Source organism: Salmo salar, chromosome ssa05 (assembly GCF_905237065.1).
Source record: "Salmo salar chromosome ssa05, Ssal_v3.1, whole genome shotgun sequence".
NCBI lineage: Eukaryota > Metazoa > Chordata > Actinopteri > Salmoniformes > Salmonidae > Salmo > Salmo salar.
In genome coordinates, this window is record NC_059446.1 from 56281890 (window position 1) to 56541439 (window position 259550).

At 42.5% G+C, this 259550-nt stretch overlaps 9 protein-coding genes and 3 pseudogenes across 25 annotated transcripts; 2 read left to right on the forward strand and 10 right to left on the reverse strand.

Annotated features, from left to right (window-relative positions):
- Positions 1-6152: 6152 nt before the first annotated feature.
- On the reverse strand, positions 6153-10454 carry LOC123743040 (myeloid cell surface antigen CD33-like). Its single transcript, XM_045717730.1, has 3 exons — positions 10035-10454; positions 9460-9780; positions 6153-6184 (listed from the first exon to the last, which is right to left on the reverse strand). The coding sequence occupies exons 1-3, from the start codon at positions 10444-10446 to the stop codon at positions 6153-6155; spliced, it is 765 nt and encodes a 254-aa protein (XP_045573686.1). The 5' UTR covers positions 10447-10454.
- Positions 10455-23641: 13187 nt separating this feature from the next.
- Positions 23642-30131, reverse strand: LOC106605190 (sialic acid-binding Ig-like lectin 5). 2 transcript variants are annotated; one of them, XM_014200571.2, is made up of 10 exons: positions 30045-30131; positions 29346-29506; positions 28784-29167; positions 26866-26901; positions 26444-26764; positions 25942-26199; positions 25536-25820; positions 25231-25357; positions 24940-25015; positions 23642-24767 (listed from the first exon to the last, which is right to left on the reverse strand). In XM_014200571.2, exons 2-10 carry the CDS (start codon positions 29404-29406, stop codon positions 24375-24377), a joined length of 1941 nt encoding a protein of 646 aa, XP_014056046.2. In that variant the 5' UTR covers positions 29407-29506; positions 30045-30131; the 3' UTR covers positions 23642-24374. The 2 variants fall into 2 exon arrangements, with proteins under 2 accessions (XP_014056046.2, XP_014056047.2); XM_014200572.2 differs by lacking the exon at positions 26866-26901.
- Positions 30132-56851: 26720 nt separating this feature from the next.
- Positions 56852-58628, forward strand: LOC123743123 (interferon-inducible GTPase 5-like; annotated as a pseudogene).
- Positions 58629-58635: 7 nt separating this feature from the next.
- Positions 58636-70779, reverse strand: LOC106605169 (sialic acid-binding Ig-like lectin 5). Of its 2 annotated transcripts, XM_014200547.2 has the most exons (9): positions 70704-70779; positions 70120-70271; positions 69584-69952; positions 61306-61626; positions 60933-61196; positions 60506-60802; positions 60206-60329; positions 59909-59990; positions 58636-59763 (listed from the first exon to the last, which is right to left on the reverse strand). In XM_014200547.2, exons 2-9 carry the CDS (start codon positions 70178-70180, stop codon positions 59368-59370), a joined length of 1914 nt encoding a protein of 637 aa, XP_014056022.1. In that variant the 5' UTR covers positions 70181-70271; positions 70704-70779; the 3' UTR covers positions 58636-59367. The 2 variants fall into 2 exon arrangements, with proteins under 2 accessions (XP_014056022.1, XP_045574349.1); XM_045718393.1 differs by lacking the exon at positions 69584-69952.
- A 28514-nt stretch (positions 70780-99293) lies between these two features.
- On the reverse strand, positions 99294-100968 carry LOC123743041 (myelin-associated glycoprotein-like; annotated as a pseudogene).
- An 11456-nt stretch (positions 100969-112424) lies between these two features.
- Positions 112425-116890, reverse strand: LOC123743122 (sialic acid-binding Ig-like lectin 5). Its single transcript, XM_045718394.1, has 8 exons — positions 116771-116890; positions 116228-116416; positions 115520-115840; positions 115149-115409; positions 114767-115048; positions 114448-114574; positions 114167-114248; positions 112425-114038 (listed from the first exon to the last, which is right to left on the reverse strand). Exons 1-8 carry the CDS (start codon positions 116829-116831, stop codon positions 113667-113669), a joined length of 1695 nt encoding a protein of 564 aa, XP_045574350.1. The 5' UTR covers positions 116832-116890; the 3' UTR covers positions 112425-113666.
- Positions 116891-124544: 7654 nt separating this feature from the next.
- Positions 124545-129648, reverse strand: LOC106605239 (sialic acid-binding Ig-like lectin 5). Its single transcript, XM_014200672.2, has 9 exons — positions 129504-129648; positions 128888-129048; positions 128345-128740; positions 127638-127958; positions 127267-127527; positions 126885-127166; positions 126566-126692; positions 126286-126367; positions 124545-126157 (listed from the first exon to the last, which is right to left on the reverse strand). Exons 2-9 carry the CDS (start codon positions 128946-128948, stop codon positions 125786-125788), a joined length of 1902 nt encoding a protein of 633 aa, XP_014056147.2. The 5' UTR covers positions 128949-129048; positions 129504-129648; the 3' UTR covers positions 124545-125785.
- A 9167-nt stretch (positions 129649-138815) lies between these two features.
- Positions 138816-144965, reverse strand: LOC106605191 (putative uncharacterized protein DDB_G0271982). Of its 3 annotated transcripts, none has more exons than XM_045718397.1 (9): positions 144917-144952; positions 144301-144461; positions 142317-142715; positions 141611-141919; positions 141240-141421; positions 140858-141139; positions 140545-140671; positions 140264-140345; positions 138816-140135 (listed from the first exon to the last, which is right to left on the reverse strand). In XM_045718397.1, exons 6-9 carry the CDS (start codon positions 141087-141089, stop codon positions 139761-139763), a joined length of 816 nt encoding a protein of 271 aa, XP_045574353.1. In that variant the 5' UTR covers positions 141090-141139; positions 141240-141421; positions 141611-141919; positions 142317-142715; positions 144301-144461; positions 144917-144952; the 3' UTR covers positions 138816-139760. The 3 variants fall into 3 exon arrangements, 2 of the variants coding, with proteins under 2 accessions (XP_045574353.1, XP_045574352.1); XM_045718396.1 differs by having other exon boundaries at positions 141240-141500; XR_006769910.1 differs by having other exon boundaries at positions 140858-141500; positions 142317-142712; positions 144917-144965.
- Positions 144966-161194: 16229 nt separating this feature from the next.
- LOC106597815 (myelin-associated glycoprotein-like) lies at positions 161195-164072 on the reverse strand (annotated as a pseudogene).
- A 20900-nt stretch (positions 164073-184972) lies between these two features.
- On the reverse strand, positions 184973-212253 carry LOC106605238 (myelin-associated glycoprotein). Of its 8 annotated transcripts, none has more exons than XM_014200666.2 (13): positions 212167-212253; positions 197810-197944; positions 196592-196737; positions 196249-196324; positions 193775-194143; positions 193168-193464; positions 192453-192710; positions 190365-190625; positions 189926-190228; positions 189543-189642; positions 188766-188868; positions 188322-188375; positions 184973-187618 (listed from the first exon to the last, which is right to left on the reverse strand). In XM_014200666.2, exons 4-13 carry the CDS (start codon positions 196292-196294, stop codon positions 187457-187459), a joined length of 1953 nt encoding a protein of 650 aa, XP_014056141.1. In that variant the 5' UTR covers positions 196295-196324; positions 196592-196737; positions 197810-197944; positions 212167-212253; the 3' UTR covers positions 184973-187456. The 8 variants fall into 8 exon arrangements, with proteins under 8 accessions (XP_014056141.1, XP_045574351.1, XP_014056140.1 ...); XM_045718395.1 differs by having other exon boundaries at positions 197803-197944; XM_014200665.2 differs by lacking the exon at positions 212167-212253 and adding an exon at positions 206820-207103.
- Positions 212254-213247: 994 nt separating this feature from the next.
- lsr (lipolysis stimulated lipoprotein receptor) lies at positions 213248-229010 on the reverse strand. Of its 3 annotated transcripts, NM_001141795.1 has the most exon segments (13): positions 213248-214187; positions 216879-217353; positions 217472-217811; positions 218215-218343; positions 218622-218681; positions 218895-219098; positions 219802-219948; positions 221922-222041; positions 222232-222561; positions 225171-225206; positions 225426-225695; positions 227605-227652; positions 229000-229010. In NM_001141795.1, coding segments are annotated over 11 exon segments (2055 nt in total). In that variant the 5' UTR covers positions 225604-225695; positions 227605-227652; positions 229000-229010; the 3' UTR covers positions 213248-214151.
- Positions 229011-240352: 11342 nt separating this feature from the next.
- LOC106605237 (serine/threonine-protein kinase Nek8) lies at positions 240353-256379 on the forward strand. 4 transcript variants are annotated; one of them, XM_014200661.2, is made up of 5 exons: positions 240353-240579; positions 247023-247168; positions 253757-253895; positions 254104-254211; positions 254380-256378. In XM_014200661.2, the coding sequence occupies exons 2-5, from the start codon at positions 247023-247025 to the stop codon at positions 255622-255624; spliced, it is 1638 nt and encodes a 545-aa protein (XP_014056136.1). In that variant the 5' UTR covers positions 240353-240579; the 3' UTR covers positions 255625-256378. The 4 variants fall into 4 exon arrangements, with proteins under 4 accessions (XP_014056136.1, XP_014056137.1, XP_045574354.1 ...); XM_014200662.2 differs by having other exon boundaries at positions 240509-240579; positions 246985-247168; positions 254380-256379; XM_045718398.1 differs by lacking the exon at positions 253757-253895 and having other exon boundaries at positions 240537-240579; positions 254380-256377.
- Positions 256380-259550: the final 3171 nt, after the last annotated feature.

Genomic DNA, 259550 nt, shown 5'->3' on the forward strand with positions numbered 1-259550 from the left:
CAGTAGAGAATGCCTGGTCGTTCTTTAAAAGTAATTTCCACACCATCTTATTAAATAAGCATGCCCCTTTCAAAAAATGTAGAACTAAGAATAGATATAGCCCTTGGTTCACTCCCGACCTGACTGCCCTTGACCAGCACAAAAACATCCTGTGGAGGCCTGCACTAGCATCGAATAGTCCCCGCGATATGCAACTTTTCAGAGAAGTCAGGAACCAGTACACGCAGTCAGTTAGGAAAGCAAAGGCTAGCTTTTTCAAACAGAAATTTGCATCCAACTCCAAAAAGTTCTGGGACACTGTAAAGTCCATGGAGAATAAGATCCCCTCCTCCCAGCTGCCCACTGCATTGAGGATAGGAAACACTGTCACCACTGATAAATCCACGATAATCGAGAATTTCAATAAGCATTTCTCTACGGCTGGCCATGCTTTCCTCCTGGCTACCCCAACCCCGGCCAACAGCTCCGCACCCCCTGCAGCTACTTGCCCAAGCCTCCCCAGCTTCTCCTTCACCCAAATCCAGATCGCAGATGTTCTGAAAGAGTTGCAAAACCTGGAACTCGACAAATCAGCTGGGCTAGACAATCTGGACCGTCTCTTTCTAAAATTATCAGCCGCCATTGTTGCAACCCTTATTACCAGTCTGTTCAACCTCTCTTTCATATCGTCCGAGATCCCTAAAGATTGGAAAGCTGCCGCGGTCATCCCCCTCTTCAAAGAGGCTGACACTCTAGACCCAAACTGTTATAGACCTATATCCATCCTACCCTGCCTTTCTAAATTCTTCGAAAGCCAAGTTGACAAACAGTTCACTGACCATTTCGAATCCCACCGTACCTTCTCCCCTGTGCAATCCGGTTTCCATCTGGTCACAGGTGCACCTCAGCCACGCTCAAGGTACTAAACAATATCATAACCGCCATCGATAAAAGACAGTACTGCGCAGCCATGTTCATCGACCTGGCCAAGGCTTTTGACTCTGTCAATCACCGCATTCTTATCAGCAGACTCAACAGCCTTGGTTTCTCAAATGACTGCCTCGCCTGATTCACCAACTACTTCTCAGACAGAGGTCAGTGTGTCAAATCGGAGGGCCTGTTGTCCGGACCTCTGGCAGTCTCTATGGGGGTACCACAAGGTTCAATTATTGGGCCGACTCTTTTCTCTGTATATATCAACGATGTCACTCTTGCTGCGGTTGATTCCCTGATCCACCTCTACGCAGACGACACCATTCTGTATACATCTGGCCCTTCTTTGGACACAGTGCTAACAAACCTCCAAAAGAGCTTCAATGCCATACAACACTCCTTCTGTGCCCTCCGACTGCTCTTAAACGCTAGTAAAACTAAATGCATGCTTTTCAACTGATCATTGCCCGATCCCGCCTGCCCGACTAGCATCATTACCCTGGACGGTTCTGACTTAGAATAAGTGGACAACTACAAATACCTAGTTGTCTGGCTAGACTGTAAACTCTCCTTCCAGACTCATATTAAACATCTCCAATCCAAAATTAAATCTAGAATTGGCTTCCTATTTCGCAACAAAGCCTCCTTCACTCATGCTGCCAAACATACCCTTGTAAAACTGACTATCCTACCGATCCTCGACTTCGGCGATGTCATTTACAAAATAGCCTCGAACACTCTACTCAGCAAACTGAATGCAGTCTATCACAGTGCCATCTGTTTTGTCACCAAAGCCCCATACACCACCTACCACTGCGACCAGTATGCTCTAGTCGGATGGCCCTCGCTACATATTCGTCGCCAGACCCACTGGATCCAGGTCATCTATAAGTCTTTGCTAGGTAAAGCTCCGCCTTATCTCAGCTCACTGGTCACCATAACAACACCCACCCATAGCACGTGCTCCAGCAGGTCATCCCCAAAGCCCACACCTCACTTGGCCACCTTTCCTTCCAGTTCTCTGCTGCCAATGACCGGAACGAATTGCAAAAATCGCTGGAGTTGGAGACTTATATCACCCTCACTAACTTTAAGCATCAGCTATCTGAGCGCTTACCAATCACTGTACCTGTACACAGCCAATCTGTAAATAGCCCATCCAATCTACCTACCTCATCCCCATATTGTTTTTATTCACTTTTTTGCTCTTTTGCACACCAGTATTTCTACTTGCACATCATCATCTGCACATCTATCACTCCAGTGTTAATTTGCTAAATTGAAATTACTTCGCTACTATGGCCTATTTATTGCCTTACCTCCTCACATCATTTGCATACACTGTATATAGACTTTTTCTATTGTTTTATTGACTGTACTTTTGTTTATTCCACGTGTAACTTTGTGTTGTTGTTTGTGTCACACTGCTTTGCTTTATCTTGGCCAAGTTGCAGTTGTAAATGACAACTTGTTCTCAACTGGCCTACCTGGTTAAATAAAGGTGAAATAAATAAATAAATAAAAAATTGGTGAGATCTTGTTTATGAAGTCTATAGAGTCTTTCACATATGATGGACTCAGAGTCACGGATGGCTGGAGGGAGTTCCAGAGCCTATGAGCAACCCTGGAGAAGGCCCTGTCACTGAAACTCTGCAGCTTGGACCTGGGGATGACAGGGTGGCCAACTGTGGTTGAGCGGAGAGAGCATGAGGGCTAGTAGGAGAGAAGAAGGTCGGAGAGTTAAAGGGGTAGCAAGGTGGGGAGAGCTTTTTAATAATGTTTTCAGTTTTCAGTTTGGCTATTTGTTTCAAGTGTATTAGTCTATAAATAAATCTCTTTGCCAAGTTAAGTAATCTCTCCCATGGCTTATTCGACTAGTAGTTGTTCTGAAATGTTTATTGCTTGCCTACATTTTACTCCCTACTATATGTTTAATTTAACACACATACATTCATTATTTATCTTGGTTGCCTATCCTGATGTGAAGTTGGTTCTATAGAAAGTATTTGACTCTGATGTGTTTCACAGAAAGTATTTGACTCTAGCCACATAATTAAGGAATTTAGAAGGGGGGGGGGTGTGGCATTTTCTGCAAGGCCATTTTCTTGAGCTACCAAAATGATTCTGAAGTGTGCCATGCCTCGTTCAAGTGCCTCGTTTAAGTGCTATCGGAGTTCTCGGAAATTCCTAGTTCCGACTGGGAAGTTTCACTTGAATGACCCTCCAAATAGGAATTACAAGTGGGAAATGAGAAAATGATGTTGCCAATCTTATTGGTTTAAACATTGTTCCGACTTCAAAAGCACTTGAACACAATCATGTCGGAGTTACAATTTCCCATTTTCCCATTTCCCACGAGAATGTGAAGCCAGCATAATACAGCGTTTAAGTGCTCGTCGGTACTAGGAAACTGACATTCTGACTTGCTAACTGGTTGAACGCGTTACAGTAGCCTAAGTATATAACATGATTGACATGACCATAATAATCATCACGGAAAGGCCTTGGAAGTGCCATAACTGTAAGCCAACATAATTCATTATTTTAGATTAACTTGTTTAACATGTAATAAATGCATTATGAAGACAATTGTGTAATTTAGGCTCCATGAAATATGAAATGCGTAATGAAGAAAATCGTGTACTGTTGCCTTTACAAAAAAAGGCTCTTTCTGATTACAAGTGTACCAGAATCCCAAAGTATTAAACGAAATCAAGCATAGAAAACAGCATTGGCATGAATAAAACCATTTTCCCCACGAGTTAAGTCGCACGTAAATGTGTGTATTTTCTCACAAATTCTGTTCAGCAAGTCTAAAACAGTACATATAGGCATACAACTACACATTTTAAAACAGGATTGAATGAAGACAACATTTCTGTATATTCATAACGATGAATTAGCCTTAAAGAAGAACAAAATGAAATATAGTCTGTCGCGTCTATGGTGGTTGCAAAGACTTGTGTGGAGCCAACTGGTTAAATTTGTGTCTTTTCGAACGAATTCGAACGCAACACAAAAACACACGAAATTTGCTGAAATGCATTATGTACACATATGCACGAATTGAATGTGAGATTGTGTTGCCACCACTCATGTCATCTACATTATTACATGTCCATGTGGGCTGTGCTAAAACCCTATCGTTCTCTCAAACAGAGAATCAGTGAACATGCACATTCAATTAGGAGAAACGACAGGGATTATACAGTCACAGTACATTTTAATGACCTAAAACATGACATTTCTACCTTTATATTTTGTGGCATAGAGAAAGTTAAGATATCAGACAGGGGATGTGATATTAATAATACTCTGAGCAAAAGAGAATGTTTTTGGATTTTCACCCTCCAGACATTATTTCCTAAAGGACTTAATGATGAAATGCCTATGTATGTTATGTTGTGAATTTGAAAATGAATTATGCCCCTATTTCAGATTTCTCTGACGATTTTCTTACACTGTACCCAATGATTTATGAAAACTTGCTTGGTAGGTTGACTTCCTCATTGTGGTTTTACAGACGTGTTTAATACGTTTTATGTACACACTTTATTCGAATATTTATGAAATGCATATTGTTATATTTGGTAGCACTGATTTGTTTTTCCTTCGCCTCCAACCCCATTCGATGCATGGAACGGATGTGGGTGGGGCTAGATCTACATAAGGGTGCTAGTTTAAAAAACTCACATAAGCTTATTAAAGATCAGTGATACTATCAAGAGCAGTGTGTGGGTTCCTTCCTTTTTGTCATACATTTATAAATACACACAACCATCAAAAGTAAGGTAGTGCCTCAATATATAGGTTTAGGGTTAAATCAAAATGCAAAAACATGGTTTGACCTCTACTTCTCCAAACCATGTCTTTGTCAGTCCTTCCCCATGGTGACACAAAACAGAATCATTGCAAAAGTAACATATTAACTTCCTTAAATATTTATAGCCCTCCCACAAATACTTGTTTCACACAGGGCTGAAAAGGGCTGAAAAATAAAGAAGTACCAAAACTATTACCTACAGTAGTTTCAGTTAAACAAAGTCTCTGTATCATCATAAAACATTCAGTCTGGAATATGAGAAAACACAGCAGTGCTGTATAATAGAAGCCATAGTACTGTGTGCTATCTCCCACATTTCTAGACAAAATTGCTGTGTCACTCTCCACCAATAATAGCCTTGACATTGGAGTAAAGCGCTGTATCTTCATCTGTCTCTCGTACTGGCGTACCATTCTCTTTCTCCACGTCCTTCCCTATCATCTCCTCCCCTTTCTCCCCTTCCACCTCTTCCATCACACCACTCCCCTCTCCACCATCTTTTTCCCCCTCGTTCTTCTTCTCTCGTTTGATTTCGACGTAGTCTGACTCTGTGGTAGTGGTCTTCTTCTCTGCCTCCTCAGGAGTCTTCTTCTTCAGTAGGGAGTAGTTGATACTGGCGTAGTCCACCTCTTTTGGTTCTTCCCCTGGGGCAGAGTGTCCCGCAGCTCCACTGGTCTGGAGCCGTCCGTTTTTAGTTCCCTCCCTCAGCTCCACCTGCAGATATGTCTGTTCGCCAATCACTGCCTGTCCTGCATCTCTCTATGGAGTACATTACACAAATCACTGTGTTAGGAGTTTTTTGTTAGCTTGGTTGTCCCAGACCTGTTCGTGTTGTCTTGTAAACTCCTGTTGGCATGTCAATACTAACTGAATGTTGGTAAAGCTGAATAAAGAAAAAAACAGATACTGCACCTGTTGGTCTTCACATGCCACCATCTCCAGGTTCGTGAAAGGGCTTTTGGAGTCTAAGTCCTTTGGGGTCCTCTCTTTGCGTCTAAGGAAAATATTCCAATTGAAATTACTCAATAACTGTATTTTGGAGGGGTTAGCAAGCACTTCCATTACAATATGGTGAAAGGCATTGGCACTTTTGACAATTAATCTGATGTTCTTGATAGGAAATATAGATATGTAAGACAATCTGCAATTGATTTTTAAAACAACATACTCAGTGAATAGTATCTGTACGACAGTAATAGAATGCATGCACTTTTTATATTTTCTTGTCAAACACAGGAAGATACAACATATGGTGGTTGAGAAGGCTGCACCAATCACAAATGCAGTGATCAGTGGTGGGTCCGACAGCATAGCCAAGATGTCTTTAGATACTTCCTCTATAAAGAGAATAACCCATGTATGATTTAAGAAGTGGCTCAGAATACTAAGAATCCTCTGAAGAAAAAAGCATATTTTCTCAATCAAAGCATGTACAGTCATGGCCAAAACCTTTGAGAATGACACAAATATTAATTTTCACAAAGTCTGCTGCCTCAGTTTGTTTGATGGCAATTTGCATTTACTCCAGAATGTTATGAAGAGTGATAAGATGAATTGAAATTCATTGCAAAGTCCCTCTTTGCCATGCAAATGAACTGAATCCCCCCCAAAATTTCCACTGCATTTCAGCCCTGCCACAAAAGGACCAGCTGACATCATGTCAGTGATTCTCTCGTTAACACAGGTGTAAGTGTTGACAAGGACAAGGCTGGAGATCACTCTGTCATGCTGATTGAGTTTGAATAACAGACTGGAAGCTTCAAAAGGAGGCTGGTACTTGGTATCATTGTTCTTCCTCTGTCAGCCATGGTTATCTGCAAGGAAACACGTGCCATCATCATTGGTTTGCAGAAAAAGGGCTTCACAGGCAAGGATATTGCTGCCAGTAAGATTGCACCTAAATCAACCATTTATCGGATCATCAAGAACCTCAAGGAGAGCGGTTCAATTGTTGTGAAGAAAGCTTCAGGGCACCCAAGAAAGTCCAGCAAGCGCCAGGACCATCTCCTAAAGTTGATTCAGCTGTGGGATTGGGGTACCACCAGTAGAGAGCTTGCTCAGGAATGGCAGCAGGCAGGTGTGAGTGCATCTGCACGCACAGTGAGGTGAAAACTTTTGGAGGATGGCCTGGTGTCAAGAAGGGCAGAAAAGAAACCTCTTCTCTCCAGGAAAAACATCAGGGACAGACTGATATTCTGCAAAAGGTACAGGGATTGGACTGCTGAGGACTGGGGTAAAGTCATTTTCTCTGATGAATCCCCTTTCCGATTGTTTGGGGCATCCGGAAAAAGCTTGTCCGTAGAAGACAAGGCGAGCGCTACCATCAGTCCTGTGTCATGCCAACAGTAAAGCATCCTGAGACCATTCATGTGTGGGGTTGCTTCTCAGCCAAGGGAGTGGGCTCACTCACAATTTTGCCTAAGAACACAGCCATGAATAAAGAATGGTACCAACACATCCTCCGAGAGCAACTTCTCCCAACCATCCAGGAACAGTTTGGTGACGAACAATGCCTTTTCCAGTATGATGGAGCACCTTGCCATAAGGGGCGAAAATCTGATATCAACTTTGGAGGGGACAATTACATGACATTTTCTCAAGAGCAATTCCTGAGGGGGACACCAAAAGTAGTGCTGTAACACATAGCCTACATTGTAATATGGTAAATGTATATTGAGGAACCAAAGAAATAAGTTGTTTGCCGTACTCCTAACTACCGGTACCCAAAACTACACAACTAATCACAACAGCAATACCGTTGCCTTTAAAAAATCTTAGTTCAGTTACCAGTTTAAGTTGAGAGTGGGGGTATCCATGGCATTTTCCAATTATGTTCCTATTTTACAAGTCAATTTTTTTTTTGAACCTTTCATAATGTTGCCAAACAAAGACTCAACAAACTTACCTGAGACTCCCTGTCTCTGCCAGTCTGTCCCTGCATATCTGTCCCCAACTCTGCTGTCTGTGTGCCATCTGTTGCCTGCTCTGCCTAATGACATCATTGTGAAACATTTCCATTAGAATTTCATTTCTTTCTTATGAACATTTTATCAAATAGTCTTTGAGATATTAGGCTACTAGGGTTCTTACTTTGCGTTTTGGTGTACTGAAAAATACTCTGATGTCCGTCTTTTATTTTTCTGCCATTTTTCTACCTGGCTGGCTGGCTACACACACACACAGTGTGTAGGTTATTTACAGTAGGAGATGGGCTTCTATCATCTTATCTTTTATCATTCTATTTGGGCTTCGATCTAAAAGGTAGCTAGCAAATGTGAAACGGATTAAAATGACAAGAGTTAACAGCTGTATGATTTCACCATTTACACGACATATGCTGCAACCTTTTGTAATTTTAATAGTTTGTTTCATATTGGCTGGCTTCCAACAATAGCTGAATTTGCAAAGCTAGCGAGCACCAATTCCGTTTCAGTGGTGTTTGCTATAATCTTTGCTACCCGGGTTAAATAAAGGTGAAATAAAATAAATAAATAAAAGTTCCCTTGCGACAATTTAGCTTTTGCAACGAGACCATTAAATATATTTAAGACAATGGTAGAAGAGAGTGTAGTTCTGTTCAGTTTGGACTTCAGTTTATCGCTAACCTTATCACAGGGACTTTGAAGCACTAACTTACATCATTTGCATGCTGATCTTGGAATAAATTGACGATAGCAAAGATTCCATCTTTGACGACGCCACATAAATGGAATAGGTACTAGCTAGCTTAATAGTTAATATTTGCGCGCTAGCTCTGCATATTCAGCTAGTGTGTGTGCGCGCGATTGACTAGATTATCCTCACGTCAGTTACGTTCATTGAGTGCCTTTCAGACAGTAGATATGACCCCTCTGTTACCTTGCCAACTAAGGAACTGGCAGTGGATCAAACCATTGTGAGGCAAAGGGTGGGGGGTCGCAATCTTTTGAAACTTAAAAACGCGCTATTAAGTGTCTATAATCAGCACAATTGCTTTCATTGCGTATTATTAATATTATTTAAATTACATAGTTATGTTTCAGTGATATATTGGGGGGGACAAATCATACTTTTCCCAGGAGGGGATTTCCGCCCCTGCTTGCCATACGGCAAAAGTGATAAGTGGCTCGGGGAACAAAACATCGATATTTTGGGTCCATGGCCAGGAAACTCCCCAGACCTTAATCCCATTGAGAACTTGTGGTCAATCCTCAAGAGGCGGGTGGACAAACAAAAACCCACAGATTCTGACAAACTCCAAGCATTGATTATGCAAGAATGGGCTGCCATCAGTCAGGATGTGGCCCAGAAGTTAATTGACAGCATGCCAGGGCAGATTGCAGAGGTCTTGAAAAAGAAGGTTCAACACTGCAAATATTGACTCTTTGCATCAACTTCATGTAATTGTCAATAAAAGCCTTTGACACTTATGAAATGCTTGTAATTATACTTCAGTATTCCATAGTAACATCTGACAAAAATATCTAAAGACACTGAAGCAGCAAACTTTGTGGAAATGGATATTTGTGTCAATCTCAAAACTTTTGTCCATGACTGTACATCCTATTTGTTGCATTCATATTGGGTGGGACTGGAAAGCGTTGGCTCTCTAACAAAGTATGTTAACTTATATTTTTACATCCATACTTTTCTTCTTATTCTTTTAGGGTGACTTGCAGCTTCTCTCTCACTCTGCCCACTTAATTTCTGCTGAAGCACAAGGTCAGATAATGTACAGTACTTACGTGTCACATTCAATTTCAGTGTCTTCTTGGTGGTGACGCTGCCGTTGAAGGTCACCAGACACGTGACCTTGGTGCCGTGATGCTTAGCTGAACGGGTAAAGGTCAAAGTTGAGAAGTGGGTTGTTGTGACGCTGGTCAGATCCTCTCTCTTTTGTATAGTGGTGTTGTCTCTGAGCTCAGTGATGTTGTCTCCTGCCCCTCTCCATGTCCATGTGATGTTAGGAGGAGTTCCAGAGCAGATCCCTGGGGCAGTGCAGGTCAGAGTAGCTGGTTCTCCCTCTGTCAGAGGAGGAGTCAACACAGAGGGCTCCTGGGTCAGAGCTGAACACAGAAAATACAAACCCAGAAGTGAATTTGTATGTACCAGACATCAGAGAAACATAATCAGACCGATGTTAAACTGCTCCAAATAATGCCCAAAAAATTCCACCATTATTTATAAAAAAGCAGACTTTGGAAAGGGAGACTTGGGGAGGGGAATCTTTGCATTTGTGAATTGGAGGTATGTACCTGTATGTTACAGTCAGTGTACACATTTAATTGTACCTGTCACAGTGTGCATAGTCATACTGTACCTGTTACTGTGATTTTCTGTGGGTCTGTAAATGGTCCTCCTATCATTCTGAATTGATACTGTCCAGCATCATTCTCTCTGATGTCGTTGATGATCACACTACAGTTCCCCTTTGTCAGGTCTGTCCCCAGTAGAGACACTCTATGTTTATAACCCTCCTGAGCTTCAGAGGGATTTTTGGATTGGAAAATGATATGATTATCCTTTTCACGTTTGCCATTTGCAGGGTATTTGTACCATACTGCTGCGTTCGGCTTGACGCTATCAAGGTGATTGAAAGTACATGAAATAACAGCACATAGGCCAGTCTGTGCTGTTATTTCTTCTGGACTGAAGATGATGCTGTTTGTGTTTGCAGCTGATGGAGCTGCTGCTGGAGGGGCCTGTCCTGATGGAGGGAAATGAATAGTCATGAGTAATACAGGAAGCACCTGGATACTACTTGTTGTCCGTAACAATTTTGATGATACAGAATCAATTTAGATTAAAGTGGGTTTTAATTGCCTTACCACTACAACTACCAAATGTATACAAATAGTAATGATTTCAATATTGACAATACTGTAATGATAAAAGGGACCCTACTTTGACATGTTGCTCTCTCTCTCAGAGAGAAGAGTAGAGCTGCCCAGATGAGGACCCACATCCTGCCTCCACTGCCTCGATTAATCAACCACAACACCAGGGTGTATCCTCTTTCACCTCTTTCTATGGTCTTCTTGTCTGTGTCCACAGGTCTGGAGCACAGAAAGAGTATACATATGACCATATATACCTCTGTGATTAATTATGATTGATTGTGCACAAAATTGAGTTGTTTCCACGCTACCATGCGTCGTGCGTAATGATCATGTGAGATGAAATGTGTATGTTTTTTGAAGTGAGCACTCAGTTTTGACCTGATGATGATCCGTTTCGGATCGAAACATTTTCAATAAAGCGGTGAATTGGGATCTTCAACAGTGTGCGGGCCTTCTCGTTCTTTACTATGACCATAACAATTCATCCCATTGCCAGCTGTGTAAGGAGAAAACATTGGCATTCCTAACATCTGACATTAAGTTTCCATGACACGTTTATGATTGTTACAACCTTCTTAGCACCTTTTTTCAACTGTAATTTAATGCATGGAGAGTAGATATCAAATTCCTAGGAAAGCTTTATTTTACCCTAGTTGTCTGGAATTTATTTAGAAACTACATGGTAATGGAGTAATTACATACTTTTTACATAAGTCACATGGTGAGTCATTGTAACAATCAAAGTAACAATTGTTTCTACCAAGGACTAAGGAGTTACTAGTTCTGTTAAATCATTCAAATTTTTTCCAAGCACTTTAAAAAAGATGTATTTATTTTTGCCATGCAAAGAATAAGACTGAATCAGCACATTACCTCTCTCTCTGTGCTCTCTCTTCCTGTTGACTGTGAACTGGAAGAAAAATGGAAGAAGAAAATGAAAGAAGTTTGGACCCACTGAGACTCTTCCTAGAGCTGGTCGCCCTGTCAAATCGGGGGAGAAGGGCCTTGGTCAGGGAGGTGATCAAGAACCCGATGGTCACTGTGACAGAGCTCCAGAGTTCCTCTGTGGAGATGGGAGAACCTTCCAGAGGGACAACCATCTCTGCAGCACTCCACCAATCAGATCTTTATGGTAGAGTGGCCAGACGTGTGCCTCAGTAAAAGGCAGGCACATGACAGCTCACTTGGAGTTTGGCAAAAGGCACCTAAAGGACTCTAACAACATGAGAAACAAGATTATCTGGTCTGATGAAACCAAGATTTAACTCTTTTGCCTGAATGTCAAGCGTCACGTCTGGAGAAAACCTGGCACTATCCCTACGGTGAAGCATGGTGGTGGCAGCCTCATGCTGTGGGGATGTTTTTCAGTGGCATGAACTGGGAAACTAGTCATGATCGAGGGAAAAATGAATGGAGCAAAGTACAGAGATCCTTGATGAACATCTGCTCCTGAGCGCTCAGGACCTCAGACTGGGGTGAAGGTTCACCTTCCAACAGGACAACGACCTTAAGCACACAGCCAAGCCAACACAGGAGTGGCTTCAGGACAAGTCTCTAAATGTCCTTGAGTGGTCCAGCCAGAGGCCGGATTTTAACCCATTCGAAAATCTCTGGAGAGACCTGATAACAGCTGTGCAGCGACGCTCCCCATCCAACCTGACAGAGCTTGAGAGGATCTGCAGAGAAGAGTGGGAGAAACTCCCCAAATTAGGTGTGCCAAGCTTTTAGAGTCATACCCAAGAAGACTTGAGGCTGTAATTGCTGCCAAAGGTGCTTCAACAAAGTAGTGAGTAAAGGGTCAGAATACTTATGTAAATGTGATATTTCAGATTTTTATGTTTAATACATCTTCAAACTTTTCTAAAAACCTGTTTTTGCTTTGTCATTATGGGCTATTGTCTGTAGATTGATGGGGAAAAAACAATTTAATCCATATTAGAATAAGGCTGTAACGTAACAAAATGTGTAAAAAGTCAAGGGGTCTGAATTCTTTCCGAATGCACTGCATACTTCTTGCAGAGCTGTTGTGAAGGAAGTGGTCAAAGAAGTGAGTTTGTGTTTATACTGGACATTCTGCCCCTCCCGCCCCCACCTATCGTCCACCAATCATGTCAATGCGGAGCTATTTGGAGCCCTATGCATTGTTTCAAGATTGTGGCGGTGCATGGCTATGCGGTATGGAACTACATTTGGCCTCTGCATGCCTCCGGGGACTCCACAATTGCATCACACCATCCATATGGTGCCTCCGACCACATTTCCAGATAAAGCATAAATTGTCTTTTAAAGGCGCTTCATGGTCAGAGTCTGCATTGGCCGTGCAGCATTTACAGTGATATGGCCTCTGCAGAAGTCAGGGTGTTTATACTTCTTGCTCTTTGTGGAGCAGCACAGAGCTGTTGTGAAGGAAGTTTTCAAGGAAGTGAGTTTGTGTTTATACAGAACCTCGCACCACACCTACCGTCAGCCAATCATGTCAATGCGTAGCTATGTGGCGCCCTCTGCATTGTTACAAAATGTGGGAGGCACACAGCAATGTGGTATGGAGCTCGATTTAGCCTCTGCATGCCTCAGGGGTTCCGCAATTGCGTCACACTCTCCATATGAAGCCGACCCCATTTTCAGATCAAGCATAAATTGGCTTTTAGAAAGCAATAGCTCCACCACTGGTGTTTAAATGAAAAGGCACCTGCACCTGAAAAGGAACCGCTTCGCGGTTACAATGTAGCCAGGCTGTCTGTATGCGCCTATCATGTCAATGTTCCTAGCTCCAACAGTACAGTAGTAAACTCAGCATAAAAAGATTTGTCCTCTCACTGTCAACTGCGTTTATTTTCAGCAAACTTAACATGTGTAAATATTTGTATGAACATAACAAGATTCAACAACTGAGAAATAAACTGAACAAGTTCCACAGACATGTGACTAACAGAAATGGAATAATGTGTCCCTGAACAAAAGGGGGGGTGGGGGGGGGGGGAGCAAAATCAAAAGTAACAGTCAGTATCTGGTGTGGCCACTAGCTGCATTAAGTACTACAGTGCATCTCCTCCTCATGGACTGCACCAGATTTGCCAGTTCTTGCTGTGAGATGTTACCCCACTCTTCCACCAAGGCACATGCAAGTTCCCGGACATTTCTGGGGGGAATGGCCCTAGCCCTCACCCTCCGATCGAACAGGTCCCAGATGTGCTCAATGGGATTGAGATCCGGGCTCTTCGCTGGCCATGGCAGAACACTGACATTCCTATCTTAAAGGAAATCACGCACAGAACAAGCAGTATGGCTGGTGGCATCCTCCTCCCTCATGCTGGAGGGTCATGTCAGGATGAGGCTGCAGGAAGGGTTTCACATGAGGGAGGAGGATGTCTTCTCTGTAACGCACAGTGTTGAGATTGCCTGCAATGGGGGGGGGGTTGCTGTGGTAAAGACACACGACTGCAAACTGCTCCCTGTGGACTTGTGAATACACATGTGAATGAGCCTCGATTTCTGGATTGTGTAGGACCTTGAATATCGCCGAACACTGGATGTGTGTGGCTATTCTCACCTGTTTTTCAGTTAACAGGACGATATCTGGGAGTCTAGCACACCTTCCATGGCACTGCTCCTGTAACTCACAAGCAACTGACCTCCACCTCTCCCTGAGCTTGTAGGGTAGTTTCAGGATGATATTCTTTAAGTTGGAGGCCAGATCCATCTTGTCTATGTCTTCCATATCTACCATTGCATTACAACAACCTCTGAGGTATAACGCATAGCTCTGTAATGCCTTTTAGTCTTTGGATTTAATGCTAGATATGCTAAAAGCCGTCTCCATGTATGCATTGGCAATCTTGTATTCGTTCCTGAAGTTCTCCGTCAATAAGCCCTATGTGGAGCCATGTGTAGTAGGCAGTTCCTAACTAGCTCTCGAGCCTGCCCTCTGGATAGACTGTTAGAGGAAGTGCATTTTGTCTTGGCTAGTTTGGGCTCTACTCTCTATACCATATTCAAATGACTGAATGAAAGACCTATACTGTAAAATGTCACCATCATGTCTCTGGGTGGCAGAAAGGAATGATGTTGCTATTTGACTAACATAGCAGTAACTTCATTCTGTCTATGGAGAATGGTGACGAGAGGGTTTTCTTCTATGTTTTCCTGTGAAATGTCCTTAGCACCGTCCTGTGAATTGGAGAGTCTTACCTGTTCTCCCGTTGGCCCTCTATGCGAGTCGGTCAGCACAGAGGGTCTGCCTGGGCCCTGTCCTGTATAAGTCTGCGGACTTGGGTTAGAGTCTTGTGCAGCAGTGTGCTCTCCATGAGCTGCTGTCTGAATGACATTGTGTCCTGACTGTGCTGATTGAGCTGAAACACGGTGAGCCTGGGCTGATTGAATGTCAATGTACTCAATAAATTTGGGTCCTTCTTTGGGTACGCACACTTGGTGCATGTCTGGCAGCAGTGCTCTTCCTCCCTGTGTGAAATTCAAGGTTTGACAGCCTGCATCTCTGCCATTTCCTCAAAGTAGTCATTCATGCCATCTATTGTTGTCGACTTGGCATTTCTTTCCCTACAGATGTCTAGACTATGAGCTTTGCTGAGGCATCTGCTTTTTCAGTTTGCAGCTCAAGTTTCCTTTCTTTTTCTCAGTTCCATCTTTTGTTAGTTTCATTCCTCCTCATCCCCTTGATGGTGTTTGAACTTGAGAGCAGCAGCCTTTGTTAATAATGCTGCTCTTTCAGCCTCCGCTCAGATGCGGACTGAGGTATGTGGAGGATACACCTGAGCATGCACTCCCCTTAGACCTGTGGCTGGACGTTTGGGACACGCTGTCAGTAGCTTTAACATCCTCTTTCTCACCAGTGCAGTCATCAGGTTTCTCTGGTGCTGGGTCCGCACCTGAAATCGTAATAAATCTCTCATTTTGCGAGGCAGATTTTCCAGTTTACCCCTTCTGGATTTGCACATTTGGGAAACTTTCTCCACCAAGGCCTTTTCTGGGTCCTACAATAGCTTCCTTGCCGTCCCCATAAACAACCCTGTCTACAGTGGTAGAATTCCCTTCAGCCATATTTCTTCAATAGGCCATCACAATATCTCAATTTCAGTATACAACCATGAACATGGATCAATAAGGACTCTGGTGCACTGTGCTCATTTAAAAGTGTGGTTATATCATTAGTCTTCACACTTCAATGAATTATGCAGAGGAGATCCATTGTCCAAATAAGTCACTCCAACAGCAAACTTTCCATTTCTTTGAATGCACGCTAAATGTAGCCGTCACCTTACAATGTATCTATCAGTAGCGATTTTAGCATGTAAATCTTGGTGGGGCAAAATAAATTCATGTGGGATGCATGCCAGCAAAGCCACCACACAACAGAACACTAAACAATACATTAATTGCACTATAACGGTGACAAATGGTGCCCACAAACTGTTTGGGCCTACATAAAGCTGTCCCAACAACAGCAGTCCCAATAGCAGTCCCAACACCTTACCACTGCTATACCTGGCTTTCAATGGAGCCTTGTTTGGCAGCGAACAGTTCATTCAGCCTCATTTACTGCCTTTTAAAAAAACATAGCTGATATGGCTGACTTGCTTAAACAAATGTGGTTTCAACTGACAATTGAGATGTACAAACTATGGCATAAGGGGACGACAAGCAGATAAGAGGCAATCCTTCATTTAGATTATGACATTAATGAGCGAGCGACGATGGATGCAGTCAATGTACGACTAATTATTGAATTTGCGATTTCCAACTCGCTGTGAGCACGATACGTTTTATCTATAATTTCTCTTCATTATTTCGCTTCATATGACAAGTATTAAAAAGGATTTGTCAGTATATTGTCGACTTCATTCATTATGATGACTGCTAGCTAAGACTTTGAAAGTAAGATGTTGACATGATCAGCCCAATCAAAGCTACTGTACATATAACGTGATTTGACGTCATTTTATCTGTGGCCAATGACCTTGAGCCTTCTTGGAAGGGTAATTGTAATATAACTCTATAGCAGGACCCAAAGGGCTGACATTTTGGATGTCTACCCTTACTAAGGACTTAAACTATGCTATGACGTACTGTCCCCATGAGTGACAGAACACTGAGCCAATCACGGCGCAATGCTCCTATTTTCTGCTGGTTCGCCCCACCACCCCAGAAAGCACTGAGCTAGGCTGAAACACCTGCATTTTGGAGCTGCCTTACTCAAGAAAACAAAAAAGAGACCATGTGTGTATGCAGCTTTATTAACTGAATGATATTTATATATATTTTTTAGATTGTTTGTAAACTGATATGTGACACGTATTAATGCCAAATTAACATACAAAACAGGCAAGCCCCCAAAAATATATTTTTATATACAGTATATATTTGTATTTTTTTATTATTTTTTTATGCTAAAAATGTAGGGCTCAAAACAGGTGAGCCCCTCTGAATGATGGGTCGCCACTGGTACCCATTAATAAATCCAACAGTTTGTTAGGCTGCTTTACATATCCAAGTAAGTCTTTTGTCCGCTGTAGTCTTGAGACCGAGCAAGTCCTTTGTTCCTTTGTTTTGTTTTTCCAAACAATACGGGTATCCAAATCCAACACAGTCTTTTCCAGCGAAGCCTTTTGACTAAATATAGTGGCTAAATTGTCCCAATACAATTTCTATCCTAATCCTTTAGCCACAATGGAGAGTGGCAAAATGTTGGTCTTGACGCATAAAAATCCAATGTCCAGAGCTGGATTCAAGTTTAAAAAAAATAATACATTTATTTGTCATTTTTCTGGTTACAAAATGGTGTGTGTGTGTGTGTGTGTGTGTCTCAGTCACCAGATCTCAACCTAATTTGACACTTATGGGAGATTCTGGAGCGCACCATCAACAAAACACCAAATGATGGAGTTCCAGACACTTGTAGAATCTATGCCAAGGCACATTGAAGCTGTTCTTTCAACTCACGGTGGCCCAACGCCCTATTAGGACACTTTATGTTGATGTTTCCTTTATTTATGCAGTTACCTGTACATTAGCCACAGATTTTTATATCTGGTTTCTGTTAAGCCTCTCAAACTTGTTTTTGCGAGCACACCTCACTTTTTCTGATTCTGAGCTATGCTTCACGGTGCTAAAATCAAATAATGAGAAATAGTTCACTCCAACAGAGGCCAGGCGTAAACACTTAATGCAATTTGTTTGGGGAAAAGGTTAAGATTTACATAACGGCCATATCTCAGATTGCTATTATTAGTGGAGGAGTGTATTAGTTTGCAGAGGTAGAGGGGTGTCTTGCAGAGGAGGGATTTGTAAATAAATGTGAGCCACTGGGATTGACGTTGAATGTTCGGTGAAGGACAGTTGATGGAGGAGTATAGGTCACAGTGGTGGGTTTGGAATGGTCCGGTTAGTGAGGAAGCATATGGCGGAGTGGTACAGTAACAGTGGTGACCCGTTATTCAGGGCAGGTGGGGCAGAGCACCACACTTTTAGGTATATAAAAAATATATATATATTTATATATAAAAATATATATATTTATATATAAAAAAAAATTGGGGGGGGCTTGCCTTTTTTGCATGTTATTTTGGCATTAATACGTGTCACATATCAGTTTGCAAACAATGTTAAAAAAAAGTCATTGAGTTAATAAAGCCGCTTACAAACATGGCCTCTTTTTTGCTTTCTTGAGTAAGTCAACTCCAAAATGCAGGTGTTTCAGCCTAGCTCAGTGCTTTCTGTGGTGGTGGAGCTAGCCAGCAGAAAATACAAAGCGTTGCGCCTGAGTTTTCTGTCATGATTGGCTCAGTTTTCTGTCACTCATGGGACAGTATGTCATACCCAATTTTAAGGTCAGAGCCCGAAAATGTTTGCCTCTTGGGTTCTGCCATGGAGTTATATTAGAAGTGCCCATCCAAGAATGCTCAAGGTCATTGGCAACAGATAGAATGACGTCAAATCACGTTATATGTAGAGTAGCTTTGATTGGACTGATCATGTCAACATTTACTTTCAAAGTCTTATCTAGCAGTCATCATCAGTTGTCATCAAGTCAACAATCTACTGGCAAATCATTTTTTAATCCTTGTCATATGAAACGTAATAATAGATTATTATAGAAATTATAGACAAAAAGTATCGGTGCTCATCGGCCATTGTACATAAAGATTACACAACAAGTTGGAAATCGCAAATTCAACATTGAGTCGTTTGGAAGGAATCAGCGGCTAACTGTAAGCGTTGCAAATAAAAACACTAACGTTAGTCTGCTATTCAATGGAGTGGCTGTGTTTTCTTTTTCAAAGTTCCCACCATAAATCCATGGAATGCCAGACTTTGATGACAAAGTTTGATGACAACATTTGCCCACAAAGGACCGCTGAGTCCAAAAATGTCTGGTATGCTGCTGCATATTTATTTATTTATTTATTTATTTTATTTTACCTTTATTTAACCAGGTAGGCTAGTTGAGAACAAGTTCTCATTTGCAGCTGCGACCTGGTCAAGATAAAGCAAAGCAGTTCGACACATACAACAACACGGAGTTACACATGGACTAAACAAAACATACAGTCAATAATACAGTAGAACAAAAGAAAACAAAAAGTCTATATACAGTGAGTGCAAATGAGGTAAGATAAGGGAGTTAAGGCAATAAATAGGCCATGTTGGCGAAGTAATTACAATATAGCAATTAAACACTGGAATGGTAGATGTGCAGAAGATGAATGTGCAAGTAGGGATACTGGGGTGCAAAGGAGCAAGATAAATAAATAAATGCAGTATGGGGATGAGGTAGGTAGATAGATGGGCTGTTTACAGATGAACTATGTACAGGTGCAGTGATCTGTGAGCTGCTCTGACAGCTGGTGCTTAAAGCTAGTGAGGGAGATATGAGTCTCCAGTTTCAGAGATTTTTGCAGTTCGTTCCAGTCATTGGCAGCAGAGAACTGGAAGGAAAGACGACCAAAGGAGGAATAGGCTTTGTGACCAGTGAGATATACCTGCCAGGGAGGTATGTATACTGTAGCTGAGAAAGTAATACTAATTATATGTTGTGTAGTGAGCTGTTAGTAGCCCATGTGCCTCACTCTAGTAATTTGGTCTATTTTCACCAACACGGTATTGTAAACACATTGTTCGTGGCCGATATGTGCTTGTTTGAAAACTTTTTTGTACAGCTTTGACAGTGCTACTGATAGTAGTGGTGGCGCTTGGCTTGCACGTGCAAATTCAGCACACACAACATTCTATAATAGAATTGTGTTATTTGACGTGTCAAATTAATAGCTTATTTAACATGTCAAATAGTGTTATATGACGTGTATATTTTTTGACACGCAAAGACCCAAACGGCATTCAATGTGCCTCACCCAAATATTTGGTGTATTTTCACCTCTTAATTTCACCTAACCTCTTTTAGAGAAATGTAATCATTGAATATTGTTAGAGCTTTCATTGTCTTTTTATATGCCCCATTTATTTATCCTATGATTCTGACTTGTACAGGGAGTACACTGTAAGAACGGCCCATGTTCTGAATTCTGTCGCTGTACATTTCAAAAGTGCTGAACAAATAGTTATATTGACTACTTCTGTTGTCTGTAACGATCGTCGTAGAGAGGGGACCAAGATGCAGCATGGTACGTGTTCATGATTATTTATTTAAATCAAACAAACTCTCGAACAAATATAACAAAGGGAAACGAAAGCACACAGTTCTGTAAGGTACAGAAACACAAAACAGAAAACAACTACCCACAAACACAGGTGGGAAAAGGCTGCCTAAGTATGATTCCTAATCAGAGACAACGATAGACAGCTGCCTCTGACATAGAATGTCCACCCCACACCCTGACCTAACAAAATAGAGAAATAAACCGTCTCTCTCAGGTCAGGGCGTGACAGTACCCCCCCCGCAAAGGTGCGGATTCCCGGCCGCAAACCTGAACCTATAGGGGAGGCTTCGGGTGGGCATCTATTCTTGGCGACTGCTCTGGTTCAGGGCATAGCCCCCACTCTGCCCGCTGATCCCCCCGCTACTGTGTCGCCGGAGGAACCAGACCGTGGATCATCGCCAGAGGCTCTGAACTGCCGACCGCCGCCGAAGACTCCGGGCTGCGGACCGTCACCGAAGACTCCGGGCTGCGGAGCGTCGCCAGAGGCTCCGGACCGGAGAGCGTTGCCGAAGGCTCCGTGCCATGGATCATCACCACAGGTTCCGCGCCATGGATCATCACTGGAGGCTTCTTGCCATGGATCATCACTGGAGGCTTCTTGCCATGGATCATCACTGGAGGCTCTGGGCCATGGATCATCACTGGAGGCTTCGTGCCATGGATTATCACTGGAGGCTCCGGGCCATGGATTATCACTGGAGGCTTCATGACATGGATCATCACTACAGGCTCCGGGCCATGTATCATCACTGGAGGCTTCGTGCCATGGATCATCACTGGAGGCTTCGGACCATGGATCATCACTGGAGGCTTCGGACCATGGATCGTCACTGGAGGCTTCGTACGTGGAGCCGGAACGGGTCTCACCGGACTGAGGAGACGTACTGACAGCCTGGTACGTGGAGCAGGCACAGGGCCCACCAGGTTGAATAGACTCACTGGAGGGAGAGTGCGAGGAGCAGGCACAGGACGTACTGGGCTGTGGAGGTGCACTGGAGGGAGAGTGTGAGGAGCAGGCACAGGACGTACTAGGCTGTGGATGCGCACTGGAGATACATCGCGCATCACCGCACCACCCGGTGCCTGACCAGTCACATGCTCACCACGATAAGCACGGGGAGTTGGCTCAGGTCTCAACCCTGACTCCGCCAATCTACCCGTGTGCCCCCCTCCCCCCCATTTTTTGGGGGGGGCTGCCTCTCGTGCTTCCGTCCTTGCCATGCTAGTTCCTCTCTCTCTCACTCAAACAAATATAACAAAGGGAAACGAAAGCGCACAGTTCTGTCAGGTACAGAAACACAAAACAGAAAACAACTATCCACAAACACAGGTGGGAAAAGGCTGCCTAAGTATGATTCCTAATCAGAGACACTGCGATAGACAGCTGCCTCTTATTAGGAACCATACTCGGCCCAAAACAAAGAAATACAAAACATAGAATGCCCACCCCACACCCTGACCTAACAAAATAGAGAAATAAACCGTCTCTCTCAGGTCAGGGTGTGACATTGTCGCTCGCTCATTAATGTCTTAATCGAAATTACGGATAGCCTCATATCCGCTTGTCGTCCCCTTATGCCATAGTTTGTACATCTCAGTTTGAGATGGGCACCGTTTGTCACAGTTATAGTGCAATTAATGTATTGTTTAGTGTTGTGTTGGTGTTGTGTAGTGGCTTTGAAGGCATGCATCCCACATTATTATTTTTTGCCTCACCAAGATTTACATGCTAAAATCGCCACTGTACAGTAGGTACAGTGCATCCATTTTGTTGAGGACAGTTTAAGGGGCCAGCTTGCAGACAAAGGGCTGTGAGTCGTGTTAGTTTATGGTTCAATCAGGTTTGTACAATGCTGTTTGTACTTACACATCACAGTTACAACAGTGGAAGCTGGAAGTGCTGTTGAGGTGTTGAGCACACAAACTCACCAGCATTTTCTCTTGTCACATTAGAGGTTGTGAGTGTCCAGTCCAGATTTATTCTGTTCCAAAGCTGCTAACCTGTTCTTACTCCAGGTGATGTTAGATGATGGTGGTGGGTAGCTGTCAACACTGCAGGTCAGATTCAGGGTATCACCCGCTGTCACTGTGTTACAACCAGAGATCTTGGGTTCCTTCACAATTAGAAAACAAAGTGCATATGCAGGTAATCATGTTCATGAAATAGGGTCCACGTCGTGTTGCCCTGCCAACCGCTCCACGGACAAACAGAGCGAGGCCCTGGCCTTGGTGAGGATTCTCACACCCATGATGGCATCCACCATGCAGGCCACCAGGGGCACAGGCATGGCCCAGACCATGGTCTTCAAAGCGTCCATCTTCTGGGTAACCAGGACAGGGGAGAGAGTGGGCAAGGCCAGGAGAAAGGCATGGGCCCAGATCACTGGGAGGTCCCTGGGGAACTCAGTCGGGGTCTCAACTTACTTTTGAGGGTTAGAATAGTAGAATACACAATATTCAATTTCGAAATTTGGTTGTGCATCAGCAGTTTTTCTCTTGTTATGTCAGTCACTGGCAGTCATTCAATTAGCCCACGTCAGCAATTTATGTTGTTGTTGTTGATTGGTAAGTTAGTGTAAACATGTTGTAATAATGGTTGGTTACCGACCGAGGGGGACCCATTGATCACTATCACTCAGATATCATATTAAAAACCGCAAACATTTATCTTCACCCTATGGCAAAATGTATAGAATTGCAGCAAACTTGCTCAAAAACTTCAATATTTTCTCTATGCCCCATGGCAAAAATCTGTAGAATTGCAGGAAATTAAATCTAAAACATGCATTTTTTCTCTCCGCTGCCAAGAGGGGAGGCCTAAAATGTTGTGTTCGCAAGGTGGGGAAACCAAATTTTGCTTAGGGCCCCCTAAAGGATAGGGCCGGCTCTGACTACATATGTGGGTATGCAGACCAGTGAGCCACTGCGGCCCTCAGATTTCTTTGTGGCCTCCACCCCCATCAAAGTTGCCCATCCCAGATTTATACCATTGGTAGCCTATAATTACTGTTGAACGAAATTTGCGGAGATGGTAGGTTGGAAATAGCTAAAGAATACACCATTTATACATTCTTTTAACAGATTTCTGAGAACAAACAACTTAAAATACACAAGGCCATTAAGTGAGGTAGTGCCTCAATATAAAACAATACTGCAATAATGCACAAAAATATTCTCATATACGGGTTAGCTGACAATGTCATTAAAACGATACACACGCTTCAATGGGGCAGAAGGCCATGTGTTGTGGTGATTCTGGATGGCCAGATATCTAGCAACAATGAGACAAAGCTGCCATGTGGGGAATCGTAGGTGGCTCGTTTCAGCCAGTTTTTTTTTTAGGTGCTTTATGCTAATATGGCAAACATTTGCTAGCTAGCTAACCAACAACTGTAAAAATGTATTTGAGAGACAAGTGCTCATTGTGCAAATTTATTTATATTTTCAAAAAGCATTGGAGACGAAATATAGTTTACATGTTGTCAACAATCTAAGCCAACCCGTCTGTTTTACCCCATAGTTGTACACGTATCTGTTTGGTTGCTAAACAACCAACCCGTCTATAGCACACAACTTTTAAAAGCATAAAGTACTTTTTTTCTTGATTCATTTAATTTGAGCTCTCTGGCTAGCCCAAAATGAGAATTCTTTATGACATTTTGCCAAAATGTACTGCAGTATATCAGTGTTCTATGTACAGAAATGTATTGGTTACAACCACACATACTACATAATATCCCCACCCACAAAAATGAAAGGAAAGAGGAGAAAACAAGAAATGGTTTGACCTCTCTACTTTTCCAAACCACATATTTGTCAGTCCTTCCTCATGGTGACAAAACAGAATCCTTACAAAAAGTGAAATGACGCTTCCTTGAAAAACATTACAAAAACATTACCAAAACTTGCTTCTATGTAGAACTACAAAATATTCTTATTGAAAATGTACAACCACCAGATACATACAGTATCATCTGACACAGGGCTGTAAAATAAAGCATTTACCAAAACTCTTAACTACAGTAGTTTCAGTTTAACAAAAGTCCTAGTATCATCATAAAACTTTTGATCTGGATTCAGAAAATTATATAAGAACCCATGGCTATATAGTACTGTATTCTATCCCCCACATTACTAGCGAAAATATCTGTGTCACTCACCACCACCCATAATAGCCTTGACGTTGGAGTAAAGCACTGTATCCTCATCTGTCTCTGCTGCCGGCTTACCGTTCTCTTTCTCCTCATCCTTCCCCATCATCACACCACTCCCCTCTCCTCCATCTTCATCCCCTTCTTTCTTCTTCTCTCGTTTGATTTTGGCGTACTCTGACTCTGTTGTGGTGGTCTTCTTCTCTGCCTCCTCAGGAGTCTTCTTCTTCAGCAGGGAGTAGTTGATACTGGCGTAGTCCACTTCATTTGGATCTTCCCTTGTGTCAAATTTTCCTGCAGCTCCACTGGTCTGGGGCCCTCCGTTTTCTGCTCCCCCTCTCAGCTCCAACTGCAGAGGGGTCTGTTCACCCCGCACAGCCCGTCCTGCATCCGTCTATGGAGTAGATTACAGAAAGCACTGTGTTAGGAGTCTTTTGTTAGCTTGGTGGTCCCAGATCTGTTTATGCTGTATTATCAACCACAGAAAGCACTTCGATACTACTATTGGCATGTCAATGCTAACTAAATGTTGGTAAAACTGAATAAAGAAGGAAACTGGTACGCACCTGTTGGTCTTCACATGCCACCATCTCCAGGTTCATTAAAGGGTTTTTGGAGTCCTTTGGGATCGTCTTTTTTTGTCTATGGAAAATATTACAAATGACATTTCTCAATAAATATATTTTGGAGGGGTTAGCAAGCACGTCCATTACAATAAGGTGCAAGGCATTGGTGCTTTTGACAATATATCTGATTCTCATGATAGTAAATATGAATTTCTAAAGACAATCTGCAATTGATTTTAAAAACAACACTCATATGACACTAAATGTACTTCAGTAATAGAATTCATGTACCTTTTACATTTCCCTGTCAAACACAGGAAGATACAACAGATGGTGGCTGAGAGGGCTGCACCAATCACAAATGCAGTAATCAGTTTTAGGTCCGACAGCATAGCTATAATGTCTTCCCATTCCTTATCTAAAAAGAGAACAACAACTCTGTATGTAAAATTACATTACTTCATATCCTCTGGAAGAAGAAATTGCAATTTTCCTACTCTCAGCCTAAATGTACAGAACATTCTCAATATTGCAAAAATTGGGTGGGATTGGGAAGCTGTGGCTCTCTAACCAAGTACCTTGACTTATATATTTACCTTCTTGCTTTTCTTGGCTCTTATTTTGGGTTACCTGCAACTTCTCTCTCACTACACCCACCACATTTCTGCTGACACACTCCACAGTGATGTTGTTGTAGTTTCCAACAAGCAGGCTGAGGGTGCTGTTCACTGAGGAACCCAACACTGACGTAGTGTTCTCTGTGTTGAGCTCCAGCAGTGGCCACTCTATGAGGGGTAAGGGAACCCCCTGACTGACACACACACAGGTCATGACCTCTGCCTGGTCCACACACCCAGAGCCAGGAAGAATCACAGGAAGGTCTGGAAAAAGACAGTGAAAAGAGAGATATTGGTGATAGATTGACGCTATAAACATGGCAACATAATTCCAGATCATAAAATATTAAATGAGTTTGTATATTTCAATCCAGTTTGTACTTACACATCACAGTGACAATGGTGGAAGCTGTCATTGTCCTGTTGTGGTGATGAACTGTACACACATACTCCCCAGCATGTTCTCTTGTCACATTGGAGATGGTGAGAGTGGCATTTTCAGTGTAATTCTGAAGTGGGGCACTTGTCCCGTTCTTACTCCAAGTGATGTCAGATGGAGGGTAACTGTCAACACTGCAGGTCAGATCCAGGGTACCATCCTCCTTCACCATTTTATTTCCAGTTATTTGGGGGTCTTTCACATCTTTGAGTGCAAAGAGTTTCTAATTTTACACATTTATTTTTACACATACACTAAATTCAAACTATATTGGTTGAAGGACTAATAACAATGAATCATGATTAAAAAGGGAAAAAGTCAAAGCCATGACATAACTGGGTGTAGACTACATATTGTATAATTTGTTTATTATGAAGGTTAATCCTAGGTTTCAAAGATTCTCTGGAATAAGATGTTTAATGTAAAATGTAGGATCGATGGTACTCACATGACACATTCAAAGTTACTGTCTCTTCAATTGCATATGTTTTCTGGAAGGTTACTTGACACGTAACCATCATGTTGTGGTGGTCAGCTAAGGGGGTAAAGGTCAAAGTTGAGAAGTGGGTTGTTGTCACATTGGTCAGGTCCTCTCTCATCTGTATGGTGGTGTTGTCTCGAAGCTCAGTGATGTTGTCTCCTGTCCCTCTCCATGTCCATGTTATTTTAGGAGGAGTTCCAGAGCAGATCCCTGGGGCAGTGCAGGTCAGAGTAGCTGGTTCTCCCTCTGTCAGAGGAGGAGTCAACACTGAGGGCTTCTGGGTCAGAGCTGGAGGCAGGAAATACAAACACAGAAGTGAGTTTTACATCTGTGTACAAAACAGCAGTGACACATAATCAGCTGTATGAGAGCAGCAAGCATGTGCTGACCTTGAATGGGAGTTTTCCCAGTAACGACATCTTGTCCTGTTATGAGAGGAGCAGGGTTGGGGAGTAACGGATTACATGTAATCCGTTACATGTAAGGGATTACAAAAAAACGGTAACTGTAATTCATTAAGTTACCAGCAAAAATATTGTAATCAGATTACAGATACTTTTGAAAACGAGATGATTCAATTCAGAAAGGATGTTTGCAAAAAATGTTTTCACACTTCTCTGTTTTCTCAATGACATTCAAATCAGCATTGAGAAATGGCGCGAGTCTGACTACAAGTCAGAGACCACTATGATGACACTCCAAATGTGTTTGATGAATCGCGGGTTAAGAGCAGGAATAGGCTTTTTGTAGGTGACAGTCCAAGCTATGTCTTCCAATGGTGCGACTGCTATCGGCATCCAAAGATTATCCAACTTGAATAAACTATTGGAGGCAAGGATGACAGCAGTGGTGTAGTCTACGGTGATACGGATATCACTTATTATGGATATCTACATAGCGCATTGATGTGAATCACACTACTCCTCTCTCATTCAGCTATTTGCGCCGTACGGATTGTGGTTGTTGTGGATGGCTTCTCACAAATCTAAATGTGCATTGGAAACATATAATGGTTGAATTCAAGAAGTTTAAGCTGTTTTTGAAACCAGTGGACAGCCAGTGAAAAATGCACTCTTGCAAAAGCTGAATAGTGAGGATCCAAGCCTATGGAATAAAAGTGGGGCTTTGTTGCTCAATCTAAGTCATGCTGATTAAAAAGAAAAATCCATAGGCCTAATGGACACGTGCTCAAACTTGCACACTTTTGATAGACTTAAAAGGGAAATCTGTAGTTTCTACATCCATTTAAAAAAAAGATATATATCCATTGATTCTTGGAACAGTATTACTTATAAATGCCTCATGAGCTTAGTTCAACTGTCACACTCCATGAGAACCCAAAATATAAGCTTGTTTTACTCCAATGTTCGTAAACATTGTAAATGTAAACAATTACTGTATAGCCTCACAACATGGTTAAAACAATAATTGTTCTATCATGGATAGTCAGTCCTTGCATCCACAGCTCTGTCTATTCATCTGAGAGTGGTTACATTTCTCCTGGCCCATCCCTCAGCTTTTTACCAAAATAGAGACGGGGCAACGATTTTGTTATTGTTTCATCTGTGGATTTGCCCTTTAAACAGCTGCATATTATCATGATATCAAAGTGTCACCAACAAAAAGGTAAATAATAGGCCTATAGCAAATGCAGCATATGGCATTCATTTTTCACATGCAAATAGCACTTTTCAGTAGTGCTCAAAGCATGCCATTCAATGAGTACAGCATTTATTTTACAACTCTAATCAATGAGCCTAATCAGTCCTCCATGACATCAAAATCATAAACAACAGAGTAGGGCTGGCTAATAAGTACTTAGTTTTGGGGTCATGCTCAGGTAAAACAATTTGGCTAATCTATACTTCCATATTTCCAAGTCCTTTTAATCATATTATTATACATGTATGAGGTGGAAAGTGTTGGGTTAGAAGAAGCATACATAACCAACCCATGAAGTAAAATTGAACATCCATATATGGCCAGCAATGTAAACTGTAACATTGATTTAATTTGCAATAGATGTCGTTCAATTGGTAACATAGATTTTTGTGTACTTCTAATGCCTCTTTATGTAATCAGATGACGTTACTGAATTTGGGTAATCCAAAACTTACGTTACTGATTACATTTTTCGACAGGTAACTAATAACTGTATTGGATTACATTTAGAAAGTAGCCTTCCCAACCCTGGAGAGGACTTTATAATAAGGGAGCCTTGAGGGGGAACTTGGCAAGTGTGAACTGTATACAATGAACTACAGTAATAGTCTGTCACTGTAACTGGTAATAATAGCAATGAAGTACCTTTCACTGTGATTTTCACTTTCTTGGGGTATGTATTTGCATTTAGAAGTCTGAATTGATACTCTCCAGTGTCATTCTCTCTGATGTCGTTGATGATCACACTACAGTTCTTCTTTGTCAAATCAGTCTCTAGTAGGGACACTCTCTGTTTATAACCCTCCTGAGCTTTAGAGGGAGTTTCAGAATGGATAATTATGTCTTCATCCGGATCACAATTGCCATTTTTTTTACATTTTAACCACATTGCTGCAGTAGGGTTGAAGTTCTTTGCATGATTGAAGGTACATGAAATTACAGCACATAGTCCCTTTTCTCCTGTTATCTTTGCAGGACTGAAGGCGATGGTCCAGGGTGATGCTGTTCGTGGTGATGGTTGTTGCTGTCCTGATGGAGGGACATTAATAAAGTCATGAGTAATACAGAAAGCACTTCAATACTACTTCACTTGTTTGTAACATTTTTCATGATATAGTATCTATTGAGATATTTGCCATACCACTACTACTACCACATCTACTACTGATTATTATAATAACGCTAGTAGTGATAAAAGGGACCTTACTTTTGCATGTGGCTCTCTCTGTCAGAGAGAGAAGTAGAGTTGCCCAGATGAGGACCCACATCCTGCCTCTACTGCACTTATGAGTCAATCACAGCACCGGGGTCTCTCTCCTCTTTCTCCTCTTTCTCTAATGGTCACTATCTCGGTCTGTGTCTGCTGGTCTGGAGCACAAGACGAGTGTGAAATAGAATATGAAATGGTGTTGTGATAATAACAACATATAGCAATACACATATTAATATTTCATTACACCTTTATGAGTGCTACAGTGGCATTCATAACAACCTTCTTATCACTTTTATTCAACTAAGATGCATTTTGCTGTAATGCCTAGAGAGGATGTCAAATAAACATTTACAATCACAGTTCATATGATGCCTTCTTCATAATGCATTACAAACACATTTATAACTCCTTATGAGTGACTCCTTATAATACAATATAATGCCCAACATAGGCGCTAATAACTGCTCATAAATATATTTAACTGCATTCAGAAATCTTTATACCTAGGCTATATAAAGCCTTTTGAAGCAATATGTTGAAATGCCCTAAATGAATAATAGAATATTACCATTATATTACTTAGTCATAATCAAGTTTTAACAGTCATTCAATGTAACGAAATAAAACTATATAATGGTTTAATAGCTTGTCTTTTGATCCATGCAGAAAAAAAATACTGAAACAGCACATTACCTCTCTCTGTGTGCTCTCTCTTCCTGTTGACTGTGAGCCCTGTGTGAGTCTCTGATGGGTGTGAACTGTCACTTCATGTCCCCAGTCTGTTACTCCACCCTCTAACCTGGTGCTGCAGCCAGGAAGTTCCTCTGTACTATATCGTCCAGCCATACTGTACTGTATGGACCATAATCAACACAAACCCATTAACCAGCCCTTATAACCCCATCAATCCACAACCATCCCCCAACCTCGATCAACATTGCAATCCCCTTGCCTTTTATATTCAGATGCAGTTTTATTTCACTATAAGAACGTTTCTATAAGATTTCTAAGATTGGCTGTTTGTAACATGCAGTGGTTTAAAGTACTGAAGTAAACATACTTGAAAGTACTACTTAAGTATTTTTGGGGGACATCTGTACTTTACTATTTCTATTTTTGACAGCTTTTACTTTTCCTTCACTACATTCCTAAAGAAAATTATATACTTTTTACTCAATACATTTTCCCTGACACCCAAAAGTACTTGTTTCATTTTGAATGCTTAGCAGGACGGGAAAATTGTCCAATTCACACACTTATCATCCCTACTGCCTTTGATCTGATGGACTCACTAAACACCAAATTATGATAAATGTGCTATATTTCGTATTGGATCACTAAAAAAGTGCATGAAATGGATGCATTCACTACTGTAAGTCACTCTGGATAAGAGCGTCTGCTAAATGACTAAAATGTAAATGTAGTTGACCAATAAAATGATCTGACAGAGATGTGAACAATTCTCGGTATATCACAAAATAAATTATCTCCTTCAATACATTTTTATAGAAAGTTATCTTGCTACCATGGAAAGGAAAATACCTGTTTATGTGTGGAAAAATCACCCAGATTAACTCTTTAGTCATATCACAGTTTACCTATTTGCTTATGGTTTTGCCTACACCTAGCAACCTGCAAAAAATATGAAATTGTATTTGGAATAGCAAGCCAGACAAAATTAAAAGAGACTATTTATATAATGAATATGAATTCGGAGGGCAGAAATGATAAAATATTAAAGCATTAGACCTCTCACTAAAGGCGTCAGCCATACAAAGGTTATACTTAAATCCAAACTGGTTCTCCAGCAAATTAGAAAGAATGTCTCACCCCATGTTCAAGAACGGCCTTTTTCCCTTTATTCAGATTACAACCACTCACTTTCGGTTATTTGAAAACCAAATCTTCTCCAAAATGTCGTAATTTTTAAGCAAGCCATAGAAAGTTGGTTGCAATTTCAGTTTAATCCACCAGAAAAGACTGAAGAAATAATACAACAAATATTGTAGTTAAACTCAAATATACTAATATATGCCTTTATTTAAAAAAAAAAAAAAAGGTATAATCTTTGTCAATTATATCATAAATAGGACTGGTGGAGTTATATCACACATGCAGCTAACACAAATATATGGAAATATCTGCTCTACCCAAAATTACAACCAACTAATTGCAGCATTACCGCTAAAATGGAAGAGGCAAGTTGAAGGGGATAAAAGTAAAGAACTTGTCTGTCGGCCATGCATTAAATACTAAAATTGGTTAAAGAAAATTGTGATAAATAAAAATATATACGAGTTTCATTTAACAACCAAAAAAATGACAGCTGTGCCATATAGATTACAAAATAGTTGGGAAGAGATTTTCGATGTACCGATTCCATGGCACATGGTTTATGAATTGACATGCAAAATGACGGCGGATTCAAAACTTTGAATTTTTCAATTTAAATTATTTTGCAAAATTCTTGCAACCAATAGAATGTTATATATATGGGGGATAACACCTTACCAGCTCTGCAGATTCTGCTGTGAGGAGGCAGAGTCATTAGATCATTTGTTTTGGTACTGTCCATATGTAGCTCGTTTTTGGTCACAGATCCAGGAATGGCTGAAGAATTGCAACATTTACCTGGAGCTAATGCTGCAGATAGCATTACTGTGTGATCAATAATTTAATAATACTAATATCAAAAATGTTTATCTTTAATTTACAATCTGTAGAAACTATGAGAATAGAAAGGTTCAGAACTTTTGTGAAGCATCACAGGACAGTTGAAAAATATATGGCAAATAGAAATCCAATATGGATGGTGTTAAGAGATAGATGGGAGGGGTTGAATGGAGCGGAAGAGTGGGACTAATAAAAACAAGATAACAAATGTAAAGTATACTGTGTCTGTAAAATGTATATAGGTTCAGAACTTTTGACAAATAGAAATCGAACTGGATGGACATCAGAAATAGAGAAAGGCCGGGACCAAAAACAAACAAAATATTAATATTGTAAAATAGATTGTGTGCTTGAAATGTATATAGTATGTATAAGCTGGAAGTGGAAGCCTAAGTGTTGTTGTTCATTAGTTTACTCCAATTTGGGGAGGGGTGGTAGGGTTTGCCGGAAAAAAACGAAGGAAAATATATTTTAATAAGATGTGTATATATGTATGTGTTTGTATGTACATATGTACTGTATATGTATGTATACTGTATGTATACTGTATATGTCACGGTTGTCGTCGGGAAAGGAGGACCAAAATGCAGCAGGAATGTGGATGCTCATCTTTACGTTTATTGAAATAACGAAGTGAACACCAAAATAACAAAAGAACGAACTCACGATCAACGAAACAGTCTTGTAAGGCTTACTCACACTAAACAAGAAACAGGCAAAACAAGAAACAATCTCCCACCAATTACAAACACAAACACCCCCTAATATATAGGACTCTCAATCAAAGGCAAATAGACAACACCTGCCTTCAATTGAGAGTCCCCACCCCAATTAACTAAACATAGAACCAGACTCACTAGATTAAACATAGAAATACATGAATATAAAACAGTGCCCAAAAACCCCGGAATACATAAATCAAATACCCTACTAAATAAAACACCACCCCGAACCACATAAAACAAATACCCTCTGCCACGTCCTGACCAAACTACAATAACAATTAACCCTTATACTGGTCAGGACGTGACAGTACCCCCCCCCCCTAAAGGTGCAGACCCCGGACGCACCTCATAAATAAACAAAAACCCAAAACAACAACAACAAAAAATCCCCCTAAACTAAAGGGAGGGAAGGGAGGGTGGCTGCCGTCACCGACGGCACTGGTGCTACACCCCCCCCTCCCCAACCCACCTATACAGGTGGTGGTTCAGGCTCCGGCCTACTGTCCTCCAGAATGCCGACAGACTTAATCCGATTCGGGCCGTAGGCAGACCTCTTCCACTCCACACTATAGGCAGACTCAATCATCATACAGTTCATCATAATTCCTTTTAAATTGTCATGCTTACTCAGTTCAGGGTTGCTGCTAGACTCCCTTGGTTTCAGGTCATCGGCAGACTCTGGGCAGTCGGGCCGCTCTGGCGACTCCGGGCAGTCGGGCCGCTCTGGCGACTCCGGGCAGTCGGGCCGCTCTGGCGACTCCGGGCAGTCGGGCCGCTCTGGCGACTCCGGGCAGTCGGGCCGCTCTGGCGACTCTTGGCAGTCGGGCCGCTCTGGCGACTCTTGACTGGCGGGCAGCTCTGGCGACTCTTGACTGGCGGGCAGCTCTGGCGACTCTTGACTGGCGGGAAGCTCTGGCGACTCCTGACTGAGCCGACGCACTGGAAGCCTGGTACGTGGTGCTAGTACTGGGGTTATCAGCCTGGGAACACGCACCTCCAGGCTAGTGCGGGGAGCGGGAACAGGACAAGTCGGACTGGGCTGACGCACTGGAAGCCTGGTGCGTGGTGCTGGTACTGGGGGTATCAGCCTGGGAACACGCACCTCCAGGCTAGTGCGGGGAGTGGGAACAGGACGAGTCGGACTGGGCTGACGCACTGGAAGCCTGGTGCGTGGTGCTGGTACGGGACGTGCCAGACTGGAAACACGCACCTCCAGGCTAGTGCGGGGAGCGGGAACAGGACGAGTCGGACTGGGCTGACGCACTGGAAGCCTGGTGCGTGGTGCTGGTACTGGACATGCCAGACTGGGAAACCGCACCTCCAGGCTAGTGCGTGGAGCGGGAACAGGATATATTGGACCGTGGAGGCTTACTGGGGGTCTCAAGCTCAAACTTGGCATCGCCTTTTCTGGCTGGATGCCCACTACCCCCTGGTAAATGCGGGGTGCTGGTATAGCGCGTACCGGCCTAAAAATACTTGGCCTCGCCATAGAACCCATTACCCCGAAGCACAAGACCTGTCCATTAACTGGCTTCCCAGAAAAGGTGCGGGGATTTGGCCTGGGGCTCCAAACTTCCCCCGCCAAACTACCCATATGCCCCCCCCCAATTTTTTTTATTGGGGCTGCCTCTCGGGCTTAATCGGCAGTCGTGTTCCTCGGTAGCGTTCCCGGTCTTTGCTCCACTTTTTCCATGGGCCCTCTCCGGCCATAACCTGTTTCCATGTCCATTTCTCTCGTTGGTCCAACTCGAATTCCCTCTGCTCCTTCCAGTCCACCTGTTGCTCCTTCCTCTGCTGCTTGGTCCGTTTGTGGTGGGAGATTCTGTCACGATTGTTGTTGGGAAAGGAGGACCAAAATGCAGCAGGATTGTGGATGCTCATCTTGACGTTTTATTTAACTCAAAAATACGAACACCAAAATAACAAACAACGAACTCACGATCAACAAAACAGTCTTGTAAGGCTTACTCACACTAAACAAGAAACAATCTCCCACCAATTACAAACACCCCCTAATATATAGGACTCTCAATCAAAGGCAAATAGACAACACCTGCCTTCAATTGAGAGTCCCCACCCCAATTAACTAAACATAGAACCAGACTAACTAGATTAAACATAGAAATACATGAATATAAAACAGTGCCCAAAAACCCCGGAATACATAAATCAAATGCCCTACTAAATAAAATACCACCCCGAACCACATAAAACAAATACCCTCTGCCACGTCCTGACCAAACTACAATAACAATTAACCCTTATACTGGTCAGGACGTGACAGTATATATATATATATATATATATATATATATATATATATATATATATATATATTGGAAATGATGCAGACAATTACATTGATGGAAGCTACAATTACATTTACATTTACATTTTTGTCATTTAGCAGATGCTCTTATCCAGAGTGACTTACATTTCATACATTTATTATTATTTTTTTTTAAATTCCCGTACTTTTCCTGTTTTTTTCCCGTACAATCTATCCGCAATATTAAAGCTAATCTATCCCCTAAAAAATAAATAAAAATACAAATAAAAAGAGAGCTTCCCTGGTCATCCCTACTGCCTCTGATCTGGTGGACTCACTAAACACAAATGCTTTGTTTTCAAATTATGAGTGTTGGCGCTTGCACCTGGCTATCCGTATATTAAAATAAACAAGAATATAGTGCCCTCTGGTTTGCTTAATATAAGGAATTTGAAATCATTCATACTTTTACTTTTGATAATTAAGTATATTTCAAACCAAATACTTTTAGACTTTTACTCAAATAGTATTTTACTGGGTGACTTTCACTTTTTGTTGAGTCTTTTTTTTATTAAGATATCTTTGCTTTTACTCAAGTATGACAATTGGGTACTTTTTCCACCACTGGTTAAATGTGCATGTGCATAATATGGAGAATGCTGTCATGTCCTGACTAGCAGATGGAGCTGTTGTAGTAGTTTGGGGGTCAGGACGTGGCAGTCTTGTATGTCTTGTGACTCCTGATCAGGAACAGCTGGGAATCGTTGTTCCTGATTGGGAGTCATATATGTAGGAGTTGTTTGTCACTGGGGTTTGTGGGTGGTTGTTTTTACACTGCGTGTATAGCCTGTAAAACTGCGACTGTTGTCACCGTCATTGTTTTTTCAAGTGGATGCTTTACTCTTTTTTGGTAATAAATAACCATGAGTATTCACATACCTGCTGCGCCTTGGTCCATTCATGAAGACAACCGTTACAGAACCACCCACCAAAGGACTGCCAGAGCGGCCAGACTGCCAGGAACTGCCAGAGAGGCCAGACTGCCCTGAACTGCCCGAGTGGCCCTCCTGCCCTCCGGCGAAGCCCGAGTGGCCCTCCTGCCCTCCGGCCCAGCCCGAGTGGCCCTCCTGCCCTCCGGCCCAGCCCGAGTGGCCCTCCTGCCCTCCGGCCCAGCCCGAGGGGCCCTCCTGCCCTCCGGCCCAGCCCGAGGGGCCCTCCTGCCCTCCGGCCCAGCCCGAGGGGCCCTCCTGTCCCCCGGCCCAGGCCGAGTGGTCCGTCTGCCAGGGTCAGCCCGAGTGGCCCGTCTGCCCGGCGCAGCTATCGGTGCCATCAAAGTGGGGGACGCCGAAGGTGGAGCGAGGTCCACGGCCTGCACCTGAGACACCTCCAGGATAGGTGGGTTGGGGAGGGAGGGTGTAGCACAGTGCCGTCGGTGACGGCAGCCACCCTCCCTTCCCTCCCCTCCCTTATTGTTTAGGGTTAGTGTTTATGGGTTTTGTTGGGGATTTTGTTTGTTGGTGTTTTTTTTGTGGTTAGGTGCATTCTGGGGTCTGCACCTTGAGGGGGGGGGTACTGTCACGTCCTGACCAGCAGATGGAGCTGTTGTAGTAGTTTGGGGGTCAGGACGTGGCAGTCTTGTGTGTCTTGTGACTCCTGATCAGGAACAGCTGGGAATCGTTGTTCCTGATTGGGAGTCATATATGTAGGAGTTGTTTGTCACTGGGGTTTGTGGGTGGTTGTTTTTACACTGCGTGTATAGCCTGTAAAACTGCTACTGTTGTCACCGTCATTGTTTTTTCAAGTGGATGCTTTACTCTTTTTTGGTAATAAATAACCATGAGTATTCACATACCTGCTGCGCCTTGGTCCATTTATGAAGACAACCGTTACAAATACCTTCCATTGGATAGAGCTAAACTGGCAATATTCTCACTGTTTTTGAAGCCCTCTGTGGTCTAAGAAATGAAGTAATTTCCTCAATATGTAAGATCTGCTGCAAAAAGGGTACTGTCCGTGGGAGTTAAACACATTTTCTGCCACATTGTAAAGTAGCTCACAAGCGTGCTGAATGCACGTATTATGAGTTGCAGGAAGCCTAGTGGTTAAAACCTGTTGAGGATTGGGGGCAGTATTTTCACGGCCGGATGAAAAAACGTACCCGAATTAAACTGGTTACTACTCTTTCCCAGAAACTAGAATATGCATATTATTAGTGGATTTGGATAGAAAACACTCTGAAGTTTCTTAAACTGTTTGAATGGTGTCTGTGAGTATAACCGAACTCATATGGCAGGCAAAAACCTGAGAAAAAGTCAACAAGGAAGTGAGAATTGTAGTTCTTCTTTCTAGTCCCTTTCGAAACTACAGTATCTGTGGGGTTACGTTGCACTTTCTAATGCTTCCATTGGCTGTCAAAAGCCTTCAGAAAGTTGTTTCAGCATTCTCCTGTCACTGGGCAGATAATAGGAGCTCAGTTACTGAGTGTACTGCCTGGCAACAAAGGGATTGGATATGCACGGTCCCGCAAGCGCGCTGTTCCTTCTTTTTCTCCTTGAATGAATACGCTATTGTCCTGTTTGAATATTATTGCATTTCTACGTAAAAAATACCATAACGATAGATTTTAAACAGCGTTTGACATGCTTCTAAGTACGGTAATGGAACATTTTGACTTTTTGTGTCTCGAATTGTGCTCACGCATCATGCTTTTGGATAGTGACATGAACGCACGAACAAAATGGAGGTATTTGGACATAAATATGGATTATTTCGAACAAAAACAACATTGCTTGTGGAAGTAGCAGTCCTGGGACTGCATTCTGACGAAGATCAGCAAAGGTAAGACAATATTTATATTACTAATTCTGAGTTTAGGTTGCCCCGAACTTGGCGGGTGTCTGTATAGCTCGCTGTGATGGCAAGCTATGTACTCAGAATATTGAAAAATGTGCTTTCTCCGTAAAGCTATTTTAAAATCTGACACAGTGGTTGCATAAAGGAGTACTGTATCTATAATTCTTAAAATAATTGTTATGTATTTTGTCAATGTTTATGATGAGTATTTTTGTAAATTCACCGGAAGTTTTTGGTGGGAAATACATTTTCTGAACATCATGCGCCAATGTAAAATGCTGTTTTTGGATATAAATATGAACTTTATCGAACAAAACATACATGTATTGTGTAACATAATGTCCTAGGATTGTCATCTGATGAAGATCGTCAAAGGTTAGTGCTTCATTTAGCTGTGTTTTGGGTTTTTGTGACATATATCCTTGCTCGGAAAATGGCTGTGTGGTTATTTTTGTACTCTCCTAACATAATCTAATGTTTTGCTTTCACTGTAAAGCCTTTTTGAAATTGGACAATGTGGTTGGATTAACGAGAAGTTTATCTTTAAAATGGTGTAAAATAGTTGATTGTTTGAGAAAATTTAATTGTGGTTTTTTTGTTGTTTTGTATTTCGCGCCCTGCTATTCCATTGGCTGTTGGCTAGGGGTTCCGCTGGCGGAACGTCTGTCCTCAACAGGTTAAGAGCGTGGGCCAGTAACCGAAAGTTTGCTGGTTAGAATTCCCGAGCCAGCAAAGTGGAAAAAATCTGCGAGATTGGGTTAAATGAGGAAGACACATTTTGGTTGAATGCATTCAGTTGTGCTACTGACTAGGTACTCACTTTATTATCAATATTAGAGGCTACTGGGTTGTATTCAATATATTTTGTGATGGTTTTATACCACAATCTTTAACGTATACAGACATATCAGACCCACTTTGGAAGAGTGATGATTCCTCTTTCACCGTTACATTATGTTGACCTAATAACAAGAAGACATGGTAATAATGCAACTGAGCACAGCCTGAAATGGAAGAAATTGGTGACAACAATGCCTGATACTTTATCAATAATATGTAAACTGTCAGATGAATTTCAGTGTCAGTTTGTGTAATTGTAATGGAAGTGCATCTGGTCATACATCAACATAATTGTACATTTCTCTAAAAACAATATCACTGTAAAAGCCATGATGTCTTCTTCTTCTTCAACTCAGTTTCCCATTCAATTTTTATTGTGTTTATCCAAACCGGTTAGTGCGTGTTCACAGAGTTTGGCCAAAGCTTACAACACTCTTTGGCCCTATTTTAGTTCCTTTTCACACTTTGAGACTGTGCTAAAGTGCAAAGGCCTTGCTATATTTGTTAGGAGGGGTTTTACCTCTCCTAAATACTTACATGTCACTTGGAACACTAGTCACTTTAATAATGCCGCTTGAATAATGTTTACATACTGTATCTTGCATTTCTCATCTCATATGTATATACTGTAATCTATACTATCTACTGTATATCTGTCTATGCCGCACTGACATTGCTCGTCCATATATTTATAAATTCTCAATTCCATTCCTTTACTTAGATTTGTGTGTATTAGGTATTTGTTGTGAATTTGTTAGATATTTCGCTACACCCACAAAAACATCTGCTAAACCCGTGTGACAAATACAATTTCATTTGATTTGAAAGTCCATCATCAGCATGCACCATACTACACACATTCACAAAGTTGGTACCTAAACTAAAAGCCTTCTAGAGTTATTTTAGCCATTGTAAGTCATAGTCAAATTGATTGGAATTGAACTGAGATTGAGGGTAAAACTAAGTGGGTAAACAACTAAGTAAAACATTCTCAACTGTTGTGATAAAACAAGGTTTTTCTGCACAAATATAAGTACATAAGCATTGTGGAAGCCTGCACATTGCTTGGTTAAACTCTTTATTGTATCCCAAAAATATCCGCTATCACAACCATGGTGTCAAATGTGTTGTACATCAGTTGTACAACCTGAGTGTGTACAGGTCCAAAGATATCTGTTGAGTCAGATATGAGTGACTATGAGTAAAGACCCACCAGCACCATAAATGGCTGAATTTATGTATGCTCTACCAATGACTTTTGGTTTGCTTTTTGTTGTTTTTGTAATACTTTGAGATGCACTAAAAACTGAGCTGTTAAAATGGAACGCAAGAACTGACCAATGTGAACCATATCCGCAACTATTTAATCGAAATATGAACTGCCCTCATGCATTAGTGCAAAGACTGAAAAAACAATTATACCAAGGGCCTGAATGTCAATGCAATATTTTAGGTTACTTTATGCTGACTTTAGCATCATCTACAACTGTGGCTAATTGTGCTGATATTAAAACTTGTTAGGGATAGGGTCTAGTTTCCTGAATTTCCGCCTAACTGTCGTGCCCAAAGTAAACTGCCTTTTACTCAGGCCCAGAAGCCAGGATAGGCAAATAATTGGTAGCATTGGATAGAAAACACTTTGAAGTTTCTAGAACTGGTAAAATAATGTCTGAGACTATAACAGAATTGATACAATTCCAACTGGAATTCTTTTTTTTAGGTCCCAAGCTCTTATAATGGAAACCTATTGTTCCGATGTAAATCTGTCTCCCAGATTGCAATTCCAAATGGCTTCCACTAGATGTCAACAGTCTTTATTCAAGGTTTCAGGCTTGTTTTTTGAAAAACAAGCAAGAATTTTGAATTTTGGTTAGGAGAGCACCGGTACAATATCAGTCTTTTGGTGCGCTTTTTGGGATATAAAGAAGGGTTTTTTCTAACAAAACGACCATTCATGTTGTAGCTGGGACCCTTGGGATTGCAAACAGAGGAAGGTCTTCAAAAGTAAGTGATTTATTTAATCGCAATTTGTGACGTTATGAAGCCTGTGCTGGTTGAAATATATGTTGATGTGGGGCCTCATCCTCAGACAATCGCATGGTATGCTTTCGCCGGAAAGCCTATTGTAAATCGGACAACGCAGTTAGATTAACAAGAATTTAAGCTTTTAAATGATACAAGATACTTGTATGTTCATGAATATTTAATATTACGATTATTTATTTGAATTGCACGCCCTCCAATTTCACGGGATGTTGTCGGTTGGTGTCCCGCTAGCGGGACGCCTATTCCTAGTGTTGTACTGTGCAACAGTTTGTTGTCTCACCACAAAATTACGTAGTGAAAAGGGGGAACAAAATACAGATACTGACTCTCAACTCTGGCCTCTACAGATGTTTTTACATTTCTCGCAACCTGTAATGACAGACAGTAATTAGATACTGTATATCTGTGATCTGTAAATGTGCTCACAAGTATCAAAGAAGAATATCTGAACAGAGATACCTAAGTGAGACAGGCAGAGAGCTGGTGCACAGTAGAGAGTGGTAAGTTGATTCATAACAATTTAAACAAGAGTCATTTATCAGCATATTATGAAGTGATTCATTGTTTGTGCATATGGTTAGCTGTTTACGGAAACAAATGGTATATTCTCTATTACAGCATAGATTTGTGTCTCATAAATATTGATTCCTTATGTCCTGTGATAACAGAAGAAGCTGGTTGAGATCTGCACCGTATCTATCTTCTGGGTCATAACAGCAAGCTGTAGTCAGTGCATTGGTACAGTATAATACTGTATGACATGTAACATGTTTTGGAATAAGATTATTCTCTTTGTAAGCTTTGGCTGGTCAAATGTAAATTTATTACAATACATTTTTTTAATAGAGCCTCGTGAGACAGGTACAAACTTCTCCCTTACAGTGACCCAAGATGTTACAGTAGAGCCTGGGTGGTGCATTCCAATATCATGTAAATTCAAGTACCCAGGCAACATTACTGATTACGTACGCAGAGTCTGGTTCAAAGGAGAACCACTTACACCTAAACTCAGCAAAAAAGTAACGTCCCTTTTTTCAGGACCCTGTCTTTTAAAGATATTTTGTAAAAATCCAAATAACTTCCCAGATCTTCATTGTAAAGGGTTTAAACACTGTTTCCCATGCTTGTTCAATGAACCATAAACAATTAACAAACATGCACCTTTGTAACGGTCGTTAAGACACTAACAGCTTACAGACGGTAGGCAATTAAGGTCACAGTTGTGAAAACTTAGGACACGAAAGAGGCCTTTCTACTGACTCTGAAAAACACCAAAAGAAAGATGCCCAGGGTCCCTACTCATCTGCGTGAATGTGCCTTAGACATGCTGCAAGGAGGCATGAGGACTGCAGATGTCGCCAGGGCAATAAATTGCAATGTACTGTGAGACGCCTAAGACAGTGCTACTGGGAGACAGGACGGACAGCTGATCATCCTCGCAGTGGCAGACCACGTGTAGCAACACCTGCACAGGATCGGTACATCCGAACATCACACCTGCGGGACAGGTACAGGATGGCAACAACAACTGCCCGAGTTACACCAGGAACGCACAATCCCTCCATCAGTGCTCAGCCTGTCCGCAATAGGCTGAGAGAGGGTGGACTGAGGGCTTGTAGGCCTGTTGTAAGGCAGGTCCTCACCAGACATCACCGGCAACAATGTCGCCTATGTGCACAAACCCACAGTTGCTGGACCAGACAGGACTAACAAAAAGTGCTCCTCACTGACAAGTTGCGGTTTAGTCTCACCAGGGGTGATGGTCGGATTCGCGTTTATCGTCAAAGGAATGAGCGTTACACCGAGGACTGTACTCTGGAGCTGGATCGATTTGGAGGTGGAGGTGGTTTGGGGAGGTGTTTTGGGGAGGTGTGTCACAGCATCATCGTACTGAGCTTGTTGTCATTGCAGGCAATCTCAACGCTGTGCGTTATAGGGAGGACATCCTCCTCCTTCATGTGGTACCCTTCCTGCAGGCTCATCCTGACATGACCCTGTAGCATGACAATGCCACCAGCCATACTGCTCGTTCTGTGCATGATTTCCTGCAAGACAGTGTTCTGCCATGGCCAGCGAAGAGCCCGGATCTCAATCCCATTGAGCACATCTGGGACCTGTTGGATCGGAGGGTGAGGGCTAGGGCCATTCCCCCCAGAAATGTCCAGGAAGAAGAGAAGGGTAACATCTCACAGCAAGGTCTGGCAAATCTGGTGCAGTCCATGAGGAGGAGATGCACTGCAGTACTTAATGCAGCTGATGGCCACACTAGATACTGACTGTTACTTTTGATTTTGACCCCCCCTTTGTTCAGGGACACATTATTCCATTTCTGTTAGTCATATGTCTGTGGAACTTGTTCAGTTTATGTCTCAGTTGTTGAATCTTATTATGTCCATTCAAATATTTAAGGTCATGAGTTTATCATTCCTTGAATGTAAATACATGCTTCTTTTTAAACCCCTTTTTTTTTCCTTCAAATTGTTTCTGCCCACATTTAAACATATTACAATTACTATTTTTAAATGTATTTTGTTCATAGAAAAAAGTAATTGAGTATTTTCATCTGTGTGTAAACCTACAGCTTGTGACCTAACATCTTGCCTCACACACACACACACCCACAACCTTGGGGAGAGCCTGATATTTCATTAAAGGTAAATTACATTTTCTTATAAAACCCTTTATTTCTTAAAAAACATTTAAACATATTACTATTATTAAAGTTTACTATGCAATATTAAACTATACCTCTGTTTTTTTTACTAAACCTTTATATAAATCCTACATATTTTTATCACACATACTACATTTTAATACCTATTAAATGTTTATATGTATATTTATTTTGTTGTTGGAAAAACTGTTTTTTAAATGTATTTGTTTTCGAAAGAACACCTTGGGGCCTGGCAGACACCCTCATGCACATACACTCAACCTTTGAGGGAAAGACATAGGTCCAGAGGAATGGAGACAAAGAGAGCCTGAGATTTCATTAAAGGTAAATGACATTTTAAATCCCTTTATTTCTTCAAAAGTGTTACTACCAACATTTAAACATATTACTATTATTAAAAATTACTATGCAATATTAAACTATACCTGTTTTATTTTTTTTACTAAACCATATATAATACATATTTTTATCACACATTACTACAAAATATATATTTAAAATGTATAATTATTTGTAATTGTTGGAAAGGCAGTTTATTTTCATTTTTTTATTATTATTTTCTTATAAAACAAGGGTTCTCTCTCTCTCTCTGCTTGTAACCCCACAGCTTGTAACCTGACACCAGGCCTCACACACACACCCCAAGGGGGGCGAGAGACAGAGAGAGAGACAGCGATTTCATGCATTGAAGGTAAATCACAATACACTTAGAATTGGTCTAGGAGACATGTTTTCTGTAGTTGTATGTGGTTTATCTGTGTTAGACTTGTCATAGGCCATGTTCTGTTATAATCTCCACCCGGCACAGCCAGAAGAGGACTGGCCACCCCTCATAGCCTGGTTTCTTCCTAGGTTTGGGCCTTTCTAGGGAGTTTTTCCTAGCCACCGAGCTTCTACACCTGCATTGCTTGCTGTTTGGGGTTTTAGGCTGGGTTTCTGTACAGCACTTTGACATATCAGCTGATGTAAGAAGGGCTATATAAATACATTTGATTTGATTTAGATAAATAAAATAAAAATGTGGCTTTGCAGTTATGTCAAATGGAGTGTCTCCATCTAGTGGTTGTTTGTAGGAATATGATCAAGAAAAGATAGATCTTAATTATGTCAACAGAATAAATTGTTATTGAACTGGATTAGTTCTATAGAAAATATCTACTGTTGTCTACTGTCATACCATCTGTATAATTACTGTCAAATACAATTTGTTTTAATAGACATCCAACTTCTGACACCATGTATTACAGAGGAGGCTGGTAGGAGGAACTATAGGAGGACATGATCATTGTAATGGCTGGAATGCAATTAATGGAACAGAGTCATACACCTGGTTTCCATATGTTTGATACCGTTCCATCCCTTCCTTTCCAGTCATTACAATGAGCCCGTCCTCCTATAGCTCCGCCCACCAGCCTCCTCTGATGTATTAATAAGTAGACTGGACACCATAGTGTTAGCTTTAGGAACGTCTTTACCAAGATAAAACCATATTTTGATACAGAGCATTATGGGTACTGTAGTATATCATGCTACAAGACAGTTAAAACATATTTTATTTTAAACATAATTTATAAATTCTTTGAACAAATTTTAGGTAACAAACAACTAAAATACACACAACCATCAAAAGTAAGGTAGTGCCTCAATATAGGGTTAAGGTTATAATCAAAATGCAAAAACATGAAAGGACAGAGGAGAAAAACGAGAAATGGTTTGACCTTTCTCTCCAAACCACGTCTTTGTCACTTTCCCCATGATAACACAAAAACAGAATAACTTCAAAAGTAATATTACATTAACTTCCATAAACATTTACAAGACAAACAAAAAAAATACTTGTTTCTATGTGCAACTAGCAACAAATCATATTAAACATTTACAACCACCAGGTATCGGGTGACACAGGGCTGGAAAATAAAGCATTACCAAAACTATTACCTACAGTAGTTTCAGTATAACAAAGTCTCTGTATCATCATAAAACATTCAAACTGCAATCAGCTCATGAGCAAACAACACCAACACTATAAACTACAGCAGTTGCATTTGAACAAAAGTCCCAGCATCCTCATAAAATATTCAATTTGGATTAAAAAAAATTTGAAAACACCACATGGGTGAATAATAGAAGCCATAGTGCTGTGTGCTATCCCCAACTTTTTCTAGCCAAATTGCTCTGTCACTCTCTACCCATAATAGCCTTGACTTTGGAGTAAAGCACTGTATCCTCATCTGTCTCTTGTACTGGCTTACCGTCCTCTTGCTACTCGTTCTTCCTCATCATCTCTTCCCCTTCCTCCCCTTCCACCTCTTCTTCCGCCTCCATCACGCCATTGCCCTCCCCCTCATTCTTCTTCTCTCGTTTGATTTCAGTGTAGTCTGACTCTGTGTTGGTGGTCTTCTCTGCCTCCTCAGGAGTCTTCTTCTTCAGCAGGGAGTAGTTGATGCTGTCGTAGTCCACTTCTTTTGGTTCTTCCCCTGTGGCAGTGTCCCGCAGCACTGGTCTAGGGCCCTCCATTTTCAGCTCCCTCCCTCAGCTCCACATGCAGAGGTGTCTGTTTGCCCCCCACAGCCTGTCCTGCATCTGTCTATGGAGTACATTACAGAAATAATTTTGTTAGGAGTATTTTGTTAGCTTGGTGACCCCAGACCTGTTTGTATTGTCTTGTAAACTCCTATTGGCATGTCAATGCTAACTAAATGTTGGTAAAACTGAATAAAGAAGGAAACTGATACTGCACCTGTTGGTCTTCACATGCCACCATCTCCAGGTTCATTAAAGGGTTTTTGGAGTCTGGGGTCCTCTCTTTGCATCTAAGGAAAATATTACAAATGAAATGACTCAACAACTTTATTTTGGAGGGGTTACTAAGTACATCCATTACAATATGGTGAATTGCATTGGCACTTTTGACAATTAATCTGATGTTCTTGATAGTAAATATAAATATGTCAGTAAGACAATCTGCAATTGATTTTTAAAACAACATACTCAGTTAACACTAACTGTACTTCAGTAACAGAATGCATGTACTTTTTATATTTCCCTGTCAAACACAGGAAGATACAACAGATGGTGGCTGAGAAGGCTGCACCAATCACAAATGCAGTAATCAGTGGTGGGTCCGACAGCAAAGCCAAGATTTCTTTAGATACTTCCTCTATAAAGAGAACACATGTATGATTTCAGAAGTGGCTCACAATACTTAGTATCCTCTGAAGAAAAAAACATTTTCTCAATCAAAGCATGTAAATCCTCTACTGTATGCTGCATTCATATTGGGTGGGGCTGTGGCTCTCTAACTTATATCTTCACATCCTTGCTTTTCTTGTTTATCTTTTTAGGTGACTTGCGGCTTCTCTCTCACTCTGCCACTTCCTTTACGCTGAAGACAACGTGGAGGTCATAAAATGTACAGTAGTTACGTGCGACATTCAATTTCAGTGTCTTCTTGGTTGCGATGATTGCAAAAATCAGAAACTTTCTGTCCAAAAATGATGCAGAAAAATTAATCCATGCTTTTGTTACTTCTAGGCTGGACTACTGCAATGCTCTACTTTCCGGCTACCCGGATAAAGCACTAAACAAACTTCAGTTAGTGCTAAATACGGCTGCTAGAATCCTGACTAGAACCCCCAAATTTGATCATATTACTCCAGTGCTAGCCTCCCTACACTGGCTTCCTGTTAAGGCAAGGGCTGATTTCAAGGTTTTACTGCTAACCTACAAAGCATTACATGGGCTTGCTCCTACCTATCTTTCCGATTTGGTCCTGCCGTACATACCTACACGTACGCTACGGTCACAAGACGCAGGCCTCCTAATTGTCCATAGAATTTCTAAGCAAACGGCTGGAGGTAGGGCTTTCTCCTATAGAGCTCCATTTTTATGAAATGGTCTGCCTACCCATGTGAGAGACGCAGACTCGGTCTCAACCTTTAAGTCTTTACTGAAGACTTATCTCTTCAGTAGGTCCTATGATTAAGTATAGTCTGGCCCAGGAGTGTGAAGGTGAACGGAAAGGCTGGAGCAATGAACCGCCCTTGCTGTCTCTGCCTTGCCGGTTCCCCTCTCTCCACTGGGATTCTCTGCCTCTAACCCTATTACAGGGGCTGAGTCACTGGCTTACTGGTGTTCTTCCATGCCGTCCATGGGAGGGGTGCGTCACTTGAGTGGGTTGAGTCACTGATGTGGTCTTCCTGTCTGGGTTGGCGCGCCCCCCCCCTCTTGGGTTGTGCCGTGGCGGAGATCTTTGTGGGCTATACTCGGCCTTGTCTTAGGACGGTAAGTTGGTGGTTGGAGACATCCCTCTAGTGGTGTGGGGGCTGTGCTTTGGCAAAGTGGGTGGGGTTATATCCTGCCTGTTTGTCCCTGTCCGGGGGTATCATCAGATGGGGCCACAGTGTCTTCTGATCCCTCCTGTCTCAGTAGTTTATGTGTCGGGGGGCTAGGGTCAGTCTGTTACATCTGGAGTATTTCTCTTGTCTTATCCGGTGTCCTGTGTGAATTTAAATATGCTCTCTCTAATTCTCTCTTTCTTTCTTTCTCTCTTTCTTTCTTTCTCTCAGAGGACCTGAGCCCTAGGACCATGCCTCAGGACTACCTGGCATGATGACTCCTTGCTGTCCCCAGTCCACCTGGCCGTGCTGCTGTTCCAGTTTCAACTGTTCTGCCTGCGGCTATGGAACCCTGACCTGTTCACCGGACGTGCTTGTTGCACCCTCGACAACTACTATGATTATTATTATTTGACCATGCTGGTCATTTATGAACATTTTAACATCTTGACCATGTTCTGTTATAATATCCACCCGGCACAGCCAGAAGAGGACTGGCCACCCCTCATAGCCTGGTTCCTAGTTTTTCCTAGCCACCATGCTTCTTTCACATGGATTGCTTGCTGTTTGGGGTTTTAGGCTGGGTTTCTGTACAGCACTTTGAGATATCAGCTGATGTACGAATGGCTATATAAATACATTTGATTTGATTTGATGATGCCATTGAAGGTCACCAGACATGTGACCATGGTGTCGTGGTGCATATGGGGTAAGGGTGAAATTTGAGAAGTGGGTTGTTGTGACGCAAGTCAGTTCCTCTTTCTCCTGTATGGTTGTGTTTTCTCTGAGCTCATCTATGTTGTCTCCTGTCCCTCTCCTTGTCCATGTGATGTGAGGAGGAGTTCCAGAGCAGATCCCTGGGGCGATGCAGGTCAGAGTGGCTGGTTCTCCCTCTGTTAGAGCAGGAGTAAACACGGAGGCCTCTTGTCTGTGTACCAGACATCAGATAAACATAATCAGACGCAGTGTGACATTATACTAACTACGCTACCCCTGTTAAACTTCTCCAAATAAAGCCCACAAAATTCCACCGTTGTTTAGAAAAAAACTTTGGAAAAGGAGACTTGGGGAGGGGAATCTTGAAATGTATGAATTGGAGATATGCATCTGTATGTTGCAGTCAGTGTACAAAATAACTGACAGCAATAGTCACGCTGTACCTGTCGCTGTGATTTTAATTTTCTCTGGGTATGTAAATGGTCCTCCTTTCATTCTGAGTTGATACTCTCCAGTGTCATTCTCTCTGACATCATTGATGATCACACTACAATTCTTCTTTGTCAGGTCTGTCTCCAGTAGAGACACTCTGTTTTTACCCTCCTGAGCTTTAGAGGGATCTTTGGAATGGAAAATGATGTGTTTATCCTTATCACAGTTGCCATTTGTAGGGCATTTGTACCATGTTGCTGCGGTAGGCTTGACACTATCAGGGTGATTGAAAGTACATGAAATAACATTCACTACAGTCACTACAGTTATTTTTTCTGGAATGAAGGTGATTCTGTATGTGTTTGCAGCTGCTGCTGGAGGGGCCTGTCTTGATGGAGGGAAATGAATAGTCATGAGTAATACAGGACACACTTGGATACTACTTCAGTTGTCCGTACCATTTGTGATGATACAGAATCAGTTTAGATTAAAATGAGTCTTACCATTACAACTACCACATCTGGACAAATACTAATGATTTCAATGTTAACAATACTTTAATGATAAAAGGGACCCTACTTTGACATGTTGCTCTCTCTCTCAGAGAGAAGAGTAGAGCTGCCCAGATGAGGACCCATATCCTGCCTCCACTGCCTCATCAATCAACCAAAACACCAGTGTCTGTCCTTTTTCATCTCTTTCCATGGTCACCTTGTCTGTGTCCACAGGTCTGGAGCACAGAAAGAGTATAGAATAACATGACAAACAGTGTTATACAAGCAGTGAACATTTAAAATTCACTCTCACCATGAAACACGTTTTCTGGACATTTGATAAAGAGGGAGGGGGATGGCGTTAGCACGGACCTATACAGGAAGCCGACGGACAGGAATTCACTGTTACACGGAGACAGCTTCCACACTACACCCCTAAAAAAGAGCCTCCCCATCAGCCAATACAGTCGCATACGCAATATTTGTAGTACATAGTAACTACAGTGAGGGAAAAAAGTATTTGATCCCCTGATGATTTTGTACGTTTGCCCACTGACAAAGAAATGATCAGTCTATAATTTTAATGGTAGGTTTATTTCAACAGTGAGAGACAGAATAACAACAAAAAAATCCAGAAAAACGCATGTCAAAAATGTTATAAATTGATTTGCATTTTAATGAGGGAAATAAATATTTGACCCCCTCTCAATCAGAAAGATTTCTGGCTCCCAGGTGTCTTTTATACAGTTAACGAGCTGAGATTAGGAGCACACTCTTAAAGGGAGTGCTCCTAATCTCAGTTTGTTACCTGTATAAAAGACACCTGTCCACAGAAGCAATCAATCAATCAGATTCCAAACTCTACACCATGTCCAAGACCAAAGAGCTTTCCAAGGATGTCATGGACAAGATTGAAGACCTACACAAGGCTGGAATGGGCTACAAGACCATCGCCAAGCAGCTTGGTGAGAAGGTGACAACAGTTGGTGCGATTATTCACAAATGGAAGAAACACAAAAGAACTGTCAATCTCCTTCGGCCTGGGGCTCCATGCAAGATCTCACCTCGTGGAGTTGCAATGATCATGAGAACGGTGAGGAATCAGCCCGGAACTACATGGGAGGATCTTGCCAATGATCTCAAGGCAGCTGGGACCATAGTCACCAAGAAAACAATTGGTAACACACTACGCCGTGAAGGACTGAAATCCTGCAGCGCCCGCAAGGTCCCCCTGCTCAAGAAAGCACATATACATGCCTGTCTGAAGTTTGTAAGTGAACATCTGAATGATTCAGAGGACAACTGGGTGAAAGTGTTGTGGTCAGATGAGACCAAAATGGAGCTCTTTGGCATCAACTCAACTCGCCGTGTTTGGAGGAGGAGGAGGAATGCTGCCTATGACCCCAAGAACACCATCCCCACCGTCAAACATGGAGGTGGAAACATTATGATTTGGGGGGGTTTTCTGCTAAGGGGACAGGACAACTTCACCGTATCAAAGGGACGATGGACGGGTCCATGTACCGTCAAATCTTGGGTGAGAACCTCCTTCCCTCAGCCAGGGCATTGCAAATGGGACGTGGATGGGTATTCCAGCATGACAATGACCCAAAACACACAGCCAAGGCAACAAAGGAGTGGCTCAAGAAGAAGCACATTAAGGTCCTGGAGTGGCCTAGCCAGTCTCCAGACCTTAATCCCACAGAAAATCTGTGGAGGGAACTGAAGGTTCGAGTTGCCAAATGTCAGCCTCGAAACCTTAATGACTTGGAGAAGATCTGCAAAGAGGAGTGGGACAAAATACCTCCTGAGATGTGTGCAAACCTGGTGGCCAACTACAAGAAACGTCTGACCTCTGTGATTGCCAACAAGGGTTTTGCCACCAAGTACTAAGTCATGTTTTGCAGAGGGGTCAAATACTTATTTCCCTCGTTAAAATGCAAATCAATTTATACAATTTTTGACATGCGTTTTTCTGGATTTTTTTGTTGTTATTCTGTCTCTCACTGTTCAAATTAACCTACCATTAAAATTATAGACTGATCATTTCTTTGTAAGTGGGCAAACGTACAAAGTCAGCAGGGGATCAAATACTTTTTCCCTCACTGTATGACAACAAGCCGACTGTCTGGATGAGAGTTTCAGACAGTGGGTTGCAGAGGAAGGGCTGCATGACGCAAGGGATCGTTATAAAAATATGACCAAGGATCATCTACAGATATCAGACCATATCTTACATGAATATGTCACTTTGATTTGGCATGCCTTCCAGGTCTCCTACTTGGTCATTGTGTACATACAGTTGAAGTCGGAAGTTTATATAAACCTTAGCCAAATACATTAAAACTCAGTTTTCATAATTCCTGGCATTTAATCCTAGTAAAAATTCTGTTTTTTGTCAGTTAGGATCACCACTTTATTTTAAGAATGGGAAATGTCAGAATAATAGTAGACAGAATGATTTATTTCTTCACATTCCCAGTGGGTCAGAAGTTTACATACACTCGATTAGTATTTGGTAGCACTGCCTTTAAATTGTTTAACTTGGGTCAAATGTTTTGGGTAGCCTTCCACAAGCTTCCCACAATAAGTTGGGTGAATGTTGGCCCATTCCCCCTGACAGAGCTGGTGTAAATGAGTCAGGTCTGTAGGCCTCCTTGCTCGCACATGCTTTTTCAGGTCTGCCCACAGATTTTCTACAGGATTTAGGTCAGGGCTTTGTGATGGCCACTCCAATACCTTGATTTTGTTGTCCTGAAACCATTTTGCCACAACTTCGGAAGTATAATTGGGGTCATTGTCCATTTGGAAGACCCATTTGCGACCAAGCTTTAACTTCCTGACTGATGTCTTGAGATGTTGCTTAACCTGTTATGGCTGGGGGGCAGTATTTTCACGGCCGGATAAAAAACGTACCCGATTTAATCTGATTATTACTCCTGCCCAGAAACTAGAATATGCATATAATTATTAGCTTTGGATAGAAAACACTCCAAAGTTTCTAAAACTGTTTGAATGGTGTCTGTGAGTATAACAGAACTCATTTGGCAGGCCAAGACCTGAGAAGATTCCATGCAGGAAGTGCCCTGTCTGACAATTTCTTGGCCTTCTTGATTATCTCTATCCATTACAGGGGATCTCTGCTGTTACGTGACACTTCCTACGGCTCCCATGGGCTCTCAGAAGGCGGCAAAAAGCTGAATCGTGGCTTTGCAGGCTCTGGCTGAAAAACATTAGCGCGTTTGGATAGTGGCCAGTCACAGTACTATGAAACTGAGGCGCGTGCATGAATCGACTCCATTGTTTATTTTCTCTCTCTTTGAACAAAAACCACCACTCCCGGTCGGTATATTATCGCTTTTTTACGAGAAAAATGGCATAAAAATTGATTTTAAACAGCGGTTGACATGCTTCGAAGTACGGTAATGGAATATTTAGAATTTTTTTGTCACGAAATGCGTCATGCGCATGACACTTATTTACACTTCGGATAGTGTCTTGAACGCACGAACAAAACGCTGCTATTTGGATATAACTATGGATTATTTTGAACCAAACCAACATTTGTTATTGAAGTAGCAGTCCTGGGAGTGCATTCTGACGAAGAACACCAAAGGTAATCAAACTTTTCTAATAGTAAATCGGAGTTTGGTGAAGGCTAAACTTGCTGGGTGTCTAAATAGCTAGCCCTGTGATGCCGGGCTATGTACTCAGAATATTGCAAAATGTGCTTTCACCGAAAAGCTATTCTAAAATCAGACACCTCGATTGCACAAAGGAGTTCTGTATCTATAAATCTTAAAATAATTGTTATGTTTTTTGTGAACGTTTATCGTGAGTAATTTAGTAAATTCACTGGAAGTGTTTGGTGGGAATGCTAGTTCTGAACGTCACATGCTAATGTGAAAAGCTGGTTTTTGATATAAATATGAACTTGATTGAACAAAACATGCATGTATTGTATAACATAATGTCCTAGGGTTGTGATCTGATGAAGATCATCAAAGGTTAGTGCTGCATTTAGCTGTGGTTTTGTTTTTTGTGACATTATATGCTAGCTTGAAAAATGGGTGTGTGATTATTTCTGGCTGGGTACTCTGCTGACATAATCTAATGTTTTGCTTTCGCTGTAAAGCCTTTTTGAAATCGGACAGTGTGGTTAGATAAAGGAGAGTCTTGTCTTTAAGATGCTGTAAAATAGTCATATGTTTGAAAAATGGAAGTTTTTGTATTTTTGAGGAATTTGTAATTCGCGCCACGCCTATCATTGGATATTGGAGCAGGTGTTCCGCTAGCGGAACATCTAGATGTAAGAGGTTAAACATATCCACACAATTTTCCTTCCTCATGATGCCATCTAGTTTGTGAAGTGCACCAGTCACTCCTGCAGCAAAGCACCCCCACAACATGATGCTGCCACCACCGTGCTTCACGGTTGGGATGGTGTTCTTTCTGCTTGCAAGCCTCCTACTTTTTCATCCAAACATAACCATGGTCATTATTGCCAAACAGTTCTATTTTTGTTTCATCAGACCAGAGGACCTTTCTCCAAAAAGTATGATCTTTGTCCCCATGTGCAGTTGCAAACCGTAGTCTGGCTTTTTTAATGGCGGTTTTGGAGCAGTGGCTTCTTCCTTGCTGAGCGGCCTTTCAGGTTATGTCGATATAGGACTCGTTTTACTGTGGATATAGATACTTTTGTACCTGTTTCTTCCAGAATCTTCACAAGGTCCTTTGATGTTGTTCTGGGATTGATTTGCACTTTTCACACCAAAGTACGTTCATCTCTAGGAGACAGAACGCATCTCTTTCCTGAGCGGTATGACGGTTGGGTGGTCCCATGGTGTTTATACTTGCATACTAATGTTTGTACAGATGGTACGTGGTACCTTCAGGCGTTTGGAAATTGCTCCCAAGGATGAACCAGACTTGTGGAGGTCTACAATTTTTTTTCTTAGGTCTTGGCTGATTTCTTTTGATTTTGCCATGATGTCAAGCAAAGAGGCACTGAGTTTGAAGGTAGGCCTTGAAATACATCCACAGATACACCTCCAATAGGCTAATTGACATAATTTGGTCAATCAGAAGCTTCTAAAGCCATGACATCATTTTCTGGATTTATCCAAGCTGTTTAAAGGCACAATCAACTTAGTGTATGTAAACTTCTGACCCACTGGAATTGTGAAATAGTTAATGATAAGTGAAATAATTTGTCTGTAAACAATTGTTGGAAAAATGACTTGTGTCACGCACAAAGTAGATGTCCTAACCGACTTGCCAAAACTATAGTTAGTTAATAAGACATTTGTGGAGCAGATGAAAAACAAGTTTTAATGACTCCAACCAAAGTGTATGTAAACTTACGACTTCAACTGTATATTATTCCTCAGGTTTGGACTAGAAGAAAATGAAAAACATGTCCCTTTGCCATTGTTTCCATTCAAACAAACTGTCAGTGTGAGCATCATGTGCGTGAGTATGTGCTTATACTGGATTATGGGTGACTACAGGATTAGAATGTTCCACACACACAGTACAGAGCCTGTAAATAGATCTAGCTGACACAGTCAGCACACTTCCCTTGTACTGAGGCTATAAACTCATCAAAAAATAAACAACCTCTCACTGTCAACTGCGTTTATTTTCAGCAGACCATGTGTAAATATTTGTATGAACATAACAAGATTCAACAACTGAGACATAAACTGAACAATTTCCACAGACATGTGACTAACAGAAATGGAATAATGTGTCCCTGAACAAAGGGGGGGGGGGGGGTCAAAATCAAAAGTAACAGTCAGTATCTGTTGTGGCCATCAGCTGCATTAAGCACTGCAGTGCATCTCCTCCTCATGGACTGCACCAGATATGCCAGTTCTTGCTGTGAGATGTTACCCCACTCTTCCACCAAGGCACCTGCAAGTTCTTGGACATTTCTGGGGGGGATTGGCCCTAGCCCTCACCCTCCGATCCAACAGGTCCCAGAAGTGCTCAATGGGATTGAGATCTGGGATCTTCACTGGCCACGGCAGAACACAGGAAACCACGCACAGAACGAACAGTATGGCTGGTGTCATTGTCATGCTACAGGGTCATGTCAGGATGAGCCTGCAGGAAGGGTACCACATGAGGGAGGAGGATGTCTTCCCTGTAATGCACAGCGTCGAGATTGCCTGCAATGACAACAAGCTCAGTCCGATGATGCTGTCACACACCGCCTCAGACCATGATGGACCCTCCACCTCCAAATCAATCCCGCTCCAGAGTACAGGCCTTGGTGTAACGCTCATTTATTCGATGATAAACGTGAATCCGACCATCACCCCTGGTGATACAAAACCGTGACTCGTCAGTGAAGAGCACTTTTTGCCAGTCCTGTCTGGTCCAGCGACGGTGGGTTTGTGCCCATAGGCGACATTGTTGCCGGTGATGTCTGGTGAGGACAACAGGCCTACAAGCCCTCAGTCCAGCCTCTCCCAGCCTATTGCAAACAGTCTAAGCACTGATGGAGGGATTGTGCGTTCCTGGTGTAACTCGGGCAGTTGTTGTTGCCATCCTGTACCTGTCCCGCAGGTGTGATGTTCGGAAGTACCGATCCTGTGTAGGTGTTGTTACACGTGGTCTGCCATTGTGAGGACGATCAGCTGTCCATCCTGTCTCCCTGTAGCGCTGTCTTAGGCGTCTCACAGTACGGACATTGCAATTTATTGCCCTGGCCACATCTGCAGTCCTCATGCCTCCTTGCAGCATGCCTAAGGCACGTTCACGCAGATGAGCAGGGACCCTGGGCATCTTTTTTTCCTTTTTTCAGAGTCAGTAGAAAGGCCTCTTTTTTGTCCTAAGTTTTCATAACTTTGACCTTCATTGCCTACCGTCTGTAAGCTGTTAGTGTCTTAACGACTGTTCCACAGGTGCATGTTCATTAATTGTTTATGGTTCATTGAACAAGCATGGGAAACAGTGTTTAAACCCTTTACAATGAAGATCTGAGAAGTTATTTGGATTTTTACGAATTATCTTTGAAAGGGCTTTTCATCTAGGTCTAAGTTAAAGCATAGGCAGGTAGCCTAGCGGTTATGTGCATTGGGCCAATAACCAAAAGGTTTCTGTTTGAAATCTCGAGCTGCCAAGGTGGAAAAAATCTGCCATTAAACCCCAACAACTGAATGCTGATGATGTAGACGTTGATTAAGACAGTCCCCCCACATCTCTGAATCAGAGGGGTTGGGTTAAATGTGGAAGACACATTTCGGTTGCATGCATTCAATTGTGCAACTAACAAGGTTTGACAAGACAGTTAGTTGGATCTAAGATTGTGTGTTTGTTTACCCAATACTTACCAATTACACAATACATCCTTTGAGCAATTATGTAGTATACATTGTTATTCTGTAAAATGTTATGAATTTTGTTCAAACTGTTTTATTGTGTTCCCACTTATCCCCAAATGATTAAGCAGTAAGGTACATGTTTACCGGTCCACGTGAGCTGTGAATGTCAAAGTTTGTCCTTGCCTTCTAATCAGAGACTGATAAATACCTCTGTACTAATCTGTGTGGACCTAACAGTCAGTCAACTACATACATATATATGCCAATGAATGATCAATTGAATTGATTAATTACATGCCCAAGAAATGTAATCCTTCACGATTAAGAAGTGTGTTCCTATGTGTTGTCCTATTCTAATGACCATCCTCTCCTTTCTCACAGCCATGACGGCAGATATATCTCACAGCCTGAATCCCCTGGAGAACCTCAAAGAGTCCATTGAGAACACCAAGCTGTCGGATGTCAAAGGATGCTGTGGAGGACCTCCTGATAAGCCGGATCAACCTGGCCATGGCGGGGTACCTGGGAGTCAAAGAAGCCTGCCTTCCGTAATGCCATCCGCGGTGTGTGGTCTGAGGATTAAGGGGCCGCCCTCCCCCTCTCCCCCACCCCTCCAGAGGAGCTGGCCATCTACACAACCCCAAACGCCCAGACTTCTGCCTGAGGGACCTGCCACCCACCTCCCCAGCCTTGCCCTTTGACCCGGAAGCTTACATAGGGCGAGTCAAGTTCCTGCGGTACAACGTGGTGGTCATGGTGTTCATTCAGTCTCCAGGACAACAGCGTGGTGATGTTCCTAGAGGCCCTCTCGGTGCAGATGGTCATGGTGTACTTTGCCCTGCTGGCCTCAGAGAAGGACACAGAGAAGAGCCTGGTGGTGTGGAAGGCCCAGGGGGTTGCCCTGTCTAAGGTGTTCTTATAAGGCCCTCCTGTCTGGAGAAACTTGACTTCCCAGGACTCCTGGAGGAGATGGAAAGGGACCTTCCAGAGATCCGGCCCACGCCCTCCTCTAGGCCCTGCCCACTCTCACACCAGCGCAGCTGGTCACCCAGAAGAGGGACTGCTTCAAGGCCCAGGTGTGGGCGGTCACCTTGCTCTTTGCCGTGGTCTCTGAACCCCTTGGCAAAATGTGTAGATTTGCAGCAAACTTGCTTTAAAACTGCAACATTTCTCTAAGTCCCATAGCAAAATGTGTAGAATTGTAGGAAATTAACTCTAAAAACATTTTTTTCTCTGCAGTCAAGAAGTGTCCCTAAAATGTTGTGCTCGTAAGGTGGGGGAAACAACATTTTGCTTAGGGCCCCCAAAAGGCTAGGGCTGGCTCTGACTACATGTGTGGGTAGGCAGACCCGTGAGTTACTGCTGCCCCCCATGATCAGTTTGGACTTTTTGTGGCCCCCACCCCCATCAAAGTTGCCCATCCTTGATTTATACCATCGGTAGCCTATAATTACTGTTGAATGACATTTGTGTACATGGTAGGTTGGAAATAGCCCAAAATACACAATTTAAACATGCTTTGAACAGATTACAGAGAACAAACAACTTAAAATACACAACCATTAAAAGTGAGTTAGTGCCTCAATATAAAACAATGTTGAAATAATGCACACTTAAAATATAAAAATATTCTCATATTCGGGTTAGCTGACAATGTCACGAAAACAATATGCACCGAAGGCCGTGTATTGTCGTGATTCTGGATGGCCAGATATCTAGCAACAACGACACGAAGCTGCCATGTGGGGAATTGTAGGTGGGTCGTTTCAGCTAGTTTTATCCTGTTCTTGATACCACGTCATGTTTTGACTGATGTCACGTCTATGCTAATCTAATATCAAAAAAATGTGTTAGCTAGCAAACCAACAACTGTAACAACTTATTTGAGAGACATTGTGCAAATGTATATGTATTTTCAATAAACATTAGAGACAAGATATAGTTTACATGTTGTAAAAAATCTAAGCCAATCCAGTCTGTTGTACTCCATAGCTGTACACGTGTCTGTTTGGTTGCTAAACAACCAATCCGTCTATAGCACGCCTATAGCACTAAAAGCACAATGTACTTTTTTTCTTGATTCATTTCATTTGAGCTCTCTAGCTAGCCCAAAATGAGAATTCTTTATTACATTTTGTCAACGTTTTCTGCAGTAAATCAGTATCCTATTTACAGAAAGATGTTGGTTACAACCACACATACTACATAATATCCCCACCCACACAAATGAAAGGAAAGGGGAGAAAAACATGAAAGGGTTTGACCTCTCTACTTTTCCAAACCACATCATTGTCAGTCCTTCCTCATGGTGACAAAACAGAATCGTTTCAAAAGTAAAATGACACTTCCTTGAAAAACATTACAAAACATACCCAGAACATTCTTCTATGTACAACTAGAAAATATGATTATTTAAATTGTAGAAGCACCAGGCACATACAGTACTATCTGACACATGGCTGTAAAATAAAGCATTTACCAAAATTATTAACTACAGTAGTTTCAGTTGAACAAAAGTCCCAGTATCATCATAAAACTTTCAATCTGGATTCAGAAAATGATATAAGAATCCATGGCTGTATAATACTGTATGCTATCAGCCACTTTTTCTAGCGAAAATTGCTGTCACTCACCACCACCCATTATAGCCTTTACGTTGGAGTAAAGTGCTGTATCCTCATCTGTCTCTGCTGCCGGCTTACCGTTCTCTTTCTCCTCATCCTTCCCCATCATCATCATTCCACTCCCCTCTCCTCCATCTTCATCCCCTTCTTTCTTCTTCTCTTGTTTGATTTTGGCGTACTCTGACTCTGTTGTGGTGGTCTTCTTCTCTGCCTCCTCAGGAGTCTTCTTCTTCAGCAGGGAGTAGTTGATACTGGCGTAGTCCACTTCATTTGGTTCTTCCCTTGTGGAAGATTTTCCCGCGGCTCCACTGGTCTGGGGCCCTACGTTTTCAGCTCCCTCCCTCAGCACCACCTGCAGAGGGGTCTGTTCACCCCGCACAGCCCGTCCTGCATCCATCTAGTGGAGTAGAAAGCACTGTGTGAGGAGTCTTGTTAGCTTGGTGGTCCCAGATCTGTTTATGCTGTCTTGTAACCTCCTGTTGACATGTCAATGCTAACTGAATGTTGATAAAGCTGAATAAAGAAGGAAACTGGTACTGCACCTGTTGGTCTTCACATGCCACAATCTCCAGGTTTATGAAAGGGCTTTTGGAGTCTGAGTCCTTTGAGATCCTCTGTTTTTGTCTAAGGAAAATATTACAAATGACATTTCTCAATAACTATATTTTGGAGGGGTTAGCAAGCACTTCCATTACAATATGTTGCAAGGCATTGGTACTTTTGACAATGTATCTGATTCTCTTGACAGTAAATCTGAATTTCTAAAGACAATCTGCAATTGATTTTAAAAACAACACTCAGTTAACACTAACTGTACTTCAGTAATAGAATTCATGTACCTTTTACATTTCCCTGTGAAACACAGGAAGATACAACAGATGGTGGCTGAGAGAGCTGCACCAATCACAAATGCAGTAATCTGTTTTAGGTCCGACAGCAAAGCTCTGTCTTCCCCTTCTTTTTCTAAAAAGAGAACAACTCTATGAAATTGGCTCACATTACTTCATATCGTCTCGAAGAAAAAAATATAATTTTCAGAGTCTAAGCCTACATGTACAGAACATGCTCAATATTGCAAACTTTGGGTGGTTTTGGGAAGCGTTGACTCTCTAACCAAGTAACTTGACTTATATCTTTACCTCCTTGCTTTTCTGGGCTCTCTTTTTGCGTGACCTGCAACTTCTCTCTCACTCCTACCAACACATTTCTGCTGACACACTCCACAGTGGTGTTGTTGGTCTGGTTTCTAACAGGCAGGCTGATGGTGCTGTTCACTGAGGACCCGAACACTGATGTAGTGAGGCTGTACTTCTCTGTGTTGAGCTCCAGCAGTGGCCACTCTATTATGGGTAAGGGAACACCCTGAGCAACACACACACAGGTCATGACCTCTGCCTGGACCACACACCCAGAGCCATTGAGCATCACAGGACGATCTGGAAAAACACAGCGAAGAGAAAGGAATCAGTGACAGATTGATATTAACATCATGACAGATAAGAGCGATTCCATGTCATATCAACTTAAATGTTTCAATCAGGTTTGTACAGTGCTGTTTGTACTAACACATCACAGTTACAACAGTGGAAGCTGTCAGAGTCCTGTTGAGGTGTTGAGCTGTACACACATAATCCCCAGCAAGTTCTCTTGTCAAGTTAGAGACAACTAGAGCGGCCAGTCCAGAGTTTTTCTGTTCCAAAGCTGTTGACCCGGTATTACTCCAGTTGATATTTGATGATGATGGTGGGTAGCTGTCAACACTGCAGGTCAGATTCAGGGTGTCACCCTCTCTCACTGTGTTATTACCAGAGATATTGGGTTCCTTCACATCTAGAAAACAAAGTGCATACACAGGTAATCATGTTAATGAAATATAACTATTGAATCACAATGAAAGAATGTGTTGTGAAATTAAGGTCAGATAATGTACAGTTCTTACATGTCACATTCAATGTCAGTGTCTTCTTAGTGGTGACACTGCCATTGAAGGTCACCAGACATGTGACCTTGGTGCTGTGATCGTTAGCTGAGGGGGTAAAGGTCAAAGTTGAGAAGTGGGTTGTTGTGACGCTGGTCAGATCCTCTCTCTTTTGTATAGTGGTGTTGTCTCTGAGCTCAGTGATGTTGTCTCCTGTCCCTCTCCATGTCCATGTGATGTTAGGAGGGGTTCCAGAGCAGATCCCTGGGGCAGTGCAGGTCAGAGTAGCTGGTTCTCCCTCTGTCAGAGGAGGAGTCAACACTGAGGGCTTCTGGGTCAGAGCTGGACACAGGAAATACAAACTCAGAAGTTAAATTAACATCTGTGTACCAGACATCCGAGAAACATAATCAGATGCAGTGTTATATCATACTAACTATGCTAACCCTGTTAAACTGCTCCAAATAATGCCCCAAAAATTCCACCATTGTTTAGAAAAAACAAACTTTGAAAAGGGAGAATTGGCGAGGGGAATCTTGGCATTTGTGAATTGGAGGTACAGTGCCTTGCAAAAGTATTCACCCCCTTGGCATTTTCCTAATGTCAATATGCCTTATCTATTGCTGTTTTGGTTAGTGATTTGTCTTATTTCACTGTAGAGCCTCCAGCCCTGCTCAATATCCCTTAGCTAGCCCTTTTGTTCCACCCCCCCACACATGCGGTGACCGCACTTGGCATAAAGAGACAAAACCTCTCATCGTCATGCATGCCTAGGCTTACCTCCACTGTACTCACATATTACCATACCCTTGTCTGTACATTATGCCTTGAATCTATTCTTCTGCGCCCAAAAACCTGCTCCTACTTTTTCTCCTAGCTTCTACTTTTAAATATCCACCTTTCCAGAAACAAGTCTCTTGCCGTTGCCACTTGTTCTAGACCCCCTTCAGCCCCCAGCTGTGCCCTGGACACCACATGTGAATTGATCGCCCCCCATCTATCTTCAGAGTTCGTACTGTTAGGTGATCTAAACTGGGACATGCAGTTCCCTTTGGGCACGTCAGACAGGCGGAAATTCAAAATACTGTCCCCTAGCCCTAAGTAGTTTTAACACCTCGGCCGTCCTACAATCTAAGCTAGATGCCCTCAATCTCACACAAATTATCAACGAACCTACCAGGTACAACCCCTAAATCCGTAACCCTCTTAGATATCATCCTGACCAACTTGCCCTCTAAATACACCTCTGCTGTCTTCAACCAGGATCTCAGCAATCACTGCCTCATTGCCAGCGTACGTAATGGGTCCACGGTATAACGACCACCCCTCATCACTGTCAAACGCTCCCTAAAACACTTTTAAGTGATCAGGCCTTTCTAATCGACCTGGCCCGGGTATCCTGGAAGGATATTGACCTTATCCCGTCAGTAGAGGATACCTGGTTGCTCTTCAAAAGTGCTTTCCTCTCCATCTTAAATAAGCATACCCCATTCAAAAAAAATGTAAAATTAAGAACAGATATAGCCCTTGATTCACCCCAGACTTGACTGCCCTTGACCAGCACAAAAACATCCTGTGGCATTCTGCATTAGCATCAAATAGCCCCCGTGATATGCAACTTTTCAGGGAAGTCAGGAACCAATAAACTCAGTCAGTTAGGAAAGCTAAGGCTAGTTTTTCAAACCGAAATTTGCTTCCTGTAGCACTAATTCCAAAAAGTTTTTGGACACTGTAAAGTCCATGGAGAATAAGAGCACCTCCTCCCAGCTGCCCACTGAACTGAGGATAGGAAACACCAATAAATCGACAATAATCAATCATTTCAATAAGCATTTTTCCACGGCTGGCCATGCTTTCCACCTGGCTACCTCTACCCCTGCCAACATCTCAGCACCCCCTGTAGCAACTTGACCCCCCCCCCCCCCCCAATTCTCCTTCACCCAGCAAAATCTGGATCCCTACAAATCAGCTGGGCTAGACAATCTGGACCCTCTCATTCTAAAATTATCCGCCGCAATTGTTGCAACCCCTATTACAAGCCGTATCTTTCGTATCGTCTGAGATCCCCAAAGATTGGAAAGCTGACGCGGTCATCCACCTCTTCAAAGGGGGAGACACTCTAGACCCAAACTGTTATAGACCTATATCCATCCTGCCCTACCTTTCTAAAATCTTCGAAAGCCAAGTTAACAGATCCCCCGACCATTTCGAATCCCACTGTACCTTCTCCACTATGCAATCTGGTTTCCGAGCAGGTCATGGGTGCACCTCAGCCATTTACATTTACATCATTTAGCAGATGCTCTTATCCAGAGCGACTTACAAATTGATGCATTCACCTTATGATATCCAGTGGAACAACCCCTTTACAATAGTACATCTATATATTTTTGGGGGGGAGGGTAGGGGGGGTTAGAAGGATTACTTAATCCTATCCCAGGTATTCCTTAAAGATGTGGGGTTTCAGGTGTCTCCGGAAGGTGGTGATTGACTCCGCTGTCCTGGCGTTGTGAGGGAGCTTGTTCCACCATTGGGGTGCCAGAGCAGCGAACAGTTTTGACTGGGCTGAGCGGGAACTGTGCTTCCGCAGAGGTAGGGAGGCGAGCAGGCCAGAGGTGGATGAACGCAGTGCACTTCTTTGGGTGTAGGGACTGATCAGAGCCTGAAGGTACGGAGGTGCCATTCCCCTCACAGCTCCGTAGGCAAGCACCATGGTCTTGTAGCAGATGCGAGCTTCAACTGGAAGCCAGTGGAGTGTGCGGAGGAGCGGGGTGACGTGAGAGAACTTGGGAAGGTTGAGCACCATACGGGCTGCCGCGTTCTGGATGAGTTGTAGGGGTTTGATGGCACAGGCAGGGAGCCCAGCCAACAGCGAGTTGCAGTAATCCAGACGGGAGATGACAAGTGCCTGGATTAGGACCTGCGCCGCTTCCTGTGTGAGGCAGGGTCGTACTCTGCGAATGTTGTAGAGCATGAACCTACAGGATCGGGTCACCGCCTTGATGTTAGCGGAGAACAACAGGGTGTTGTCCAGGGTCACGCCAAGGCTCTTAGCACTCTGGGAGGAGGACACAATGGAGTTGTCAACCGTGATGGCGAGATCACGGAACGGGTAGTCCTTCCCCGGGAGGAAGAGCAGCTCCGTCTTGCCAACGTTCAGCTTGAGGTGGTGATCCGTCATCCACACTGATATGTCTGCCAGACATGCAAAGATGCGATTCGCCACCTGGTTATCAGAAGGGGGAAAGGAGAAGATGAATTGTGTGTTGTCTGCGTAGCAATGATAGGAGAGACCATGTGAGGATATGACAGAGCCAAGTGACTTTGTGTATAGCGAGAATAGGAGAGGGCCTAGAACTGAGCCCTAGGGGACACCAGTGGTGAGAGCACGTGGTGCGGAGACGGATTCTCGCCGTGCCACCTGGTAGGAGCGACCTATCAGGTAGGACGCAATCCAAGAGTGAGCCGCGCCGGAGATGCCCAACTCGGAGAGGGTGGAGAGGAGGATCTGATGGTTCACAGTATCAAAGGCAGCAGATAGGTCTAGAAGGATGAGAGCAGAGGAGAGAGAGTTAGCTTTAGCAGTGCGGAGAGCCTCCGTGACACAGAGAAGAGCAGTCTCAGTTGAATGACCAGTCTTGAAACCTGACTGATTTGGATCAAGAAGGTCATTCTGAGAGAGATAGCAAGAGAGCTGGCCAAGGACAACACGCTCAAGAGTTTTGGAGAGGAAAGAAAGAAGGGATACTGGTCTGTAGTTGTTGACATCGGAGGGATCGAGTGTAGGTTTTTTGAGAAGTGGTGCAACTCTCTCTCTCTTGAAGACGGAAGGGACGTAGCCAGCGGTCAAGGATGAGTTGATGAGCGAGGTGAGGTAAGGGAGAAGGTCTCCGGAAATGGTCTGGAGAAGAGAGGAGGGGATAGGGTCAAACGGGCAGGTTGTTGGGCGGCCGACCGTCACAAGTCGCAAGATTTCATCTGGAGAGAGAGGGGAGAAAGAGGTCAAAGCATAGGGTAGGGCAATGTGAGCAGGACCAGCGGTGTCGTTTGACTTAACAAACGAGGATCGGACGTCGTCAACCTTCTTTTCAAAATGGTTGACAAAGTCGTCCGCAGAGAGGGAGGGGGGGAGGAGGATTCAGGAGGGAGGAGAAGGTGGCAAAAAGCTTCCTAGGGTTAGGATAAAGTAATCCTTCTAACCCCCCCCTAAAAGATTTAGATGCACTATTGTAAAGTGGTTGTTCCACTGGATAAGGTGAATCCACCAATTTGTAAGTCGCTCTGCTAAATGACTTAAATGTAAATGTAAAAATGTTAGAGGCAGATGCTCAGCCACACTCAAGGTCCTAAACGATATCATAACCGCCATCGATAAGAGATAATACTGTGCAGCCATCTTCATTGACTGGCCAAGGCTTTCGACTCTGTCAATCAACGCATTCTTATTGGCAGACTCAACAGCCTTGGCTTCTCAAATGACTGCCTTGCCTGGTTCACCAACTTCTTCTCAGATATAGTTCAATGTGTCAAATCGGAGGGCCTGTTGTCCGGACCTCTGGAAGTCTCTATGGGGGTGCCACAGGGTTCAATTCTTGGGCACTCTTTTCTCTGTATATATCAATGATGTCGCTCTTGCTGCTGGTGATTCTCTGATCCACCTCTACACAGACAACACCATTCTGTATACATCTGGCCCTTCTTTGGACACTGTGCTAACAAACCTCCAAACGAGCTTCAATGCCATACAACACTCCTTCCGTGGCCTCCAACTGCTTTTAAATTCTAGTAAAAATAAGTGCATGCTCTTCAACCGATTGCAGCCCGCTCCCTCCCGCCCCCGCCAACTAGCATCACTACTCTGGTCGGTTCTGACATAGAATATGTGGACAACTACAAATACCTAGGTGCCTGGTTGGACTGTAAACTCTCCTTCCAGACTCACATTAAGCATCTCCAATCCAAAATTAAATCTAGAATTGGCTTCCTATTTAGCAACAAAGCCTCCTTCACTCATGCTGCCAAACATACCCTCGTAAAACTGACTATCCTACTGACTATCCTACCAATCCTTGACTTTGGCGATGTCCTTTACAAAATAGGCCCCAACACTCTACTAGGCTAACTGGATGTTGTCTATCAGTGTCATCCGTTTTGTCACTAAAGCCCCATATACTACCCACCACTGCGACCTGTATGCTCTCGTTGGCTGGCCCTCACTACACATTCGTCACCACACCCACTGGCTCCAGGTCATCTATAAGTCTTTGCTAGATAAACCCCTGTCGTATCTCAGCTCACTGGTCACGATAGCAACACCCACCCATAGCACGCGCTCCAGCAGGTATTTTGCACTGGTCATCCCCAAAGCCAACCCTTCCTTTGGCCGCCTTTCCTTCCAGTTCTCTGCTGCCAATGACTGGAACAAATTACAAAAATCTCTGAAGCTGGAGTCTTATATCTCCCTCTCTAACTTTAAGCGTCAGCTATCAGAGCAGCCTACCGATCACTGTACCTGTACACAACCAATCTGTAAATAGCACACCCAACTACCTCATCCACATATTGTTATTTATCCTCTTGCTCTTTTGCACCCCAGTATCTCTACTTGCACATCATCATCTGCACATCTGTCACTCCAGTGTTAATGCTAAATTGTAATTATTTTACCTCTGTTGTCACATCCTGACCAGTAAAAGGGGTTGTTTGTTATTTTAGTTTGGTCAGGACGTGGCAGGGGGTGTTTGTTTTATGTGTTTCGGGGTTTTTTGGTTTATGTTCTATGTTAGTATATTTCTATGTTCGTTCTAGGTTTTCTATTTCTATGTTTAGTTTATTGGGTTGACCTTCAATTGGAGGCTGCTGTTCCTTGTTGCCTCTAATTGAAGGTCCTAATTAATAGGGGTGTTTTTTCATTGGGATTTGTGGGTAGTTGTTTGTCCGTATAGTCATTTGTCCTCACGGGACTGTTTGTCGTTGTTGTTTTGTTCAAGTGTTTTGTTAAGTTTCTTTAATAAACAAGAAAATGAGCATACACATTCCCGCTGCATTTTGGTCCACTCCATACGACGAACGTGACATCTGTAGCCTATTTATTACCTTACCTCCCTACTCTTCTATATTTGCACACACTATACAAATATTGTTCTATTGTGTTTTTGACTGTACGTCTGTTTATGTGTAACTCTGTTGTTTTTGTCGCACTGCTTTGCTTTATCTTGGCCAGGTCACAGTTGTAAATGAGAACTTGTTCTCAACTGGCCTACCTGGTTAAATAAAGGTGAATAAATAAAAATGCTGTGGGGATGTTTTTCATCGGCTGGGACTGGGAAACTGGTCAGAATTGAAGGAGTGATGAATGGCGCTAAAGACCTGTTTCAGTCATCCAGAGATTTTAGACTGAGACGGAGGTTCACCTTCCAGCAGGACAATGACTCTAAGCATACTGCTAAAGCAACACTCGAGTGGTTTAAGGGGAAACATTTAACTTCTCTAGGGCCGGCGGGACGAAATCGTCCCACCTACGTAACAGCCAGTGGAATCCTGTGGCGCGTTATTGAAATACCTTAGAAATGCTATTACTTAAATTTCTCAAACATATGACTATTTTACACCATTTTAAAGACAAGACTCTCGTTAATCTAACCACACTGTCCGATTTCAAAAAGGCTTTACAACGAAAGCAAAACATTAGATTATGTCAGCAGAGTACCCAGCCAGAAATAATCAGACACCCATTTTTCAAGCTAGCATATAATGTCACAAAAACCCAGAAGACAGCTAAATGCAGCACTAACCTTTGATGATCTTCATCAGATGACACACCTAGGACATTATGTTATACAATACATGCATGTTTTGTTCAATCAAGTTCATATTTATATCAAAAACCAGCATTTTACATTAGCATGTGACGTTCAGAACTAGCATACCCCCCGCAAACTTCCGGTGAATTTACTAAAAATGTACTAAATTACTCACGATAAACGTTCACAAAAAGCATAACAATTATTTTAAGAATTATAGATACAGAACTCCTCTATGCACTCGATATGTCCGATTTTAAAATAGCTTTTCGGTGAAAGCACATTTTGCAATATTCTCAGTAGATAGCCCGGCATCACAGGGCTAGCTATTTAGACACCCAGCAAGTTTAGCACTCACCAAAGTCAGATTTACTATAAGAAAAATGTTATTACCTTTCCATTACCGTACTTCGAAACATGTCAACCGCTGTTTAAAATCAATTTTTATGCCATTTTTTCGTAAAAAAGCGATAATATTCCGACCGGGAATCTGCGTTTAGGTAAAAAGAGGAAAGAAAATAAAGCACGGGGTCGACTCGTGCACGCGCCTAAGCCCATTGTCCTCTGATCGGCCACTTGCCAAAAGCGTAAATGTGTTTCAGCCTGGGGCTGCCTCGATATCATTCAGCTTTTTCCCGGGCTCTGAGAGCCTATGGGAGCCGTAGGAAGTGTCACGTTACAGCAAAGATCCTCAGTCTTCAATAAACAGAGACAAGAAGAACAAGATCTTGTCAGAGAGGCCACTTCCTGTAAGGAATCTTCTCAGGTTTTTGCCTGCCATATGAGTTCTGTTATACTCACAGACACCATTCAAACAGTTTTAGAAACGTTAGGGTGTTTTCTATCCAAAGCCAATTATATGCATATTCTAGTTACTGGGCAGGAGTAGTAACCAGATTAAATCGGATATGTTTTTTTATCCGGCCGTGTCTATACTGCCCCCTACCCCCAACAGGTTAAATGTCTTGGAATGGCCTAGTCAAAGCCCAGACCTCAATCCAATTGAGAGTATATGGTATGACTTAACGATTGCTGTACCCCAGCAGGAACCCATCCAACTTGAAGGAGCTGGAGCAGTTTTGCCTTGAATGGGCAAAAATCCCAGTGGCTAGATGTGCCAAGCGTATAGAGACATACCCCAAGAGACTTGCAGCTGTAATTGCTGCAAAAGGTGGCTCTACAAAGTATTGACTTTGGGGGGTGAATAGTTATGGATGCTCAAGTTTTCTTTTTTTTCTATCTTATTTCTTGTTTGTTTCACAAGAAAAAATATTTTGCATCTTCAAAGTGGTAGGCATGTTGTGTAAATCAAATGATACAAACCCCCCAAAAATCTATTTTGATTCTTGGTTGTAAGGCAACAAAATAGGAAAAATGCCAATGGGGGTGAATACTTTCGCAAGGCACTCTATGTTCCTGTATGTTAAAGTCAGTGTACATATTTAACAACAGTACTAGTCATGTCAAAGTAACTAACAGTAAGAGTCATGCTGTACCTGTCACTTTGATTTTCATTTTCTGTGGGTATGTATATGGTCCTCCTATCATTCTGTATCGATACTGTCCAGCATCATTCTCTCTGATGTCGTTGATGATCACACTACAGTTCCCCTTTGTCAGGTCTGTCTCTAGTAGAGACACTCTATGTCTATAACCCTCCTGAGCTTCAGAGGGATCTTCGGAGTGGAAAATTATGTTTTTATCCAGATCACATTTTCCATTTTTAGGGCACTTGAACCATATTGCAGTGGTAGGCTCTACGTTATCAGGGTGAGTGAAGGTACATGAAATAACAGCACATAGTCCCTTCTCTACGGTTTTCTCTTCTGGACTGAATGTAATTCTCCAGGGTGATGCTGCCTGTTCTGATGGAGGGAAATTAATACAGACATGAGTGATACAGAAAGCGCTTAACTTGTTCGTAACATTTGTGATGGTACAGAATGAGTTTGGATTAAAATGTGTTACCACATCTATACAGCTACTAAGGATTTCAATATTGACAATACTTTATTGATAAAAGGGACCCTACTTTCAGATGTTGCTCTCTCTGCCAGAGAGAAGAGTAGAGCTGCCCAGATGAGGACCCACATCCTGCCTCCACTGCCTCAATGAATCAACCACAACACCAGGGTCCGTCCACTTTCACCTCTTTCTCTGGTCACCTTGTCTGTTTCCACAGGTCTGGAGCACAGAAAGAGTATAAAATAACATAATAAATAATGTTATGATAATAACTACACATCCCGTTCCCAGCGGTGTAAGGAGACTACGTAGGCATTCATAACATCTGACGTGAATGTTTCTTGAAACGTTTATGATTTTTACAACCTTCTATGCAAATATTTTCAACTTTAATTTCATGCACAGAAAGAAGATGTCCTAGTAATGCTTTATTTTACCATAATTGACTGGAATTTATTTATAACCCAAATTTATTAGGCATGGACATTCATTGTAACAAATATGAGAAAGTACCAATATTTTCTACCAAGGACCAAAGAGTTACTAGTTTTGTTAAATAATTTCAAGTAATGTCCAGAGTTTTTTCTTCTCCCAAGTACTTTAACAGTTGGTTTAGCCATGTGAGAGAATAAGACTGAATCAGCACATTACCTCTCTCTCAGTGTGCTCTCTCCTCCTCCTGTGAGCCCTGTGTGAGACTCTGGTACGTGTGAACTGTCACTTCATGTCCCCAGTCTGTTACTCCTCCCTCTAACCCGGTGCTGCAGTCTAGGAAGTCCCTCTGTATTGCATATCACCCAGCTAATGTTCCCTCATTTTTTGGGGGGCACTGAGCACATTTTGTCTCTTTTGAGCAGAAACTTGAATGTTTTGAGAATTTTGTACGTTTACAGTGAACGCTGAGGGTGTACCCTTACAGTTTTAGACAGTAGCCAATAGGCTATTGTGGCTATTTAATCATAATGTAGGCCTACCAACAAAACCAATGGAAAGAAATCCCATAACCTTTTCACATGGAAATAGCTTTTGATTTCTTTGATATAGCCTAGAGTAGCCTATATGTGGTGTTCATTGCAGGCCTACATTGCATGATACTTTTATTGTAAAAATTACATTGTGAAGGGCTTGACATGAATGAATGATTTTTTACTTGGTCTGTAACAGCATGGCCCAAATAGTAAATTGCATTGTATTGTGTTGTATGATGCAAGAAACCACTTTAGAAAATAAAATGTATTATTATTATTACCACACAGAGAATTAGACAATATAGGCTACCCCTCTGCCTATTAGCTTATTTGCATATTCAAGCTGCTCTCAAAACACAACACTGCCATTTTAATTAAGACAAGCTTTTTTCCTGACCAGCTTTTGAAAGACAGTTTGAAATGAAGCCTACACGTTTTGTGCTCTTGTAGGAAGCAGTAACTCCCCATTGCTGACCTACACTTATCTATAACTGGGCTGATATCTCGCCAACTAGCAAATAATATCAACAAATGTGCACACATGCGGCTCTGCGTTATCTGAACTGATCTTAAAAGCACATTCACTCGCCAGTGATTGAAAGACCACTCGTGGGCTACCAAGCCAATAGAATTCTACTCCATTGCGCTCTGGCTCTGACTACAACAAAATCACAGACTCAATCTTGCAAAGTTAAATTTGTTTTGGTTTGTCGCATTGAAAAGGGGCTGATATAATTAAGAAATAAGGCCCAAGGAGGTGTGGTATATGGCCAATATACTACGGCTAAGGGCTGTACTTAAGCATGATAAATTGCAACGCAGAGTGCCTGGACACAGACCTTTGCCATAGTATACTGGCCATATATCACAAACCCCCGAGGTGCCTTATTGCTATTGTAAACTGGTTACCAACGTAATTAGAGCAGTAAATATAAATGTTTTGTCATACCCGTGGTATACGGTCTGATATACCACAGCTGCCAGCCAATCAGAATTCAGGGCTCAAACTACCCAGTTTATAATGTTGATTTGATCACAGAAAAATGTTTGATCTATATACTGCAAACTAATGGAGCGAACTCAGTGCAGTTCAATCATTTTCAGCCTTACTGTACTGTATATAGACCATAATCAACCCAAACCCATCAACAAACCCATCAACAAACCCATCAATCCAGACCCATCAAAGAACTTTGACTAACACTTCAATCCACATAGCTTTAATATTCAGAGTGAGTTTTATTTCACAGTTTCTATCAGAGAGGCTTCTCTGTTAAAACTTCTTAAGGTGTAGGGGGCAGTATTTTCACGGCCGGATGAAAAACGTACCCAAATTATACTGGTTACTACTCTGGCCCAGAAACTAGAATATGCATATTATTAGTAGATTTGGATAGAAAACAATCTGAAGTTTCTAAAACTGTTTGAATGATGTCTGTGAGTATAACAGAACTCATATTGCAGGCAAAAACCTGAGAAAAATCCAACCAGGAAGTGGGAGATCTGAGAATTGTAGTTCTTCTTTTGAATCCCTATCGAAACTACAGTGTCTGCGGGGTCACGTTGCACTTCCTAAGGCTTCCATTGGCTGTCAAAAGCCTTCAGAAAGTTTTTTCATCATTCTCCTGTAACCGAGCAGAGAATAGGAGCTCAGTCAATGAGTGGACTGCCTATGGACAAAGGACTTGGTGATGCGCGAGCCCGATAGCGTGCCCCTCCTTCTTTTTCTTCTGGAATGAATTGTCCTGTTTGAATATTATCGCATTTTTATGTTAAAAATACCATAAAGATTGATTGTAAACAACGTTTGACATGCTTCTACTAACGGTAATGGAACATTTTGACTTTTTGTGTCTCGAATTGCGCTCACGCATCATGCTTTTGGATAGTGACATGAACGCACGAACAAAATGGAGGTATTTGGACATAAATATGGATTATTTCGAACAAAAACAACATTTCCTGTGGAAGTAGCAGTCCTGGGAGTGAATTCTGACAAAGATCAGCAAAGGTAAGAGAATATTTATATTACTAATTCTGAGTTTAGCTGACCCCAGAACTTGGCGGGTGTCTGTATAGCTTGCTTGATGGCGAGCTATGTACTCAGAATATTGAAAAATGTGCTTTCGCCGAAAAGCAATTTTAAAATCTGACACAGCGGTTGCATCAAGGAGTACTGTATCTATAATTCTTAAAATAATTGTTATGTATTTTGTCAATGTTTATGATGAGTATTTTTGTAAATTGATGTGCTTATTCACCGGAAGTTTTTGGTGGGAATACATTTTCTGAACATCACGCGCCAATGTAAAATGCTGTTTTTGGATATAAATATGAACTTTATCGAACAAAACATACATGTATTGTGTAACATGATGTCCTAGGATTGTCATCTGATGAAGATCGTCAAAGGTTAGTGCTTCATTTAGCTGTGTTTTGGGTTTTTGTGACATATCTCCTTGCTTGGAAAATGGCTGTGTGGTTATTTTTGTCTATGTACTCTTCTAACATAATCTAATGTTTTGCTTTCGCTGTAAAGCCTTTTTGAAATCGGACAATGTGGTTACATTAAGGAGAAGTGTATCTTTAAAATGGTGTAAAATAGTCATATGTTTGAGAAATTGAAATGATGATATTTCTGCTGTTTTGTATTTCGCGCCATGCTATTTCACTGGCTGTTGAATAGTGTGGGACGGTCACGTCCCACTTAGCCCAGAGAAGTTAATACTCAGAAACATTATACTCATAAGACTTATTATAAGTCTTATTGTAACATTACACTAAATGTGAATAATATGGAGAATGCCTCGCATTGGATAGAGATATACAGTGCATTCGGAAAGTATTCAGACCCCTTGACTTTCTCCACATTTTGTTACGTTACAGCCTTATTCTAAAATGGATTACATACATTTTTTCCCCTCATCAATCTACACACAATACTCCTATACTGGACACGCTAAATGTACAGTAGCCCTTATCCAGCTATCCAGTTAGCTAAACACTTATTCAAATAACTCTGTGAGAAGCAGGGTGCCGTTTTGGAAGTTTACTTGAATCACAGTGTGAAACTGCAACAAACATAAAAGTACATGTTTTCAGTTACAGTAGTATAGAGCAAATCAAATCAAATCAAATTTATTTATATAGCCCTTCGTACATCAGCTTATATCTCAAAGTGCTGTACAAAAACCCAGCCTAAAACCCCAAACAGCAAGCAAAGCATGTGAAAGAAGCACGGTGGCTAGGAAAAACTCCCTAGAAAGGCCAAAAACCTAGGAAGAAACCTAGAGAGGAACCAGGCTATGTGGGGTGACCAGTCCTCTTCTGGCTGTGCAGGGTGGATATTATAACAGAACATGGTCAAGATGTTAAAATGTTCATAAATGACCAGCATGGTCAAATAATAATAATCATAGTAGTTGTCGAGGGTGCAACAAGCACGTCCGGTGAACAGGTCAGGGTTCCATAGCCGCAGGCAGAACAGTTGAAACTGGAGCAGCAGCACGGCCAGGTGGACTGGGGACAGCAAGGAGTCATCATACCAGGTAATCCTGAGGCATGGTCCTAGGGCTCAGGTCCTCCGAGAGAAAGACAGAAAGAGAGAATTAGAGAGAGCATATTTAAATTCACACTGGACACCGGATAAGACAAGAGAAATACTCCAGATGTAACAGACTGACCCTAGCCCCCCGACACATAAACTACTGCAGCATAAATACTGGAGGCTGAGACAGGAGGGATCAGAAGACACTGTGGCCCCATCCGATGATACCCCCAGACAGGGCCAAACAGGCAGGATATAACCCCACCCACTTTGCCAAAGCACAGCCCCCACACCACTAGAGGGATGTCTCCAACCACCAACTTACCGTCCTAAGACATGGCCGAGTATAGCCCACAACGATCTCCGCCATGGCACAACCCAAGGGGGGGCGCCAACCCAGACAGGAAGACCACGTCAGTGACTCAACCCACTCAAGTGACGCACCCCTCCCATGGACGGCATGGAAGAACACCAGTAAGCCAGTGACTCAGCCCCTGTAAAAGGGTTAGAGGCAGAGAATCCCAGTGGAAAGAGGGGAACCGGCAAGGCAGAGACAGCAAGGGCGGTTCGTTGCTCCAGCCTTTCCGTTCACCTTCACACTCCTGGGCCAGACTATACTTAATCATAGGACCTACTGAAGAGATAAGTCTTCAGTAAAGACTTAAAGGTTTAGACTGAGTCTGCGTCTCTCACATTGGTAGGCAGACCATTCCATAGAAATGGAGCTCTATAGGAGAAAGCCCTACCTCCAGCCGTTTGCTTAGAAATTCTAGGGACAATTAGGAGGCCTGCGTCTTGTGACCGTAGCGTACGTGTAGGTATGTACGGCAGGACCAAATCGGAAAGATAGGTAGGAGCAAGCCAATGTAATGCTTTGTAGGTTAGCAGTAAAACCTTGAAATCAGCCCTTGCCTTAACAGGAAGCCAGTGTAGGGCTAGCACTGGAGTAATATGAGCAAATTTTTTGGTTCTAGTCAGGATTCTAGCAGCCGTATTTAGCACTAACTGAAGTTTGTTTAGTGCTTTATCCGGGTAGCCGGAAAGTAGAGCATTGCAGTAGTCCAGCCTAGAAGTAACATAAGCATGGATTAATTTTTCTGCGTCATTTTTGGACAGAAAGTTTCTGATTTTTGCAATGTTACGTAGATGGAAAAAAGCTGTCCTTGAAACAGTCTTGATATGTTCTTCAAAAGAGAGATCAGGGTCCAGAGTAACGCCGAGGTCCTTCACAGTTTTATTTGAGACGACTGTACAACCATCCAGATTAATTGTCAGATTCAACAGAAGATCTCTTTGTTTCTTGGGACCTAGAACAAGCATCTCTGTTTTGTCCGAGTTTAAAAGTAGAAAGTTTGCAGCCATCCACTTCTTTATGTCTGAAACACAGGCTTCTAGCGAGGGCAATTTTGGGGCTTCACCATGTTTCATTGAAATGTACAGCTGTGTGTCGTCCGCATAGCAGTGAAATTTAACATTATGTTTTCGAATGACATCCCCAAGAGGTAAAATATATTGTGAAAACAATAGTGGTCCTAAAACGGAACCTTGAGGAACACCGAAATTTACAATTGATTTGTCAGAGGACAAACCATTCACAGAGACAAACTGATATCTTTCCGACAGATAAGATCTAAACCAGGCCAGAACTTGTCCATGTAGACCAATTTGGGTTTCCAATCTCTCCAAAAGAATGTGGTGATCGATGGTATCAAAAGCAGCACTAAGATCTAGGAGCACGAGGACAGATGCAGAACCTCGGTCTGACGTCATTAAAAGGTCATTTACCACCTTCACAAGTGCAGTCTCAGTGCTATGATGGGGTCTAAAACCAGACTGAAGCGTTTTGTGTACATTGTTTGTCTTCAGGAAGGCAGTGAGTTGCTGCGCAACAGCTTTTTCTAAAAATTTTGAGAGGAATGGAAGATTCGATATAGGCCGATAGTTTTTTATAATTTCTGGGTCAAGATGTGGCTTTTTCACGAGAGGCTTTATTACTGCCACTTTTAGTGAGTTTGGTACACATCCGGTGGATAGAGAGCCGTTTATTATGTTCAACATAGGAGGGCCAAGCACAGAAAGCAGCTCTTTCAGTAGTTTAGTTGGAATAGGGTCCAGTATGCAGCTTGAGGGTTTGGAGGCCATGATTATTTTCATCATTGTGTCAAGAGATATAGTACTAAAACACTTTAGTATCTTCCTTGATCCTAGGTCCTGGCAGAGTTGTGTAGACTCAGGACAATGGAGCTTTGGAGGAATACCCAGATTTAAAGAGGAGTCTGTAATTTGCTTTCTAATGATCATGATCTTTTCCTCAAAGAAGTTCATAAATGTATTACTGCTGAAGTGAAAGCCATCCTCCATTTGCGAAGGCTGCTTTTTAGTTAGCTTTGCGACAGTATCAAAAAGAAATTTCGGATTGTTCTTATTTTCCTCAATTAAGTTGGAAAAATAGGATGATCGAGCAGCAGTGAGGGCTCTTCGATACTGCACGGTACTGTCTTTCCAAGCTAGTCGGAAGACTTCCAGTTTGGTGTGGCGCCATTTCCATTCCAATTTTCTGGAAGCTTGCTTCAGAGCTCGTGTGTTTTCTGTATACCAGGGAGCTAGTTTCTTATGACAGATGTTTTTAGTTTTTAGGGGTGCAACTGCATCTAGGGTATTGCGCAAGGTTAAATTGAGTTCCTTGGTTAGGTGGTTAACTGATTTTTGTCCTCTGACGTCCTTGGGTAGGCAGAGGCAGTCTGGAAGGGCATCAAGGAATCTTTGGGTTGTCTGAGAATTTATAGCACGACTTTTAATGCTCCTTGGTTGGGGTCTGAGCAGATTATTTGTTGCGATTGCAAACGTAATAAAATGGTGGTCCGATAGTCCAGGATTCTGAGGAAAAACATTAAGATCCACAACATTTATTCCATGGGACAAAACTAGTCGATGATGGCTCCGAAAGCCTTTTGGAGTGGGTCTGTGGACTTTTCCATGTGAATGTTAAAGTCACCAAGAATTTCAATATTATCTGCTATGACTACAAGATCCGATAGGAATTCAGGGAACTCAGTGAGGAACACTGCATATGGCCCAGGAGGCCTGTAAACAGTAGCTATAAAAAGTGAGTGAGTAGGCTGCATAGATTTCATGACTAGAAGCTCAAAAGACGAAAACGTCATATTTTTTTTTTTGTAAATTGAAATTTGCTATCGTAAATGTTAGCAACACCTCCGCCTTTGCCGGATGCACGGGGGGTATGGTCACTAGTGTAACCAGGGGGTGAGGCCTCATTTAACACAGTAAATTCATCAGGCTTAAGCCATGTTTCAGTCAGGCCAATCACATCAAGATTATGATCAGTGATTAGTTCATTGACTATAACTGCCTTGGAAGTGAGGGATCTAACATTAATTAACCCAATTTTGAGATGTGAGGTATCACAATCTCTTTCAATAATGGCAGGAATGGAGGAGGTCTTTATACTAGTGAGATTGTTAAAGCGAACACCGCCATTTTTTATTTTGCCCAACCTAGATCGAGGCACAGACACGGTCTCAATGGGGAAAGCTGAGCTGACTACGCTGACTGTGCTAGTGGCAGACTCCACTAAGCTGGCAGGCTGGCTAACAGCCTGCTGCCTGGCCTGCACCCTATTTCATTGTGGAGCTAGAGGAGTTAGAGCCCTGTCTATGTTCGTAGATAAGATGAGAGCACCCCTCCAGCTAGGATGGAGTCCGTCACTCCTCAACAGGCCAGGCTTGGTCCTGTTTGTGGGTGAGTCCCAGAAAGAGGGCCAATTATCTACAAATTCTATCTTGTGGGAGGGGCAGAAAACAGTTTTCAACCAGCGATTGAGTTGTGAGACTCTGCTGTAGAGCTCATCACTCCCCCTAACTGGGAGGGGGCCAGAGACAATTAATCGATGCCGACACATCTTTCTAGCTGATTTACACGCTGAAGCTATGTTGCGCTTGGTGACCTCTGACTGTTTCATCCTAACATCGTTGGTGCCGACGTGGATAACAATATCTCTATACTCTCTACACTCGCCAGTTTTAGCTTTAGCCAGCACCGTCTTTAGATTAGCCTTAACGTCGGTAGCCCTGCCCCCTGGTAAACAGTGTATGATCGCTGGATGATTAGTTTTAAGTCTAATACTGCGGGGAATGGAGTCGCCAATGACTAGGGTTTTCAATTTGTCAGAGCTAATGGTGGGAGCCGTCGGCGTCTCAGACCCCACAACGGGAGGAGTAGAGACCAGAGAAGTCTCGGCCTCCGACTCCGACTCGCTTAATGGGGAGTACCGGTTGAAAGTTTCTGTCGGCTGAATAAGCGACACCGGTTGAGCATTCCTACAGCGTTTCCCTCCAGAAGCCATGAGAAAGTTGTCCGGCTGCGGGGACCGTGCGAGGGGGTTTATACTAACGTTACTATCTGTACTTACTGGTGGCACAGACGCTGTTTCATCCTTTCCTACACTGAAATTACCCTTGCCTAACGATTGCTTCTGAAGCTGGGCTTGCAGCACAGCTATCCTTGCCGTAAGGCAATCGTTCTCCTGTATATTATTAGTACAACGACTGCAATTAGAAGGCATCATGTTAATGTTACTTAGCTTCGGCTGTTTGAAGTCCTGACGAACCATGTCCAGATAAAACCTCCGGGGTGAAAAAGTTGAATGAAAAAAGTTGAGTGAGGGAAAAAGTAAAAATATACGGTAATGAAAAAGTAAAAAACCGTCAGGTAGCAAAGTAAGATCGGCAACAAAAGAGCACAGAATGTCTTCCACAATAACGGCACTAAATGTATGATATACGGAACAAGAATACTCAATCAAGAGCCAAATATAAAATAAAGTTACTATAATGCAAATGTATGCTTGATATTTCTCAGCTAGGTGTCCCTAGGGAGAAATAGCATTGAAGCTAATGCAGTAGCTAACTGTAGCTAACAGCTTACTCAATTATTCATCTTTTACAGAAACATGAAAATGATATGTGATAAACATTTATCTTGTGTAAATAAACAAATGTTCTTACAGACATTGCATCATACAGAGTTTATAAAGAAGGATGTTGAAGGATTGTAACTACTCTGTCACACTTGCACATCTTACACATTGCTTCACTTCTGAAACTGCTTCTTGTCACATGACACAAACAGGTAGATTCTAGACTGCTGCACTTAAACACAAACGTGTTAGATGGGGTTGAGGTCAGTGTTCTGTGCAGGCCAGACAAGTTCTTCCACACCGATCTCGACAAACCATTTCTGTATGGACCTCGCTTTGTGTACGGGGGCACACAGTCCGGGGATAGTGAGTTTCATGCTGAAACAGGAAAGGGCCTTCTCCAAACTGTTGCCACAGATTTGGAAGCACAAAATCGTCTAGAATGTCATTGTATGTTGTAGCATTAATATAGCCCAAACCATGAAATACAGCCACAGTCCATTATTCCTCCTCAACCAAACTTTATAGTTGGCACTATGCATTCGGGCAGGTAGCGTTCTCCTGGCATCAGCCAAACACAGATTTGTCCATAGGACTGCCAGCTGGTGAAGGGTGATTTATCAGTTCAGAGAACGAGTTTCCACTGCTTCAGAGTCCAATGGCGGCAAGCTTTGCACCACTCCAGCGTTGCGCATGGGGATCTTAGAATTGTGTGCAGCTGCTCGACTATGGAAACACATTTCATGAAGCTCATGACGAACAGTTCTTGTGCTGACGTTGCTTCCAGAGGCCGTTTGGAACTCGGTAGTGAGTGTTGGAACCGAGGACAGACGGTTTTTACAAGCTACGCGCTTCAGCACTCTGCGGTCCCTTCTCTGAGCTTGTGTGGCCTACTGTACTACTTCGTCTGTGAGCTTGTGTGGTCAACCACTTCAGTGCTGAGCCATTGTTGCTCCTAGAAGTTTCCGCTTCACAATAACAGCACTTACATTTGACCGGGGCAGCTCTAACAGGGCAGAAATTTGACAAACTGACTTGTTGGAAAGGTGTCATCCTATGATGGTAACACGATGAAAGTCACTGAGCTCTTCAGTATGGGCCATTCTACTGGCAGTGTTTGTCTATGGAGATTGCATGGATTTGTCCTCGATTTTATACACCTTTCAGCAATGGGTGTGGCTGAAATAGCCACTAATTTGAATTGGTGTCCACATACTTTTGTATATATAGTGTATCACTTTTCTCAAATGATAGTGTTCACGTTTGTATGCCTAGGCATTACTAATCCAGCTCCGCACAAGCAGATATCAATGGCGGATAGAGATGATCATATTATCACATTCACACGAAATATTAGAATATGAATTATGATTCTGTAATAATATCAGTGATGTAGTGGTAAAAATAAGGTGGATAATGGGTTAACTATAAACTCCATTGGGCAATCGAGATAAGATCCCTTTACTTTCATATCACATCTAAATAATTTCACAAATGCAAAATACACACTGGTTTTAACAGGTTTTTACACAATTGCAGTCGATAGTATTTTTCAGTGACAACACGTACACACAGGTATTCGGAGACACATAGATAATTAGCACAGATAGTCCACTCTGTCTTCCGTCTGATTTCTGTAAACAAGCGCTGTAACATGGAAATATGGCCGTGTGGGAACCCTAACCCTATAAATTTAACCTTTTGTTTTCCCACTGATAAACAAAAAGGTATGACATTTTAGAACTGCATGGTTAGCATTTTGATTGCATTTTAATGTAGGCCTTGGCCTATAGGGATGATAGGCCATGTGGAGATGTTAATATTGAAATATGATGAGATTAGTACAGATTTTCTCAGGGAATACCACAAGGCATTTCACTAACATTTGTCTCTGGTTGCTTCTTCTCTCTCTCTCGGTCTCCTCTGCTTCCTCCTGCATGCATTGCAGCCTGCCACAACCTCACCACTGAGCACCACATCACTGTCTGTCTCAGTAGCCTACTCTCTGTAAAGCAACGTTATTATGAGAATTTACTGTTAGCTTCTTACTTAATCCTTCTAGCTGGCCAAGCAATTCAAGCAAGAGAGCCCTTCAGCATTATTGCAATAGAAGTCCCTGCCGGCAGCTAGCCACCTGACTGATTGTAGGCCTATAAGCGACTATTTACCAGTTCTCAGAGAGTCGTTTTTTGTTTGTATGGGGTGTGATGAACATTTTTATGTTTTCTAATAACCAATTTCTGTGTTCATGCAAATGACTGATTGAACGCCTGGGAGAAATCCAGTATTATCTGCAATTTTGCAGTACTCCAAGGCATTTGTTTTGAGAACGATGTCTCAGTTTCAAGGTCTGATCTTGGAGAGAAGAAGCCTCGTACCCCAGGGGTACGCGCAATGTCGTCGGGGGTACGCCAAATAAAAATGTGATTCACATTTAAAAAAAAATATATAATAATAATAATTATAATTTCTTCACATTTTCAAACAGTCCATTTATATTTTCCAACGGGGCTATACATTTGGGTGAGGTTTTTTTCTTGCCTGAGTAGCCTCGTTTCACTGGCAAAAGTAAAATTAAACCATCTAGTGTCCAGCGAAATAACAACGCAATGTCAAATACAGGTAGCCTAGTCAAATAATTTACATCCAATCACATTAACCGTTACTCTTGTGGGAATTCCATTAATGGTCCGAATGTAGCCAAACGTAGCTGCTGCTCATTCCGTTTGCTCTAAAATTGATAAATGGTTAAAAAAAAGTAAGGCCCGCGTCCATAGAGACACATACCAGCTCTACTGGTAGTACTGCTACTACCAGCAATACTACACCTGCACCTGTCGACAACACAAGTTGTTCTGCTTCCACGAGCACATGAAGTGCTAGCATCAGTAATTCTACATTTGTTGTTATCCCAGATATCATGGACACTGACAGTTGTGAATCTGATGCAGCCGAAGAGCTACTGCCCCCTTACCCGGAAAAGCACCGAACAACAGACAGGGATGTTGGACCATCAGAGAGGTGCAAATATGATGAGAACTACATTGATTTGGGGTTCACTTATATTGGGAGTAGTGCCTTTCCTCAGCCACGGTGTGTTATATGTGCAAAAGTACAAAAATCTCACAACTCGATGAAACCTTCACTCTTGCGCAGACATTTAGAAACATAACATGCCAATTTGAAAAATATGCCACGGGAGTTTTTTGAGCGAGAATTAAGACAACTTTCATAGTAAGACATGTATAAAAGCAACAGATAGCATTAATAAGAAGGGGCTAGAAGAGTCTTATATGGTGAGCTACCGAGTGGCTAGGACAGGCAAGCCCCATACTATTGTGGAGGACTTAATGCTTCCTGCTGCTGCAGATATGGCTGGGACAATGCTGGGGAAAAGGCCCAAAAAACTATACAGACAATCACTTCATCAAACAACGCATCAGTGACAGGGCTGGAGATGTTTTGAAACAATTACTGCTTCGCATACAAGCCAGTGAATTCTATGCGTTACAGCTGGATGAGTCAACAGACGTGTCGGGCCTGGCACAGCTCCTGTTATATGTCCGTTACGTTTATGGGGGGTCAATTAAGGAAGACATCCTCTTCTGCAAACCACTGGAAACCAGGAAAACAGGAGAGGATATTTATTTAAAGTACTGGACAGCTTTGTGACATCAAATGGACTTTGGTAGTCGAGATGTATTGGTTTCTGCACTGATGGCACAAAAGCCATGACAGGGAGACATAGTGGAGTGGTAACACGCGTGCAAGCAGTTGCTGACAGCTTGAAAGACGTTTTGGACACTACAGTGAAAATGGTTAACTTTGTTAATGATGAATTAATTATGAATGATGAATAAGCTAAATCATGCAGTTATGACTTGTCTGTAGTATATAAGAGAACAAACGGGACTGCCCAGGAGTAGCTCCTGATCGACATGTGTACTTGGTGCATTGAGTTGATTGGAACCTCTCCATCGCGCTGATAATAAAGGATGATTTGTTTAATATTGACTTCAGGTGTCCCTGGTGATAATTTCTACGACATGGTGTTGAATTTCCATGACAGGGGGATGTCTGTAGACAAGGCAGGAGTCGCGGGATGGTTTTAAAATGGCCTTTTTTCCATCATCTCCCAAACACACTGTCAGCAGCTTCTCCAGTTGCCTACTTGAGCCGACGCTGAGCTGGGGTTGTTCGTTTCACATCTCAGGCCCTCAGCCTATGCTGCAAGAGGGCGGATTTAGCCATTTGAGAGAGTGGTGAATGTGCTGCTAAAAATGCAAACCTGGGAGGCAAATCCGGGGAATGTAAGCAAACATATAGAACAAACCACTGTTGCTGATTCCACTCATTCTCAAAGAGGCAGGCGCAATTAGATCCCAGTCAGATATAGAATATTATACCACAGCATTGTTGAATATTAATTTCTTATTGGGTAGAAGGACGTTCTAGAATGGACATTAAAACCATATAACGGGACAGTTGGAAAAGATATCGGGACAGTTGGAAAATATATTGGGACACTGCAATCATGACGCAATATGCGCCTACACATGCAGACCGTACTTGCTACCAAGTTACAGAAAGCTAAACCAACAACCACACAAAATGAAATTGGATACATTGTAAACGCAGGTCCAATGAGGAAAAAATTATTGATTTGTTTTTGCAGATACTTATTTTTATTGGGAGCATCTAATTATCTAAAGTGGTGCGTGATGAACATTAATTTCTCTGGTCCCTATGTTGCAGTCAAGATGCAAGTGGCGCTATACTGTCAAATCCTCCCAAATGTCCGGACCTAGGTCTCCTCATATGTAGTTATGGCCCTGAATGTGTCACACCCTGATCTATTTCACCTGTCTTTGTGCTTGTCTCCACCCCCCTCCAGGTGTTGCCCATTATCCCCAGTGTACTTATACCTGTGTTCTCTGTTTGTCTGTTGCCAGTTCGTTTTGGTTCGTCAAGCCTACAAGCGTTTTTCACCGTGCTCCTGTCTGGCTCTAGTTCCTGTTTTCTAGCTTTCCCGGTTTTTGACCATTCTGCCTGCTCTGACCCCAAGCCTGCCTGTCGTTCTGTACCTTATCATACCACCCTGGAATACTGACCTCTGCCTGCCCGGAGCATGCCTGCCGTTCTGTACCTTATCATACCACCCTGGAATACTGACCTCTGCCTGCCCGGAGCATGCCTGCCATTCTGTACCTTTCAGACTCTGCTCTGGACTACTGACCTCTGCCTGTCCTTGACATGTCGTTTGCCTGCCCCCCTGTTTTTATAATAAACTTTTGTTACTTCGAAACTGTCTGCATCTGGGTCTTCTCCTGAGTCTTGACAGAATGCACCTATTATCAATGTCAGAGCTTACTGGACTGTATTCAATGTGTTTAATGATTCATTTGTACCTTATTCAAAACAAGTAACATATTTCACTCCTGAGTGGCGCAGCGGTTAAAAGCACTGCATCTCAGTGCTAGAGGTGTCACTACAGACCCTGGTTCGATTCCAGGCTGTATCACAACCGGCTGTGATTGGGAGTCCAATCGGGTGGCGCACAATTGTCCCAGCGTCGTTCGGCCGTCATTGTAAATAAGAACTTGTTCTTAATTGACTTGCCTAGTTAAATAAAGGTTCAAACATACATATCAGACCCACTTTTGAAGAGTGATGATTACTCTTTCACTGTTACATTACTGACTTGATCAAGAGAAGTCATGATAATTACACAACTGATCACAGCCGGAAGAGGAAGAAATTGCTAGCAACAATTCCTGATAAAGAATCGGTAGTGTTGCAATTTTGTCAAATGCATTTCAGTGTCATTTTGTGTAGTTGTAAAGAAAATGTGCATTTAATCATAAATCAACATATTGACAACTACTGTACATGCAGAGATTCTACAGCAGGAAAATAATCCTGCACCAACAGCAAATGTGAATTATTGAGTGAATTGTAATTAATTGATATTTTTGTAGGGTTTGATACATTTTTCATAAGGCAAATTTGAAAGTGGAAATCGAAAATTTCAGAAGCCTTTTTAAACCTCAAATATACTACAAGTTCTACATTTCCTGCATTGCAAGTTCTATAACAGGGTGATGATGGAATTAATATCCTACATCAGTACTTACATTTAAAATCTACCCCATCTTCCCTCTAATATATGTGTTGCTGCTGAAAAGTGGTGTTAGTTTCAGGTCGAAAGAGTAGGCCTTGTGCTGCAGCAGGGACAGTATAGTGAGCTATTTTTACAATACCCATTATTATAATAGTTTCTGGATATGCCTTCCTTTTGGCTGAATTGTTGGTGGCATGAGCCACAACCTGCTGGCTACTCCTGCAAATGCCTTCCAAAGTCCCTCATCAGTACGCACAAAACTACAGATACTCACACAGTTGGTACCTAAACAAAAATGTATTTCAGCTTTTATTTCTTTCATCACATTCCCAGTGGGTCAGAAGTTTACATCCACTCAATTAGTATTTGGTAGCATTGCCTTAAAATTGTTTAACTTGGGTTAAACGTTTCGGGTAGGCTTCCGCAAGCTTCCCACAATAAGTTGGGTGACTTTTGGCCCATTCCTCCTGACAGAGCTGGTGTAACTGAGTCAGGTTTGTAGGCCTCCTTGCTTGCATACGCTTTTTCAGTTCTGCCCACACATTTTCTATAGGATTGAGGTCAGGGCTTTGTGATGGCCACTCCAATACCTTGACTTTGTTGTCCTTAAGCCATTTTGCCACAACCTTGGAAGTATGTTTGAGGTCATTGTCCATTTGGAAGATCCATTTGCGAACAAGCTTTAACTTCCTGACTGATGTCTTGAGATGTTGCTTCAATATATCCACATAATTTTCCTGCCTCATAATGCCATCTATTTTGTGAAGTGCACCAGTCCCTCCTGCAGCAAAGCACCCCCACAACATGATGCTGCCACCCCCGTGCTTCACGGTTGGGATGGTGTTCTTTGGCTTGCAAGCCTCCCCCTTTTTCCTCCAAACATAACGATGGTCATTATGGCCAAACAGTTCTATTTTTGTTTCATCAGACCAGAGGGCATTTCTTCAAAAAGTACAATCTTTTTTATGGCGGTTTTGGAGCAGTGGATTCTTCCTTGCTGAGCGGCCTTTCAGGTTATGTTGATATAGGACTCGTTTTACTGTGGATATAGATACTTTTGTACCTGTTTCCTCCAGCATCTACACAAGGTCCTCTGCTGTTGTTGTGGGATTGATTTGCACTTTTCGCACCAAAGTACGTTCATCTCTAGGAGACAGAACGCATCTCCTTCCTGAGCGGTATGACGGCTGCGTGGTCTCATGGTGTTTATACTTGCGTACTATTGTTTGTACAGATGAACGTGGTACCTTCAGGTGTTTGGAAATTGCTTCCAAGGATGAACCAGACTTGTTGAGGTCTACAATGTTTTTTCTGAGGACTTGGCTGATTTCTTTTGATTTTCCCATGATGTCAAGCAAAGAAGCACTGAGTTTGAAGGTAGGGCTTGAAATACATCCACAGGTATAACTCCAATTGACTCAAGTGATGTCAATTAGCCTATCAGTAGCTTCTAAAGCCAGGACATCATTTTCTGGAATTTTCCAAGCTGTTTTAAGGCACAGTCAACTTAGTGTATGTAAACTTCTGACCCACTGGAATTGTGATACAGTGAATTATAAGTGAAATAATTTGTCTGTAAACAATTGTTAGAAAAATGACTTGTGTCATGTACAAAGTAGATGTCCTTACCGACTTGCCAAAACTATAGTTTGTTAACAAGAAATCTGTGGAGTGGTTGAAAAACGAGTTTTAATGACTCCAACCTAAGTGTATGTAAACTTCAGACTTCAACTAACTATGTCAAATACTTTAAATCACGCTGCAGATTATAATGAGTATTACAGTATTTTTGAACAGGTCTTTTCTTGATGACAATGTTACCATATGTGTCCAAGTGAGAATAAATGTAGCCTACACCTTCTGAATTCTAATAATGTTGAATTGCAACATATTTTGTCACTGTTTCAGAACCACCAAACCATGATAATCATGTTTGTCACGTCACAACATAATCTGCATGAAAATGCTTGAAAAATGAATTGTCAATGTGATCAAACAAATTCTATTTAATTCTAACCCAGAATAAGCCTACTGTGGAGATACCCCCTCTCACAGAGAGAGGGTGGGCCACACTGACCTGCAAAGTATATGCAGTCAAACTAAATGAGCTCTGCCCGCAAAGATAAGAATATGATTTTGTTGGCATGGAGTGGAGAGGGACAGAGAGCCTAGGCATGAATTCGAGGATAATGGAGCCATCAACAGCAGAGAATGGATTCAGTGTGGCTACATTGTCTTTCACTCCTAAATCTGAACATCACAACATCAACCTCACATGTATGTGCTTCTACAGGAAGGCTAACGTTACAGTGGAGAAAACAGTGACTTTAACAGTAAAATGTACATTCACTTTTCAGAGCATTCCCTCATTATCAAAATACAGTACACTACTTATTCTTCAAGAGTCTCAGGTAAAAAAAAAGCCATATCTCATGATGTTGAGTGTAAAAAGTATTTATTTGTCTTCCCTAGACCGTCCCAAGTTCCTGAATGGCTCTGTGTGTGTGGTCCAAGCAGAGGTCCTGACCTGTGTCTGTGTCAGTCAGGGGGTTCCCTTACCATGTGATTGCTTGGCCAATGTTATGGGTCAATATTAGCTACAGTGTCATCATCTCCAGTACTGCCCAAACCGTGAACACCATGTCTGCCTCAGAATACAAGAACAGCAGCGTGGAGTGTGTCAGCAGAAATGTAGTTGGCCAGACCGAGATGGAGTTCCCCATACTACACCAAGCTCAAGGGAGCCTGACACGTAAGCACTTCAATGTGACATCCTGTGTACCTATGGGACTAGTGTTCCATTTTACAATTTGAGTGAAGAAGAATCACCAATTAATTTCTGCTCAAATTCATCTCAAATCACACAGACAATGAGGATGACATTTTCATAGAGCAAAGGTTGTGTCAAGTGCAAAATTCACCATTAATCTGGAAGTGTGATCTAATTTATTAAGAGGAAACTACTTATTATATGTTGTCTATACTCAGTTCATGCACAGTTTACTAAACTATAGTTTCATGATCACCTCTTTATAAAGCACATTGTTTAATGGTTCAGGCTAGGCCCCTTAGTTCCAGTGAAGGGAAATCTTAACGCTACAGCATCCAATGACATTCTAGACGATTCTGTCCATCCATCTTTGTGGCAACAGTTTGGGGAAGGCCCTATCCTGTTTCAGCATGTCAATGCCCCTGTGCACAAAGCGAGGTCCATACAGAAATGATTTGTGGAGATTGGTGTGGAAGAACTTGACTAGCCTGCACAGAGCCCTGACCTCAACTCCATTGAACACCTTTGGGATGAATTGGACAGTCGACTGAGAGCCAGGCCTAATCGCCCCACATCAGTGCCCGACCTCACTAATTTTCTTGTGGCTGAATAGAAGCAAGTTCCTGCAGCAATGTTCTTACATCTAGTGGAAAGCCTTCCCAGAAGAGTGGAGGCTGTTATAGCAGCAAATGGGGGACCAACTCATTATTAATGCCCATGATTTTGGTATTAGATTTTCGACGAGCAGGTGTCCACTTAGTTTTGGTCATGCAGTGTATGTCAGTTACCACATTTCCATCCACAATGTTTATGCTGGTAAAGTCATACTGTATAAAAAGAAGAACATGACATCTGTGATGGAAACAGGAAGTTCCGATACAATTTTCTAAATGCAAACAGATCATTTGCTCGTTCGACATGGTGGGATATTTTTGTGTCGGTAAAATTAATTGGAAACGCCTTTTATGTTCAAATAACCACCATCATATCGAAGTATAAACTTGGAGTCAAGCAATGATATGGTGTGTGATCCTCCACTACAACTCTGGAAACCGTGCAGTTTATTAGGCTACAAATTAAATAAATTCTGAACTTCACAGGGTAGTGAAAGTGCACGGTTATCTTGATGCTTCTTTGAAATAAATATCAAGGGTCCTATTCTGGTGAAATGATCGATGCTTGACTGCCGTTTGACAAATACAAATATTCTCGCTCTTATCCATAATAATGTCATCATGTAGACTAGTCTACCAGCACAGCCTACCCTACCAGCACAGCCTACCCTACCAGCACATCCTACCCTACCAGCACAGCCTACCCTACCAGCACAGCCTACCCGCACTGTATCTGCAAGCTGTTGGCTAGAGCGCACGTGCCAAGATCAGAGTAGGCACATTTGCTATTTAACGCAACAGTTTTTGTGACAAAACTATTGCTAGAGTTATTTGGTACATGACAACTGAAGTGAAAAAGTACATTTTGTGTGCACTACGTCATCACACACTGATTATATCTGCAGCAAGTCAGTTTGGTGGAAACGCGCACATTTTATTCCCCATGAAAATCTGTCGCCAATTGGATGGAAACCTAGCTAGTGGGGGAAAGAGTAGAGCTAAAGTTGAAGAGTGTTGGGTAAATTAAACAAAGTGTTATCATACCAATGAATCTGTATCACTTCTCATAGATATCCCAGAGTCAGAGAAGAGGGATGTTGCAGTCTTTCCCTGGATAATCGTTGGCCTGCCCCTCAGCCTTAATATGTCCCTCCTTGTCTATCTGACCAGTGCTTGGAAATGGTAAAACAACATTACAATCCCACAGTTTTATACATGGGGACATATGGCATAAGGTCCGGTGGCATGAAATGCTTGTCATTGTTATCGTTAAGCTTTTTCTATTCTGGTGGTCATAAGTTATGCAAGATAGGACTGCCTGTGCATGGTAAATTATTATCAAGGGGGAAAAAAATTGCTCCGCTTGGCTAACTGAAAGCTGCAACCAGAGACCGTAGCCTAGCAGTTAGAGAGGAGAACCAGCAACCACAGGCTTGCCATGTCCGAATTCCAGGTCCGATGGGAAAAGTCTGGTGGTGCCCTTGAGCAACCCCCCACAACAGTTGCAGGTTAGTGTTTTTGGACAAGAATCTCATTCTGGAGGCAGCTCTGCAGAGTGGTCACTAGCTGACATACCCAAAAGTCATCCAATTTAATTTTAAACCGACTTAACACTAACCTTAACCACACAGCTAACCCTAATGCTTAACCTAACCTTAAATTAAGACTACACATCTTTGCAGCTGACCAATCTAGCGAAATTCGCTCCGTTCTGCCTCCAGGGAAAGATTCATGACAATAAACGTCAACCTACCGCCCAGTGTGGCAGTCCCCCCTCACCTCTCCAAAATGTTTATGTATGTATGTGTGTCTTTCGGAGGGGTGGGGTTAAAAGAGGAAGTCACATTTCGTTTGGACCTTGTGTGCAACTGACCAATAAAGTGATCTTATCTTAAAAAACAGGTTGCAACATACTGTACAGTAGCTGCTTCCTTTATGCTACTACTTTCAGTACTGCACAAATTGGCTCTAAAATCATGTCAGATAACAATGTTAGCAAAAAGGGTGAAAAGAAGTGAGCTAAAGTAGAAGATAGTTCCTACATCTCATTGGACAAGGCAGACGTGTCTCCTGAAAATGACATCATCACCCTGAATCCCCAATGACCCTCTGCTTGTGATTAAATTCTATTTTATGTTAGCGTTTGGTTCAGAGGCTTGATTTTGCTATTTTATTTCTATTGCTATACGTTTTTTGTTTTCCCCCAGAATTAATTTTGCTTTCAAACTCTTTTTCTGAATAATGTCTCAGGATTTATTCACATAAAAAAACTCAATTTGTCACATCCTGGCCAGTATATAAGGTTAATTGTTTTGTAGTTGGTCAGGGCGTGGCAGGGGGTATTTGTTTTATGTGGTTCGGGGTGGTGTGTTTGTGTAAAGGGTGTTTGATTTAGTATTTCCGGGTTTTGGTTTATGTTTAGTTAATTCTATGGTTAGTCTAGTGTGTGTGTTTCTATGTTTGGTTGATTGGGGTTGGGACTCTCAGTTGAAGGCAGGTGTTGTCTATCTGCCTTTGATTGAGAGTCCCATATATTAGGGTGTGTTTGTATGTGTTATTTGTGAGTGATTGTTCTGTGCTTAGCCGTGTGCCTAGTCAGACTGTTATTGTCGTTCGTTTTTCGTGTTTGTTATTTTGTATGTTCATTTCGAGAGTAATTAAAAATCAAGATGAGCATTCACGTACATGCTGCGTTTTGGTCCTCATTCACCGACGTCAACCGTGACACAATTATAACTGAATTATGTAGTATATTAAGTAAAAGCACATAAGGAAGCTACACGTTTTTGCTATCTTCTTCATGTTCATCTATGTTAATCAACATGTTATGTAGATAATCAATGTACCACAGTTGCAAATATTATCAAGTGAAATGGTTAAAAAAAAAGAAGCTTTGTGTGATGTAGATACTGCAAACAATGAGGGTTAGTGTGGGGGGAATAACTGTTACATACTGTGTCAATAAAGTAAAACATGGAGATACAGAATGATTTTGGGGTGTATTTTCCTTCCTGTTATGGGTATGAGAGTACAGATAACACACTATATAGATAAATTGAGCTGGTCACATTCTCTGTATACTTTGTATTTGTTGTTAGGAACCAAAGAAAGATGGCTTTGCTTGAGGCGGGACAGACTTGTAAAATAAAGAGAATGATCAAACGTCATCATAGAGCTCTTATTGTCATTAAGTAATAACAGTGCTAATTTGCAGAAGGATTGCAGAATTCTGATCAGAATTATTGTGTCAAAGATATTTAAAAAAATCACAATAATAATAATGAATACCACAAAGTAAAGAAAGTACAAATCTGCTTTACAACACACTATGTGACAAACAAATTAGATAAGACATGAACAACGCTTCTCCATTTTGTTCCCAGGTTCAGAAAGAAATAAACCCCCCATGAGGCGTGCAAGAGAACTGACGACAGTAAGTGTTACTAACCGGATGTACATATTGCCATGTCTCAATGTTGGGTAACACATCTTGAACGCTCTGCCATTAGGTCTAGTGACTTAACCATGTCAGAACAATTACATAAAATATGTTATTAACAGTCATGACAGCTGACAAAAGCTTAACACTGTCATGGCACAAATCTTTGCTTCAGTCAGCTTATTGGCTTAGCATACAGCTAGCCAACTAATAATCATTTGTGTCATGACAGTGTAAAGGGTTGTCGGTATTTTGACATCAGTCTTCTTGACCGTTAACGATGTGTTATGTTATGACAGCGTTATGTCACCCTTATGACAGAGAAGTCAATTAAAGTGTTTTAACGCGGGTCGTCTAAACGGGACCAAGGCGCAGCGTGTAGGGTGCTCATATTAACTTGAATGAAAACACTTAAACGAAAGCAACAAAACGACAGCCAACAGTTCCGTCAGGTGAACTCACAAAACGGAAAACTACCCACAAAAACCCAGGAAGAAAAACCCCTACTTAAATATGATCTCCAATCAGAGGCAACGAGGATCAGCTGCCTCCAATTGGAGATCAACCCAAACAACCCCAACATAAAAAACTAGAACTTAAACATAGAAATAGAAAACATAGAAAACCCCAAAACACCCCCTGTCACTCCCTGACCTACTCTACTATAGAAAATGACATGGGTCAGGACGTGACAAGTGTTACCGAACCTGTATCCGACTTGCCTGTGTAAACCATTGTTGTAATAGTGAGCATGTACATACCTTAGTGTATTTACACATATGGCTGACAGCATAATAGTCATGCAGGGTATTTATTTACATAATGTATACTGGTATCCTTTTACCCATCCATATGCAGCGTATTAATATTGTATTAACAGTCATTGTTATCTAGTGTTGCCATTAGTAAGCTTACATTACATGAGTTGATAAAGTATATTTAAATAGCACAACCAACTGGTATAACAACTTCATTGTTGTGCCACTCAAATGCCTCATCTGATACAACCCTATAGGATTAGGCATCGATGTGGGAAGCGGTCTCAGGTAAAAAGGGATCTTTTGAAACAGCCACAGTGATCAGTGTTCACTGATCTTTCAGCACTGTTTACATACACACAGTCTCAACGAGATACATTTTGGCCTGCTGTGCGAGTGTTACAGTGGAGTCATGTATGCCAGATTGATCCAAAAATTGATTCTAACCTATTGGTTCCCATTTAAGGATAAGTTAACACTTCCCCCTTAGCAAAACAGAGAAATCGTCCAAAAATACTAGTAATTAAATCATTGGCAACGGCATAAATAGAACATTCTGTGTTACCCCGGCATATTTCCTCAAGAGCAAAACACAATGCAATCAGTGCTTATAATGCATAAAAACAAAACAAAACAAAAAAATCAGGCCACTTCTTGCACAAACAGAACCTTGTGTTCGAGGCTCGACAAACCTCTGAGAGTATCCATCTTCTCTCTTTATATTAAATCTAAGAAAAAGTCATTTCTCATCAAAAGCCACTAAGTCACCGTACACATCACTATTGAACTATATGTGGGAACAGAATATGTGAGATGAAGATGACTGGCTTCAATTGGATGGGTATCAGGCCTGACGTTTGTTGAACACTGGTCAGTGTTGACAACCACTGGATCAGGAAGAGAGAAGAGATCCCTCATTTCCTCCAGATCCAGGGTCAGAAATAGAGGTATTTAAAAGTACAAAACACACCTCTTTCCCTGACACTTCGACTGGCAGCGGACACAGTGGAGAAGAACTATAATGGACAGATCTAGAACAGGAGCAGATACAAGTTAGCCTGGTATCCAAACTGAATGCGCTGCGTTACACAGGAAAATAGTGGTGAGCGCAGCGTTCAATCTGGTTTAACCAGGCTAGCTATGAGTATGATATAGGGTGACATGCAGAAGGGGAGCCCCAGAAAATGTGTTACTGTGTCCCAAGCATGATAGCAGTGCCAACAATTAATGGTGTAGAGATGGAAATAGCAACATTGAATCTAGATGATACAGTACAATACAGTAACAAACCCATTGCACCTGTTGTGATGGAATTGTTTGACTATGAACAATAGAGTAAGAGCCTGGAGACTGACAGCTGCTGATAAGAGCTTTTTACATTGTCCAATGGCCTGTGTTCCGACCCTGAAAGTAGCTACCAGCAGTCCTGGGTGGCGAGATGTGACTGGGGCTCCCCCTGGAGGCCGGGGGGTTGACTAACGGAGACGTCATTTGAGATGAGCCAGGGACGGGGGGTGATCAAATCAAATTGTATTAGACACATGTGCCGAATACAACATGTGTTGACCTTGCAGTGAAATGCTTACTTACGAGCCCCCAACCAACAATGCAGTTTAAATAAATATGGATGACGTCAGCAACTGCCCCGAGATCAATTCCAAATGAATCGCGATTCTTCCCTGCCGTCATCCCCCCTCCCTGGAGCACCCCCCTGAAACTCCAGGGCAGGGTAGTTCAGCTCTTGCCTCTCCAGGTCTGCCATAGAGCCCACAGGTTGATAATCCCCATCTTCTCCCTGTTGAAGGTATGGAAAGAGAGAAGGCCCATTCAGAATCACAGGCTATAACAGCACAGGGCCTCCAATGCCATTGACACGTCAGAACATTCAGAGTATAAAGGGATAACATGACAGACATTGAGAGAGGAGAAAGGAGGGTTAGTAGTTATTGGTGAGCAGAGGCGTAAAACAAGGAGATTGAGGCGGTTTAGCATATCCTGTTAGTATCGAGGCATCCGTGCAAGAGTAGTCGTGGAAATCAAAGGCAATAAAGCACATGGAAGACAGCAGACGACTGTGGGCCAGATCTGGTTGTTTTGTGACACATATGTGGCTCAGTTATTGCACCACAATGTGTCATATGGCCCAGATCTGGTTCGAATGTTGGAGATGCGAACTGGGGGAGGGTTGGCACTTTGCTTATGGGCCATCTCTGGCTTGAGTTGTGTGGCCCTAACAACTTCCCATAGTTATTGGGCTACTTTTGGTCTGAATGTGGGCCACATCCACCTTGCCAGGCAAGCTCTGGACATGTCATGCTATAGATCCACTTCAGGATCATAACACGAAGTGGTTAACTGGGCAAAATGGTACATCGTTATATTGTAGATTAGGGCCGAATTTGGGCCATCGTAAAATGTTGCTGTCTGGGATGTGTGAGGGATGCTGTCTACCACTGAGACTTGTTGGGATTGGGGCTGGGTTGTTTAGGAACCTTACCTTGCTCTCCTCTAGAATGGAGTTAAACTTTGAGCCCAGAAGCTCTGTCTTAAGCTGTGCAAGAGTAAGGGAAGAGAAAACAGAGACAGAAGAAGGCAGAGAAGCGATGAAGCAGAAAACAGTGGTCTGGAAAGGCTATGGTGGCAGCTACTCCAGTGGTACTGGGACTCTCAAGCTAGGCCAGTAGTTGGCTGAGGAAATTTACATTTTCTCTAACATAAGAGGTTATATAGGTTAATCTCCACGGAACATACCTTAATCTACATCAAAATAGGTACATGAATTGAACGGGTGTTACGAATCCCTTTTCGCCCTGCAGTCTAGGGGGGGACGGATACGAGACCCGTAACATAAATCATGCAAATTATAATAGTGACAAGTAACAGTGAGAACAAAAAAGAACAGACAACTGAAATCTACCGTCAAACACTACAGGTTTATTTTTAAACACACGGTAATGGGGGTGTGAGAAAAGGGGCTGAGCTGGACCCAAGCAAAGAAACAATAATCCAAAACACACCTAAGCTAGACGAGCCTACTTCAACAGCAGCTAGCTAACTAACCAAAAATACAGTGGGTGGTCCGCCCAGTTCTAACTAGAGTACTTAGACAAAGTATTCCTACGGGTAATGTAGGCCCATGGGCATCTTGTCTTGGTACCCCCTTTTCTCACCAAACATACAAACAGTCAACACTTTAACATAAACAATACTCACAGGTGGGATGGACAAAGTGACATGTAGTTGCAAAAACAAAAGCGAGAGATAATGAACACAAAGATTGATCTGGGGAGAAAACAACTGACTGGGTTTTTAAACCAAGGGAAAGGGATTGATTGGGTGAGGGAAGAGGAGCAGGTGTCTTCTGTTTGGGGACTGATTGATGACTGATTGGGGAGTGATGATTGTCACCTGTGAGGGGAGAAGGAGAGAAAAGAAATACAAATACAGGATACACACTACCTGTATCCGTAACAACGGGTATAGTATCAGCAACGGGTAAATTATTATTATCATGTTCATTATCATCATCAACATGTCTCACCACTTTCTTCCTCAGACATTGTTTGTCCTTCTTGACTGTGCTGTAGTACAACGCTGGGTTCTCCAGTTTAGAGACCAGGTCCTGCCCAGGGTTGCCATTTTCTCCGTGGGGTGGAGTTACAAGATCAGACTCGGTCTCATGGCCAATAACTCAGGGCGACACTCCAAGCCTGGGCATCCATTTTAAAACAAGGGCCTGTTTCCCAACGTAGTTAATAATCTAACATTTTATGGTTGATGGTTGTGGTCGACGTTCATGGTTGTGGTTATTGTTTCATGGGTTTAGTTGTGGTTGAGCTGGCACATTGTCTTGGAGCGACTTTCTGTAAAAGCTTTTGTCGGAAAGCTTTTGTCGGAAATTTCAATCAAATGTATTTATAAATCCCTTTTTACACCAGCCGATGTCACAATGTGCTATACAGAAACCCAGCCTAAAACCCCAAACAGCAAGCAATGCATATGTAGAAGCACGGTGGCTAGGAAAAATTCCCTAGAAAGGTGGATACCTAAGGAGAAACCTAGAGAGGAACCAGGCTCTGAGGGGTGGCCAGTCCTCTTCTGGCTGTGCCGGGTTGAGATTATAACAGTACATGCCAAGATGTTCAAACGTTCATTGATGACCAGCAGGGTCAAATAATAGTAATAATCACAGTGTTTGTAGAGGGTGCAACAGGTCAGCACCTCAGGAGTAAATGTCAGTTGGCTTTTCATAGCCGAGCATTCAGAGTTAGAGACAGCAGGTCCGGTAGAGAGAGAGAGTTGAAAACAGCAGGTCCGGGACAAGGTATCACGTCCGGTGAACAGGTCAGGGTTCCATAGCCGCAGGCAGAACAGTTGCAACTGGAGCTGCAGCACGGCCAGGTGGACTGGGAACAGCAAGGAGTCAACAGGCCAAGTAGTCCTGAGGCATGGTTTAATAAACTATTGCAGCATAAATACTGTGATATATTGCTATAATTCTGAAGCATCTTAGTTAAGTTATTTTTAGCATAGCAGGCTAAGGATACAAAGCAGTATCAAAGCAGGGAAAAGAACCTGCAAACTTTCGGCTATGGTTAGACTGGCTTGCTAACCCAATCCACCAGGCAGCCATTTTGGATCTCCATCTCAGAGAATTTCAGAAATGGGACTAGGGATGGCAAATTAATTGAACTCGCTCTGGCGTTAGCATAACTTATGACTATGATTATCACGTTGTCCATCGTTCAATCATTTCCGCTAATGAATACACAGAGGTGTTTTAAAATGGATGGCTGGCTGAAGGGTTTCCTTATCGTCAATTCAAACAGGAAATTACTACCAGTAACTCGCATTGACCCCTGTCACAGTTAGTGAAGGGTGGATACTCACTTCTTGCTGTTATGGCCCACATATCTCACTGCTGCGATGATGAAGGCGATGACAGCCACTCCAACGATGGTGCCAACGATCCCTGCCATCATGTACTTCTCTAACATCGGACATGCACATCATATTGAAGACAGTGTAGAAACAGAAGATACCTTTTAGCTAGGTACTATAACGTATTTACATTCAAGATAATGCCATTGCCATATCAAGCCAATGGGGTAGCCAGTTGGTGCTCTTACTTATACAGTCAACCTAGATATCATATAAAGGTACTACACTTCCGATTTCAGTTCTATCTCTCATGCATGCTTGGCTATACAATGTTTTGCATTTTAATTGTATGCGTTTGTTTCTGTGTTTAACGATGAACCTGAACTTGTGTACTCACTCTCCTGCTGTAACTCCAGATATAAGCTCTCTGACCCGTACATGTTGCTGACGCTGCAGTGCCCAGGTTGCTCACCCTTCTCCCGTAGTTTTATCATGCCCGTGGACATGTGGCCATCCGTGTGCATGTAGTAGTTGTAGAGGCCGTCTGTGTCGTTGATGTTCTTGTCGGGGAGGTAGAACTCAATGATGGGCTCAGGGTTACCCGTAGCCAAGAAAACACACTGGACTACTTCCCTCACCACTGTGCACATGGACTCTTCCAGAAGGTCAGTTGCATCTGAAGAGAGGTATGACTGATATGTAGAGTTGGGATGGTGTAGTGTGGTGTAATATAGTGTGGTACATTACTATTAGATTTTTACCTTGTCAGCTCGGGGATTTGATCTAGCAACCTTTCGGTTACTGGCCCAACACTTTAACCACTAGGCTACCTTCCACCCCAGTGCTGCTGGCTCGTCCATCTTTGTTCTCTGCCAGGCAGCAGTACTGTCTGTCTCCCATTGTGCATGGGCTTGGTGGTGAAGGTGAGCGTGCTTGACAGTGCGGCTGTGTTGCTCTCTTCCACGTAGTCTAAGGTATAGTGGGGTTCAGGCATGTAATCTGTGTACATCCATTGGATCTCTGGGCTATTCTCTGGACAGTTGTCTGGAGGATGCTGTAGCACGCCAACGTCATCAGCAACTATCTCCACAGGGATGTCAATGTGGGCTGGTATGGGGGACAGAGAGGACATAAGTGAATGACTTAAAATAAACAAATTCACAACATTTACCTATTCTCATTCAAATTAAAATAATTATAATCACAGCTAGGGCAATCCTTTGCTGGTCCCATATCTTTTTGTGCTTGCCAACTCCTACTGTCATTGTTATGCCAAGTCAATCCAAACAGTGGCCACAGTAGTTGGCAAGACAGCACAAACAGATATGATACCAGGCGAGGGCAATCCAGACCATAAAACATACTGTTAAAAAAGCCTCTCAGCGTCTCTCAGCAGGCTTACCCAGCACCTTGAGCTCAGAGAACTCTGGGTAGGTGTAGATGTTGGCACCGTCCAGGTCGGCACGGAAGTAGTACGTCAGGGAGTGCTCTGTACCTATATTACTGATGAGCAGGGTGCAGTTCCTTTGGTGCAGGTCCCCAATGAGCTTGGTACGCCCTTTGTAACTTTCCCGCGCAATGTCTTGAACACCACAGGTGGGAAGAGCTGGGGGTAAGGCTTGCCAAAGTACCAGACGTCGTGGATGCCGCGGTGTGGCCGCATACATGAACGTGAAGTAGATGACCACGCAGGAGTTGGTCATGGCCGAGACGTCCCTTGGAACCCAAACATTCCACTGGCCACTGACATCTGAGAGAGGGAATGAGGGAGATTGCAAATTGGAATATTGAGAGCGAAACTGTATATCAATGAACAATCTACAATACATATACAGTTTCAAATGGAATCACTGAGAAAAGATGATCAGAAAGAACAAAGAGAGAGAGAACAGAGGATGATATCATGAGGATCTCCCTGGGTGAGATGGTAAGAGCAGAGACCCTATGTGGAGGAAGCATATGTCTCACTCTCACCACTGGCAACACTTTAAGTGAGAGGGACAAGGTTGATCCAAGATGGACGCCAGCCATCCCTCAGCACTGGAACATTAGTCTGATTCCCTGCTGCCATGTGTGACAGTTGGAACCTGTGTCTACTCTGTACCCTTTTGTTTTAGTGTTGTTTGCTATAAGTTTGACACACTCAAAGTCAACTGGGTCAATGCAGTAAAACCACCAAATCAGTTTTACAGTGCAATTGCATATCTAGATTACTGCTTTTCTAGTATTACATATGTAGTCTTAATTCATTTCCGCAGTCTGAGTTATTGTGGTGTAATTGAGTAGTTATTCACACTGACAAGAGGGAATGAGAAACATAAGAGTTTTACCTTTGATGTTCAGCAACAGGGGCAGAAGCAGCTCCAAGCACCAACCACATGGTGTTTGTTGAATCCTCCACCAGAGACCTCTGCAACAGACATCGGACCTCAATTACACATCAACTACTTCACACTTGACTGTTCTGTTTTGGACCAATGGAGCCCCATGCTATGTGATATATGGCAATATAATGTTATATTCAATATATAAGTAATATGTTACCTGTGGTCAACTAATGTCAGTAGCTGTGACATATAACTGAAATGGTTAATATCACTATTTTGTACATATTCTAATGAGCCTGTGTTGCTTTTATCTCAGGTAAGAATGACATATGTCAAGATGATTGTGTGTAAAAAGACAATAGACGTATCTGAGGATCACCTTGAATTGCTGAACATGGGAAAAGTAGCCAAGACAGAAAATGTCTGATTCTTCAGCTTGGTGGTGGTAGTAGTAGTAATAATGTTCACTAGAGGGCGCCCAATAAACTCCCAGACAGCTCTACAGTCCTTTGCCTCAAAAATGATTTCTTTACCCTTATCGCATTTGCCGTTCATAGGGCATTTGTACCATATTGCTGTTCTAAACTTGACGTGATCAGGGTGAGTGAAAGTACATGAAATAACAGCACATAGGCCAGTCTGTGCTGTTATTTTTTCTGGACTGAAGGTTTGCTGTATTTGTTTGCAGCTGCTGGAGCTGCTGCTGGAGGTGCCTGTCCTGATGGAGGGAATTTAATAGAGTCATGAGTAATACTTCACTTGTCTGTGTAACGATCGTCGTAAGGAGTGGACCAAAATGCAGCGAGTATATTGACCATCTTCTTATGTATTGAAGGAAAAAACACAAACAAAACAAACGACGAAAACAGTCCCGTAAGGTGCACAGACTATACAGGAAACATCCACCCACAAAACACAAGAGAAAACTAACCCAACTAAATATGGCCTCCAATTAGAGGCAACGACAACCTGCTACCTCTAATTGGAGGTCCTATCAAAACCCCAGCAGACCCCGAATGCACCTAAACAAAAACCCCTCAAAAAATAACCCCAAACTCCCGTGCTACACCCCCCCACCCCCCCCACCCCCCACCTCAATCCTCCAACTACGGAGGTGGCTCTGGCTCCGGCCTTAGTCCCCATTCTAACCTGCCCACCCCCGCTGAAGGCTCAGGGCTGTAGACCACTGCTGAAGGCTCTGGGCTTAGGTGCGTCGCTGGAGACTCAGGGCTGAGGAGCGTCGCTGGAGACTCAGGACTGAGGAGCGTCGCTGGAGACTCAGGGCTGAGGAGCGTCGCTGGAGACTCAGGGCTGAGGAGCGTCGCTGCACAGTGACTGTACGTACAAACCCCAACCAGAAGCCATGGATTACAGGCAACATTCGCACCGAGCTAAAGGGCAGAGCTGCTGCTTTCAAGGAGCGGGACTCTAACCCGGAAGTTTATAAGAAATCCCGCCTTCCGACGAACAATCAAACAGACAAAGCTGAATACAGGACTAAGATCGAATCGTACTACTCCGGCTCTGGCACTCGTCGGATGTGGCAGGGTTTGCAAACTTTTACAGACTACAAAGGAAAGCGCAAGTGTCTTCACTGACATTTTCAACCTCTCCCTGCCTGAGTCTGTAATACCAACATGTTTCAAGCAGACTACCATAGTCCCTGTGCCCAAGAACACTAAGGTAAACTGCCTACATGACTACCAACCCGTAGCACTCACGTCTTTAGCCATGAAATGCTTTGAAAGGCTGGTCAGGGCTTACATCAACACCATTATCCCAGAAACCATAGACCCACTCCAAATTGCATACCGCACCAACAGATCCACAGATGATGCAATCTCTATTACACTACACACTGCTCTTTTCCACCTGGACAAAAGGAACACCTATGTGAGAATGCTACTCATTAACTACAGCTCAGCGTTCAACACCATAGTGCCCTCAAAGCTCATCACTAAGCTATCGATCCTGGGATTAAACACCTCCCTCTGCAACTGGATCCTGGACGTCCTGACGGGCCACCCCCAGGTGGTAAGGGTAGGTAACAACACATTCGCCATGCTTATCCTCAACACGGGGGCCCCTCAGGGGTGCGTGCTCAGTCCCCTCCTGTACTCTCTGTTCACTCATGACTTCATGGCCAGGCACAAATCCAACGCCATCATTAAGTTTGCTGATGACACAACAGTGGTAGGCCTAATCACAGACAACGATGAGACAGCCCTCCAGGACACCTACATCACCCGATGTCACAGGAGGCCAAAAAGATCATCAAGGACAACAATCACCCGAGCCACTGCCTGTTCACCACGCTAACATCCAGAAGGCGAGGTCAGTACAGGTGCATCAAAGCGGGGACTGAGAGACTGAAAAACAGCTTCTATCTCAAGGCCATCAGACTGTTAAACAGCCATCACTAACATTGAGTGGCTGCTGCCAATATACTGACTCAACTCTAGCCACTTTAATAATGGAAAAATGTATGTAATAAATGTATCACTAGCCACTTTAAACAATGCCACTTTATATAATGTTTACATACCCTACATTACTTATCTCATATGTATATACTGTACTCTATACCATCTACTGCATCTTGCCATCTTGATGTAATAAATGTATCACTAGCCACTTTAAACAATGCCACTTTATATAATGTTTACATACCCTACATTACTCATCTCATAAGTATATACTGTACTCTATACCATCTACTTCATCTTGCCTATGCCGTTCGGCCATCACTCATTCATATATTTTTATATACATATTCTTATTCATTCCTTTACACTTGTGTGTGTATAAGGTAGTTGTGAAATTGTTAGGTTAGATTACTTGTTATATATTACCGCATGGTCGGAAGTAGAAGCACAAGCATTTCGCTACACTCGCATTAACATCTGCTAACCATGTGTATGTGACAAATAAAATTTGATTTGATTTTTTAGGAGGAGGTCAGAGATCTGACCGTGTGGTGCAAGGACAACAACCTCTCCCTCAACATGATCAAGACAAAAGAGATGATTTTGGACTACAGGAAAAGGAGGACCGAGCACACCCCCATTCTCATCGACGGGGCTGTAGTGGAGCAGGTTGAGAGCTTCAAGTTCCTTGGCGTCCACATCACCAACAAACTAACATGGTCCAAGTACATCAAGACAGTCGTGAATGGGGCACAACAAAACGTATTCCCCCTCAGGAGACTGAAAAGATTTGGCATGGGTCCTCAGATCCTCAAAAGGTTTTACAGCTGCACCATCAATAGAATCCTGACAGGTTGCATCACTGCCTAGTATGGCAACTGCTCGGCCTCCGACCGCAAGACTAAACACTCATCTTCGCAAAATAATAAATGCGGACCAAACTGGATTTTTTTGAGGCAGGTACTCTTCTGATAACATTTGCCGTCTTTTTGATATTATTGATCAAGTAAAGGCACAGAAGACCCCTGTCCTGCTGGCTTCACTGGATGCTGAGAAGCCGTTCGACAGGATGGAGTGGAGCTTTCTGTTTTCAGTCTTAGAAAAGTTCAATATGGGCCCAAACTTTATTAAATGGATTAAGTCCCTATACTCTCATCCAAATGCCATGGTGACTACTAATGGTCTGAATTTTTGGGGACGTGGCAAAAGACACGGATGCTCGCTGCCCCCCTCTCTACTTGTTGGGGGCGGAGCCTTTGGCAGAGTTGATAAGGAGAAATCCAAGTATTATGGGTGCTTCTGCAGGCGCCCTGCAGCACAAGATTTCGCTCTATGCGTATGATGTCTTGCGCTACATATCCAACCCTGATAAATCCCTTCCTCCATTTTAGACACAATTGCTCAGTATGGCAAGTTTTCAGGATATAAGATACATTTTAAGTAATCCACTGTTTGCCCTCTCAATCTTACACTGAACAGCTCTATGAAGACACTCTGTCTGTTCTAATGGAAGACACAGGGGTTTCAATACCTTGGGATCTTTGTAACACCAGATCTGAATTGCCTTTTCAAGGAAAATTATCTCCCACTCCTGGATCGAATCAAGAACAATCTCCAAAACTGGATCTCCCTCCCAATTAGCTTAGTCGGAAGAATCAGTGTTATCCGTATGAACATTCTCCTTAGATTGAACTATTTATTTCAGATGCTCCCATGCTAGTGTAACCGATGTGAAATGGCTAGTTAGTTAGTGGTGGTGCGCGCTAATAGCATTTCAATCAGTGACGTCACTCGCTCTGAGACTTGAAGTAGGGTTTCGCCTTGAGTTGCAAGGGCTGCGGCTTTTGTGGCGCGATGGGTAACGTTGCTTCGTGGGGTGTCAGTTGTTGATGTGTGCAAGGGTCCCTGGTTCGAGCCCGGGTTGGGGCGAAGAGAGGGACGGAACCTACACTGTTACACTATCTCCCAGTTTCCTTTTTCAAAACAACTAACCAAAGCATCACCAAATTTATATGGGGCAATAGACAAAGGGTGTTCTTGCCCTTCACTGCCTTCAATTGTACTACTGGTCTGTCCAAATTCACAACATGGTAAAATGGATCACAAACAGACAAGACTCAATATGGATTCAGATAGAAGCCCAATCCTGTGGTTCATTGCCCCTAATCTCAATTATATTTATTAATACATTTAGTGAAGTGGGCAACATAGCCTCAACCTTTCTGATTTACAGCACCCTACTAGCATGGAGGGACTGTAAGAAATACATTGGCATTTTCTCCCAAATATGCTCTCACTCACCTATAGTATGCAACCCAGACTTGCCAACTTTAATCTTTGGCATACTCTAGGGATCAGGACATTTTCAGACCTGTTTCATCAGAAAAACTCTACACTGACATCCTTTCAAGAGCTCTGCAGTGAATTCAATGTGCCAATATTAAATATCTTCAAGTTAGACACATCATTTCATCATTTACTTCCAAGGGGAGGTTTAGAGCTCAGCTGAATGAAGTTGAGACCATTCTTGCTACAGCACAATCCATCAAAGGCAAAATCTCCTACATCTATAGACTCATTTCTGAGAAAGGAGGCTCCTCCTTTACTCCTCTGAAAATAATCTTGGAAAAGGACCTTTGTCTGACTATTAGCGATGAGTTATGGGCAGATGTTTGCAACAGGGTATACTGCTCCTCTACTAATGTAAAAATGAAAGAATCTAATTATACATTTTTGTATACATTTTATTACACCCCAGTGAGACTCCATAGAATGAATACAGACATTTATCCTGATTGTAAAAGATGTACCTCTGAAAGTGGAACCTATATGCATGTATTTTGGAGTTGTAGAGAGATTACCAGATTTTGGCAATCTATACATACTGCTGCACAGAAAATACTAGACGTACAGTTTGATATGACCCCATTTAATGCCCAGCAGGACTTTGTTCTTGATCCTGACAGAGAAAATGTGTTTATGACTATCACATACTTTGCTAAGAAATGTGTTCTCCTATTGTGGGCTTCTAATACTTCTTCTACATTTCAAATGGGGATTGACCAGATTGTTGACTTTCTTCCTCTTGAAAAGCTCACTTATGACTTGCGCAAGAGACAGCCCAGGTTTGATAGACTCTGTTTTATTATCCAGAGACTGAACATTTGCGAGAAATATACTCGGAAGCGGTGGGTGATGTGCGCGCCTCCTGAGTCAGACTAAAAGACCACTCCGAGTACCTCTCCTCCGCCGGCGTTGTTTTGGGTCGGCTTCTGGAATCAGTTCAATTGCCCTGGGGGGTTCGAACAAAGGATCCACTTCGGGAAAGTCGTATTCCTGGTCATAATTCTGGTAGTGCTGGTGAGTTACCACTGCTCTGATATCCAATGGTTCTTCCCGGCTGTATGTAATAACACAAAACAAAATCTGGGCTAACAATGTAATAAATAATACATAAAAAAACTAAATACTGCAAAGTTTCCTAAGAGCGAGAAGCGAGGTAGCCCTCTCTGTCGGCGTCATTGTATTTACTATAGATTGTGTGTTAGATATTACTTGTTAGATATTACTGCACTGTTGGAGCTAGAAACACAAGCATTTTGCTACACCCGCCATAACGTCAGCTAAACACGTGTATGTGACAAATACAATTTGATTTGACTGCCTATCTTGATATGGTCATGATTCTGCATCAAAACTCAGCATGGCAGATAATGTCTTCTCCGTTTCCCCCCCGGATCTACGTCTCATCAAGGGGAGGTGTCACAAATCAAATCAAATCAAAGTTTATTTGTCACGTGCGCCGAATACAACAGGTGTAGACCTAACAGTGAACTGCTTACTTACAGGCACAGTGCAAAAAACCAACAGTGCAAAAAAGGTATTAGGTGAATAATTGGTAAGTAAAGAAATAAAAACAACAGTAAAAAGACAGTGAAAAATAACAGTAGCGAGGCTATATACAGTAGCGAGGCTATATACAGTAGCGAGGCTATATACAGTAGCGAGGCTATAACAGTAGCGAGGCAACATACAGGCACCGGTTAGTCGGGCTGATTGAGGTAGTATGCACATGTAGATATGGTTAAAGTGACTATGAATATATGATGAACAGAGAGTAGCAGTAGCGTAAAAGAGGGGTTGGCGGGTGGTGGGTGGCGGGACACAATGCAGATAGCCTGGACAGCCAATGTGCGGGGGCACTGGTTGGTCAGGCCAATTGAGGTAGTATGTACATGAAAGTATAGTTAAAGTGACTAGGCATATATGATAAACAGAGAGTAGCAGCAGCGTAAAGAGCGGTTGCAGACACTGGGAATCTTCCATTTCAACTGCTCCTCCTCAACACTTAATGCCACCCCCATTGTGAAGTAGCGGTGTGTGGGTGAAATCACTGGGGAAGCCAAACCACCCTCAAAAAAGCCATATTACAATCTGTGTGTTGTGATAATTGAGTTGCTTGCTCTATACCCTGTTAATTCATATGCCTTGCAACTGTGACATGTAGGCCTAAAGGCCGAGACCATAAGAAGAAACAGTGGAAAATTCAACCATACCTTTGTTTTATCGGAAAACCGGATAGCAACCTCTGTCCAGTGAAGTCCACAAAGCATATTGCATGTACTATCGTGAAAAATTACAGATTTTGTTGTGCACATGTGCTTTTTGAGCAAAATGATAGGCCTACACATGCTAACAGTTTCTGATCAGTGATAGATGAGCAAACAAATAGATGAGCAATACCACCTCCCTTATTTGCCCAGCCAGAAACCAATTAATCAAATAGCCTATAGGCCTGGAGATGGAGATTCAGCGAAACAAAATCACAAAGATTGACTCAAGTCAGTGAAGTCACAGGCTTTTGGTCGGGAGTAGGCCTAGGCTACTAAGATACTGCAAGAGAAGAGCAAAATAATCCACTTGTAAACTACATATCATGCTGGCAAAATGTTCTACTCAGTGCTAATAAATAATCCAACTGGAAAAGATGATCATGGGCATCAATGACCTTAGTTTAGCTAACATTTTCCCCAGCCTAATTGCAGCATAACCAATAGCCTATCCAAACGGAGATTCAGTGAAAACATATATATCTGATAATGATTGATGTATTAAGACTAGTCCCCACTCAGCAGCACGAAATGAACGTGGGTAGGCTATTGCTTCAAATGTAGGCTATTATAAAAATGTGATGACTTTGGAAGTTTCAGTAAGCAACAATTTGATGCCTTCAATTGCATTATCCTACTTTATAACAATATTTTCATCATTCAGTGATATCTATTCCCACAGTAAGATGGGAATGCCACCTCAGCATTACGGCTACAATTCAACCGTGTCTGAAAGTTTGAAGTGGCCGTACAGCATTTATTGTCATGCAGCCTCCACAGACTTCAGAGCTTTCATACCTCTTGTGCTTAGCAGAGCAGAGCTATTGTGAAAGAAGTTGTCAAGTGAGTTTGTGTTTCTAGAGGGTGTACCGCCTCCACCTACCGTCAACCAATCATGTCAATACGGGGCTATACAGAGCCTTCCACAAACGGTGCCCACAAACTGTTAGGGTCTACATAAACCTGTCTCAACAGCAGAGCTTTCTTTTCAGCACCATGGAGTGAATCCTTACCACCTCTACACCTGGCTATCAGCGGAGTCGTGTCTGGCAGCGAAACAGTTCATTCAGCCTCATTTACTGTTTTTTTAACATAGCTGTCACGATGTGCGCAACTGGTTGAAGGTAAGTCAGGTGCAGGAGAGCAGAGATGGGTGACAACAGGCGCACTTTATTCATGCCCAAGGAAAACAACGATAACGCCCAAAGTACACTAACGGTCCAATAAACAAAACACACGGGTCAAACACATACCCGGCGCAAACCAGCCTGATGCGAACCACACACAGTAACAAACAAACAATTCCACACAAACTTGGGGAGAACAGAGGGTAATACACATTTAGTCAGATGAGGGAATGTGAACCAGGTGTGCGGAAAACCAAGACAAAACAAATGGAAAATGAAAGGTGGAGCGGCGATGGCTAGAAGACCGGTGACGTCAACCGCCGAACGCCGCCCGAAAAAGGAGAGGGACCGACTTCGGCGGAAGTCGTGACAATAGCTGATATGGCTGACTTGCTTAAACAAATGTGGTTTCTACTGATGTACAAACTATGGCATAAGGGAACGATGAGCGGATAAGAGGAAATCTGTTATTTCAATTAAGACATTAATGAGCGAGCTAAGACCGACGTACTGAATATAACTATGTGTTCAGCACTTTTGAAATGTACAGCGACATAATTCAGAACATGGGCTGTTCTTACAGTATTCTCCCTGTACACCAAGTCAGAACTGTAGGATAAATAAAAGGGGCATAGAAGCAGACAATGAAAGCTCTTACAATATTCGATAATGACATTTCTCTAAAACAGGCTACATGTGCACCACCAAGTCAGAACAGTAGGCTAAGTAATGAGGGGAAAGGGACCAAATTATTAGTGTGAGGCACATGGGCTACTAACAGCTTACTACACAACATACACTTAGTATTACTTTCTTGGATACAGTATAGATATCTCCCTGGCATTTTACATTATTTATGCAGCAGCATACAATACATTTTTGGACTCACCCGTTTGTGCTGTGCTCACTTGAACAGGAAGGTGGCACGGTGGTCCTTGTTGGAAAATGTTGTCATCAAACTTTGTCACCAAAGTCTGGCATTCTCTGGATTTATGGGGCTTTTCAAGACAACTGGGAACTCTGAAAAAACAAAGTCGAATCATGATGTCAGTGATCTTCAAGTCGGAGCGCTAGAAAGAGGCCCGAGTTCCCGACTTGGAATATCAAGTTGGATGACCGTTCAAAATGTATTTTCCCAGTCAGAGTTTTTTCAGAGTTCCCAGTTGTCTTGAACTCACTGAAGTCTGAGATTTCCCAGTTCCGTGTTTCCAGTTGTTTTGAATGCGGCAGAAGTCATGCTGGATTGACAGCATGGCCAATGTATTCAACCTATTCTGGCCCATGGTTTTGCATGTGAATGTTTATCCTTTTAAGCTTGGAAAAAAGATCCTCAAACCCACACTTGGACCACACACCCTCTCCACTGAATAGCAGGCTAGTGTTTGCTTTGCAAGTTAGCCACTGATTCCTTCCAAACCACTCACTGTTGAATTTGCAATTTCCAACTTGTTGTGTAACTCTTATGTCCAATGGTCGATGAGTACCGAAATGTTTTATGTATAATTTCTCTTCATATGACAAGGATTGAAAAGGATTTGCAAGTAGATTGTCAACTAGATTCATGATGATGACTGCTTGTCTGGCTTGCTAGCTAAGATTTTGAAAGTATGATGTCGACATGATGTGTCCAATCAATGCTGATTTGACATCATTTTATCTGTAGACCTTGAGCCTTCTTGGATGGGCACTTCTAATGTAAATCTATTGCACCACCCAAGAGGCTTGAATTTTCGAGCTCTACCCATAGGTTTTGCGGTGCCGTAGTGTCGCCATGTGTGACCGAACACTGAGCCAATTGTGGCACAACTAGAGAACATTACCAAACCCTACGCTCCATATTTTCTGCTGGCTGCCCCACCACCAGAGAAAGGACTGAGCTAGGCTGAAACACCTGCATTTTGGAGATGCCTTCCTCAAGAAAGCAAAAAAGATACCATGTTTATCAACTCAATTATATATATTTTTTACATTGTTGGCGTACTGATAGGTGACACATATTAATGCCAAAATAACATCCAAAACAGGCAACAGCATAAAATGTCTATATATAGTTTTTTGCTAAACAGGAAAGGCTCTGCCCCACCTGCCCTGAAAGACGGGTCGCCATTTGATAGAGGACTCTAGAGCCCAAAGGTCGATTGTAGCACAGGCAGAGCCATTGAGGACTTAAACTATTTTGAAGTAGTCAACTGGGTGGGACTTCCTGTGGGTTAAAAACGTCTTCAGGATTGGTGGGTCCTCTGCGGGACAGTTGAGCTAGCATAGGCTAATGCGATTAGCATGAGGTTGTATGTAACAAGAACATTTCCCAGGACATAGACATATCTGATATTGGCAGAAAGCTTAAATTCTTGTTAACCTAACTGCACTGTCCAATTTACAGTAGCTATTACAGTGAAATAATACCATGATATTGCTTGAGGAGAGTGCACAGTTTTGAACATGAAAAGTTGTTAATAAACAAATTAGGTACATTTGGACTGTCTTGATACAAAATATTGAACATAAATGCAATGGTTCATTGGATCAGACTAAAACTTTGCGCATACACTGCTGCCATCTATTGGCCAATATCTAAATTGCACCCGGGCTGGAATAATCCATTATGACCTTTCTCTTGCATTTCAAAGATGATCGTTCAAAAACAAAAAAAAAACTGTTTTTTTTTTCTTTGTATTATCTTTTACCAGATCTAATGTGTTATATTCTCCTACATACCTTTCATATTTCCACAAACCTCAAAGTGTTTCCTTTCAAATGCTACCAAGAAAATGCATATCCTTACTTCAGCTTTATACCTGTCCAGATAACACACTCTAGGTGGCAGTATGCACCATTTCAGTTTGTTTGCCCACTCAGAAGTTGGAAGAAGAAAATTCACTACTTCAAAATGGAGATGGCCTCAGATACAATGTCGAACTGAATCTATGTGTCGAATGGATACGTGTTCCAAAGTCAACATAGAATAAATGGTGAATGAACTGAAATAGTTCTATCAAAAAAAAAAATATTCAGATTAACATTTATACCAGGGATTCCAATTGGTGGAGGCCCCCCTTTTGTAGGGCCATGGATCAATTTCCAAAGAAAAAAAAATATATAATAATATTTTTGGGGAGGGAGGGGAACTCAGTCAGGGTCTCAGCTTACTGTTGAGAGTTAGAATAGTATAATACACAAGGTGTAATTTCGAAATTTGGTTTTGCATCAGCAGTTTCTCTCTTGTTATGTCAGTCACTGATAGTTACTCAATTAGCCCATGTCAGCAAAAAAAAAGATTGGTATGTTAGTCTAGCAGCCAGCTATCTAAACTTGTAGTTACCATGGTTGAGTTATCGACTGAGGGGGCCCCATTGATTTTGCTAGTCACTCTCACTCAGATATCATATTAAAAGCTGCAAACATTTCTCTCCACCCTATGGCAAAATGTGTATAATTGCAGGAGGCTAACTATAAAACTGCACATTTTTCTCTCCGCCCCATGGGAAAATGTGTGGATTTGTAGCAAACTTGCTTTCAAACTGCAACCTTTTCTTTACACCCCATTGCAAAATTTGTAGAATTACAGTAAATTAACTCCAAAACCTCATTTTTTCTCTCCGCCCTCAAGAGGGGAGACCTAAAATGTTGTGCTCACAAGGTGGTAGAAACAACATTTAACTTAGGGCCCCCAAAAGGATACGGCCGGCTCTGACTTCATGTGTGGGTATGGATGTGGGTATGCAGACCTCTGAGCCACTGAGGCCCCCTGTGATGATTTTTTTTCTTGTGGGCTCCACCCCCATCAAAGTTGCCCATTCCTGATTTATTCAATTGGTAGCCTATAATTACTGTTGAATGAAAAATGGTAAGTTGGAAAATATACTATTTATACATTCTTTTAACAGATTTCAGAGAACAAACAAATGAATATACAAAAAAAGATTGAGGTAGTGCCTCAATGTAAAACAATACTGCAATAATGCACACTTATGAATAGAAAAATATTCTCATAAACGGGTTAGCTGACAATGTCATGAAAACGATACGCACCCTTCAATGGGGCAGAAGACTGTGTGTTGTCGTGATTCTGGATGGCCAGATATCTAGCAACAATGACACAATGCTGCCATGTGGGGAATTGTAGGTGGCTTGTTTCATCAAGTTGTATGTTGTTCTTGAAATGTCATTTTTTTGTGTGTTATTTGCTAATATGGCACAAAAAAATGCTACATAGCTAACCAACAACTAACAATGTATTTGAGAAACAACGTGCTCATTGTACAAATGTATTTATATTTTCAAACATTGGAGACTAAATAAGGTTTACATGTTGTCAACAATCTAAGCCAACCCGTCTGTTTTACCCCATAGTTGTGCACGCATCTGTTTTGTTGCTAAACAACCAACCTGTCTATAGCACACAACCTTTAAAAGCATGATGTACTTTTTTTCTTGATTCATTTCATTTGAGCTCTCTTGCTAGCCCAAAATGAGAATTCTTAATAACATTTTGCCAACATTTTCGCCAGTGTATAAGAATAGTATTTACAGAAATATATTGATTACATCCACACATACTACCTAATATCCCCACCCACTTGTCAAATCAAAATGCTAAAATGAAAGGAAAGAGGAGAAAAAAAAGAAATGGTTTGACCTCTCTACTTTTCCAAACCACATCTTTGTCAGTCCTTCCACCTGGTGACAATACACAATCATTACAAAAGTAAAATGACACATCCTTGAAAAACTTTACAAAAACATTACCAAAACTTGCTTCTATGTACAACTAGAAAATATTCTTATTGAAAATATAAAACCACCAGATACAAACAGTAACATCTGACACAGGGCTGTAAAATAAATCATTTACCAAAACTATTAACTACAGTTGTTTCAGTTATTATACAATGTCTCTGTATTATCATAAAACATTCCAACTTGATTCAGCACATGAGGAAACAACACCAAAACTACAGTAGTTTCAGTTGAACAAAAGTCCCATTATCAACATAAAACTTTCAATCTGGATTGAGGAAATGATATAAGAACACATGGCTATATAATGCTGCATGCTATCCCCCACGTTTCTAGCGAAAATTGCTTTGTCACTCACCACCCATAATAGCCTTGACATTGGAGTAAAGCGCTGTATTCTCATCTGTCTCTGCTGCTGGCTCGTTCTCCTCCGCGTCCATCACTCCACTCCCTTCTCCTCCATCTTCATCCCCTTCTTTCTTATTCTCTCGTTTGATTTTGGCGTACTCTGACTCTGTTGTGGTGGTCTTCTTTTCTGCCTCCTCAGAAGTCTTCTTCAGTTGGGAGTAGTTGATAGCGGCGTAGTGCACATCTTTTGGTTCTTCCCCTTTGGCAGAGTTTCCTGCAGCTCCACTGGTCTGGGGTCCTGTGTTTTCAGCTCCCTTCATCAGCACCACCTGTAGAGGGGTCTGTTTGCCCCGTACAGCCCGTCCTGCATCCGTCTATGGAGTAGATTACAGAAAGCACTGTGTTAGGAATCTTGTTAGCTTGGTGGTCCAAGATCTGTTTATGCTGTCAATGCTAACTGAATGTTGATAAAGCTGAATAAAGAAGGAAACTGGTACTGCACCTGTTGGTCTTCACATGCCACCATCTCCAGGTTCGTTAAAGGGCTTTTGGAGTCTGAGTCCTTTGGGATCCTCTCTTTGCATCTAGGGAAAATATTATAAAAAAAATGTCTCAATAACTATATGTTAGAGGGATTAGCAAGCACCTCCATTACAACATGGTGCAAGGCATTGCAACTTTTGACAATATATCTGATACTCTTGATAGGAAATATGAATTTCTGAAGACAATCACAAACACTCATATAACACTAACTGTACTTCAGTAACAGAATGCATGTACCTTTTACATTTCCCTGTCAAACACAGGAAGATACAACAGATGGTGGCTGAGAAGGCTGCACCAATCGCAAATGCAGCAATCAGTGGTTTGTTCAACAGCATAGCTAAGATGTCTTTAGATACTTCCTCTATGAAGAGAACAAAGCATGTATGTTTTCAGGAGCGGCTCACAATACTTTGTATCCTCTTATTTTCTTTTTAAATGAAATAATAACATTATATTTTCTCACTCAAAGCATATAAATCCTCTATGCTGCATACATATTGGGTGGGATTGGGAAGCTGTTGCTCTCTAACAAAGTAACAACTTATATCTGTACCTCCTTGCTTTCCTTGGCTCTCTTTTTGGGTGACTTGCAGCTTCTCTCTCACTCTGCCCACTTCATTTATGCTGACACACTCCACAGTAGTGTTGGTGTGGTTTCCGACATGCATCCTGATGGTGGTGTTCACTGAGGACCTCAACACTGATTTAGTGAGGGAGTACTCCTCAGTGTTAAGCCAGCCTATGACAGGTAAGGGAACCCCCTGACTGACACACACACAGGTCATGACCTTTGCCTGGATGACACACCCAGAAGCATTGAGAATCACAGGATGGTCTAATGAGAGACAGAGGGGGAAGATATGTCATGGACAATTTAAAGTAAACATGTTGCAAGCTATTTTCAGTCAGGTTTGTACAGTGTTGTTTGTACTCACAGATCACAGTGACAACAGTGGAAGCTGTCAAAGTCCTGTTGAGGTGTTGAGCTTTACACACATACTCCCCAGGATGTTCTCTTGTCATGTTAGAGATGGTGAGAGCGCCCAGTCCAGAGTTATTCTGTTCCAAAGCTGTTGTCCCATTCTTACTCCAGGTGATAGATGGTGGTGGTGGGTAGCTGTCAACAAAGCAAGTCAGATTCAGGGTATCACCCTCTCTCACTGTGTTACTACCAGAGGTCTTGGGTTCCTTCACATCTTGAAAATAAAGTATATAATCAGTTAATCATGATCATGAAATATAACTGTTGAAGCACAACAAGATGTTGGGTTGTGCAAAGTAAGGTCAGATGATGTAGGCTACTTACGAGTCACATTCAAAGTCACTGTCTCCTCAGTGGTGATGTTCCCTTTGAATGTCACTTGGCACGTGACCTTGGTGGTGTGGTGCTCAACTGAAGGTGTAAAGGTCAAAGTTGAGAAGTGGGTTGTAGTGACGCTGGTCAGATCCTCTCTCTTTTGTGTAGTGGTGTTGTCTCTGAGCTCAGTGGTGTTGTCTCCTGTCCCTCTCCATGTCCATGTGATGTTAGGAGGAGTTCCAGAGCAGATCCCTGGGGCAGTGCAGGTCAGAGTAGCTGGTTCTCCCTCTGTCAGAGGAGGAGTCAACACTGAGGGCTTCTGGGTCAGAGCTGGAGACAGGAAATAGAAACACAGACTGAGGCCTAAATTCAATCAGGATCGTTGAAGATTCGTACAACAGTGTGATTTACATTTAGAGACAATGTTCCCGTATTCATGGTAAATGCACATGTCGGCTCAATAGGAATTTACCTTTACATTTAAGTCACGCTATAACATGGATTTTGTATCCATGTAGAAAACAGCAGAAATGTATACTCATATAAAGTATGAAATCATAGTGCAGGTTTAGAAATATAAACACTTTGAAATGGGAGACTTGCGGAAATCTTGGGCTTTGTAAATTGGATCTACGTATGTTGCAGTAAGTGTACATAATTAATTACACTAAAGTAATACTCATGTCACTGTACCTAACAGTAATAGTAATGCTGTACCTTTCACTGCAATTTTCATTTTCTCTCGGGATGTAGATTTACTTCTATTTCCACTGTTCAATGTTCCGGACAGTCTTAGTTTATAGTCTCCAGCATCAGTCTTAGTGATGTCGTTGATGATCATACTGCAGTTCTTCTTTGTCAGGTCTGTCTCCAGTAGGGACACTCGCCTTCTGTAACCCTCCTGAGCTACAGAGGAATTTTTTGAGTGGAAAATAGAGTCCATTTCGACTTTAATAGAACATTGTGCATCAGGGCATTTAAACCATATTGCTATGCGAGGAATGAAGTCATCAGGGTGAGTGAACGAACATGGAATAGCAGCACATAGTCCAGTCTGTGGTGTTATCTCTGCTGGACTGAAGGTGATGTTGTATGCTGCTGCAGGGGCCTCATTTGATGAAGGGAAATTAATACAGTCATGAGTAATACAAGAAGCGCTGATACTACTTCACTTGTTTGTAAAAAATTGTTATGAGATAGTATCTGTTGGGATGTATGCCAGGTGTGTATTAACAATAGTAGTGATAAAAGGGACCTTACTTTTGCACGTGGCTCTCTCTGTCAGAGAGAGAAGTAGAGCTGCCCAGATGAGGACCCACATCCTTCCTCTACTGCCTCGATGAGTCAATCACAGCACCGGGGTCTCTCTCCTCTTTCTCCTCTTTCTCTAATGGTCACTATCTCTGTCTGTGTCTACTGGTCTGGAGCACAAGACGAGTGTGAAATAGAATATGAAATGGTGTTGTGATAATATCAACATATAGCAATACACATATTAATTTTTCATTACACCTTTATGAGTGCTACAGTGGCATTCATAACAACCTTCTTAGCACTTTTATTCAACTAAGATATATTTTGCTGTAATGCCTAGAGAGAAAGTCAAAGAAACATTTATGGTCAAGGTTTATATGAATGCCTTCTTCACAATTGCTCATAAATATATTTAACTGCATTCATAAATATGTATTCCTATGCTTTTTAAAGCCTTTTGAAGCAATGTGTTGTAATTCCATAAATGAATAATATTACCATTATATTACATAGCCATAATCAAGTTTTAACAGTCCTTCAATGTAACGAGTCAAAAATATTTAATGGTTTAATAGCTTGTCTGTTGATCCATGCAGAAAATAAGACTGAATCAGCACATTATCTCTCTCTGTGTGCTCTCTCTTCCTGTTGACTGTGAGCCCTGTGTGAGTCTCTGATGGGTGCGAACTGTCACTTCATGTCCCCAGTCTGATAATCCTCCCTCTAATCTGGTGCTGCATCCAGGAAGTCCCTCTGTACTGTTTACCGCCCAGCCATACTGTACTGTATGTAGACCATAATCAACCCAAACACATCAACCAACCCATCAAACCCCACCAATCCACACCTATCAACCAATCTTGATTAACATTGAAATCCTCTTGCCTTGTATACTCAGATGAAGCTTTATTTCACTATAAGAAAATTTCTATAAGATTTCTATAAGAAAATTTGTACATATTTCAAGATTGGCTGTTTGTAACATGTGCATGTGCATTATATGGAGAATGCCTTGCATTGGATAGAGATAAGCTGGCAATAGTCTCACTGTTTTTGATGCCCTCTGTGGTCTGAGAAATGAAGCCCTGTACCCAATATGAAAGATCTGCTGCAGAAGGGTACTGCCATATTCTGTAGTAACTGACATAGTAACTATAGTAAGTATAGTGTGCTAAATTCACTTATTATGGGCGACAGGAAGCTTAGCAGTTAAGAGTGTTGGGCCAGTAACCGAAAGTTTACTGGTTTGAATCTAAGGGGCCGGCAAAGGGTAAGAATATGAAAGGTAGGGTTAAATGCAGAAGGCACATTTCGGTTGAATGCGTTCAAGAAATTGGTGACAACAATGCCTGATACCTTATCAATAATATGTAAACTGTCAGATGAATTTCAGTATCAATTTGTGTAGATGTAATGGAAGTGCATGTAGTCATAAATAGTTTGGTTCCTCTACACACTTTGAGACTTTGATATTTATTATATTATTTAGGCCGGGTGTTACTTCCCCGAAATACTTACATTTAAACTCTACACCATGTTCCTTGAAATATACAGTGCCTTCGGAAAGTATTCAGACCCCTTAGCTTTTTTCACATTTTGTTACGTTACAGCCTTATTCTAAAAAGGTTTAAATAAATAAAAAATCTCATACATCTGCACACAATACCCCACAATGACAAAGGCAAAAAAAAAGGTTTTATCAATGTTTGCAAATGTATTAAAACAGAAAACAGAAAACAGAAATACCATATTTCATTAAGTATTCAGACCCTTTGCTATGAGACTCGAAATTGAGCTCAGGTGTATCCTGTTTCCATTGATCATCCTTGAGATTTTTTTCCAACTTGATTGGAGTGTGGTAAATTCAATTGATTGGACATGATTTGGAAAGGCACACACCTGTCTATGTAAGGTCCCACAGTTGATGGCGCATGTCAGAGCAAAAACTAAGCCATGAGGTCGAAGGAATTGATGGTAGAGCTCCGAGACAGGATTGTTTCAAGGCACAGATCTGGGGAAGGGTACCAAAAAATGTATGCAGCATTGAAGGTCCCAAAGAACACAGTGGCCTACATCAGTCTTAATTGGAAGAAGTTTGGAAACACCATGACTACCTAGAGCTGGCCACCCGGTCAAACTGAACAATCTCGGGAGAAGGGCAAGATTCTCTAGTCTGATCAAATCAAGATTTAACGTCTGGAGGAAAGCATGGTGGTAAGTGCATCATGCTGTGGTAATGTTTTTTTGCGGCAGGAACTGTGAGAATAGTCAGGATCAAGGGAAAAATGAACGGATCAAACTACAGAGAGATCCTTGATGAAAACCTACTTCAGAGCGCTCAGGACGTCAGACTGGGGGGAAGGTTCACCTTCCAACAGTACAATGACACTGAGCACACAGCCAAGAGTACGCACGAGTGACTTCGTGATAAGTCTCTGAATATCCCTGAGTGACCCAGCCAGAGCCCTGACTTGAACCTCATCTAAAATCTCTGGAGAGACCCTAAAATAGCTGTGCAGCGATGCTCCCCATCCAACCTGACAGAGCTTGTGAGGCTCTGCAGAGAAGAATGGGAGAAACTCCCCATTTACAGATGTGTCATCCTTGTAGCTTCATACCCAAGAAGACTCTATGCTGTCATCGCTGTAAAAGGTGCATAGATGACATTGTCCCCACAGGACTAAGATCGAATCGTACTACACCGGTTCCAACGCTCGTCGGATGTGGCAGGACTTGCAAACTATTACAGACTACAAAGGGAAGCACAGCCGCGAGCTGCCCAGTGACACAATCCTACCAAATGAGCTAAATTACTTCTATGCTCGCTTCAAGGCAGTAACACTGAAACATGCATGAGAGCATCAGATGTTCCTGACGACTGTGTGATCATGCTCTCCCTAGCCGATGTGAGTAGGACCTTTAAACAGGTCAACATTCACAAGGCCGCAGGGCCAGACGGATTACCAGGACGTGTTGTCCGAGCACGCGCTGACCAACTGACAAGTGTCTTTACTGACATTTTCAACCTCTCCTTGTCTGAGTCTGTAATACCAACATGTTTCAAGCAGACCACCATAGTCCCTGTGCCCAAGAGCACTAAGGTAACCTGCCTAAATGACTACCGACCCGTAGCACTCACGTCTGTAGCCATGAAGTGCTGTGAAAGGCTGGTCATGGCTCACATCAACACCATTATCCCAGAAACCCTAGACCCACTCTAATTTGCATACCGCCCCAACAGATCCACAGATGATGCAATCTCTATTGCACTCCACACTGCCCTTTCACACAGACAAAAGGAACACCTATGTGAGAATGCTATTCATTGACTACATCTCAGCGTTCAACACCATAGTTCCCTCAAAGCTCATCACTAAGCTAAGGACCCTGGGACTAAACACCTCCCTCTGCAACTGGATCCTGGACTTCCTGACGGGCTGCCTCCAGGTGGTAAGGGTAGGTAACAACACATCCGCCATGCTGATCCTTGACACGGGGGCCCCTCAGGGGTGCGTGCTCAGTCCCCTCCTGTACTCCATGTCCACTCATATCTGCATGGCCAGGGACGACTCCAACACCATCATTAAGTTTGCTGATGACACAACAGTGGCAGGCCTCATCACAGACAACGATGTGACAGCCTAGAGGGAGGAGGTCAGAGACCTGGCCAATGTGGTGCCAGGACAACAACCTCTCCCTCAACGTGATCAAGACAAAGGAGATGATTATGGACTACAGGAAAAGGAGGACCGAGCACACACCCCTTATTATCGACGGGGCAGTAGTGGAGCAGGTATTAATCTTCAAGTTCCTTGGTGTCCACATTACCAACAAACTAACATGGTCCAAGCACACCAAGTAAGTCGTGAAGAGGGCACGACAAAACCTATTTCCCCTCAGGAGACTGAAAAGATTTGGCATGGGTCCTCAGATCCTCAAAAAGTTATACAGCGGCACCATCAAGAGCATCTTAACTGGTTGCATCACTGCCTGGTAGGGCAACTGCTTGGCCTCCGACCGCAAGGCACTACGGAGGGTAGTGCGTACGGCCAAGTACATCATTGGGGCAAAGCATCCTGCCATCCAGGACCTCTATACCAGGCAGTATCAGAGGAAGGCCCTAAAAATTGTCACCCTAGTCATAGACTGTTCTCTCTGCTACCGCATGGCAAGCGGTACCGGAGTGCCAAGTCTAGGTCTAAGAGGCTTTTAAAAAGCTACTACTCTCTGCTTATTATCTATGCATAGTCACTTTAATAACTCTACCTACATGTACATATTACCTCGACTAACCAGTGCCCCCGCACATTGACTCTGTACTGGTACCCCCTGTATATTGCCTCGCTATTATTATTTTACTGCTGCTCTTTAATTAGTTGTTACATTTATTTCTTATTTTTGTAGGTATTTTTCTTAAAACTGCGCTTTTGGTTAAACCTGTTGGGGATAGGGGGCAGTATATGCACGGCCGGATAAAAAACGTACCCGATTCAATCTGGTTACTACTCCTGCCCAGTAACTAGAATATGCATATAATTAGTAGATTTGGATAGAAAACACTCTAAAGTTTCTAAAACTGTTTGAATGGTGTCTGTGAGTATAACAGAACTCATATGGATACAGTATAGATATTTCCCTGGCATTTTACATTTACATTATATTTAAGTCATTTAGCAGACGCTCTTATACAGAGCGACTTACAAATTGGTGCATTCACCTTATGATATCCAGTGGAACAACCACTTTACAATTATTTATGCAGCAGCATACAATATATTTTTGGACTCACATTGTTGTGCTGTGCTCACTTGAACAGGAAGGTGGCACGGTGGTCCTTCTTGTTGGAAAATGTTGTCATCAAACTTTGTCACCAAAGTCTGGCATTCTCTGGATTTATGGGGCTTTTCAAAACAACTGGGAACTCTGAAAAAACAAAGTCGAATCATGATGTCAGTGATCTTCAAGTCAGAGGACTAGAAAGAGGCCCGAGTTCCCGACTTGGAGTTTCGAGTTGGATGACCGTTCAAAATGTATTTTCCCAGTCAGAGTTTTTTCAGAGTTCCCAGTTGTCTTGAACTCACTGAAGTCTGAGATTTCCCAGTTCCGTGTTTCCAGTTGTTTTGAATGAGGCAGAAGTCAAGCTGGATTGACAGCATGGCCAATGTATTCAACCTATTCTGGCCCATGGTTTTGCATGTGAATGTTTATCCTTTTAAGCTTGGAAAAAAAGATCCTCAAACCCACACTTGGACCACACACCCTCTCCACTGAATAGCAGGCTAGTGTTTGCTTTGCAAGTTAGCCACTGATTCCTTCCAAACCACTCACTGTTGAATTTGCAATTTCCAACTTGTTGTGTAACTCTTATGTCCAATGGTCGATGAGTACCGAAATGTTTTATGTATAATTTCTCTTCATATGACAAGGATTGAAAAGGATTTGCAAGTAGATTGTCAACTAGATTCATGATGATGACTGCTTGTCTGGCTTGCTAGCTAAGATTTTGAAAGTATGATGTCGACATGATGTGTCCAATCAATGCTGATTTGACATCATTTTATCTGTAGACCTTGAGCCTTCTTGGATGGGCACATCTAATGTAAATCTATGGCAGCACCCAAGGGGCTTGAATTTTCGAGCTCTACCCATAGATTTTGCGGTGCCGTAGTGTCCCCATGTGTGACCGAACACTGAGCCAATTGTGGCACAACTAGAGAACATTACCAAACCCTACGCTCCATATTTTCTGCTGGCTGCCCCACCACCAGAGAAAGGACTGAGCTAGCCTGAAACACCTGCATTTTGGAGATGCCTTACTCAAGAAAGCAAAAAAGATACCATGTTTATTAACTCAATTATCTTCTTTTTTTACATTGTTTGCATACTGATAGGTGACACGTATTAATGCCAAAATAACATCCAAAACAGGCAACAGCATAAAATGTTTGCTAAAATGTTTGCTATTTTTTGCTAAACTGGTAAGGCTCTGCCCCACCTGCCTTGAAAGACGGGTCGCCACTTGATAGAGGACTCTAGAGCCCAAAGGCCGATTGTAGCACAGGCAGAGCCATTGAGGACTTAAACTATTTTGAAGTAGTCAACTGGGTGGGACTTCCTGTGGGTTAAAAACGTCTTCAGGATTGGTGGGTCCTCTGCGGAACAGTTGAGCTAACATAGGCTAATGCGATTAGCATGAGGTTGTATGTAACAAGAACATTTCCCAGGACATAGACATATCTGATATTGGCAGAAAGCTTAAATTCTTGTTAATCTAACTGCACTGTCCAATTTACAGTAGCTATTACAGTGAAATAATACCATGCTATTGCTTGAGGAGAGTGCACAGTTTTGAACATGAAAAGTTGTTAATAAACAAATTAGGTACATTTGGACTATCTTCATACAACATTTTGAACATAAATGCAATGGTTCATTGGATCAGACTAAAACTTTGCGCATACACTGCTGCCATCTAGTGGCCAATATCTAAATTGCACCCGGGCTGGAATAATACATTATGACCTTTCTCTTGCATTTCAAAGATGATGGTACAAAAACAAACAAAAAAACTGTTTTTTTTTTCTTTGTATTATCTTTTACCAGATCTAACGTGTTATATTCTCCTACATACCTTTCATATTTCCACAAACCTCAAAGTGTTTCCTTTCAAATGGTACCAAGAAAATGCATATCCTTGCTTAAGATTTATACCTGTCCAGATAACACACTCTAGGTGGCAGTATGCACCATTTCAGTTTGTTTGCCCACTCAGAAGTTGGAAGAAGAAAATTCACTACTTCAAAATGGAGATGGCCTCTGATACAATGTCGAACTGAATCTATGTGTCGAATGGATACGTGTTCCAAAGTCAACATAGAATAAATGGTGAATGAACTGAAATAGTTCTATAAAAAAATATATTAATTTTGGAGAATAAAAAAATATTCAGATTAACATTTATACCAGGGATGCCAATTGGTGGAGGCCCCCCTTTTGTAGGGCCACGGAACAATTTCCAAAGAAAAAAAAAATATAATAATATTTTTGGGGAGGGAGGGGAACTCAGTCAGGGTCTCAGCTTACTGTTGAGAGTTAGAATAGTATAATACACAAGGTGTAATTTCGAAATGTGGTTTTGCATCAGCAGTTTCTCTTTTGTTATGTCAGTCACTGATAGTTACTCAATTAGCCCATGTCAGCAAAAGAAAAGATTGGTAAGTTAGTCTAGCGGCCAGCTATCTAAACTTGTAGTTATCATGGTTGAGTTATCGACCGAGGGGGCCCCATTGATTTTGCTAGTCACTCTCACTCAGATATCATATTAAAAGCTGCAAACATTTCTCTCCACCCTATGGCAAAATGTGTATAATTGCAGGAGGCTAACTATAAAACTGCAAATTTTTCTCTCCGCCCCATGGGAAAATGTGTGGATTTGAAGCAAACTTGCTTTAAAACTGCAACCTTTTCTTTACACCCCATTGCAAAATTTGTAGAATTACAGTAAATTAACTCTAAAACTTCATTTTTTCTCTCCGCCCTCAAGAGGGGAGACGTAAAATGTTGTGCTCGCAAGGTGGTGGAAACAACATTTAACTTAGGGCCTCCAAAAGGATACGGCCGGCTCTGACTTCATGTGTGGGTATGGATGTGGGTATGCAGACCTCTGAGCCACTGAAGCCCCCTGTGATGATTTTTTTCTTGTGGCCTCCAACCCCATCAAAGTTGCCCATTCCTGATTTATTCAATTGGTAGCCTATAATTACTGTTGAATGAAAAATGGTAAGTAGGAAAATATACTATTTATACATTATTTTAACAGATTTCAGAGAACAAACAAATGAATATACAAAAAAGATTAAGTGAGGTAGTGCCTCAATGTAAAACAATACTGCAATAATGCACACTTATGAATAGAAAAATATTCTCATAAACGGGTTAGCTGACAATGTCATGAAAACGATACGCACCCTTCAATGGGGCAGAAGACTGTGTGTTGTCGTGATTCTGGATGGCCAGATATCTAGCAACAATGACACAATGCTGCCATGTGGGGAATTGTAGGTGGCTTGTTTCATCAAGTTGTATGTTGTTCTTGAAATGTCTTTTTTTGTGTGTGTTATTTGCTGATATGGCACAAAAAAATGCTACATAGCTAACCAACAACTAACAATGTATTTGAGAAACAACGTGCTCATTGTACAAATGTATTTATATTTTCAAACATTGGAGACTAAATATAGTTTACATGTTGTCAACAATCTAAGCCAACCCGTCTGTTTTACCCCATAGTTGTGCACGCATCTGTTTTGTTGCTAATCAACCAACCTGTCTATAGCACACAACCTTTAAAAGCATGATGTACTTTTTTTCTTGATTCATTTCATTTGAGCTCTCTTGCTAGCCCAAAATGAGAATTCTTAATAACATTTTGCCAACATTTTCGCCAGTGTATAAGAATAGTATTTACAGAAATATATTGATTACATCCACACATACTAACTAATATCCCCACCCACTTGTCAAATCAAAATGCTAAAATGAAAGGAAAGAGGAGAAAAAAAAAATGGTTTGACTCTACTTTTCCAAACCACATCTTTGTCAGTCCTTCCACCTGGTGACAAAACACAATCATTACAAAAGTAAAATGACACATCCTTGAAAAACTTTACAAAAACATTACCAAAACTTGCTTCTATGTACAACTAGAAAATATTCTTATTGAAAATATAAAACCACCAGATACATACAGTACCATCTGACACAGGGCTGTAAAATAAATCATTTACCAAAAAAATTAACTACAGTAGTTTCAGTTATTATACAATGTCTCTGTATTATCATAAAACATTCCAACTTGATTCAGCAGATGAGCAAACAACACCAAAACTACAGTAGTTTCAGTTGAACAAAAGTCCAATTATCAACATAAAACTTTCAATCTGGATTGAGGAAATGATATAAGAACACATGGCTATATAATGCTGCATGCTATCCACCACGTTTCTAGCGAAAATTGCTTTGTCACTCACCACCCATAATAGCCTTGACATTGGAGTAAAGCGCTGTATTCTCATCTGTCTCTGCTGCTGGCTCGTTCTCCTCCTCGTCCATCACTCCACTCCCTTCTCCTCCATCTTCATCCCCTTCTTTCTTATTCTCTCGTTTGATTTTGGCGTACTCTGACTCTGTTGTGGTGGTCTTCTTTTCTGCCTCCTTGGAAGTCTTCTTCAGTTGGGAGTAGTTGATAGCGGCGTAGTGCACATCTTTTGGTTCTTCCCCTTTGGCAGAGTTTCCTGCAGCTCCACTGGTCTGGGGTCCTGTGTTTTCAGCTCCCTTCATCAGCACCACCTGTAGAGGGGTCTGTTTGCCCCGCACAGCCCGTCCTGCATCCGTCTATGGAGTAGATTACAGAAAGCACTGTGTTAGGAATCTTGTTAGCTTGGTGGTCCAAGATCTGTTTATGCTGTCAATGCTAACTGAATGTTGATAAAGCTGAATAAAGAAGGAAACTGGTACTGCACCTGTTGGTCTTCACATGCCACCATCTCCAGGTTCGTTAAAGGGCTTTTGGAGTCTGAGTCCTTTGGGATCCTCTCTTTGCATCTAGGGAAAATATTATAAAAAAATGTCTCAATAACTATATGTTAGAGGGATTAGCAAGCACCTCCATTACAACATGGTGCAAGGCATTGCAACTTTTGACAATATATCTGATACTCTTGATAGGAAATATGAATTTCTGAAGACAATCACAAACACTCATATAACACTAACTGTACTTCAGTAACAGAATTCATGTACCTTTTACATTTCCCTGTCAAACACAGGAAGATACAACAGATGGTGGCTGAGAAGGCTGCACCAATCGCAGATGCAGCAATCAGTGGTGGGTTCAACAGCATAGCCAAGATGTCTTTAGATACTTCCTCTATGAAGAGAACAAAGCATGTATGTTTTCAGGAGCGGCTCACAATACTTTGTATCCTCTTATTTTCTTTTTAAATGAAATAATAACATTATATTTTCTCACTCAAAGCATATAAATCCTCTATGCTGCATACATATTGGGTGGGATTGGGAAGCTGTTGCTCTCTAACAAAGTAACAACTTATATCTGTACCTCCTTGCTTTCCTTGGCTCTCTTTTTGGGTGACTTGCAGCTTCTCTCTCACTCTGCCCACTTCATTTATGCTGACACACTCCACAGTAGTGTTGGTGTGGTTTCCGACATGCATCCTGATGGTGGTGTTCACTGAGGACCTCAACACTGATTTAGTGAGGGAGTACTCCTCAGTGTTAAGCCAGCCTATGACAGGTAAGGGAACCCCCTGACTGACACACACACAGGTCATGACCTTTGCCTGGATCACACATCCAGAAGCATTGAGAATCACAGGATGGTCTAACGAGAGACAGAGGGGGAAGATATGTCATGGACAATTTAAAGTAAACATGTTGCAAGCTATTTTCAGTCAGGTTTGTACAGTATTGTTTGCACTCACACATCACAGTGACAACAATGGAAGCTGTCAAAGTCCTGTTGAGGTGTTGAGCATTACACACATACTCCCCAGCATGTTCTCTTGTCATGTTAGAGATGGTGAGAGCGCCCAGTCCAGAGTTATTCTGTTCCAAAGCTGTTGTCCCATTCTTACTCCAGGTGATAAATGGTGGTGGTGGGTAGCTGTCAACAAAGCAAGTCAGATTCAGGGTATCACCCTCTCTCACTGTGTTACTACCAGAGGTCTTGGGTTCCTTCACATCTTGAAAATAAAGTATATAATCAGTTAATCATGATCATGAAATATAACTGTTGAAGCACAACAAGATGTTGGGTTGCGCAAAGTAAGGTCAGATGATGTAGGCTACTTACGAGTCACATTCAAAGTCACTGTCTCCTCAGTGGTGATGTTCCCTTTGAATGTCACTTGGCACGTGACCTTGGTGGTGTGGTGCTCAGCTGAAGGTGTAAAGGTCAAAGTTGAGAAGTGGGTTGTTGTGACGCTGGTCGGATCCTCTCTCTTTTGTATAGTGGTGTTGTCACTGAGCTCAGTGATGTTGTCTCCTGTCCCTCTCCATGTCCATGTGATGTTAGGAGGAGTTCCAGAGCAGATCCCTGGGGCAGTGCAGGTCAGAGTAACTGGTTCTCCCTCTGTCAGAGGAGGAGTCAACACTGAGGGCTTCTGGGTCAGAGCTGGAGACAGGAAATAGAAACACAGACTGAGGCCTAAATTCAATCAGGATCGTGGAAGATCAGCACAATAGCGTGATTTACATTTAGAGACAATGTTCCCGTATTCATGGTAAATGCACATGTCGGCTCAATAGGAATTTACCTTTACATTTAAGTCACACTATAACATGGATTTTGTATCCATGTCGAAACCTGCAGAAACATATACTCATATAAAGTATGAAATCATAGAGCCGATTTAGAAAAAGAAACACTTTGAAATGGGAGACTTGTGAAATCTTGGGCTTTGAAAATTGGATCTACGTATGTTGCAGTCAGTGTACATGATTAATTACACTAAAGTAATACTCATGTCACTGTAACTAACAGTAATAGTCATGCTGTACCTTTCACTGCAATTTTCATTTTCTCTCGGAATGTAGATTTATTTCCATTTCCACTGTTCAATTTTTCGGACAGACTAAATTGATAGTCTCCATCATCAGTCTTAGTGATGTCGTTGATGATCATACTGCAGTTCTTCTTTGTCAGGTCTGTCTCCAGTAGGGACACTCGCCTTCTGTAACCCTCCTGAGCTATAGAGGAATTTTCTGAGTGGAAAATTGTGTCCATTTCGACTTTAATAGAACATTGTGCATCAGGGCATTTAAACCATATTGCTATGCGAGGAATGAAGTCATCAGGGTGAGTGAACGAACATGGAATAACAGCACATAGTCCAGTCTGTGGTGTTATCTCTGCTGGACTGAAGGAGATGTTGTATGCTGCTGCAGGGGCCTCATCTGATGAAGGGAAATGAATACAGACATGAGTAATACAAGAAGCACTGATCCTACTTCACATGTTTGTAAATAATTGTTATGAGATAGTATCTGTTGGGATGTATGCCAGGTGTGTATTAACAATAGTAGTGATAAAAGGGACCTTACTTTTGCACGTGGCTCTCTCTGTCAGAGAGAGAAGTAGAGCTGCCCAGATGAGGACCCACATCCTGCCTCTACTGCCTCGATGAGTCAATCACAGCACCGGGGTCTCTCTCCTCTTTCTCCTCTTTCTCTAAGGGTCACTATCTCTGTCTGTGTCTACTGGTCTGGAGCACAAGACGAGTGTGAAATAGAATATGAAATGGTGTTGTGATATTAACAACATATAGCAATACACATATTAATATTTCATTACACCTTTATGAGTGCTACAGTGGCATTCATAACAACCTCCTTAGCAGTTTTATTCAACTAAGATGTATTTTGCTGTAATGCCTAGAGACAAAGTCAAAGAAACATTTATGGTCAAGGTTTATATGAATGCCTTCTTCACAATTGCTCATAAATATATTTAACTGCATTCATAAATATGTATTCCTATGCTATTTAAAGCCTTATGAAGCAATGTGTTGTAATTCCATAAATGAATAATATTACCATTATATTACATAGCCATAATCAAGTTTTAACAGTCCTTCAATGTAACGAGACAAAAATATTTAATGGTTTAATAGCTTGTCTGTTGATCCATGCAGAGAATAAGACTGAATCAGCACATTACCTCTCTCTGTGTGCTCTCTCTTCCTGTTGACTGTGAGCCCTTTGTGAGACTCTTATGGGTGTGAACTGTCACTTCATGTCCCCAGTCTGATACTCCTCCCTCTAACCTGGTGCTTCATCCAGGAAGTCCCTCTGTACTGTTTACCGCAGAGCCATACTGTACTGTATGTAGACCATAATCAACCCAAACACATCAACCAACCCATCAAACCCCACCAATCCACACCTATCAACCAATCTTGATCAACACTGCAATCCCCTTGCCTTGTATACTCAGACAGAGCTTTATTTCACTATATGTTAGTTTCTATAAGATTTCTATAAGAAAATGTGTACATATTTCAAGATTGGCTGTTTGTAACATGTGCATGTGAATAATATGGATAATGCCTTGCATTGGATAGAGATAAGCTGGCAAGAGCCTCACTGTTTTTGATGCCCTCTGTGGTCTGAGAAATTAAACCCTGTCCCCAAAATGAAACATCTGCTGCAAAAAGGGTACTGCCATATTCTATAGTAACGGCCATATCTATAGTAACTGACATATTCTATAGTAACTGACATAGTAACTATGGTAAGTATGGTGTTCTGAATGCACTTTTTTTGCATTCAGCTGTGCAACTGACTAGGTATTTCCTTTATTATCAACGTTAGAGGCTACTGGGTTGTATTCAATATATTTTGTGATGGTTTTATACCACAATCTTTCACGTATACAGACATATCAGACCCACTTTGGAAGAGTGATGATTCCTCTTTCACCGTTACATTATGTTGACCTAATAACAAGAAGACATGGTAATAATGCAACTGATCACAGCCTGAAATGGAAGAAATTGGTGACAACAACGCCTGATACTATATCAATAATATGTAAACTGTCAGATGAATTTCAGTGTCAATTTGTGTAGTTGTAACGGAAGTGCATGTAGTCATAAATAGTTGAGTTCCTCTTCACACTTTGAGACTGATATTTGCTGTATTTGTTATGTAGGGTTTTACTTCCCCGAAATACTTACATTTAAACTCTACACCATGTTCCTTGAAGTATTCAGACCCCTTAGTTTACAGCATTATTCTAAAAAGGATTAAATAAATAAAACATCTGTCCTAGTCCGTGTATGTAGGTGGCAGGGAAGTCAGGCGCAGGAGAAAACAGAGTGGTTAAAAATTGAGTATTTATTTCCAAAATCAACGTAGAAAAATAATCTGGGTAAAACAATAACCCGTCGCACACCGATACAGAAACAACACGTACATAACAAACAAACAATCACCGACAGAGAAATGAGGGGAAGCAGAGGGTTAAATACACAACATATAATTACTGGGATATGAAACAGGTGTGTAAAGAGACCAGACAAAACCAATGGAAAATGAAAAACTGATCAATGGTGGCTAGAAGGCCGGTGACGTCGATCGCCGAACACCACCCGAACAAGGAGGGGCATCAACTTCGGTAGAAGTCGTGACAACATCTCATACATCTACACACAATACCCCACAATGACAAAGGCAAAAAAACTGTTTTTTATCAATGTTTGCAAATGTATTAAAAACAGAAATACCTTATTTACATAAGTATTCAGACCCTTTGCTATGAGACTCGAAAATTATGTTCAGGTGCATCCTGTTTCCATTGATCATCCTTGAGATGTTTCTACAACTTGATTGGAGTCCACCTGTGGTAAATGAAATTGATTGGACATGATTTGGAAAGGCACACAACTGTCTACATAAGGTCACACAGTTGACCGCGCATGTCAGAGCAAAATATAAGCCATGAGGTCGAAGGAATTGTTCGTAGAGCTCCGAGACAGGATTGTGCCAAGGCACAGATCTGGGGAAGGGTACCAAAAGATGTCTGCAGCGTTGAAGGTCCCAAAGAACACAGTGGCCTACATCATTCTTAAATGGAAGAAGTTTGGGAACACCAAGACTCTTCCTAGAGCTGGCCGCCCAGCCAAACTGAGCAATCGGGGAAGAAGGGCCTTGGTCAGGGAGGTGACCAAGAACCCGATGATCACTCTGACAGAACACCAGGTTTCCTCTGTGGAGATGGGAGAACCTTCCAGAAGGACAACCATCTCTGCAGCACTCCACCAATCAGACCTTTATGGTAGGTTGGCCAGATGGAAGCCACTTCTCAGTTAAAGGCACATGATAGCCCACTTGGACTTTGCCAAAATGCACCTAAAGGCTCTCAGACAATGAGAAAAAAGATTCACTAGTCTGATGAAACCAAGATTTAACTCTTTGGCCTGAATGCCAAGTGTCAGGTCTGGTGGAAACCTGGTACCATCCCTACAGTGAAGCATGGTGGTGGCAGCATCATGCTGTGGGGATGTTTTTCAGCGGCAGGGACTGGGGGTCTAGTCAAGATCGAGGAAAAGATGAACGGAGCAAAGTACAGAGAGATCCTTGTTGAAACCTGCTCCAGAGCGCTTAGGACCTCAGACTGGTGCGAAGGTTCACCTTCCAACAGGACAACGACCCTAAGCACACACTCAAGATAACGCAGGAGTGGCTTCGGGACAAGTCTCTGAATGAGTAGCCCAATCAGAACCCAGACTTGAACCTGAACAAACATCTCTGGAAAGACCTGAAAATAGCTGTGCAGTGACGCTCCCCATCCAAACTGACAGACCTTGAGAGGATCTGCAGAGAGGAATGGGAGAAACTCCCCAAATTCAAGTGTGCCAAGCTTCTAGCGTCATACCCAAGAAGACTTGAGGCTGTAATTGCTGCCAAAGGAGCTTCAACAAAGTATTGAGTAAATGGTCTGAATACTTATGTAATGTGATATTTCAGTTTTTTATTTGTAATAATTTTGCTAAAATTTCTATAAACCTGTTTTATCTTTCTCATTCTGGGGTAGTGTGTGTTGATTGATCTGGGGGGAAACAATTTAATTAACTTTAGAATAAGGCTGTAATGTAACAAAATGTGGAAAAAGTCAAGGGGTCTGAATACTTTTCGAATGCAGTGTATGTGTTGCTGCTGTTGAACAAGTGGTGTTAAGTACAGGTCTCTTGAGCAGGCCTCATTCTGTAGAAGGGACTGTAGAGCAAACAGTTTGTAGTAATCATGGTCGAATTACCGACCGAGGGGGCCCCATTGATTTTGTTAGTCCCTCTCACTCAGATATCATATTAAAAACTGCAAACATTTCTCTCCACCCTATGGCAAAGTGTGTAGAATTGCAGGAAACTAGCTATAAAACTGCACATTTTTCTCTCCACCCACGGGAAAAATGTGTGGATTTGAAGCAAACTTTCTTTAAACTGCAACCTTGTCTCTACGCCCCATGGCAAAATGTGTAGAGTTGCAGGAAATTACCTCCAAAACCTACATTTTTTCTCTCCACTGTCAAGAGGGGAGACCTAAAATGTTGTGCTCGCAAGGTGGGGGAAACAATGTATAGCTTAGGGCCCCCAAAAGGATAGGGCCGGCTCTGACTACATGTGTGGGTATGGATGTGGGTATGCAGACCTCTGAGCCACTGAGGCACCCTGTGATGATTTTTTTCTTGTGGCCTCCACCCCCATCAAAGTTGCCAATTCCTGATTTATACAATTGGTAGCCTATGGTAGCCTATAATTACTGTTGAACGAAATTTGTGGAGATGGTAGGTTGGAAAATATACCATTTATGCATTCTTTACACACTTCAATGGGGCAGAAGGCCATGTGTTGTCATGATTCTGGATGGCCAGGTAGCTACAGTAGCAACAATGACACGAAGCTGTTGTGTGGGGAATCGTAGGTGGATCATTTAAGCAAGTTTTATGGACTTGATTTTGTGTATTTTTTGTTGGTGTTATTTGCTAATATGCCCCCAAATAATTGCTACCCAGCTAACCAACAACTGTAACAATGTATTTGAGAGACAACAAGAGAATCCCAGTGAAAAGAGGGGAAACCGGCCAGGCAGAGACAGCAAGGGCGGTTTGTTGCTCCTGCCTTTCCGTTCACCTTCACACCCCTGGGCCAGACTACACTTAATCATAGGACCTACTGAAGAGATATGTCTTCAGTAAAGACTTAAAGGTTGAGACTGAGTCTGCGTCTGCGTCTCTCACATGGGTAGGCAGACTATTCCATAAAAATGGAGCTCTATAGGAGAAAGCCCTGCCTCCAGCTGTTTGCTTAGAAATTCTAGGAACAATTAGGAGGCCCGCGTCTTTTGACCGTAGCGTACGTGTAGGTATGTACGGCAGGACCAAATCGGAAAGATAGGTAGGAGCAAGCCCATGTAATGCTTTGTAGGTTAGCAGTAAAACCTTGAAATCAGCCCTTGCCTTAACAGGAAGCCAGTGTAGGTAGGCTAGCATTGGAGTAATATGATCAAATGTTTTGGTTAACCTGTTAGGGCTAGGGGGCAGTATTGACACGGCTGGATAAAAAACGTACCCGATTTCATCTGGTTACTACTCCTGCCCAATAACTAGAATATGCATATAATTATTGGCTTTGGATAGAAAACACCCTAAAGTTTCTAAAACTGTTTGAATGGTGTCTGTGAGTATAACAGAACTCCTATGGCAGGCCAAAACCTGAGAAGATTTCAAGCAGGAAGTGGCCTGTCTGAGAAGTAGTGTTTCATCTTGGCTCTTTTTATTGAAGACTCAGGATCTGTGCAATAACGTGACACTTCCTACGGCTTCCATAGGGTCTCAGAGCCCAGGAAAAAGTTGAACGATATCGAGGCAGACTCTGGCTGAAACACTTTATCGCTTTTGGCAAGTGGCCACTCAGAGTACTATGGGCTTAGGCGCGTGCCCGCTTCGACCGAATGCTTTCTTTTCCTTTGTCTGTTTATCTAAACGCAGATTCCCGGTCGGAATATTATCGCTTTTTTATGAGAAAAATGGCATAAAAATTGATTTTAAACAGCAGTTGACATGCTTCGAAGTACGGTAATGGAATATTTAGAATTCTTTTGTCACAAATTGCGCAATGCTCGCCACCCTTATTTACCCTTTAGGATAGTGTCTAGAACGCACGAACAAAACGCCGCTGTTTGGATATAACGATGGATTATTTTGGACCAAACCAACATTTGTTATTGAAGTAGAAGTCCTGGGAGTGCATTCTGACGAAGACAACAAAGGTAATAACATTTTTCTTATAGTAAATCTGACTTTGATGAGTGCTAAACTTGCTGGGTGTCTAAATAGCTAGCCCTGTGATGCCGGGCTATCTACTGAGAATATTGCAAAATGTGCTTTCACCGAAAAGCTATTTTAAAATCGGACATATCGAGTGCATAGAGGAGTTCTGTATCTATAATTCTTAAAATAATTGTTATGCTTTTTGTGAACGTTTATCGTGAGTAATTTAGTAAATTCACCGGCAGTGTTCGGTGGGAATGCTAGTCACATGCTAGTCACATGCTAATGTAAAAAGCTGTTTTTTGATATATTATGTCTCAGACACAGGCTTCTAGCGAGGGCAATTTTGGGGCTTCACCATGTTTCATTGAAATGTACAGCTGTGTGTCATCCGCATAGCAGTGAAATTTAACATTATGTTTTCGAATGACATCCCCAAGAGGTAAAATATATAGTGAAAACAATAGTGGTCCTAAAACGGAACCTTGAGGAACACCGAAATTTACAGTTGATTTGTCAGAGGACAAACCATTCACAGAGACAAACTGATATCTTTCCGACAGATAAGACCTAAACCAGGCCAGAACTTGTCCATGTAGACCAATTTGGGTTTCCAATCTCTCCAAAAGAATGTGGTGATCGATGGTATCAAAAGCAGCACTAAGATCTAGGAGCACGAGGACAGACGCAGAAGCTCGGTCTGACGTCATTAAAAGGTCATTTACCACCTTCACAAGTGCAGTCTCAGTGCTATGATGGGGTCTAAAACCAGACTGAAGCGTTTTGTGTACATTGTTTGTCTTCAGGAAGGCAGTGAGTTGCTGCGCAACAGCTTTTTCTAAAAATGTTGAGAGGAATGGAAGATTCGATATAGGCCGATAGTTTTTTATAATTTCTGGGTCAAGATTTGGCTTTTTCACGAGAGGCTTTATTACTGCCACTTTTAGTGAGTTTGGTACACATCCGGTGGATAGAGAGCCGTTTATTATGTTCAACATAGGAGGGCCAAGCACAGAAAGCAGCTCTTTCAGTAGTTTAGTTGGAATAGGGTCCAGTATGCAGCTTGAAGGTTTAGAGGCCATGATTATTTTCATCATTGTGTCAAGAGATATAGTACTAAAACACTTTAGTGTCTCCCTTGATCCTAGGTCCTGGCAGGGTTGTGCAGACTCAGGACAACGGAGCTTTGGAGGAATACGCAGATTTAAAGAGGAGTCCGTAATTTGCTTTCTAATGATCATGATCTTTTCCTCAAAGAAGTTCATGAATTCATCACTGCTGAAGTGAGAGCCATCCTCTCCTGGGGAATGCTGCTTTTTAGTTAACTTTGCGACAGTATCAAAATGACATTTCGGATTGTTCTTATTTTCCTCAATTAAGTTGGAAAAATAGGATGATCGAGCAGCAGTGAGGGCTCTTCGATACTGCACGGTACTGTCTTTCCAAGCTAGTCGGAAGACTTCCAGTTTGGTGTGGCGCCATTTCCGTTCCAATTTTCTGGAAGCTTGCTTCAGAGCTCGTGTGTTTTCTGTATACCAGGGAGCTTCTTATGACAAATGTTTTTAGGTTTTAGGGGTGCAACTGCATCTAGGGTATTGCGCAAGGTTAAATTGAGTTCCTCGGTTAGGTGGTTAACTGATTTTTGTCCTCTGACGTCCTTGGGTAGGCAGAGGGAGTCTGGAAGGGCATCAAGGAATCTTTGGGTTGTCTGAGAATTTATAGCACGACTTTCAATGCTTCTTGGTTCGGATCTGAGCAGATTATTTGCGAATGTAATAAAATGGTGGTCCGATAGTCCAGGATTCTGAGGAAAAACATTAAGATCCACAACATTTATTCCATGGGACAAAACTAGGTCCAGAGTATGACTGTGGCAGTGAGTAGGTCCAGAGACATGTTGGACAAAACCCACTGAGTCGATGATGGCTCCGAAAGCCTTTTGGAGTGGGTCTGTGGACTTTTCCATGTGAATATTAAAGTCACCAAAAATTGGAATATTATCTGCGATGACTACAAGGTCCGATAGGAATTCAGGGAACTCAGTGAGGAACGCTGCATATGGCCCAGGAGGCCTGTAAACAGTAGCTATAAAAAGTGATTGAGTAGGCTGCATAGATTTCATGACTAGAAGCTCAAAAGACGAAAACGTCGTTGTTGGTTTTTTTGGGGTAAATTTAAATTTGCTATCATAAATGTTAGCAACACCTCCGCCTTTGCGGGATGCGCGGGGGATATGGTCACTAGTGTAACCAGGGGGTGAGGCCTCATTTAACACAGTAAATTCATCAGGCTTAAGCCATGTTTCAGTCAGGCCAATCACATCAAGATTATGATCAGTGATTAGTTCATTGACTATAACTGCCTTTGAAGTGAGGGATCTAACATTAAGTAGTCCTATTTTGAGATGTGAGGTATCACAATCTCTTTCAATAATGGCAGGAATGGAGGAGGTCTTTATACTAGTGAGATTGCTAAAGCGAACACCGCCATTTTTAATTTTGCCCAACCTAGATCGAGGCACAGACACGGTCTCAATGGGGATAGCTGAGCTGACTACACTGACTGTGCTAGTGGCAGACTCCACTAAGCTGGCAGGCTGGCTAACAGCCTGCTGCCTGGCCTGCACCCTATTTCATTGTGGAGCTAGAGGAGTTAGAGCCCTGTCTATGTTCGTAGATAAGATGAGAGCACCCCTCCAGCTAGGATGGAGTCCGTCACTCCTCACAGGCCAGGCTTGGTCCTGTTTGTGGGTGAGTCCCAGAAAAAGGGCCAATTATCTACAAATTCTATCTTTTGGGAGGGGCAGAAAACAGTTTTCAACCAGCGATTGAGTTGTGATACTCTGCTGTAGAGCTCATTACTCCCCCTAACTGGGAGGGGGCCAGAGACAATTACTCGATGCCGACACATCTTTCTAGCTGATTTACACGCTGAAGCTATGTTGCGCTTGGCGACCTCTGACTGTTTCATCCTAACATCGTTGGTGCTGACGTGGATAACAATATCTCTATACTCTCTACACTCGCCAGCTTTAGCTTTAGCCAGCACCGTCTTTAGATTAGCCTTAACGTCGGTGGGATTCTCTGCCTCTACCCCTATTACGGGGGCTGAGTCACTGGCTTACTGGTGTTCTTCCATGCCGTCCCTGGGAGGGGTGCGTCACTTGAGTGGGTTGAGTCACTGACGTGGTCTTCCTGTCTGGGTTGGCGCCCCCCCTTGGGCTGTGCCGTGGCGGAGATCTTTGTGGGCTATACTCGGCCTTGTCCCGGGATGGTATGTTGGTGGTTGGAGATATCCCTCCAGTGGTGTGGAGGCTGTGCTTTGGCAAAGTGGGTGGGGTTATATCCTACCTGTTTGGCCCTGTCCGGGGGTTTCATCGGATGGGGCCACAGTGTCTCCTGACCCCTCCTGTCTCAGCATCCACTATTTATGCTGCAGTAGTTTATGTGTCTGGGGGCTAGGGTCAGTCTGTCACATCTGGAGTATTTCTCTTGTCTTTTCCGGTGTCCTGTGTGAATTTAAATATGCTCTCTCTAATTCTCTCTTTCTCTTTCTTTCTTTCTCTCTCTCGGAGGACCTGAGCCCTAGGACCATGCCTCAGGACTACCTGGCTTGATGACTCCTTGCTGTCCCCAGTTCACCTGGCCGTGCTGCTGCTCCAGTTCCAACTGTTCTGCCTGCAGCTATGGAACCCTGACCTGTTCACCGGACGTGCTACCTGTCCCAGACCTGTTGTCCCAGACCTGCTGGAACTCTGACCTATTCACCGGATGTGCTACCTGTCCCAGACCTGCTGTTTTCAACTCTCGAGAGACAGCAGGAGCGGTAGAGATACTCTCAAAGATCGGCTATGAAAAAGCCAACTGACACTTACTCTTGTGTTACTGACTTGTTGCACCCTCGACAACTACTATGATTATTATTATTTGACAATGCTGGTCATTTATGAACATTTGAACATGTAGGCCATGTGCTGTTATAATCTCCACCCGGCACAGCCAGAAGATGACTGGCCACCCCTCATAGCCTGGTTCCTCTCTAGGTTTCTTCCTAGGTTTTGGCCTTTCTAGGGAGTTTTTCCTAACCACCGTGCTTCTACACCTGCATTGCTTGCTGTTTGGGGTTTTAGGCTGGGTTTCTGTACAGCACTTTGTGATATCACCTGATGTAAGAAGGGCTATATAAATCAATTTGATTTGATTTGATTTCACAACAAGTGCTCAATGAGCAAATTTATTTATATTTTCAAACATTGGAGACTAAATATAGTTTACATGTTGTCAACAATCTAAGCCACCCCTGTTTGTTTTGCACCATAGCTGTACACGCATCTGTTTTGTTGCTAAACAACCAACCACTCTATAGCACACAACTTTTAAAAGCATGATGTACTTTTTTTCTTGATTCATTTCATTTGAGCTCTCTGGCTACCCCAAAATGAGAATTCTTAATTACATTTTGCCAACATTTTCTGCAGTGTATCAGTATTCTATTTACAGAAATATATTGGTTACAATCACACATACTACTAATATCCCCACCCACTTGTCAAATCAAAATGCAAAACTGAAAGGAAAGAGAAAGAAAAATAAATGTTTTGACCCCTCTACTTTTCAAAATCTTTGTCAGTCCTTTCCCATGGTGACAAAACAATCAATAAAAAAGTAAAATGACACATCCTTGAAAAACATTACCAAAGCTTGCTTCTATGTACAACTACAACATTTTCTTATTGAAGATATAAAACCACCAGATACATACAGTACCATCTGACACAGGGCTGTAAAATAAAGTATTTTCCAAAACTATTAAGTACAGAAGTTTGTTATTAAACAACATCTCTGTATTATCATAAAACATTCAAACTGGATTCAGCACGAGGAAACACCAAAATGATTAACTACAGTAGTTTCAGTTGAACAAAAGTCCCAGTATCAACATAAAACATTCAATCTGGATTCTGAAAATTATATAAGAATACATGGCTATATAGTACTGTATGCTATCCCCCACGTTTCTAGCGAAAATTTCTTTGTCACTCACCACCACCCATAATAGCCTTGACGTTAGAGTAAAGTGCAGTATCCGCATCTGTCTCTTCTGCTGGTTTACCGTTCTCTTTCTCCTAATCCTTCCCCATCATCACTACACCCCTCTCCTCCATCCTCTTTCTTTCTTTCTTTCTTTCTTTCTTTCTTTCTTTCTTTCTTTCTTTCTTTCTTTCTTTCTTTCTTTCTTTCTTTCTTTCTTTCTTTCTTTCTTTCTTTCTTTCTTTCTTTCTTTCTTCTTCTCTCGTTTGATTTTGGCGTACTCTGTGGTGATGGTCTTCTTCTCTGCCTCCTCAGGAGTCTTCTTCAGTTGGGAGTAGTTGATAGCGGCGTAGTGCACATCTTTTGGTTCTTCCCCTTTGGCAGAGTTTCCTGCAGCTCCACTGGTCTGGGGTCCTGTGTTTTCAGCTCCCTCCATCAGCACCACCTGTAGAGGGGTCTGTTTGCCCCGCACAGCCCGTCCTGCATCCGTCTATGGAGTAGATTACAGAAAGCACTGTGTTAGGAATCTTGTTAGCTTGGTGGTCCAAGATCTGTTTATGCTGTCAATGCTAACTGAATGTTGATAAAGCTGAATAAAGAAGGAAACTGGTACTGCACCTGTTGGTCTTCACATGCCACCATCTCCAGGTTCGTTAAAGGGCTTTTGGAGTCTGAGTCCTTTGGGATCCTCTCTTTGCATCTAGGGAAAATATTATAAATAGAATGTCTCAATAACTATATGTTAGAGGGATTAGCAAGCACCTCCATTACAACATGGTGCAAGGCATTGCAACTTTTGACAATATATCTGATACTCTTGATAGGAAATATGAATTTCTGAAGACAATCACCAACACTCATATAACACTAACTGTACTTCAGTAACAGAATGCATGTACCTTTTACATTTCCCTGTCAAACACAGGAAGATACAACAGATGGTGGCTGAGAAGGCTGCACCAATCGCAAATGCAGCAATCAGTGGTGGGTTCAACAGCATAGCCAAGATGTCTTTAGATACCTCCTCTATGAAGAGGACAAAGCATGTATGTTTTCAGAAGTGGCTCACAATACTTTGTATCCTTGGATTAAAAAAATAATATATATAACATATTTTCTCGCTCTAAGCATATAAATCCTCTATGCTGGATACACAATGGGTGGGATTGGGAAGCTGTTGCTCTCTAACAAAGTAACAACTTATATCTGTACCTCCTTGCTTTCCTTGGCTCTCTTTATGGGTGACTTGCAGCTTATCTCTCACTCTGCCCACTTCATTTATGCTGACACACTCCACAGTAGTGTTGGTGTGGTTTCTGACATGCATCCTGACGGTGGTGTTCACTGAGGACCTCAACACTGATTTAGTGAGGCAGTACTCCTCAGTGTTAAGCCAGCCTATGAGAGGTAAGGGAACCCCCTGACTGACACACACACAGGTCATGACCTTTGCCTGGATGACACACCCAGAAGCATTGAGAATCACAGGATGTTCTAACGAGAGACAGAGGGGGAAGATATGTCATGGACAATTTAAAGTAAACATGTTTCAAGCTATTTTCAGTCAGGTTTGTACAGTATTGTTTGTACTCACACATCACAGTGACAACAATGGAAGCTGTCAAAGTCCTGTTGAGGTGTTGAGCTTTACACACATACTCCCCAGCTTGTTCTCTTGTCATGTTAGAGATGGTGAGAGCGCCCAGTCCAGAGCTATTCTGTTCCAAAGCTGTTGTCCCATTCTTAATCCAGGTGATAGATCGTGGTGGTGCGTAGCTGTCAACAAAGCAAGTCAGATTCAGGGTATCACCCTCTCTCACTGTGTTACTACCAGAGATCTTGGGTTCCTTCACATCTTGAAAATAAAGTATATAATCAGTTAATCATGATCATGAAATATAACTGTTGAAGCACAACAAGATGTTGGGTTGTGCAAAGTAAGGTCAGATGATGTAGGCTACTTACGAGTCACATTCAAAGTCACTGTATCTTCAGTTGTGATGTTCCCTTTGAATGTCACTTGGCACGTGACCTTGGTGGTGTGGTGCTCAACTGAAGGTGTAAAGGTGAAAGTTGAGAAGTGGGTTGTTGTGACGCTGGTGAGATCCTCTCTCTTTTGTATAGTGGTGTTGTCTCTGAGCTCAGTGATGTTGTCTCCTGTCCCTCTCCATGTCCATGTGATGTTAGGAGGAGTTCCAGAGCAGATCCCTGGGGCGTGCAGGTCAGAGTAGCTGGTTCTCCCTCTGTCAGAGGAGGAGTCAACACTGAGGGCTTCTGGGTCAGAGCAGGAGACAGGAAATAGAAACACAGTCTGAGGCCTAAATTCAATCAGGATCGTGGAAGATCAGCACAACAGCGTGATTTACATTTAGAGACAATGTTCCCGTATTCATGGTAAATGCACATGTCGGCTCAATAGGAATTTACCTTTACATTTAAGTCACGCAATAACATGGATTTTGTATCCATGTCGAAACCTGCAGAAACATATACTCATATAAAGTATGAAATCAAAGAGCCGGTTTAGAAAAAGAAACCCTTTGAAATGGGAGACTTGGGAAATCTTGGGCTTTGTAAATTGGATCTACGTATGTTGCAGTCAGTGTACATGATTAATTACACTAAAGTAATACTCATGTCACTGTAACTAACAGTAATAGTAATGCTGTACCTTTCACTGCAATTTTCATTTTCTCTCGGGATGTACATTTATTTCTATTTCCAGTGTTCAATGTTCCGGACAGTCTTAGTTGATAGTCTCCAGCATCAGTCTTAGTGATGTCGTTGATGATCATACTGCAGTTCTTCTTTGTCAGGTCTGTCTCCAGTAGGGACACTCGCCTTCTATAACCCTCCTGAGCTTTACATGCATTTTTTGAGTGGAAAATTGTGTCCATTTCGACTTTAATAGAACATTGTGCATCAGGGCATTTAAACCATATTGCTATGCGAGGAATGAAGTCATCAGGGTGAGTGAACGAACATGGAATAACAGCACATAGTCCAGTCTGTGGTGTTATCTCTGCTGGACTGAAGGCAATGTTGTATGCTGCTGCAGGGGCCTCATCTGCTGAAGGGAAATGAATACAGTCATGAGTAATACAAGAAGTGCTGATACTACTTCACTTCTTCGTAAAAAATTCTTACGAGATAGTATCTGTTGGGATGTATTCCATGTGTGTATTAAAACCTCTTACATCTAGATGTTCCGCTAGCGGAACGCCGCTCCAATATCCAATGATAGGTCGTGACGCGAATTACAAACTCCTCAAAAATCCTAAAACTTCCATTTTTCAAACATATGACTATTTTACACCATTTTAAAGACAAGACTCTCCTTTATCTAACCACATTGTCCGATTTCATAAAGGCTTTACAACGAAAGCAAAACATTAGATTATGTCAGGAGAGTACCCAGCCAGAAGTAATCACACACCCATTTTTCAAGCTAGCATATAATGTCACAAAAACCAAAACCACAGCTAAATGCAGCACTAACCTTTGATGATCTTCATCAGATGACACTCCTAGGACATTATGTTATACAATACATGCATGTTTTGTTCAATAGAGTTCATATTTATATCAAAAACCAGCTTTTTACATTAGCATGTGACGTTCAGAACTAGCATACCCACCGAAACTTCCAGTGAATTTACTAAATTACGTACGATAAACGTTCACAAAAAACATAACAATTATTTTAAGAATTATAGATACAGAACTCCTTTATGCAATCGCTATGTCAGATTTTAAAATAGCTTTTCGGTGAAAGCACATTTTGCAATATTCTGAGTAGATAGCCCGGCCATCATGGCTAGCTATTTTGACACCCACCAAGTTTGGCACTCACCAAACTCAGATTTACTATAAGAAAAATTTGATTACCTTTGCTGTTCTTCGTCAGAATGCACTCCCAGGACATCTACTTCAACACCCAATGTTGTTTTGGTTCCAAATAATCCATAGTTATATCCAAATAGCTGCGTTTGTTCTTGCGTTCAAGACACTATCCGAAGGGTGACGTGCCGGCGAGTATCGTGACAAAAGAATTCAAAATATTCCATTACCGTACTTCGAAGCATGTCAAACGCTGTTTAAAATCAATTTTTATGCGATTTTTCGCGTAAAATAGCGATAATATTCCGACCGGAGACGTTGTTTTCGTTCAAACACTGAAAATGTAAAATGGACTCTTCACATGCACGCACAAGCCCATGTCATTGTTTTCAGATCGACCACTTTCCAAATGCGCTACTGTTTTTCGCTCAGGGACTGCAGAGTCATCATTCCCCATTCTGACGCCTTCTGAGAGCCTATGGAAGCCTTAGAAAATGTCACGTTACAGCAGAGATCCTCTATTTTCCATAAAGAGGCTATAGAAGGACAAGAAACGGTCAGAGAGGGCACTTCCTGTATGGAATCTTCTCAGGTTTTGGCCTGCCATATGAGTTCTGTTATACTCACAGACACCATTCAAACAGTTTTAGAAACTTTAGGGTGTTTTCTATCCACATCTACTAATTATATGCATATTCTAGTTTCTGGGCAGGAGTAATAACCAGATTAAATAGGGTACGTTTTTTATCCGGCAGTGAAAATACTGCCCCCTATCCTAAACAGGTTAACAATAGTAGTGATAAAAGGGACCTTACTTTTGCACGTGGCTCACTCTGTCAGAGAGAGAAGTAGAGCTGCTCAGATGAGGACCCACATCCTTCCTCTACTGCCTTGATGAGTCAATCACAGCACCGGGGTCTCTCTCCTCTTTCTCCTCTTTCTCTAATGGTCACTATCTCTGTCTGTGTCTACTGGTCTGGAGCACAAGACAAATGTGAAATAGAATATGTAATGGTGTTGTATTAATAACAACATATAGCAATACACATATTAATATTTCATTACACCTTTATGAGTGCTACAGTGGCATTCATAACAACCTTCTTAGCACTTTTATTCAATTAAGATGTATTTTGCTGTAATGCCTAGAGAGAAAGTCAAAGAAACATTTATGGTAACAGTTCATATGAATGCCTTTTTCTCAATTGCTCATGAATATATTTAACTGCATTCATAAATATGTATTCCTATGCTATTTAAAGCCTTATGAAGCAATGTGTTGTAATTCCATAAATGAATAATATTACCATTATATTACATAGCCATAATCAAGTTTTAACAGTCCTTCAATGTAACGAGTCAAAAATATTTAATGGTTTAATAGCTTGTCTGTTGATCCATGCAGAGAATAAGACTGAATCAGCACATTACCTCTCTCTGTGTGCTCTCTCTTCCTGTTGACTGTGAGCCCTGTGTGAGTGTCTGATGGGTGTGAACTGTCACTTCATGTCCCCTGTCTGTTACTCCACCCTCTAACCTGGTGCTGCATCCAGGACGTCCCTCTGTACTGTATAGCACCCAGCCATACTGTACTGTATGTAGACCATAATCAACCCAAACACATCAACCAACCCATCAAACCCCACCAATCCACACCTATCAACCAACCTTGATCAACATTGCAATCCTCTTGCCTTGTATATTCAGATGAAGCTTTATTTCACTATAAGAACATTTCTTGAAGATTTCTATTAGAAAATGTGTACATATTTCAAGATTGGCTGTTTGTAACATGTGCATGTGAATTATATGGAGCATGCCTTGCATTGGATAGAGATACGCTGGCAATAGTCTCACTGTTTTTGATGCCCTCTGTGGTCTGAGAAATGAAGCCCTGTACCCAATATGAAAGATCTGCTGTAAAAAGGGTACTGCCATATTCTGTAGTAACTCACATAGTAACTATAGTAAGTATAGTGTGCTAAATGCACTTATTATGGGCGACAGGTAGCTTAGCAGTTAAGAGTGTTGGGCCAATAACCGAAAGTTTACTGGTTTGAATCTAAGGGGCCGGCAAAGGGTAAGAATATGCAGGGTAGGGTTAAATGCATAAGGCACATTTCGGTTGAATGCGTTCAGCTGTGCAACTGACTAGGTAATCCCTTTATTATCAACATTAGAGGCTAATGGGTTGTATTCAATATATTTTTGTGATGGTTTTATACCACAATCTTTCACGTAAAAATACATATCAGACCCACTTTGGAAGAGTGATGATTCCTCTTTCACCGTTACATTATGTTGACCTAATAACAAGAAGACATGGTATTAATGCAACTGATCACAGCCTGAAATGGAAGAAATTGGTGACAACAATGCCTGATACTTTATCAATAATATGTAAACTGTCAGATGAATTTCAGTGTCAATTTGTGTAGATGTAATGGAAGTGCATGTAGTCATAAATAGTTTAGTTCCTCTTCACACTTTGTTACTTCCCCAAAATACTTACATTTAAACTCTACACCATGTTCCTTGAAATATACAGTGCCTTCGGAAAGTATTCAGACCCCTTAGCTTTTTTCACATTTTGTTACGTTACAGCCTTATTCTAAAAAGGTTTAAATAAATAAAACATCTCATACATCTTCACACAATACCCCACAATGACAAAGGCAAAACATTTTTTTTTATCAATGTTTGCAAATGTATTAAAACAGAAAACAGAAAACAGAAATACCTTATTTCAATAAGTATTCAGACCCTTTGCTATGAGACTCGAAATTGAGCTCAGGTGTATCCTGTTTCCATTGATCATCCTTGAGATGTTTTTCCAACTTGATTGGAGTGTGGTAAATTCAATTGATTGGACATGATTTGGAAAGGCACACACCTGTCTATGTAAGGTCCCACAGTTGATGGCGCATGTCAGAGCAAAAACTAAGCCATGAGGTCGAAGGAATTGATGGTAGAGCTCCGAGACAGGATTGTTTCAAGGCACAGATCTGGGGAAGGGTACCAAAAGATGTATGCAGCATTGAAGGTCCCAAAGAACACAGTGGCCTACATAAGTCTTAATTGGAAGAAGTTTGGAAACACCATGACTAGCTAGAGCTGGCCACCAGGTCAAACTGAACAATCTGGGGAGAAGGGCAAGATTCTCTAGTCTGATCAAATCAAGATTTAACGTCTGGAGGAAAGCATGGTGGTAAGTGCATCATGCTGTAGTGATGTTTTTAGCGGCAGTGACTGTGAGAATAGTCAGGATCGAGGGAAAAATGAACGGATCAAACTACAGAGAGATCCTTGATGAAAACCTACTTCAGAGCGCTCAGGACGTCAGACTGGGGGTAAGGTTCACTACAATGACACTGAGCACACAGCCAAGAGAACGCACGAGTGGCTTCGGGATAAGTCTCTGAATATCCCTGAGTGACCCAGCCAGAGCCCTGACTTGAACCTCATCTAACATCTCTGGAGAGACCCTAAAATAGCTGTGCAGCGATGCTCCCCATCCAACCTGACAGAGCTTGTGAGGCTCTGCAGAGAAGAATGGGAGAAACTCCCCATTTACAGATGTGTCAACCTTGTAGCTTCATACCCAAGAAGACTCTAGGCTGTCATCGCTGTAAAAGGTGCTAATCAGATGGCGCCGGAGGGGATGGCTGCCGTTTTATGGGCTCTTAACCTGTTGGGGCTAGGGGGCAGTATTTGCACGGCCGGATAAAAAACATACCCGATTTAATCTGGTTACTACTCCTGCCCAGTAACTAGAATATGCATATAATTAGTAGATTTGGATAGAAAACACCCTAAAGTTTCTAAAACTGTTTGAATGGTGTCTGTGAGTATAACAGAACTCATTTGGCAGGCCAAAACCTGACAAGATTCCAAACAGGAAGCGCTCTCTCTGACCATTTCATGGCCTTCTTGATCATCTCTAACCAAAACAGGGGATCTCTGGCATAACGTGACATTTTCTAACGCTCCCATAGGCTCTCAGAAGGCGCCAGAACGATGAATGGTGGCTTTGCAGGCCATGGCTGAAAAACATTAGCGCATTTGGTAAGTGGTCGATCTGAGGACAATGAGACTGGAGGCGCGTGCACGAGCCGACACCATGTTTACTTTCTCTCTCTTTGAACGAAAACAACGACTCCCGGTCGGAATATTATTGCTTTTTTACGAGATAAATAGCATAAAAATTGATTTTAAACAGCGTTTGACATGCTTCGAAGTACGGTAATGGAATATTTTTAATTTTTTTGTCACGAAACGCTTCGGGCGCATCACCCTTCTTTACCCTTCGGATAGTGTCTTGAACGCACAAACAAAACGCCGCTATTTGGATATAACTATGGATTATTTGGAACCAAACCAATATTTGTTATTGAAGTAGAAGTCCTGGGAGTGCATTCTGACGAAGAACAGCAAAGGTAATCAAACTTTTCTAATAGTAAATCGGAGTTTGGTGAGTACCACACTTGGTGGGTGTCAAAATAGCTAGCCTATGATGGCCGGGCTATCTACTCAGAATATTGCAAAATGTGGTTTCACCGAAAAGCTATTTTAAAATCGGACATAGCGAGTGCATAAAGGAGTTCTGTATCTATAATTCTTAAAATAATTGTTATGTTTTTTGTGAACGTTTATCGTGAGTAATTTAGTAAATTCACCGGAAGTGTTCGGTGGGAATGCTAGTCACATGCTAGTCACATGCTAATGTAAAAAGCTGGTTTTTGATATAAATATGAACTTGATTGAACAAAACATGCATGTATTGTATAACATAATGTCCTAGGATTGTCATCTGATGAAGATCATCAAAGGTTAGCTTAACCAACCATGCTTTTATGTTTGTTTTTTCGCATTGTTTGTAACTTATTTTGTACATAATGTTGCTGCTACCATCTCTTATGGCGGAAAAGAGCTACTGGACATCAGAACAGTGATTACTCACCTTGAACTGGACAAATAATTTATCTTTAATGAGTCGGACGAGATGGATTTACTCCAGACACCCGACAAGGCCCTCATCCCATCATTCGCAGGAGAAAGAGACGGAGATATCGCAGATGGAGGTCAGGGTGCCTTGCAAGGTTCCGGCGATAAGTGGCTAATCTGCCTTTACCATCGGTACTATTGGCCAACGTACAATTATTGGATAATAAAGTGGATAAACCACAAGCACATGAATAACATACAGCTGGCGGGTTATACACTGTATCGGCAGGAAAGAACAGCAGCCTCTGGTAAGACAAGGAGTGTGGGTATATGTATATTTGTAAACAACAGCTGGTGCACAATATCTAAGGAAGTTTCAAGGCTTTACTCGCCTGAGACCACCTTTACGCTGTAGACACACAGAGACGCGAACAAAGCTCTCCCTCGCTCTCCATTTGGCAAATCTGACAGTAATTCTTTCTTCCTGATTCCTGCTTACAAGTCAAAATTAAAGCAGCAAGCACCAGTGACTCAGTCAATAAAAAAGTGGTTAGATAAAGCAGATGCTAAGCTACAGGACTGTTTTGCTAGCACAGACTGGAATATGTTCCGGGATTCTTCCGATGGCATTGAGGTGTACCTCACATCAGTCACTTGCTTCATCAATAAGTGCATAGATGACATCGTCCCCACAGGACTAAGATCGAATCGTACTACACCGGCTCCAACGCTCGTCAGATGTGGCAGGGCTTGCAAACTATTACAGACTACAAAGGGAAGCACAGCCGCGAGCTGCCCAGTGACACAAGCCTACCAGATGAGCTAAATTACTTCTATGCTCGCTTCAAGGCAAGTAACACTGAAACATGCATGAGAGCATCAGCTGTTCCGGACGACTGTGTGATCATGCTCTCCCTAGCCGATGTGAGTAGGACCTTTAAACAGGTCAACATTCACAAGGCCGCAGGGCCAGACGGATTACCAGGACGTGTTGTCCGAGCACGCGCTGACCAACTGGCAAGTGTCTTCACTGACATTTTCAACCTCTCCCTGTCTGAGTCTGTAATACCAACATGTTTCAAGCAGACCACCATAGTCCCTGTGCCCAAGAACACTAAGGTAACCTGACTAAATGACTTCCGACCCGTAGCACTCACATCTGTAGCCATGAAGTGCTGTGAAAGGCTGGTCATGGCTCACATCAACACCATTATCCCAGAAACCCTAGACCCACTCTAATTTGCATACCGCCCCAACAGATCCACAGATGATGCAATCTCTATTGCACTCCACACTGCCCTTTCACACATAGACAAAAGGAACACCTATGTGAGAATGCTATTCATTGACAACATCTCAGCGTTCAACACCATAGTTCCCTCAAAGCTCATCACTAAACTAAGGACCCTGGGACTAAACACCTCCCTCTGCATCTGGATCCTGGACTTCCTGATGGGCTGCCTCCAGGTGGTACGGGTAGGTAACAACACATCCGCCATGCTGATCCTCAACACGGGGGCCCCTCAGGGGTGTGTGTTCAGTCCCCTCCTGTACTCCATGTCCACTCATAACTGCATGGCCAGGGACGACTCCAACACCATCACTAAGTTTGCTGATGACACAACAGCGGCAGGCCTCATCACAGACAATGATGTGACAGCCTATAGGGAGGAGGTCAGAGACCTGGCCATGTGGTGCCAGGACAACAACCTCTCCCTCAACGTGATCAAGACAAAGGAGATGATTATGGACTACAGGAAAAGGAGGACCGAGCACACACCCCTTATTATCGACGGGGCAGTAGTGGAGCAGGTTTAAATCTTCAAGTTCCTTGGTGTCCACATTACCAACAAACTAACATGGTCCAAGCACACCAAGTCAGTCGTGAAGAGGGCACGACAAAACCTATTTCCCCTCAGGAGACTGAAAAGATTTGGCATGGGTCCTCAGATCCTCAAAAAGTTATACAGCTGCACCATCAAGAGCATCTTAACTGGTTGTATCACTGCCTGCTAGGGCAACTGCTTGGCCTCCGACCGCAAGGCACTACAGAGGGTAGTGCGAACGGCCAAGTACATCATTGGGGCAAAGCATCCTGCCATCCAGGACCTCTATACCAGGCAGTATCAGAAGAAGGCCCTAAAAATGTACACCCTAGTCATAGACTGTTCTCTCTGCTACCGCACGGCAAGCGGTACCGGAGTGCCAAGTCTAGGTCTGTAACGGCTGTCTTCTGTAAAAATGGACCAAGGCGCAGCAGGTATGTGAATACTCATCTTTAATAAAAATAAAGGAGTAGAGCATCCACTTCACAATTCAAACAATATATAAGACAGGAACAGTTTTACAGGCACACAATACGCAGTGCAAAAACAACTACCCACAAAACCAAGTGACAAACATACTCCTACATATATGACTCCCAATCAGGAACAACGATCCCCAGCTGTTCCTGATCAGGAGTCACAAGACCAACACAGAACAATCACACACACAAGACTGCCACGTCCTGACCCCAAAACTACAACAACAGCTCCATCTGCTGGTCAGGATGTGACAGTACCCCCCCCTCAAGGTGCAGACCCCGGAATGCACCTAACAACGAAAAAACACCAACAAACAAAATCCCCAACAAAACCCATAAACAATATCCCCTAAACATAAGGGAGGGAAGGGAGGGTGGCTGCCGTCAACGATGGCACTGTGCTACACCCTCCCTCCCCAACCCACCTATCCTGGAGGTGGCTCCGGTGCAGGACGTGGACCCTGCTCCACCCTCGGCGTCGCCCACTTCGGTGGAGCCGATAGCTGCGCCAGGCAGACGGACCCCTCGAGCCGGGCCGGGGGACAGGAGGGCCCCTCGGGCCGGGCCGGGGGACAGGAGGGCCCCTCGGGCCGGGCCGGGCGGCAGGAGGGCCCCTCGGGCCGGGCCGGGGGGCAGGAGGGCCCCTCGGGCCGGGCCGGGCGGCAGGAGGGCCCCTCGGGCCGGGCCGGGCGGCATGCGGGCCCCTCGGGCCGGGCCGGGCGCATGCGGGCCCTCGGGCCGGGCCGGGAGGCATGCGGGCCCTCGGGCCGGGCCGGAAGGCATGCGGGCCCCTCGGGCCGGGCCGGAAGGCATGCGGGCCACTCGGGCCGGGCCGGAAGGCATGCGGGCCACTCGGGCCGGGCCGGAAGGCATGCGGGCCACTCGGGCCGGGCCGGAAGGCATGCGGGCCACTCGGGCCGGGCCGGAAGGAATGCGGGCCACTCGGGCCGGGCCGGAAGGCATGCGGGCCACTCGGGCCGGGCCGGAAGGCATGCGGGCCACTCGGGCCGGACCGGAAGGCATGAGGGCCACTCGGGCCGGACCGGAGGGCAGGAGGACCACTCGGGCTGGACCGGAGGGCAGGAGGACCACTCGGGCTGGACCGGAGGGCAGGAGGACCCCTCGGGCTGCTCCTGACAGGCCGGGCACCCTGGCAGATCAGGGCAGGCGGGCACCTCTGGCAGAACCGGGCAGTCTGGCCACTCCGGCAGTTCAGGGCAGTCCGGCCACTCCGGCAGTTCAGGGCAGTCCGGCCACTCCGGCAGTTCAGGGCAGTCCGGCCACTCCGGCAGTTCAGCGCAGTCCGGCCAGCTCCGGCGGCCGCCACTCCGGCGTTCGGCGTCGCCACTCCGGCGTTGGCAGCGCACTCCGGCGTTCGGGCAGCCGCCACTCCGGCAGTTCAGGGCAGTCCGGCCACTCGGCGCAGGGCAGTCCGGCCACTCCGCAGTTGTCGCCACTCGGCGGGCAGCGCAAGCTCCGGCGACTGTTGACTGGCGGGCAGCTCCGACGACTGTTGACTGGCGGGCAGCTCCGACGACTGTTGACTGGCGGGCAGCTCCGACGACTGTTGACTGGCGGGCAGCTCCGACGACTGTTGACTGGCGGGCAGCTCCGACGACTGTTGACTGGCGGGCAGCTCCGACGACTGTTGACTGGCGGGCAGCTCCGACGACTGTTGACTGGCGGGCAGCTCCGACGACTGTTGACTGGCGGGCAGCTCCGACGACTGTTGACTGGCGGGCAGCTCCGACGACTGTTGACTGGCGGGCAGCTCCGACTACTGTTGACTGGCGGGCAGCTCCGACTACTGTTGACTGGCGGGCAGCTCCGACGACTGTTGACTGGCGGGCAGCTCTGGCGACTGTTGACTGGCGGGCAGCTCTGGTGACTGTTGACTGGCGGGCAGCTCTGATGACGACTGTTGACTCCTGATGCGTGGGGCAGGTATTGGACGTACCAGCCTGGAGACACGCACCTCCATGCTAGTGTGTCTAGCGGGAAACACCGGACCGAAAGGGCGCACTGGCGGTCTTGAGTGCAGGGTTGGCATCACCCCTTCCGGCTCGATGCTCCCCTTGCCCTGGCACCTGCGGGCGCTGGTACTGGGCGCACTGGGCTGTGCGTCCGTATAGGCGAGATGGTGCGCACCTCAGCGTAACATGGCGCCCTCCACCTCGTCCACACCTCCCTGTAGTCACGGGTAGCTGGCTTACGGCTCTTCCCTGGCCTGGCCAAGCTACCCGTGTGCCCCCCCCAAAAAAAATCTTGGGGCTGCCTCTCGGGTTTCCTAGCCAACCGTGTTCCAGCGTAACTTTCCCGATGGTTCCTCTGTCCAGCTGCCTCCACTCTCCTGAGTGCCTCCACCTGTTCCCATGGGAGGCGATCCCTTCCGGCCAGGATCTCTTCCCAGGTGTAGGCTCCCTTGCCGTCCAGGACGTCCTCCCATGTCCATTGTTCCCTTTTTCTCTCCTGTGGCTTCCTCCTCTTCTGCTGCTTGGTCCTTTGGTGGTGGGTAGTTCTGTAACGGCTGTCTTCTGTAAAAATGGACCAAGGCGCAGCAGGTATGTGAATACTCATCTTTAATAAAAATAAAGGAGTAGAGCATCCACTTCACAATTCAAACAATATATAAGACAGGAACAGTTTTGCAGGCACACAATACGCAGTGCAAAAACAACTACCCACAAAACCAAGTGACAAACATACTCCTACATATATGACTCCCAATCAGGAACAACGATCCCCAGCTGTTCCTGATCAGGAGTCACAAGACCAACACAGAACAATCACACACACAAGACTGCCACGTCCTGACCCCAAAACTACAACAACAGCTCCATCTGCTGGTCAGGACGTGACAAGGTCCAAGAGGCTTTTAAAAAGCTACTACTCTCTGCTTATTATCTATGCATAGTCACTTTAATAACTCTACCTACATGTACATATTACCTCTACTAACCAGTGCCCCCGCACATTGACTCTGTACTGGTACCCCCTGCATATAGCCTCGCTATTGTTATTTTACTGCTGCTCTTTAATTAGTTGTTACATTTCTTTCTTATTTTTGTAGGTATTTTTCTTAAAACTGCGCTTTTGGTTAAGGGCTTGTAAGCATTTCACTGTAAGGTCGCATGTGACAACTGATGATTGATTTGATTTGAACAAAGTACTGAGTAAAGGGTCTGAATGTACATCAAATATTTGTTTTCTTATTTTTATACATGTCCCAAAATTTCTAAAAACCTGTTTTTGTTTTGTCAGTATGGGGTATAGTGTGTAGACTGATAAAAAATATTATTTTATACATTTTAGAATAAGGCTGTAATGTACAAAATGTGGAAAAAGTCAAGGGGTCTGAATACTTTCCAAATGCACTGTATAGGTTGTTTATACTCAGTTTATGCAGAGTTTAATAAACTATAGTTTTATAAAAACACCTATTTATAAAACACATTGTTTCATGATTCGGACGAGGCCCCTTAGTTCCAGTTAAGGGAAATCTTGAGGCTACAGCATACAATGACATTCTAGACAATTCTGTGCTTCCTTCTTTGTGGCAACAGTTTGTGGAAGGCCCTTTCCTGTTTCAGCATGACAATGCCCCCGTGCACAAAGTGAGGTCCATACAGAAATGATTTGTCGAGATCGGTGTGGATGAACTTTACTGGCCAGCACAGAGCCCTGACCCTCAACCTCATCGAACACTTTTGGGATGAATTGGAACGCCGACTGTGAAACAGGCCGAATTACCCAACATCAGTGCCCGTGGCTGAATGGAAGCAATCCCCGCAACAATATGCCAACATCTAGTAAAAAGCCTTCCCAGAAGTGGAGGTTGTTGTGGAGGCTGTTACAGCAGAAAAAGGGGGACCAACTCCATACTAATGCCCATCATTTTGGAATGAGACGTTCGATGAGCAGGTGTCCACTTACACTACATGACCAAAAGTAAGTCAGTTACCACATTTCCATCCACAATGTTTATGCTGGTAAAGTCAACCTCTTTTTCAGAATAATGTCTCAGGATTTATGCACAAAAAAAAAATCTATTATAACCGAATTGTGTAGTATTTTATGTAAAAGCACAAGTTACAAGTTTTTATCTTCAACTATGTTGCAAATATTATCAAGTGAAATGGTTTAAAATAAAGCTTTGTGAGATGTAGCAACTGCAAACAATGAGGGGTGGTGTGGGGGGAATAACTGTTTTATACTGTATCAATAAAGTAATACTAATGCATGGAGATACAGAATGTATTCAGGGTGTATTTTCCATACTGTTTTGGGTACGACAGAACAGATAAACTATATAGATAAACTGAACTAGTCACATTCTCTGTTTACTTTATTTATTTGTTGTTTGGAACCAAAGAAAGATGGCTTTGTTTGAGGCGGGACAGACTCGTAAAATAAAGAGAATGATCAAACGTCATCATAGAGCTCTTATTGTCATTAAGTAATAACAGTGCTAATTTGCAGAAGGATTGCAGAATTCTGATCGGAATTATTGTGTCAAAGATTTAAAAAAAAAAATTTTAAAAAAAATCACAATAATAATAATGAATACCACAAAGTAAAGAAAGTACAAATCTGCTTTACAACACACTATGTGACAAACAAATTAGATAAGACATGAACAACGCTTCTCCATTTTGTTCCCAGGTTCAGAAAGAAATAAACCCCCCATGAGGCGTTCAAGAGAACTGACGACAGTAAGTGTTACTAACCGGATGTCCGTATTGGCATGTCTCAATGTTGGGTAACACATCTTGAACGCTCTGCCATTAGGGCTAGTGACTTAACATATTTTATGTAACTGTTCTGACATGGTTATTAACAGTCATGACAGCTGACATAAGCTTGACACTCATGGCACAAATATTTGCTTCCGTCAGCTTATTGGCTTAGCATACCGCTAGCCAACTAATTTACATAAATACCAATGTGTCATGACAGTGTAAAGGGTTGTCAGTATTTTGACATCAGTTTTCATGACCGAAAATGACATGTGTTATGTTATGACAGCGTTATGTCACCCTTATGACAGAGAAGTCAATTAAAGTGTTACCGAACATGTATCCAACTTGCCTGTGTAAACCATTGTTGTAATAGTGAGCATGTACATACCGTAGTGTATTTACACATATGGCTGAGAGCATAATAGTCATGCAGGGTATTTATTTACATAATGTATACTGGTATCCTTTTACCCATCCATATGCAGCGTATTAATATTGTATTAACAGTCATTGTTATCTAGTGTTGCCATTAGTGAGCTTACATTACATGAGTTGATAAATGATGTTTGAATAGCACAACCAACTGGTAAAACAACTTCATTGTTGTGCCACTCAAATGCCTCATCTGATACAACCCTATAGGATTAGGCATCGATTTCACAACCATTGAAGACATTTTGTGAGAGGCGGTCTAAGGTAAAAAGTGATCTTTTGAAACAGCCACAGTGATCAGTGTTCACTGATCTTTCAGCACTGTTTACATACAGACTCAACGAGATACATTTTGGCCTGCTGTGCGACTGTTACAGTTAAGTCTTGTATGCCAGATTGATCCAAAAATGTATTCTAACCTATTGGTTCCCATTTAAGGATAAATTAACACTTCCCCTTAGCAAAACAGAGAAATCGTCCAAAAATACTAGTAATTAAATCATTGGCAACGGCATAAATAGAACATTCTGTGTTACCCCGGCATATTTCCTCAAGAGCAAAACACAATACAATCAGTGCATAAAACATTTTTTTTTTCTTATTGCACAAACAGAACCTTGTGTTCGAGGCTCGACAAACCTCTGAGAGTATCCATCTTCTCTCTTTATATAAAAATCTAAGAAAAAGTCATTTCTCATCATCAAAAAGCCACTGTGTCACAGTACACATCACTTTTGAACTATATGTGGGAACAGAATATGTGAGATGAAGATGACTGGCTTCAATTGGATGTGTACCAGGCCTGACGTTTGTTGAACACTGGTCAGTGTTGACAACCACTGGATCAGGAAGAGAGAATCGATCCCTCATTTCCTCCAGATCCAGGGTCAGAAATAGAGGTATTTAAAAGTACAAAACACACCCCTTACCCTGACACTTCGACTGGCAGCGGACACAGTGGAGAAGAACTATAACGAACAGATCTAGAACAGGTACAAGTTAGCCTGGTATCCAAACTGAATGCGCTGCGTAACACAGGAAAATAGTGGTGAGCGCAGCATTCAATCTGGTTTAACCAGGCTAGCTATGAGTATGATATAGGGTGACATGCAGAAGGGGAGCCCCAGCAAATGTGTTACTGTGTCCCAAGCATGATAGCAGTGCCAACAATTAATGGTGTAGAGATGGAAATAGCAACATTGAATCTAGATGATACAGTACAGTAACAAACCCATTGCACCTGTTGTGAGGGAATTGTTTGACTATGAACAGTAGAGTAAGAGCTGGGAGACCGACAGCTGCTGATAAGAGCTTTTTACATTGTCCAATGGCCTGTGTTCCGACCCTGAAAGTAGCTACCAGCAGTCCTTGGTGGCGAGATGTGACTGGGGCTCCCCCTGGAGGCCGGGGGGTTGACTAACGGAGACGTCATTTGAGATGAACCAGGGAGAGGTCAAATCAAATTGAATTAGACACATGCGCCGAATACAACATGTGTTGACCTTGCAGTGAAATGCTTACTTACGAGCCCCTAACCAACAATGCAGTTTAAATAAATATGGATGACGGCAGCAACTACCGAGATCAATTCCAAATGAATCGCGATTCTTCCCTGCTGTCATCCCCCCTCCCTGAGGACCCCCCCATCCCTGGAGCAGTCCCCTGAAACTCCAGGGCAGGGTAGTTCAGCTCTTGCCTCTCCAGGTCTGCCAAAGAGCCCACAGGTTGATAATCCCCATCTTCTCCCTGTTGAAGGCATGGAAAGAGAGAAGGCCCATTCAGAATCACAGGCTATAACAGCACAGGGCCACCAATGCCATTGACACCTCAGAACATTCAGAGTATAAAGGGATAACATGACAGACATTGAGAGAGGAGAAAGGAGGGTTAGTAGTTATTGGTGAGCAGAGGCGTAAAACAAGGAGATTGAGGCGGTTTAGCATATCCTGCTAGTATCGAGGCAGCCGTGCAAGAGTAGTCGTGGATATCAAAGGCAATAAAGCACATGGAAGACAGCAGACGACTGTGGGCCAGATCTGGTTGTTTGGTGACACATATGTGGCTCAGTTCTGGCACCACCATGTGTCATATGGCCCAGATCTGGTTCGAATGTTGGAGATGCTGTCACGGTTGTCGTCGGTAATGGAGGACCAAAACGCAGCAGGTATGTGTATGCTCATCGTGTGTATTTATTTACTAACTAAATGAACACCAAAACGAACTCACGAACAACAAAACAGTCTGGCAAGGCACAAGGCTAAACTCAGAACAATCTCCCACAATTAAACAGACAAACCCACCCAACTAATATAGGACTTCCAATCAAAGGCAACACCACACAGCTGCCTTCAATTGGAAGTCCACCCCAATTAACCAAACATAGACATACAACTAACTAGATCAACATAGAAATACGTGAATCTCAAACAGTGCCCAAAAACCCCAGAATACTAAATCAAATGCCCTTACTACAAAAACACCACCCTGAACCACATAAACAAATACCCTCTGCCACATCCTGACCAAACTACAATACCAATTAACCCTTATACTGGCCAGGACGTGACAGATGCGAACTGGGGGAGGGTTTGCACTTTGCTTATGGGCCATCTCTGGCTTGAGTTGTGTGGCCCTAACAACTTCCCATAGTTATTGGGCTACTTTTGGTCTGAATGTGGGCCACATCCACCTTGCCAGGCAAGCTCTGGACATGTCATGCTATAGATCCACTTCAGGATCATAACACGAAGTGGTTAACTGGGCAAAATGGTACATCGTTATATTGTAGATTAGGGCCGAATTTGGGCCATCGTAAAATGTTGCTGTCTGGGATGTGTGAGGGATGCTGTCTACCACTGAGACTTGTTGGGATTGGGGCTGGGTTGTTTAGGAACCTTACCTTGCTCTCCTCTAGAATGGAGTTAAACTTTGAGCCCAGAAGCTCTGTCTTAAGCTGTGCAAGAGTAAGGGAAGAGAAAACAGAGACAGAAGAAGGCAGAGAAGCGATGAAGCAGAAAACAGTGGTCTGGAAAGGCTATGGTGGCAGCTACTCCAGTGGTACTGGGACTCTCAAGGTAGGCCAGTAGTTGGCTGAGGAAATTTACATTTTCTCTAACATAAGAGGTTATATAGGTTAATCTCCACGGAACATACCTTAATCTACATCAAAATAGGTACATGAATTGAACGGGTGTTACAAATCCCTTTTGGCCCTGCAGTCTAGGGGGGGGGGATGGATACGAGACCCATAACATAAAATCAAGCAAATTATAGTGACAAGTAACGGTGAGAACAAAAAAAAGAGACAACTGAAATCTACTGTCAAACACTACAGGTTTATTTTTAAACACACGGTAATGGAGGTGTGAGAAAAGGGGCTGAGCTGGACCCAAGCAAAGAAACAATAATCCAAAACACACCTAAGCTAGACGAGCCTACTTCAACAGCAGCTAGCTAACTAACCAAAAATACAGTGGGTGGTCCGCCGAGTTCTAACTAGAGTACTTAGACAAAGTATTCCTACGGGTAATGTAGGCCCATGGGCATCTTGTCTTGGTACCCCCTTTTCTCACCAAACATACAAACAGTCAACACTTTAACATAAACAATACTCACAGGTGGGATGGACAAAGTGACATGTAGTTGCAAAAACAAAAGCGAGAGATAATGAACACAAAGATTGATCTGGGGAGAAAACAACTGACTGGGTTTTTAAACCAAGGGAAAGGGATGTGATTGGGTGAGGGAAGAGGAGCGGGTGTCTTCTGTTTGGGGACTGATTGATGACTGATTGGGGAGTGATGATTGTCACCTGTGAGGGGAGAAGGAGAGAAAAGAAATACAAATACAGGATACACACTACCTGTATCCGTAACAACGGGTATAGTATCAGCAACGGGTAAATTATTATTATCATGTTCATTATCATCATCAACATGTCTCACCACTTTCTTCCTCAGACATTGTTTGTCCTTCTTGACTGTGCTGTAGTACAACGCTGGGTTCTCCATTTTAGAGACCAGGTCCTGCCCAGGGTTGCCATTTTCTCCGTGGGGTGGAGTTACACGATCAGACTCGGTCTCATGGCCAATAACTCAGGGCGACACTCCAAGCCTGGGCATCCATTTTAAAACAAGTGCCTGTTTCCCAACATAGTTAATAATCTTGCATTTTATGGTTGATGGTTGTGGTCGACGTTCATGGTTGTGGTTATTGTTTCATAGGTTTAGTTGTGGTTGAGCTGGCACATTGTCTTGGAGCGACTTTCTGTAAAAGCTTTTGTCGGAAAACTTTTGTAGGAAATTTCAATCAAATTTATTTATAAAGCCCTTTTTACACCAGCCGATGTCACAATGTGCTATACAGAAACCCAGCCTAAAACCCCAAACAGCAAGCAATGCAGATGTAGAAGCACGGTGGCTAGGAAAAATTCCCTAGAAAGGTGGATACCTAAGGAGAAACCTAGAGAGGAACCAGGCTCTGAGGGGTTGCCAGTCCTCTTCTGCCTGTGCCGGGTTGAGATTATAACAGTACATGCCAAGATGTTCAAACGTTCATTGATGACCAGCAGGGTCAAATAATAGTAATAATCACAGTGTTTGTAGAGGGTGCAACAGGTCAGCACCTCAGGAGTAAATGTCAGTTGGCTTTTCATAGCCGAGCATTCAGAGTTTGAGACAGCAGGTCCGGTAGAGAGAGAGAGTTGAAAACAGCAGGTCCGGGACAAGGTATCACGTCCGGTGAACAGGTCAGGGTTCCATAGCCGCAGGCAGAACAGTTGCAACTGGAGCTGCAGCACGGCCAGGTGGACTGGGAACAGCAAGGAGTCAACAGGCCAAGTAGTCCTGAGGCATGGTTTAATAAACTATTGCAGCATAAATACTGTGATATATTGCTATAATTCTGAAGCATCTTAGTTAAGTTATTTTTAGCATAGCAGGCTAAGGATACAAAGCAGTATCAAAGCAGGGAAAAGAACCTGCAAACTTTCGGCTATGGTTAGACTGGCTTGCTAACCCAATCCACCAGGCAGCCATTTTGGATCTCCATCTCAGAGAATTTCAGAAATGGGACTAGGGATGGCAAATTAATTGAACTCGCTCTGGCGTTAGCATAACTTATGACTATGATTATCACGTTGTCCATCGTTCAATCATTTCCGCTAATGAATACACAGAGGTGTTTTAAAATGGATGGCTGGCTGAAGGGTTTCCTTATCGTCAATTCAAACAGGAAATTACTACCGGTAACTCGCATTGACCCCTGTCACAGTTAGTGAAGGGTGGATACTCACTTCTTGCTGTTATGGCCCACATATCTCACTGCTGCGATGATGAAGGCGATGACAGCCACTCCAACGATGGTGCCAACGATCCCTGCCATCATGTACTTCTCTAACATCGGACATGCACATCATATTGAAGACAGTGTAGAAACAGAAGATACCTTTTAGCTAGGTACTATAACGTATTTACATTCAAGATAATGCCATTGCCATATCAAGCCAATGGGGTAGCCAGTTGGTGCTCTTACTTATACAGTCAACCTAGATATCATATAAAGGTACTACACTTCCGATTTCAGTTCTATCTCTCATGCATGCTTGGCTATACAATGTTTTGCATTTTAATTGTATGCGTTTGTTTCTGTGTTTAACGATGAACCTGAACTTGTGTACTCACTCTCCTGCTGTAACTCCAGATATAAGCTCTCTGACCCGTACATGTTGCTGACGCTGCAGTGCCCAGGTTGCTCACCCTTCTCCCGTAGTTTTATCATGCCCGTGGACATGTGGCCATCCGTGTGCATGTAGTAGTTGTAGAGGCCGTCTGTGTCGTTGATGTTCTTGTCGGGGAGGTAGAACTCAATGATGGGCTCAGGGTTACCCGTAGCCAAGAAAACACACTGGACTACTTCCCTCACCACTGTGCACATGGACTCTTCCAGAAGGTCAGTTGCATCTGAAGAGAGGTATGACTGATATGTAGAGTTGGGATGGTGTAGTGTGGTGTAATATAGTGTGGTACATTACTATTAGATTTTTACCTTGTCAGCTAAGGGATTTGATCTAGCAACCTTTCGGTTACTGGCCCAACACTTTAACCACTAGGCTACCTTCCACCCCAGTGCTGCTGGCTCGTCCATCTTTGTTCTCTGCCAGGCAGCAGTACTGTCTGTCTCCCATTGTGCATGGGCTTGGTGGTGAAGGTGAGCGTGCTTGACAGTGCGGCTGTGTTGCTCTCTTCCACGTAGTCTAAGGTATAGTGGGGTTCAGGCATGTAATCTGTGTACATCCATTGGATCTCTGGGCTATTCTCTGGACAGTTGTCTGGAGGATGCTGTAGCACGCCAACGTCATCAGCAACTATCTCCACAGGGATGTCAATGTGGGCTGGTATGGGGGACAGAGAGGACATAAGTGAATGACTTAAAATAAACAAATTCACAACATTTACCTATTCTCATTCAAATTAAAATAATTATAATCACAGCTAGGGCAATCCTTTGCTGGTCCCATATCTTTTTGTGCTTGCCAACTCCTACTGTCATTGTTATGCCATGTCAATCCAAACAGTGGCCACAGTAGTTGGCAAGACAGCACAAACAGATATGATACCAGGCGAGGGCAATCCAGACCATAAAACATACTGTTAAAAAAAGCCTCTCAGGGTCTCTCAGCGGGCTTACCCAGCACCTTGAGCTCAGAGAACTCTGGGTAGGTGTAGATGTTGGCACCGTCCAGGTCGGCACGGAAGTAGTACGTCAGGGAGTGCTCTGTACCTATATTACTGATGAGCAGGGTGCAGTTCCTTTGGTGCAGGTCCCCAATGAGCTTGGTACGCCCTTTGTAACTTTCCCGCGCAATGTCTTGAACACCACAGGTGGGAAGAGCTGGGGGTAAGGCTTGCCAAAGTACCAGACGTCGTGGATGCCGCGGTGTGGCCGCATACATGAACGTGAAGTAGATGACCACGCAGGAGTTGGTCATGGCCGAGACGTCCCTTGGAACCCAAACATTCCACTGGCCACTGACATCTGAGAGAGGGAATGAGGGAGATTGCAAATTGAAATATTGAGAGCGAAACTGTATATCAATGAACAATCTACAATACATATACAGTTTCAAATGGAATCACTGAGAAAAGATGATCAGAAAGAACAAAGAGAGAGAGAACAGAGGATGATATCATGAGGATCTCCCTGGGTGAGATGGTAAGAGCAGAGACCCTATGTGGAGGAAGCATATGTCTCACTCTCACCACTGGCAACACTTTAAGTGAGAGGGACAAGGTTGATCCAAGATGGACGCCAGCCATCCCTCAGCACTGGAACATTAGTCTGATTCCCTGCTGCCATGTGTGACAGTTGGAACCTGTGTCTACTCTGTACCCTTTTGTTTTAGTGTTGTTTGCTGTAAGTTTGACACACTCAAAGTCAACTGGGTCAATGCAGTAAAACCACCAAATCAGTTTTACAGTGCAATTGCATATCTAGATTACTGCTTTTCTAGTATTACATATGTAGTCTTAATTCATTTCCGCAGTCTGAGTTATTGTGGTGTAATTGAGTAGTTATTCACACTGACAAGAGGGAATGAGAAACATAAGAGTTTTACCTTTGATGTTCAGCAACAGGGGCAGAAGCAGCTCCAAACACCAACCACATGGTGTTTGTTGAATCCTCCACCAGAGACCTCTGCAACAGACATCGGACCTCAATTACACATCAACTACTTCACACTTGACCGTTCTGTTTTGGACCAATGGAGCCCCATGCTATGTGATATATGGCAATATAATGTTATATTCAATATATAAGTAATATGTTACCTGTGGTCAACTAATGTCAGTAGCTGTGACATATAACTGAAATGGTTAATATCACTATTTTGTACATATTCTAATGAGCCTATGTTGCTTTTATCTCAGGTAAGAATGACATATGTCAAGATGATTGTGTGTAAAAAGACAATAGACGTATCTGAGGATCACCTTGAATTGCTGAACATGGGAAAAGTAGCCAAGACAGAAAATGTCTGATTCTTCAGCTTGGTGGTGGTAGTAGTAGTAATAATGTTCACTAGAGGTCGCCCAATAAACTCCCAGACAACTCTACAGTCCTTTGCCTCAAAAATGATGTCTTTACCCTTATCGCATTTGCCGTTCATAGGGCATTTGTACCATATTGCTGTTCTAAACTTGACGTGATCAGGGTGAGTGAAAGTACATGAAATAACAGCACATAGGCCAGTCTGTGCTGTTATTTTTTCTGGACTGAAGGTTTGCTGTATTTGTTTGCAGCTGCTGGAGCTGCTGCTGGAGGTGCCTGTCCTGATGGAGGGAATTTAATAGAGTCATGAGTAATACTTCACTTGTCCGTGTAACGATCGTCGTAAGGAGTGGACCAAAATGCAGCGAGTATATTGACCATCTTCTTATGTATTGAAGGAAAAAACACAAACAAAACAAACGACGAAAACAGTCCCGTAAGGTGCACAGACTATACAGGAAACATCCACCCACAAAACACAAGAGAAAACTAACCCAACTAAATATGGCCTCCAATTAGAGGCAACGACAACCAGCTGTCTCTAATTGGAGGTCCTATCAAAACCCCAACATAGAAATAGAAAAACTAGATAAACACATAGAAATAAAACCCCAAAAAACCCGAACCACACAAAACAAACACCCCCTGCCACGCCCTGACCAAACTACAATAACAAATAACCCCTTTTACTGGTCAGGACGTGACATTACCCCCCCCCCAAAGGTGCAGACCCCGAATGCACCTAAACAAAAACCCCGCAAAAAATAACCCCAACCTCCCGTGCTACACCCCCCCCCACCTCAATCCTCCAACTACGGAGGTGGCTCTGGCTCCGGCCTTAGTCCCCATTCTAACCTGCCCACCCCCGCTGAAGGCTCAGGGCTGTAGACCACTGCTGAAGGCTCTGGGCTTAGGTGCGTCGCTGGAGACTCAGGGCTGAGGAGCGTCGCTGGAGACTCAGGACTGAGGAGCGTCGCTGGAGACTCAGGGCTGAGGAGCGTCGCTGGAGACTCAGGGCTGAGGAGCGTCGCTGCACAGTGACTGTACGTACAAACCCCAACCAGAAGCCATGGATTACAGGCAACATTCGCACCGAGCTAAAGGGCAGAGCTGCTGCTTTCAAGGAGCGGGACTCTAACCCGGAAGCTTATAAGAAATCCCGCCTTCCGACGAACAATCATACAGACAAAGCTGGATACAGGACTAAGATCGAATCGTACTACTCCGGCTCTGGCACTCGTCGGATGTGGCAGGGTTTGCAAACTTTTACAGACTACAAAGGAAAGCACAACCGAGAGCTGCCCAGTGACACGAGCCTAAATAACTTCTATGCTCGCTTTGAGGAAAGTAACACTGAAACATGCATGAGAGCATCAGCTGTTCCGGATGACTGTGTGATCACGCTTTCCGCAGCCGATTGAGTAAGAACTTAAAACAGGTCAACATTCACAAGGCCGCTGGGCCAGACGGATTACCAGGACGTGTTGTCCGAGCATGCTCTGACCAACTGGCAAGTGTCTTCACTGACATTTTCAACCTCTCCCTGCCTGAGTCTATAATACCAACATGTTTCAAGCAGACTACCATAGTCCCTGTGCCCAAGAACACTAAGGTAAACTGCCTACATGACTACCAACCCGTAGCACTCACGTCTTTAGCCATGAAATGCTTTGAAAGGCTGGTCAGGGCTTACATCAACACCATTATCCCAGAAACCATAGACCCACTCCAAATTGCATACCGCACCAACAGATCCACAGATGATGCAATCTCTATTACACTACACACTGCTCTTTTCCACCTGGACAAAAGGAACACCTATGTGAGAATGCTACTCATTAACTACAGCTCAGCGTTCAACACCATAGTGCCCTCAAAGCTCATCACTAAGCTATCGATCCTGGGATTAAACACCTCCCTCTGCAACTGGATCCTGGACGTCCTGACGGGCCACCCCCAGGTGGTAAGGGTAGGTAACAACACATTCGCCATGCTTATCCTCAACACGGGGGCCCCTCAGGGGTGCGTGCTCAGTCCCCTCCTGTACTCTCTGTTCACTCATGACTTCATGGCCAGGCACAAATCCAACGCCATCATTAAGTTTGCTGATGACACAACAGTGGTAGGCCTAATCACAGACAACGATGAGACAGCCCTCCAGGACACCTACATCACCCGATGTCACAGGAGGCCAAAAAGATCATCAAGGACAACAATCACCCGAGCCACTGCCTGTCCACCACGCTAACATCCAGAAGGCGAGGTCAGTACAGGTGCATCAAAGCGGGGACTGAGAGACTGAAAAACAGCTTCTATCTCAAGGCCATCAGACTGTTAAACAGCCATCACTAACATTGAGTGGCTGCTGCCAATATACTGACTCAACTCTAGCCACTTTAATAATGGAAAAATTGATGTAATAAATGTATCACTAGCCACTTTAAACAATGCCACTTTATATAATGTTTACATACCCTACATTACTTATCTCATATGTATATACTGTACTCTATACCATCTACTGCATCTTGCCATCTTGATGTAATAAATGTATCACTAGCCACTTTAAACAATGCCACTTTATATAATGTTTACATACCCTACATTACTCATCTCATAAGTATATACTGTACTCTATACCATCTACTTCATCTTGCCTATGCCGTTCGGCCATCACTCATTCATATATTTTTATATACATATTCTTATTCATTCCTTTACACTTGTGTGTGTATAAGGTAGTTGTTGTGAAATTGTTAGGTTAGATTACTTGTTATATATTACCGCATGGTCGGAAGTAGAAGCACAAGCATTTCGCTACACTCGCATTAACATCTGCTAACCATGTGTATGTGACAAATAAAATTTGATTTGATTTTTTAGGAGGAGGTCAGAGATCTGACCATGTGGTGCAAGGACAACAACCTCTCCCTCAACATGATCAAGACAAAAGAGATGATTTTGGACTACAGGAAAAGGAGGACCGAGCACACCCCCATTCTCATCGACGGGGCTGTAGTGGAGCAGGTTGAGAGCTTCAAGTTCCTTGGCGTCCACATCACCAACAAACTAACATGGTCCAAGTACATCAAGACAGTCGTGAATGGGGCACAACAAAACGTATTCCCCCTCAGGAGACTGAAAAGATTTGGCATGGGTCCTCAGATCCTCAAAAGGTTTTACAGCTGCACCATCAATAGAATCCTGACAGGTTGCATCACTGCCTAGTATGGCAACTGCTCGGCCTCCGACCGCAAGACTAAACACTCATCTTCGCAAAATAATAAATGCGGACCAAACTGGATTTTTTTGAGGCAGGTACTCTTCTGATAACATTTGCCGTCTTTTTGATATTATTGATCAAGTAAAGGCACAGAAGACCCCTGTCCTGCTGGCTTCACTGGATGCTGAGAAGCCGTTCGACAGGATGGAGTGGAGCTTTCTGTTTTCAGTCTTAGAAAAGTTCAATATGGGCCCAAACTTTATTAAATGGATTAAGTCCCTATACTCTCATCCAAATGCCATGGTGACTAATAATGGTCTGAATTTTTGGGGACGTGGCAAAAGACACGGATGCTCGCTGCCCCCCTCTCTACTTGTTGGGGGCGGAGCCTTTGGCAGAGTTGATAAGGAGAAATCCAAGTATTATGGGTGCTTCTGCATGCGCCCTGCAGCACAAGATTTCGCTCTATGCGTATGATGTCTTGCGCTACATATCCAACCCTGATAAATCCCTTCCTCCATTTTAGACACAATTGCTCAGTATGGCAAGTTTTCAGGATATAAGATACATTTTAAGTAATCCACTGTTTGCCCTCTCAATCTTACACTGAACAGCTCTATGAAGACACTCTGTCTGTTCTAATGGAAGACACAGGGGTTTCAATACCTTGGGATCTTTGTAACACCAGATCTGAATTGCCTTTTCAAGGAAAATTATCTCCCACTCCTGGATCGAATCAAGAACAATCTCCAAACCTGGATCTCCCTCCCAATTAGCTTAGTCGGAAGAATCAGTGTTATCCGTATGAACATTCTCCTTAGATTGAACTATTTATTTCAGATGCTCCCATGCTAGTGTAACCGATGTGAAATGGCTAGTTAGTTAGTGGTGGTGCGCGCTAATAGCATTTCAATCAGTGACGTCACTCGCTCTGAGACTTGAAGTAGGGTTTCGCCTTGAGTTGCAAGGGCTGCGGCTTTTGTGGCGCGATGGGTAACGTTGCTTCGTGGGGTGTCAGTTGTTGATGTGTGCAAGGGTCCCTGGTTCGAGCCCGGGTTGGGGCGAAGAGAGGGACGGAACCTACACTGTTACACTATCTCCCAGTTTCCTTTTTCAAAACAACTAACCAAAGCATCACCAAATTTATATGGGGCAATAGACAAAGGGTGTTCTTGCCCTTCACTGCCTTCAATTGTACTACTGTTCTGTCCAAATTCACAACATGGTAAAATGGATCACAAACAGACAAGACTCAATATGGATTCAGATAGAAGCCCAATCCTGTGGTTCATTGCCCCTAATCTCAATTATATTTATTAATACATTTAGTGAAGTGGGCAACATAGCCTCAACCTTTCTGATTTACAGCACCCTACTAGCATGGAGGGACTGTAAGAAATACATTGGCATTTTCTCCCAAATATGCTCTCACTCACCTATAGTATGCAACCCAGACTTGCCAACTTTAATCTTTGGCATACTCTAGGGATCAGGACATTTTCAGACCTGTTTCATCAGAAAAACTCTACACTGACATCCTTTCAAGAGCTCTGCAGTGAATTCAATGTGCCAATATTAAATATCTTCAAGTTAGACACATCATTTCATCATTTACTTCCAAGGGGAGGTTTAGAGCTCAGCTGAATGAAGTTGAGACCATTCTTGCTACAGCACAATCCATCAAAGGCTAAATCTCCTACATCTATAGACTCATTTCTGAGAAAGGAGGCTCCTCCTTTACTCCTCTGAAAATAATCTTGGAAAAGGACCTTTGTCTGACTATTAGCGATGAGTTATGGGCAGATGTTTGCAACAGGGTATACTGCTCCTCTACTAATGTAAAAATGAAAGAATCTAATTATACGTTTTTGTATACATTTTATTACACCCCAGTGAGACTCCATAGAATGAATACAGACATTTATCCTGATTGTAAAAGATGTACCTCTGAAAGTGGAACCTATATGCATGTATTTTGGAGTTGTAGAGAGATTACCAGATTTTGGCAATCTATACATACTGCTGCACAGAAAATACTAGACGTACAGTTTGATATGACCCCATTTAATGCCCAGCAGGACTTTGTTCTTGATCCTGACAGAGAAAATGTGTTTATGACTATCACATACTTTGCTAAGAAATGTGTTCTCCTATTGTGGGCTTCTAATACTTCTTCTACATTTCAAATGGGGATTGACCAGATTGTTGACTTTCTTCCTCTTGAAAAGCTCACTTATGACTTGCGCAAGAGACAGCCCAGGTTTGATAGACTCTGTTTTATTATCCAGAGACTGAACATTTGCGAGAAATATACTCGGAAGCGGTGGGTGATGTGCGCGCCTCCTGAGTCAGACTAAAAGACCACTCCGAGTACCTCTCCTCCGCCTGCGTTGTTTTGGGTCGGCTTCTGGAATCAGTTCAATTGCCCTGGGTGGTTCGAACAAAGGATCCACTTCGGGAAAGTCGTATTCCTGGTCATAATTCTGGTAGTGCTGGTGAGTTACCACTGCTCTGATATCCAATAGTTCTTCCCGGCTGTATGTAATAACACAAAACAAAATCTGGGCTAACAATGTAAGAAATAATACATAAAAAAACTAAATACTGCAAAGTTTCCTAAGAGCGAGAAGCGAGGTAGCCCTCTCTGTCGGCGTCATTGTATTTACTATAGATTGTGTGTTAGATATTACTTGTTAGATATTACTGCACTGTTGGAGCTAGAAACACAAGCATTTTGCTACACCCGCCATAACGTCAGCTAAACACGTGTATGTGACAAATACAATTTGATTTGACTGCCTATCTTGATATGGTCATGATTCTGCATCAAAACTCAGCATGGCAGATAATGTCTTCTCCGTTTCCCCACCGGATCTACGTCTCATCAAGGGGAGGTGTCACAAATCAAATCAAATCAAAGTTTATTTGTCACGTGCGCCGAATACAACAGGTGTAGACCTAACAGTGAACTGCTTACTTACAGGCACAGTGCAAAAAACCAACAGTGCAAAAAAGGTATTAGGTGAATAATTGGTAAGTAAAGAAATAAAAACAACAGTAAAAAGACAGTGAAAAATAACAGTAGCGAGGCTATATACAGTAGCGAGGCTATATACAGTAGCGAGGCTATATACAGTAGCGAGGCTATAACAGTAGCGAGGCAACATACAGGCACCGGTTAGTCGAGCTGATTGAGGTAGTATGCACATGTAGATATGGTTAAAGTGACTATGAATATATGATGAACAGAGAGTAGCAGTAGCGTAAAGGAGGGGTTGGCGGGTGGTGGGTGGCGGGACACAATGCAGATAGCCTGGACAGCCAATGTGCGGGGGCACTGGTTGGTCAGGCCAATTGAGGTAGTATGTACATGAAAGTATAGTTAAAGTGACTAGGCATATATGATAAACAGAGAGTAGCAGCAGCGTAAAGAGCGGTTGCAGACACTGGGAATCTTCCATTTCAACTGCTCCTCCTCAACACTTAATGCCACCCCCATTGTGAAGTAGCGGTGTGTGGGTGAAATCACTGGGGAAGCCAAACCACCCTCAAAAAAGCCATATTACAATCTGTGTGTTGTGATAATTGAGTTGCTTGCTCTATACCCTGTTAATTCATATGCCTTGCAACTGTGACATGTAGCCCTAAAGGCCGAGACCATAAGAAGAAACAGTGGAAAATTCAACCATACCTTTGTTTTATCGGAAAACCGGATAGCAACCTCTGTCCAGTGAAGTCCACAAAGCATATTGCATGTACTATCGTGAAAAATTACAGATTTTCTTGTGCACATGTGCTTTTTGAGCAAAATGATAGGCCTACACATGCTAACGGTTTCTGATCAGTGATAGATGAGCAAACAAATAGATGAGCAATACCACCTCCCTTATTTGCCCAGCCAGAAACCAATTAATCAAATAGCCTATAGGCCTGGAGATGGAGATTCAGCGAAACAAAATCACAAAGATTGACTCAAGTCAGTGAAGTCACAGGCTTTTGGTCGGGAGTAGGCCTAGGCTACTAAGATACTGCAAGAGAAGAGCAAAATAATCCACTTGTAAACTACATATCATGCTGGCAAAATGTTCTACTCAGTGCTAATAAATAATCCAACTGGAAAAGATGATCATGGGCATCAATGACCTTAGTTTAGCTAACATTTTCCCCAGCCTAATTGCAGCATAACCAATAGCCTATCCAAACGGAGATTCAGTGAAAACATATATATCTGATAATGATTGATGTATTAAGACTAGTCCCCACTCAGCAGCACGAAATGAACGTGGGTAGGCTATTGCTTCAAATGTAGGCTATTATAAAAATGTGATGACTTTGGAAGTTTCAGTAAGCAACAATTTGATGCCTTCAATTGCATTATCCTACTTTATAACAATATTTTCATCATTCAGTGATATCTATTCCCACAGTAAGATGGGAATGCCACCTCAGCATTACGGCTACAATTCAACCGTCTCTGAAAGTTTGAAGTGGCCGTACAGCATTTATTGTCATGCAGCCTCCACAGACTTCAGAGCTTTCATACCTCTTGTGCTTAGCAGAGCAGAGCTATTGTGAAAGAAGTTGTCAAGTGAGTTTGTGTTTCTAGAGGGTGTACCGCCTCCACCTACCGTCAACCAATCATGTCAATACGGGGCTATACAGAGCCTTCCACAAACGGTGCCCACAAACTGTTAGGGTCTACATAAACCTGTCTCAACAGCAGAGCTTTCTTTTCAGCACCATGGAGTGAATCCTTACCACCTCTACACCTGGCTATCAGCGGAGTCGTGTCTGGCAGCGAAACAGTTCATTCAGCCTCATTTACTGTTTTTTTAACATAGCTGTCACGATGTGCGCAACTGGTTGAAGGTAAGTCAGGTGCAGGAGAGCAGAGATGGGTGACAACAGGCGCACTTTATTCATGCCCAAGGAAAACAACGATAACGCCCAAAGTACACTAACGGTCCAATAAACAAAACACACGGGTCAAACACATACCCGGCGCAAACCAGCCTGATGCGAACCACACACAGTAACAAACAAACAATTCCACACAAACTTGGGGAGAACCGAGGGTAATACACATTTAGTCAGATGAGGGAATGTGAACCAGGTGTGCGGAAAACCAAGACAAAACAAATGGAAAATGAAAGGTGGAGCGGCGATGGCTAGAAGACCGGTGACGTCAACCGCCGAACGCCGCCCGAAAAAGGAGAGGGACCGACTTCGGCGGAAGTCGTGACAATAGCTGATATGGCTGACTTGCTTAAACAAATGTGGTTTCTACTGATGTACAAACTATGGCATAAGGGAACGATGAGCGGATAAGAGGAAATCTGTTATTTCAATTAAGACATTAATGAGCGAGCTAAGACCGACGTACTGAATATAACTATGTGTTCAGCACTTTTGAAATGTACAGCGACATAATTCAGAACATGGGCTGTTCTTACAGTATTCTCCCTGTACACCAAGTCAGAACTGTAGGATAAATAAAAGGGGCATAGAAGCAGACAATGAAAGCTCTTACAATATTCGATAATGACATTTCTCTAAAACAGGCTACATGTGCACCACCAAGTCAGAACAGTAGGCTAAGTAATGAGGGGAAAGGGACCAAATTATTAGTGTGAGGCACATGGGCTACTAACAGCTTACTACACAACATACACTTAGTATTACTTTCTTGGATACAGTATAGATATCTCCCTGGCATTTTACATTATTTATGCAGCAGCATACAATACATTTTTGGACTCACCCGTTTGTGCAGTGCTCTCTTGAACAGGAAGGTGGCACGGTGGTCCTTGTTGGAAAATGTTGTCATCAAACTTTGTCACCAAAGTCTGGCATTCTCTGGATTTATGGGGCTTTTCAAGACAACTGGGAACTCTGAAAAAACAAAGTCGAATCATGATGTCAGTGATCTTCAAGTCGGAGCGCTAGAAAGAGGCCCGAGTTCCCGACTTGGAATATCAAGTTGGATGACCGTTCAAAATGTATTTTCCCAGTCAGAGTTTTTTCAGAGTTCCCAGTTGTCTTGAACTCACTGAAGTCTGAGATTTCCCAGTTCCGTGTTTCCAGTTGTTTTGAATGCGGCAGAAGTCATGCTGGATTGACAGCATGGCCAATGTATTCAACCTATTCTGGCCCATGGTTTTGCATGTGAATGTTTATCCTTTTAAGCTTGGAAAAAAAGATCCTCAAACCCACACTTGGACCACACACCCTCTCCACTGAATAGCAGGCTAGTGTTTGCTTTGCAAGTTAGCCACTGATTCCTTCCAAACCATTCACTGTTGAATTTGCAATTTCCAACTTGTTGTGTAACTCTTATGTCCAATGGTCGATGAGTACCGAAATGTTTTATGTATAATTTCTCTTCATATGACAAGGATTGAAAAGGATTTGCAAGTAGATTGTCAACTAGATTCATGATGATGACTGCTTGTCTGGCTTGCTAGCTAAGATTTTGAAAGTATGATGTCGACATGATGTGTCCAATCAATGCTGATTTGACATCATTTTATCTGTAGACCTTGAGCCTTCTTGGATGGGCACTTCTAATGTAAATCTATGGCACCACCCAAGAGGCTTGAATTTTCGAGCTCTACCCATAGGTTTTGCGGTGCCGTAGTGTCGCCATGTGTGACCGAACACTGAGCCAATTGTGGCACAACTAGAGAACATTACCAAACCCTACGCTCCATATTTTCTGCTGGCTGCCCCACCACCAGAGAAAGGACTGAGCTAGGCTGAAACACCTGCATTTTGGAGATGCCTTCCTCAAGAAAGCAAAAAAGATACCATGTTTATCAACTCAATTATATATATTTTTTACATTGTTGGCGTACTGATAGGTGACACATATTAATGCCAAAATAACATCCAAAACAGGCAACAGCATAAAATGTCTATATATAGTTTTTTGCTAAACAGGAAAGGCTCTGCCCCACCTGCCCTGAAAGACGGGTCGCCACTTGATAGAGGACTCTAGAGCCCAAAGGTCGATTGTAGCACAGGCAGAGCCATTGAGGACTTAAACTATTTTGAAGTAGTCAACTGGGTGGGACTTCCTGTGCGTTAAAAACGTCTTCAGGATTGGTGGGTCCTCTGCGGGACAGTTGAGCTAGCATAGGCTGATGCGATTAGCATGAGGCTGTATGTAACAAGAACATTTCCCAGGACATAGACATATCTGATATTGGCAGAAAGCTTAAATTCTTGTTAACCTAACTGCACTGTCCAATTTACAGTAGCTATTACAGTGAAATAATACCATGATATTGCTTGAGGAGAGTGCACAGTTTTGAACATGAAAAGTTGTTAATAAACAAATTAGGTACATTTGGACTGTCTTGATACAAAATATTGAACATAAATGCAATGGTTCATTGGATCAGACTAAAACTTTGCGCATACACTGCTGCCATCTATTGGCCAATATCTAAATTGCACCCGGGCTGGAATAATCCATTATGACCTTTCTCTTGCATTTCAAAGATGATCGTTCAAAAACAAACAAAAAAACTGTTTTTTTTTCTTTGTATTATCTTTTACCAGATCTAATGTGTTATATTCTCCTACATACCTTTCATATTTCCACAAACCTCAAAGTGTTTCCTTTCAAATGGTACCAAGAAAATGCATATCCTTACTTCAGCTTTATACCTGTCCAGATAACACACTCTAGGTGGCAGTATGCACCATTTCAGTTTGTTTGCCCACTCAGAAGTTGGAAGAAGAAAATTCACTACTTCAAAATGGAGATGGCCTCAGATACAATGTCGAACTGAATCTATGTGTCGAATGGATACGTGTTCCAAAGTCAACATAGAATAAATGGTGAATGAACTGAAATAGTTCTATCAAAAAAAATATTAATTTTGGAGAATAAAAAAATATTCAGATTAACATTTATACCAGGGATTCCAATTGGTGGAGGCCCCCCTTTTGTAGGGCCATGGATCAATTTCCAAAGAAAAAAAATATATAATAATATTTTTGGGGAGGGAGGGGAACTCAGTCAGGGTCTCAGCTTACTGTTGAGAGTTAGAATAGTATAATACACAAGGTGTAATTTCGAAATTTGGTTTTGCATCAGCAGTTTCTCTCTTGTTATGTCAGTCACTGATAGTTACTCAATTAGCCCATGTCAGCAAAAAAAAAGATTGGTATGTTAGTCTAGCAGCCAGCTATCTAAACTTGTAGTTACCATGGTTGAGTTATCGACTGAGGGGGCCCCATTGATTTTGCTAGTCACTCTCACTCAGATATCATATTAAAAGCTGCAAACATTTCTCTCCACCCTATGGCAAAATGTGTATAATTGCAGGAGGCTAACTATAAAACTGCACATTTTTCTCTCCGCCCCATGGGAAAATGTGTGGATTTGTAGCAAACTTGCTTTCAAACTGCAACCTTTTCTTTACACCCCATTGCAAAATTTGTAGAATTACAGTAAATTAACTCCAAAACCTCATTTTTTCTCTCCGCCCTCAAGAGGGGAGACCTAAAATGTTGTGCTCGCAAGGTGGTAGAAACAACATTTAACTTAGGGCCCCCAAAAGGATACGGCCGGCTCTGACTTCATGTGTGGGTATGGATGTGGGTATGCAGACCTCTGAGCCACTGAGGCCCCCTGTGATGATTTTTTTTCTTGTGGGCTCCACCCCCATCAAAGTTGCCCATTCCTGATTTATTCAATTGGTAGCCTATAATTACTGTTGAATGAAAAATGGTAAGTTGGAAAATATACTATTTATACATTCTTTTAACAGATTTCAGAGAACAAACAAATGAATATACAAAAAAAGATTGAGGTAGTGCCTCAATGTAAAACAATACTGCAATAATGCACACTTATGAATAGAAAAATATTCTCATAAACGGGTTAGCTGACAATGTCATGAAAACGATACGCACCCTTCAATGGGGCAGAAGACTGTGTGTTGTCGTGATTCTGGATGGCCAGATATCTAGCAACAATGACACAATGCTGCCATGTGGGGAATTGTAGGTGGCTTGTTTCATCAAGTTGTATGTTGTTCTTGAAATGTCATTTTTTTGTGTGTTATTTGCTAATATGGCACAAAAAAATGCTACATAGCTAACCAACAACTAACAATGTATTTGAGAAACAACGTGCTCATTGTACAAATGTATTTATATTTTCAAACATTGGAGACTAAATAAGGTTTACATGTTGTCAACAATCCAAGCCAACCCGTCTGTTTTACCCCATAGTTGTGCACGCATCTGTTTTGTTGCTAAACAACCAACCTGTCTATAGCACACAACCTTTAAAAGCATGATGTACTTTTTTTCTTGATTCAATTCATTTGAGCTCTCTTGCTAGCCCAAAATGAGAATTCTTAATAACATTTTGCCAACATTTTCGCCAGTGTATAAGAATAGTATTTACAGAAATATATTGATTACATCCACACATACTACCTAATATCCCCACCCACTTGTCAAATCAAAATGCTAAAATGAAAGGAAAGAGGAGAAAAAAAAGAAATGGTTTGACCTCTCTACTTTTCCAAACCACATCTTTGTCAGTCCTTCCACCTGGTGATAATACACAATCATTACAAAAGTAAAATGACACATCCTTGAAAAACTTTACAAAAACATTACCAAAACTTGCTTCTATGTACAACTAGAAAATATTCTTATTGAAAATATAAAACCACCAGATACAAACAGTAACATCTGACACAGGGCTGTAAAATAAATCATTTACCAAAACTATTAACTACAGTTGTTTCAGTTATCATAAAACATTCCAACTTGATTCAGCACATGAGGAAACAACACCAAAACTACAGTAGTTTCAGTTGAACAAAAGTCCCATTATCAACATAAAACTTTCAATCTGGATTGAGGAAATGATATAAGAACACATGGCTATATAATGCTGCATGCTATCCCCCACGTTTCTAGCGAAAATTGCTTTGTCACTCACCACCCATAATAGCCTTGACATTGGAGTAAAGCGCTGTATTCTCATCTGTCTCTGCTGCTGGCTCGTTCTCCTCCGCGTCCATCACTCCACTCCCCTCTCCTCCATCTTCATCCCCTTCTTTCTTATTCTCTCGTTTGATTTTGGCGTACTCTGACTCTGTTGTGGTGGTCTTCTTTTCTGCCTCCTCAGGAGTCTTCTTCAGTTGGGAGTAGTTGATAGCGGCGTAGTGCACATCTTTTGGTTCTTCCCCTTTGGCAGAGTTTCCTGCAGCTCCACTGGTCTGGGGTCTTGTGTTTTCAGCTCCCTCCATCAGCACCACCTGTAGAGGGGTCTGTTTGCCCCGCACAGCCCGTCCTGCATCCGTCTATGGAGTAGATTACAGAAAGCACTGTGTTAGGAATCTTGTTAGCTTGGTGGTCCAATATCTGTTTATGCTGTCAATGCTAACTGAATGTTGATAAAGCTGAATAAAGAAGGAAACTGGTACTGCACCTGTTGGTCTTCACATGCCACCATCTCCAGGTTCGTTAAAGGGCTTTTGGAGTCTGAGTCCTTTGGGATCCTCTCTTTGCATCTAGGGAAAATATTATAAATAAAATGTCTCAATAACTATATGTTAGAGGGATTAGCAAGCACCTCCATTACAACATGGTGCAAGGCATTGCAACTTTTGACAATATATCTGATACTCTTGATAGGAAATATGAATTTCTGAAGACAATCACCAACACTCATATAACACTAACTGTACTTCAGTAACAGAATTCATGTACCTTTTACATTTCCCTGTCAAACACAGGAAGATACAACAGATGGTGGCTGAGAAGGCTGCACCAATCGCAAATGCAGCAATCAGTGGTGGGTTCAACAGCATAGCTAAGATGTCTTTAGATACTTCCTCTATGAAGAGAACAAAGCATGTATGTATATATAACTGCAAATATAACTGTTGAAGCACAACAAGATGTTGGGTTGTGCAAAGTAAGGTCAGATGATGTAGGCTACTTACGAGTCACATTCAAAGTCACTGTCTTCTCAGTGGTGATGTTCCCTTTGAATGTCACTTGGCACGTGACCTTGGTGGTGTGGTGCTCAGCTGAAGGTGTGAAGGTCAAAGTTGAGAAGTGGGTTGTAGTGACGCTGGTCAGATCCTCTCTCTTTTGTATTTGTGGTGTTATCTCTGAGCTCAGTGATGTTGTCTCCTGTCCCTCTCCATGTCCATGTGATGTTAGGAGGAGTTCCAGAGCAGATCCCTGGGGCAGTGCAGGTCAGAGTAACTGGTTCTCCCTCTGTCAGAGGAGGAGTCAACACTGAGGGCTTCTGGGTCAGAGCTGGAGACAGGAAATAAAAACACAGACTGAGGCCTAAATTCAATCAGGATCGTGGAAGATCAGCACAACAGCATGATTTACATTTAGAGACAATGTTCCCGTATTCATGGTAAATGCACGTCGGCTCAATAGGAATTTACCTTTACATTTAAGTCACGCTATAACATGGATTTTGTATCCATGTAGAAACCTGCAGAAACATATACTCATATAAAGTATGAAATCATAGAGCCGATTTAGAAAAATAAACACTTTGAAATGGGAGACTTGTGAAATCTTGGGCTTTGAAAATTGGATCTACGTATGTTGCAGTATGTGTACATAATTAATTACACTAAAGTAATACTCATGTCACTGTAACTAACAGTAATAGTCATGCTGTACCTTTCACTGCAATTTTCATTTTCTCCTGGTATGTAAATTTACTTATATTTCCACTGTTCAATTTTCCGGACAGTCTTAGTTGATAGTCTCCATCATCAGTCTTAGTGATGTCGTTGATGATCATACTGCAGTTCTTCTTTGTCAGGTCTGTCTCCAGTGGGGACACTCGCCTTCTATAACCCTCCTGAGCTATAGAGGAATTTTCTGAGTGGAAAATTGTGTCCCTTTTGACTTTAATAGAACGTTGTGCATCAGGGCATTTAAGCCATATTGCTATGTGAGGAATGAAGTCATCAGGGTGAGTGAACGAACATGGAATAACAGCACATAGTCCAGTCTGTGGTGTTATCTCTGCTGGACTGAAGGTGATGTTGTATGCTGCTGCAGGGGCCTCATCTGATGAAGCGAAATTAATACAGTCATGAGTAATACAAGAAGCACTGATACTACTTCACTTGTTTGTAAAAAATTGTTATGAGATAGTATCTGTTGGGATGTATGCCATGTGTATATTAACAATAGTAGTGATATAAGGGACCTTACTTTTGCACGTGGCTCTCTCTGTCAGAGAGTGAAGTAGAGCTGCCCAGATGAGGACCCACATCCTTCCTCTACTGCATCGATGAGTCAATCACAGCATGTGCATTATATGGAGAATGCCTTGCATTGGATAGAGATAAGCTGGCAATAGTCTCACTGTTTTTGATGCCCTCTGTGGTCTGAGAAATGAAGCCCTGTACCCAATATGAAAGATCTGCTGCAGAAGGGTACTGCCATATTCTGTAGTAACTGACATAGTAACTATAGTGTGCTAAATGCACTTATTATGGGCGACAGGTAGCTTAGCAGTTAAGAGTGTTGGGCCAGTAACCGAAAGTTTACTGGTTTGAATCTAAGGGGCCGGCAAAGGGTAAGAATATGAAAGGTAGGGTTAAATGCAGAAGGCACATTTCGGTTGAATGCGTTCAGCTGTGCAACTGACTAGGTAATCCCTTTATTATCAACATTAGAGACTACTGGGTTGTATTCAATATATTTTGTGATGGTTTTATACCACAATCTTTCACGTAAAAAGACATATCAGACCCACTTTAGAAGAGTGATGATTCCTCTTTCACCGTTACATTATGTTGACCTAATAACTAGAAGACATGGTAATAATGCAACTGATCACAGCCTGAAATGGAAGAAATTGGTGACAACAACGCCTGATACTTTATCAATAATATGTAAACTGTCAGATGAATTTCAGTGTCAATTTGTGTAGATGTAACGGAAGTGCATGTAGTCATAAATAGTTTAGTTCCTCTTCACACTTTGAGGCTGTGATATTTGCTATATTATTTAGGTCGGGTGTTACTTCCCCGAAATACTTACATTTAAACTCTACACCATGTTCCTTGAAATATACAGTGCCTTCGGAAAGTATTCAGACCCCTTAGCTTTTTCCACATTTTGTTACGTTACAGCCTTATTCTAAAAAGGTTTAAATAAATAAAACATCTCATACATCTGCACACAATACCCCACAATGACAAAGGCAAAAACATTTTTTTTATCAATGTTTGCAAATGTATTAAAACAGAAAACAGAAAACAGAAATACCTTATTTCAATAAGTATTCAGACCCTTTGCTATGAGACTCGAAATAGAGCTCAGGTGTATCCTATTTCCATTGATCATCCTTGAGATTTTTTTCCAACATGATTTGGAAAGGCACACACCTGTCTATGTAAGGTCCCACAGTTGATGGCGCATGTCAGAGCAAAAACTAAGCCATGAGGTCGAAGGAATTGATGGTAGAGCTCCGAGACAGGATTGTTTCAAGGCACAGATCTGGGGAAGGGTACCAAAAGATGTATGCAGCATTGAAGGTCCCAAAGAACACAGGGGCCTACATCAGTCTTAATTGGAAGAAGTTTGGAAACACCATGACTACCTAGAGCTGGCCACCAGGTCAAACTGAACAATCTCGGGAGAAGGGCAAGATTCTCTAGTCTGATCAAATCAAGATTTAACGTCTGGAGGAAAGCATGGTGGTAAGTGCATCATGCTGTGGTGATGTTTTTTAGCGGCAGGGACTGTGAGAATAGTCAGGATCGAGGGAAAAATGAACGGATCAAACTACAGAAAGATCCTTGATGAAAACCTACTTCAGAGCGCTCAGGACGTCAGACTGGGGGGAAGGTTCACCTTCCAACAGTACAATGACACTGAGCACACAGCCAAGAGAACGCACAAGTGGCTTCGGGATAAGTCTCTGAATATCGCTGAGTGACCCAGCCAGAGCCCTGACTTGAACCTCATCTAACATCTCTGGAGAGACCCTAAAATAGCTGTGCAGCAATGCTCCCCATCCAACCTGACAGAGCTTGTGAGGCTCTGCAGAGAAGAATGGGAGAAACTCCCCATTTACAGATGTGTCAACCTTGTAGCTTCATACCCAAGAAGACTCTAGGCTATCATCGCTGTAAAAGGTGCTAATCAGATGGCGCCGGAGGGGATGGCTGCCGTTTTATGGGCTCTTAACCAACCATGCTTTTATGTTTGTTTTTTCGCAGATGGAGGTCAGGGTGCCTTGTAAGGTTGCGGCGATGAGTGGCTAATCTGCCTTTACCATCGGTACTATTGGCCAACATACAATTGTTGGATAATAAAGTGGACAAACTACAAGCACATGAATAACATAGAGCTGGCGGGTTATACACTGTATCTGCAGGAAAGAACAGCAGCCTCTGGTAAGACAAGGGGTGTGGGTCTATGTATATTTGTAAACAACAGCTGGTGCACAATATCTAATAAGTTTCAAGGCTTTACTCGCCTGAGACCACCTTTACGCTGTAGACACACAGAGACGCGAACAAAGCTCTCCCACGCCCTCCATTTGGCAAATCTGACAGTAATTCTTTCTTCCTGATTCCTGCTTACAAGTAAAAACTAAAGCAGGAAGCACCAGTGACTCGGTCAATAAAAAAGTGGTTAGATAAAGCAGATGCTAAGCTACAGGACTGTTTTGCTAGCACAGACGGGAATATGTTCCGGGATTCTTCCAATGGCATTGAGGTGTACCCCACATCAGTCACTTGCTTCATCAATAAGTGCATAGATGACATTGTCCCCACAGGACTAAGATCGAATCGTACTACACCGGCTCCAACGCTCGTCGGATGTGGCAGGACTTGCAAACTATTACAGACTACAAAGGGAAGCACAGCCGCGAGCTGCCCAGTGACACAAGCCTACCAGATGAGCTAAATTACTTCTATGCTCGCTTCAAGGCAAGTAACACTGAAACATGCATGAGAGCATCAGCTGTTCCGGACGACTGTGTGATCATGCTCTCCCTAGCCGATGTGAGTAGGACCTTTAAACAAGTCAACATTCACAAGGCCGCAGGGCTAGACGGATTACCAGGACGTGTTGTCCGAGCACGCGCTGACCAACTGGCAAGTGTCTTCACTGACATTTTCAACCTCTCCTTGTCTGAGTCTGTAATACCAACATGTTTCAAGCAGACCACCATACTCCCTGTGCCAAAGAACACTAAGGTAACCTGCCTAAATGACTACCGACCCGTAGCACTCTCGTCTGTAGCCATGAAGTGCTGTGAAAGGCTGGTCATGGCTCACATCAACACCATTATCCCAGAAACCCTAGACCCACTCTAATTTGCATACCGCCCCAACAGATCCACAGATGATGCAATCTCTATTGCACTCCACACTGCCCTTTCACACATAGACAAAAGGAACACCTATGTGAGAATGATATTCATTGACTACATCTCAGCGTTCAACACCATAGTTCCCTCAAAGCTCATCACTAAGCTAAGGACGCTGGGACTAAACACCTCCCTCTGCAACTGGATCCTGGACTTCCTGACGGGCTGCCTCCAGGTGGTAAGGGTAGGTAACAACACATCTGCCATGCTGATCCTCAACACGGGGGCCCCTCAGGGGTGCGTGCTCAGTCCCCTCCTGTACTCCATGTCCACTCATATCTGCATGGCCAGGGACGACTCCAACACCATCATTAAGTTTGCTGATGACACAACAGTGGCAGGCCTCATCACAGACAACGATGTGACAGCATATAGGGAGGAGTTCAGAAACCTGGCCATGTGGTGCCAGGACAACATCCTCTCCCTCAAAGTGATCAAGACAAAGGAGATGATTATGGACTACAGGAAAAGGAGGACCGAGCACACACCCCTTATTATCGACGGGGCAGTAGTGGAGCAGGTTTAAATCTTCAAGTTCCTTCCTTCCATTACCAACAAACTAACATGGTCCAAGCACACCAAGTAAGTCATGAAGAGGGCACGACAAAACCTATTTCCCCCTCAGGAGACTGAAAAGATTTGGCATGGGTCCTCAGATCCTCAAAAAGTTATACAGCTGCACCATCAAGAGAATCTTAACTGGTTGCATCACTGCCTGGTAGGGCAACTGCTTGGCCTCCGACCGCAAGGCACTACGGAGGGTAGTGCGAACGGCCAAGTACATCATTGGGGCAAAGCATCCTGCCATCCAGGACCTCTATACCAGGCAGTATCAGAGGAAGGCCCTAAAAATTGTCACCCTAGTCATAGACTGTTCTCTCTGCTACCGCACGGCAAGTGGTACCGGAGTGCCAAGTCTAGGTCCAAGAGGCTTTTAAAAAGCTACTACTCTCTGCTTATAATCTATGCATAGTCACTTTAATAACTCTACCTACATGTACATATTACCTCTACTAACCAGTGCCCCCGCACATTGACTCTGTACTGGTACCCCCTGTATATAGCCTCGCTATTGTTATTTTACTGCTGCTCTTTAATTAGTTGTTACATTTATTTCTTATTTTTGTAGGTATTTTTCTTAAAACTGCGCTTTTGGTTAAGGGCTTGTAAGCATTTCACTGTAAGGTCGCATGTGACAACTGATGATTGATTTGATTTGAACAAAGTACTGAGTAAAGGGTCTGAATGTACATTAAATATTTGTTTTCTTATTTTTATACATTTCCCAACATTTCTAAAAACCTGTTTTTGTTTTGTCAGTATGGGGTATAGTGTGTAGACTGATAAATATTATTTTATACATTTTAGAATAAGGCTGTAATGTACAAAATGTGGAAAACGTCAAGGGGTCTGAATACTTTCCGAATGCACTGTATAGGTTGTTTATACTCAGTTTATGCAGAGTTTAATAAACTATAGTTTTATAAAATCACCTATTTATAAAACACATTGTTTTATGATTCGGACTAGGCCCCTTAGTTCCAGTTAAGGGAAATCTTGAGGCTACAGCATACAATGACATTCTAGACGATTCTGTGCTTCCATCTTTGTGGCAACAGTTTGTGGAAGGCCCTTTCCTGTTTCAGCATGACAATGCCCCCGTGCACAAAGCGAGGTCCATACAGAAATTATTTGTCGAGATCGGTGTGGAAGAACTTTTACTGGCCAGCACAGAGCCCTGACCCTCAACCCCATCGAACACCTTTGGGATGAATTGGAACGCCGACTGTGAAACAGGCCGAATTGCCCAACATCAGTGCCCGTTGCTGAATGGAAGCAATCCCCGCAGCAATGTGCCAACATCTAGTAAAAAGCCTTCCCAGAAGTGGAGGTTGTTGTGGAGGCTGTTACAGCAGAAAAAGGGGGACCAACTCCATACTAATGCCCATAATTTTGGAATGAGACGTTCGATGAGCTGGTGTCCACTTACTTTTGGTCATGTAGTGTATGTCAGTTAACACATTTCCATCCACAATGTTTATGCTGGTAAAGTCAACCTCTTTTTCAGAATAATGTCTCAGGATTTATGCACAAAAAAAATATCTATTATAACCAAATTGTGTAGTATTTTATGTAAAAGCACAAGTTACAAGTTTTTATCTTCAACTATGTTGCAAATATTATCAAGTGAAATGGTTTAAAATAAAGCTTTGTGAGATGTAGCAACTGCAAAAAATGAGGGGTGATGTGGGGGGAATAACTGTTTTATACTGTATCAATAAAGTAATTCTAATGCATGGAGATATAGAATGTATTCAGGGTGTATTTTCCATACTGTTTTGGGTACGACAGAACAGATAAACTATATAGATAAACTGAACTAGTCACATTCTCTGTTTACTTTATTTATTTGTTGTTTGGAACCAAAGAAAGATGGCTTTGCTTGAGGCGGGACAGACTTGTAAAATAAAGAGAATGATCAAACGTCATCATAGAGCTCTTATTGTCATTAAGTAATAACAGTGCTAATTTGCAGAAGGATTGCAGAATTCTGATCGGAATTATTGTGTCAAAGATATAAAAAAAATCATCACAATAATAATAATGAATACCACAAAGTAAAGAAAGTACAAATCTGCTTTACAACACACTATGTGACAAACAAATTAGATAAGACATGAACAACGCTTCTCCATTTTGTTCCCAGGTTCAGAAAGAAATAAACCCCCCATGAGGCGTTCAAGAGAACTGACGACAGTAAGTGTTACTAACCGGATGTCCGTATTGGCATGTCTCAATGTTGGGTAACACATCTTGAACGCTCTGCCCATAGGTCTCGTGACTTAACCATGTCAGAACAATTACATAAAATATGTTATTAACAGTCATGACAGCTGACATAAGCTTGACACTGTCATGGCACAAATATTTGCTTCAGTCAGCTTATTGGCTTAGCATACCGCTAGCCAACTAATTTACATAAATACCAATTTGTGTCATGACAGTGTAAAGGGTTGTCAGTATTTTGACATCAGTTTTCATGACCGAAAATTACATGTGTTATGTTATGACAGCGTTATGTCACCCTTATGACAGAGAAGTCAATTAAAGTGTTACCGAACATGTATCCAACTTGCCTGTGTAAACCATTGTTGTAATAGTGAGCATGTACATACCGTAGTGTATTTACACATATGGCTGACAGCATAATAGTCATGCAGGGTATTTATTTACATAATGTATACTGGTATCCTTTTACCCATCCATATGCAGCGTATTAATATTGTATTAACAGTCATTGTTATCTAGTGTTGCCATTAGTGAGCTTACATTACATTACATGAGTTGATAAATGATATTTGAATAGCACAAACAACTGGTAAAACAACTTCATTGTTGTGCCACTCAAATGCCTCATCTGATACAACCCTATAGGATTAGGCATCGATTTCACACTTTACAACCTTTGAAGAAGACATTTTGTGGGAAGCGGTCTCAGGTAAAGTGATCTTTTGAAACAGCCACAGTGATCAGTGTTCGCTGATCTTTCAGCACTGTTTACATACACACACACACACACACACATTGTCTCAACGAGATACATTTTGGCCTGCTGTGCGAGTGTTACAGTTGAGTCTTGTATGCCAGATTGATCCAAAAATGTATTCTAACCTATTGGTTCCCATTTAAGGATAAGTTAACACTTCCCCTTAGCAAAACAGAGAAATCGTCCAAAAATACTAGTAATTAAATCATTGGCAACGGCATAAATAGAACATTCTGTGTTACCCCGGCATATTTCCTCAAGAGCAAAACACAATGCAATCAGTGCTTATAATGCATAAAAACTAAAAAATCAGGCCACTTCTTGCACAAACAGAACCTTGTGTTCGAGGCTCGACAAACCTCTGAGAGTATCCATCTTCTCTCTTTATATAAAATCAAAGAAATATTTATTTCTCATCATCATCAAAAGCCACGGAGTCACAGCACACATCACTATTGAACTATATGTGGGAACAGAATATGTGAGATGAAGATGACTGGCTTCAATTGGATGTGTATCAGGCCTGACGTTTGTTGAACACTGGTCAGTGTTGACAACCACTGGATCAGGAAGAGAGAAGAGATCCCTCATTTCCTCCAGATCCAGGGTCAGAAATAGAGATAAGAAAAGAAAAAGCACAAAACACACCCCTTTCCCTGACACTTCGACTGGCAGCGGACACAGTGGAGAAGAACTATAATGGACAGATCTAGAACAGGAGCAGGTACAAGTTAGCCTGGTATCTAATCTGAATGCGTTGCGTTTCACAGGAAAACTGGTGAGCGCAGCATTCAATCTGGTTTAACCAGGCTAGCTATGAGTATGATATAGGGTGACATACAGAAGGAGAGCCCCAGAAAAGCAATGCCAACAATTAATGGTGTAGAGATGGAAATAGCAACATTGAATCTAGATGATACAGTACAGTAACTAACACATTGCACCTGTTGTGAGGGAATTGTTTGACTATGAACAGTAGAGTAAGAGCTGGGAGACCGACAGCTGCTGATAATACAAAGATATTTTTACATTGTCCACTGGGCAGTGTTCTGACCCTGCAAGTAGCTACCAGCAGTCCTGGGTGGCGAGATGTGACTGGGGCTCCCCCTGGAGGCCGGGGGGTCGACTAACGGGGACGTCATTTGAGATGATTCAGGGATGGGCGGAGACGATGGGGGTTCTTGATGTGATGGTGAAGGTTGGTGATGGTGTCTACGGGGGAGGGGGGAAGACGTTTGAAGAGGGGGCGAATGACGTGAGGAGGGGGGCAACAACATGGCTGCCACTGTGTCCCGCGGTGACGATGGGTCAGGGAAGGATCGCGATTCATTTGGCCTTGATCTCGGTGTAGTCGCTGCCGTCATCCCCCCTCCCTGAGGCTCCCCCATCCCTGGAGCGCCCCCCCAGAAACTGCAGGGCGGCGTAGTTCAGCTCTTGCCTCTCCAGGTCTGCCAAAGAGCCCACAGGTTGATAATCCCCGTCTTCTCCCTGTTGAAGGTACGGAAAGAGAGAAGGCCCATTCAGAATCACAGGTTATATCAGCACAGTTCCACCAATGCAATTGACACCTCAGAACATTCAGAGTATAAAGGGATAACATGACAGACATTGAGAGAGGAGAAAGGAGGGTTAGTAGTTATTGGTGAGCAGAGGCGTAAAACAAGGAGATTGAGGCGGTTTAGCATATCCTGTTATTATCGAGGCAGCCGTGCAACAGTAGTCGTGGAAATCAAAGGCAATACAGCACATGGAAGCTGATCTCAGACAGCAGACGACTGTGGGCCAGATCTGGTTGTTTTGTGACACATACAATGTGGCTCAGTTCTGGCACCACAATGAGTCATATGGCCCAGATCTGGTCCGAATGTAGGAGATGCGAACTGGGGAGGGTTGGCACTTTGCTTATGGGCCATCTCTGGTTTGAGTTATGTGGCTCTAACAACTTCCCAGAGTTACTTTTGGTCTGAATGTGGGCCACATTGCCAGGCAAGGTCTGGACATTTCATGCTACAGATCCACTTCAGGACCGTAACACCAAGTGGTTAACTGGGTAAAATGGTAAATCGTTATATTGTAGATTAGGGCTGAATTTGGGCCATCGTATAATTTTGCTGTCTGGGATGTGTGAGGGATGCTGTCTACCACTGAGACTTGGAGTTGGGATTGGGGCTGGGTTGTTTAGGAACCTTACCGTGCTCTCCTCTAGAATGGAGTTAAACTTTGAGCCCAGAAGCTCTGTCTTAAGCTGTGCAAGAGTAAGGGAAGAGAAAACAGAGACAGAAGAACGCAGAGAAGCGATGAAGCAGAAAACAGTGGTTTGGAAAGGCTATGGTCGCAGCTACACCAGTGGAACTGTGATAGATAGCTATAGTGGTACTGGGATTCTCAGGCCAGGCCAGTAGTTGGCTGGGGAAGTTTACATTTTCTCTTTAACATAAGAGGTCATATAGGTTTTTTATTATTTATGAGTATCTCCACGGAATGAACCTTACTTTACATCAAAAATAGGACATGAATTGAACGGGTATAGTATAGTTTCAGTATCAGCAACAGGTAAGCTATCATTCTCCCGTTTAAGACAGATCTGAGAATGGTCATTATCATCATTATTGTCATCATCATCAACATGTCTCACCACTTTCTTCCTCAAACATTGTTTGTCCTTCTTGACTGTGCTGTAGTACAACGCTGGGTTCTCCAGTTTAGAGACCAGGTCCTGCCCAGGGTTGCCATTCTCTCTGGGGGGTGGAGTCACAAGATCAGACTCGGTCTCATGGCCACTAACTAACTCAGGGCGACACTCCAAGCCTGGGCATCCATTTTAAAACAAGGGCCTGTTTCCCAACGTAGTTAATAATCTACAGGCCTATGGTTCATGGTTGTGGTCGACGTTCATGGTTGTGGTTATTGTTTCATGGGTTTAGTTGCGGTTGAGCCGACACCCTCTCTGGGAGCGACTTTCAGTAAAAGCTTTTGTCGGAATGTGATGTATTGGTATAATGCTGAAGCACCTTAGTTAAGTAGGCTACCGTGGCTGTATTTTTAGCATAGCAGGTCAAGGGTACAAAGCAGTATCAAAGCAGGGTATTGAGCCTGCAAACTATAGGCTACGGTTAGTCTGGCTTGCTAACCCCACTCCACCAGGCAGCCATTTTGGATCTCCATCTCAGAGGATTTCAGGAATAGGACTAGGCATGGCAAATTAATTGAACTCGCTCTGGCGCTAGCATAACTTATGACTATGATTCTCAAGTCCGTTCATCGATCAATCATTCACTCATGAATACACAGAGGTGTTTTAGAATGGATGGCTAGGCTGAAGTGTTTCCTTATCGTCAATTCAAACAGGATATGACCTGTACCTGTAACTCGCATTGACCCCTGTCACAGTTAGTGAAGGGTGGATACTCACTTCTTGTTGTTATGGCCCACATATCTCACTGCTGCGATGATGAAGGCGATGACAGCCACTCCACCGATGGTGCCAACGATCACTGCCATCATGTACTTCTCTAACATCGGACAAGAACATCGAAGACAATGTAGAAACATAAAATACTGTTTAGCTAGGTCATGGTACTATAACGTATTTACATTCAAGATAATGCCATATCAAGCCAATGGGGTAGCCAGTTAATGCTCTTACTTATACAGTCAATCTAGATATCATATAAAGGTACTACACTTCTGATTTCAGTTCAATCTCTCATGTATGCTTGGCTATACAACGTATAGCATTTTAATTGTATGCATTTTTTTTTGTGTTTAACGATAAACCTGAACTTGTGTACTCACTCTCCTGCTGTAACTCCAGATGAAAGCTCTTCGACCCGTACATGTTGCTAATGCTGCAGTGCACATTGACAGCACCGTTGCCCAAGCGCTCACCCTTCTCCTGTAGTTTTATCATGCCCGTGGACGTATGGCCGTCCGTGTGCGTGTAGTAGTTGTAGCGGCCGTCCGTGTCGTTGATGGTGATGTTCTTGTCGGGGAGGTAGAACTCGATGACGGGCTCAGGGTTACCCGTAGCCATGCAAACACACTGGACTCCCTCCCTCACCACCGTGCACTTGGAGTCTTCCAGAAGGACAGGGGCGTCTGAAGAGAGGGTGGAGGTAGGGGTATGACTGACATGTAGAGTGTGATGGCATGGTGTAGCGTGGTGTAATGTAGGTGGTACAATACGATATGATACCATATGTTATGATACCACATGACATGATGACCCACTCACATTCCACAGTGATGTTGAGGGAGCTGCTGGCTCGTCCGTGTTCATTCTCTGCCAGGCAGCGGTACTGTCCGTCTCCCTGAGGGGTGAGCTCCAGAAGCTCCAGCACAGACACCTCTTCGGCCGTGATGGTGCCCACCAGCTCCCCGTCCTTCAGCCAGGTGAGGGTGGGTGCGGGATTGCCTTGGGTGCTACATTGCAGGGAGATGGAGGAACCTTCCAAAATGGTCAGGGAGCCGTTTACCACTGGCTCACTGGGAGGGTCTGCAGGGAAGATAGAGAGGGGATGAAAGGTAGAGTTATATGAGGAGAAAGAAAGGAGTTAACATGTTTTACTGTGTATAAACAAGAGCAAGAAGCTACGGGCCAGGTTTATCACATGACTAATACGTCGTTATATATATTGCGCGTCACTACTTCACAGGAGAGGCATTTGACTGCAAACATTTAATTTTTTTCATCAAAATAAGTTTTGGGGCAGAAATGCCTTCTGGATCATGTGAACTTTCATGTGCCTTAATAACAAAAGTGTATGCCATCTGTAAATATGAATACAATTGTTAAATTACGAGCCTAGTAGGTTTAGCCACAGAAAAAGTCAGGAACCTTCCCACTAGCCATGATTGGCTAAGATAATGGACGGGCTGGACAGGCTGAGATAATGGATGGGCTGGACATGCCGAGAGATGAGTTCGGATTGGTCTGCCATGTAGCATGCTTCTGTCTATAATGAGCTGCTCAGTATGTCTAGGTAATCCTTTCTTACGCAGATTTTTTTGGGAAAGATAGTTTTCAACTTTCTGGAGGGCCGAGTTTTGAAATCAGTGAATTCCCGGTGGAAGCAGAGTATGATAGCTAAGGAGATGGAGAAAATTCAAGCGTTTGATAGCAAATGCGGAGGGAGTCGAAAAGAAAACACAGAAGTCTGTTGTGTAAAACACCTGTCTCTGGATTACATCTTCAAAACTAAGGGCAACCATGTCATCCGTGACAGAAAGGGAGAAGCGTTCTTCCATGTACTGTATACATGTAAGAGAGTATAGCTAGCTACATTTTCAGATATTATACATTTCTAATTTTGTCAGAAAGTCGTTTTCATTGCAAGTTAAAGCGTACTGTTAGCTGTGTAGTAATATTATTCGTATCTCAGAGCAATTTGCTAGTTTAGCTACCTGTAGATTCATGCAGGGTACTAATGCTACGAGTTGGGATAATGTTTCATTGTTTAGCTAGCTAGCTAGTTATCTACATGTCTAAACAAAAGACTCCACTATGCAAGTAACCATTTCACTGTACAGTTTACACCTTCTGTATCCTGTGCATGTGACAAATAAACATTGATTTGATTTGATATAGTGTGTGTTTACCAGAGACTGTAATGTGAAGAACAGCATGAACTGCACCAAAGTCAGATATAACGTTAGTCCAACAAGACAGTGTCCAAGTTCTAAAATTCTCTGGTAGAATGCCCTGCTTTTATTTTGTCACACTCACAATCGTAAGCTATTTTCTGTAATTAGCTTGCCGTTAACTTGTAAATAATGATCGTGTTGTGAGTTTATTTTCCTGGAATAATTCATTGATAACTGTTTACAGACATGTTGATAGACCAGCCTTTAGTCTTGAAATCTTGTTTAGTACATGACCATACTCACTGTTTAGCACAATGCCTCACATGTGAATCCTTAAAGAGATGGGTGGGGCTATGTCTTAAGAGGGTGTGAACAATGCTTAATGGGTGTAGACAAAGAAGAGCTCTCCAGTAGGTCTATCAAAACATTTTAGTGTCATTTTCTTAAAAGTGGGGTTACAAGTTTATCAACTTTCAAAGCAGAATTACTTTCCCATTGTTCCTCAACTGCAGTGTGTGATATACTATTTTCTAGCTCTGAGTCTTTACTTTTATCCAATGTAAAAAACACAATTTCAAATTTTACTAAATAAGACCGAACCAAGTCGGTCGGTCACATATGTCACTGCAAATGACATAAACTAAAATGTCAGCTTGGTTGACATACTGTATAACTACAGTGGTTAAATGTAACTATTTTTGATTATTCCAGAAACACCATGTTGCACAATAACACTTACACAAGACGGCCAGGTACATGGATGTGTTCATGACGCCGTAGCCATTATCCCCCACGCAGGTGTAGATGCCCTCCTGAGAGGGGGTTAAGTCCTCCAGGGAGAGCGAAGCGTTGGAAGCCGTGTCCCACAGCAGCTCCTGGTCCCCAAACAGCCAGGAGATCCTGGGAGGAGGGTTACTGTCCACCTCGCAGTGCAGTGTTACCGAGCTGCCCTCCATCACCTCCATGGACCCGTTCACCCACACCGAGCGAGGGGCATCTAGGGTGAGAGGAAGGGGAAGGTGGGGTTAGACTTGTAAAAGTGACAAGTGTATAACCTGGTTAAACCCGACCCAACACTGCACTCATCATTGTTTCAAAGAAAAACAAAAGGTGAAACATAGAAAAACAGATTTGAATGTCAGGCGAACATACCCAATGCGTACCATGTCACAATCATGCAATATATTTCTAAATCAAGTTACTATCCTTCTACTTTAGATGTAGAATAATGGATGACTGTAGATATTGACAATGGTTCTACAATGTGTATATCAGAAATATGTGTAACACTGCTAATTTACATTTGGCTTAGTCGGCAAGATTCGTTTTTCTATATTAATATAATCCCCCACATTACATAATGTGTCCCCTGTTGTGTCCCAATGACACACTTCTTACAGAATTTGAGGATTCAAAGCTACAGGTTCGGTGACAACAGTCAGTTGGTCACTTACACTTGACATCCAGAGAGATGAGTCTCTCGTAGACCAGGGTGGTGTTGGGGTAGTAGACCCTGCAGCCCAGCAGCTGACCGTTGTGTATGGGCCTGGGGGTGAAGATGAGCGTGCTGGACAGGACGGCTGTGTTGCTCTCTTCCACGTAGTCTGAGGTATACTCAGTTTCAGGCAGGTAATCTGTGTACATCCATTGGATCTCTGGGCGATTCTCTGGACAGTTGTCTGGAGCATAGCACGTCAACTCCAGATTCTCGTCAGCGACTATCTCCTCCGGGATGTCAATGTTGGGCTGGTCTGGGGGACAGAGAGGACATAAGCGAACGAGTGAAGATTCACCAGTTCACAATATTTACCAATTCTCATTAAAACGATAATAATTATAATCCCAGCTAGGGCAATCCTAGCCTGGTCCCAGACATATTTGGGCTTGCCAACTCCTACTGTCATTGTCATGCCTTGTCATGCCAAACAGTGTCCACAGTCGTTTGGCAAGACAGCACAAACAGATATGGTACCAGGCAAGGGCAATCCAGCCCATAAATGTGACACATTCAACTGTAAACAATTGTAAACATAACCTCTCAGGGTCTCTCAGCAGGCTTACCCAGCACCTTGAGCTCAGAGAAATCTGGGTAGGTGTAGATGTTGGCACCGCCCAGGTCGGCACGGAAGTAGTACCTCCCTGAGTGCTCTGTACCTATATTACTGATAAGCAGGGTGCAGTTTCTCTGTTGCAGGTCCCCAATGAGCTTGGTACGCCCTTTGTAACTTTCATGTACGATTTCTGTGCGCGTCTTGATCACCACAGGAGGGAAGAGCTGGGGGTAGGGCTGACCAAAGTACCAGATGCCGTGGGTGCCGCGGTTCGTCTGGATACCGGATGGGTACATGAATGTGCAGGGGATGACCACGCAGGAGTTGGTCATGGCCGAGATGTCCCTGGGTATCCATACGTTCCACTGGCCACTGACATCTGAGGGATGGAAGGAGGGATATGGGTCGAAGATTGGAAATGGGAATATTGAGAGCGAAACTGTATACTGTATCAATGAACAATCAATCTATAATACATCTACAGTTTCAAATGGAATCACTGAGAAAAGATGAACAGATAGAGAGAACAGAGGACGATATCATGATGTTCTCCCTGGTTGAGATGGTAAGAGCAGAGACCCTATGTGGAGGAACCATATGGCACCACTGGTACCACTGTTTAAGTGAGGGACAAGGTTGAGTCAAGCCAGCCATCAGAAAGCACTGGAACAGTAGGCTGATTCCCTGCTGCCATGTGTGACAGTTGGAACCTGTGTCTACTCTGTACCCTTTTGTTTTAGTGTTGTTTGCTGTAAGTTTGACACACTTTAAAAGGCAACTGGGTCAATGCAGTAAAACCACCAAATCAGTTTTACAGTGCATTTGCATACATTTGAAGTCGGAAGTTTACATACACTTATGTTGGAGTCATTAAAACTAGTTTTTTAACCACCACAAATTTCTTGTTAACAAACAATAGTTTTGGCAAGTCGGTTAGGACATTTACTGTGTTCATGACACAAGTAATTTTTCCAACAATTGTATACAGACAGATTATTTCACTTATAATTCACTGTATCACAATTCCAGTGGGTCAGAAGTTTACATACACTAAGTTGACTGTGCCTTTAAACAGCTTGGAAAATTCCAGAAAAGGATGTCATGGCTTTAGAAGCTTCTGATAGGCTAACTGACATCATTTGAGTCAATTGGAGGCGTACCTGTGGATGTATTTCAAGGCCTACCTTCAAACTCAGTGCCTCTTTGCTTGACATCATGGGAAAATCAAAGACATCAGCCAATACCTCAGAAAAAAAATTGTAGACCTCCACAAGTCTGGTTCATACTTGGGAGCAATTTCCAAATGCCTGAAGGAACCACGTTCATGTGTACAAACAATAGTACGCGAGTATAAACACCATGGGACCAGGCAGTCGTCACACAGCTCAGAAAGGAGACGTGTTCTGTCTCCTAGAGATGAACGTACTTTGGTGCGAAAACTGCAAATCAATCCCAGAACAACAGCAAAGGACCTTGTGAAGATGCTGGAGGAAACAGGTACAAAAGTATCTATATCCACAGTAAAACAAGTTCTATATTGTCATAACCTGAAAGGCAGCTCAGCAAGGAAGAAGCCACTGCTCCAAAACCACCATAAAAAAGCCAGACTACGGTTTGCAACTGCACATGGGGATAAAGATCGTACTTTTTGGAGAAATGTCCTCTGGTCTGATGAATCAAAAATAGAACTGTTTGGCCATAATGACCATCGTTATGTTTGGAAGAAAAAGCGGGAGGCTTGCAAGCTGAAGAACACCCTCCCAACTGTGAAACACGGGGGTGGCAGCATCATGTTGTGGGGTGCTTTCCTGCAGGAGGGACTGGTGCACTTTACAAAATAGATGGCACCATAGAAAATGATGTGGATATATTGAAGCAACATCTCAAGACATCAGTCAGGAAGTTAAAGCTTGGTCGCAAATGGGTCTTCCAAATGGACAATGACCCCAAGCATACTTCCAAAGTTGTGGCAAAATGGCTTAAGGACAACAAAGTCAAGGTATTGGAGTGGCCATCACAAAGCCCTGACCTCAATCCTGTAGAAATGTGTGGGCAGAACTGAAAAAGTGTGTGCGAACAATGAGGCCTACAACCTGATTCAGTTGCACCAGCTCTGTCAGGAGGAATGGGCCAAAATTCACCCAACTTATTGTGGGAAGCTTGTGGAAGGCTACCCGAAATGTTTGAACCAAGTTAAACAATTTAAAGGCAATGCTACCAAATACTAATTGGGTGTATGTAAACTTCTGACCCAGTGGAAATGTGATGAAAGAAATAAAAGCTGAAATAAATAATTCTCTACTATTTTTCTGACATTTCACATTCTTAAAATAAAGTCAACCTCCGACTTCAACTGTATCTAGATGACTTCATTTCTAGTATTACATCTGTAGTCTTAAAACTAATTTCCCCAGTCTGAGTTATTGTGGTGTAATTGAGTAGTTGTTCACACTGAATAGGGAATAAGAAACATAAGAGTTTTACCTTTGATGATTAGCAACACTGGTAGAAGCAGCTCCAAACACCACATGGTGTCTATTTAACCCTGAACCGGAGACCTCTGCAACAGACATCAGACTTCAATTACGCAGCCACAACTTCACATTCTGTTCTGGACCAATGGAGCCCAATGCTATGTGATATATATTGAATATGCCAATATAGTGACATATAACTAATGTCAGTAGTGGTGACATATAACTGCAATGGTTAAATTATATATATATTTTTTATATATATTCTAATGAACCTATGTTGCTTTTATCTCAGGTAACAACGACAAAAGTCAATATGATTGTGTGTAAAAATAGACATTACTGACTATTACCTTGAATTGCTCAATGGGCGAAAAGTAGCCAAGACAGAAAATGTCTGATTCCTCAGCTTGGTGGTCGCAGTAGTAGTAGTAGTAATGTTCACTAGAGGGCGCCCAATCACACCCAGGCACCTCAACAGCCCTCTCCCTTATCTTCTCTGTAAAAAAAATAAAAATACACAACAATTGACATCAGCATCAGGCGATGACATCAGCCCTGCTGCCTGAGACGGACTCTTCAGGTTCTTCACAGGCAGTAGCACATAGACATGGTGACGCACACTCTCTCTTTCTCCCTCGCGCTCTCTCTCATGCGGCACCTGTTCGGGCGACGTAGTGTGCGTGCTAGTAAAGTCACTCATTAGGCTATTCATACGTAAGTCCCAGGTCTTCGACATACAGTCACTGTTGGGCCCTGTTCAGAACCATGACTCACTACCCTAGTCCCTAGGCCCCTATCCACTACATTACATCATGGCGTCAACCATAATAATTTGGTCCGTTGGTTGTTTGGACCATTTAGTCTGTATCTACCAGTCTGTGTCTCCCCCTGTATGTCATCCATGATGCTATGGAGGCAAAGACTTGTCTTTAGCCTCCCTCCGAGCAGCCGGCGGCTGCAGATGGTGGGCCTAAGAGTGGATTGTGTTGGAGAGCTCCATGATTAACACATCACTACGTCCCCAGACAGTCTATAGGCTGATAAGCTGTGTTCCTACGGAAAAGAAGGGCAAATTCTGTTGGTTTTATGCAGTTTGGCAACAACAGGGAGAGGTTATTCTGGGCTGAGGCACACGAACATCCAGTTCTCAAACAAGCGATTGTACGCACACAAAGAGCACGCTCGTGCGTATTTCCAAACTGTGTCATAACACTTATACACACACACACATTTGAAAACCAAAGTAAAATGTACGGTCCCCATACAGATCACTTATAAAGTTGACTTGAACCCCTTTAAACCAAACCATGAGGCTCTAGGTTATGGCAATCATAGCCAATGCCCTTAAAATATTTCTAAAACATTGCGTCAAGCTGTACCATCTGCATTAGACAAAACCCCAAGAGAGGGACTGTGTCTGAGCTGAGAGTCAACACATCAGCCATGTCAGGAGGAACAGAATAGCCCGGAGAGCAGGGCACTGACACCACCAGCAACAACAACGAGAGCCATTGATTGGCAGACAAACGGCCAGCACAGAGACCAGCCATAGACCACTTGCCTCATACCAGCTTCAGCACCAGGCTCCGGCTCCCTCTCGGTTCCTTCCCTCGGTTCTGTCGGTTCTACGTTCTCCCCGAGCGTGTGGTTCCCTTGTGGGTCTCCACAGGTTGAAAAATCCTGTCTCTCGGGTTCTATGGATTCTAGGACAGGGGACGAGGAGAGAAAGAGGGACAGAGGCAGAGAGAGAGAGAGAAAGAGAGAGAGGGAAAGAGGGGAAGAGAGACTGTGTGAGCTGCAGGCTGTTGTGAATGTGTGTGGTGGGTAGTTTTGAATATGAATTCAAACATTTCTTTGCCTTTTCCTAGGCCCACTCCACGCATTCCTCTCCTCTATCGCCCTCTCTGCTATTGCCTGTCTCTCTGTCTCAGACCATGGACCAGGCTTTTGACTCTCACAACCAGGTCAAATTAACCCTGCTAGCATTAGATAACTTCCCTGCTAGGACCTACTGTATCCACAAAGAGCCAGTGACCTCAGGGTGAATGTAAGTTGAGTCATAATATCACTATGACTAGTGAGTATGACTAGATAAGTATGGCTGGGTTTATACCCATATAGATGAGAATATTCTCAATTTCCAAACAGTTCCATTGGAATCATACATCCCCACAGTTAGAGGCTTTAGTTATTGTACGGTGCCCACGTTGACTACCGTTTGCAACCAAAATGAGGAAATATTTAAAAAACTAAGCCAAAAGATGCAAACCTGGGATTCTGATCTAGAAACGAACAACAATGGTTCTTATTTTATTACAAAAAAAACAAGAATTTTGGTGTTGTAAAATGTTTTGAGCATTCCCTTGGACTCACCACACACACACACACACACACACACACACACACACACACACACACACACACACACACACACACACACACACACACACACACACACACACACACACACACACACACACACCAAATATTTTCCTGCATAAGGTATGTTTGTGGATGTGGGATGACAACATGGTCCAGCAAGCAACTAGAAGGACCCCCTACTTTACATATCAACGCAACAAAGAATACTTCTATTTCATGGTGGAACGGTTATTACAGTTTAAGTGGCGTGAGTCACTGTCTCCATAAGCCATTAAGCCATAGGCCAAATGATGACATCCACCAAGCCAAGGATGTTTTCAAGGGAATCCCTACACAAACACACTTGAGGATGGGCTGAGTAGGCCTGGGTGGGGGAAGGTTGGTAGAGTCAGAGTGAATACCTCATTCACAGACTGGAGCCTGTACAGACGAATGTGCAGCATGCCACAGCCCCCTACACACGAGGCACACGGCGTGCCAACACACTTCGCACTGTGGCCCTTACGGCGACACAACAGCTATGTGACCTTCCTCCCCGCCTCCTCCTCTCTCCTTCCCCCATCCCCTCATCCTCCTCCACTCGCTTTCGTTCCATTGGGACAAAGCAGTGTTTCCCTGCGCCATGGTCATTGTGTGTGTGTGTGTGTGTGTGTGTGTGTGTGTGTGTGTGTGTGTGTGTGTGTGTGTGTGTGTGTGTGTGTGTGTGTGTGTGTGTGCCTGTGTGTGTGTATGTACGTGTCCACTTGGGGGAGGTTTCCTCCTAAGTCATGTCAAACATGTACAGAGCTGAGAGTGTACAGTCGTGGCCAAAAGTTTTGAGAATGACACAAATATTAATTTCCACGAAGTTTGCTGCTTCAGTGTCTTTAGATATTTTTGTCAGATGTTACTATGGAATACTGAAGTATATTTACAAGCATTTCATAAGTGTCAAAGGCTTTTATTGACAATTACATGAAGTTGATGCAAAGAGTCAATATTTGCAGTGTTGACCCTTCTTTTTCAAGACCTCTGCAATTCGCCCCGGCATGCTGTCAATTAACTTCTGGGCCACATCCTGACTGATGGCAGCCCATTCTTGCATAATCATTGCTTGGAGTTTGTCAGAATTTGTGGGTTTTTGTTTGTCCACACGCCTCTTGAGGATTGACCAGAAGTTCTCAATGGGATTAAGGTCTGGGGAGTTTCCTGGCCATGGACCCAAAATATCGATGTTTTGTTCCCTGAGCCATTTAGTTATCACTTTTGTCTTATGGCAAGGTGCTCCATCATGCTGGAAAAAGCATTGTTCGTCACCAAACTGTTCCTGGATGGTTGGGAGAAGTTGCTCACGGAGGATTTGTTGGTAACATTCTTTATTCATGGCTGTGTTCTTAGGCAAAATTGTGAGTGAGCCCACTCCCTTGGCTGAGAAGCAACCCCACACATGAATGGTGTCAGGATGCTTTACTGTTGGCATGACACAGGACTGATGGTAGCGCTCACCTTGTCTTCTCCGGACAAGCTTTTTTCCGGATGCCCCAAACAATCGGAAAGGGGATTCATCAGAGAAAATGACTTTACCCCAGTCCTCAGCAGTCCAATCCCTGTACCTTTTGCAGAATATCAGTCTGTCCCTGATGTTTTTCCTGGAGAGAAGTGGCTTCTTTGCTGCCCTTCTTGACACCAGGCCATCCTCCAAAAGTCTTCGCCACACTGTGCGTGCAGATGCACTCACACCTGCCTGCTGCCATTCCTGAGCAAGCTCTGTACTGGTGGTGCCCCGATCCCGCAGCTGAATCAACTTTAGAAGACGGTCCTGGCGCTTGCTGGACTTTCTTGGGCGCCCTGAAGCCTTCTTCACAACAATTGAACCGCTCTCCTTGAAGTTCTTGATGATCCGATAAATGGTTGATTTAGGTGCAATCTTACTGGCAGCAATATCCTTGCCTGTGAAGCCCTTTCTGTGCATTGCAATGATGACGGCATGTGTTTCCTTGCAGGTAACCATGGTTGACAGAGGAATAACAATGATTCTAAGCACCACCCTCCTTTTGAAGCTTCCAGTCTGTTATTCGAACTCAATCAGCATGACAGAGTGATCTCCAGCCTTGTCCTCGTCAACACTCACACCTGTGTTAACAAGAGAATCACTGACATGATGTCAGCTGGTCCTTTGGTAGCAGGGCTGAAATGCATTGGAAATGTTTTTTGGGGATTCAATTAATTTGCATGGCAAAGAGGGACTTTGCAATTAATTGCAATTCATCTGATCACTCTTCATAACATTCTGGAGTATATACAAATTGCCATTATACAAAATGAGGTAGCAGACTTTGTGAAAATGTATATTTGTGTCATTCTCAAAACATTTGGCCACGACTGTATGCATGCTCATCTGCTAATCTGTCCACTATCGCATTGTCATTGTTAGCAATGTTGGCACAGCAACATTTCCAAACTGCTATACTTTAGTTAATGGTATTGAGAGAAAAATAACACCTCCTTGATGAAATATTTTTATAAAGTTGTTTCTTACTCATGATTGTTGGTTTCTGTGTGTTAAACAGTAATAACAACATTACACTGCTACAGGTCACAGTTCTGTTTTGTGATAAATACCGTAGGTGAAATGTACACACTAAGGTCATCCACACTAAATGACCTTAGTGTGGACCTTCACTCTTGAAACGTTCACATTGTAAAAATGACTGCAACACAAATTCCCCTTTAGGAGTCTATGGGAGAATTTCAATTGGTTTTGCTCGCCTCCTGCATCCTCTCCTCTGTCCAGGAAATCTGGAAACAAATGCGCTTGTATGAAATGAGACTCCCCTTCTCCACTTGCGCGTCATCAGGCAAATGACGTTTCTAGGGGTGGAATCCCCAAATAAATGTGTAAAGTGATAAAAACCAAATGTAGCTAGTTGTGCAAGACATTTTAAAGGTAAAAGGATAAGTAGTGTATCGTTTTTAAATGTGTGCATACTTTTCTCCTTCGAGAAAACAACAGCTGATTCAAAGGGGGTGTGGCGGACGTTAAAACCCTTACGTGCTAGCCGCCGTTGGGATGCTCTTGTGCGTCCTCTTTGATTAAATAATCGAGGAGGACACTTCTTCATTCGCCAACTAACGAATTGACGCTCTCCTCCACCACTTATCGGTTTCCGGGTCACGGAGGAGAGGAGGACAGAGGAGTCGAGGAGAGGGCGTACTTTTCATAAATTGAGAATCTCCCTAGGCGTACACCCCACCACTCCTCCTGTTCTTCATAGTGTTTCACATAGCCTGTGGGAGGTGCATTATCCCAGCGCCAACACATTAGTTAATAGGCAGAATAATCACAGGCATCCTTATCCCTATTATTTCATTCTAACAATTATTCTTCAAAGAGAAAATCATAGTATACACTGCATATGGCCTAGTGTAGGCTATTTCCATGACGTCTAGTGCAACAATGAGACTATCGACACAGAATCAGTAAGGCCGAAACAGGCCATGACACCTTGCCATATTATCATGACTCATATTCCATATTCCAAATGATCAACCAATAACAAATGGCCCCACTGTCCTCAAGAGAAGGAGCCAGCTCAGCCAAGATAATTTGTATTCTTAATATCATATACTGTATGTATGTGAAGCTCGCTGGAGGCTCATATGAATAAAGGAAACACTGTACGCGGAACACTGCCCATTGTGAGGCAGAAACTGGAGGAATTTTCCGGAACAGGCCAGCTCACAGCTTGCGTTGCTGTTCGCCTGTGACGCGCACTGGTCCACAAGCTCTGGCCCCCACTAAAATACTCCAAGGAGCAGATGGTCTTAAAGCACACCCGCTCCCCCCTCCCATACACACAGCACTCGTAGCTGCCTGTGAGAAGCCCACCCCTCCACCATCACTCCACATGACACAGTCTGTGTGAGGTAGAGTACTGCTTATAAGGCCACAATTACAAACTGTAAAATGATGACAAAATGTAGGTGTGACATGTACAGTGCCTGTACAGTATCTATGTGTGCATGTACAGTACCAGTCAAAAGTTTGGACACACCTACTCATTCAAGGTTTTTTCTTAATTTTTACTATTTTCTACATTGTAAAATAATAGTGAAGACATCAAAAATATGAAATAACACATATGGAATCATGTAGTAACCAAAAAAGTGTTAAACAAATCAAAATCTATTTTATATTTGAGAATCTTCAAAGTAGCAACCCTTTGCCTTGATGACAGCTTTGCACATTCTTGGTATTCTCTCAACCAGCTTCATGAGGTAGTCTCCTGGAATGCATTTCAATTAACAGGTGTGCCTTGTTAAAAGTTCATTTGTGGAACTTCTTTCCTACTTAATGCGTTGTGTTGTGTTGTGACAAGGTAGGGGTGGTATATAGTAGATAGCCCTATTTGGTAAAAGACCAAGTCCATATTATGGCAAGAACAGCTCAAATAAGCAAAGAGAAACAACAGTCCATCATTACTTTAAAACATGAAGGTCAGTCAATCCGGAACATTTCAAGAACTTTGAACGTTTCTTCAAGTGCGGTCGCAAAAACCATCAAATGCTATGATGAAACTGGCTCTCATGAGGACTGCCGCAGGAAAGGAAGACCCAGAGTTACCTCTGCTGCAGAGGATAAGTTCATTAGAGTTACCAGCTTCAGAAATTGCAGCCCAAATAAATGCTTCACAGAGTTCAAGTAACAGACACATCTCAACTTCAACTGTTCAGAGGAGACTGTGTAAATCAGGCCTTCATGGTTTGAATTGATGCAAAGAAACCACTATTAAAGGACACCAACAAGAAGAAGAGACTTGTTTGGGACAAGAAACACGAGCAACGGACATTAGAACAGTGGAAATCTGTTGAATCTGATGAGTCCAAATTTGAGATTTTTGGTTCCAACCACTGTCTTTTTGTGAGATGCAGAGTAGGTGAACAGATGATCTCCGCATGTGTGGTTTCCCCCGTGAAGCATGGAGGAGGAGGTGTGATGGTGCTTTGCTGGTGACACAGTAGGTGATTTATTCAGAATTCAAGGCACACTTAACCAGCATGGCTACGGCGTCATTCTGCAGCAATACTCCATCCCATCTCGTTTGCTCTTAGTGGGACTATCATTTGTTTTTCAACAGGACAATGACCCAAAACACACCTCCAGGCTGTGTAAGGGCTATTTGACCAAGGAGAGTGATGGAGTGCTGCATCAGATGACCTGGCCTCCACAATCATCTGACCTCAACCCACTTGAGATCGTTTGGGATGAGTTGGACAGCAGAGTGAAGGAAAAGCAGCCAACAAGTGCTCAGCATATGTGGGAACTCCTTCAAGACTGTTGAAAAAACATTCCTCATGAAGCTGGTTGAGAGAATGCCAAGATTGTGCAAAGCTGTCATCAAGGCAAAGGGTGGCTACTTTGAAGAATCTCAAATATAAAATAGATTTTGATTTGTTGACGCTTTTTTGGTTACTACAATATTTCCATATGTTATTTCATAGTGTTGATGTCTTCACTTTTATTCAACAATGTAGAAAATAGTAAAAATAGAGAAAACCCCTTGAGTAGGTGTGTCCAAACTTTTGACTGGTACTATATGTGTGTGTACGGCCCAGTACATCACTGGGGCCAAGTTTCCCAGGACCTCTATACCAGGCAGTGTCAGAGGAAGGCCCTAAAAACTGTCAAAGACTCCAACCATCCTACTCATAGACTGTTCTCTCTGCTCCCGCATTGCAAGCGGTACCGGAGCGCCAAGTCTAGGTCCAAGAGGCTTCTAAACAGCTTCTACCCCCAAGCCATAAGACTCCTGACTCCTAACCCCCCCCCTCACCCACCCACTCTTTTTACGCCGCTGCTACTCTCTGTTATTATCGAAGCATGGTCCCATTAATAACTCTACCTACATGTATATATTACCTCAATTACCTCGACTAACCGGTGCCCCCGCACATTGACTCTGTACCGGTACCCCCTGCATATAGCCTCATTACTGTTATTTTACTGCTGCTCTTAATTATTTGTTACTATTATTTCTTATTTTTTTTAGGTATTGTTCTTAAAACTGCATTGTTGGTTAAGGGCTTGTAAGTAAGCATTTCACTGTAAGTTCTACTACACCTGTTGTATTCGGCGCATGTGACAAATAACATTTGATTTGATTTGCATGCGGGGTTGTATTTTCTGAGAGCATTTGTGTGTGTGTGTGTGTGTGTGTGTGTGTGTGCACCTGCACGCATTCAAGAGTGCATTTCTGTGTGTGTTTACTAATGTGTGTATCCTCTACCTGGCAGCCGTGTGTCTCTGGACCAGTATCCAGTAAAGTGCTGCCAAATGCAGTCCCAGCACAGTGGGCAGATGGTGAGCCACAGGCCTCCTCGCTCATTAGAGTGCTCTCTCTTCCGCTCTGCCCAGTAGGGGGCGACAAACAGAGCAGTCACCTGCATAGCCCCACAGGCATGAGGCCAAGACCTACTGCAGAAAGATACGTATCGCCATTTTCAATTCTCCCCCAAACCTTCCCAATGTCCGAATCCCTTGCCTTCGCATAACCTTCCCACACTGGTATTATTTCCTTTTGTACAACATATAGACTGAAGGAGTGTGTCGGTTAATACCATGTTCCTCACTCCTATAAAGTCTTTTTTCGCATCAGAGGTCACGCAGGAGAAGAGCCAAAGAAAGGACACATGGACATTATTGCACAATAAGCTCAAAACAGTCCGCCCGAATTTAGATTTGGAATCTTCATCTGCTGTTGTATCTGCTTTCAGAATTCTAAGTTATTGTGGTGAGACACTGGCAAAAGCTCTGGTAAAAGCAGGAACTGTTCATTTCTGTGTGGTACTCGGAGGAAAATCTGTCCTGTGATTATTGCATGGCTTTCACTAGCCCCAACTCACGCAAATACAAACACACACACGCACGCACGCACGCACGCACGCACGCACACACACACACACACACACACAAATGCAGATTCACACAAACTCACACAATACTCAATCAGTAGATCACTCACTTGCTCATTTGCCACTTCACTTACCCACTCACCTTAGAATACATGTTGAAAGACGTATTTTCTATTTTTGTTTACTGCATATGAAAATCAAGAAGAGAAGCATTCTCGTTTCCCTCAATGCCTTACCAATTTCAAGTCATGCCGCCGAGTATTAAATGAAAAACAACTGAAATCCAGTACATTTGCTGTATCACTGTATTGATGAGGACACATTGAACCGTCATACAGACACTGCTCCTCATACCTTCAATATTACTGTAGAAAAGCAAGAGTCGTTCAAGTGTAACAACTCATCCAAAGTCAGCACCTAGACCGGTGGTTCCCAAACTTTTATGAACAGCGGCACACCTTCATGGGATAAACATTTCTACAGAACACCTAACATTTCCCTACTCATTTATTTAGTGGTAATGACCTCCATCTAATCTGATCCCTACTACAAATCTTCTATTTTCTGTGACAAATGTTTTTTATAGATTAAATAAGGTTTATTTGAACTATTTTAATAGTTGGCATAGTTCCTTACTCATTATGATTCACTTGAGTGTAGGCTACCCCTTCAAGAGCGTCCAAGAATCCACGGCAGAAGTTCTTTTAAATATGCTCAGGTAAAATAGGTCTTTAGTTGTGAACGGTTTGAGCTAGAGAGGACCGGTTTTCTGCATTGTAAAGGTTCAACCACGGACACAAAGCCATGGTCGGTTTGTTTCTATGGTAGAGGCTGTGGTACAGCTTAGCCTAATCAGACTTGCCTGTGCTAATGGTTCTTGCAGGCAAAGTAAAATTATACAAATTACTTTTCTCTTGATGAGAGGCCTGAACACATTGGACTTGAAAAACAACGATAGAGGTGTAACCATGTGCCAATGCCAATATTGTATTAATGTATTGTCAATGTATTAGCTGAGCTCCCAAGTCAAAATTCCATGTGCATTCCACAGGTCAGGTCACCGTCACAAAAATTCAGCACACCGGTTGAAAACCACTGACCTAGACATCTCTAACAAAAGGTATGACACACAGAGAGGCCAAGAAACACTGAGCAACCAAGTCAATAGCTTCCATTAATCCGAGTAAATAATCTTGGCCATGAAACCAACTAACCTCCATGGACCAACTGACTTCAACTATCTCCATGGACCAATTAACTCCAAATAACTCCATGAAAATGATATTGTCCAGAGCTTTTACTCACCTGTGCAGTCAGGTGAGTGTCACAGGCGTTTCTCTCCCTCTCTTGGGCTTCTAGCCTTAGTGCCAACAAGCCTGTCCCCAACAACAAGCACATGTACTACTATACTCTAACCATCACGCCACCGCTCACGCTGCCATCAAGAGACCTCTCGCCCCTCTCTGTACCATGCCCCATCAAGAGGGGAGGAATAAACTGCCCTCCCTCCTTCTCTCCCATATGGAAATCAGTCTCCTCAGTGTACCAGCATTGTTCCGTGCCTTCGCCTCGAGGCCCAGCCATTCATAAATGCACACCCCGCACCGCCCTGGCAACAATGACCTCCACTGTTCCCACTCATCCCAACACATGTGGGTGAGGCTTTGAGCTCCAAGACCCTTTCCATCCAATACGGCCATTAGTTTAACATTGGATGGGTCTGAGCATATTCGTTTGTTTTGGATTGATGGAGTGCAATGTCCTTGTTTGAGGTCACTACTACGCCAAAGGGGGTGGAAGAACGGACGCTGGAGAAGGGGGACAAACAGGGTTAAGATAGAGATGGGAATTAAAATAGCAATGTCATTGTGTGGAAATGGTTGTTGTTTTGTGGTAGAAGACCTCTCAGAGGCTAATATAGTATATGCCACTCATGTCCATATGTAATCTATAGACCTTTTTGAACTATAGCTATGGTACTTGTAGCTGCCACCTAACCTGACCAATACAGGGCTTGACCAATACATTTTCCACCACAATCTTCTAAACGGCTGGATATTGAGAATAATGAAAGTCACTAAACTTCTCCTGTGGCTGAACCATACTGAACAGGTTTTGAGGGCACAGTGAGGAGCATGTGACCTCAAACTGCATCACTTCCTTTGTGACCAGATCATAAACCATAAACGCATTGTCAAAAATTCCCTTACAGTTCTCAAGAGGCCCTATTCTTCCCTCCAGCCCTATTTTCTATGACCTTGTCCAAGATTGAAGGCTGACAACTCAAATGTACTATAAGGAAGGTCAGGCAATATATTTACTGAACAAAATATAAACACAACATGTAAAGTTGGTCCCATGTTTCATGAGCTAAAATAAAAGATTTGCCAAGACATTCCATCCACCTGACAGGTGTACCATATCATGAAGCTGATTAAACAGCATGATAATTACACAGGTGCACCTTGTGCTGGCGACAATACAACTTTTGAGAGAGCATGCAATTGGCATGCTGACTGCAGGAATGTCCACTAGAGCTGTTGCCAGATAATTGAATGTTAATTTCTCTACCATAAGCCACCTCCAACATCGTTTTAGAGAATTTGGCAGTATGTCCAACCGGTCTCACAACGACAACGTGAAACCTCGCAGGATTGTCTGAGACCAGCCATCTGGACAACTGACCAGCCACCCGGACAACTGATGAAACTCAAGACTATTTATGTCTGTAATAAAGCCCTTTTGGGGGGAAAACATAGGTCCTGGCTCCCCAGTGGGTGGGCCTATGCCCTCCCAGGCCCACCCATGGCTGCGCCCCTGCCTAGTCATGTGAAATTCATAGATTAGGGCCTCATTTATTTATTTAAATTGACTTATTTCCTTATATGAACTGTAACTCAGTAAAATTGTTGAAATTGTTGCGTTTATATTGTTGTGCAGTATATTTACAAACATTTATTTCACGATAAAAACAGTTATAACAATAACGATGTGACGGATGATATGACCACTTAAATGAAGAAATTGGACAAATCTATTGGGGCAAGTTCAGGTGGCACATCTGAAAATGTTTGTTTCCATTTTGAGCCCTCTGAACATGACCCATTAACTACAGTGACTGTAACTGCAGTATGAGAACATTCACAAGTGTTTTGAGGGCCAGAGGAAAGGTCTAAATATGGTTAAATGCTGAAAACCAATCATATGCACATGGCATATATCCACATCTCTATAATAATACTGCAATATTAATTATGATATTGCGATATACACTGAGTGTATACAATATTAGGCACACCTTCCTAATATTGAGTTGCACACAGTTTTGCCTTCAGAACAGCCTCAATTCGTCAGAGAATGGACTTTACGAGGTGTCGAAAGCATTCCACAGGGATGCTGGCCTATATTGACTCCAATGCTTCCCACAGTTGTGTCAAGCTGGCTGGATGTCCTTTGGGTGGTGGACAATTCTTGATATACACAAACTGTTGAGGTTGAAAAACACAGCAGCGTTGCAGTTCTTGACACAAACCACAGCGCCTGGCACTTACTGCCACACCCCGTTCAAAGGCACTTACATTTTTTGTTTTGCCCATTCACCCTCTGAATGGCACACATACACAAACATGTCTCAATGTGACAAGGCTTAAAAATCCTTCTTTAACCTGTCTCCTCCCCTTCATCTACACCGATTTAAGTGGATTTAACATATGACATCAATAAGGGATCATAGCTTTCACCTGTATTCACCTGGTCAGTCTATGTCATAGAAAGAGCAGGTGTTCCTAATGCTTTTCAGACTCAGTATACTCTCTATATTGCTCAGGCCTTAGAAAATAGAGCATGAAAACACAATGGTGAGGGGAGCTGCTCCCTGCGCCCCTTGACTGAACCTCTCTCCACCCAAGACTCCTCCACCCCCCCACCCCTTCAACCCACCCTGCTACCACCCCCTCCTGTCCTGACACAGTAGCTATTGTCTCCCAGGTCCTGCTGGGAGAAAAGAACAGCACAGCTCGAGCCTGACACCGCACAACACTGGGAAGTCGATGTGCACAGATAATTGTCTTTTAATCACAACAATCCTCTTTTCTCTCTGCTCTCGCTCCTCTCTCTCTCTCTCTCTCTCTTGTTGGATTTTTCTCTCTTCTGGTGGCATTAGCTAATTCGACCCATCGCCCTTCTTGTTCTACGATTTCTCACATTAGTCTTCCATTGTTTGGTCATGGCAGCATTCAAGTGAATCATATTTCTTCTTTTGCTTCTTCTAGTTCACCATCATCACCCACTACCATCACCAAACACACAAAGACACACTTACCCACTTACTCTCTCTCTCTCTCACACACACACACACACACACACACACACACACACACACACACACACACACACACACACACACACACACACACACACACACACACACACACACACACACACACATTTACTCACTCTCTCTCTCACACACACACACACACACTCACTCTCTGTCTCTCTCTCTCTCTCTCTCACACACACACACACACATTTACTCACTCTCTCTCTCTCACACACACACACACTATCCCCCTATTTGTAGTGTATGATTTTGGGGGGTTTGGGCTCTTGCTGGACAGAGATGGCCAGGCCAGGGAGAGAGGGTGAGAGAGCAGAGCACACACTGAGAAAGGATCCACACCTACCCATCCACCTTTGGTGGACAGGAGAGATGCATGGTTGTCATTTGTGACCTCCCAAGTGGAGCAGCAGTCTAGCGGTGCTAGAGGCGTCACTAAAGACGTGGGTTGGATGCCGGGCTGTCTCACAACCGACCGTGATCGGAAGTCCCATAGGGCAGCGGACAATTGGCCCAGCGTCGTCCGGGTTAAGGGAGGGTTTGGCCGGGGGGGCTTTACAATTAAGCTGTCATTGTAAATAAGAATTGCCTACTTAAATAAAGGTTAAATTATTTTATTTTTAAATGAGTTATTGGTACGCATAGACACAGGGTGTCAGTAGAGAGACATCAATCAATCAATCAATCAATCAAATGTATTTATAAAGCCCTTTTTACATCAGCCGATGTCACAAAGTGCTATACAGAAACCCAGCCTAAAACCCCAAACAGCAGATGTAGAAGCACGGTGGCTAGGGAAAACTCCCTAGAAAGGCAGGAACTTAGGAAGAGAGGAACCAGGCTCTGAGGGGTGGCCAGTCCTCTTCTGGCTGTGTCGGGTGGAGTCAAATACTTAAGCTCTGAGGGTACTACTATCACTGATGCATTTTTTTTTTTTTAAGAACCGTAAACTTATTATTTTCTCTCTCATTGATTAACATTTCTCATCATCTTCTGACACTACTAGCTTGCTACCTTGGTACATTCCAGACCTGGGTTCAAATACTATTTGAAATCAAATACTTTATCTGGTGCTTTATTGAAGTTGCCTGGCTTAATGGATCAATAGAATAATCAAAACAATGCAAACCCCATCTGGCACTTTATGCAGGCTAGAGCAAACACTCAAAGTATTTGAAAGATTTCAAAATAGTATTTGAACCCAGGTCTGGAACCTTCCGCTACATTCTGCTATCGTTGAAGTCTCATGACATTACGATGACATAGAAATGAACATGTTGTCATTACGTCCATCTGTTCCAGCCATTGTTGGGTCCAAAGGAATCAGGTCACTAGATTATTGGATGTGTCTGTTGTACACTGTCACTACTGGCTTGTGTCCCTGTGGAATGGAGGATTTACTCCCCAAGGCATATTTGCTCCCCAATCTGTGCCCCACTTTGCCTCATACCCAATTCTGGCTCTATCTTGGGAATTAAGTAAACTATACTGATATATAATGCCAAGATCAACTGAATTGTATTTGTTTAAACTGATTGTCCCAATGGACCCTTCTCCCGAGGCACCTCATCTTATTATCTAAAAGCTCAAATGGGATCACCCTCTCGAATAAGAACAGAATAAGAGAACAAAACTTTGTTGGGATATGAAACAGCACACATGCCCATCTAGCTATCCTAGATGTTCTGTTACACTCATGCATATAGATCCAAGACAACATACTGTACACCCCTTAGCATTAATGAATTGGTGTGAGTCATGATGTTGTTTTCAGCCTTAAAAAAAGACCACGGATGAGGAGAGAAACTCTGTTGCTATATCAAGGCTTCTAAAGCCTTGCGGGTACCAAACCTCCACAGCTTTCACATGAAAACAACTCTTATGTTCTAAAAGGTCACCGACTCACTCTCACAATGCCACACTCATCCTGTCACCAAAGCCTGAACGTGACTGCCAACAACCATCTGCTAAAACACTTGAGACACGAGGCTGAACTCACAAACCATACCTAACCAATGAATTGTAATGGTACCCTGATACAGATCATGCAATACAGTGTGAGGTATTAAAGGCAAACACAATGGGATACAATGGGAAGCATTTCAGCAGACTATCAAATAAAGTAGGACTACGCAAGAATACCAATATTGCTCTCAATAGGTATTACAGCCCTGAAAAGACTGATGCAATTAACAATAGTAATCAAAATCAATAAAAGTCAATTAACATAATTGCAATAAAATCGAGATTAGTAATCTAAAGCTAAAAGCAAACATAAGAACACAAGTCTCATACATTTAGGATAGCTCTTACCTCATCAGTTGATATGCACCCAGTGAAGTACTCTAATGCCCAGCAGACAGGAACCAGCAAGTCCTCCTCTCCTATGGCATCTGCCTTCTCTCCTACTCCCTCCCTCCCTCTTTCTCTCATTTTCTCGCTCTCTCCCTCTCTATCCATTGGTGAATCAATCAAAGAAAACTAAGGGAAAACACAATTCTGTATCAGTTGTATTACGTGTAATAGGTATTGATACCCATAGAGTAAATCTGTCATAAACCGCTTTCTTTATATAGGCAAAACATTACATTGTAGTGGCAGGCAGGTTGTAGTGAGTGAATAACATTTATTAAAAGACAGTTGGGCTTTCTTTGTGAAACACTATTCAATATATACCACGGCTTTCAGTCAATCAGCATAAAGGGCTCGAATCACTCGGTTTATAATTATCTATATGAAACTCTTATAGTTTGCATATTTGATTTCATATCATTCGATCTATCCTAAAGCAGGATGACACAGCAAAATCTGGTGTGCTGCTGGAGCTGACGTACCAAGCAGGTGGCAGCAGGGTTCTTACCTTGTACAGTACCAATCCTCATGACTTGCCATAACAAAATGTGGCAACAATTCAAATCCTGAACATATTTCAATCAGGTATAAACAGAGGGCACCCTTCAGTCAGACACAGTGTTACACCACATCCATCATGTATACATATTGGCAGACATTGAACATGGAAATTGGACATGCAATGGGAATGGCCTTAAGATTTCAATCTATGGAAATAGGAAAGACAACGTATGGTTATGATGTTCATGTGGTCAAATAGTAGCTACCCATAAAGACAAAAACAAATACTGAAATACTAGTGTGCTTTCTGTATGTCATACTGTATTCCCTGCATGATACTCCCTCAGCGAACAGCTCTTCTTCAAGCCGCAGAAACAAGACAGTGACATCCGGTGGTACCTCCTAGAACAGCACGTCAGATTGCCTGTTATTTAATTTTCACTTTGTCATGCATTGATGTCAATTGGAAACTAAGTGAATATTTGACTTAAGTAGAAGTTCGCCCCATAGACTGTATGTTATAGAAAAAAAAAACACTGAGCATTTTGAAAAAGATTTATTGTAAAATGACGCCTGTTGTAAATCACAGTAAACACAGCACGGACAGTGGGTATGACAAGTAGACTGTACAACAATGCAGTAAGTTCGTTTTTCATACCAATGTAAAATGTAAAATATATATATATAATCTGCCTATGGCTGACATTCATGACAAATACATGCTGGACAGACAGTTAAAACTAATCCAAAACTCTAAATACGATGATAAACGCAATGTAAAAATAACATGGCTATTATTCGATTTTAGTCATTTAGTAGACGCTCTTATACAGAGCAATTAAGGTTAAGTGCCTTGCTGAAGGGTACATCGGCAGATTTTTCACTTAGTCGGCACGGCGACTAAGTGAAGAACGCTCTTACCCGCTAGGCTATCTCCCGCCCTAATAAAATCTATTCCATTTCAAATGTACAACATGATCTAATTTTCAATAAAGTTAAAATTAATACTTGCTTTAGAATCTTAAAGCTCCGGGTTACTCACATTCATACTCACATTGACTGTAAGATGACTAAGGTGAAAATGAATGGTTAAAAAGAGTGAATGAAAGCCCTTTTCGGTTTACTTTGGCTACTGCCATTCCAGCGTAGGCTACTTAAATGAAGCCTCGGTATGTTCAACCACACATTACACTTAGCACTTCAGTTAGAGCTATTCTGTACATTAAAAAGAATTGAGAGGACATAAGGCTGACAATGTCTTCAGTAAATATGAAGCACGCAATTACTAAATTACCCCAATAAGGTCATTTGTACATAAATATCCAGCTTCAAATTTTGAGTTTAGGCATTGAATATAAAATCACGGTAGCAAGTTTGCAACATTAGTACTATTTACATAGACAACTGGTAAATGTGTTACGGGACGCTGGTGGATACTGAACGTCTCACACCACCAGACTCTCCCGACTCACGGCTCCATTCTGTCAGAAAAGAAAAAGAGTTGAAACAAACAGAATGATGAGTTGGCCTGGTACTGTACTATAATGCATTACAACCAGTCTAGAGACAACAAGCTAAAAACCTGCTAAAACATACCACCACAATTCTGGCAAAACTAAGATCTGGATATGTTTTTTTTTGTTATGCTAAACATGATTATACAACTTTTGTAACTAGCATGAAAAGGGATACTTGGGGATTTTAGCAATTAAGCCCTTTATCTACCTCCCCAGAGTCAGAGGAACTCGTTGTAGCCTCTACGAATCCGAGAGTGGAAGACTCTTCTCTCGTCTCTAACATATAGGCTCCCTTTTGTGAACAGTCCCATCCCAAGTCAGAATGCTGAATAAACTTCATTTGAACATACTTTACCTTAATCTGACACAAAATATCCAGAGTATTGTTATTAACCAGACTTTCAGTATGCTGGTCTGTATATCGGTTTGTAGTTTCAATAATGGTGCAATTCACACGCTACTTGCACAATATGTCAACAATGGCCGAGCTTAACCTGTTGGGGCTAGGGGGCAGTATTTTCACGGCTGGATAAAAAAACGTACCCGATTTAATCTGGTTACTAATCCTACCCAGTAACTAGAATATGCATATACTTATTATATATGGATAGAAAACACCCTAAAGTTTCTAAAACTGTTTGAATGGTGTCTGTGAGTATAACAGAACTCATTTGGCAGGCAAAACCCTGAGACATTTTCTGACAGGAAGTGGATACCTGATGTGTTGAATTACCTTTAAGCCTATGCCATTGAAACACACAGGGGCTGATTAATGTTTTGGCACTTCCTATTGCTTCCACTAGATGTCACCAGCCTTTACAAAGTGTTTTGAATCTTCTACTATGAGATCTGACCGAACAAGAGCCATGGAACGGTGATGGCCGATTAGACTCTGGCGCGCGAGGTCATGTTGGGTACCCTCGTTCCAAAACGTTTTAAAAGAGAATGTATTCGTCCACCTTGAATATTATTCATGTTCTGGTTAAAAAAGGCCCTAATGATTTATGCTATACAACGTTTGACATGTTTGAACGAACGAAAATATATTTTTTCCCCTCGTTCATGACGAGAAGTCCGGCTGGCTTAGATCATGTGCTAACAACACAGATCTTTTTGGATATAAATGATGAGCTTTTTTGAACAAAACTACATTCGTTATGGACCTGTGATACCTGGAAGTGACATCTGATGAAGAGAATCAAAGGTAATGGATTATTTACATAGTATTTTCGATTTTAGATCTCCCCAACATGGCGGCTAGTCTGTATCGCAACGCGTATTTTTCTGGGCGCAGTGCTCAGATTATTGCAAAGTGTGATTTCCCAGTAAGGTTATTTTTAAATCTGGCAAGTTGATTGCGTTCAAGAGATGTAAATCTATAATTCTTTAAATGACAATATAATATTTTACCAATGTTTTCTAATTTTAATTATTTAATTTGTGGTGCTGACTTGACTGCCGGTTATTGGAGGGAAACGATTTCCTCAACATCAATGCCATAGTAAAACGCTGTTTTTGGATATAAATATGAACTTGATAGAACTAAAAATGCATGCATTGTCTAACATATTGTCCTAGGAGTGTCATCTGATGGAGATTGTAAAAGGTTAGTGCATCATTTTAGCTGGTTTTATGGTTTTGGTGACCCTGTCTTTGAATTGACAAAACATTACACACAGCTATTGTCAATGTACTCTCCTAACATAATCTAACTTTATGCTTTCGCCGTAAAACCTTTTTGAAATCGGACAACGTGGTTAGATTAAGGAGATGTTTATCTTTCAAAGGGTGTAAGATAGTTGTATGTTTGAAAAATTTGAATTTTGACATTTATTTGGTTTCAAATTTGCCGCTCTTGAAATGCACCTGCTGTTGATGGAGTGCACCACGGGGGGGACGCTAGCCCATAGAGGTTAACCGAAGCACAGAACGAACGTTATCGCACGCAATCAGCTAGCAGATTTCACAAGCACTTCCAAATGATTGTGAGGGAATGTACTTCAGTCGACAACATTCGGTTACATTCGGATATTCTTTACATATTGTGCATCACGTGAACTGCATCAGGAAATGGAAAATACATACAACATAAACCTACCGGCGCCGCAAAAAGTTGGGTAAACAATACTTTACTGTGGACATTTGATCTCCACTACCTTCCGGCAAAAGGACCAATAGCACGGACCATTTTTGTCAACATTCTGGCTTGTAGAGACTATTGCGTCTTTTTACAGTGACTTCTTTGACTGATTATCCATGGAATAAACATGGTAACAGTCTGATGTTTAGGTAAAACTCGTGGATAACATTTTTATGTCACGACATCCTGTATGAACGAAGTTTGTGGTATTTTCGCGAGCAAATGCTAACTAGCTTTAGCGCAATGACAAATGCTACAGCATGCTAGCTTTCCCATCAAGCTGCACGCAGAGACATAAAAAAGGGCATCCACTAGTTCATCTGAATCTGGGGAAGTAGATAAAGGGCTTCATTGCCAAAATCCCAAAGTATCCCTTTAACTATGTTGATGAAAGTAGTTCTATGAATGAAACAATCAATGAGGCATTTTGGCAATGCAGTAAATAACGCTGTGGCCTTGAGTGGCACCCTGAATGCTCAGTACCCATATGCAAAACTCTGTGATGAATGACTGACCTTGCGCAGGTTGCTCTTCTTGCATGACGTCAAGCTCTCGTCATCGCTAATGTATGGAGGTGGGGGAGGGGCTGGATAGTTGTCATCGTAGCGACGGTCGGGGTAGGCGGAGGGTGGGGACATGGGGAGTGGAGGGGGTCCGCGGGGGGCCCTGCCTCGGTCCGAGCGCTCGCTGTCGCTGTCCAGGCGCTCACGGCTCCTCGCCCTCTGCTGCTCGCCTAGACGCTTCTTCTCCATGGCTTCCCGCAGAAAGCTATCATCGTAGGCGTCCCGCCTACCACCAGGGCCGCCACCACGCTCCCGATCACGTTCGACGGCCATTAGGTCGTCACGGCTACGGCTGTGTCTCCCCTGGAGACTGCTGACCGGGCTGCCTCCGCGGCGACGGTCGTCAGGAGAGGGCTCGCGCCGTCTGCGGTCGTCAAAGTCACGGCCGCGGTCGTAGCCTCCGCGGCTGCTAAAGTCATCATCCGAGCTGAGAGGAGAAAAAAAGTGGGTTGAATCATTATCTTCCCCAGATTTGACCTCTGAGAAGTAAGGCTCATGCACTAGAAGGAGAAAGAGTGAGAGAGGAACCAAATAAAGAGCCTCACCCTCTCCTGTCTCTGGCTCCTTCTCCTCTGTCACGGTGGTGGGGAGGGTAGTCATCGCGGGGATCCCGGGGGTCTCTGGGGTAGCGGTCTCGGCGGGCGATGTCATCCAGATTGTCCATGGAACGGGCGCGTCCCTGGGCCCCCATGTGGGGGGAGGGCCCACCTCCTCGCCGTGGGTAGTCGTCACGCCCCCGCCGGCCGTGCGTGGACACGCTGCTGATGGTGCTCATGGCCTCGTCCTGGTCGTACACAGTGGCAAGGGGCGGGGCCTGGGAGCGGCCACCGCCACGGCCCCGGGGGTCATCGTGTAGGGAGCTCACCTCGCTCATCCCCCCATCCACTGAGAGAGAGCGAGAGAGAGCGAAAGATGGGGGGGAGAAGAAGGAAAAAGGAAGAGGGTGGGGAAACGCCCAAGAAAGACAGACAGAGATCAAGCACGAGTCAGAGTTAAAAAGCCCTATCAAAGGACATTACAACACATTAAAGTTGATGAAGCCAGTTGAAGGCTCCATGTGAAATGAACGAAAACTTGACCCTTTCAATTGAACAACAACCACAAAACACAACATTGATTAAGAGACGAGCCTAGGGACCATATTCAAAAAGCGTCTCCTATGATCTAAAAGTTTCAACTGATCCTAGAACAGCACTCCTACTCTGAGGCTCTTTGTGATTACAGGCCCCGAACTCTGCAGTACAGTACAGTTGGCATGGGTGTGTTTATGTGTACATGTAAGACTCACAGCGGTTGTACTTCCCAGCGGTATCACCAGACCGTGTGGGGTCCAGGTTGGCTAGCTGTCTCTCCATGTAGTAGATGGCCCGCGTTGCGTTCCCATCTGGGTCCACCTGGATACGGTAGCCACTCCGAGCTGAGGAGGAGGGACTAAATCATGAGACATTGTGACAAGCAGGGTTGGTCTCAATTCCATTTCAATTCAGGAAGTAAACTAAAATTCCAGTTTACTTTGTGAATTGACTGAATGGAAATGGTACTGAGCCCAACCCTAGTGACAAGATGAAATATGCTGACATTTCTCAGCCCCCCGAGATGATTCGGGGGCTGAGCTATAGCTCTGGTTAGACTTATGTATTATCACAAATAATCAAACAGACTGAGGATTTTGTAGTAAGCATTTTATCTACTCACTTTGGTCTCCTGCGCCACTGTCCTGGTCATGCAGCAAAGGCACCTGGGAGCCTTGTCCAACTACAAACAGAAAACAAAAACAGAGATTTGTCAACAAAAAGGTTCCTCACACCAGCGTTGAAAACAATATTGCTGCGAAAACGTGCAGTAGTGAGATCTGAGAGCAAGACGAGCATCAGTCCAAACAAAACTGAGAAACGAAAGTCACACATCAAGTCCTTGCTTTTATCTAGCTAGTTGTCATGTTAAAACTGGAGAGGAGCTGTAAGTCACCTGAGCTGGCTCTGTCGTACTCCCGTCCGTAGCCGTTGGGGTGCAGTGGGGGGCCGCCCATCCCCTGGGGTAGGGGCAGCATGGGTATGCCGGGCTGTTGCATGCCCCCTCCGTAGGGTGGCTGGGCGTACACGCTGGGAGCGTAGAGCGTGGGGGGGTAGTGGCTGGGGATGCCCGACTTCACCGCCTTGCCTGCTTCGTACACTGAATTGAGAGGAGTCAATTCACAGTGTTACGACACATTAATGTTGTAGTTAGGTCGTAGTTAGGTCGCATACTGTAAATGCATATTCTGGAGGGCTCACTTAATTTGCCAGGGTTTACTTTATTGGTCTGTTAAAATGTGTTTAATTGTAAGTCATGATGAAATTCAATACAACTAGTGTGTTGTGGGCAAAACCTTATGTCTTTCTAGGAACTGTATTTTAGTTATTTTTATTTAACCTTTATTTAACTAGGCAAGTCAGCTAAGAACAAATTCTTATTTACAATGACCGCCTACCAGGGCCAAACCCTAAACCTAATTGTGCGCCGCCCTACGGGACTCCCAATCACAGCCGGTTGTGATACAGCCTGGAATCAAACCAGGGTCTGTAGTGACGCCTCTAGCACTGAGATGCAGTGGCTCAGACCGCTGCGTCACTTGGGAGCCCCAAGAAGACAATAGCAGCAGCACATACTGTATAAATAACATGTACATGAGAATGGCAAATGAAAGGTAAACAGTGCCAGGGTCACAAACTGGCCAAGTGAAACTGAATGAGAAAAATGAGTTTGGTTGAATGGAAAGGGCATACTAATGTGAAGGTGGCAATGGAAGCAGGATGCTCTGTGCCCAGCGGAAGAGGAACATGTAGGGCTGGTGGTGGCGGGGGTTTTCTACAGAGCGGTGGAGAGTGGTACTTACGTGCCCGGGGGCAGCAGCATTTCTCAGGGCAGCAGGGGCAGCTGATGTAGCAGCAGCAGGTGTGGGGGCAGCACTGGCACCAGCAGATCGCTATGAGGAGCAACAGCAGCAGGAAGCCAAACACTACCAGTACCACCAACAACCAGTCTGTAGACAGAGAAAGAGTAGAGAGAGAGCGAGACAGAGAGCGAGATATTATAATTATGTATGTATGTATGTATGTATGGGCAAGCTAATGTGTGTGCCATTCAGTCAAAATGAAACATCTCTGCATCCTCTGGGTGACTATCAGTGTGGTTGAATATTAACGTTTCTGTATTTACATAGCACTTGTTCATGCAGTTCTAGGTTTCCCTTGGCTCTGCTTAAACCAGAGAAGTGGAGGACTTCTACTGTTCAAATAGCCAACTTGACAAAGCTAATTTCTTCAAAAATGTGGACCAGAAAATGACAATTTACAAGTCTATCAAGAACACTGGAGAACAGAGCCCTAGTATAGAAAAATGAACATTTGTATTAGAACCTGTAGCTTGGCTAGTCCAATGGTCAGTCTAGTATGCAAAGGCTACAGTATGTATTGTGTGAAAAGTCACAATGACAAGCAGTAAACATTGGAGCATCTACACGAGAGGTTCATTTCAGACATCAGAGAAACCAGATAACACAGTGAGATGAGGGAGCTAGCTGCACGGGAAAGAAAAACAATATTTGCCAATATAGTGAAAGAGGACATAATCACTTCAACCACACATCGCCTATAAATGTCATAGGCTGCAGTCTGACTGAACAAGAGTTCATTTGCGGTTTGAGCCGACACAAAACAGACCAGAGCTATGTGCTGAGTGGCCTCATATTTTGCAGCAATGTCACAGCCTTTAGGGCTATAGTTATGTTCTGCTGAGAGGTTTTTTTTTTGCGGTCTCGACCATGAAGGAGAGAAAAAGCAAGTTAGAGTTGAATATAACTTTTTAATCAATGCAACCAACTAATTTTACATTTCAAGGGTTAACAATCAGTTTTTTAAGTTGTTGTGAGGGGACTTCCCATGCAAGGACAAGTCAAAACAAGATAATTATAAAGAGGTGGGTTTTTTTTAGCTGTCTGTTGAGCATTACTTTGAGATGTTAAGCAATGTGGCTCCTCATACTAAAAAGCAGACCTTGAAGGTGTTGTAATGTTTCAAAATTGACAAACAGAGGCTTGATTCAGTACAGCCAAAATCATTGCACGAACTACCTTGATAAAAACATCGACAAGCTTGTTAAAGTAAACCAGGCTTGATAAATCAAACCAGCAAAACCTTAGTTTTTGTCAGCCTTTTTCAAGGGAGGCTGCTTCTCAGACTACATTTTCTAACCACACTGACCATATGTTGTCCCATTCAAAGCTGTGGGTTCAGGCCAAATGTTATTCACCGGAAACTGAACATAAAACAGTGGCATAGTTTACATATTATCTTTAAAAAAACAGGGCTCTTAGGCTAGAGTTAGGCTCTACTGATTATAAGGGGCAAATTGGAAAGTACCTTCCATAACCAGTAAGTCAATCTCAGGCAGGAGATCAGTGGTATTTGACTTTCTCTCTGTGAAAGAAAGAAAGCCACAATTATTTTAAAAAGCCCCAACTATCTTTCCAATAAATGACTACACATTTGCCCTCTTGAGTCTCCCTCAAAACAACTTGTCCTTCTTGGAAGTCCCTGCTAAGTGGTTCATGATTCACGAATCACTTCAAAATAGAAGTCATGGATCCTTCCGAAGAAACGTCACTGAGCAGTCTCATTAAGCACAACCAGGAATCAAATAGCAAATTTGGAAACTGTGGAACTGCCTGAAAATTGGATTTGGCTTTTCAAGATCTTTTACATTTGATTGCTACTGCTATCAGATGTTGCATTGCTCCACACGGTGTCCAGCTAACTCAACAAATAAACCCAAGCGAACTAAGGGGAAACTAGCACAGAGGAAATGAGTGATTGTTCCTCAAAAGGACAGCAGTTCTGTGAGGAGCAGTGGTATAGGACTTGGTAGAGAGATGGAGGGGTGGTGGTGGAAGAGTGGATAGATGACCGCAGGTCAGGGGAGCTCTAAAAAGGGTCTATGAGGATAGGAGCCACTCACCCAGCACTATGAGCTCAGTGTAGTCCTCGCTGTTCCCTGTCAGATCCTGAGAAGACACCACAGAGCACACGTACACGCCGCTGTCTCCCCACGCCGTCTGGGCAAGGTTCAGGTCTGCGTCTAAAGAGACAAGTAGGGTGTGTTTGAGGAGGGGACACTGGCAACAGACAAGACTCCTTGTGGTATACGAGTCTTGTAATGGAAGTAACACGGAGACAGAGAGAGACAGGCACACATACATACACACCGGTGCGCTTGCCCCCCCCCACACACACACATCACATTTGAAATCACTAAAAGCCAAACTCACTGTTCAAGATGCTGACTTTGCGCCCCTGGTACTCCTGGCCCAGAGTAACAGCACTGCCCTGCTTGGAGGCCACGATGCGCACCGTCCGCACGCTGTCGGCACACTCGATGTTGGCGTTGTAGTTAGGGTTGTTCTGGGACAGGATGTTGTCAGCACTGCTGGGGTTCAGGGCTGCCTGGATGGGGTCCCTGCAGTAGGACTTGTACTTCCAGGTGATGACGGGCGGCTGCGTGGAAGACGTCTGGAAGTTACAGGTGAGTGTGACCGGCTGGAACAGGATGACCACATACCTCTTGACGGGACACTGGACAGAGATGGCCATGGTGGAGCCTGGAGAGAGAATAGGGGGTCTTTAAAGAGGATAGATTGTCTGAATGCATGCAGGTAGAGATAGATATCTTCACCACCCATAACAGTGCGCAAGAAAATGTTTGTTGTTAACTGAAGGCAGCTAACTTTTCTTGTGAGTACATTAATTGTTACATTTTATAATTTAGTTGGTAATTCAGCAGCTCTGTTTGAGTGAGATTTAAGCTACTCTGGGTGTGGCGGGAAGTTGACCAGTCTGTAAGTGACAGTCACAAAGGTCTTTCATAACTAAAGACCGGTATCATAGAGAGTGGATGCAATGAGTCACCAAGGCCTTCAGCTGGGCATGTTCCATCAATAAAACTCCACATTTGAGTAATAGCCTAGCCCTAGATGATGACCCCATGGTCAAGACTCACTAAGATGATGTCATAGTTCAGCTTTGACTGAATTATTCATTTCATAGGGGGTAAAATTGTATCAACTGTATAAGGCAGACATAGGCATTTGGCATGAACATATCAGATACTTCAACTTGCTAAGATTGCTTCACCGTTCTTCAATTGTCAAAAAGGTAGCATCCCTGTGGAATTCCTACTAGATAGACTAATCCGTTGAGCTACAGTTACATATTATATTTGGAGTAGGGAGGTAGTCTGACTAGTATCATTCATGTGATATTATCAAAATTACACCCCTTCATCTTATTCCAGGCCGTGTGTGTACAAAAAAAAAATGTCAGGAGACAAAAAATAGCAATGATCTGAAAGTAAAGCCTTTTTTTAAAGGCTTTGACTATGATTCCGGCTTAAAAATGAAAGTCTCTAGTAATCCTTAATGTATTATATTCTGGCATGTAAATATACTGGAGAACTGGAAATCTGTGATTTAACTAATAAATCACAAAATCACTCATTATTATCTGAATAATACATAGGGCTATTTTCATTCTTTAGGAAAAGCACTCAATATTTCTTATAGGTGGTGATTCTACAAAGCCTACACAAAACTGTAAAAAATACATAAACATAGTATTTCGGGCACGTCATGAAGCCAACAGATGAATAGCATTTATAAACGTTCAAATGAATACAGATTTAACCATTTGGTGGCCAACACCTGATAAAACAACGAACTCCAGAGATCCAGGTTACCTCTTACGATAACAAAAACAATCGAGCACAAGGCTACTTTTCCCTACGAATTCGACTTCAAAATAAGTCAACATTAGATAATATAAACTGTTCAAAATAAGGAGTATTAATAAATACGCACATCAGTAACTAACTTATTGATTAAATTGGGCCATGACCCTGCCTTGAAAAACATTACATTTCTTCTCCCTACCTGTTGCCATAAGGACGGTCACGACGATAGTCAGGAACATTTTTCGATCCGAAGTGAGTATATTTTAGTTTCAATTTGAAAGCCTCAATTGAAAAACGATGTATAGTAATGAATTCAAGACCTGCATAAAAGCCATTAGAAACCTTGCAAAACCGCAACCATGTATTGTATTTTTTTCTTAACTAGATAGGCGTACTTCCGACATTTTGTCTCACGGTGTAGGTATGCGAGTAGGAGGCGGTCCTGACAGGTGAGATTGCCAAGCCTCTGGCACAATAGGGGGACGTTCGATGTGAATCCAAGGGGTGGCCTTGTAAACTAGTTTCCATTGGCCACCCCTAAGATTTGAAAGTGAATTGTGTTGAGAAAAAAAACATTAATAGTATTTTTTTCCAATTACAGTTTATCGCCCTCTGCATTGATAATGTACCTTTGAACGTGACCTGGGATACACCCGTTCCACTTCAAACTACCGAGAGTGATAGTTGGTATTGCCCAGTTCGAAACTTGTTTTTATTCCCCCTCTATACTAAGCATTAGAAATGTGGCGATCTCAAGCTTCTGGCCTAGTAAAACACTGTTTTAAGGGGAAGGGGGATACCTAGTCAGTGTAAAACTGAATGCGTTCAACTGAAATGTGTCTTCCGCATTTAACCCAACCCCTCTGAATCAGAGGTGCGGGGGCTGCCATAATCGACATCCACGTCTTCGGCGCCCGGGAACAGTGGGTTAACTGCCTTGCTCAGGGTCAGAACGACAGATGTTTACCTTGCCAGCTTGGGGATTCGATGTGAGGATGGTTTGTTGATAAGCAATTTACCCTATGCGTGAAATGCCAGTAAAAGCGGCCTTTCAATTGTGGGTTTCAATTATTAAGCAATAAAGCCCGAGGAGGGTGGCCAATATACCGATATGATGCAATGCGGAGTGCCTGGACACAGCCCTTAGCCGTGGTATATTAGCCATATACCAACTTATTGCTATTATAAACTGTAAAAATACATATTTTGTCGTACCCATGGTATATGGTCTGATATATCATGGCTGTCAGCCAATCAGCATCCAGGGCTCGACCACCCAGTTTATTTCTATTTCAGTTGGTTTCTATTTGAGTTTAATTTGTGGACTTCCAAGTATTGCATTTTCCTTGAAAGTTTGTTTTACATAGTTTTCACTCTGAGTATCTTTAGTGATGGTATCCTACACTTTTCACATTGTTTTGATTGGGATTCCTAAATCCACTTCATACAGATGGTTACAGCAGTGTTTTAACAGATGTTTACCTGTTGCACGAGGAGCAGTCTTCATGGCTGGGCAGTCTGTCATTAAAACAGTTCATGATTATAAACATCAATTGAGGGAAGGGTATTTTAATTACTTATTTATAGAATAACAAATCACATTTTAAAAACAAAAGACAATATACAACTTTGAAGATAGATTTCCCATCCTGATGGTTGAATGTTATATAAAAATCTGTTTTTTCACATTGCTTTAATTCACTATTAAGTCTTATTTCAGCCATATGTTATACTTACCAACCATAGAGATGTTTTTCAATCGGACGCCATCAACCTCCCAGTCGAGTGGCCCAGCTGCTTCCTCACTGTCTGAGCAAAAGAGGACCATAGCTCTGGTATCAGCAAGACACACAACGCATCTCTGACTCTGAGGAGGTGGTGCAGAGGTGGTGGAACAACTTGTGAGGTTTTCCATGGGGTTACTTCTCTGATACAATAGGGTGTCATTCGATCCATATATTGTCTGCACTTTTGCACATCTGTCGTCATTGCAGGCTGAACAGCTTCCTGAGAACACAAAAAGGAGGCATGGATGAACACAAAGGCAGAAAGTAGGAACATTAAAATTCACACATTTGGAATATTACATTTTCCTGAGCAGGTTGATCATATAAACTGAGCAAAAAAAGAACCGTCCCTTTTTCAGGACCCTGTCTTTCAAAGATAATTCATAAAAATCCAAATAACTTCACAGATCTTCATTAAACCATAAACAATTAATGAACATGCACCTGTGGAATGGCTGTTAAGACACTAACAGCTTACAGACGGTAGGCAATTAAGGTCACAGTTATGAAAACTTAGGACACTAAAGAGGCCTTTCTACTGACTCTGGTCCCTGCTCATCTGCGTGAACGTGCCTTAGGCATTCTGCAAGGAGGCATGAGGACTGCAGATGTCCGTACTGTGAGACGCCTAAGACAGCGCTACAGGGAGACAGGACGGACAGCTGATCATCCTCACAGTGGCAGACCACGTGTAACAACACCTGCAGAGGATCGGTACATCCGAACATCACACCTGCGGGACAGGTACAGGATGGCAACAACAACTGACCGAGTTACACCAAGAACGCACAATCCCTCCATCAGTGCTCAGACTGTTCGCAATAGGCTGAGAGGGGCAGGACTGAGGGCTTGTAGGCCTGTTGTAAGGCAGGTCCTCACCAGACATCACCAGTAACAACGTCGCCTATGGGCACAAACCCACTGTCGCTGGACCAGACAGGACTGGCAAAAAGTTATCTTCCCTGACGAGTCGCGGTTTTGTCTCACCAGGGGTGATGGTCGGATTCGCGTTTATCGTCGAAGGAATGAGCGTTACACCGAGGCCTGTACTCTGGAGTGGGATCGATTTGGAGGTGGAGGGTCCGTCATGGTCTGGGGCGGTGAGTCACAGCATCATCGGACTGAGCTTGTTGTCATTGCAGGCAATCTCAACGCTGTGCGTTACAGGGAAGACATCCTCCTCCCTCATGTGGTACCCTTCCTGCAGGCTCATCCTGACATGACCCTCCAGCATGACAATGCCACCAGCCATACTGCTCATTCTGTGCTTTATTTTCTGCAAGACAGGAATGTCAGTGTTCTGCCATGGCCAGCGAAGAGCCCGGATCTCAATCCCATTGAGCGCGTCTGGGACCTGTTGGCTCGGAGGGAGAGGGCTAGGGCCATTCCCCCCAGAAATGTCCGGGAATTTGCAGGTGCCATGGTGGAAGAGTGGGGTAACATCTCACATCAAGAACTGGCATATCTGGTGCAGTCCATGAGGAGGAGATGCACTGCAGAACTTAATGCAATTGGTGGCCACACCAGATACTGACTGTTACTTTTGATTTTGACCCCCACCCCCCCTCCTTTGTTCAGGGACACGTTATTCCATTTCTATTAGTCACATGTCTGTGGAACTTGTTCAGTTTATGTCTGTTGTTGAATCTTGTTATGTTCATACAAATATTTACACATGTTAAGTTTGCTGACAATATACGCAGTTGACAGTGAGAGGACGTTTCTTTTTTTTGCTGAGTTTAGATGGATTTAACTTTAAAATCTCCATGACATTTTTATTGGTGGATCCAAAAAGAATAGTTAAATGCCGCACAACTAAACATCTGTGGTTGCTTAGTTGTTTAAAGCAATACACATCTCACACAGAGTGGGAGAGAGAGAGAGAGAAGGAAAGAGACCGTGAAAGCGTGGGAGAGGTAAAATCCCTCTACTGATTTAAACTGATCTCACAGCCTCGCTTACAGGAGTGTTCCTGAGAGTGTTCTACTTCCTGCATGTGTGTCAGTCAAGTAGAGCTCTTTACATGACTGGCTGCTCTATCAATTTAAACACACATCAGAACGTATCGAGCTTTTCATTGCAAAAAGATTCTCAAAACATTTAAAGAGCAAACAGACAAAAGAGCTCACCAGCAGAGTCTTGAATTAGTGCACTGATGATTAAGAACTGGAGAAACACTGGAAACACAGGAAATTGTGGTTATTTTTTTGTTTTAATTGTTTTAACAAGCACCAAAAGCATCTATTTTGTTCAAAGTTATTGATTCCAGAAGTACTGCAAACACAGTGTACTGTATGACAGAGTGAAACTGTTTCAACATGAAAGAGAGGAGGATGGCATTGGTGTTTCTCTACAGGTAGGGTGAGTCAACATGTATTTTTCTATTTGCACGAACGTGCACCTTCGGACACACACAGAAATCAGAACCATGGACAGCCACATTATATTTAGCCTACGTTGATTGGACTAAATTGTTTTTGGTATCTTTTAGTTGTCACTGTAATAGACTAAGCATAGGTGATTTGATGAGGTTGAAATAGTGCTGGAAGAGTGGAGGCAGCTCCTGTTTTCTTTGCAATTTGCAGTAACTCTTCGTGGTTCTAAATCAATAGTTGTTTAGTGGGTCAGAAAATTTCGGAAACATTAACTTGCTTGACCAGGCTGTAGGTCATGTAACTGTGTGTTACATGCAATATGCATTGTGGACTTCACCAGACAGAGGTTGCTCTCTGGTTTTGTGACGAAACAAAGGTGTGGTTGAATTTATTCTGCCACTGTCTTCTTATTGTCTCGGCCTTGGGTCTATATATCACTGTCGCAAGGCATATGAACTAACAGGTTATAGAGCAAACAACACAATTATCACAATACATGGCTTGGCTTCCCCAGTGATTTTACCCACGCACCGCCAATGGTGGAAAAAGTACCCAATTGTCATACTTGAGTAAAAGTAAAAATACCTTAAACGAAAATTACTCAAGTGAAAGTCAACCAGTAAAATACTGCTAGAGTAAAAGTATTTGGTTTTAAACATACTTAAGTATCAAAAGTAAATGTAATTGCTATACTTAAGTATCAAAAGTAAAAGTACAAATGATTTAAAATTCCTTATATTAAGCAATTTTCTTGTTTTTTTATTTATTTACAGATAGCCTGGAGCACACTCCAACACTCAGACGTAATTTACAATTGAAGCATTTGTGTTTAGTGAGTGTCAGATCAGAGGCAATAGGGATGACCAGGGATGTTTGGTTGATAAGTGCGTGAATTGCACCATTTTCCTGTCCTGCTAAGCATTCAAAATGTAACGAGTACTTTTGGGTGTCCGGGAAAATGTATGTAGTGAAATGTAGATTTTTTTTCTTTAGAAATGTAGTAAAGTTGTCAAATATAAATAGTAAAGAACAGATACCATAAAAAATGACTTTAGTAGTACTTTCACATATTTTTACTTAAGTACTTTACACCACTGCATACTGCTACAGCAAACACATAACAATGCAAGTTAAAAGAAAAATAAATACCAGTATATTTCACATGCTCCATCCCAGCCCCTCTTCTTCTGTAAAATGTTGTTTTATTTCGTTGACGAGGAGCTTGTTCACGCACACCCTGGGTGACAGGAAGTCCCTGGGTGACAGGAAGTGGGAGGCATTTGGGTTCCTCCTGACCTTGAGCCATGTTAGATTTAAGATTCGGAGACTCTTCATCTCTTCTGTAGGTAGCAATGGTCCATTTTGCATCTCTCTTGTACCCTGTTGCACCATCCATTATGGCTGGGTTTCTTTGGTACCAGAGCTAGATCCAGAGCCGCATTGTATGATGGTCGGGATGGACTACCTCAGCATCTTTTCCAGGGTTGGTCTCTGGTTCAAAGGCGAACATGGGTTTGCTAATGTGAGGTGCCATCGGAGAGGTATCAAGGGGGGGGTGCTGCTAACACCCCCATTTCGGATTGGTGATCCCCTGAGACTCATACATTTTCTTCACCACTGTAGAGACACCAACTGGGTGGGTGATCTCTGGTCAGTCCCATGAGTGGAGAAATCATCCACTTGACCATTCTTATTATTATGACCAGAGAACTCGATGGTCCTCAGGGCTTTCAGACACTTGCACAGGTAGATTAGCACAAGTAACAGGCACTCCCGGTGTCCTGTAGCTGAGTTCTTTTATTCTCTGTTTTGCCAGGGTTAGGCCTTACAAAGCTGTCGCTCTCAACTTGTCAATTGGTGTTTTCTCAGGGTAATGATCAGTCCAGATGTTGTGCTGCATATCTGCTAAGAAGCCAGCACACCTATACAAAGACATTTTATAAATGGAACTTCCGGGTTAACCTGCCATGGTCAATGCCAATCCATGATCTCAGAAAACGTGCGCGCACACACACACACACACACACACACACACAAGATTAGTTAGTTGTAGACTTACCTACCCACTTTCCTGAGCATGCTGCAATGATCCACCTGTGAGGTAAATAAAAAACAGTAATTCTGAATCATTATCTTGACATTGGGAAAACGTAAATAGGGGCCTGGAGAATATGACGTAGGCCTAGTTAAATTCATCAGCCGTTAAATGCTACCACATTAATAATCTACTGCCAAATAACGCCAAGCAAAATAAAACGCTACGTTTTTGTAGGGTATGAGTTGCGTTATGAACCTTTTGATGTCTGAGGACAAGGCTTTTTTTATATAGGCTACTAAATATTGGGATTGTAAAATGCTATGTCACGCGTTATTGGACTTGTGCGCCTTAACGGATTTTTTATTTTTTTTAAACAGGTCAAGAGAAATAGCACAGGATAATATAAATACAAAAGTTCTACTATAATAGCTTATATTTAACCAATTAAACACACTAATAGGATAACGATTAAGCTGAATTAATCATTAATCTTATAAAATTTGATAGAATCATAAATGATATCGATGATTCACCGGGCAAAATTTAAGTCTAAAATTAATATAGGCATACCCCACGAAATACAGGCTATTCCGCACGGGCTAAAATGTTTTATTTTTTATGTTCCGTTTAGGCTATGCTTTGTCAAACTATTCATAATTTATTCAAGATTTCGCTTAGCTACCAAATGGTTTCGGCATGGAATGATATCTCCCCAATATTGGATTCCGTAATTGATTAATCTAGCAGGCTGTTGATTTTTTTTCAGGCTTTCTGGGAGCCCCAGTCTATACCATTATTGATACACCCTAATTAGCATGATATTATTCATTGCAATTCTGACCCAAGTTCATAGACATTTAAAAAAAAATGAAAGACACCCTAAACGTATTATTTTATGACCTCGGTTTATCATGCGAAGCCCCCAAAAAATTATCAATTTTTGGGCTATTCGATGGAGACCCGAGACCTCCCCTGTGAAAATGTCTAAACTTCGATTACATTTTGTAGGCTAGAATAGTCTACTCTAGATGGCATTATCAAAGACTATGATAACTTTATGGGGATAGTTTTCACCTTTCCTCTGCCGGTATTATCGGAGAAAAATTCTCGGGCTTCTGCTTGCAAAGTTCAGAAATAGCAGGCCGTATAGGCTATTCCGAGCACGATAATGAACATTAAAATCTTAAAAGTTAAGTTAGATGACATATTTGGATGTAGACTTACTCAGCTTTGTGATAATAATAAGCATTGTTGCGAAGTTTGAGTGAGCCCAGTACGTGTCAGGTACAGCCTACAGTATGCTTTAACCTACTTTCAAGAAAATAGACATGCAGGACTGGACAATATAGGTGTTGTGCCGAAAATCTCCCCCCTGCCAGAACCCCCCCCTTGCAAGTTGAGATTTTTGCTCTTCACTCCGTTGTCAGTTTAGCCTACATTTCACTGATCTTAGTAGCAGAAAGCATTTTTGTGTGCAGTTTTCGGTTTGGCTATTTGTTTCAAGTGTATCCACATACTAGTTCTAGCTTGTATGGCGCCCTGGGCAAACCCCCCTTCCGCGCACGCACAAGGGGGCGCCCCGTGCAGCCTCCGGCCAGATGCCGCCCTGGGGGGGCTACCCATGTCGCCCGTACCTAAATCCGTTAATGATTTTGTATTAGTCTATAAATAAATCTCTTTGCCAAAATTCGTCATCTCTCCCATGTCTTATTTGACTAGTATTTTTGAAAGTGTATGGATAATAATTCAGCTATAGTGTTGTGAAATGTTAATTGCTTGCCAACATTTTACTCCCTCCTATATGTTTAATATAACATACCAGAACATACCTTTATTCATTTCGGTTGCCTATCCTGACGTGAAATGTGTTCTGTAGAAAGTATTTGACTCTGATGTGTGTCACAGAAAGTATTTGACTCTAGCCACAAAATTAAGGAAAATGGAAGAAGGTGGGGGAGGATTCTGGCAGGGGGGAGATTGTTTGATCCTTATATAAAGAGTTATTGAACTTGATTGAAATTTGACAAACATCTCCTCCTGGTGTTTCAAGTGTACATGGGCCTAATAGGCCTATTCATATTAGCCTAAAAATAAAGCTGTATTTCATATAGAAAAGCAGTTCTAAAGGGCTTTTCTACAGGGGCAAGGAATAAAGGCTTCTGAACTTTGTTAGGTGAAAAGGTTCTACCTGGAACCATAAAGGGTTCTTCTACATGGACAAGCTGAACGACCCTTGGTTTATTGTTCTTGGTAGCACAGTTTTTCTTCTACGAGCATAGGCATATTCAGGTTTATATAACCTATAGAAAAGCTATTGCCTATGTTCATGAGATCAAAAATGAAGTCAAGAACCAACCACTTGCCAAACGATCTTGCAAACTTGTATTTATGAATACATTGCATAAAGTGAATAACGTTAAATAGCAATGGAACTACAAAATCATAATTTACTGATTAGCTATTAGGTCTATGTTTATACAGTGCCTTCAGAAAGAATTCACACAAATTGCCTTTTTCCACATTTTGATGTGTTACAAAGAGGGATTCAAATGGATTTAATTCTATCTATTTTTGTCAATGATCTACCGAAAATAATCGAATGTCAACATGGAAGAAAAATTGTAACATTAGCAAAAAATGTTTTTGCAAAAATCAAACATTTGCAAAAATCAAACAGAAATATATCTTGATTAGTTAAGCATTCAACCCCCTGAGACAATACATATTCGAATGACCTTTGGCAGCAATTACAGCTGTGATTCTTTCTGGGTAAGTCTCTAAGAGCTTTCCACACCTGGATTGTGCAACATTTTCCCATTATTATTTTCAAAATTCTTCGAGCTCTGTCGAATTGGTTGTTGATCATTGCTAGACAACCATTTTCAGGTCTTGCCATTGATTTTCAAGCAGATTTAAGTCAAAACTGTAACTCGAGTCAATCTGCGGGGTCATAGGCTAGTCGAGGTAATATGTACATATAGATGGAGTTAAAGTGACTATGCACAGATAATAAACAGAGAGTAGCAGCAGCGTAAAAGAGGGGGAGCAATGCAAATAGTCTGGGAAGCCATTTGATTAGCTGTTCAGGAGTCTTATGGCTTGGGTGTAGAAGCTGTTCAGAAGCCTTCTGGACCTAGACTTGACACTCCGGTACCGCTTTCCGTGCGATAGCAGAGAGAACAGTTTATGACTAGGGTGGTTGGAGTCTTTGACCATTTGTGGGCCTTCCTCTGACACAACCTGGTATAGAGGTCCTGGATGGCAAGAAGCTTGGCCCCAGTGATGTACTGGGCCGTACGCACTACCCTCTGTAGTGCCTTGAGGTTGGAGGCCGAGCAGTTTCCATACCATACCAGGCAGTGATGCAACCAGTCAGAATGCTCTCGATGGTGCAGCTGTAGAACTTTTTTAGGAGCTGAAGACCCATGCCAAATCTTTTTAGTCTCCTGGGGGGGAATAGGCTTTATTGAGCCCTTTTCACGACTGTCTTGGTGTGTTTGGACCGTGATAGTTTGTTGGTGATGTGGACACCAAGGAACTTGAAGCTCTCAACTTGCTCCACTACAGCCCTGTCGATGAGAATGCGGGCGTGCTCGGTCCTCCTTTTCCTGTAGTTCACAATCATCTCCTTTGTCTTAATCACGTTGAGGTTGTTATCCTGGTACCAAATTAAAATCTAATTTATTTATAAAGCCCTTCTTACATCAGCTGATATCTCAAAGTGCTGTACAGGAACCCAGCCTAAAACCCCAAACAGCAAGCAATTCAGGTGTGGAAGCATGGTGGCTAGGAAAAACTCCCTAGAAAGGCCAGAACCTAGGAAGAAACCTAGAGAGGAAGAGCCAGGTCTCTGACCTCCTCCCTATATGCTGTGCCATCGTTGTCGGTGATCAGGCCTACCACTGTTGTGTCATCGGCAAACTTAATGATGGTGTTGGAGTTGTGCCTGGCCTGCTGAAAGGTGAATTAATCTTCCAGTGTCTGTCTAGGATTTTACCTGTGCTTAGCTCTATTCTGTTTCTTTTTTATCCTGAAAACATCCCCAGTCCTTAACGATTGCAAGCATACCCATAACATGACACAGCCACCAATATGCTTGAACTTATTGAGAGTTTCGATTTGCCCCAAACATAACATGAATTCAGGACAAAAAGTGAAATGCTTTGCAATTTGTTTTTGCAGTATTACTTTAGTGCCTTGTTGCAAACAGGATGCATGTTTTGGAATATTTGTATTGTACAGGCTATCTGCTTTCACTCTGTCAATTAGGTTAGTAATGTGGAGTTAATACAATGTTGTTGATCCATCCTCAGTTTTTTCCTATCACAGCAATTAAACTCTGTTACTGTTTTAAAGTCACCATTCTCCTCATTGTGAAATCCCTGAGCGGTTTCCTTCCTCTCCAGCAAGTTAGGAAGGACTCCTGTATCTTTGTAGTAACTGGGTGTATTGATACACCATTCAAAGTGTAATTAATAATTTCATGTTTAAAGGGATATTCAGTGTCTGCTTTTTTTATTTTTACCCATAGGTACCCTTCTTTGCGACGCTTTGGAAACCCTCCCTGGTCTTTGTGGTTGAATCTGTGTTTGAAATTCACTGCTCGAATGAGGGACCATAAAGTTAATTGTTTGTGTGGGGTACAGAGATGAGGTAGTCATTCAAAAATAATGTAAAACACTGTTATTACGCACAGAGTGAGTCCATGCAACTTATTATGTGACTTGTTAAGCACATTTTTACTCCTGAACTTATTTTGGCTTGCCATAACAAAGGGGTTGATTACTAATTGACCCAAGACAATTCAGCTTTTCTTTTTTTAAAAAATCAAATTGAAGAAAGAAAAATCAAAAAGATAATTCCACTTTGACATGATGGGTTATTGTGTATAGGCCAGTGACAAAAACATCTAAATTGAATAATTTTACAATTCAGCCTGTAACACAACAAAATGTGGAAAAAGCGTATGCAGTGTATGTATTATAGAGCAGCAGCATCAGATGGTCACTAACTGAATCATGTAACATTTTTGTCCCCTAAAACAATTCAGCTGATCATGTCGCATTTGAATCCATGGCCTTTCCATACCATGGCCTTTCCTACCATGGCTCAACTCCTGGCACACTTTCTCTATGTATTATAATCAATCTTGCGGACCACCCGAGAGGTGGGACAAGTACTGGATTGAGCAGAGTAGCTTAGTGCTACAACCACCTTTTGTTTAAATCAGTACGGTCAGGTGTCCGGAGGCTTGGACACTCAACACAGTTATAACAAACAATGATGTTTATTAGAAAATACCAATTCGTAGGACAGCGTGCACTCAAGATGAGCGCCCTAATAATATGTGAAAGAGAACACGCTGTAGAATGTGGCATGCGCACAAAGGTGAAACACGCAGTTACACGGGGAAAATGACTATCGAACACTCTGGAAGCATGCAACTTCAATGCGAACAGGGGTTTAGCTCAATACACGGTCAAAAGACCCACTAGATAGTGATAGCGTCTAATAGAACTCTGCAAACGAGAGCTGAATACACACGGTCCAAAAGGCCCACACATGATCATAAATTCATATAGAACCCAGCCCACTTTAAGCCACACAGTCTGCAGTACAGTTCTGCCCGCCACTGTAATTTAAATGGCTATGGACAAACTGGGACATGGCTATAACAATGAACATTTAATTGTTGCATTTAAGAACACTTCGCTTCTCCAGCTGACGGACCCCCTCTTGGGGTTTGGGTGTGTGCAACATCTTTGGGCCCTGCAGTAGATGCATATCTACGGTGCACTGAATAAGCTACAACAAAAGTGGACAGAAGCAACAGCTAGGCTATCATCGGTTTCAGGTTAATCACTGTGAATCCAGGAAACCAAGATGGGGAAGACAAATGCAGCAACCTATGACCGGGTTTAGCCTGATTTAAGTCAAATAGAGGAGTGCAATACAACTGGCAGCATGCTCTGTTTAGCCTAAAATCACTGATACAGCTTCAAGCTAATTAATTTGCATGTCAAAGAACACGTTAGGCGCAGCGTGATCCATTTACAGAAGCGGTAGAGAGGGCTAGCACTCCTAGAAACCCCACTACTATCCAACCTGGACTATCTGGTGTACCCCCCCCCCCTCCTCCCGGAGGACCTGAGCCCTAGGACCATGCCTCAAAGGATCTGACGACTCATGGCTATTCCCATCCCCAGTCCACCTGGTCATGCTGCTGATCCAGTTGTTCTGCTTGCTACTATGGAACCCTGACCTGTTCACTGAACATGCAACCTTGTCCCGAAACAGGTGTTTCGAGTGTCTCTCTCTCTCAACCTTGACCTCTGAATGCTCGACTATGAAATTTGGACAGTTCCAACTGACATTTACTCCTGAGGTGCTGTCTTGTTCCACCCTCTACTATTATTTGACCCAGCTGGTCATCTATGAACATCTTGAAAAACGATTTGGCATTAATGGCCATGTACTCTTATAATCTCCACCCGGCACAGCCAGAAGAGGAATGGCCATCCTTCAGAGCCTGGTTCCTCTCTAGGTTTCTTCCTAGTTTCCTACCTTTTCTAGGGAGTTTTTCCTAGCACCGTGCTTCTACATCTGCATTGCTTGCTCTTTTTCGGTTTTAGGCTGGGTTTCTGTATATGCACTTTGTGACTTAAGTGCTGAAGTAAAAAGGCCTTTTTTATAAATCAATTTGATTAAACGTAAATCCAGGGCACTCCAATTAGTATGATATGTTACGTTTCGTATGGTATGTATTCATTTGTGGATGTAAATCATCAATTTCGTATGGTATGTATTCATTTGTGGATGTAAATCATCCATTTCGTATGGTATGTATTCATTTGTGGATGTAAATCATCCATTTCGTATGACATGTTATGGATGTCAATTCGTATGATATATTCCAAATTTCGAATTTGTTTTGGCTAACATTAGCTAGGCTAGGAGTTAAGTTAGGTTAAAGTGTTAGGGGAAGGGTTAGCTAACATGCTAAATAGTTGCAAAGTAGCTAAAAAGTAGTAAGCAGTTGCTAAAATGCTAACGGGCATCCTTTGGGTTTCTAGACATTCGCATTATATGCCCACCCATCTTGCTTTAAAGGGAAACTATGGGATTTTGGCAATGAAGCCCTTTATCTACTTCCCAGAGTCAGTATCTGAAAGTATCCCTTTCAGTAACCTTCTGTCTTATGCAGGGGTTGGAACCAAAATAATTTTCTAATCATTTATTTCTGAACAGAACCATTATAACCAGCCAAATAACTGTTTTTTAAACCTTTGAAATCGGATTTTTACATTTAACTCGAACATTAAGTTATTTCCCCAATCATGCAGTGCGGATAGAGCAGCTTGCTATGGAGCGGGCAAGCGCTGGGCATCTAGTGATGACATGCATTATCTGAATTAGGCTCAAATAATTATCTGGGATCCCTGGGACATCCCTGCCCCATTGAAGTTGAAATTTAAAAAGATTAAGGGTTATGGTTAAGGTTAGGGTTTAGGGTAGGGATGTTCCAAGGATGCTGGATAGCACTAATCCTTTGGCAAATCAGATCATGACTTGTGACTCGCTCCATTGAGAAATGGTAATCAGAAACAGAGAAGGGCACTGCGTTCATCCACCTCTGGCCTGCTCGCCTCCCTACCTCTGCGGAAGCACAGTTCCCGCTCAGCCCAGTCAAAACTGTTCGCTGCTCTGGCACCCCAATGGTGGAACAAGCTCCCTCACGATGCCAGGACAGCGGAGTCAATCACCACCTTCCAGACACACCTGAAACCCCACCTCTTTAAGGAATACCTGGGATAGGATTAAGTAATCCTTCTCAGAGAATGCACAGATCAGCTGGAAGGCATATTCATGGTCATTTTCAACCTCTCTTTGTCCCAATCTGTAATCCCAACATTTGAAGATGACTACCATCATTCCTGTTCCCAAGAACTCTACGGCTTCTTGCCACGATGACAACACCCTGTAGGCCTCACATCTAATCATGAAGTGCTTTGAAAGGCTGGTTATGGCACACACCAACTGTATCATCGCAGAAATCCTAGACTCACTCCAATTTGCATACCACCCCAACAGATCTGTAGATGATGCAATCTCAACGACGGGGCTGCAGTGGAGCGGGTCGAGAGCTTCAAGTTCCTCGGTGTCCAAATCACTAAGGACTAAAATGGGGTACCGATGCATGAAGTCTGACACCAACCGGCTCCTGAACAGTTTCCATCCCCATGCCATAAGACTGCTAAATAGTTAACAGAATGACTAGATGGACTATCAGAGTTGACCCTTGAATTGCATTTTTTTACACCGTCTCTATACACACTCACACACACTGACACTCCAACACACACATAACATGCACACACATTTATACTGCCTCTACCAACATGCACACACTCACATACAATTCTAATTTACGCTGCTGCTACTCTGTTTAGTATATATCCTGATGCCTAGTCACCTTACACCTATACATATCTATCACTCCAGTATCCCTGCACATTGTAAGTATGGTATAGAAACTACCCACGTACAGTTGAAGTCGGAAGTTTACATACACCTTAGCCAAATACATTTAAACTCAGTTTTTCACAATTCCTGACATTTAATCCTAGTAAAAATTACCTGTTTTAGGTCAGTTAGGATCACCACTTTATTTTAAGAATGTGAAATGTCAGAATAATAGTAGAGAGAATGATTTATTTATTTCATCACATTCCCAGTGGGTCAGAAGTTTACATACACTCAAATAGTATTTGGTAGCATTGCCTTTAAATTGTTTATCTTGGGTCAAACGTTTAGGGTAGCCTTCCACAAGCTTTCCACAATAAGTTGGGTGAATTTTGGCCCATTCCTCCTGACAGAGTTGGTGTAACTGAGTCAGGTTTGTAGGCCTCCTTGCTCGCACATGCTTTTTCAGTTCTGCCCAAAAGATTTTCTATAGGATTGAGGTCAGGGCTTTGTAATGGCCACTCCAATACCTTGACTTTGTTGTCCTTAAGCCATTTTGCCACAACTTTGGAAGTATGCTTGGGTTCATCGTCCATTTGGAAGACCCATTTGCGACCAAGCTTTAACTTCCTGACTAATGTCTTGAGATGTTGCTTCAATATATCCACATAATTTTCCATCCTCATGATGCCATCTACTTTGAAGTGCACCAGTCCCTCCTGCAGCAAAGCACCCCCACAACATGATGCTGACACCCCCGTGCTTCACGGTTGGGATGGTGTTCCTCGGCTTGCAAGCCTCCCCCTTTTTCCTCCAAGCATAACCATGGTCATTATTGCCAAACAGTTCTATTTTTGTTTCATCAGACCAGAGGACATTTCTCCCAAAAAGTACAATCTTTGTCCCCATGTGCAGTTGCAAACCGTAGTCTGGCTTTTTTTATGGCGGTTTTGGAGCAGTGGCTTCTTCTTTGCTGAGCAGCCTTTCAGGTTATGTCGATATAGGACTCGTTTTACTGTGGATATAGATACTTTTGTACCTGTTTCCTCCAGCATCTTCACAAGGTCCTTTGCTGTTGTTCTGGGATTGATTTGCACTTTTCACACCAAAGTACGTTCATCTCTAGGAGACAGAATGCATCCTCTTCCTGAGCGGTATGACGGCTGTGTGGTCCCATGGTATTTATACTTGCGTGCTATTGTTTGTACAGATGAACGTGGTACCTTCAGGCGTGTGGAAATTGCTCCCAAGGATGAACCAGACTTGTGGAGGTCTACAATTTGTTTTTCTGAGGTCTTGGCTGATTTATTTAGATTTTCCCATGATGTCAAGCAAAGAGGCACTGAGTTTGAAGGTAGGCCTTGAAATACATCCACAGGTACACTTCCAATTGACTCAAATGATGTCAATTAGCCTATCAGAAGCCATGACATCATTTTCTGGAATTTTCCAAGCTGTTTAAAGGCACAGTCAACTTAGTGTATGTAAACTTCTGACCCACTGGAATTGTGATACAGTGAATTATAAGTGAAATAATCTGTCTGTAAACAATTGTTGGAAAAATTACTTGTCATGCACAAAGTAGATGTCCTAACTGACTTGCCAAAAATATAGCTTGTTAACAATACATTTGTGGAGTGGTTGAAAAACGAGTTTTAATGACTCCAACCTAAGTGTATGTAAACTTCCGACTTCAACTGTATATAGCTTCTTACTTTCTCCAGTTGTATTTATTTCTTATTTTTATTTATTGTGTGTTGTTCTACCATATTTCATTTTTTTGCGCTACATTGATATTGATTACTACATTGTTGGGTTTGGCGCTTGCAAGAAAGGCATTTCACTGTACTTGTGCACGTGGCATAAAAAACTTGAAACTTGAACTGCGGATACTTGCAAGGTTTAAAGAGCCAGATATACATCAATGCACCTGCTCCCCCGCCAAGACCTGCCTGCGCTCTCGGCTCTGCCTTATATCAGTTTCTCAGAGTCCCGGGCAGAGTTTAGCAAGCAGGAGCAGGTATGAGCAATTAGTTCAGTATTTGGACATGTCTTTCCTTGCAAGCTGTCCTACAGTTTCATCACAGTATGACACCAGATAAAGGGGCGTGACTACTTTAGGGGTGGGGTAGAGGAGAGGTAAAAACACAGACGACTGTGTCCTCTCATGTTTAAACCTGACACAGCAAGACAGCAGCCATTCCTGAGCTAAACTGGCGGAGTTATAGGTAAGGATCATTTTATTTTAAGATGATATAAACTGTATTTGATTAACTTCCCATTTATAACAAGCATTAAGTTAATCAACTTTGCTTTTGTAAAGTAGAACAAAGGAAATTGTGATTTTGTGTGTTGTATCAATGTCCAATTAAATATAAGTATCTACTAGAGAGGATTGCAAATGTTATTGCCTATCGTGAGGCATTAAAAACACATGTATATCCGGTTTCTAGAGGTGTCAGCGTAATTTGCCCAATGTGGCCATTCGTGTAAAGGCAATGTCAGGAGAGCTGCTCATTGCTGGGGGGGGGGAAATCATTTTCATATTCTGCATACTTACAGTGCCTTCAGAAAGTATTCACACCGCTTGACTTTTACAAAATGTTGTTGTGATACAGGCTGAATTTAAAATAGATTCATTTAGAATTTTTTTTTCACTGTTCTACACACAATAACCCATAATGTCAAAGTGTATTTATGTTTTTGGACATTTTTGCAATTTATAAAAAATTAAAAGCTGAAATGTCTTGAGTCAATAACTATTCAATTAAGTTCAGGAGTAAAAATGTGCTTAAGTTGCATTGACTCACACTGTGTGAAATAATAATGTTTAACATTATTTTTGAATGACCTCATCTCTGTACCCCACACATACAATTATCTGGAAGTTCCCTCAGTGAAGCAGTGAATTTCAAACACAGATTCAACCACAAAGACCATGAAGGTTTTCCAATGCCTCGCAAAGAAGGGCACCTATTGGTATATGGGTTAAAAAAAGCAGACAGTGAATATCCCTTTGATCATAGTGAAGTTATTAATTACACTTTGAATGGTGTATCAATATTCCCAGTCACTACAAAGATACAGGCATCCTTCCTAACTCAGTTGCCGGAGAGGAAGGAAACCGCTCAGGGATTTCACCATGAGGCCAATGGTGACTTTAAAACAATTACAGAGTGTAATGGCTATGATGGGAGAAAATAACTGAGGATGGATCAACAACATTTTAGTTACTTCACAATACTAACCTAATTGATGGAGTTAAAAGAAGGAAGCCTGTACTGAATAAAACATATTCCAAAACATGCATCCTGTTTTCAACAAGGCACTAAAGTAATACCGCAAAATATGTGGCAAAGCAATTAACATCTTGTTTGGTGCAAATCCAATGCAACACATTACTGAGTACCACTTTTCATATTTTCAAGTATAGTGGTGGCTGCATCATGTTGTGTATGCTTGTAAGCGTTAAGGACTGTGGAGTTTTTCAGGATATAAAAGAAACGGAATAGAGCTAAGCACAGGCAAAATTCTAGAGGAAAACCTGGTTCAATCTATTTTCCACCAGACACTGGGAGAGTCATTCACCTTTCAGCAGGACAATAACCTAAAACACAAGGCCAACTCTACACTGGAGTTGCTTACCAAGAAGACAGCGAATGTTCCTGAGTGGCCGAGTTACAGTTTTGACTTAAATCTATTTGCAATTCTATGGCAAGACCTTAAAATGGTTGTCTAGAAATGATCAACAACTAATTTGGCAGAGCTTGAAGAATTTTTAAAATAATAATGGGCAAATGTTGCACAATCCAGGTGTGGAAAGCTCTTAGGGACTTACCCAGAAAGACTCACAGCTATAATCACTGTCAAATGTTATTCTACAAAGAATTGACTCAAGGGTGTGAATACTTGAGATACATATTTCATTTTCAATACATTTGCAAAATTAAAAAATAACATGTTTTCACTTTGTCATTATGGGCTATTGTGTGTAGATGGGTGAGAATTGAGGCTGTAACACAACAAAAAGTCAAGGGGTGTAAATACTTTCTAAAGGCACTGTACATGCTCATAGTTTAGCAATTCCCTCTTTGCTTGAATAGCATGAGCTATGAATTCATTATTGTAATGTGTTGTCACTCCCAACATCAGATCTTTTCAAATAATTGTAGTGTTGGGAACAGAAGTAGGGACCACAATATATTTCATGGCAGGCCACAAATGGTAACTAGAAGGTATTTACCCATCTTGATGTCTGTCCCTCAGACAGCTTTGCTCCTATACATCATAATCTACACTGAGTGCACAAAGCATTAGGAACACCTTCCTACTGAGTTTCACCACTTTTGCCCTCCGAACAGCCTCAATTCGTCAGGGCATGGACTCTACAATGTGTCAAATGCGTTCCACAGGGATGCTGTCCCATGTTGACTCCAATACTTTCCACAGTTTTGGAATTCCTTTGGTTGGTGGACCAATCTTGATACATATGGGAAACTGTGAAAAACCCTGCAGCGTTGCAATTCTTGACACACTCAAACCGGTGCACATGGCACCTACTAAAATACCCCTTTTAAAAGCACTTTCATATTTTATCTTGCCCATTCACCCTCTGAATGGCACACATACACAATCCATGTCTAATTTGTCTCAATGCAACAACAAAAAACGGTCTCCTCCCCTTCATCTACACTGATTTGAAGTGGATTTAACAGTTGACCTCAAGAGATCATAGCTTTCACCTGGTCAGTCTATGTCATGAAAAGAGCAGTTTTGTACACTCAGTGTATATTATTACTATGCAAATGAATGACAAATGGATGGCATACAACACAGGATGTGACTTTTTGATCCTGGGAAGAGTATGAAATAACCTGTTTGACATAATTTTACCCTGCTGGCATAAAGAGGGTACTGCTCTATCTGGGAGTGCCTCAATTATAGTTGGTTGGTTTTGAATGTATTAGAAAACCAGTTCAGAATTAACAGAATTTCCACCTTACTATATGAGAAACTGGAATTGTCCAAATACCCATACTACATGCAGTTGAAGTCGGAAGTTTAGGTTCCAACTTAGGTTGGAGTCATTAAAACTCATTTTTCACAATTCCAGTGGGTCAGAAGTTTACATACTCTAAGTTGACTGTGCCTTTAAACAGCTTGGAAAATTCCAGAAAAATGATGTCATGGCTTTAGAAGCTTCTGATAGGCTAATTGACATAATTTGAGTCAATTGGTGTACCTGTGGATGTATTTCAAGGCCTTCCTTCAAAGTCAGTGCCTCTTTGCTTAACATCATGGGAAAATCAAAAGAAATCAGCCAAGACCTCAGAAAAAATAATTGTAGACCTCCACAAGTCTGGTTCATCCTTGGGAGCAATTTCCAAATGCCTGAAGGTACCACGTTCATCTGTACTAACAATAGTACGCAAGTATAAACACCATGGGACCACGCAGCCGCCATACCGCTCAGGAAGGAGACGCGTTCTGTCTCCTAGAGATGAACGTACTTTGGTGCGAAAACTGCAAATCTATCCCAGAGCAACAGCAAAGGACCTTGTGAAGATGCTGGAGGAAACAGGTACAAAAGTATCTATACCCACAGTAAAACGAGTCCTATATCGACATAACCTGAAAGGCCGCTCAGCAAGGAAGAAGCCACTAGTCCAAAACCGCCATAAAAAAAAAAACTGACTACGGCTTGCAACTGCACATGGGCACAAAGATCCTACTTTTTTTGCAGAAATGTCCTCTGGTCTGATGAAACAAAAATAGAACTGTTTGGCCATAATAACCATCGTTATGTTTGGAGGAAAAAGGGGGAGGCTTACAAGCCAAAGAACACCATCCCAACCGTAAAGCATGGAGGTGGCAGCATCATGTTGTGGGGATGCTTTGCTGCAGGAGGGACTGGTGCACTTCACAAAATAGATGGCATCATGAGGAAAGAAAATTATGTGGATATATTGAGGCAACATCTCAAGAAATTAGTCAGGAAGTTGAAGCTTGGTCGCAAATGGGTCTTCCAAATGGACAATGACCCCAAGCATACTTCCAAAGTTGTGGCAAAATGGCTTAAGGACAACAAAGTCAAGGTATTGGAGTGGCCATCACAAAGCCCTGACCTCAAACCTGTAGAACATTTGTGGGCAGAACTGAAAAAGCGTGTGCGAGCAAGGAGGCCTACAAACCTAACTCAGTTACACCAGCTCTGTCAGGAGGAATGGGCCAAAATTCACCCAACTTATTGTGGGAAGCTTGTGGAAGGCTACCCGAACATTTGACCCAAGTTAAACAATTTAAAGGCAATGCTACCAAATACTAATTGAGTGTATGTAAACGTCTGACCCACTGGGAATGTGATGAAAGAAATGAAAGCTGAAATAAATCATTCTCTCTATTATTCTGATATTTCACAGTCTTAAAATAAAGTGGTGATCCTAACTGACCTAAGACAGGGAATTTTTACTAGGATTAAATGTCAGGAATTGTGAAAAACTGAGTGTAAATGTATTTGGCTAAGGTGTATGTAAACTTCTGACTTCAACTGTGCTTAAACTGCATACTCATCGTTGCATACTATTTGGTACATACAATTTTGTAAAAAGTATGCCATATGCAACCGCCACAACATAGTAGCGACTCCTGATTGGCTGAGTAGGTGGGGTGAGACCGTGGCAGGTAGATTTTTCCAAATTCAGCAGACATGCATGCATTAACCAGCCTGATAATAGCTATTTTATATAATAGCTTATTTCCAATTTGATTCATTTCTGGAAACAAATAGAATAGGAATGGAGTTATAGGCCTATTCAGCTAGTTATAGGCAGACTGTCACATTCGACCCCGTAGCCCATATAGCATCTATCCTATTTAAAAAGGACTGAAGACAGAAAAATATAAGTTGGTTCCATTTCAACATATTTATTAGTGAAACCAAATAACCTTGTACACACAGCAAAACATTTCAAATATTCAAATCAAAAGGCTATTGCACAGAAAAACGTGGATAGTCAGGTGCATCGCAAATACCGAATCACTGGACAGCAACATAATAAACTAAAGCACTTATCATTGGGAACAAGATCAGAATGACTGCTAAGGCTTGATGCATAAAGTAAATAAATAGGTAGCCTAGCCTAACCAACTAAAACTCCATATGTTCAAAAGGCCTGATTTAACGATGGCATCAATAATGACATCATCCTGAGTCCCCGGTGTAGACACATTCAGAAAGAGCTCTGAAGGAAGGCCAAGAGAACAGTAAAAACGTTTCAGTGAGAAAACAGAAATCCACTTTTTGGATTTAAAAAATAAATAAAAATAAAGCTTTTGTTTTCAAAGATGTAACCTACGATGCAAACAATGATCAGTTTAAGGAGAACAAAAACGACTTAGCTTACATTTGAACACTACCGCAGAGGCTTTGCTATTCGACATCTTCACAATTAAGTTTCCTAGTTTTGTTGTTTGGCTACTTGAAGAGAACTAGGACCTATCACTTGCAGCCCACCTCTTCCAATGCATTGTGGAAAAGTGTGTATTGTATATAAACCATACTCGATTTTCAAAAATTCACATATTAAACATATTTTGTAATTCTGACAATGCCTCATGCGCGATTGCGCTGTTTCCCCGCTATTTGTCGATTTCGCTAGTGCATCCCCATACCCAGTGGTGTAAAGTAGCCTAAGTAATTAAAAATACTTTAAAGTACTACTTAAGTAGTTATTTGCGGTATTTTTGCTTTACTTTACTATTTCTATTTTTGACAAATTTTACTTACACTAGATTCCTAAAGAAATGAATGTACTTTTTACTCCATGCATGTTCCCTGACACCCAAAAGTACTCGTTACATGTTCAATGCTTGGCAGGACAGGAACAGAACATCCTGTTCATCCCTACTGCCTCTTATCTGGTGGACTCACTAAACACATATGCTTTGTTTGTCAAATATGTTGGACTGTGCTCCTGGCTATCCATAAAATAAAAACACGAAAATTGTACTGGTTGGTTTGCTTAATATCAATAATTTTCAATGATTTATAATTTTACTTTCATACTTAAGTATATTTTAGCAATGATATTTACTTTTGAATCAAGTTCATTTAAAACCAAATACTTTTAGACTTTTGCTCAAGTAGTATTTTACTGTGTAACTTTCTCTTTTACTTGAGTCATTTTCTATTAAGGTATCTTTACTTTGACTCAAGTATGACAATTGGGTATTTTTTTCCACCATGCCCATATCTAATTGATTTGTCAAAGCCCAAATGAGTATGACATCCAGGCATTTAAAGTATAATCGATTTTCGAAATGTTGCTTACTATTAAACTTTGCTATTTCACATACTCAAACGGCCTACTATTTTGGACGCAAGTATGGGTATCCAGACACTGTACTGCGGTTGCAACACTGTTTGCTTTAGTGTCTAGTCAACAGACAAACCCTTCTCACCAACTCCATTATCATCTTATTTGGAATTCTCTCTTTGTCTTTGTAACTTTGTGAGAATTGACTCTGTAGGGTGTACTTACAGGTACTTACCCTAACAATAGTACTATAACAAATGTTATGCAGAGGTGAATGCTTTAGTCGTTTTTGGTCAACATTTTTCTAATTTCTGTCAGATCTTGACCTCACTGCCCACTCCCCACCAAACCTCTAGATGGCGTATTCCACCAAAACTCTTGCTGCTGGCTCATTCGGGAAGATATACAGGGAGAAGTACAATGACACCTGGGCTGCAATCAAGAAGGTGCCACAACACTTAATCAATAGGAGAGACCTGGAGAGAGAGTGTCAAGTATACAAGTGAGTATGACAGACATTGTGCTATCATGGTATGTTGCTAAATGGTGATCTCAGCCCAGATGGAAAGAATTTTGATCAGTGGTCTTTTTTTCATCTCTGAAGAAAAATGGTTGATCTCAATTTTGTATAATTTAGTGATCCCTTATATCTGAACTGTTTCTCCTAAGAGAATTAATTCTTGAAACGTTCATGAGACAAATGAGCTTGAATTGAGACTTCCATTTGAGAAGCATGAGAAATAGATGAGATCTCCACATGAGCTCATTAATGTCTCATTTATTGCACCAGAAAAGCCTTTTTGAGCATCAAGGAGATATATACACTGGTGTAAAGTACTTAAGTAAAAATACTTCAAAGTACTACTTAAGTAGTTTTTTGGGGTATCTGTATTTTACTTTACTATTTATACTTCACTACATTCCTTAAGAAAATATTGTACTTTTTACTCCATACATTTTCCTTGACACCCAAAAGTGCTCGTTACATTTTGAATGCTTAGCAGGATAGGAAAATAGTCCAATTTACGCACTTATCAACCAAACATCCCTGGTCATCCCTACTACCTCTGATCTGGCGGACTCACTGAACACACATGATCTGTTTGTAAATGATGTCTGAATGTTGGAGTGTGCAGGTGGCTTCCTGTAAATAAAAAATACAAGAAAATGGTGCCATCTGGTTTGCTTAATATAAGTTTGCTAAATTGAAATTATTTATACTTTTACTTTTGATACTTCAGTATATTTTAAACCAAATACTTTTAGACTATTACTCAAATATAATTTTACTGAGTGACTTTTACTTGAGTAATTTTCTATTAAGGTATCTTTACTTTTACTCAAGTATGACAATTGGGTACTTTTTCCATCACTGGATATACAGTTGAAGTCAGAAGTTTACATACACCTTAGCCAAATACATTTAAACTCAGTTTTTCACAATTCCTGACATTTAATCCTAGTAAAAATTCCCTGTCTTAAGTCAGTTAGGATCACAACTTTAATTAAAGAATGTGAAATGTCAGAATAATAGTAGAGAGAGATTTATTTCAGCTTTTATTTCTTTCATCACATTCCCAGTGGGTCAAAAGTTTACATACACTCAATTAGTATTTGGTAGCATTGCCTTTAAATTGTTTTACTTTGGTCCAATGTTTCGGGTAGCCTTCCACAAGCTTCCCTCAAAAAGTTGGGTGACTTTTGGGGCATTCCTCCTGACAGAGCTGGTGTAACAGTCAGGTTTGTAGGCCTCCTTGCTCGCACACGCTTTTTCAGTTCTTCCCAAAGATTTTCTATAGGATTGAGGTCAGGGCTTTGTGATGGCCACTCCAATACCTTGACTTTGTTGTCCTTAAGCCATTTTGCCACAACTTTGGAAGTATGCTTGGGGTCATTGTCCATTTGGAAGACCCATTTGTGACCAAGTTTCAACTTCCTGACTGACATCTTGAGATGTTGCTTCAATATATCCACCTAATTTTCCTTCCTCATAATGGCATCTATTTTGTGAAGTGCACCAGTCCCTCCTGCAGCAAGGCACCCCCACAACATGATGCTGCCACCCCCGTGCTTCACGGTTGGGATGGTGTTCTTCGGCTTGCAAGGCTCCCCCTTTTTCCTCCAAACATAACGGTGGTCATTATGGCCAAACTGTTCTATTTTTGTTTCATCAGACCAGAGGACATTTCTCCAAAAAAGTACAATCTTTGTCCCCATGTGCAGTTGCAAGCCGTAGTCTGGCTTTTTTATGGCTGTTTTGGAGCAGTGGCTTCTTCCTGGCTGAGCGGCCTTTCAGGTTATGTCGATATAGGACTCGTTTTACTGTGGATATAGATACTTTTGTACCTGTTTCCTCCAGCATCTTCACAAGGTCCTTTGCTGTTGTTCTGGGATTGATTTGCACTTTTCGCACCAAAGTACGTTCATCTCTAGGAGACAGAATGCATCTCCTTCCTGAGCGGTATGATGGCTGCGTGGTCCCATGGTGTTTATACTTTCGTGCTATTGTTTGTACAGATGAACGTGGTACCTTCAGGCATTTGTAAATTGCTCCCAAGGATAAACCAGACTTGTGGAGGTCTACAAAATAATTCTGAGGTCTTGGCTGAATCCTTTTGATTTTCCCGTGATGTCAAGCAAAGAGGCACTGAGTTTCAAGGTAGGCCTTGAAATACATCCACAGGTACACCTCCAATTGACTCAAATGATGTCAATTAGCCTATTAGATGCCATGACATCATTTTCTGGAATTTTCCAAACTGTTTAAAGGCACAGTCAACTTAGTGAATGTATACTTCTGACCCACTGGAATTGTGATACAGTGAATTATAAGTGAAATAATCTGTCTGTAAACAATTGTTGGAAAAATGACTTGTGTCATGCACAAAGTAGATGTCCTAACCGACTTGCCAAAATGTCGTGATTGCGTTTGGTGTAGGGGACAAAATAAATGTATGCACGATGGTGCACGATGGTGCACGATGGCGCACGCGCGCAGCCGGTTTGGGTTCCGTGTAAGTGTATGTAAACTTGCCACTTCAACTGTATACATTATAGAAATGTGCATGCATTAAACACATTCAAGTTTCACAACAACACATTCTTTAAATGTTAACTACTTTTAATGTTTAATGAATTACAAAAGTGACTGGGAAGAGGTTAGATTGCTTTTAATACAAAATAGTATTGCTTGTAAAATAACAAAATCGTCCAAATATGGCCTTCTCTAAAATTGGTGTGAAATTGAAAGTGCTGTCATTAAACCTACTAAAATAAACAGGAGCTGGCGCCCACCCCCAAAAAAGTTGTTACAGGTGCTGACTAACGGCAAGTAAACTGCATGCTATTAAAACATACATAGAGTTAAACACTATATGCAGGCTCCCAGTAATTTATTGGGTAAACCACAAACGTCTTACCACCCTATTTAGACAGAGCCAAAGTGTAAAACTCCCTGCAAAATGCCTGGGGGAGCTGCCTAAAAAGCTGTCAGTCAGCACATACCAGCTCATGACTGGTACAAACTGTACCACATCCACTCCTAGTGAAACTATGTTATAAATGCTGAAAATGATTGCAAAAATCTTACATGTGTGAAAATGGACCTGGAGTTCAACTGAAATGCAGCTTAACCCATATGAAATGACATAAGGTATTAGGGTTTAGGGCTGGGAATTGCCAGGGACAATACAATATTATCGTGATACTTTGGTGACGATACGATATGTTTTGCGATTTTCACTATTCTATATGTATTGCAATTCCATACTGTGATTTTATTGTGATTCGAAGTTCCAAACATATTGCTCACTGACCATATGTCTGCTACAGAGAAACGAGTGAGCCATGAGAAGACAAGTTTTGATCCGTCATAGAAATAAATGCTGAAAACAAATTGAATCCCTTTTGGTGCAGGTACAGCCAACTAGCGCAAAAAATAATATTGCGGCATTGTCATAACGATTCAATATAGTGTGAAAGATAATATCCTGATATGTAACTGTATAGATGTTTTGCCACATCACTATTAGTGTTGTCCCGATGCCAAAATATTACCCACAAAACAATACATGTGAAAGTATCACGATACCGCTGCAAAACTTTTTTGTCACTGATATTCACATCTCGTATCAATATAACTCTGAATTTTACTTCACGCTATTCACAAATAGCACAAATATTTGCCTGTGGCAGCTGCTGTGGTTGTGTGAGTAGTGGTTACGGGGTCTGCCGTGGTCGCTGTAGCCCATGCTGACTCATCTGTAGACCCTTTCCCCTCTCTCGCTCGGAGTGGTGTGGGTGGTGGGAATACTTAGAGGAAGAGTTGGCCTCCTGGTAAGATCACCTTCTAGAGACGATCCCACCTGAGTCACTGTCCCACTCTCTGTCGGCCTGGGGTGCAAGGGGTGGAGAAGGCATTGCAGGGTGCTGTGCCATATGCTGTCCAGCCCCTCTAGCGTTAGGATATGCGGGGTAGAGCGGGGGCTTGTTAGGACGGAAGGGTGCAGTACGTGGGTGACCCCTGTGATAGGGGTCTTGAAAAGGTGCATGGGGGTCCTCCAGATAAAGGGGAGCTTTGTATGCCCCCGCTGAGGAGGAGACAGCAGAGGAGGACGAGGGCAACATGTCCTGGGGAGGGTAGCCTCAGCCGGTCAACGGCCCAGCGCTGTATCTAGAATGTCTGACAGAAACACAATGACAGAAATAGGGTTTAAATTAAACAAAAGTTGCCACATTTAATATTGTGATCATAATGAATAGAAAAAAAGATATATAATACCAGTATTTTTACTATTTTCTACATTGTAGAATAAGAGTGACGACATCAAAACCATGAAATAACACATGGAATCATGTAGTAATCAAAAAAGTGTTATATTTGAGATTCTTCAAAGTAGCCACCTTTTGCCTTGATGACAGCTTGACTGCTCGTCAAAAATCTGATTCCAAAATCATGGGCATTATTATGGAGTTGGTCCCCCCCTATGCTGCTATAACAGCCTCCACTCTTCTGGAAAGTCTTTCCACTAGATGTTGAACCATTTCTGTATGGCCCTCGCTTTGTGCATGGGGGTATTGTCATGCTGAAACAAGAAAGGGCCTTTCCCAAACTGTTGCCACAAAGTTGGAAGCACAGAATCGTCTAGAATGTCATTCTCTGCTGTAGCGTTAAGATTTCCCTTCACTGGAACTAAGGGGCCTAGCCTAAACCATGAAAAACAGCCCCAGATCATTATTCCTCTTCCACCAAATTTTACAGATGGCACTATGCATTGGGGCAAGTAGTGCTCTCTTGGCATCCGCCAAAACCAGATTCATCCATCGAACTGCCAGATGGTGAAGCGTGATTCATCACTCCAGAGAACGCTTTTCCACTGCTCCAGAGTCCAATGGCAGCGAGTCCAACCACTCCAGCCGACGCTTGGCATTGCGCACAGTGATCTTAGGCTTTTGTGCAGCTACCCGGCCATGGAAACCCATTTCATGAAGCTCCTGACAAACAAGTTCTTGTGCTGATGTTGCTTCTATTGCTTCCAGAGGCAGTTTGGAACTCGGTAGAGAGTGTTGCAACCGAGGACAGATGATTTTTACACGCTACGTGCTTCACCACTCAGCAGTTCCGTTCTGTGAGTTTGTTAGGCCTACCACTTCCCAGCTGAGCCGTTGTTATTTCCACTTCACAATAACAGCACTTACAGTTGACCGGGGCAGCTCTAGCAGGGCAGAAATCTGACCAACTGACTTGCTGGAAAGGTGGCATCCTATGACGGTGCCACGTTCAAAGTCACTGAGCTCTTCAGTAAGGCCATTCAACTACCAAAGTGTGTCTATTGAGATTGCATGGCTATGTGCTCAATTTTATACACCTGTCAGCAACGGGTGTAGCTGAAATGGCCAAATCCACTAATTTGAAGGAGTGTCTATATACTTTTGTATATATAGTGCTGTTTCTCTTAAAACCTCATCAGGATCCGCCCCTTTTTTTCAATTTTCGCCTAAAATGACATACCCAAATCTAACTGCCTGTAGCTCAGGACCTGAAGCAAGGATATGCATATTCTTGATACCATTTGAAAGGAAACACTTTGAAGTTTGTGGAAATCTGAAATTAATACAGGCGAATATAACACATTAGATCTGGTAAAAGATAATACAAAGAAAAAAGCATGCGTTTTTGTTTTTGTAACATCTTTGAAATGCAAGAGAAAGGCCATAATGTATTATTCCAGCCCAGGCGCAATTTAGATTTTGGCCAATACATGGCAGCAATGTATGTGCATAGTTTTAGACAGATCCAATGAACCATTGCATTTCTGTTCAAAATTTGGTATCAAGACTTGGCCATGTTCTGTTATAATCTCCACCCGGCACAGCCAGAAGAGGACTGGCCACCCCTCATAACCTGGTTCCTCTCTAGGTTTCTTCCTAGGTTTTGGCTTTTCTAGGGAGTTTTTCCTAGCCACCGTGCTTCTACACCTGCAATGCTTGCTGTTTGGGGTTTTAGGCTGGGTTTCTGTACAGCACTTTGATATATCAGCTGATGTAAGAAGGGCTATATAAATACATTTGATTTGATTTGAAGACTGCCCAAATGTACCTAAATGGTTTATTAATAAGTTCATAACTGTGCACTCTCCTCAAACTATAGCATGGTATTCTTTCACTGTAACAGCTACTGTAAATTGGGCAGTGCAGTTAGATTAACAAGAATTTAAGCTTTCTGCCAATATCAGATATGTCCATGTCCTGGGAAATGTTCTTGTTACTTACAACCTCATGCTAATCGCATTAGCCTACGTTAGCTCAACTGTCCGGCGGGGACCAACCGATCCTGTAGAGGTTAAGTAGACATTTTGAAATGTAAGAAAATGCTCTTAGTCTCATTTTGGTGTTAAATATATCTAATTTGTGTCTAGGAGAAACAAATGGGGAAAAGATGGTCTCTTCTTGGATTTTGCTTTGCTATAGGAGAGATGGTGCTGATGAAGGTCACTACAGAAGTGATTAGTTGTGCTGTCTGTAGACTCCAATGTCCTCAACTCTTTCTCCCCATTTTCTTTCACACTTTCTCTGTGACCTGGGACTCCAGTAAAGCGATTCATCCTAACATAGTGAAGCTTCTGGGTAATCCAACACTCAAGGACTCTAAGTGGATCATCCCCATGGAGTTCATCTTTGGAGAGGAACTGGAGACAACCATCTTCAAATCACAAAAATCTAAAATACAGGTCTGCCTATGGATCCCACTGCTGCCACCAAACACACATGTGACAGTGTTGACAAAAGTTCACATAGAAAAACTCATATCTAAATATATCTGATTTAACAAGTATCTATGCCTACAGGATTTTCAGGGGGCCTTCCCAACATTATTAACACATTTCTATGTGCAAGTCAGCTCATCAGTTGATAATCAAAGCCTTTGTTCCCCCACAGTTGACTCCATCTATAAAGGCCAACATCATCACAGGCATGTGTGAAGGACTGCTTCACCTACACAGCAAAGATATCGTCCATCAGGACCTCAAGCCTGAGAACATCATGGTGAGACAGACATTAAAATAGTTGTTGTTTTAATGTTCTTCATTAATTATGCAAGATTTCTGAAGCAGTTGTCCATCTGTTGTTGGGAATAAAGGACATTGTCATGCTAAATGCTTCAATTAGATATAAAACAATATTTCTCCACCCCTCTCAAATGATCTCTTCCAGGTAGAGCATGACACTCACCGAGCTGTGATCATTGATATGGGACTGGCCAAATTCTTCCGCAATGGCCTAAATTCTGCCATGGATATGGGCAATGAGGCCTACTCTCCACCTGAGGTCCTGCAGAGGAGGGGCCACCGAGACCAGCGTTCGGACGTGTGGGCTATGGGTAAAATCATTGCTGAACTCTGTGCCAGAGTCAGGCTGCACACCCCCAGTGTCTGTCCGGCTAAGATCCATGAGATCCTCAGTCTCCAAGGACAGCAGTACTGTAACGCTGTCTGTAGGATGGTGCAGAGCGACCCCACAGTGCGAGCCACCATGGCCGGGATTATGCCAGAGATACGAAGGGCAGTGGGAGGTGGCAACACCGAGGAGCAACAAAGAGGACATCTTCCAACACCCTTTCCTCACACTGAGATAAAAGTAACATCGCCAGGTCCTCAAGCTCCTGTACAGCATTCACCCCCTCTATCAAGAGCTGAGTGCACAGCCTCACCAAGGCCTGAGGTCAAGACGCTAGTGCGAGCTCCTGTGCGAGCGCTTTCTCCATCGAGATGGGAGCGTGCAGCCTTGCCAAAGACTGAGGTCAAGACTGAGGTCAAGACAACACTGCAACCACAACCCGTACAGCGTTCACCTTCCCCGTCAAGGTGGGAGCGTGCAGCCTTGCCAAAGACTGAGGTCAAGACTGAGGTCAAGGCGACACTGCAACCACAACCCGTACAGCGTTCACCTTCCCCGTCAAGGTGGGAGCGTGCAGCCTTGCCAAAGACTGAGGTCAAGACTGAGGTCAAGGCGACACTGCAACCACAACCCGTACAGCGTTCACCTTCCCCGTCAAGGTGGGAGCGTGCAGCCTTGCCAAAGACTGAGGTCAAGACTGAGGTCAAGGCGACACTGCAACCACAACCCGTACAGCGTTCACCTTCCCCGTCAAGATGGGAGCGTGCAGCCTCTCCAAATCCTGAAGTCAAGAACTCACCATCTCCCCTTCCAAAGGTAGACCAGGGTAATGCACTGGTTCCATCAGGCATGTTTCAGCCCAGTCAAGATGTCATGAAACAGCTTCTCTACGAAGAGGCCTTGAAGGGTCTCCCATGCCCACTCCCAACAACGGGAAAGGTGCGAATCCGACGTTATGAGCAAAGGAATGGGGAAGTGGAGACTTGGGAGCAAAAAGAGGTGGAGACTGAAGGAGGGAGGATAGTCAAGTTTGAGGATGTGATGTTTAACAACAAGTCATAAGTAGGGTATTGAGAGGTTGAAATAGTTGCGAGTTGATTTGACTCTGCTTCTGAAATAGTTGGGAGTTGATTTGACTCTGGTCACTCCCCTTACATCCTTCATTGTAAAAGTCTGACATTTTTATGGAGAAGGGGAAGAGTATATTTGGGAGGTGGGACAAACTAATGGAAGAATTCTAACGTCCAGTGAAACTATACCAGACGTACTGTGCCTAAAAACAAAGTGACACAATATCCCACTACGTGAGACCCCCCCAAAAAAGACTATTAACAACAAAAGTTTTCTTGCACTTGTAAGAAGGAAACCTTTGAGTGAGTTAAGGTTGAGTAAGGATTTAGGGATGATCTTGAATGTACTATCACTTCTTCTAATGCTACATGATGTTACAGTATGGCTACAATGTTGCACAACTGGTTAGGTGACAGTGTACAGAGGCACCTGGTGTCAAATAACTATCTGTGAATGTTTATGAAAACTTTTTGTTTTGGGAATCTCATCCTTGTTGCAAATCAGTTGACTCTTTAGCTCTATATCATACATTTGACTGTGTAGATATAGTACCAGTCAAAAGTTTGGGCACTCCAACTCATTCAAGGGTTTATCTTTTCTTTTTACTATTTTCTACATTGTAGAATAATAGTGAAGACATCAAAACTTTGAAATAACACAAATAAGTATCATGTAATAACCAAAAAAGTGTTAAACAAATCAAAATCTATTTTATATTTGAGATTCTTCAAAGTAGCCACCCTTTGCCTTGATGACAGCTTTGCCCACTCTTGGCATTCTCTTTTCCAACAGTCTTGAAGGAGTTCCCACATATGCTGAGCACTTGTTGGTTGCCTTACCATCACTTTGCGGTCCAACTCATCCCAAACCATCTCAATTTGGTTGAGGTCGGGTGATTGTGGAGGCCAGGTCATCTGATGTAGCACTCCATCGCTCTCCTCCTTCTTGGTCAAATAGCCCTTACACAGCCTGGTGGTGTGTCGGGTCATTGTCCTGTTCAAAAACAAATGATAGTCCCGCTAATTGCTAACCAGATGGGGTGGTGTATTGCTGCAGAATGCTGTGGTAGCCATGCTGGTTAAGTGTGCCTTGAATTCCAAATAAATCACAGACAGTGTCACCAGCAAAGCACCCCCACACCATCACACCTCCTCCTCCATGCTTCACGGTGGGAACTACACATGCAGAGATCATCCGTTCACCTACTCTGCGTCTCACAAAGACACAACGGTTGGAACCAAAACTCTCAAATTTGGACTCATTATACCAAGGACAGATTTCCACCAGTCTAATGTCCATTGCTCGGGTTTCTTGGCCCAAGCAAGTCTCTTCTTATTATTAGTGTCCTTTAGTAGTGGTTTCTTTGCAGGAATTTGACCATGAAGGCCTAATTCATGCAGTCTCCTCTGAACAGTTGATGTTGAGATGTGTCTGTTACTCGAACTCTGTGAAGCATTTATTTGGGCTGCAATCTGAGGTGCAGTTAACTCTAATGAACTTATCCTCTGCAGCAGAGATAACTCTGAGTCTTCCTTTCCTGCGAGCCACTTTCATCATTGCGCTTGATGGTTTTTGCGACTGACTGCACTTGAAGAAACTTTCAAAGTTCTTCAAATGTTCTGTATTGACTGACCTTTATGTCTTAAAGTAATGATGGACTGTTGTTTCTCTTTGCTTAGTTGAACTGTTCCTTCCATAATATGGACTTGATCATTTTACCAAATATACCACACCTACCATGTCACAACACAACTGCTCAAACGCATTCATTTGTGGAATTTCTTTCCTTCTTAACTTTTAACAAGGCACACCTATTAACTGAAATGCTTTCCAAGTGACTACCTCATGAAGCTGGTTGAGAGAATGCCATGTGTGAAAAGCTGTCATCAAGGCAAAGTGCAGCTACTTTGAAGAATCTCAAATATAAAATAGATTTAGATTTGTTTAACACTTTTTTGGTTCCTACATGATTCCATATGTCTTATTTCATAGTTTTGATTTCTTCACTATTATTCTAGAAAATAGTAAAAAAGAAAATAGTAAAAATAAAGAAAAACCCTTGAATGAGTAACTTGTTCAAACTTTTGACTGGTACTATAATAATAAGCATTTGTTTTGTATCATCTAAGACAAAAAGTTGTTACATTTTTCCTACTCTTAAGAATAAAAGCATATATTTATGAAAATGACTGTGTTATCCTCTTTACAACAACAGTGTTCAAAATAACCTTTTGCAAGACTGCCAACCAGAGCTGTGTTCAGAAACAGTATCCCACACAGTTCATCCACTTCATCCAGTCAGAAGGAACTTCAATGGTGTTTGAGTAATCATTTTGTTAATCAATCATTGTATAAAGTCACTCTGGACTGTGCAGGCTTCATTGAGAGAAGAGAAATTAAATCAGAACTATCACGTTGTCAGTGAGGTCCATCTTCTGGCGCTTGCACCCTGGACAGCATATCCACATCACAATGGAGTGAAAGTCAAGTTCAACATCGACTGAAGCCAAAGAGCACACATACAGACATGATAATACGATATCATGATATTATAATAAACCATGGCATGAAGTGATAAAAGGTACATACTGTACAGTACATGTAGCATACGTCTTACGAATCACTACACAAGCGTACACTGTAGCATGCTTCAGGAGACTCAAATGTGAAGTCATGCTGTAGTGGTCTGTGTGTGGTTCTCTGTGCATTCCACTCATCTAATACAGGGTCTCTGTGTCATGCATAATCAGGCTTCATATGGAGTAGAAAAGGTCAAGACATAGCCGACATACTGAAGCAGGTCATCCAGGAGATTCCTAGATCAGATAGTAGCGCACACACAAACCTCAGCATACCTGCAGTCAGTGGCAGCCCGTCTATCCCTATGTCAGCATGCAACCACATGCACAGCTATCAGACATCCACTGTTTCTCTCTCGCATTATTTGGCGCTATTTTAAGCTTGCCATAACAAAGGGGTTGAATAGTTATTGACTCAAGACATTTCAGCTTTTCATTTTTTATTAATTTGTAAACATTTCAAAAAACATAATTCCACTTTGACATTATGGGGTATTGTGTGTAGACCAGTAACAAAAAAAAAATCGCAATTTAATCAATTTTAAATTCAGGCTGTAACACAATAAAATGTGGAATAAATCAAAGGGGATGAATACTTTCTGAAGGCACTGCAATTGGTGGAACGACCCATATGCTATTGCATTATCAGTGGCTGAAAGAGGTTTTTCATGTATTTATCTCCTAGTCTTGCTATCACTAGAAACCGGTTCCATTCATAAATCTCGACCTGAAGTTTAACCTAAAGTAAGAGTGAAAGGACAAATAGAACAAGACAGGTTTTCTAAGGCAACAGGGTTTTCAGCAGCAACCCTGGTGCTGTAGATACAGTATATTTAAGCAAAAATACCCAGGAGGGTGTGTTATATTTTACCTTTATTTAACTAGGCAAGTCAGTTAAGAACAAATTCCTATTTTCAATGACAGCCTAGGAACAATGGGTTAACTGCCTTGTTCAGGGGCAGAACAACAGATTTGTACCTTGTCAGCTCAGGGATGTGAACTTGCAACCTTTTGGATACTAGTCCAACACTCTAACCACTAGGCTACGCTGTTGCCCCGTATGGCCAATATACTGTGGCTAAGGATTGTTCTAAGCACGACACAATGTGGAGTGCCTGGATATAGCCCTTAGCCGTGGTATATTGGCCATATACCACAAACCCCCGAGGTGCCTTATTGCTATTATAAACTGGTTACCAACTTAATTAGAGTAGTAAAAATCATATCCGTGGTATACGGTCTGATGTACCACGGCTGTCAGCCAATCAGTATTCAGGGCTCGAACCATCCAGTTTATAAAAACTCAGTCAGTCTTTTCTCCTCTCTTCCTCTCCCCAT

Coding starts and splice junctions, on each gene's coding strand:
- LOC123743040 (XM_045717730.1), bottom strand. CDS start 10,446: ATGACTATTCATTTCCCTCCATCAGGACAGGCCCCTCCAGCAGCAGCT. Junction 9,781..10,034: donor ACAGAAAATCACAGTAACAG/GTACAGTATGAC, acceptor TTCTGTGTTCAG/CTCTGACCCAGGAGCCCTCT. Junction 6,185..9,459: donor ACTGAAATTGAATGTGACAC/GTAAGTACTGTA, acceptor TCATTCTCAAAG/GTTTTGGCCATGACTGTACA.
- LOC106605190 (XM_014200571.2), bottom strand. CDS start 29,406: ATGTGGGTCCTCATCTGGGCAACTCTACTTCTCTCTCTGACAGAGAGA. Junction 25,358..25,535: donor GAGCCAAGAAAAGCAAGAAG/GTAAATATATAA, acceptor TTCTCTTTTTAG/ATAAGGAATGGGAAGACATT. Junction 24,768..24,939: donor TGGCATGTGAAGACCAACAG/GTGCGTACCAGT, acceptor TCTACTCCATAG/ACGGATGCAGGACGGGCTGT.
- LOC106605169 (XM_014200547.2), bottom strand. CDS start 70,180: ATGTGGGTCCTCATCTGGGCAGCTCTACTCTTCTCTCTGGCAGAGAGA. Junction 61,197..61,305: donor ACTGACATTGAATGTGACAT/GTAAGAACTGTA, acceptor TTTGTTTTCTAG/ATGTGAAGGAACCCAATATC. Junction 60,330..60,505: donor GAGCCCAGAAAAGCAAGGAG/GTAAAGATATAA, acceptor TTCTCTTTTTAG/AAAAAGAAGGGGAAGACAGA.
- LOC123743122 (XM_045718394.1), bottom strand. CDS start 116,831: ATGTGGGTCCTCATCTGGGCAGCTCTACTTCTCTCTCTGACAGAGAGA. Junction 114,575..114,766: donor GAGCCAAGGAAAGCAAGGAG/GTACAGATATAA, acceptor TTCTCTTCATAG/AGGAAGTATCTAAAGACATC. Junction 114,039..114,166: donor TGGCATGTGAAGACCAACAG/GTGCAGTACCAG, acceptor TCTACTCCATAG/ACGGATGCAGGACGGGCTGT.
- LOC106605239 (XM_014200672.2), bottom strand. CDS start 128,948: ATGTGGGTCCTCATCTGGGCAGCTCTACTTCTCTCTCTGACAGAGAGA. Junction 127,167..127,266: donor CATTGTTGTCACTGTGATGT/GTGAGTGCAAAC, acceptor GTCTCTCGTTAG/ACCATCCTGTGATTCTCAAT. Junction 126,158..126,285: donor TGGCATGTGAAGACCAACAG/GTGCAGTACCAG, acceptor TCTACTCCATAG/ACGGATGCAGGACGGGCTGT.
- LOC106605191 (XM_045718397.1), bottom strand. CDS start 141,089: ATGACCTGTGTGTGTGTCAGTCAGGGGGTTCCCTTACCTCTCATAGGC. Junction 140,672..140,857: donor GAGCCAAGGAAAGCAAGGAG/GTACAGATATAA, acceptor TCCTCTTCATAG/AGGAGGTATCTAAAGACATC. Junction 140,136..140,263: donor TGGCATGTGAAGACCAACAG/GTGCAGTACCAG, acceptor TCTACTCCATAG/ACGGATGCAGGACGGGCTGT.
- LOC106605238 (XM_014200666.2), bottom strand. CDS start 196,294: ATGTGGTGTTTGGAGCTGCTTCTACCAGTGTTGCTAATCATCAAAG. Junction 190,229..190,364: donor CCTCAACATCACTGTGGAAT/GTGAGTGGGTCA, acceptor CCCTCTCTTCAG/ACGCCCCTGTCCTTCTGGAA. Junction 188,869..189,542: donor GTGGGCCATAACAACAAGAA/GTGAGTATCCAC, acceptor TCCACCCCCCAG/AGAGAATGGCAACCCTGGGC.
- lsr (XM_014200580.2), bottom strand. CDS start 223,927: ATGTTCCTGACTATCGTCGTGACCGTCCTTATGGCAACAG. Junction 222,562..223,887: donor GACCGTCCTTATGGCAACAG/GTAGGGAGAAGA, acceptor TTCTCTCTCCAG/GCTCCACCATGGCCATCTCT. Junction 217,354..217,471: donor GGAGCCAGAGACAGGAGAGG/GTGAGGCTCTTT, acceptor TTCTCCTCTCAG/CTCGGATGATGACTTTAGCA.
- LOC106605237 (XM_014200661.2), top strand. CDS start 247,023: ATGGCGTATTCCACCAAAACTCTTGCTGCTGGCTCATTCGGGAAGATA. Junction 253,896..254,103: donor CACAAAAATCTAAAATACAG/GTCTGCCTATGG, acceptor GTTCCCCCACAG/TTGACTCCATCTATAAAGGC. Junction 254,212..254,379: donor TCAAGCCTGAGAACATCATG/GTGAGACAGACA, acceptor GATCTCTTCCAG/GTAGAGCATGACACTCACCG.